The following is a 288,358-nucleotide window of genomic DNA, read 5'->3' as shown; positions in this document are numbered from 1 at the left end:
TGGTTATTTAAAAAAAAAACTGACATTTTACATCATCTTATTTAATATAACAATCAAGAAGCCTCTCCTCATCCAGAATCATGGCTCATTTTATTTTCACCAGAGCAACTCTTTGTTTTCATATGACTGTATTAGTTACACGCGATAATAAATTAGGTTTTTGGATCATTTGGCTGGTATGCAGCAGCAGGGTGCAGGTTTGTTGAGATGGAGGGTGACTCACCTCCTGGGACCATGTCAACACTTCACTTAAGGGACTGTAGCCAGTAGTTGTGAGGATTTTTTGCTTTTCTTTGTGAAATATGAAAGTAAATTGAATATATTTGGGTTTTAGAGTTTTGTTGGTCGCACAAAACAAGCATTTTAAATGTCACCTTAGGAAATTACAATGAGCATTTCTCACGATTGCAACACAGAGGCAATACATGATAAAGTGCAGATTTGTCTTCATCACTTACTTAATAATATTTTTGCAAAGTCCAGTAGGGATAATCTTTTTATTAATAATTTTATTTTTTTGGAAAAAAAGGTCTTTACCAAATAACGAACACCCAAGGTACAGTGAAGCTTTTACAAAGACAATGATTAATACATAAATCTAAAATGTTCAAGGCTGTTTAAATATTTTCCTAAAGCAGTGATCATGGTTCAGGGATTCCTTTAGTCCACCACAGTATACAATATGCACTGAAATGCAACACAGCTTGCATTTTCTGCTTCACCAAGTCAGACAGGACTATCTAAGTAGGTGGATCAATAGATTTTTTGTGTGAATATTTGCCAATCCCAATTAGTGACTAATCAATCAAAACACACACACACACACACACACACACGACTGATCGGGACAGGGACTGAGGACAAGCCAGTCTACATCCTGCCATCACCAAAACAAACATGATTTTATTCTGAATTGAACTTGAGTGCCAGGGTTTAGTTTTTATGACAACAAATTCCAGTTGAGAAGTAGATGATCTCCTAGGAGGTGTGCAATTGATGTCAAATTCTGGCCAAGTGATTGCATGCTCAAGCTTCCTGGGTGGCGGGTAGGAAAAGTATGCAATCGACCAGAATATATATTACTATACCCAAGTCATGCTGACCTTGAGCAAAGCAATCAGGCCCCCTACTCCCACTACTTCAAAAGAGAAGCAACATCCCTGCTGTGGGCTGTCTGTGCTGCTCACCTAATTTGGCTGCAGAAACAGTAATAGAAATGGCAGGTAAATCCCCCAAACACAGACACGCCATGCTCCAGCTGACGGTGAGTGAATGTGTCCCGTGTGAAGCAACCAGGACACAATTCTGCACCAGAAATACTCTCTCTGAAGCAGCAGTGGGATTCAGCAGTTTGCACAAATACAATAAAAGTTTGCATTGAGGTTATTCACTGCAAGAGAGCAAAATTGACATATTATGCCTCAGAACAAGTGAGTTGTTTGAGGGACTGTTTTTTTTTTGTATTTTTTTTATATAAATTGCACAGATTGTTTCTGACATGTCAACATTAAATTTTATTTGCATGTCTAAACAAGGAAAAGAAAGGAAGTGGAAAACATGAGTTGCAGGGGAAGAGTGACAGGGAAAAAAGTACCTTCCTCACAGCTGCGGAGTTTCTTTTCCAGCTCCACACCCTCCTTCTCCAACTGAGCCAAGTTTGTCTCAATATCATTCAGCTCCCCCTCAATCTGCGCCACTGGAATATGACAAGACTTCACCTGATAGAAAACAAAAGAACTTAAGCGTCACAGTCAAATATAGATAACTTTAATTTAAAAATTCTGACTTTGGCCACTTAAACGTAAAGAAGGTCGTCCATTTTTTACTGGGAATGTAATGAAAGCATATTTGTAGAGCAGTTAATTAATCTCTTAAGAGACTTAATGGAGGGAACTTACAGAGGGTGACCTCATTTCAGTCCTGGAGGCGTTGGTGGGTGACAAATACTTTCCCTTTTTAGCTGAGAGGTAGATAAAATAGGATTAGATAGTCCTTTCATGGCAGCTTTTCAAAAAAGCATTGTCACATATGACTTCACCTGATTTATTTTCAGTGAAAAATGACAGCTCATATGAAATCAACAAGATGGCTGAGGCCACGTATGTATGTATGGCTTTGATGATGATATTTTTAATCAACCTGACGGCTTTCCGAGATTGGCTGGAGCAGTCGTTGAAGAGCTAATAGATTCCACAGCTGGTCGTCTGGGTGGGGATTTCACAGACGAGTGACTCCCATGTTTAAAACCTAAAATAAGGACACAAAAGGTTTACATGCTGTAGATCTGCAGAAAGTTTCACTCTGCTTCTCTGTTTTCTGCTAAGAGCTTGCAACAGCATGTTTGTCCGGCAATCAGTGCATGTGGATGTTGCCATACTAGCAGTGTGGTGGGATGGCAATGTCGGCCTGTCTGTTGATCAGTCCACCACTTCTGTCCAGACTGACATATCAACAACTTTTGAATGGATTGCCATCAAACTTTGTACAAACGTTTCATGGTCAACAAAGGATGAAGCCAAATGACTTTGGAGTTTCAGTTCGTTGTTTTCTTTTTTTGTCCAGCCCACAACATTACTGTTTTGGTTCACTCGCACTGCTCTCGGAGTTGTTTTTGGCAGCAGCAGTGTTTTCCGGGAAAAAGCTCTAAAAACTCACTGTACACTACCTGCTCAGCACCAAACGGCAGACAGAAACAGTTAGCAACTAGCTGGTAAATATAGTGGAGCATTTAGCAGCTAAAAGACCAAGACATTTCCCACAGGAATTGTTAAAGACCAAAAACAGAGCTAAAAGAATGAATATTGGACTTGCAAATAACCTATTTAACACAGACATATAGATTGTAACATTACACAGCTGACTAGATCAAATAGCACTTAAGACAGAGTGTAAATTCTGAACATGGAGCTTTTTGATATCCAACACTAAACTAATACAAACTCTAATAGTAAACAAATGTCTCTTATTATAAATTACAGACTTACCCAGGTTTCTAGGGCCAAGCTCAGGTTTCTGTGACGAGACTTCTCTAAAGTGTGCAGGATCAAACCGAGCACAGCTAACTGGAGGTACTGCCAGTGTTGGAGCCGAGGGAGGCCTTGTTGTACTGATGGAGACTTTAGAGGAAGTCGTGGACATGAAACCAGGATTATGTTGCTCAGTAAAGGCTTCAGCTTCAGTATCTCTGTAAGAAAGACACAATGAAATTATTGTTTAAGTGTGTCACCATGAAAAAATGGTGTAAAAGTACAGCATTTATCGGACGCAGATGTACACCTATAGGCTGAACATAAAGAATGAAAATAGACAAAAAGGCCTCACCTTTTAATTTTGTAATGATAAAACGGCGGCGAAAACAATGGAGGAATCATCAGCAGGGATTAAAAATTAGAGAATCTAGTGTTAGAGTAGGAAAGGTTCAGGCCTGGCACTCCTTGGGGCTTGTTTGGATGTGGGACAGAGCTAGCGACTGCACTCTGAGCCAGTCAACATTAACAGAGATGGACGAAGCTCGATGATTCTGCATTCTGGAGAGTGAATAAGCTGAATGGTCAGGAAAGTTTTAAGACAACTCTTTCAAACCGTTTTTGTCCACCTGTGTGACCTTCCCACTTCCACCAAAGTTAGTTATGAGGTAATAGGTAAAAGATGATTGAGGATACTTACTTTAGACCTAGCTCAGTTTTCAAAGGTTTGAGCTTTGATTGCCACTCATAGACTGGATCTGCAGACAAATGATTTAGACAGAAAAAGTTGAGTGAATAACTGATGTAAATAAAAGCATGATGGCAAAGTAAAGATTATCACTACTTCATCTGTCACATGAATAACTGTTGAAATCATTCTTAATTTAAAAAGCAGGGACACATTTACTTTTATTTGACATCTGCTTTAGCAATGAAGTGTGCACTCAAAGAAGTTCAAGTTCTTGTACACAAACAAAATACTCCCTTGACTTTTCTGTGTGTCACACTCATCTGATAATGAGCAGTTGATAATGAGTGCAGCTACTGGTTTCATTATCTAGTTTCTCATAACAATGCACTAAAGTAACTGATCTTCACCTACACATCTGTATTAAAAGACCCAAAAGATGCTCTAATCTGTGCATGAGACAAACTGTCTTCAAATGGATAAATGCACAAACTCTATAAAATTTGACAAGAGGTGATCTTGACTTCCAAGACAAGTTAGAGTAATATCCAGTGTAATATCCATGGTCAGTATGTTGTCCATATTAGCAGGAAACATAATTACTTTCCATGATAGAACTCTCCATATCAAAGATGATAATTTGATGACCATTTATATTAGAAACCAACAGTAATTGTGTTTCTGTCTGAAAAGCTACGGACTGTCAGGATGCTACAGCCATGCATGCACATCCATCCAAAGAGAATGACAGTTCAGCTATGAAAATTCATTACAAGAGTGAGACAGAAATTAAAATGTCAGTATCCAACATTGAGCTAACATCATGCTAAATGCACTGGCTGTATAAATAGGGCAAAAATGACAAAAGGGCTTTGTTTTCTATGAATGCTTTCTGAGACAGAGACAGAATTGGGGGGGGGGTTGTTGGCTAGATGTCAAATAATGGATCAAGAATAACTGAAATGAATTTAGTAGCGCTTGCTTTTGGCGGTTGTGTGTACAGTTGTTGGCCTTGTGTTGTCTTTGTTGATGGCCTTCAGACATGGTGATTCCTTATTGTTTGTCTGGCTGGTGGAGGGCTGTCCTGCCCAGTTTCCTGCTGGGCCTTGGCTGCATTTATCCTTTCTCAAACCGGGGTTGTCAGCTGAACTTGGCTCATCTCCAAACCTGCAGAGAGAGAAAGCCCTCGCCATCAGCCTTAATAACAAAAGTCATTACAAAACCAGTAGAAAATACTAGAAAAGGATCATCTATTCGTGGCCACATAAAGTATACAGAATGCAGTACACACCGTCTCTCTGCTGATCGGATGGTAAACGGGCGTTTGTTGTTGTTGTTGCTGCTGCAGTTTTCTTCAGCCAATTTTTTAACAGTGGTTGTCCTGGCTCTGCTCTCATCATCAGGACACAGTGGGACCTTGGGCCTTCCTAAAACACTTGAGGGCTCTGTGGGCTTCCTGTTACCTGCTGAGGCCTCTGTGACTGGCGGAGCAGCCTGGAAAAACCTCTGCCGGGCCGACTGCGTCTTCTGGGCCGAGGCCGTCCAGGTCTGGGAAGGTGGAGAAGGACTGACTGGCTTCACAACAATATTCAATGGGGCTGACAGCACAGAAGAGGGGCATGGTGCAGGCTGGGTCAGGCTGGCACTATTTAATCGTCCAGCTGAACTGGCTGGTCCATTTTTGATCCCAGCCTCGGAGGAGGAAGGTTTGCAACTGTTCTGGTGGGCGTTACAGACAAAAGTGTCTGGATTCTTCCCAGGTTTGTAGCCTCCTGCATGAAGCACACTGGAGCATTCACTGCATCTGGTGGAAGTTTATTAACATGAAATTATGAATGCAATAAACGCAGTACAATTAAACACAATACATGACAGGAAAGTATCAATGAATAAAGATAAAATTCCTACTTCAAACAGCTTCTGTGATAGAGCTTGCCTTCCACAAAGTGCCTCTGAACCAGATGAACGTAACTCTTGCATGCAACGCATTTGCTAGTGAGAGTCCCATTTTTGTTGCCATTTTCTCCCAGAACCGCCTTCTGTGAAAGAAAACTAAAACTGAGGTAACGCACTTAACCCACTGAAAAAAAAGGAAATTCCTTGGTGTTCTTAAATATAATAATAATAATTAATTAATAGGTATGACAACAAATATGTATTGTAAACACAGCCACAATAAACACAGCCAAAATGTTTGATAATGCGTTCTGATATGAGTACTGACCTGAACAGCAGCTCTGGCCAATTTGGGTGAGGTCTGAGCAGTGAGAGTGGAAGGTAAACAATTCTCAATGGCAGTTTTAGACACAAAGGTTTTGGCAACCACGGGGAGATTCTTCTTCTCTGATGGCTCCTCCTTGGAGCCCTCTGCTGGCCTTTTTACTCCCACTGAGGAAAAATAAAACACCATAAAACATCACACTTTAGCACAGGAGAGAAAGAACACTGTATGTCTAAACCTAAAAATAAATATGTAAGATAAAGCTTGGAATTAAAGAAAATCTTATTGGTTAGGAGGATGTACAACTCAATCTTAGCTATACGGTTTCTAAAAATATTTGAATCAGCCACGTTCTCACTGGGAGGCCGTCCTTTGAAGTAGTTGTAGTACTGGGAGACGTAGGTAAGAATGCTCAGCCTGTCTGGGATCCTTAAAGCCACCATGTCTTCTGCATCTAACAAAGCTGGGATCCCCAACCTCTCCTCTGCAACCTGAAAAGCCTTGACAGAAAAAACAAATACACAGTTTAACCAACAGTCATCAACTCCTGCCAAGACAACATTTAATGGTAGTGTATGATGGACCCAAGTGAACAAATCCAAAGCATGTTTGCCATATAAAAACATGGTATTCACTGGGCGCAGTAATGTCAGCTCCTACAATTACAGCATGTGTAAAAATGTCAGACAATACAATCTCCTTTAAATAGACGAGCAGCAGCCTGTGGCTCGGCCCAGAGAGGTCTGAAAAGGGCTGTATAATGAATAGCACGCTTCCTGTGAGTTCGTAGGGATAAGAAAAAGGATGGAGGGAGAAGGATAACGGGGCATTGTTTAGGATCAGCCTGGACATGCTCATTAAATTTAAAGCAAAGAATACTAAGCCTGTAGATGTAAAAGAAAAGCACTGAAAAATGAAAACTAAAGCTGGTTTTGCTACAAACACACAGAGACTATTTCTTATTTAACAACTCGTGAAATAACCACCTGTAGGAAACATGACACTATTCATGAAATATAGAAGGGTGTGAATTACAGCACTAGTCACATTCTCATGTTTCGGTACAGGGAGCATCTTCAACAGTTGATCAGAACTAAAACCTGATCAAACACACTACTCTCTGGCCACAAATTCTTCTTCTTGCATAACCCTGAAGAATATACAACAACAGTGGCTTCAAGTGAACCGTCATCATGAGGATTGAGTGGCAGATGACAGCACGTCTCATTCAAAAATCAATAGCCGGAGAGCCTCTCCCCTGAGCTCAGGTTTGTTGCTGACACTGCTAGGATCATCCAAGACAACATGGAAGTCTTACAGAGTGCATACTGTAGCACTCTGCAGGGCCTGAAATCCTCAGAGGAAGCTGGTAAAATGGAAGAAGACTAAATAATGGAAAGGTCCCAGCTGTGCTGCTCATGTCATGTAGGGGTTAACAAAATAAAATGAGGTCAAGTGGACAGAGGCAGAGGAAGGATTCAGAATTTTTAAGTTTGAGAGGAGTCTAAAATTGGCAGTGGCTTTTGCTTAAACTGCTGTATTGTTAAAATGTTGAAACAGCTAAATATTGAACCAATCTGCTGCATAAATGTGAAAGCAAGAACAAATACTGTGTGTTGCTGGATGCGCCTCCATGTGTCTGAAGTGGATGTGTTGCTACATCAGATTTTGTAGCTTAGTATGAAGTCAGTTCCACTCAATATGACAAAGGTTCAACAACTTGTCATCTTACCAGTCTGTTGTTCTCAAACACATCCTCCTTTCTGAGTGAATCATAGTCTCTGGGAAAACAGAAACACAATGAACAGAAAGAGAAGTTAGACATGTAGGAGAAAACCTCATCTAAATTTAAGATCAGGACCCTGAGGAGTTCAACTATGAAAAAGTAGTTATATTTATTATATGTATCATCTTTCTTATATCTGATGAGTTCCCTTAGAAATAAAATTTATAATGGCAGAAGTAACACCCCTTAACTAAACTACAAGGACCAATGGAAAAAAAACATGTATAAAGATTAGGAAAAAAATCTGAATAAAATCACTTTTAGGCCAAACACTAAGTAGCTACCAAAGACACATAAACCCTTGTAGAAAAACTACACAAGTATTGCAATTTAGGAGGGGGCAGGCTACCCCAGGACATATCACTTTTGTCAAAGCTAATAGTTAAAGTACTCAACCAAACCTCGGCAGAATTTCACCTATATTATAACAGTTTATTCAAAATTAAATACTTACATCAGGTCCGGTCTGTACTTGTGTATAAGCGCACAAAAAGCCAATCCATTCCTGAATGAAGTCGTCATGTTGGTGATGGCCACATCTCGATAGCCCTCACAATGCATTTTACACCACTGCTCCAAAGCCTTGATGGCTGCCATAATCCCAGCGCGGCAGAGACACTGTATACTCAGTACAGACTAAGTGTGCAACAGGCAGAGGTTTCAGTGTGGACGAGCCGGAGGAAAGAGACATAAAAAGGATTTGACCGTGAACTGTGGCGCTGCAGCTGCTTCCTGTTTCCCTCTTTTACCTGAATGTCTGTCTAGTCTACGGGCGAGTTGGTAGTGTGTGTTTCTCCGCTCATTAGCCTACACTAATTGACACCGACTGCCGATTCGTCATTCACAACAGTTGAATAAAACAGTTAAAAGGTAAATAATAGTTTTTCTAGTGGTTAGAGTTCAGTTGTCAATCCCAAAAAGTACATTCTGCTAACTGAATTAGTGCAGAAATATTCCCAATAAAGATATCAGACCTAAAGTGATACTGACCTAGATTTTAATGCAAAATTCCTCACAGAAGACAATTAGTCTGATCATATCCAAATGTGTTTATATATTTGAACCTCTTGACAATATAAGTACATGGTCTACAACCAAACATATTTAGTCTGCTTCTGCATCAGCTCCCAGTATGCAAGGTAAAATTCAAGTTAGTCCCCCTTTATGCTTAATCCTGCAGACAGTACCACAAATGAGTGACAAAGGCTGGGTTTGTCATTCAAACATGTCACTCTGAAATGTTATTGGGTGTGCACAGAGAGCCTCTTATGTTGAAAACACAAACCTCAAATGTGACCTTTAGGCAAAATGTTACAGTATTTGGTTTTGATTACTTTCTAATTACTTACAGATTACTTCTGATCCTCCAGTCTGGAGTAGCCATCTGGATTTTTGGGAAATTGAATGCAAGATGCAGTGTCCATATGGTTAAAGTCAAACTGAAAAGGAACAAATGTCTCTCTACATTTTATTTTATTTTGTTTTATTATATTTTGCGTTTCTCCTGGTGGGGCATAGAAACTTAGATTTATTTGATAGCATAATAGTCACGGTATTGTAATCTGACAAAGAATGCTGCTGTCCTTTTTTATTTCTGTTGGAATCTCTTAGGACAAAGGTTTCAGCTGTCATTTCCTTATATAGGTTATATGGACATTTACAATCATATTTTCATTTAATGCCTCATGAAATTTATCTTTTTTGGGTCTCAGTAAAGGAGGAATATGCTGTAGGATTTCTTAAGTAATTAAACACCAGACTTGCTATCTCAGCCAGCATATCGGGGTCAGCGTGCAGTATGAGAACCAAGAAAAGAATCTATGGCATGCTTTTTTCCCCCCTCAGTCATCTTTGTGTGGGGCCTAATTGGGGACTAATTGAGGCCAACTATTGTCATATAAGGATTCTGACCTAATTAGCCCATATTATGATGTCCCACCAAATTTTAGGAAAAACTTATAACTTGATTTTTCAGCAACTTTCATGTAATAAACTGATTATGAAGAATTATAGTCATAAAGTTTGTTAGACGCGTTTGTGAGAAAGCTTGAAGAGTCATTCCACCTAAACAGAAAACAAAATAAAAAATAACCCATTTTGAAAAGAAGTTTCAAATTTGACCCAGAGACCTCCTCAGTAAATGTTCAAACCTCTGACATGGAAAATGTAATTAGTGTGAGACCAGAGTTGAACGTGAGTCTTTAAATTACAAGCGACCCACACTGACCTCATTCACTGTAAGACATTAATTGTTTATTTGTCACGACAACAGGGTCTCCAAAAAATGGTCCACGCAACAAATAAGAGATGTGTGTCCGCAGTAAAAAGGAAATGTATGCATTAGTTGGATTTTAAAAACACTCACTGGGCGTTGCCTTGTCTGAACTATCTGTCTCATCTGTCCTGTCTGAGGACATCTTCATGTCCAGGTGGGGGCAGCGTCACACTGCACTGTCAGAAGACTATCTCACCACTCCAAACTTGTGGTCAAATACATAAACAATGCATTCAAATAGAGAGTTCTAGTATAATTTCCATGCAGAAGTATGTAACAAAACCTTATGCAGGACTTCAACTAGAATTAGGACACAAACTAAAATGGCAGTTTTATCATCCATTACTTGTATTATCTAATACTATTATTATTATCAATTGTTATAGTTCTATATTTTCAGAAGATTAAGCATACTAAACTATTTAAAACATTAACTTGCAACTCTGGAAATTTATTAGTTGATTAGATGTTTTAAACCAGTATCCTCTTATCATGTTGTATTTTAAGTATGATGTAAAATACTGTGTGGAGTACACACATGGGATTATGAAATGCCTCCAGACTCACAGCTGTGTTTGTTTAGGAACATGTGAAAATCACTAATAATTGACTCTCATATCGATCAGATAAATTTTGTCTGCAGTTTGAGATGTGGTTCATAACCTGAATTTAGCAACACAATGCAGTGTTTGTTGGGCCAAAGCCAGATGAAAGATGTTTACAAAAAAATAGTTCTACGTTATCTCACATTTTGTGACTTCATCATTTATTTACCACAGCTGTTATGAATTATTATTTCATCCTGATATTATCATTTTGCATTTGTTGCTGGTTTAACTCTCTTAAAACAAGCCCTTAAAATTCCTTCTCTTTAGATTCACAGTTCTTTATGGAATCTGTTTCACTATCAATGAAAACAAAAAACTCAGTATACAATGTTTTTGATGCATATAGTTAAAAAAATAGACATGCATCATCTATATAGACTCACTCTTTATGATTTAATTTTTCAGCTATTTCCATTGTTTCCTTTGAGGACATGTGGCTGCATGCTGACATCCTGCCTGTCTGTGAAGGTAACCCAAGAGGTCAGGGATGAGCTTGTCATTAGTGAAATCATTTAGAAATTATTTGACAGTATCCCATTTCAGCTGTGCCCTGATAGACTGATGTGATAAGGTGGCAGCATCTCTTATTTGGCACTGTTATCTGTTAAAGACCTGGCACACAGTATGTGTCATTCATTTAGAGTTGACAATCTAAACACTTTTAAGATGTGTAAAAATCACATTCAGAATATAAAGAGACGTAAACATCACATGCATGTGATGTTAACTAAGTAATTCAAATAATGTAGGGTACAGAAACTTTTTACAGTTCTACATTGTTATCAAAGTAGACAAAACAGTGATACATGAGAAACAGAACATTAAAAAATTCTGTTTAAATAAAAATGGGCCCAGAAAATGTCACTGTTAGTTGGAATGTACCATGAAGATAACATTTTTTTGTAAATGCTACAAGATGACAACTTGTTTATAATTTTATAGAAAATTACTAACATTTTATACAGCAAGAAATATTTAATTAATAATGGCTAAATAATAAAGCTCCTCATCCCAGAAAGTTTCAAAAAGTATGTTCCGGCATAGTAATAGTATACATTGTTTTTTTTTTTTTTTTGGTTAAGATTATCTGTACAAACAGGAAGAAGAAAAATGATCAATCGTAGTGCATGGCATCAGCTTCCTGTGTTTGTGACTGTGTGTCGCCTCCTGACATGTTTACAGTACTGTGGATCTCAGCCTCATGCTCTCTGGCTTTGGCCCTCAGCTTGGCAATGCTGCAGGAGCGGAGCTCCTCTGAGCTCGGCTTCTCCGGCCTCTCCCACTTCCCCGACCTCTGGGTCACAGGCTGCATACGCACGCTCAGCACAGCACTCACATCTTTTGTCCATGGATAGTTTTCTCCTTCCTGTCGTCTCTCCCAGTGCTCGCCATCTGAACTTTCTGTCTGCTGTTTTAAACTCCTGCTTGGTGTCTCAGACGTTTCATCATTGTCTCTTTTTACATAAGGCCCTGCAAGCTGGCCCTGGAGTTTCAGCTGTCGTCTCATCTTAGCACGGCGGTTTTGAAACCAAACCTGGAAACAAATGAAGGAATACTAAATATAAATAAAAATATAAATAATCTGGGAATATAAATAAACTTTGTGTAATAGTTACAAAATGTTGACAAGATATCTTGCTAAAATTGTTAGAAGAAAGTTTGAAAAAAATCTTTTCACGATATTCAAAAAGGTAAATTCCGAATCTTTGTTTTCAGCACTTCATTAAAGGATGCAGTCACATTTCTTCAAGTCAACTCACATGCTAGCCATGAAGATATCCCTATCTAATGCGATTCCAGTGTAACCACACGAAAAAAATTCATCAATAAGACTTTAACTTCAGAAGATACCCACTTGACTGACTCAGACTGCTGAAGCCTTATATTGGTTTCAGCTGAACTTTTGAGTGTATTTTTGGACCGAACAAGTACTGTTGATTTTGAATCCCATCTCTCACAGTATAGACAGTATGGAGATAAGGGACAAGTGCAGAAACCAGTAAATGTTTCAATGTATATATGGGCATGTAAGTATTGTTTTCTGACAGACTTGAAAAAATGTGAAGCTATCCAAGCTATATTACATTTATATAGATTGACCAAAATAGTACAAATAGTACCAAAACATAATGCATTTCCCCAGAATTCATTGTGACATTTTTGGTAACTTTGACATATTGAATAGAATTGAATTAAGAAATAGGTCTGAGGATTTAAATTATGTTTGTCAACACAAGCTGGTAGTGATGGACCTGCAAAAGAATCTGAAGGGCTGAATAGAATCATTTGCACACTGTACAAAAAAATGTATATCAATTGAATGAGTATGAAGTGAACATTTCCAGAAGAAGTTCAGTGTGCCAATTACCTGTACTCTGGCCTCGATGAGGTCCAGTCTGACGGCCAGGGCTTCCCTCATGAAGATGTCTGGGTAGTGGGTGGTCTCGAAGGCCTTCTCCAGCTCCTCCAGCTGCCAGCTGCTGTAGTTGGCTCGTGCACGACGCTGCTTCACTGGCCTCTGTTCATCTGGAAAGCACAGCGCAAGCACCAATTACACAATCGCCAACGGGTGACAACAAACTAATGGCTCTAGATTGGATAATTAGCACAGCAATCATTAGGCCCACTTTAACACTGCTTGATAATTGATTGTTAGTTACGAGCTGTTAGCTAATCTTTTGTAAACATTTACACTGCAATCAGATGGTGCTCAGTGACTGTCTTAGAGACTGTGGTCATACAGTGCCAGTTTGGCTGTGCACTATCTATCTGCACATGTCCTGTATTATATAATCTGTCCCTTTTTGGCCTCTGCAGCTGTGGTTGAAACTCACCTATGCCCTCTGTGAGTGGCCCCATCCCGACCGCCTGTGTGGCCAGGAGCAAAGCTTCCTTGCATGTCTCTGGCTGCAGATAATTCCTCAAGGATTCATAGCTGATAAAGGGCCCCGGGATCAGGATCTGAGGTTGGGAGCCCAGTCTGGTTGGGAATGCAGGGAAAAAGTGAGCTGCAGGTGAATGGAAAACTGCAGGCAGGAGAGTAGATACTAGCTGCCTTGGGCCAAACATGTCAAAGCAATTAAGAGTCCAATATTAAATGTCAGTCCACTGAAAAGGGCCAGATTGACTCCTACAGGGATACTGGTAGATTGGTGAAATGCATCCCAAAGTCCAGAATAAAAATGAAAAAAAGATAATTATGATCATCCACCAGATGTATCCTGTTGTCTGTTAGAGCTGCTGTATGTGGCTGAGGTGCTCAGCGCAGGTATAAGGTGTTGCCTGAAGAGTTAAGGTAAGACTTGAATAGTGGAGGTGGTCTCACCTTAGCATTCTACTCTTCTCCACCAATCCTCTCCCCTCCCAGTCACATGACTCCACGCAGATGCCAGAGCTTGATATATAGGACAGAGGTGAAAATCCAACCTGTGATTCATCTCTCAGTGGATTATCAGTGTTTGCTGTATTCATCATTATTCTCCCAACCACATACTGTATGTCCTAAATCTATTTCTTACATTATAGTTACAGGGTATGTTTCCCCTGAGTTTTTCACTCTCTGTCTACCTGGGACAAGTTGCAACATCTTTGGCTTCTGAAATTTCAATCAGTGAGATGGACAGGAGCTCAGTGTGTAAAAACTCAGCTTTTGAAGATGTGTATGTTCATTTAGACACGTTCACCTCAAAGATTTGCGTAACTCTTATCTGACCGGTTTAACAGTTGTCAAATATAAGAACAAATTACTGCAAAGAACGCATGATGAAAACACAAGTTGTTCAGTCCTGTGGGATGATAACAAGCACAAAGGCAGCAGACTCTGAACAGCAGGTTCCAGGATAAACACACTCTTCCTGACAACAAAGTGACAAACCTGAACACTCATTTGCTTAATGTTTTTAATCCCTTTTAGCAACCCCGTGTTTACTCTATTGTTGATTTCATTTTGTTGTTGTTTTTTTTTTAATTATCATGTCTGTGAACCTTCATAGCAATCAACTTAACGAGTGATAGCAGTGTATATACACAAATCCCTTCTTTAAATCTTTGAATTCCACTAATGAAATATCGAATAAACGATGTACACCAGGTGTAATAAAATTTTGACCTGTAAGAATAGCAACTAAATTATTGTGCTTAACTACTACAGTAGTAAAAATGTGCATTTTGCATGTCATGCTTTTTATTCTTATAAGACTTGTTATCCTTATACATTTGTGTCTCTTATATTTAACACATACTGTAGTCCATGATGTATGGATTTCTTGGTCAGTTTAATTTCTGAAGGTACTTTTGATTTCTGTTGATTTCAGTGGTGTAGTTTTACTGTCGCAAAACGGAATAATAATAATTACAGTGTAAATGTTGGAACACATGGTGTGATCATCCGTGCTTTTTCCAACAATTCTTTTTTGCTCAAACTAAAGGAAAAAAGGCACATTTTGGAACCTTTTTTTAACCAAAATTTGTATGAGCATCCCATTTAAAATGCAAAATACGTTCTACTCTAAAATCTGTAGCTGTTGAATAAATGTTATATTAAAAGGACAATAGAAAATCCTGTAAACTACAATAACACAAGGAAGTTTTCCCAAGTGGTAGCCCCAGTTTGTGCCTCTCATGTATTAGCATTAGCGTTACATTTGAGTCACAGAGCTAAGCATCAGTTTCTTTAAAAGAGAAATACCCGGCAATGTTTGAAAAACCCAGAAGGTTTTCCAGACTCCTCAAAGGCTGTCTTATGGAAACCCTGAGAGGCAAGTGAGAAAAAAAGAATTTGGTGATTCATTTTCTTAGTCTGACCTAAATTGTTTTCTCTCTTGTGTTAATGACCTAAGAACAGGTGAAAAAAAAGGTTTTGCCAAGATAATCTTTCTAAGTTCAAACAACAAACACTTAGAAAGATTATCTCCTTTTTTCACCTGCTCCTAAGTCATAAACACAGGAGAGAAAACAATTTAGATCAGACTTCCGTACTGTCCTAACCATCTGGATGAAAAAAAAATCTGTCTGGTACACAAAAGAAGTAACCGGCTACCATCTTTGTTTGGATTAGGAAACAGAAGTGCAACTTGAGAAATGGGAAATCTTATTTATTGTGCAGTGGGTGGATTTTTTATTCATCCACATGGTCTGATATGATCAGGTATCTTGCTAAATGACCATCTGGGTTTTTCAGGTATTTATCCTTTAGAGAAATAGATTCTTAGCACTGTGACTCGAATGTAATGCTAATAGATGAGAGCCACAAACTGTGGGTGCCAAAGTGCATACTTCACCACAGACCTGAGGTAAAATGAAGACAGTCAACTCAAACTTATTGAACTGATGATTTGTAGCATATTTTTGGTGCCAAACTTACCTGGAATACCACTTTTTAAAACTTGCTAACTAGCTAGAGGTTGCCAGATGGCGTATTAGTAGAACAGCTGCTCTAGATAATTTGTAAAAACATTCACTGTCAGATGTTTGTACTTATTATTCATGTTATATCCTGTGTTTGTTAATAACTGATATACTGCTATAATTAGTGGTGATATATTCTTACCATCGCTGTAAAGTATGTAGACACTACTCAAAGTGTTACCGAACACTTACAGGATTTTTCCATCTCAGATCAAAGCATACACATCAACACATTAGCAACCAAGACAGGAAGATTATTAACACGTTTTTCTTTGAGCAAGGCAGCTGTAGCTTAGTGTTGATGGATCTCTGATGAGATGATCGCCAGCACTGTCTATGTGAATTAAACACAGGTGTGTCAATTAATCCGAAGATACATACCATCTAACAACACATCTTGCTAACTGCTCATCAGCTCAGACGGCGGTGAAAACATTCAGCTGTCAATGTTGTCACAGCTGAACTGGCGGGCTGAGGTGGCTTTGATCAGCCCAGGACCTCTGCAGGAGGCAGCAGGTCAGAACAGAGGTGAGTCACAGGATGGTCATTCCTCTGCAAGCAGCGAGGACTGCAACTTGCTCACCTGTGGCCCTTTCATCTGCACCTGTTCAAACACTAAATTAAAGCCTTAGTGGAGGTAATAAAGAGGTCAGTATTCGAGTTTGACCAATTTGGATTTCTTTGAAATTTATGTTGAGACTGAAAGCCAATATTTAGTTAAATTTACGTCTTTTAATGTCAAAAGGATTGAAGAAAGAGTCACAGTTTCACACATAATTTGATTCCTGACATTGTGAAAAAAAATCTCTTTAACAGCATTAAGAACATCATGGAACATTTGAACTCTCCAGTGAAACTTGGCTAACAAAATATTTTTAGCATTAGCATATAGCTAATATAATATTAGCTAATATCATGTCCATATAATTACATCAAAATACACATTACTGAAAAGGTATGTTGAATTAATATTGAAATAGTATAAATAATTCAGGCTCTACATTACTTACTTAATGTAGGTGTAGTCGGTGAGGACCACCATCAATGGTGGACGACATAACCAGCCGACTAAAGACAACTTTTAGCACTTCAGTCTGTTTGTGCATATGTATGTGTGTGTGTGTGTGTGACGGAGGGAACGGACAGACAGAGATTGAAAGAAATCATTTTTTGGGTTTGCAAGTTCTGCGGGGAAAAGCAAAATAGATTAAAAGTGTCTTAGCTGTGGCTAAATAAACACTGTGTGTGGTGGGACTGACGACTGAATAGCCATCTCCGTTTGTCCCTGGCACACAGGTAGCTACAGGGATTTCTGGTCTGTTTGAAAGTAGACCCCCTTCTCCCACCCCCTCAAACTACTGTGTTTGTCTTTGCTTGAGTCCTTTAATACCCATTGATCCAGATAATCAGGGACAAAATTGGTGAAAAACCAGTGGGGGAGGTTCTGACAGTAGTTGCTCAAAAGATCTGCTTTTGGATAATTGAAGGAGGCATTAAGACAACAATAGTAATTGCTAATGCCAGGCCTTATTGGTCTCTCAGGTATTTCTAGCTCCCTGGATGACAAGGCAACACTGAAGATCCACAGCTAAAATGGCAATCATCATATCATTACCAGAACTTCAACTGCAGGGACAGAATGTGCATTATCCGTGGGTTTACCAAGCCACCAATGGGAGGCCCTTCAGATGGCTTAAGCATGAAATGGACTTGTTTGAGCTTGCATTCATTCATTGCAAAGTAGAGGGAAAGGGACATCTGAAATCCCCCTCAAATGTGTGTGTTTTTGGATCTCAGATAACGGAATGATTAAAACACTTAAAAGTCCCCCGCCAAAAAAGGGTTTTGCTTATTGCTACTTCACTTAGATGTTTGACCTTCACTGTGCAGAATGATGTATGCATAGAGTTCGACAATAGAAGGCTGTTTTCACTTTTGCTGCTGAAGAGGGAAAGTTTCTCTGTGCTTAAATTATCACAGGTACTCAAAACAGAATATTTTTATGTCAAACGTGTGTGAGGATCATTTTTGGGCCACTTGGGGGTAGTGGAAGCAAGCTGTGAACACAACATTGACATATCATCATCTTTTAAGTTGATTATGGTGAACTTTTTAGAAAACAGTTGCTTATTTACACATCAAGCAGATATGGAGCAACATTATCATTCATTCTGAGTCATGTTTCTGACCATGTGATGAATATAAGACCAATATTCGCTCTCTTTTAGGAAATAGCTGGTTCTTTAGCTGCTAAATGCTCCACTATGTTCACCAGCTAGTCGCTAACTGTGTCTGTCTTCCATTTGGTGCTGAGCAGGTAGTGTACAGTAGGTTTTTAGAGCTTTATCACTGAAAACAGCCACTCGCTGCAGCTGAACACGACGCTAAGAGAGCGGTGAGAGTGAACCAAAACAGTAAAGTTGTGGTCTGGACAGCGAAACACAATGATACTTTGATACTTTACTTATTAGAATAATATTGATTATAGCCCCTTTAAAAGAAAAAAAAAGCCAAATAATGAACAGAACACTCATTGAGTCTAACCTCAATTTTGCATAAGATATTCTAAAAGTTTGAAATATAAATAATTTGTTGCAGAAAAAACACTTTCAATGAGTTGAAATTCGAATTAAATGATGTGGGCTATTTACCCCCTTTTTTCCTTGACAGACATGGTTGAAGTGGATTAACTATCACACTCTGCCCTCGGTGTGATAAGATACAATCTAACATAATGGAGATCGTGAACACTGCAAATTATTATTCTTTCTCATCCACTACACTGGCACTTTAGCTCATAAAACAAGAGTTCTGCCAAATGTCATGCGAAGATGGATGATTATCATCAGCTCCGCTGTCATGGGAATATATCTATCTGCTGTAATTTGCAGGCTGGAACAGCAATGAGCACAGATAAGATCAATATTTAATGAAAGTGTAAGGGAAGCTTAAGGGTTGTCACTTATGCCTCTGCTGTTAATGACATGTCACATTATCATACTTATCAGATTGGGTCAATCTTAACTGCAATTACTAGCCTCATTTCTTTTTAATTCATTACAAATGTTGGATCATTTCAGTCGTCCACCTCTGTGCAAACACACTGGGAATGTATTCTCTGACTGCTTGCATATGTATTTTAGTGTCTGCCTGCACAAACTTCAAACTAAAATCTATTAATGGGAGCGTGGATTGGTGTAATTCAATCAACACACCTAAAATGTGTTTGTAACTTGGAAGAAAAGTGTATTTCATGGCTGAGGAAGCCCCTATGCTTGGTGCCTCACTCTCCTTGGTAACAGTATCCCACAGTGAGCAGGCTGATTGTTTTAGTCCTGGATCACTGGCCATGGGATAAACCTGAGAGCTCAGCCTGCTTTTCATGTCAAAACCTTCAAGGGAAAGCGGCCACAATCCAAGAGCAATCACACTTGAGACATCAAAGTGCCAGGGAGAAGAGAGGCGAGAGACGGTCCACATTTTTTCCACGCAAGCCAAGTGCAACTCAAGCGTGGAGGAAGAGGAGATGATCTAAGGCGAGGGTGCCATTGAGAGGAAGACGGAGAGCAGACAGATGTGCATGGGCAGGTAGCAGCACATCAGGGCCCCTCCTGTAGCTGAGAAGCCTCCACTGGTCGCATTCCTGCTCGCTGCTCATTCACTGTCCACTTTCACATGGGCAGGAAGACCCACTGACAACTGTAGAAGTATTCCGATGCTTTATTCAAGTTAAAGTACAACCGATACAACAATGTTAAAATTCTCCATTACAAAAGTATCAGTGGGGAAAAATACCAAAATATTATCAGCAAAATAGAGTGTATAAGTTTAATAAGTGTCACAAGTGAAAGTTCACGTACAAAAATGTCCCTTCTGAGTGATATACTGATGCAAAAGCGTGTAAGAAGAATTTTACTGTTTTGGCTGGTTGAGGTCGAGCTAAATTTAACTACTACAGTTTTGTAGTTTAGTACAAGTTTGTCCTGAGATGATTAATGGGGAAAGAAAGAAGAAAAAAAAGTTCTGTTACACAAAATTGTATTCATATTTTGGACTTTTTACTTTTCTTTGGATTTTTTTTTTGTAAAATATTGGACAATCAAAACATTTTGGTTCTCAAACTATTATTTAAATTAACCTATTTGTGAAGTTTAGAGGGGGAATCTTTGTTGGAACTGCTAACAACTCATAGACATCTGAAACATGACAAGAGGCCCCAACTAGACACTGCTTTTTTGTAAGAGGTGGAAACCACTAATTCTGTATTTTCTAAGATTAATATTTGCTTTTTTAATGTAAAATCTTAATTTGAAAAGTAACTAGTAACTAAAGATGTCAAATAAATGTAGTGGAGTAAAAAGTATAATAATTACCACTAAAATTTAGTGGAGCAGAAGTATAAAACAGCATAAAAAATAAATACTGAAGTGAAGTACAAATTCCTCACAACTGTACTTGAGTAAATGTACTTAGTTACTTTCTCCCAATGACAATGGTTACTTCAATAAATGTACTATAAAGATATTTTATTACCATGAGCAAAATGTTCAGCATGGACAAATGAGCGATTAGCTGTTAGCAGCTGCATTTGAGGGCATCCAGCCTGGTATGATGAATAAAGGCAGAGGTTGTTAACTTGTCAGTGGTCTGTCAGACTATTCAGCAACAGGCCGGCGCACCCCCAACCCCCCCACTCCCACCACTTCCTCGTTAGCTGTCATTCATCTCTGTTCCGCCTCACTGCTGCCCAGCCAATAGGATGCTGGCGCCTGACCAAGAGCCCAGGCTGCTAAGACATGTGTAGTAAGTTGATTGATAACCATAAACAGAGCTTTTGGCTAGTTATAGGACACCATACAGGTGCAATTAACACATCAGAAAGAGCCAGCAGAGAGAGATCAGCAGGTATGAGGCATGATGGGTAGGACATGATTGGGTTTACATATGTACAAATTAATTTTAGGGATGGATGTGTGAATACATATTCATTAAAGGGGATTTGGAGGCCTCACGGGGGTTCAGAAGACAAAGGCACATGTATAATTTGTTCACAATGTCTTGGATTTGAAATCGGTACGACTGTTGTCACAACTCTGCCTATTTATATCTTTTGCTGCCCAAATAGATAAAAGAAACATGGGTTTCATTATGTCATTGTTTTACACAATAAAACTGCCATAAGTAGGCAGTTGTCAGTTTTAGATCAAAATTTAGAGCATTTTTACCTCTAGCCTTTCTTAATGTGTTACATTTAAAAAACAAAACAAAAAAAGCTGTATTAATGTAGTCTGAGAGAACCTGCTTTCAGCCATCCAGCCCGTGTATCTTATTGAATGTCTGTAATTTGTGAATGACAGATTCCACTGACACACCAGTGTGGACATGTCTCACCTTCACTGAGGATCCTTAACCATGCTGTGGCTTCATCTTCATGTCCTCCTATGTAACAAAACACTAGCAACAGTCTGCTTTAAAATGGCCTACCCACATCACGTCTTCAAAGCACCCTTTGGTCTGTGTGATTCAACAATTACCACCATGGTTAATTTACTATCAATAGGGACTTCCACTTTCCTAGTTTACCAGCATGACTACATGTTGTTTAACTTATCCCTTTGACTCCATCAAGAGGTTTTCAGATGAAGTCAGTGGCACTGGGCAAAACAACTCACACTTTCATGGCCAAATGGTTTCCACCACAGAATATTCATCATGCCTTTAATTTGTCTCTTACATGCCAGTGAAGAGCAAGCGTACCTATGACAGCTGTTTCCAGTTTTATCAGGATCCAAGAATTATTGGAATGAAATTAAAAGCCACAAACCTTGCACCATTTATTTCTTCCCCTTCCATCTTGTCTGAGGTGCTAAAATATTATTCTGAAAGGTAATAGTGGGTTCATGTGAAATTTGTGTTTTTACAATTTCAACATTAAACTGCTTTCCAATTAAACTGTGGTAAAATGTCTCCACTGAATTCCTGAAGTGGTTCACTGCTGAAATATGTTACACTATTCACTTTTTGTCAGATAAAGCTCAATGAAAAATTAAAAAGAGGCATATTCCAAAAATTATTTTATTCAGTTCACATCAAGGTGGCTCACAGATGGTGTTCAGGTAACAGTATAGCATTGTGACATCAAAAGAAATGACCTAGATTTTGGACACTCAAAATTTTGAGAAAAATTTTAGGAAAATTGCTACCACACTGATACAACACTGGATGGGGGATGAAAAACATTTAGCTTTTTTTTACATGTTCATTAAAAACAACTACTAATGAAGCATACAGTCTGCTTTTATATAATGTTGATATTTCATAAAAAAATATCAAGCCAAAACTAGTGTGCTATTTTCCAAATATTGGGCTCCATAATTTGTAATAATGTATCTGTTAGTAATATAGCTGCAGAAGTGCAAAAACTCCCTCTAAAATGTCTGAAAATGCAATAAAAACAGTTGTTTAAATTTAATTAAACCATTACAAATAATATTATAATATTTATTATTTTATAATATTCATTTAAGTATTAACTCCAGTTTCATATATGCTGTGTTGTTTTTAACTGATTATATAATAACACCACCTAATAATATTCCAGTTCTTGCTATCTTTTTCATTACTGGTTAATGTATCATTACATCATCAGTTAAAAATGACTGAATGCACTAATTGTGGCATTATTAGAATAACAGGAATTTTCCAGTTTTAATTATGACATTTTCAACTAATTTAGAAGGAATTTTAATGCATTCTTTGAAGTCTCTAAATTATCCATAAGTTATTATATTACTGGTAGCTACCAGCTCACTGGAGGATCCTTTATTCTGTACCACTGAAGAGCCAGAGAATTTGTTAATCTGTCACGATCAAATTAGAGCAATGTTTGAACTAAAGGCAATAAAAAGCTCTGGAATGCTGAAAATTAATCTCACTATTTTCCAATCGGATGTGGCGTTGCACACTTTGTTGTTATGTTGTTGCTTCCATGTGAAGGACCTTCATAGACTCTGAGATCATTGAACTGGTGTCAATTTGTCCGTAGATACCCACTAAAAACGCCTTGTGGAGCAAGAGGTCTGCGTGTTCTGTGAAGGGAAAAAAGCACATTACAACATGCAGCTATGGATGTGTGACTGACTAGAACTTTGGATGCATGCTTCGTTAAAAAAAATATTTGTGGTCATGTGATTATAAGACAAGACTTCTTACCAGATCACTGTCAACAAGAATGTGACTAAGTACCCTCTTACCTTGACAGAGAAGCACATATTCTGGAAGATTCCTGAGAGCAGTCTGTACCACGTCGAAGTTACCACTACCCATACAGTACATGAAAGTTGGCAGGAAGTCTGTTGCCAAGCTGCAGCATAGAAAACATATACTATTACATTGTGAAAAGTAAATGGTAACAAATAAAAATATGCAGACAGATGGATTGAAGATTGACTGATAGACAGATAAGTATCACTATAACTTTTTTTTTTTTTTTTTTTTTTTTTTTTTTTAAATCATTGGCTTTTCTTCTTTATCTATCGCCACACATTTCCTCTCAGTTCCAGCACGCTTTCTGTAGGTGGCTTGACCCAGAGTGCTGTAAACTTACCAGGGATTATTCTGGATGCAGCGCAGGGCCAGAGTGAAGGCCATGTTCCGACACAACTCCTCAGAGGAAGTCATGAGTCTCTGCAGATCATTCTACAAACAGTTACACAAGGTGGTGATCAACGTGTTACACACCGACAGGTACTACACTTGACCTTTTCTTTGTTTCTGTTGTTTATGACTCACAATGAAGTACTGTATGATCTCTGGGCTCCTCCTCGACTTCTCATCCACCTCTGTCAACACTTCCAACACATCTGTAGCAGACAGGAGAAAACAGCACATTACTCATTATGATACAGAATTTATACATGTGAAATTGCTGCATCAGTATGTTAGTTACCCTCGACTGCCTCTCCTCTCGACATCTTTTTCAGGTACATTGTCATGTCAGTCGCACTCAGTGAAACTGAGGCAGATATGTTGACTAGCGGCAGGGAACCAGTGGCCAAGTCGTCTGGTAAAGAGCAAAAACAATTATTTAGCAAAATTGTAGTTTGCAAGAAAAGAGTACAACAGTGGCTCTTTAGACTTACTACATAAAATGTCACCATGTATCAAGACATTATTGCAAGGTGATTATTTATATTTTAAATGTTCTTATGTTTCAGTCATATTCAGAATTCAGAAAATCCTCCTGTGCTTACCATCTCTCTCTTCTGGCGCAACCTCTGTAGAAGAACTTCTCACTGGCAAAGTGAGTCCAGCCAGCAGAGATTTCAGTTGAACCAGGTCTGGGTTTTCTGCACACAGCACCCTGGCAGGAGAAACAGCAAAACAAAATCTCTAACAAAGCCATAGTTGCTGTAAATACGTTAAACTCATGCATGGTTTGCTATTTAACTGTCATTAAATCATTCATCATTCAAAGGATATTTTTGCCATGATGTACTTACTGCAAGATGTCAGAGTGCTTCTGTAAATAAGGAATGGCGGCTGCTGCATCGTGAGTGATGTACTTCTGTGTGAACTGTAAAAACTTGTTGATGAAGACCAACGGATAACGAGTCCTCTGAAAGTTCTTCAAGTAGAAAGATGCATACATGTATGAGCATTGTAAAACTCTGATTTGTAACTCATTAAAACAAGGAGTTACATCTGATCTCAATCCTAAATCCTATGGTGAAGATTTGAGTGTGTGAGCGGCCCACCTTAAGGACCTTCATAAAGGACAGAAGGCAGTCTTGAAGCGCCCTCTGGTGGTCGCTGTGGAAAACAAGCGGCTGCAGCAGCTCCAGGATGGTGAGCGCATTGCTAAAGAACGTCATGTGGTTTTGCTGCCTAAACTCCTGCATGTTTAGGTGAACTCGACCATGTAAGAGACCTGCAATCATTGGCAGGTGTCTGAAAAAAAAAAAAAAAAGAGAAAGGAAAAACAATCAGCAGGATGAACCCTCTGCTATGGCAACAGAAAATCTAGTGTTTGTAGACTAAATCCCAAAATACTACAGCATGGAATACCACCTAGTTTTTTTCACCTGAGCAAAAGGACAGGGTGCGACACAGCCAGCTTCCTACATGCAAGGTTGGCATCAGACACACGGCTCTCAGCAGACTTTGAGTCTCCTATATCAGCAAGCAGTGTGACCAGGCGATGCACCAGGACATCAAGCTGAAAAAGACACATAAAATAAGTATATACCGTACTGTGAAGTTTTGTGGTGAATTCATTGTTGTAAGAGATAAATATATAATATTATTCAATCCAAAGAACAAAACCATTTTTTTCTTTGAATTGTAAACTACAGACGAAACAGTTTTTTTTATGAATACAAGAAGATGGTCATGACATCAGATCCCAATTTTCACTGTGACTTCCTGTGGAGTGCAGTGGAGTGTGCAGTTTATGGAGCTCAATGAAGGCAGCATGTTGTAACTGGTGACCTATTTTGTGATAAGCAATGGAATACTTCAGTGTATTTGTTACTGTTGCTTGTCCTGTTGGGCTTAATTGTACAGCAATTACAAAATCTATTTTTACTCTGTAATATCCAAATTTATTTAGGAAGTTCCTACTAAATCTAACTAGATATTTTACTTAATATGAAGAGCCTCTAGTCTAATTAGAGTATGACATCTCAATTATATTCACAAGAACAATAAACAAACATATCATTATACCATGGTAGCAGGACATAGAAATTCAAATGTCACAACACAATCACTTACATTTAGATGGTAAGAACTGTCTGGTCTATGAAACAGGCAAGACATCTTTACCTTGCAGCTGCTGCCATATGCAGCTCCCCCACTGCTGAGGGTGCCTTCAGGCAGGGTAACGTGCTGGATGACCTCAGGGAAGTGCAGATAGATCTGAAGCAGCAAGTTCTGGCACCGCTTACTCATCGCACTGAAAGACAAAATAAACAAAATGGGATGTATACTGTATGCCATCGTTTAGAGACAAGGCACCAACCACAGGAATATGCCATTCACTTTAGGCAAAATACATTTTATTATTGGTTTAGGACAGTTCAGCTGTCCATGGTAAAGCTAGAAGCTTAGTAACGAAATAATCAAGACTGTAATTCCTGATGTTATTGAGTTGTGTAGCTTGAAGCTATTTAATTGACAGTGACTGGTTGACCAATTTTGTACAGCCATAGAAAGTTTGCCACAGCTTTTCAACTCAAGTGAGCTTTACTCTATAGTGAGACTAACATTATAAAGCAAGCAATGTTCCCATTTTCACAGACAAATTATCTTGGATTTTGTCAAATTCACTTTCTCCATCTCTTTCAATGGATTATCAACAGAGTTGATATGAGATCACACATTAGACAGCACAATAAAGTACTTCTCTATTGTTTCTGTCTACAAGCAACAATAATTAATGTACATTAATAAAAACTAGACAAGAACGGCGTAATGTACTTCTGAGGAATTAGCCTTCAAGTTGCTGTGGCTTCCCTGAAGCTCTTGTCATGTCTACTAATTGAAGAGTTTATTACTTAAGCAAATCAGAGCGACCTTGACCAAGAGTAAAGAGTCTCGTCGTTGTTCAATGGTTGGTGTGTAATTGGAATAAACATCAGCTTATCTAACAGTGAGGTTTCACAAGAAGAATGCTCAACATACAATCAAGTGTTTATTCAACACAAGGCCAAAACCCTTTACTTTCATCATGTTTTTATCCTACCATATTTTCACTAGCAACAATTTTACCAGACAGCTTAGCTGTACTTAAAATACTGTAATTCGGAAGCTAATTTTGCTTGACCTTGGCCAAAGTTTCCTCATTAAAGTGGTTTAATAACCAGAGACATATTCATGAAAGGAGGGTTTGCCTCCACAAAGAGTTGCACCCTGATCTCTGACAGCTAAGTCAGAGCAGGAATTCACAACACAGGCAAGTTTAGAGCTTCAGCCTTAATCCTCCTGGCTTCATTATAATACACTGAGCTTTTAAAGAGATCACAGTACAGACGACTTCTGCTGGTTTTAATTTCACACCAATAGACCTAATTATCGAGTTTTCCCTGGTCCACAGCATTGTGGCTGACAGAGGAAGTCTAAAAAGTTCATCTGCACTGAGAAGGAAAATCTAGTGCGATTTACCCCAAGTTTATCAGCACACCATAACAGGAAAAAAAGAACTGTCTGTATTTGGGCTAATTAGAAAGAACAATACAATGTGTTGAAATGGATGGGCTGAGCACTTTGGCGAACCTTATACAACAAAATGTGATATCACAAATCTTCAAATTTTCTTCTAGGGGCTTTACAATCTGTATAGCATATGACACCCTCTGTCCTTAGACCCTCGATTCGGATAAGGAAACACTTACCCAAAAGAACACTTTAACGGGTAAACAATGGAAGAAACCTCAGGAAGAGCAACAGAGGAGAGATCCCTCATCCAAGTCGGAAAGACATGCAGTAGAAGATGAGTGTTGAAACAATAAATTTACTAGATGACAACTAATATAACCCTTACCTGTCCTCCCACTTCTTTGTGCAGTTGATGAGGTACTCTGAGACTTTCTTGATGTTTTCTAGATCTCCACTGCAGTAGGAGTGAAGGAGGGGTAGCCTGGATTGGATGAGGGAGCAGGAAGCCTGGTCCAAGCTGCTTTTGTCATCATGGGGTGAGTCGCGACTGTTGAGCTCTGACTCTGACAAGATCAGGTCGACCAGGCTGATGAGCTCCTCCGAACTGAGTCGTAGCACAAACTTTTCCGTTTTCTTCTGAACAGACAAAAAGAATAATACACGAGTCATCAGCTTCAGCAGAATTAACTCCCTAGGAACTCTGTTTCATCAAAAACGCAGAAAAAATGGTGACAACTAGGGACCCTATGTGGGCTTCTGATCTTACTTGAGGGATCTTCTGATCGCGCCCTTGCCAGATACGCGGGATGTGGCTGCACGCCCACAGGAAATCCAGGGCTGATGATGGGTCAAGTCTGAAAAACATTACACAGATAGTTAACATACATTTACCATTTAGCATGTAAATGGTAAATGGATTGTACTTGTATAGCACCTTTCTAGTCTTTTCCGACTACTCAAAGTGCTTCAACTACATATAACATTCACCCCATTCACACACATTCATACACTGATGGCAGGTGCCAACTGCTCGTCAGTTGAAAGAAAGTAACGCCTTCACACACACTCACACACCAAAGGCACAATTGGGAGCAATTTGGGGTTCAGTATCTTGCCCAAGGACAGTTCGACACGTGGGCTGGGGGAAGCCAGGAACGAACCGCCGACCTGACAACCCACTCTACCACTAAGCCACATGCTTAATAAAATCTCATCACAACCAGAAAAAAAAACTATTGCTGAGTAATAACTGTACATTAATCTAGTAGTGACATAAAATAGACAAACAGTTTTTATTTATTTATTTTTTTAAATGGTGTACTTGTAGTCTCTCCGCTTGCCAAGAAGAGCACTGATACACTGCAGGAGGGTGGACCAGTTTGACTGATGTGTAAGCAAGGCCAAAAGATAAGGTCTGTAGGCAGGGGTTCCGCGTGCCTGAAATAAGAGAAATAGTAATAAAGGATGCATCAGTAACGCCCTACTAACACTTGATAAGACAAGAGAAGTACACTATCTGTAGGCAATGCTTATCTTACCTTGTTGAGGGCGAACAGCAGTTTCTGTTGAAGGTCTGGACACACTGAAGTGACCTCAGGGTCAAGATGCTCCAGCCAATCAACCAGCAGCCCAGAGCTCAGTCCTGACTTTGTCACCTCAGAGCTGCTGGCAAAGGTGAAACTGAAAGGTTACCTCTATGGAGATGTGACTGAACTGATCTATTAAATTCCTATAACCTTAATCAAGACCTCAGGAAGATAATGTGCAATACAGCCACAATACATATGAGGTAAAAATATTATTCCCAATGTTCATGTGCTTCATGTAACCAATGTTCTGGTTGATTACAACCAACAAATTCAACATTTTACCATTAATACTGAGTCACTTGGAACCTGATTTGGTGAAAGAAATGTTTCAGTAATAACATGGCTTCTACAGTTAAATCAAAACACTCCCTTTCCTAACAATACACAGACAGTATTCAACACAAATACATGCCATCACTCCATCCACTTGGACCTTGGACCAGACTCATTTGTCAATGAGCAACCTTTCAATATGTACCTGCCTCACTGGCAGTGTTGCTTGAACCCAACATAGAAAAGATTCTGTAAACTGTTCTATGATTTCCACACCAAGTGAATCTGTAAAGCCAATGTAAAGCTGCAAAACCAATTAAACCTTTCAAACCGAATCCAATAGCAGTTTCAGAGTACAAGGCCACAGACAACAAGCGCCACTTTGTCTATTTTGTCACAGGCTGCCGTGTTTGTCATTTAGTCCTGTCAAATGTAAATGTTTCTTGCATGACTTGAGAGGGAGATAGAATTGCGGTGCTCACTTGGTAGAATCCACTTCCTTTTTCACAGCTCTCTCCTCACTTTCCTGAAGCAGCAAGGAAATCACAGTGACAACAGGGCCAGCTGTCCCGTTCTGTGTACCAACAGTCATCAACAGAGACAGTAGCTCCTCCAAATACGGCGACCTCACCTCCATCAGCCCTTGTAACACTGGAATATAATAAAAACAGCATGCTTAGTAATAGGCTTTGAGCTGCTATTATATGTGGCAACAGCTTTTGTGCTTTAGTGGCAGCTAATTATGGGTGTAACAATTCATTGTATTATATGAATCTTTCAGAACGAGGCTTTTGATTAAGTTCAAATGGTCTATCAAACAATTCTCCACAGGTTTTGCTCTCAATTTCTGATTCCCAATTGCCAATCATTGCTAAAAAAAACCTTTGCAATTATGAAAAACAGTTGGCATTTTGACTTGATAAATGAAAAAAAATGTTTTTACCTGATAGAACAATAAATCAGGTTTCAAAACTGTAACAAATTAACTCTCTGTCAATCAACTAATTATTTGACTAATGTTTAAAACAATAAATCTGATGCTCAGTTCAAACAAAAGCACATTTCACATCAACATAATGACTCCACTAATACCTTTTCCAATGAGCTCTGCTTCTGCATTACATCTGTCTCCAGCTTTCAGCATTGCAATGATGGCTCGCAGTGGCACTTCAGTTTCTCTATGATATGCCAAAGCCTCAGCCAGGTGGAGGAAACCTGTACGCACTGCAGGGCAGAGACACTTGTCACTCACTGTTCATATAAAATGAATGAATCAACATTTGAAAAGACAAAGAGTTGAGGCACTCACCATCATTGTGCCTGTGTTTGTGAGAGTTCTGACCAGCGAAGGATTTGAGCAGAGTCTTTAATGGTCCTGACTCCACAGTTGGGTTGTCTAACCAGATTAACATCTCAACAATGACCTTAAGGAATAGTGAAGAGAACACAATGTCCTGGGACACGAGACGCTGGAAGAAACAGATATCAAGCAAAAGAAATGAGAAAAAAATCTTATGTTCCAATGCTTTGTGAATCAACATGGAATTATGCACTGATTGTCAGCAAGCCTTACCTGGTAAAGGTGAAGTTGGCGCATGAGAGGACAGGAGAGGGCATGGCTGCGGTGCATTGACATAACAATAGGTCCTGCGTGAGCAGAGGTGAGCAGGGCTGCAATAGCTTGTAGGAGCCGAAATGCCAACCCACCCTGCTGAATTTGGCCCTGTTTGGCCCGCATTAGCTCTTTAGCCAGGGCCTGCTGCAAGGCCAGAGAGAGCTGGCTGGGAGGGGGGCCATGCCAGCGAGGGTCCACGTTTAAGGGGAATATCTGTGGAAGCAAAGAAAACAGAAACAGGTCCGTTTGACAAAAAGGTGACTCAATATCAGCTTGGAATAAATAAATGGAAGAAACTTTTGTTTAGAGGTGAAATTGTTTGTAATCAACAATTGACATTTAGCCCACAAAGAATTGTGTTTTGACCTCATGTTATCCAAAAAGTTAAAATGAAAAAAGAAAAAAAAACACCTAGTAAAACCCACCTGAAGCAACATGCCAGCGAGATCATCGTCAGGCCCGACTACAGGAAGCTGACTGGCTCCTCTCATCTTCACAGAGCTGTGGGGCGTTTCCACGGTAACTTTGGCCTTACTTGTTTCAGCAGAATCTGGCAGGAGGGATGTAGTCAGGGCATGGACTAATTTAGATACATTTTCTAGTAGATTTTTTTGTCAGTTACTTAATCTTATGTGAAAGTATAAAAAAATCTTAATATCTTTAAACACATTTACAATATTGTGAGTAAACATTTAATAGAGACAATGACTTAAATGTAAAGTGCCATATAATATATAAGTTGAAATTGCACATAAACAACCATTTGGAGGCTAAAGTCACCAACCTCTGTCTGAAGGAAGAGAGGAGCTTAGTAAGGCATGGAAAGTGTGCCCCCCAGTGGCACCTCGCTCATGCTGCACTTCAACCAGGTGGGCCATGTAGTCTATTGCAGGATGAATACAAAATGAGATAAATCATTGATATTTTATATAACAACTATACTATAAATTTCAAAATCTTATACCATTTCAAAAGTATGATATCTGCAGCACTCTTACGTTTGTCCATGATGTTCTGTTCCAGTGTCTGTGGATCATGGGAGACAGCCTGGTCCAAGTACTGCAGCAGTTTACTCATGCTGGATACTGGAATGCCAAAGGACTGTACAAACAACAGCAGCTGCTGAGGCTCCAGGTCTTGCAAAGCTGGGGAAACACATGTATTGTTCAGTTAAAACAAAATGTATGTACATGGTGAGCAACACACATTTTTGTGTACTATGACAAGTTGTACCTGCATCAACCAATCGAGAAACCTCTGATCGGATCATCCTCAGTTTCAACCAATCAGGCAGCAGAAGGGCCTCTTCTGAGGTGTCAACCAGGAAGGCAGTGGGTAGAGGTTTTTTGTCGGGAAACCAAATGTCCAAAAGAGCATAGAAATCACTCTCTCCTGTAAAAATACACAATGGTAAACATGTTCTTACAGCCCTTTTAACATTGGAAACATTGAACTGTAAAGTGAATAGGAGTACCTTTGGGTGGCCCCAGAGTCAGCAGGATAACCATGGCATGGACGACAAGAATGTGCATCGTAGCAGTCTCTCCCGTGGTCCAACGCAGAAACACCTGGTCCTGAGATTCGGACTGAAACCCCCCCACCACCACCAAAAAAACAAAGTTTTATCATGCAATTCCCCCCTTTTCAATACAGGTCCCCAAAAAATGCCTGCATCAAACAGGTATTAATCTTCAATTGAAGAGGACATTTCAGTTGCAGGCTCAAAGCATATTTGATCACCAGAACATTGCCATGTCACTAAGCCCAAAACTTTGCACTTGTTTTTGATTGCAAGAAGACTTTAGGGGATGTGGAACTTGCAGTTTATTTGTACTCTGCAGTTTTTTATGTTTCACTTACTTTGAGCCAGTGAGAGGATCAATAAAAAGTTAGCCATAATGTAAATAACAATGTATTTCACTTAGTAACACAACTCTTGCCAGTGCTCACCCAGCTGTAAAGATCCTCTCCCTCTTTGGTTTTCCTCATCCTCCTGATGTATGTAGAGAAGATGGTGAGGAAAGCACTGAGCACAGCATTTGACTCAGGCCTGCAGGAATGCTTGGAGAACAGGCTGTTCATGATGGTGGAACGCTCAACGATTAGCCGGGCAACATCCTATAGAGGGTGATTGTGGAGAAGATTCATGTCAGCACTGCTCCATGAAAACAAAACTGATTTAAGATTAAAGAAAAGCATGTCATGTAAATGTAATTTAAGCAACTCGCCGTGATTACCAGAGCCAAGTCATTATGAGAAGCCTGCTCCTCCACTGGTGCATGCTGGGATAGGTAGATGAGATAGGCACTGATCGTCTGTGGGTCTGTCTCCATGTGAATAGCCTTCAAGGGAGCAGACAGACAAGACACACCATTCAAACTCCTACTCATCAATCCTCCTAAAAGGTTTACATTTATTCCCAGTTCACTGTTGAGTCAAGACGCTGACCTGCTGCAGAGCGGTGGACGTCATGCCTCTGACACTGTCAAACAAGGGGAGCTTTGGGAGGTCTTGTAGCAGCCATTGGTACCCTGGCAAGAGCTCAGCATCTGCAGAGTCTTCTTCCATGGGCTGGTCCCGCTCCTCTCCATCTTTCAAGCCTCCTTCACTCAGCACCAATGACAAACCCTACACACAAATATATAATGTAAATGGATTTTTTTTTTTTAACAGTAACATAATGCTACTACAGATAATGTTTTCTGCTTCCAATACAGTACCTTCATGGCTAGCACTCTCGATGCCACCTGAGAAGAGCTGAGACGGCGCAGAAAGTAGTCCAGCACTTCACATGTTGTCTGTTCGTCAGCCTTAGGACCTAACAAAAGATCCTGGAGCCGCCCAAGTAGCTGCCTTTGCTTTTGTTGTCTCTAACAGGAAGAGAGATAATAATTCAGTATTAGTCAAGAGTCAGTAATACCAAGCAAGTAAGTATAAATTTAGCATGCAGCATGTTAATTTGAGACCAAAGATGAATAAAGACCAGTCATCAAGAATATTCAAAAACAATGTCAAAACAGGACCATTTCAGTAATTGCTGACTGGTGTCAACATACTTGTCTCTTCTTGGCTTTCTGCTCTTTGCTCTCTCCCTCTTCATCATCCTCTATTAGCAGACTGTCATCCGCAGCATCATGCAGAAGGAATTCACACAGGCACTGCACTGGAAGCACATCCAAGGACCCTTCACTGGACTGGACCAAATCAGCCAACCACGGCATTGACTGAGAGGAAGCCTGTGAAGGATTAAAAATGAATCACAGTTACAGGACTAAGAATGAATGTGTTATTTCTTCCTCTTAAGTCAGGCTCAATTTGCGTTCTGCTGCCAATAAATCACTCTGTCAATTCCAAACAGGTTTTCTCCAGTTGAAGTTCAGCTTGAGTGGAAAACCACAGATTTAATATACCAGTGATTCCGAGTTCTAATCCAAAGTCCAGTATAGCAACAAGCTAATAATTTACATAAATGATGTGCTTGTTGAGACACAATCCCTATTTTGAAGGTAACATAGCTGTCACCTACATCTGTTAAGTTTTTTGCAGTGACAGACATTTAGCCATTTTGAGACATATTCATTTTGTACTATGAGCAGTAGAGACGATACAGTATGTTTTGGGCAGTTGTGTACTGTGTAGTAGTGTGTACATGGCCATTACCTGTCTCTGGATGATGTTGAGAAGGAAGTCTGGGTTGCGGCTACGGCAGAGGAGATGTCCCAGACGCAGAGACTGGTTGAGGCTTTTTACCTGCTCCTGGACCTGAGGAGGAGGCCGACGAGGAGGACCCCTGAACACAAATAAAAACAGAGTCCATCTCCTGTCACGCAGATGTAAAAATACTTATATGAAGATTTTAAAAGTTCAAGTGCTAATATAGATTAATACAGGACTTCTTACATTATGGACTGACAATGATTTTCTGGTGGTAATGGCTAGATTAAACTGTCTGCTGTATAAAAAGTAGGACAGTGTAAGTTTACTCCCCTTCCTCCAATCTAAAGAAAGTGGAGGATTTGACTGCTATGGCCATGCGAAGATGGAAGATGGAAGTCTCAAGATCCAATTTGAGTAACTTTTTCCCCTTATAGATGAGGCCTTTTCTTTGAGAATACAATTTATCAATCAACTAGTTACATGGTGCATAAGGTAATTCCTCTTGGTCTCTTACTGTGGATCCAGACTGGTAAGCTGAGACAACAGCAAGCTGTTGCTCTCTGTGATGGTCTGTTTGGTGGAGGCTGCTGCCAAGTGGCTCTCAAAGGCCAGAATCTCTTGTTTCTCTCTCTGGGAGATCTGCAGCTCCCTGTTGATCATCTCCGTCTTTGTGTCCTCATCCGCAACGGTGCATGGAGGGTAGGTATAGTTACTATGGAAGCATAGAGAGATGTGTATTAGTTGTTCAGCATTATTATCTTGAAACTATTTTATTCTAAATGATAACCTTCACCTACTTTGTCATAACCATCTCCATGAGCATTTTCAGTGTAGGATAGCCATCCCAGGCAGCCAAACCTAAAAGGAAAAAAATGTCAGACAATATATTAAAAGAAAATATTTAATAGCTTAGAATATATACAATAGCTACTCTTATGTATGCAACATAGAAAATGGAGTGCTGTACCTATTTTCTGAGGATTAAACGCAGCCACCACAAGCAGCAGCAGCCATGCCTTCCAATACAGTGTGGATATTGCCAAATTTGGCGGTTGGTACCTTAAGCATTAAGAGTCATTTGTTATTTTAGACTGTAAACCGTATGACCTGAAAGTGTTCTTAAAAGGCAGTAAAGACAGTTGAAGTACCCTGCAGGCAGCTGAATGTTTTCTGGGTGGTGGTATGTACACAGATTCAGCACTGCATCAATGAGTTGGATCCTCTCCACTTTCAGGACCTCCAGATAAACAGTCAGCTCTACGGATTCAAACGGTATGTCCAGAAGTATTTAAACAATTACTATGAAAACCATATTTCCTTTGTTCATACTTTCCTAACATGCATTTTGCTGACTTGAAAGGATAAGATGTTAATAAGTAGTTGCCCCTTGAAAGATTTAAGTTGGCTGCTCATTAAACTCAGGCACATGTGTTAACCAAATGTCCAAATAATCTGCCAGAGTAATATACACAGCTTTAACTGTGATTATATACAATTACAGCCTAAGTGGGTCTTCACACACCATCAGACTGAACTCCAGCAGCCCTCTTAACCAGGTGATCTGCAAGCTCCATGGCATCAGCTGGGCCCAGGGGCAAATCTCGTGAAAGCCCGATCACCAGAATGCGCATAAGTGTGTCCTCCAACAGAGGCACCTCGGAGCAGAGGCGAAGGAAGAAACTGAGGAATTAAAAAAACAGCTTAGTAAGGTGAGAGTGCTGGATACAGTCAGAAGAAAACATGAGTCATTTTGAATAATGTAGGAAAACTCACTTTCTGTCACTCTCTGGAGGCCAGTTGTCCCACTTGTAATATGTCTCAGGTTGCTCTGTGAAAAGCACTTTGTGAAGGCTGCGGACATGAAAGAGATAATTCATATATAAAGTAGATGAAAAGTGGCTAGCTTGTGCAGTTTGAACAATAAACACATCAGATACATGCAGCTACTGACCAATGAACGTAGTCTTTTGCGCCAACTTTGCTGATGGTAGGAACCACGGTGTGAAGCCACCACACAGCGTCTCTCTGGATGGCAGCTATCTGACTCTGAAATGATCTCAGGACCTCCAGATCTGAAACAAACAGACATGTGTTCAGGGCAAACCATTATCATGCATGGTTAATAAATACATCATTAGAACAAATTACACAGCACTCACTCTTCTTTTCTCCTTTGTCCCACGCAATGCCAGCTTCTTTGACCTGAGCGGTAATGCCCAACATCATGGAGACAGTCAGTAAATCTGTCACCTGGATAACAAAACGCTCCTATGGGAGAGAATAAACAGTTCAAAGTCAAGCATAAATATATAAAGATTAAAGCTGAAATGACAGAGATGTTCATATATACTTACTTTGAACTCCATGTCCACATAGGTGGCCTCCTTTCTCTCCTGCATTAAACCAAAGCAAAAGGACTGGAAGTTAATCTCATGCTTGGTCTGTTTGATGATTTCTCTCAGCAAGGCCCGGGAGGCACGGAGGTAGTCATCTTTATTGGTTAGCAGGTCCTGGAACACCATCGCCAAGAACTACAGACAAAAAGGAAGAACAAGAAGGAGAATGTTGATTTTGAGAAAACAATAACATTTAAACACAGATTTTAGAAGCCAAGAAATTAAAACAAAAACTGATGGATTAAAATAATAGCATTATTTCCAAGCTACTATTTTGTTTAAATTCAAAAGCCTTTAGTTTCACCTTTGGAGCCTGTTCTGGGCTGTGCTGCAGCACTGTGTGGAGGACTTGCATGTTGTTAGGATTCCTGGCATTGGACAGCTCATTGAAGATCACCAGCTTCACCATAGTGCCCAGGTTGTCTCTGTGTGCATTGAGCAGCTCCCTGGAGAAGCCAAAGCACCAGTTAGTGTAAGTCACAGCGTGTAACAACAAGTTAGTAAAAAAACAAAAAGAGACTCCGCAGACCTGACACACAGCATGTAGTGGTTGAGGAGGACTTTAGGTTTGAGTCGGATCTTGATCAGGTTGGAGACCACTTCCATGTCATCTGCTCCGTGGCTGTTGCAGTTCATACACAAAGACATGAGGAGGTCTTGAGCTGGTCGAGTCAGCTGTGCACACCCAAAACAAAAGAAAGTGAGTTAATACTCATTAATTTATATTCATGATAATTTCACATAAACACAAAAAATGTTAAAATGAGAAACATATTAGATACTACAATTTTATAATATTGCAGTATATTGTTGTATCTCTTGCATTTAATAATCAACACACTGGTACCAATATTGCAAGAGAATGTATTACGATATTGATACCAGTGTACTGACTTCATATGTCTTTTTTTGCCATTATAAGCTACCTTTTCACTTTCATTTACAAAGATATTGTGACAAATTATCAGTTATTGCAGGACTGCCGCTATCATCCTGCAATTTACTCACCAAATGCAGTATTTTACTACAGGTTACACACAGAAAATACAGCTAGTGAGATACTGGGAAATTAAGCATTACGAGGATATTTGTTACTCACTTTTGGATTCTGGAGCCACATCTCCAGCCTCTGCACAGCCATTAGCCGTGCCTCTTTGAAGCCACATGTGGCTGTGAGCAGACGCAACAGGTTTCGGGACACGTTGTCCATCGGCTGCCTGCGGTTCAACTGATCCCTGAGGACGTCAAGCACATAGTCCTCCACGCTCTCTGCCAGTTCATCATACCTACAGTGCGCCAGAGGGTGAGACAAAAGACAAAAAAGGTCTAGGAACTCAGTACATTTTTTGCATGAATTATTATAAATAATTTAATAGTGATAAGATTATGATATTTTATTAATTTATCATCACGTACACTGTAGCATCCTTCACATCTATGGGTAGTTTCCATACCTTGGCATAACCTGCCCATCATCCTCAGGGCTGAGTTTCTCCTCTGCTATCAGCAATTCAGTATGGCTGTCGTCCTCATCGGGGGTTGAGGGATGAGGGCTGCTACCTAAAAGCAAAAAAAAAAAAAAACCAAACGCAGCATAACCAATCAGCACTTGTTTCCTCCATCAGCAATCCTAACACCCAACAAGCCAGTGTGTTTTCTCAATGTAACCGTACCTGCACTGAGATCTCCACCAGAGCGGCTGGTGTCAGCCTGCAGAAGCATACTCTTAGGGGGCATCTTTGTCCCAAAAGCAGTCTGGATGTTGTCAACAAAATTCTTACAGTGAGAGCTGTCCACCCAGATTCTTTCGCCCAGAGAGTCCTCAATGTACACCTGAAAATACATTTAGGACTGACAAATTGTTCCTACTTGGCTAAAATAAAAGATTGTAAAAAAGGAATTTATAACTCTTTTGAGTGTTTAGGAGATTCTCACTTTAACAAAGATCTCTGGCCAGTTCTCGTCCTCCTCGTAGGCTGCCATCAGCAGATTGCAAGCAAGAACAGACACAAGGCTGTTCCCCTTTGCTTTAAAGTTGATCGAAGCATCACGGCGCAGGAGGCTGCACAAGGCCTTGAGACAAGAGTGAGACAGGTGGAAAGTAATAAAAGGAGAGGTTCACTTTGGGGAATATTTCTTTGTAAGGCTAACAATGTCTTTATTGAATATCAAAAGTGTTTCTAGCCAACTCATCAGTTAGTTGACAAATGGTTAGATGTGCATGAATTAATCATTGACTAAGACAGAGATAGCCAGTTATTTTCTTTATTCACTTGAATATTAATCACTATTTTCATCATATACCAAAACTACCCACTACTTTACTATTTTGAAATTAAAAAACTAGTCGAGGCTAAGGAAACGTGTATTGCAGTCGTCATTTTCCTCTAGAGACATGTATTACAGCATCACTGCAGAAAGAAATCTTACCTCAATAATTCCTTCAGTAGCAAAAACATTGGGCTTGATTTTGGCCAGGAACATGAGACTGAGGTACAGTGTTATGTCAGGCTTGGCTCGGTTCATCTTGAGTTGTTTCACTGCTCCACACAGCAATCCCTCAATGCGATCATCATTTCCTTCAGCCTCCGCAGCTTCAATCTCATCCAGCAGCACTGCCGGTGACACTACAAGAAAAAAGAGAAGTTTTAACTTTCTTTGCAACAATGATAGTGTAAAATATACAACATACATTTTGTAGCCATTTCTATGTAAAGCTTTTGTTTTTTAAAAACAGGCACAGTAGCATTGAGTTACCTTCAATAGGTACCACTGATGGCTCCTTTATAGAGGGTGATATTGCTCTCTTGTCCACAGCTGCAACATCAGCGAGTCGTCCCAGAGCACTCACTGGAGGAGTGGTGGATAGTTTGGGCCGCTTGGCGAGGCTGGACAGACCCGATGAGGAGGGCAGAGTGGAGGAAGTCTCTCTCTTACGGTCAGCAGGTAAACCTGTGGACGCTGGCTTCAGGAGGACAGCGGGGGCTTTGGGTTCTCCACCCTGGCTCTTTGATCCGAGAGCGATGAAATCTCCTGGTGGAGGGTGACCTGGGAAAAGCAGACGTCACAGTAAGATGTGATTTTCTTCTGCTTTGCTACCATCTTCAGCTTAAAATAACACTAAGATGATACGGGATGGCATTATACCTGATGGTTTTGCAGCACTGGGGCGCCTGAGAGTCGTAGGCTTAGGACGATTCATCTTGACCAACAGGCACAAGTCAAAACTAAATTCACTGCAGGTTAAGAGGGTGACATCACCTAGCTTAGAGCAGTCTGTGTAGGAGAAAAACACGGTTAAACACAAGATTAGCTAACGTAAGATACACAAGTTTAGCTAGTAACGTTAGCTAACTTAACGGCTAACTTAGAGCTAAGATCAATTGGCTATGTAAGACCCTAAATCGCAATAACTAATCACTTGGAGCGTTACAGACCAACGTAGCAAAAAGGCTGTGTTTAGTCTCAGTTGACAGCTTGCTGTTAATAACATTTGTACTACATACGGGACACAAACTGCTAGGCTATCGACAACAAATAATGCTAAAGCTACATATGTGGCTTTTCGCTAACGTTAGCTTAACAGTGTCATGCGTATTACTGACCGTTACCTAGCGTTAGTTGGCCTGCAAAATAACAAACTTAAATTAAAAGTGGCTCACATATTTATTCGGTCTCATTCAACTGATCGTGGTTAACCTGAACGATGCAATTTAAACAAAAACATTTGCCGACTCAAAGCTATCAGACAGTTTGAGCCATGATGTCTTCTTCGCTGTATCAAGGTTGTTCGCTACAAACATAAAAGGGTATACCGCCACCTAGTGCCAAGAAGTGTAAGGTGGTGATGTTGTTCCACTGAAAGCAGTCTATTCGATACAGATCGACCTAATTTTCTCTAAATGTTTTATTATGAATTTATTCACCGTATGCCGTAGTAATGATGAGTCTTCAGTGCCTAGTGACCATCGTGCGTAACTACGTCTGTAGTAAAAAGTTTTACTTTGAAAATGATGACCGGAAGTATTACTATGTATCTAACTTGATGCTAAAGGAGTGCTGTTGTAGTTACTCACGGTTACCACCAGAGGGCAGGAAGACTCGTCATTCTAAACACACGTCAGCTACAGTAACATCACGACAGACACTAGTTTAGCTTAGTAATACTTAACCAAGCTATTTGCCCATTGGCGGGTGGTTACAATGTGTAACTGTCTATTGTGAAAGTTTACCTGAGGTATTCCTATTCTATGTAAAGGGCAGAGTATACAGTGTAAGTCATGGGTCTTCCCATGGTGTAAGTCTATGGGGTGTGTGCCCTCTGATGGTCACAGTGGATAACTACAACTGCAATATCAAGTTAGACACGGCAAGGTAAAGACATAGTATGACTTCCGTTTTCAAAGTAAAGTAAAACTAGATATAACTAGGGAGTATTAAAAGTAATTAAAAAGTAATTACTTCAGAGAATATGACCTTAACTAAGGAAAACACGACGGATGACAGCAGCACTTATATTTTGACTCACAGTTTTTTCATAGGGTCTTGCATTTAATCCATGTGTACAAAGCAGATACCAAGAATCGGTCAGCAGATGTCATTATTTTGACTGCATCAAATACTTCAAAACAATGAATCATTTTAAGCTCAATTGCTTTCTTGTGGCTCAGTCAGTGCTTGGGAAAGCTTTTTCTTCATCCCTAGTTTCAGTGTCAGCAGATATTTTGCCATTTCATAATCATAATCAACAACCCATGAGATGCACTACTTCCACAAATCATTTATTTTTCTAATTACATTTTGGATATAGTTCTACTGCAAGAAAAGTGTAAGTTACCTGTTCTAAAATAAAAATTTAAAGACAACAAAATGCGTTTCTCGCATTTGCACCAACTGTTTTGGGAGCTTTATGTTGAATTAATCTGATTCTGATTATCTGAAAAACAGCATATTTGTTGTTTATGGCATGGCTTATATAGGCCTATAAGTAGACTTAAGGATGAATTATTAGCGAAGTAGACAACTTTACACTTGCATGCTTCCTTTAAATACCACAAATTTAACACAAGGTGACAGCAATCTGCATTTTACTGCAGTAAAATGGTAACATTTCTTCAATCTACAGGGTGGGAGGTTTCTATCTTACCACAATATCATTTTATCATTTGTGTAATTACATAAACATTAATAAAACCTAACAAAACAAGACTTCAATCTAAACAGAATAATCAGCCATGATAAAATAACAGCATTTTGTGATGACCTTATCAAGGACCACACACCTGAAAAGGAGCAGCACCAAGACAAAATAACGCTCCACATTTCAATACAGATAACATAAAAAACTGAAATGCTATTCAACAACACAACAGCCACAAAGTGCACCATCAGATCAAATCCGAAAGGAAATAAGAGACAGATTTATTCAGTCTTAAGTCATCAAGAAAGTTTTAAAACTAAGAACTATATGATGGTGAGTCAGACATTAAAGCAATGTAGATGCAAGGTTTTCTGAGAAATCACAGTATGCAATTTTTCATCCCGACAGCTGTTTTAAAAATGTTCATGCCTCGAGGAAAACAAAGTCGGAGCATCGCAGCTTTACCACCCTTAATAATGTCCATATTTAGTCCCACCCGTCAGCAGCAGCGATTTGTTCATTCCTTAAACATTGCTAATCACTGACAAGACTATCAAGTAAAGAAATAGGTAACTGTTCTTCCTCACTGTCCTCAAAATCCCAAACATTCATTTTGATAATCAAATAGTTTTGAGTATGGTGAAGTTATAAGAGAATATTACAGAACTGTGGTGACTATTAGGCTGTAAACAGTCCACCATGCTCCAGCTGCTGCCACCACTACTACTACTGTAACTTCACCATGTTCGTTTCTATGCAGCACTAACCGGCCAGCTGGTTACGTAAAGTGTTTTCATATGAAACACATTTTGGTGAAGTCAGTGGAATGTGAAGTCAATGTTCCAAATTAAATCTTGTGTCAGATGGGAAGTCTACAAATCTGCAAAAACAATTATTTTAGTTTTGAAATTACGTACGGTCCAAACTGTGCCAGAGGCAGCTGTCTCATGTGTCAGGCATTCTCAGATATTCCTGAGCAAAACACTCGGAGGAAGAAAATGTGATTCATAATTGAATGTTTTTACCCAGAGTGATTTATTTGGCTATTAGGCCTACTTCGGTTTAAAAAAGCCTTTTTCTTAAAAAAGCCTTTTTATTTTTTACTAATAATCTGGAGCTTTTGTAAAGGGGAAAAAAAGATTCCTGTACCACAGGGGGGCTCTTTGGGCCAGATCAGATTTCTGAGTTCAACAGTCTGAGTCAGAAAGAAGCAAGATTAGTGACTCAGTGTTACTTCCTGTAATCCAAAACTGCCTGTAAGACCTCAGACCCCACAGCATGTTGATCTGACGAAAACCCCAACAAGTCTGCCACACATGGCCCGCTGTTTTTGTTTTGTTAGACACAATGGGTGTACTTCAGGTCATCTATGGACACTGCTGACAGATGGACAGTAATTGGGTGGTGTGGCAGCTGGATGTCTGACTGATCTAGAATATCAGTGTTGGTCCTGCAGAGACTTTTTCTTTCTCTTTGTCGACTGCTGGCATATTCTGGAGGAAACAGACGACATACAGACAACATACCAGTTCTATAGTCTTGTTTCTATTCGGTATTTTCTGTACTGTATCCCGTCTCATCTAATGTAATTGCATCTCATTTTAATCTACTTTAATGTAATCTATGTTAATATAATGTAATCTAAACTCACCCATCATCTCACCCCTAATCTAATGTAATGCAGTCTCATCTCATCTCATCTCATCTCCTCTCATCCCATCTCATCTAATGTAATCTCCAATTTAATCCCATCTCATCTCTCTTCTACTTTAATGTAATCTAATCCCATCTCATCCAATCAAATTTTTAGTCTAATCTATTGTAATCAAATCTCATCTCATCTTAAATCTACTCTAATTTAACGTAATCCCATTTAATTCTATCCCATCTCATCACATTTATAATTCAGTCTTAATCCATCTCATGTAATCTCGCATCTATAACGTAATGTCTAATATTTTCTATAATTCTAATATAGTGTAATCTAATCTAATCTCATTTTATGTATTCTCACCCCTATTCTAATCTAATAAAACCTAGTCTCATCTCATTTAATTAAATCTCATGTCATCTCTGATCTAATTTATCTAGTGCAATCTAATCAATCTCATCTCTAATCTGTTCTAAATGAATGTAATCCTGTCTAATTCTACCTGATCACATCTCATTTCTAATCTAATGTGATACAATCTCATTGCATCTTTTTTTAACGTCATCACATCTATAATGTAATCTAATCTACTGTAATGTAATATAGTAAAATCTCATCCCATCTCATCCAATCTCACCTCAAATCTAAGATAATGTAAACTAAATCTCATTTTGGATCAGTTCTCAATTAATGTAATCCCATCTAATGCTATTTCATCTCTTCTCTAATTTAATCAGTGTTGGAAGACAAAATCTTACTTTGGTAAAAGTACACAAGTATCAGCATCAAAATATACTTAAAGTACCAAAAGTAAACACACTCATGTATTTCAGAAAAATATATATTACTGGATTATAATTAGTGATGCATTTAATGTTGCAAATGATAAGTGGAGCTGATTTCAGCTCCTTCATATTCTGCTGGGTATCTTAATCCATAACAATATATCATAATTTATTAGTTGATTCATATTTTGTATTAACAATCTGAATCTGCAAAGTAACTAATAACATTATCAAATAAATGTAGTGGAGTAAAAAGTACAATATTTGTCTTTAAAATGTAGTGGAGTAGAAGAATGAATTATAAAATTTAAATATTTTACTGTATTTAATTTTATCTCGATAATACAGAAGAAAATGAGAACTGGTTCACCAAATGATGTTTAACTCATTAGAGGAAGGCTACACAAAGGAAATGATGTGTTGTTGCTTGTGGTCAACACAATGCTGACACAAGCTAACCAGAACACAAGGCTGGTTTCTCATCTGATGAAGTTTATTTGCTTTTTATTTAAAACATGCTCGAGTGCAGATGAAAGAAACAAGTCCACAATTTCAAGTAGACCTAAATAATTGATTCCACATTCAGAGGAAGAGCTTAATCGGTTGAGTCACTAACCGTAAACTGCATAACAGTAACCTAAATCTATGCTAGTCTGGGTATCTGGCACTAAGTCTATAAGAGATCGATTGCTATTTAGTTTCACTGGAAGCGGGTCCTTGTTATTTTTATAATGGGGAACTCCCACTAGTGACTCAGAATAGTCAATATTCAAAGTTTTTTGTCGTTTGTTTTTAACATCAATACAAAACCGTAAAAGTAAAGCCTCCATACAACAGAGAGAGGTCTGTACAGTAAGTCTAACGCAACATTTATCATATATTTACTCGTCATCTACTAGTCACACTTTATCTAAAAATGGCATCATGCATCTGAAACAATGTGTCTGTGCCTTTAATTAGTGTGTGTCTGTTTCCTCTTTTGTCTTTCCAGTGGCTAAACATAGCACAATTAAACAGAAACCATCATGGAACAAAAATGATAATGAAGCAACTTTTGGCCTGAAATGAACAATTAAAAAGCTCTTAAAACCACGAGTCCTACATTGACTGAGTTCAAGCTGATGATGAATTTATACATTTTATAGGTGTTTAACAGTTTAACATTTCATCTGCATATATCTTGTCTGCACAAATCAGCTGATATTAATAAATGAACTGTATAGCCACCATTAATTTCTACATTTGATAATTATATCATATATATGTCATAAAACTAACCAGATTCCATATCTAATTTCATCATTTCTGACACACAGGCTCCAGATCCAGATGTTTACCTTTCCCATGCATGTGGGATGCTGTTCTAAACTTTATTTCAAATGTGTTTTACATTTCTGCACATATACACTTAACATAAGTCAACGATGGACAATATTATTACTCATATAACCTATGATATAAAGTGATTTACATTTACCAGACAGTTTATCCTGCAAGAAGCTTGAAGGTATTTCACAGCATAATTTTAGTCTTTGCTCCAAGCCATGTTGGTCCAGTCAGCAGAAAAAATGTGAAAGTGCATTTTCCTCCTCTTTCTAGCCTCATTTGAACCGTGCAGCCCACAGTGTTTATAGTGTAAACACACTGCATCTGTTTTTAAGAGGCACCATAGTCTGAGGCAACCTCAAAGCTGAGGTCTTCTTATATCAGATAAATGAACAGGTTAACCCATAAGAGTGCAGCCCTAAAAAGGCTACTGACTTAACATATTTACATTCAGTACTTAATTACCCAGAATAACCTGTGACGTTACTGGCAGCAGTGCAGTTAAAATAAGAGGAATCCTGTGACTGCTGGGCTACTACACCACATACTTTCCCCAGGACTGGAATGCAACTGCTTCTCCCAAGTCAGACGGAGGGAGGAGGTCGCTGTTTTCTTTCAGTTAATGCACATTTTTGAATACCTTGTAGTGTAGACCTGACCATAAAAGACTGCTTAGAGGAAGTGGGGGGGTCCAGCAGATTGAGAAGGAGCTCAGGACTTCCATTTGAAACTTGAAAAAGTGACTTTTTCCTTGAGTGCTCTTGGCTAATATTGGCAACACGAGCTGACTTTGTACAGATTAGTTTTGTAAAGTAAGCAAAAGCAGCCGCCAGCGGTATCTATCTTCTATTTATGGCCTCCCCCGAGCCCCCCTTCCCAGACTGACGTCAGCAGAAAGTTATTTTCATGAATGGAGGGGGCGGTCACGAGGAATCGGTGACGTGAGTGCTTGCGGAAGCAGAGCGTGGAATGTTCGTACATTGTTGTTGTTTTGTAGTTGATTTAGTACGAGGATACACCGCTGCCCGGCTGCTGGACGCTTTACACCAACTTAGTCAAGTTACTCCGTCGACTGTATCGGGAACCTACTCCGCCAGTTTTTACGCATTCCGGTCCACAGATATTCGCGTCCACAGAGGTAGGTAGGTTTTTAAAAACATTTTGGGAAGATGTTTTGACATTTCTTTTTAAATATCTCAAGTTGTGACGCTGGTGACATATCGGCGCATGCAGACAGGCTCGTGTTGGCCACACTCGCCCGTCATGTAGGATGAGTTTTGATCCCGGTTATGAAAGCTGATGTTGACTTTGTAGATTGTTTCAGTCGCGTGGACACGTGTTGTGTTGGAGTAACATAACACAATGCCCCAAAAGTGGCGCAGAGCTCGGTATAATCGCGTATAGGAAGTTGGGTAAAATAGGCAAAACCAGTTAAAAACAAAAAAATAATTTGGTGTAACTGCTTATTTTATTTCTACTTTTCCAAAATGATAATAAATTTGACAAAGTTTATAACGAGCACATAAACTGCAAACATATGCGTATTCACCACATTTAATGAATAAATATTATAGATAGAACACTTTTGGCGACGCAGATTAAAATGAATGTCACGGTTATAATGCTACTCAGTGTTGTTAAAGGTTAATGTTACAAAACGTCCAAATATTTATTACTGAGCGCCACAGAACTATTATAATGAGTTTTAGATAGATAAAAATAGTGATTTTTGTTTGCTGGGCTTTGTTTATTTATAGCCTACTTTCTATCACTCGAATGAGCTTTTGGTGAAAATGGAAGTGAAATAAACTTACTGACTGTCCTATTTAAACGAATTCATATAAAACATTTTCACATCCCCTTTAATTCTGGCGTTCTTGTTCTTTTCAACATGGGTTTTAATATAGGCTGCTATAATGCAAAATATCAGCCTACTTTTGACATTATAAACAACACGTGGTCTGCATTTTCGACATGTGGGACAAAGGGCACGATGTGAAGTTAGACCACCAGGGCTGACTGGCCTACACAGGAGAAACAACAGCAGGAGCGCATATTTCCACAAACAATTAATCACTCTGGAAGAAGAAAAGGCTTTATCTTATCTTTCTCTTTATCTTGTCATTTCTGGTCTACATAAATCTTCATGACTTGGGTAAAGATAAGGAAACTGTTTTTTTAAATAATTACCTAATAATAATAATAATAATAATAACAACAACAACACAATTTAACCTCAGAAACAATACTGCTTGACTTTTTTGTATGTTTTTAGTCTGTCCTTTGACGTTTATTGAATAACTTGGCATTGTGACCTTATGAGGCCATTGTGATTAATATATGGAAAATAGTTGTCTAGTTTCACTTTGATGGTCACAGGTTTGTGTCAAAGAGGCTTTTCTGATTCACTGTTGTTTCTGGTGGGTGCACAGTGTCTTCTGGTCTCAGAGAGACAGTGGGAGCGGGTGCATCCCTCTGTCATGAGGTTAATATGTGGTTCAATCAGCAAAGTGATGATGTCTTCTTTGGATGGAGAAGTAACAGCAGCTGACTCATTTTACCACCAGTTGTATGTGACAGTGACATCGGGAGAAATTCCCCTGAAAACACAGGATATAGGCCTAGTTTAATTATCACCAGATATATACGCTTTCTCTTTTTGCTGGGCCGTGGTGCCGGATGAAAGCGATACAAAATGCAAAACGTTTTTGTGGTGGAGTGTTGTGAAAGTGAAATAGCTGTGGTTAGTGATGCGATGACTCACAGGGAACACGTTCACTATGATGTGTTTTGCTCCTCTTACTGGAAAAATGTCGAGTTTTGGTTATTGACTTTGGAAGCCAGTGATTTTATCCACAGCTGAACATGCCAAACAGAGTGTATACAGGCAATAACAGATGACTGTGCGAACAGGCCTGTGGTGCAGCCGTCCAAAGTGACTCCCTGACAGTTATATAGTGTCTGAGACTGCTTGCTCTGCCACCCACAGTGATTTGCATTCTGCCTGTTCCTGCTTTTCTGTCAGAATGGCTGAATCTCAACCAGCTGCTTTCATCTCATTATGGTCAGAGGTGTGGCAAGTGTCACGTTTACTCATTTATTTATTTTGTGCTATAGGGAATTCCTTGTTGGTTCTCAATTGGGCCGACTTGGTGATTCTTTTGCTGATCTTTTTCCTTGGCAACTTCCTGATTCCAATGTGACTCCAATTGCATGTTCACAGCATTCAAAATGTATGCTTTGCTGTCACATCCTGTCTGCCCTTGTGTCAGTGCCTCAGCTAACTGTTAGAGAAGCACTGAAATCTGGATAGTATACTGGATTATTATTAGTAGTATTTTCAGTATTTTATTTATTTTTTTTGCATTATTGACATTTCTTTGAATCCCAGTGTCCTTGGTTGGAAGAATATCTTTGCTCAGATATTCAACGAGTTCTCCTCCTTTTCCGCACAAAGGTTTCGGTGGTCATACCAACCATTTCCAAGGTTCTCTGTACTTTTCCTTCCTCCCTGTGAAACAACGGGATTTTCCAGGAAACGTCAGATCGGGAGGGTGTGATTCCCTGCCACTGGTCGTCGCTTTTAACAGTAAACAGCATGACTCACTGCTCAGCTATGCTCTCCATTTCCTTCACATAATATCCCACCAAATGTGCTGCGCTGGAAAAAGAGCAGAGTGCCGCGCACACCAGCCTGTAGAGAAACCTCTCCACCCCTCTGAGAAAAATGCAAGAAAAGCAAGAGCTTTCTCAGAGGAGTGTATCAGGCTGTCTATCTGGCTGTGTATCTGGCAGCAACAAGTCTGGTTTCTGCTTTACGTACTCCCAAATTAAAACAAAAAGAGGAGAAAAGCAGAGTCCAGACAAGCCAACTCTGCATTTATCACTGGAGCATGAGCGCATAAGTCTTTGATATGCTGTTTATTTTAGAAGGCGGGGCCCCATAGTAAATATAAACATTTGGGATCAGTGAACAAATGGTACATGGGTTCATTAAACAGACTTTGTCTGAAATATAGATTTAGTATATACAGTATTTCAAGAATTTGCACTTTAAGAGCTGTTTAAGTCATTCGTCATTGGTTCTGTTTTTAAGCATTCTTGAATGGGTCAAAAATAGTCATGAAAGGGTCAGTTCATCTTCAAAGCAATGTGTACACCCAAAGTACGAGTTTACAAAAAAAAAAACAGTCTGCTTTCCACATCAAATAAGACACTGGCTTAACAAACAACCATAGCCATGAAATGTGAGTTTGTAATGGACAGTTAGTTGGGGAGTTACTCTCATGTCGTCAGTGATAACATTGTTGCTGAGTAAATAGTACATTCTTAGTTATTAGTCATCAGAGGACCCTCTTGAGGAATTAAACATTATCTCTTGTATGAAAAAGTTAGGAAAGTAAAATGAAAGACCCGTTTACAATGTCTCGCACAAAGGAAGGCAGTGGACTCCTGACTTCCACACGTGCACACAGGCTGCCTTTGATTTGTTTGGGCAAGTGAAAGATGTGAGACACTTCTGAATTCCAGACATTTTGTGAATTTTGCAGCCGTTGTTTTACAAGTGGGATTGTCTGAACTCCACCCCCATAGCTGAGTGCATCGCAGGACATATTCAGACCGAATGTTCCCTCTCCAGTACAGATTTGCCTGCGTTGTGCATGTGAAGGTTTGCACATGTGTGTTCACTCAGGAATGTGGTTTTGTTCTTTACCCGCCATCTGTGGCTTTTCTTTGAAGCATTTTCCCAGCTGCCTTTTCTTACCGTTATGAAAAACTTAATATGAGTTGTTTTCTTGACTAAAGCGAGAGGCCATGATTTGTTGTGAAATATGCTAGTCTCATCTGTGTGGCAAAGCCATAAAGAGTGGATTTGGCTGTGTAATGTAATTGCTGTTTTTTCTCTTGAGAAACTTTGCCAACTTGATCAGGAAAACCTTGTCCCTCTGCAAGTTGCAAAAACATAAGCACATGCCTAAAGAATTTCAGAGAAACAACCTGGGTACCTGGGAACCTCTTGATTCAAGCTGGAGGCCTGCTGTATGATGAGAGGGAGGCCCCACACCACTTTTCCATCCATGATCTTTGCAAGAAATATACCCAGGGACCCCCTCTGATGCAATACCACTTAAATTAGGCCATTCAGACCAACTTCCTGTCAAAGAATGTTGTATTTTAGTTCATCTTTATTTGATGCTTCTGAAATCTCAAACATGCAATTCTTTGCTGCGTGTTTTGCAAAATGAATGAAGGACATCAGAAAGAACAGCAGATGTTCTCTAAATTTTATGTGACTCTGGATTTTAGCTGTTTGGTTGGTACATGTATTTCTCATCTGTTTATTTCCCAAGTCAGGGTTCTTTGAGGTTCATCTGTTCGTGACAAAACACAAAAGTACATTATGCAGACAGTGATGTTGAATTTAAGCTATTATAAGAACAATGACAGGTCCCATCAAAGACAAAGTTGTTTTTCATGTTGATTGCGCTGTTTTTGCAATCAGCAATTGTAAATCAACAGTTGCAAAGTCCTGTATTAACAATACAGCCATAGGGTGTGAAAACGTAATAAACATACCAAAAGGAACCACCACACCCAAAGTATTTTCTTCCATGAAAGCTGCAGCTAACAGGACTGCAGAGAATATTTGCCCTCTTATTTAGGTATCACTTATCGCATGCTCACTTAAATTGTTTAGCTGGCAGAAATTTGTGTCAGCACTGTGGGCTAAATATATCCGTCAGAGTTAAATAAGGGCATAGAGCAGCTCAGGAAAGCCCAGTGTAAGAGGATCCAACCAGCAAGACACAGCCCTAAATCGATAGACTACATTGTCTCACAGCAAAAATACATCAATGACTATAAAGGAAACTATTTCTCTGTGACACACCATCTCCAGGAATTTTTTCCACATGCGTATCGACTGCCTTGTAAAGTTCAGCATAACTGTAAATGTTATACTGATGTGATGGTCTGTTTTAATGTCTGATGAGGAGGCAGAATGGTGTGGACTGACTGTGTCCCTGTAGACCCAGACACATCAGATTAGGGGAATAAACAATCTGCACAAGACTGGATTTAAGGGAAGTAACAGGATAAAGAGAGCGAGAGAAGTACAAGTTAGTGCTTCTTTTTTGTACTATGTATAGGCTGTGTTGCGGTTATGAATGAGACTTGTTTACCCTTTTGGTGACCATGTGACTCACTCCCACGCCCATTTGCAGGGCGTTTCCATGGTAGCAGTCGAGCATGGAACAGTGCACTCGTAGTCAGGCTGGTCCGCAGGTCCTGAAATGGAGCCTTGGGGGATGTGTGCCTCTCACAGGATCACAGCTCAGCGCTCTCGCTTTTTTTGGCCATGGCAGCAGTCTGGAAAGCATGTGCCTCACTGTGCTGAGTACAGAGAGGCTTTTCTCAAAAGTGCCCTGGCAAAATCGCTTAGGCAGAGAGCTTAAATGCAAAGTTCTATGAAGACAGAGGGAGAGTGGTTGCCTGTTTCTAATCTTGCTTGGTCTAGTGAACTACATTATCAATGCCCTCCTTTTCTAACAAGTAAAGGCTCTCTCCAGTGCTGGTGTTTAATGGTGTCATGCTGCCCTCTGCTGGTCTGTTGCTGTAACATGCAAACACAAATAGGCACATGACATGACCCTGGAATGTTGTTATGTCTTTAAAGTGAATTCATGGGGATGAGTGCCAATATTATGTCATACTCAGTATCTGCAATATACAACAACATGCATTAGTAGCAGAAGTATTCTGACCTGTTACTCAAGTAAAAGTATCAAATACCACAATTTACTCACTATATTCAAAATCCAGTTAAAAGTACAGAAGTATTCTCAACAAAAATGTATTTAAAATATCAAAAGTAAAAGTACTCATTAAGCAGCAAAATGGTCCATCAGTTATATTATTACACATTACATTATTGAATTATTAGTGAAGCATAAAGATGTAAGCAGCATTTTAATGTAAGTGGTCAAAAGGGAGCTAATTTAAACTACATTATAAACTTTTGGTAGGTTTATCTGCATCAACAATGCATCATATTTTAAAAACTGATCATATGTTTTCCGTGTAAAATCTTAATATCTAAAGTAACTAGTAGCTAAAGCTGTCAGATAAATGTAGTGGATTGAAAAATACAATATTTCACTCTTGAATGTAGGGGAGTCGAAGTAGAAAGAGGAAATGAGTGCAAGTATCTCTAAGTTGTACTTAAGTACAGTACTTGAATAAATGTACTTTGTTACTTTCCACTAATATGATAATGTTGTGTTTTCCTTAATTTAAGTAAGCTACACTTATTTTTATTTTTTTCCCCCACTTCTCAGTGTGTCTTGTGTGTGATTCTGGCCAGTTGTCTGCATGCAGGGAATGACGACTCATTTTAAGACGAGCAAAGCTTTAAAGGTAAGTGAGAGAAGTTTGACAAGTGTGTCATTGGACTTTGTCAATATCCAGACATGGTGCTGTTCTTCATCCACTGCTCATGTCTTGTAGGTCAAGAGGGAGGTGGGTGAGAATGCCCCGGCGCTCAGCGACGATGAGTTAGTGGCCATGTCTGTGCGGGAGCTCAACCAGCACCTGCGTGGGCTGACCAAGGAGGACGTTGTGCGGTTGAAGCAGCGGCGACGGACCCTGAAAAACCGGGGCTACGCCGCCAGCTGCCGCATCAAACGCGTCACCCAGAAGGAGGAGCTGGAGAGACAAAAGTTAGAGCTGCAGCACGAGGTGGACAAGCTGGCTCGTGAGAATGCCAGCATGAGGTTGGAGCTGGATGCCCTGCGAGCCAAGTATGAGGCCCTGCAGTGTTTTGCCCGGACTGTGACCCGAGGGCCCCTCTCGCCGGGCAAGGTGGCCACCACCAGCGTCATCACCATCGTCAAGTCCGCCAACCACAACAACTCCAACCCGACCCCTTTCTCAGCTCCCTCCTAGTGTTGACAGGACTGGGCTCTCCTTTTCCTGCCTAGTCCTTCCCGGTTCTGACCCAGCCTGAACTCACTCATCCTGTACTGAGAGGACGCTCCGTAATAACTGAGGGATTGAATGGGGTGGCAAGCTCTATGTGATGTTATGTTGCATTCAAAACTATGTCTCCCTCCTTCTGTCTCTCTTACACAATCTACATTGTCTGTGCACTGTGCAAACCCCTCTCCCCGATCCCCAGCACCGGCAGGGTATTGGGCATCTGTGACCCTTCCTCCATGACTGATAGAGATTTGCTTTTACTCCAGTGTGAAAAAGTAAATGATATGCCTTACTGTGGCAACACTGGCCTAGAACAGCTCTTACACTTAATGCTATTAAGCATAAAACATGATTTAAGTAGTACATATGTAACAGTAAAGCTATTTGTAAGGTCTATGCCAAATCACTTTTTCTTCACATAGAAGTGTCTCAATTGAGCCTAAATTGAGCCTTTGAAGCTGTTGCCTTAAAAGGATATATGAGTGATCTTTATAAATTATTATCTAATACTTGCATGTAGTTTAACACAAAGAGGATTTATTGTTCCAACTTTGAGGTCAGGTGGACACCTCTTCATAGCCACAGTTACCAGTGGTCTCCAACCAGTTGCCTTTAAGACCCAGCCAAACACAACAGCAGATGTTTTCACTGATTAGTTCCTCTTCTCTTTTGGAAGGTGCTAAGCAGTAAAGTCATCTGTTGTAGAGTTTGGCTGGAGTGAAAACCTGCCTACACTTGGCTCTCTATGGCCCGTTCGGAGAGCACTGCATTATGCAGTTTGATAACTGACCAATGTTTAGCTACTTGTGATACGTGACTGTATATATTTCTGTCTTGGTTATGCAAAGTTTTACTCGGTGGTCAGTCATGCCAAATATCTTTAGTATTTAGGAAGTAATGCTAGAGAACAGCAGTCAGTATACTCCTGTAAAGGCTTCCGTACATGTGCTGATGGTGGTCTAATTTAGCAGTTTTGAAGTAACATTTTTCATTTGTCTTTGTTTCTCTGAGAAATTTCTCAGTGGGGCTGAAAAATGTTGTGTACAGTTAGCCATGTTGTTGAAGACATCGGATGGTGTTGGGCAGGTGCTGCAAGTGATTCTGTTAGTATCTTTGTGGTTCTTTGACTAGACTATATTTGACATTGCCCAGAGTCAATCATTATATAGCACTTAAACTGTTAAGATACAGTATAAAAGAAAGTTCACAGGGGAACTGATTCCTGGAATTGGAGAAGATGACAGATAGAAGCTGTTCTTGCATTTCAAGTTACTGGAGCTTAATTGCATGATGATTAAATGTGGTGTGACCCCCTACTGCAAGGTCAATGCAACTAAGAATGGTATGCTCTCTGATATGTATGCTGCAGCACTGATTGGGTAATGCCTCCTTCCTTTAAATGCCACTCTTAGGTAGGTAATCCATATTGGATATAGTGATAATGAGAGAGGTCCTTACAAGTGAAATGCAATTCAACTTACTTCCTGTATATTACAGATTAGCAAAATGATAAAAGCTCCCACTGCCTCCGTTGTCACTTTACATTGAGAACTCCGTCCAAATAGAAATCATTCCTACTGCTGGGTCACAAGAAGTGCTGCTGCTGCTGGTGGTGTTGGTAACTCTGAAACAGTAGCTATTTACCTTGCTTTTGACACACTCTTCTGCAAGAGAACTCCTGACACCCATCTCTAGAAACAGTGGTGTCATGACAACTAAATGCAGTAAACACCTTCCTCCTGTTGTACGTTTTGAGATATTTAAATATGAAATTCACTTGAAATCAAGCCGTTCTTACCGAGGATCCATTCCTAATTTGGAGTGAAGTCAAAAGAGATTGTTCATGTCAGGATTTTCTCTTGGCTAAGAGGACATGACTGTTCTTCCCCTGTTCCATAGCTGCAAAAGAACAGTATGGGGAACTTTGCTGCTGTACAACCTGCTGTGATTTTTAAGCAGGGGCATTGCTGTGTTCTTACTCTCATTTTGTATTTTCACTTGGTTTCTATGTTGATACATCCTATGTTCTCTTTCTGATACGTAGTTTTATATGCATATACAGTATATGAATATATATATATATATATATATATATAAAACATATTTTTCTATATTTATGTCTTTTACTATCCTGGGAGTGGTGTGATTATGTAATCATTCTTTGAAGTCTAATTATGTTGATACTGACCTTTTTCTGAAAAAGTTGTATTCACATTTACAATGAGAAAACTGTTCTCAGAACTTAAGTCTTCTTTGTGAGTATGTATACCCCATGAATAGTTCTTCTCAGCACATTTACTATTGGTCTAATTCACAAATTGGACAGACCGTGACTAGGGTTACATACAGCTGCAGCTATTATCTGTCACAGTCAAGAATTAACTGTTTAAAAACAGGGAAATGACATTCTGACTACAGGTTCATACTGTTAGGAAAGAGCACATGTGCATCTGTCATATTTTACTTAACTTGTAAATCTGTTATTATATTGGAGTGTCACAACAAACACTACAAATTAAAATGTAATTCAGTGAGAGGTTAGAAGTCAAATTATCTATGCAAAAGGAATTCAAAGGTAACAAATTCTACATCATTTCTGGATTGTTTAGCTGGAAATATATGCCAAACATTTACTTTAGCACGGAAATCAATGATCTCTAATATTGAAAACAATTTTACATAATTCAGTTTAAGAGCACATTGGTCTGATGTGATCAGATTTAAAATAGCCTAATATTAAATGATGATGGTAATGCTAAGAAACCTTACCAGAAAATTATTCCAAAGCTGCTAAAGACTCTCCACTTCTTATGTTTAAGGTCTGTTTTAAGCCTGAATCAAGATTGAGTCAGATACATAGAATAGATACATATTAAATGTATACATAAGTCATTTTTCAGCACATTACCTTACAAGACAATACTGCTTGAAGCGTTTTCTGAAACATTACAGTGACCTCTTGTGGTAAAGTTTCAAAACAAAATGCTGTAAAAGGAGGCATTGTTTAATTTTAGCACATAACTGTATTTGGATCTGAGGCTGAGGCTTTTTGGCAGCACACCTTAAAAATAATACTCAAAAATGGTAATTTCCGTACCATGCCTTAATAAAAGACAAACCTCTCTCCAGGTGAATTAAGTTCTATGTTGTTAATCCAACAGCCAGTGTGACCAAGCAGAGGTCCATTCATGCTCTCAAACACATATTGCTCTTAGGCTAGTTTACCACAAGCAAATATATGCCAGACATAATACTTTACATTTTCTACAAGCCACTTTTTTTGCTAAAATAAAAGCAGACTTGCAAAAGGTTCCTAAAATCATTTTAGGGAGCGTTACACAGAAATGTAGACACAATTATGGTTGAAAAGAGGCATAAACATTACCTGCCATGGATGTTTACTAAACTTGGTCTCAACAGCCTTCTTTCTTCCCACAGTTGAAGTGACTGAAGCTTGTTTTACCAAGGAGCTGGAATGGAACTGTTTAAGATAATAGTGGTTATATTAAATTTTTATATGAACCATGAAAAATGCAAATGTATGTATAGAAACGATGTTGCTCATATATCTTGACTAGGTATTCAAGGTTATTAATTTAAAATTTCTTCCTGAAAACGTGTTTGACTAAAATAAGTTTTCACACACAAGCTTTGCCAGTCCTACAAGCTACAATATTTAATTTTAGCCATGTAAAAAGTCAGTTTTAGTATTAATAGAAAAAATTGAACATGTGTATGGATGATATGGTTGTGGGTGAAATATATTAAGTATTAGTTCTACAGCAGCAGTTTCTATGTTAAGTTTGTACTTAAGAAATAAATTGATTTCCTTATTCTAGTCTCGTGGTAACATGTTGAGGCTTAATGAGTGACTGTCAATAATGACTGTAAACAAGGACAGTAATAAGGCAGCATAAACTGAGTATGTACCCTTCACAACTTATTCTGCTCATATTTTATATTTATTTCATTGAATTGTGTAATTTTATTAAAAAAACACCTAAATTATTTTATTTTACATTCACTTATTTACATGTTTTCTCAATGAACTACCCTCATGTACAAATAAAATCTGTATTTGTTTCTGCTCTCATTTAAAGTATGGTAAATTATTTCTAAGTAGGTCTGCGGTGTCTGTTTTTGTACTTTAAAATAAAGCTTTTTCCTCATTGCGAAGTGCAGATTTACTCAGTTCAACATATGCAGGTTACACAAGCAAAGACAATTCTTTAATTTTGCTTGAGTGCCACACAGAACTAAAACACACAAGTCAACTAGTTTGTATATTTTCAAATATTACTTTGTACCCAACTGTAAATCAATTTCTGCTTTCCCAGAAAGACAGCTATCATTGGCACAAAAGGGTATCTAAAATAAAAAATAAAACAAAGTATGACGATGTACAAAATTGGTCTCCAATAACTAATGTATTTAGAAAACTATGTATATCTCCCATGTGACATAAACACAGATGATAACATTTCTAGTGAAAAACAAAGTGGGAGGAGAAACTACCAAGACTCTGTGGTTCTGTTTTCCCACACAGATTTTGGTTTGGTCTGACTATGCCTGAACTACACATTAAATACATTCAAGATCTTCCCAATTCATAATCCAAACTGATTTTTTCTCTCACTCTTTTTTTTTTTTAAAAATACCACAATTTACACCAATTAAATTCTGTACATATTTCATAATCCCTGGAACATGGACACTGTCACACACTAATAGTGACGTGAACACGTCACACACAAAAAGGTTCTGCCAAAAGCATTTACAATAGTGCACTTGTTAGCGTCTGTTGAACGGCGGTGTAGTGGCACTGAATTACACTCTTTAGCATGCTGGGGAAATTAATGAGAATACTACAACTCCCACTTTGTAGGAGACAGGTTTATCCAATTTGCCCATGCTACAGTAGATACAAAGGATTGCGAAGTGCTATAGTCTGCAGTTTGAAGTGCCTGCTCCAAAACGAATGTGTCTTTGAACGACTCTTTCCATTTGTCAGGAAACCATGCAGAGGAATGCTCAGCAAATACTTCAACAAGCAGATGCGAGAGACGGTCCATGAAGTGTCATTTCCAGCCATTGCTGGCTTCCCTGCTTCCCACCTGGAGTCACATATTAATCATCTCCTCTTTGAAAATGTCACGAATCAGAGGGAACACACTTCAGACGGCCAGCGATCGAGCACTGACATAATGACAGAAACAGAATCAAGATCAGATCAGGGATACTGCTGAACAACCAGCAGCTTGATTTAAAGAAAATGCATAGCTCCAGACGTCTCTGATAACAGTGAAGGTGACATGTCATTTTCCTGTGATTGTTACTGCCCAGATGGAGACAGATCAGTTATCTGGCCATTGAGCTATCTAAAAACTATTATTAATTTCATCCTTCTCTTGGTGCTTAAAACATTCATTAAAACAGGACAGAAGTAAGCAGTCCATCTTAAATACTGGGATAATAAAAATGAAACACCTGGATTCAATCCAGCTCTGTGCGAGATGCGATACAGCTGTTTCCCCAGAGGGTCAGAGATAGGGGTGGCAAGGAGAAACACTTCGATTTTGCTGGAAAAATGCCTAAAATTCATCATCAGAGGTAATCAGCATGATTTTATCAGACTTGCGGGAGCTCTTGTTGCCTGTGGCCACTTTTCCGTTCATGCTGGGCTGGACCACCTCCTGTGTGGACTGCTGGGTGTACTGCTGGTAGGCCGGGGAGAAGTTGTGGATGGCATCCTGTACCATGTCCCCTGGGTTTATGGTCTCCTTCAGACCACTGGAGATGCTCTGCATAGGAGGGCTGTTCTCTGTAGGAACAACACAGGAACAAGGACATTGGGAGATTAGCAATTAGACTATCATACAAGTGACTGCAATGTTACAGCTTTAAAAAGGAAAAGTTTGCCAGTAACTTCCTGGAATCTCCTTTTGATTGCCTGGCAACTACTCCCAGCCAAGAAACAGACTAGCATATAACTCCTGTAAAACTCTTTTAACGCTTTTAACTTCGTTTTTTTTAACAAATTAAACAAGATATAATGTGTTAATTGGTGAGTTTTGGTGCCGATAGGTAGATTTTATTACCTTTAGATAGAGCCAGGCTACCTGTTTCCCCGTTTCCAGTCTTAATGCTAAGCTAAGCGGCTGCTCCAACTACATATTTACCATAGAGACGTGAGAGTGGTAGCCCGTTTATCTTCCAATTTAACCTTCGGCAAGAAAGTGAATAAGTGTATTTCCCAAAATGACGAACTATTCCTTTAAATCCCTGAACTAAGGGGATCAATCTGAGCAGCTGAATACAAATACAGGGGTGTGAATTTTTCACAAGTTCCCCAAGGTGACATCTTTATATTACTTGTTTTGTCCAAGAAACAGTCCAAAACCCAAATATATTTAATTTACAATCATATAAAAACAGAAAAGCAGCAAATCCTCATATTCCAGAAGCCGGAACAACAAAAGGTTTTGCATTTTGCTGGATAAATGACTTAATGGCTTGTCAAATTAATTTTGTATATCGATTTCTTGCCTACTTGTTTCAGTGTTACTATAAACTATCCAATGTGAGACAGTCAGTTAAATAATAAATAAATCACTAAATAGGCATGATTTATTTCTTTCATCGTGTTTTCTTTTCCCCCAGGCTGCATTCTACAAATGGACTGAACAAAATTCAGTCACAGCCACTGTCTCCACTGATGGTCCCTTTTCACCCAGCTGTGAGCCAGGTTGAATTTACCCCAGAACTAAAAGGGTGTCCAAGGCAAAAAAAAAAAAAAAAAGAGCCGGCAGACATCCACAGCCTTCTGTTTCAGGGTCACTGGCAGTGCTGTCTGGATTGGCTTATGGAGGTGGCAAAGAGAAGGGAAAGGTGGGGTGGAGGGGGGGACAGGGCAGTTAGGCACGGTCTGCTGGGTTTCTCCTTACAGGGCTGAAGCAGAGGAATGGTAAACCAGAGGTGTGGCAACCTCTGCAATCACACAAATCAACACCTGAGTGTGGGGGTGCAGCAGCAGAACTACAGTGTCAATATTAGCGCCACAAACTTCAGTTATAGGAGAGGACAGGATGGCTGAAGCAATAAAACTAAACAAAAAAATTTAATATCAGCTGTCAAACACTGCAGCAACATTATTATTATGGTTTAACTGGACAACAAGATGAATAATGGATTTATTTCCATATGGGCAGGAAGAATGGGTGATGATGAAAACCAATAATTTCATCCCATTACCTTCTTTGATTTTCATATTGATTTAAAAAATAGTGGTCATACCAAGTTGACACAAATGTTTCAGTTTTCATTATCACTTCCAGTACTTCTGCAAAAAATGGCAAAATGATTGATATTGCTGCAGAAGGCTTTTCCCATGGCTTCCATTTGTCTTTTACTTGCAAGCAGCATTGATGTCAAAGGGGTGCCACTTGCTTCCTGCTAGTGTACTGTGGCTGTGAATTCCTCTTCATCTTCCTCTACATTGCTTTACTGGCAGCCGCCCTCTGAGCCACAAGTAACAATGTGTGCCCTTAGGCCGATGAAATTTGGAAATTTGTATAAATTACAGCTTATGTATTAGTTCTAACTTTAAAAGTCAGTCAGTAAATGGCTGCAAAAGGCACAGAGCAATGCAATTACTGTTACTGCTAAGACTTTCAAGCCTGTGTCAGTCCTTATTCTGTGGGGGAGAAGGGCAATTAGCCTCAGAACATGCCAACGTATTTTCAAGGCGAGGGCAAGAGGTAATGATAAGTTCAACAGCTTTTACCTGCTCTATGTATGGACTACAGCTCTCACCTGGCACTTCATTTTTTTTCTCCTGGTAGACGGTGCAGGTGAAGGCATATCGGAGGGCAATAGCAGCAAAGAACATTTCGATACAGGTGATAAAGTTCTGCCAGCCTGCTGCCACGGTGCCGGCGCCGACCTCTTGTCCATCAATAAAGAGCGCGTTGGGTATGACGCTGCAGCGCTCCAGGATGGCGAGGACCATTCCTACAAAGCAGCAAACATTTCATCAGCAATTCATACTTTTATGTACTGGTACTGATACAAAAAAAGTAGAGGGGTGGACTTACCTTGCCAGAAGGATAAAAAGATGACAGATTTGATTGTGAGGAATTTGAGCACCGGTTCGTACGGCCGGAGCAGGTCACTTGTGGCCAAGAAGAAGAGGAAGAGAGCGTAGAGAGCGAGGCTGACTGAGAAGTTGTAGATGATTGTGATATATAGGTATCCTCCATTTATACTGCACAGAAACAAAGTCCGAAAAACCCCATAATTACATATTTGGTAAATTTACTAAATATTTTTAAAATGACATTTTTCTATCTGTGATCATATGACAAGCCTGTGTACAGCAACTTCCTTAATTTATTTATGTTTTGAATCCATTTATTACTTTGGGCTGAAAGAAAAAGACTGACAGCTCAAATTTGATGACATATTGCAAGAACAGCTGGAAATACGGACTTTTTGTCCTCTTATTTGAAGCAGTTAATAAAGCCTGTTTGTACATGGCCTTCTTATTTCAGGATGCATCTGATAAACAGGCAGATTTGTCTATATTTTATTGTCAGACTGCCTTTATACCCTCTTGGCATTCTACAGAGCCTCTCTGAGGACTCAGCTGTGACTACACTAATTACTCCCATGCAGTATGGAGTGCATGGTTGGCTGAAAGCATATAAGTAAACAATCTGTGAATCATCATGATCTTGCTACAGAGCTTAAAGAAAGACATGAAAAAAGACAATTATTTCTGCCTGCTAATTTTGCTGTTGAAGTATATGAAGAAATAAGCAAGAAGGATTTAATCATGTCTATCTTTTAGCTCGACAGTAACAGGGTGATGATATAAAGATGATGGGAAACTTCTGTCTCAAGACCTCGTTGAACTGTGCTTCTTATGAATAGTTTAGAAACAAGTGCTGTCACAGCTGAATCTTCAGAAAGAGATGGAGGAGAGCTCCTGAAAATAAGTCAGGCAGAGTTTAAGGGATGCAGATTTTATAGCTTTTGATTACACGAAAAAGACAATTTCATTGAATGTACTACCCACTCCATATTATGTTGAGACCCTTATTGGCTCATCTGGTATGACTGAAAATACATTAAAATTACATTTGTCAGTTTGCAATTTATCCCCATCTTTGTACCACTTGATATCCAAAGTAAAAGTATGAAATGAAACAATGCATCTTCCCTTACAACACTGTGCTTCACTGAGTGTAACATATAATAAGAATTATGGGTCTTCATTTAAGAACACTTAGTACATATGGGTAAAATTTAATATAGAGATAACTTCTTTAGTCCATATTTCAAAAAGCCCTGAATTACTCATTGCAATAACAAAAATACCAAAAAGGCTGTGATTATGGCCAGCGACATAACTGGGACAACATGTAGTACAGTACCTGCACACTCTCACAGGAAAGTTTGAACCCAGCACTTTCTGCTAGAAATGATACCCTTTAATTCTAATCATTTTTATCGTGCCAACTGTGGAGAGGTGATATAATTATCTCCTTTTGCAAATTGTTTCCATGTGCACATAAACAGCAAACAAGCCTGCTGGCAATGACATGGATGCATAAGATACATAAAGAATGAAATGGAAAAGGAGGTGCTGCTCACTTAAAATCTCCATCATGATATTTGCCAAAGGCCTGCAGGATGATGGTGATGACTGCCATGATGGGTTTGACAACGCAGAACTGGAGAGTCGCCTGGAGAACACATTACAATTCAGAGTGAGACACCCAAACAAGCAAGGACACCATGAAGGAGGAGGATGAAGAAGGATGAAGAAGGACGAAGGACGTCTCAATCTGTTTGTACATCTAATTAGATGGAAAAGATCTGCTCACTGACAACAAGCAGGTGTCCATGTCTCTGAATCCTTTTAACGTAACCAGTGGCCATTTCTCACCTTAAACATTACAGCTATTCTGTGTGTGTGTGTGTTAGAGGTGAAGATTTATACCATTCTCATACCTGTCCAACCAGCAGCTGGCTAATTTAGCTTAGCACACAGGAGGAAACAGCTCTCCTGGTTCCATCCAAAGATAATAAAATATGTCTACCAGCACATGTAAAGCTCACTAATTATCAGGTCAGGTATCAAGTTGTCTTTCCTTCAGTCCTAGAAAGTCAACCATACTGATGCTGATATCTTAATGCTGATGTCAATGGGGACTGGCTGGGACAACAGAGGATGCAGAGGGATGTAGACCTGCATGTAATATATGACTGGAGGACAGGTGTCCTCTGTGTTGTGTATTGTAGCCTGAACCAACCAATTTGACAGAGGCTGCTCTAAACTCCCATCACTGCTGCGGCACTTGAAAGTGACAGACCAGGAGTGTTCAACTTGATTAGCCAGACAGAGACTTTATAGAATGGCCAGAGTCTGTGGTGGGCACGACAAAATGACATTAATAATCATTTATATTACTGATTTACTTTGAAGCATTTAGTACTGACAGTCTTTTGTTGCCCTATGCCTGTTCTAGTGCCAGCTTGTTACTCTGAATATTCTCAAAGCAAATTTTATCATGATACTTCCTGACATGCTTGATATTCAAAACACATTCATAATGCCAGTGGATTAAAAGTCAACTGGGGTTTCAGCCTCAAACTAATTTAGTTAGTAACTGCATCCATGCATACAGACTCTATACAGACCTTGTAATAAACGTTAATACTAAGCTACATGTGAGAGTCGGTGTACACTGCACAATACAAATGTAAGATAAAAGGATATGTTAACTCTACATACTTGTCAGCAGCTTGAATAACAGCTCTATTGCAAACTGGCGCATCAAAGGGTTATGTGAATTTAGGTTAATATGCACATCTGTTAAATTCACCACATTTGACTTTTCTCATCTTTTGTTAGCAACCTGCAAGCGTTTTCCATTACAAATGCTAAATAATGTCTCGTAGAAAATTCACAATTTGAAATTACCTGAAGCATTTTCTTTCTGTTATAATTTATACCACTTCAGAGTTAACTATAAGAGAATAGTTCACTGGTGGCAACTGTCTAAGAATGTACATGTACATATGTAAATGTCTCCTGAGTCCTAATTAACAGCAACACCTCTCTACTTTGTGTATTACAATACAGACTCTCAAAGCTGATCCTTCAGTTTAATTATGAAATCTATATAACAGACCACAAGGCCATTGTTTTTGTTGTCGTGTTGCCTCACACTGTGCTGCTGTCCACTCTTGCAGAACATTTTTTCCAAAGACTCTTTTCGCCTCTCTATACCTTGTCCTATCTCAAGTTTCAAAGATAGGAAATCTTTGTATCTTGCTATTACAGAAGCAATTCCTAAACTCATGGCTGTGTCCTGTCCTATCTCAGATCCCGTATCTTATCTTAAGAAATCCTAACTAGAACTGTAAACTTGATTCTTCAATTGGCACTCGTCCTGTCATGTCTGTTTCTGTGTTCAGAATGTACACGAGACTGCCTGTATCCATGACAACAGCTGTCTCACTTCACTTGTCACTGGCTAGCTAGCTTGCTATAATGGACAAGAAAAGGCAGGCATTCAATTTTAGCTTATTTAGAGATATTGTGTCGGTGGAGGAGAAGAAACCCCACCTTTTTAGGACGTTTTCTTCCCAATTATCAGCCCAGGATAAAGATTTGAAGTGGCAAGAAGTGGTGGATGCTGACAAGTCAGTATGCAGAATTTTGAGGAGTGCAGTTAAAAAAAAAAAAAAAAAGTGATCTACCATCACCAACGAAGCCAAGAAGAGAGGCGCTTTATTAAAAAGCAAATAACCCTTTCAATCATAATATTTCAGTGTTAATGTTGTTCATGTTTAGGATTCCTAACTGAGGAAATTCTTCAGTTAGGACAATTCTGCAATAGCTAAATTCCTATCCTAAGATAAAATGCAGTTAGGAAACATGTTTCTGTAATACCAAAAAATCTAAATGTCATCCTAAACTGAGAAGTTAGGATTTAAGACTTAGGAAGTTTCTGTAATGAGGCCCCTGGTCCATTTAATGTGCCTGCTGCTTTTAAAGGGGATGAGAGAAGCGCTTGTGATTGGCCATTGTTTAATCTCAACACAGCTCCACCTGCTGATTTTGTTTTCCCCCTACTAAAAATGTATTGTATGTATAATATTATAATGTATGTGTACTAATAATGTCTTAGCTGTAGCGCCTTGTTTACGCTACCAAAACTGCAAAAACTAGTTGTCACAGCCACATGCACTTTATTTATCGATCATTTATTTAGATCCCCAATGGCCCTCACCAGCACAACAGCTGCCCCTGGGGTCCACAGGATTACACTTTTGCCCAGTTTCAGGAAAATAAGACCCGAAAGCATCCTACAATATGATAAAGGACTTAAAACCGAAATGTCAAAATACAGTTTAGGATGCAAGAGCAGCTTATCCTCTAACCTTATCTCCAAGAACCACCGTAACTCTAGGCTGCTTTTCCATATCAATGATTCATTTGTTGAACCCTCTTCTAATCACACACTGAAGCTTCCCCAAAATGTGCAAAGAATTTAAATGTTTTTTTTACCCTCCCAACATTATGTGATCAATATAATCGAGTGCTTTAGTAATCCAGTTAGAATAATAGCAGTTAATCATTATTTTGAATCCAGTCAGTCACTCGCTTCGTGGGAGTTTACCTGCAAAACAGCATTTACCGGTAATAATTTCTGAAGTGTTCGATATATTGATTCCTGAAATTTTCTGTTGAATGAATGTTAATGAGGATAACCTATTTTAAAAGCACAAAACTCATTGCTAAGCCCTTCCTCTAATCTAGGCCAACACTTTGACTGCACTCAACCCAGCAAACTCTAACAAAACTGATGGGAGATTTAGCACAATGCTACAATGTACAATACTAATAAAATCTACTGTGCTGATCTTCAATTGTCCTCTCACATAGAAATATCCTTTAACTAAGATTCCTTTCAGTTATGCCACCATAGAGAACCTGTAAGGTTTTCCGTTTAAAAACACTTCACATAGGATTCCAGTGAAGGCACATTGAGTGTTTATCACTTGCCCCTTATAAAATAATGTTCATTTCACCATGTTTTTTGTTTTGAAGACATAACTCTGTTTCACTCAATTTCCATCAGCGATAGACTGGGAGCTTATGCATCATCCCACGACACTAGGCGGGAGCTCTGTGCTGACAGCTCAAATCATCTTGCTGTGTTTATTATCAAGCTGCTTTCACCTGGCCTCAATTGCTTTTGTTTTCCTTTTTTTTTTAAACCAGCGGATGTTATCCTCTGAAAAGCACACAGCCAATTATAACAGCTGTCATTTTTAAGCAGTCTGGAAGTTTGGACAGAATGGTAATTTACGGCGCAGTAATATTTTTTTGATGCATTCTTATTTTCAGTGTGTGTAAATTCATTTCAGTGGTCAAAAGGAGCATCTCTAGAGTGGAGATAGGGGGATGATTGAAGCTCACCTGTTTACAGAATCTTAAAAAGCCAATGGAGTAGCTCATTCCAACGAGGCAGCAGGTACCATGCAGACAACTTGACCTGTGTAGACAACAAGAAATGATGAGCTATGAAGTCAACACGGAAACATCATATACCTGTATTTAGCAACAGATAATAGAAGCAAGTTAAAGCATACAAGGTATATGTATTGAGTGACATGTAAAAAAACAAACAAAAAAAAACAAACCAAAACACACGTAGGATGTAATACAACAGCCATACAATGAACACTAGCTTGCTTAAATGTTCAGTTTTCTGTGACATTAAAGTTAAATAACGATTAGTTGATTAATCAACAGGAAATTAATCAACAACTATTTTGATAATCGATTAATCGTTGGAGTACTTTTTCAAGCAAAAATGTCAAACATTTGATTCTCTTAGCTTCTCTGATGTCAGTGAGGATTTGCTGTTTTTTCTGTTTTATATAACTATAACTAAATACTATACTTATCTTTGGTCAGACATTTCAAGACGTCACCTTGGGCTCTGGGAAACTGTGATGGACATTTTTTGTTATTTTCTGATATTTTATAGACAAAACAACTAATCGATTAATCAAGAATATAATCGGCAGATTAATCGATAATGAAAATAATTGTTGGTTGCAGCCCTAGTTGACATTACTGCTTTGGTTTCATAGTGTGTTGATTCAGTTCTATGGTAGATATTCTGAGCAGTGCTGTATTTGACTGCAATGTATTGAAAAGTGTTCCTTATAGTTTGACTACATAATTTTGGTGCTGACAATTGACAAAAAATGTTAAAAATTGAGACTATATTGTTCATGCAAAGCTTCCTACATGACAAAATCCCAATTGGGAGTTATTTAGAGCTATAAGAGCATGGATATTCAGTCAAATTGAATTTGAGAAACAAATTTGGAGTTGCCTGCAGAGTGAAAGTAGTCAAAGTATTTTTTGTTCCCACAGAACCTATGTATATCAAAGGAGTATTATCTAAGCAGTTTGCACTTAATTTAGTTTATTAATGGAAACATTACATATTAAATTTAATCTAATATTGACGTGCATTATAAATTAGAATAGGAATAGGCTTAATGTGCCACTAAAATCCTTTGACCATGTTTCTTACATGCTAAACATGTAGATTATGATCTAATTCATCTGCCATGCAGCTGATTAAAACATACTCGACTTGAACTTTAACAGTATGAGTTATGCTCTTCATTCAATCAAGACTATGCCTTGTGTGAAATGCTTTCAAATAATTTAAAATTATCTGCTGTAAATTTACAGTTCTCACTGATTTAAGAAAGAAAATATTGGATGTCTATGGAAATCCTAACAGACAACAACAACAAGGCAGAGCAGTGATTTTTCAAAACCAACATGTAGAATTTATGCCTTGTCTCCAACAGCGGTTGTTAAACTATGGCATCATTTATCAGGGCTCAACATTAGTGTCTCCACTGTCTTAAGAAGCTGGCAAAGAGCTGCTGCCCTGTGGCTGAGTCAGCCATACAACACAGCCTATCTAAGGCTGGTCAAAAGTTCTGAGATAAAGGATAACTGTCACAGATTAACAACGCAGTTGTTTATTGCCTGCTCTTTCACTGCATCGTTCAAACTAAATGGTAATTCAAGGGCAGCAAAATGCATCTTGCACCTTGTGTGATCGTAAACATGAAGACAAAACTATACCATAGTTTGTCCCAGTCGAGCTGAAGAGAAGGTGATGTAAATAAAATATCTCTGATGTATTTACTACTTCTTTCAACTTATTATTTAATTTTTTTTATTATTATATTATAAATGTAAATGTATGCCACAACTGAATGGAGAATTGGAATGAGAGCACTCACTGGATGGGCTTCCCTCGAATCTCTGACATGATTGCACTCTCTCCTCCCAGATACTCAAAGGACAGGCTCAGGAAATTGTAAATGACAAATGCTGTAACAGAAAAGAGAAAAGTTACATTTTTAAACCTGTACTATACATGTTTCATGGAATTATTTTAACTGTAGAATAATTTCTCATCATCTTCAAGTATAAATTCATTTAAAAAGGTCAAATCATTTTAGAGGAGAAAATGTCTACATGATAAAAAATAATTAGTCCTACATTTTGGAACAATAAATGTTTCAGTCCTTACATTTAGAAGCTTCCAAGGGTTCTGTGTCTTGGAAATCCCTTCCTAATCCTTCATTGCTATTTAAGGAGGGATTAAATGAAGCTAATGCAGATGGTGTCCAGTCAAGAGAAGGTTCATTATGTTTTAGCCATAGCCTCTGGTGGTTTTCCAGTCTCCCTGCTTTCTAATGCGCTGCACTATCAATCAGCCACAAAATTGTCCTGCAAACTGGAAACTAATCTCCTGAACAATGTATTTCCTACTTTTCCCCTTTCTCAAATTATTTGTAATCCATTTTGCATATGATTCACCTTTGCCAATGGTGAAGTGCTTTGGTCTTAAATCTTCAATACATAATTACAGTTGCAATGTACAAAACCAATTAAACTACAATCTACAGAACAGGGTTTATATAATATTTAAATATTGAAAATCAGTGCAGAATTACACATAATTATTATTTTTTTTTATATAATTTGCAAATACTATAAACCAGTGAACAAAAAGGAATGCTACGAAAATGACTCCTACAAATGTAACACCTCATATAATGAGGTCTAACAACATGAGAACAATGACTGGTGTGAAAAACTAGTTTGGTCAGTTTCTTGTCTTTCCTTTCCTGGCAGCCATCTAAAATATGAGCACAGGGGAACAACCATGACTGTCCAGGAAAGACGTTATCAGGCAGATAATTTAGAGGGGAGAGCTTGTGGTACTTACCTTCGTAGCAGTCTCGAACAGAATCAAAGTAGACATAGTACTGGTCGTTGCTGATGAAGAGCAGGCTGAGCCAAGAATCAAAGGCATAAATTGGCACAATAAACAGGATGCGGATGATGTAGCGCTGCTCATTGGGGACAGTGTAGGATCGCAGGTGTGTATAGATCTACAATGAAAATACAAACAAAGCATATGAAAACCATTAGTAAACAAGAAAATACAAATTCCATGACACTGGTGAGCATTGTTACAGATTCATAGAACAGAGTTATAATTAAATAACTAGGAAATGTAACTTCTGCTCATGATGTATATAATTAAAATAGAAAATTATATACTAATCCCTTCACATGTAGGCTATATTTCCCAAAGGCATTGCCATGGAAAATATACACTGCTTTCACTAAAATATGTAACAAAACAATGGTTTTCAGAAGTGGAATAATTTGACTAGGGCTCCACCTAACAATTATTTGCATTATTGATTAACATACAGATTTTTTTCTTGATTATTTGTTACGTTTATAAATTAGCAATTGTGAAAAATGCATTTTTGTGAATGCTCTGTCTGTGTAAAGACCTGCCACTACGAAATGCAGCAGCAGGGTTGACTAGAATAAAGAGAGATCACCCGACTCCCATTTTAATGACCTTCCAGAATATTCTAGCTTTAAACTTATTGGCCACACTTTATATTGTACAGCTTTAACTTCACATACGGAAGCGGACAATAAGATCAGTAAATAAACATTTTTCACTGAGCTGGTCTTAACCTTTAGTTTACATACATACACACACACACACACACACACACACACACACCTCTCCATATGGCCTCCATAAAAGGTAATGCAGTGCAGCTGAGGACATCTATTGGAATACACACAGCATGTGGCAGATGAACTGATTATCATTGTTTTCAGTGACCTTCAGTTTTTAGACAAGGCAAAACTAACACCTGACATAACAGTTTTTACACCTATGAGCCACATCCAAATGATGAGTTAAATTTTTGAATCCCTACTAAAATGTAAAATTTGCCACTGTAGTGAGGCTGAGGTAAGGACCGGTTTATCCATTCTGATCTCAAGCAAATATAGCAGGGTCTGATCTGTATGACAATAGAAGGAGATGTGTTTTCAACAGTGTAAGTAAATTACAGTTAAATTGTCCCTCTCAGGGCTCTCAGGTAATTCTGGCAGATGACTGCAGGTTGGTTAATCTCACCAATGTTAACAAAGCTGCTGCAACATAAAGCTGTGGAGAAACTGCTGTAACCTGGCAACATGGAATATGGAATGAAAAAATGTCAATAGCTAATAATATTGCAAATTGAATTTATCCTCAAATAAATAAAATTCTATCTGACTAATACACATAGGGTCTCTTCAACTAAACAATTAGCAGATTTAATAGGTAAATCTATCAAATTGTTTCTCCAGTATTACTTTCCCTCTGCAGATGACTGCAGTCGTGCAGAAAGAGCTCTAAAAATGTAGCGCTTATTAAAAGACCAAAGCATATTAGGGAATATTATTGTGATGCTACAGATGTGGCTGGTAATGACTGATGAATCATTCTTCATGAAAAGACCATTTAAAAAAAAAAATCTTATCAAACATATTTTCTCAGTCTACCAAGATGCTTATGACCCATTAGTCAATTAATTGAGTATGAGGAGTCAATCCTAGTAAACACACTAAGCTCAAGCCACTGCTGACTAATAACTCTCTAAAGAGAAAGAAAAACACATCACTACCATATTCATGTGTTACCTCGTCAAACAATCAAATCATTGCTGAAACAATTAGTCAATTAATTGATTAAAATTAACTATTCTGATAATCAAACCATCATATAATGTTATTTTTCAAGCAAAAATGCCCAACATTCTCTGGCTCCATTTCTCAAATGTAATGATTTCCTGCTTTTCTTTGTCTTATGTGACTGTAAATATCTTTAGGTTTTGGACTGTTGGGTAAAACAAGAAGTATGAAAACGTCAGCTTGGGCGTCAGGTAATTGTGATGGGCATTTTTCATTCCAACATTTAATTTAGTTAGTTGTAGCCTTTAATCTCAACTTCATCTGGAACAACAACTAAATAGCTAGCCTACAGGAAGGACTTTCTCTACATAACATTAGCCACAACATCTAAATGTTATCAAATAACAATAAAGATACATCCTCTTTGTACTTTGAATCATAAATGTATGTAAACTCTAACTACGACTAAACTAAGCTAATGTATTGAATTGCATTTGATTGCACTGGTGTTTATGATACTTCCCCCCCTGTATTTAGTAATGGGTGCATTTAAAGGCAATTTACTGCGCAGTGAGAAAAAGGAAGTGACCATTATTATTAATTTTAAACTTTTTTTGCAATTATAATCACATACAGTAGTGGCTGCAACTAACAATTATTTTCATTATATTAATCTGCAGATAATTTTCTTGATTAATCGTTTTGTCTATAAAATGTCAGAAAATTGTGAAAGGCACCCGCTATAATTTCCCAAAGCTGAAGATGATGTATTCAAATTGCTTATTTTATTTGACCAACAGTCCAAAACCCAAAAATATTCAGTTACCAATGAGATATGACAAAGAAAATCAGCCAATCACCACACGTTTTAAGCAAATGTTTGGAATTTTTGCTTGAAAAATGATTACACGATTAATCGAATAACAAAATAGTGGATGATTAATTTTCTGTCGATCGACTAATCGATTAATTGGCTCCGGTACTTTCAATTTAAAAATGTAACATCATGGGTTCTGAACATTTTTAAATTATAAAAACCTCCATTTGTAGAAGCAAACTAAACAACATCCAGAGTCTCACCCTGCATTCAGCTTGATTAAATGCCCATTAGAGGCTGCACATTAAAGCCTGATTACTGTGAGGGTGGGGGTGTGATTCATTTGGCCATCTCTACATGTGAAGGATAGCAGACTGTAGACTGATGTCCTCCATTGTCTTGAAAAGCCAGAAAACTGAAGTCCTTCCTGACTCCATAACGCTGACCTGACAGTAATTCATAATTGTATGCTGAATAATGGCTTCAAGTCAAAGTAAAGTTCAGACGTTTTCCTGCAATTTCTGCCCTGACAGTAGAGATAGGGGCAGAGGAATCACAATATTGAAAAGCTAATATAACCCAATAGTAACCTAAAACAGAAGTGATTGTACATCCTGTAACTAAATGAGATGCCAAACATGACGCACACAATAGTCTAGTCTGCTGCTCTTAATCCCAAATGCCTCAAGTTGCAAAGGGACCAATAAGCCCAGCAAGAAAAATGAGCCACACTGCAACGATTTACCAGTCCGAAAAGCATTGGCAAGTTCACAGCAAAGAGGATCTAAGGTCATTGTCTAACTGTGTTTAGTATTCAGAATGTGCGTTTAGCAATCCTCTGGAGCCAAGTCAGATGAAACACCACCAGCATTGCAACACTAGTCCTGCAGACCATTTTATTCTCCCCGTGTGACAGAAGGGATGCCTGTTGCAAACCTGCTCCATTCTCCCAGAGGTACACTTGCTATTTATTTGTTCAATTAAAATGTCTTGCTGGCAAGTGTTTGGCCAAACAAGTACTATATTAAAAAGATAGAAACCAATTTGCTGGATATTGAGTCACAAATCCCTAAACAAGGATTGTTTTTGAATCACAAGATGCAACATGTTGATGCTATGTGACCATGTTAAAAGGCTTAGAAAGCAACCAAAACAACTCTTTAATTAATTACACCACTTAACAGACACAGCTATGACCATATGCGTGTTAACATAAATATGATCCAGGAGTATGACTTCCAGCCTGAGGATATTGGATGGATGCATATTCAATCAACTAAATCTGGGAACTATTACAGCTGCACAACATTAAAACCACAGTGAACAAGAAAACAACAACTTCATCCTTTATAGCGCTGTAATGTTATATCAATATCAATTGATTTCCCTGCTGATAATACACTGCACCCTACCGCATTCTCTGCAAATGATAAAACCATTATGATAAGCTATCATCTGCGCACAGTGGGTAACACACCCACACAAGAGGAAACACTCATTTACAGCAGCAATGAAGTGGTTTCTGGGTAAAGGTGGGCTGTGCTGAGCCCTTTAGTCTTCCTGACCCCCACGCCCCATAGAGTGAGCTCACTGTGCATGCATTGTCCTTTAACCAGCTAAAGGATTTTTGTCCATTTTAATCTGTCACATCAACTATAAAGTAAGCAAAACATTCCCACAATGCAGTGGGGCAGTGCAAGCACAAAGTAGAAAGAATAATACCTGCCTGGAAAGAAAGAAATACTTTATGACTAGATAAGACAAGTGTCACTGTGAGTATGAAAATAAGCAGTGTGAGCTGAGATGCTGAATTCACTACACTGGTAAGGTAATAATCCTTTACGGTTCTAAGAATGTGTTTCTGTCCTCTGGCAAGGGAGTTACAATCCGTCAGTCTCCAACCGTCTCTGATTACACATTTACATCACTGAGTGCGCAGTGCTGTGAAGCTGTATTACTCACCACTAGTGCTATGTGGTGCAGTGATTTACGTCTTCAAGCAGGAGTATGTAGAAATGTTCTTCAACTCACCTGGTGGCATGTTATGAGCAAGGCGGACCAGACAAATATCCCTGAGAGGGCCTGAGCAGCCACTGTGTTTAAAAACATCTGATCCTCTATGATTGACCCGTTGCTTGTTCGAATAATGGTCATGTTGGAGATGTCTGACTTCTCTGGGAGAATTGGTGCAGCCAGGTGAACAATAGAATTATTTTCGGCTGATGAATCCATGTCTTCCAAAGAAATGTTCATCTGAAACAGAAAAAAAAAGTCAGTGTAGGACTTATACGTCAAATGTAAGAACACCTCCCCTGTGGGTTTGACAGAATACTCCCCATTGATTTCATGCTGCCTGCTGGACAAACAAAGCCTAGATTTTATTGTTATTATAGTAAAAAAAAAAAAAAAAGATTAATTAGAAAATATACTATTGTGTATTTAGTATATACAACAGTACTACTGTTGCTGAAATGATCATTGTCTTGATATGCACCTTCTTTACCGTCAACAAACAGCTCACCTTATGCCGTGGGGGAGGGTGGAAGCAGCTTTATCCCGTTTAGATGGTACTGTCCACAAATAGTTAAGGATTGTCACAAGCCAACGTTATAGGATCAACATTGAGAATAAAAGCCTTTCAGAATAGCCAACCGAGCTCATGTACTGCCATTTCCAAAGGGCCCGTCGACTTCATCAACGAAGAACTCAACCGATTGGACTTCCTTGTTTGAGACAGGTACCTGACCGAGGTCGAAGTCCACACAGTCGGCGACTGACTCTAACGAAACCTGTAACAAAAAGCACACAAATCCTGCGAAGACTGAAGCATTTACTGTGCAAAACCAGTGAAAAGTCAAACTTTCGGTGTAAACGACGGGGATTTAAATTTATCCTTGAGCGGCGAGTCACAGGAGCAGCAGAGATAAACAGGTTATGCACAGGTGAATTGATCACGTGTCCACTGCCCCACGTATATCGTCATCACGTTGCCTTTATGTTGGAAAGATTATGTTTAAACCAAAGGTACAGTATAACTAACATTAAAATATTGCACATCTAATAGTTAAACGTTAAGAATATTTAATGTTTCCATGTACTTACATTTATGGGCTACTGCAACCCAATATAATCAACCACAAACTCAGAAATAATAGAAAACAAAAGTTGAATCAACACCTCTCCGACAGTCAAACATGAAAAATAATCTTCATAATAGGTATGTGTATGCAGGTTATATTGTATTTCCTTTACAGATATAAGAATGTGTTTCTGTCCTCTGGCAAGGGAGTTACAATCCGTCAGTCTCCAACCGTGTCTGATTACACATTTACATCACTGAGTGTGCAGTGCTGTGAAGCTGTATTACTCACCACTAGTGCTATGTGGTGCAAGCATGAGTATTTAGAAATGCTCTTCAACTCACCTGGTGGCATCTTATGAGCAAGGCGGGCCTGACAAACATGAGAGGGCCTGAGCAGCTACTGTGTTTAAAAACAAATTCTGTAATTCTGCTTTTTGTCATGATCTGCAGAATGCACTGCTTTTGAATGTGCTGAAAAGGACTCTAAATGACAGCTTAGCTGCATTTTCCCTAGTGTAACAGCTATAATTGATTTAAAAAAAAAAAAAAACAGATTAGAAAGATTAGAAAAGGCCTGGCCCAATTTTCCAGTTTGATGGGAATATTTGTGATGCTTAAAATATTTATCCAGTGCTAAGCTGAAACTATCCTTCACTGGGGATGAGATGATTGAGTTGCATTTGTTTCACAGACAGAAAAAAGACAAAGTTTTAGAAGTGACCTGCTTTATTTCAAAATTTTTCTTCATGGAACAATTTAGAATATTTGCATTCTAAAACACGAACAGTATAAAGTATTACAAATTACAAAACAAAAACAGTAAGGTCAATACGTATTTTGTACAGTGATGAAACTGGAGCTATTGTACATCATTTGCAAACTATTACTTCAATCAATACACATTCCTCAGTTTTTGAGAGCAGTGGCTTGCAGGAAATCTTATTTACAACCAGATAAACTCTAAATGATGTTTTCCAGAAGACATTCCTTACTGTCTCAACAAATCAGATCAGAGTAAATGAAATTGGATTTATACATTTCTGTCTTGGAGTATTTAGTAAAGAGTAAAATCCTTTTCCATTTAAAAAGACACAGAAGAAAAACAAGACATTCTGGACACCCAGGAGGCCTGTATTTCATCAAGCCTTCATGCTTCATGTCCATTTTGTTGACTTCCTACCAGACTTGACAACTTTTGATGATCTCTTTCATTTGTTTTATTGCATCTATGGAGGAATCCTTAAGTGCCAGTCCCAGTAAGACAGGCCTGTTGCCGGCTTCTTGCGACACAAACGTTGCCAGGTTTTTGGCACAGACATGTGTCAGTGGCTGAAAACAGAAAGTAAGGTGTTAGATTAGTAACATGTTTATGTCAGAAGAAAATGAATGAAAGAAAATTACTTCTACAATCCTTTTAAAATGTGCAAAGGCCTGGCCTGTGAAACGAAATAACGTGTGTGGCACTTTTCTCACACACACTCCTACCCCTTTAACTCTACGTTTGAGATCATGTTCATCAATAATCTTATTTTCATACAAACCAGTTTTCACCCTTTGTAAACAGGTTTTTTTTCCTATGGCAAATATTTTCAAATTTTCCATATCTTCAAACACTGTGAGGATTTTATGAGTATCAGCTCACTTTCCAAATCATTTCACAATGTGAATAAGTCGGCCAGAAAAAAAGACTTCAAATCACATTCTGTGCTGTTGCAATCACATATATAGTAAATAGTTATAACTTGCCTTTACTGTCGTGCAGTATTATTGACTGGGCTATAGTCCACACACATCATGAGAAAAGTAATTCATTTTTGTGAAGTTCTCCCAAAGTAAGCAGCGTTTGCACGTCTTACAATATGACTTGATTCTATTTTAATGAAACCCCTGATGGGGTTGTAGCAGGTGATCTGGCTGCTGTGTAATCCAGTAAAGTTACTTTACATTACATAATAGTATTCAGTCACGGCCATTCATTTGTTCTGTGTAATGGTGCTTCAACACTGCATCCCTTCCTGACTCTAAAACTACACACTTCACAAGAAAGTGCAAGTATTGCCTTTTTAAAATGACCAGAAAAATGAAAAACAAAAACAAACAACAAAACTTGTATGTCTTGTCAACTCCACAAGCAAACATAATTATAATCCATTCCTCTATTGATGATCCATGTCTAGCACTTTATGCAAGTTAGAAAGTGACCTGCTCATGCAGAGTTGAAATAGGTTTCCTTGTATAAATTTTACCAGACCACTGAACTCCCTGCCTGCACACATCTAATTACTCCCCATCTACCACAGCAGGTCAGAACCAATCTCATCTGCCCTTTCACAGCATGAAATGAGTTACCATGTGTTGCAACAAGTCTGTCTGATGTCCTGTGAACAAGTCTATATCACACTGATACAATATTTATATGAGCAATTTCATTCAGTGTACCTCATCTTTGCCCAGCAGTACTTTGGTGGAGAACATTGGGGTGCTGATATCATTAGATCTGGAGTCAGGTGTGACAGACATCAGTGTCCCGATTTTGCCATACTGAGTGAGAACTACGAATATGTAATTGCTGAACTCTGTACAGACGACCTGTGTTGAAATTCCATTGACTTCTTTCTCTGTCTGTCTCGATCTGATGATGGGCTCAGTAGAAGACATTTTGTTAATCCTGGAGAAGAAAAAGAAACAGAAAATGGTACATGAAGATTAACTGTAGGGCTGAAGCTGAAGAGCATTTTCATTATTGATTATTCTAATTACTTTCTCGATTAATCAGTTATCTGATTAATAATTTTGTTAAATTGTAAAAAAAAAAGGAAAAAAAAAAGCCCATTATAATTTCCCAGAGCCCAAGGTGACAACCAAAACCCAAAAATGTACTATTATATCAGTTTACTATCATATACAGTATGACACGGAAAAGCATCAAAACCACACATTTGAGAAGCTGGAAGCGCAAATTTTTGGTATTTTGTTCTTGTAAAATGACTGAAATTAATAATCAGTTATCAAAACAGCCAAATAATTTTCTGTCAAACGACTAATCAATTAATCGACTAATCACTTCAGTTCTAATTATGTGACAAAACAATTAACACCACAGACATAGGCCCATTAGTTTTCTCTGTGTAAGTAATGTTACTATAAATTAGTTAAAACATCTGATTTGCGTAGGTTTGTTATGTAATGACCTACATTTAACACTACAAATACTGCATGAGTGCAAATGAAAAGCCTTTCCACTCAGCTATCTAATTTTTCATATTAAAGGGACTTCTCTGTGTTGCATCCTTCAGATAAGTCTATTGTGCAGTTTCGGATTTTACATACGTCACCTTTACACATAAAACATTCCACTTATTTGCGAAATACGTGGAAATAATGACATGACAGTTACGATTCAAACAAGTTATATTGGGATTTTCAGACTGATACAGCATATTGTTAGCGGCTAAGTTAAGTAAAGAAAGCAATAGCCAGAAGTACTTGAGAATTGTGTCCTCACTAAAATTCACATCCCACCACCTGCAGAGAGATTATTTTGTTACTTTCCAGCGGGATAGTGAGAAAGAAAAGCTCCGCAGAGGTGATGCTCGGCTACAGGGAAGCAACGTTAACTGACATGCAGATGCTAACGTTAGCTCCACAGCTACTGTTAGCTCCAGCTAATCATTACAGTTGACATTACAATCAACAGATTTTCAGCGTCTGTGTAAAATAAAATAATCCTCACCCTTTTTCTTCGTCTGTGCTCGGTGTAAATCTTCTTATGCACTGAGACACTTCACTTTCAGCAACTTCAGTAGCGCTCTGTCATTCACCATCCACCACAAACAAACGTGCCTCGTTTAGTTGTCCGTAAGCGCAGCTATCGTTGCGCGATGACGTCAGCTGAAGTCACGCCTGACTTCCGGGTTAGTTTCTGCTCAATTAGAGAAAAAAATTTAGAGAATTTAATCATTCTTTCATCGTGAAAAGCTGAAACAAGACACTTGGGGTTTTATGTGTCGGCATAATTGGCAAATAACATGATTCTGATTCTGATTATTTTGTTAGAATCCAACAACTACAGCTCCCATGATGGTGGTTCAGATTCATGTACAGCACTGTTGTTGAATAAAATCATGTTTGATAGAAATTATTGTTTCTGATTAAATCTGACTTGTTTTGGATTTGATTAATTTTACGTATTTGGTTAATGATTTTGCAATTATTATTTCTAGATCTGTGCAAAGGCTTTTGTGATGTGGAAAATCAATTTGTATCATTTATATACTCACAGTGGCTCTTTTTGTAAGAACATCCTAAGTAATGTGTAATTGAATGAAAACTGAAAATATGGAATAAAAGAGTAATTCCTTTCTCTATACATTTTAATAAAAGCAAATACATGATTAGATGTATTTTGTCCACCTGATACCTGTTGGCCTTCCAAAATCATAGATTTTTTTCATGATGATCTATTTTGAAAGTCTTTCACAAATTTGATGTCAAGAATAAATTGTTTAAATTCATGGGGAACCTGCAGCAGAGTGGGTAATGAGTGTCTCAGAACAAAAGATCTATGTTGAGCAGAGATTGAATTGAAAAAGCAGCAAAACTATCCTTTATGGTAGATTTGCACTAGATATTTTTTCATAATAAGATTTTTTGGTCCTTGGCATTGTCCTCACAACAAATCTTCCTTAGAGGATCACCATAAATTCACAGAAATAAAATTTATTTGTTGTTGAATTTTCAGATTTTGCCTGAAGTTTGCCAGAGACTTGAAGATTAACAGACATAAGTGCACTTTATGTTTCTCTTTGTTTTTCTCATAAATAATATTCAAGGTTCCAGCATTGTTTACAATGCATGATGACACTTACTCTGCATTGTAATTTTCGTGAATGACTGTGATGACGTGAGGATAATTTAAATTAACTTTAATATATATATATGAGTATTATCAAGCGTGAATTTCTTTAAATTTAAAAAGAAGCCGATCCTCTGCTCAGGTACATTTCAATCAATATTAAGTAACAGAAACAACTCTTCTAAAGCAAGAGAGTGCAGAAGCAAGATGTTTTTTGATTAACTGTAAATGGAGCTTTAATTTTAGGAGCAGATAAAGTCTTGCTTTTTATTTCTATTCATATTCTTTTTATTTTTAGCAGTGAGTTTTATTAAATAGTGGCACTTTACACTCCAGGGTGAATAAACCCTTTGTTTACTGGGAGAGATGTAAAATGTTCATGGTGCTATGACATAAGTGAAAAACAATAGATAGAGGGCACAGGAGAAAATGTTTCTTGACTTTTATGATTGACAAATGAAATGGAAGTATAAACAGCTCATGAAATGTTTAATATTTAGTGTGATGAAAACCAACTGAAAGACTGTTTTCAGGGTACCAATGGTATTGACCTGACATTTGAACTGCATTCAAATGCTATATGTAGGCTGTGCAAGGACAATTTAGTAGGACCTTTCCATTTTGGCTACACATTGGCCAACTACAGCAGTCACATCTGCTTTTACAGCTAAAGGAGAGGCAAGCAGCTGAGGGATTTTCACTGTGAGCAAAAATGCTTGCATGACATTTTTTTTCAGGTGGATGTGAGGCTTCACTGAAGTCTGTGAGTGCTGCATCAGGCTGATCCAAAAGGAGCCATCCCTATGAACATGACACATTCACAATGTCAAATAGAGCCGGCTCAGCTGAATTGTTATGCACTCTGAGTATGCAGCAGTAGGTATGAAATTGGTTGGACCGCTCCCTATACTCCCTGGCTGACCATCTGTGTCCTTGACTGATCATTTTGATCTAAACAAAATTGTAATGCAAATATCAGTATACAATATTTCAGCATTGCTTGTAATGCAGTGTAATGCAGCTAGAGTCAAAGAGGAAAGATGGGGAAATCTTTGAAAGCACAAAATAAAACTACATTCAGATATTGCCAATTTAATAGAAAAATGTATATTGTGTACAAATTCAGACTGATTATACAAAACAACCTCAGATTATTCCATCACTGTGTCATTTTTCTGATGTCTTGAGAATGGCTCTGTGGCCAAGAGGGGTTTTGCTTTCTTATTAATAAAAAGTGTTAATGTTTAGGTATGTCATTCTTTATACAGTAAGACAACACCCCTGTTAGAACGCTCTGTGAGAAATCCTGTCATGTTCTTCTCTTTAATTAAAGGGTACACTTTATATGGTTGTGTTTCAAAGCTGAAATTTCAGATTTCTGAAAATGACAAAGCGTAAGGCAGAAAACATGTTCATGTGAAGTACCAATGAACAAAAATATTTTTAAAATAAGGTGAATGAAGATGTTTAATTATTGCAATGAATGGGAATTTCTATTAGGCATGTCATTCAGTCTTAAGAGTAGAAATTTCCATACAAACTGACAAACAACATAATGCACCCCTTGGCAATTTTTATAAATCATAGTTTAAAACACACCAGAAGAGCTTCATAAAAGCTACATGACATATTCATGAAGATTTAGTTCATATCAGTTTGAATGAAACGTCTTCATGGCCCTTGTTATTTTAATTAACATCAGCTATGGGATGAAAACACAGACATGTGTTGTGAAGCTGTTTCTAACATGTTGTATACTGTTTTCTTCCCCAAATTTTCCATATCATTGCTTTTGGTTGGCCATCACCAAATTCAGAAATGTCAGCTGCTGTTCAGGGACTAAGAAAAATAGCTCATACCAGGTTTATCCAGTGGGTCATGACTAGGTTTTTATGATAGAAAATACCATTAAGGCTTTGTAATGAGTTCTACTTCCATATTACTCATTAAATGTAATATTTCTTTGTGAATTACTAAGGCCTTGCTTTGCATAATGGATTACAGTAGACTCACACTAATGGTTACAGTGGCTGTTTCAGGGGTCCTTGGTTCAGGTCCTTAAGCTGTTTCTAGGAAAAATTAGTTGTAGTTAATTCATTATAATGTAAAGCTAGTACTAGTTGAGAATAATTACATTCAAACCAGAGGCTTTGTATGCTTGCTTCTTTCCATTTTGCTACCTCAACCTTTTCTAAATCATCTGACATCAAAATCAGCTTTATTGGCCAAGCATGTGTACACATACAAGGAATATGAGTTCGGTTTTTTGCTGCTCTGAATGTACTTACACACAGTTTCAAGAACAATTTACAGGTAGATAGAAATAGACATACAGCTAAAAACAAGGACAACAAAGATGAACAAAAATAGGTAAAAGTAATATAGAACTATTATGCACATACAAGTAGGTGAAAAAATATATGCGTATTTAAATATATATAAAAAGATATATAAAAAGCAATAATTAACAACAACATAAAATGTCTAACTGTCAAACCGTTTCTGCAAATTGTAAACAAGAATACGATAGTGCCTGAGAGATAGTGAGAGTGCTGGAATAAATATTCAATGAATGACATAGTAACAATAGGGGCCTTGCAGCTACAGTAAATGCACATGCATTGGAAGGTCTTGATATCAGAATCTTTGGATTATACATCAAAGAATCGCAGATGTTTATTTTTAGATGTTGGTTGTATATTGGTTGTATTTTTACTCATCAACATGTACTTTGTTTGGCACTTGTCATGTCAAATTTAGGAACCAGATGCCTTTTTAAACTGTCTTGGAAGACATCGTTGAAAGGTGTTGTTTGTTCATGATCTTCCTTTGGGCAATAAAAATGCTACAAATGGCAGCTGTATCCCAAAAGTTGAGTGTTGGCGTCAGACAGAGAAAAAGAAAATTTGACTGTCACACATTTCCAAAAGAGTTAATAGTGCTTAAGGGTTCTCAATTTTACAAACACATCCCATCTCTGTGACTTTATGACTAGTCATGCATTTTCTCTGTCTCTGTCTGTCTCACACTCAGACTCTCTGTGTCAAAATGTCATCCCAGATGAAAATATCTTATTTGCTGGATGAGGCAGTTCCTGTCCACCACCCTGCATTTCATCTTCACATTGAAATTTGTTGCAAGTGTTTGTCTCATCAAGTCTATTTGGTACAGACAGACATATCACGCAGGCTCATTTTTCTCTCTTTACACTTACTACCTCAATCATCAGTTATTTCAATGTGGAATTGAAACATTTCAATTCAATAAACAACATTCAATAATCAACTTCAATTTCCCCACACCTGCCTTGTAAAATCAGAGAACCTCATAAAGGTGGATGCGGGCAAAAAGGCACCTTCATGCCTCAGTATATTCCATAGTCACAAATTCTCACACTCATACACATACATACACACATACACACACAATTATTACCCTTGTGGCCACTAGAGTGCTGTGCTGTATTACAGATAGAGCTCAAAAGCGACTTTACCATGACATTTGAAATCCCACTCATGCCACTTGGGATTAACCACTGGGGCTAGTTTCCATTAAGTGATTTTAAAAATGCAGGCAAAGACAACCAAAATGGGGAAAAAACAACATGTTCAGGGCATTTGTTAGAAAGCCTTATCAGACTGTGGTTTACTGTACCTTTTCTGCCTGCAGACCACTCAATTACAATAATTTTATTTTCAATATGGTTTTATGAATTAATGACAACCGATTACTTCACCAACCTGTTACCAACAGTCGTAGTTGTGAAGTGTAACTTGAGATATGCTGTGTTGCCTAGATACGAGAGAGGCATCAGACAATGCCTCGCATGCGGTGTGTTAGTTGGGTGGCGCACCTGCTACGAACAGATGTCTGTTGCCGAGCTCCTGTTTTCCTTGTTGCCTCTCAACTGAAGTGTAACATTTGGGTTATGTGTGGCCTCTGTTTTGTTCATGTATGATAAAACAGTAGCCGTACAACCAGGCTTGGTAGGTTGATGTGTAAGTTAGTAATAAATGATGAGCATTGTGGAAACCCCAGTAGCATGCATGTGAGTTTTTGACTATTGTCTTCTTCCACGCTCTTCAAGCTATCTTAACCAAGAAACACAGACCCAAACTGTTACAAACCGAGGAATCACTTTCCAACTATATAACTGTATAAATCTCTGCCTGTTGAAATCCCATGCTAGACCATTCTCCCATCTACTTTCCATTTATATTCAACTTCTCAACAGTGGAGGACATTAAAACAAGCAAGTGTTGAGCAAGGCATTTCATTCTCAAGCCCAAAAGGCCACGACGAAGCCATTTTATTCCAGTATATTGCGCCATGAAAGAGGTTACCAAGTTCTTATGTTTCACAAACCATAGTCAAAGGCACCATCTTTCAGTAGTTTGTCTGTTGGCTTGAATGGGTTGTGACTGACAGAAGGCAGATCCAAATATTATGGAGAGGAAAACAGAAATCAGAGAGGCAGCAAAGACACCTCCCACCCTGTCTCATCTCAGCTCTTCACAGTGTTCCAGAAATGCACACATCAAATTGTGACTCAGACAGTAAAAGTTTTTGGTTTAATGTTTGAATGCTTTGTTAAATTACTCCTCAAACAAAAGCAGAGGTGACATTGCGATAAATCCCTTATAACTAATGGAAAAAGATTCCTAACAACTGCATGACAACATTTATCATGGTTGATTCAAGTGCCTTTGCAGTGTTAATGTTGCACACAGGTTTGAAGTTTAGAATATTAGAGTCAGTAGCCGACTTGTAAAAGCTTCCCCCAAAGCGGATGCAGAGGCAGCCATTAAAAAGTCAAGGTGTAATAAAGTTAATACTTTGGAAAAAACAAATGTAGCATGCTGAGGTAATCTTTTAATCCAACTATGATCTGATTTGGCTATCTGTCAAATAACATAACTTTCAGCTGAAAGTTTCTCTACCCAACTCACAAATAATATCGAGCATGTTGGAGAGTTTGTATTTATCAGGATCATATGTTTGTTTTAATGATTTTGTGATGATTGTTTAATTTATAAACTTTGCATGAACAGACAAATTGTCTTACTGGCACCATAATCCCCCATTTTAGGCAGTGCCAACTCATTTATTTGAGTTTTTAAGAAAGAATCTGAAAATTATATTATATATTGTGGTGTTGTGGAGTTTATAATCAGTTTAAGAGAACTACTTAAATCTTAATGACTTGGAAAAACTCCAAGTAGATCCATTTAAATCCAAGTAAAAATGAATTTAGTATTGGAAATGTATTCTACATGTTTATTGAATTGTATGCTTGTCTGTAATTACAAATGTTTACAAAAAAAGAAAAATTTGCCATTTTTGCTTGTTCAGCAGACCTGCTGTCTACTGACTAAAAGGTTCTCAGCATAAGTATAATCAGTGTCAAAGTACATCACTTTACTTAACCCATACAATGATAACTTATGATACTGCATAGACCATTATAGCATACTATGAGCCTTACAGTGGATTGTTAAGGTGTGTATGGGTGAGTATAGGTCATAATGTATTAAAAGCACCATCAGTCAACCTCTAGTTTATAACTATCCATAAGACCCTTGAACTTATAATTCATTATAAGTCGCATCTATAATGTTTTATGACTGTTGATATAGTGCATCAGAAAGCATTATGTGTAGTCATAAAGCATTATGAATGCATTATAATTCACTATGAACAGTGAGAACTGTTTGTGTGAATCAATTTATGAAATATAATAATAATAATAATAAATAAAACTTTATTTATAGAGCACTTATCAAAACAAAGTACAAAGTGCTTCACAACAAGAAAAATAAAATAACACAGTGAATGACGAAATATAAAGAAATAAAACACATGAAATACAGAAAAGCAATAAAATAAACAGTAAAATAAACAGCCAGTTCACGTAAAATCAGGATATGCTTTCAGATAAAAATGTGTTTTGAGACGAGATTTAAACGAAGACACAGACTCAGACAACCTAATTTCTTCGGGCAAGTTGTTCCAGAGCCTCGGGGCCCTGATAGCAAAAGCTCTGTCCCCCTTAGTTTTCATCCTGGACTCAGGAACAGACAGGAGACCCCTGCCCGAAGATCTCAAACTACGTGAAGGTTCATAAGGGATTACAAGGTCTAAAATATAATCTGGGGCCAGGCCATGAAGAGCCTTAAAAGTAAGCAACAAGATCTTAAAATCAATCCTAAAACCAACAGGGAGCCAGTGTAAAGAGGCTAAAACAGGTGTTATGTGGTCATACTTCTTGGTCCTGGTTAACAGCCTAGCAGCTGAGTTCTGTACAGTCTGCAGTCGTGTCAGAGCTTTTTGATTAAGACAAGTGAACAGGCTGTTACAATAATCAAGGCGTGAGGAGATAAAAGCATGCACAACAGTTTCTGCATCACTAAGATTTAAAATAGATCGTATTTTTGCAATGTTTCTGAGGTGATAGAAACATGATTGGACAAGCTTAGTGATATGTTGCTCAAAACATAAATTGCTATCAAACAGGACACCAAGATTTCGTGCAACAGGCTTGATATGTTGTGACAGGTTACCAGTGGATGGCAGTATTTGTTTAGTGATGTGTTGGGGCCCAATAACAAGGATTTCAGTTTTATTTGAGTTGAGCTGAAGAAAATTTATCGACATCCAATTTTTTATGTCAGACAGGCAGTCCTGCAGAGAACTCAGCGTACTAAGGTCAGTGGGCTTGACAGGGAGGTACAACTGTGTGTCATCCGCATAACAATGAAAAGAAATACCATGTCTGCGGATTACATCACCCAAGGGAAGCATGTATAAGGAGAACAATATTGGTCCCAGAATTGAACCTTGAGGCACACCATACTTGATATGGGAAAAGGATGACTTGAAGTTATTAATGCTAACACAGAATTTCCTATTGGACAGATAAGATGCGAACCAGTCTAGTGCAGTTCCAGATATGCCCACCCAGTGCCTCAGTCTGTCTAAAAGAATGCCATGATCAATTGTATCAAAGGCAGCACTTATGTCCAACAGCACAAGAATTGAACACATGCCTGCGTCTGCATTCATTAAAAGGTCATTAGTGACTTTGAGAAGGGCTGTCTCAGTGCTGTGGTGTTGACTAAAGCCAGATTGGAACTTTTCAAAGGTATTATTGTTTTCCACAGCAGCAAGGAGCTGCTTAGATACAAGTTTTTCGAGAATCTTCGAAATAAAAGGCAATTTGGATATTGGGCGGTAGTTATCCAGGAGGGTGGGATCAAGCCCAGGTTTTTTTAAGACTGGCTGGACACAAGCTGTTTTAAAGAAATCAGGGACGCAGCCAGTAGACAGCGAGCTGTTAAAAATAATTTGTAAAAGGGGCGCAATACAATCCATAACTTCCAATAGAAACCTAGTTGGGATTTTGTCCAGAGGGCTGGAGGATACTCTCATAAGAGACATGATGTCTGCGAGTTCGGGCAGAGTAACAGCAGAAAAATTGCTCAAAGAATCCCTGAGCGGGTGATCCACATCTAAAAAGGCAGGATTGGGGGTGATATCAGATCTTATTAACTCCACCTTACCAGCAAAGTGCAAAAGAAACTTTTCACAATCAGCATCACACTCAGCAGGGGCACAAGGAGGGGCAGGGTTAACTAACTGATCCACAGTCTTAAACAGGAATCTGGGGTTGTGCTGATGGGCAGAGATAAGTGCAGAGAAATGGCATGTTCTTGCATCCTTCACCATCCTATTATAAAGGCGTAATAACTCTTTCATGGCCACAAAGTGGACCTGGAGACGTGATTTCTTCCATCTGCGTTCTGCTCTTCTGCAATTCTTTTTACAGCTACGAATACTGTCATTTAACCATGGCTGTTTTCTAGTCTTTGAGTTTTGTCTATTTTTAAGAGGAGCTATAAGATCTAATGTTGAAGAACACTGGTAGTTAAAATAATCAACCAAATCGTTGGTGTTGGAGGAATCGGAAACACACTGCCCGGAGGATTGAACCGTGTACAGAATTTTGAGGCACTATGCTCATTAAGGACGCGTGTGTGTACTAGAGCTGGATAAGACAGAACTGGCAGCCTCTAATTCACAATTGAAAACAATGCATAGGTGATCAGATACAAACATGTCCCTGGTTTCCACAGATGGGGTTTTCAGGCCCAAAGTAAAGACTAGGTCTAAGGTGTGGCCACGGGAATGAGTTTGGCCAGACACATGTTGTTGTAAGTTGAAAGAGTTAGTGATATTTAAAAAATCAGCAGCAAGGGCATTAGAGGAGTCATCAACGTGAATATTAAAGTCACCACAAAGAACAATTCTATCATAATTTAACACAAGACTGGATAAAAACTCAGGGAGTTCCAACAAGAAGGAGCCAGCTGGTTTAGGGGGGCGATATATAATAGCAAATATGACTGGGAGGGGGCCACCAAGTTTAAACATGAGCACTTCCATAATGAAAGGATAGGTAGAATATATCCATTTGGAGTGGAGGTGGTAACACTGTGCACTATTAATATTTCCATCATGATGAAAGTGAAATCTCGTCATTTGGTTGCAAGTTGCAAGGTGTTATATAAGTGGTAACCCTTCAGCACCTTCAGATTCCTCAGTATTCAGGTCAGAAGTGGATGTATACTTTGCATGTCCTTGTTTGTATATTACATTTAGAAATCATTGTTAGTCTCTTCTGCAATATTTTGCTAATGTTTTTATATTTAGAGTGGAAAGGGCCGATATTGCTCTCATCTCAGGGGTAATTAAGATATTAAGTGCTTCACATTTTCATTGTTCTCACACATTAAGCAACAGTATTTGGTCCTCAATCTTGTATTTGTGATCATTAATCATTACTAATGACCTTCATTAGGTCTTAACTTAGTTTATCTATGTCCATGCATGTTTGCTGTGCTCTGCTGTGCAGAATATAATAGTTAATACAAGATGGAATTAATGTCATCGAACACAGGAGATATTGAATGGGTTTCACTGACACCGTCTAAATAGTTGAGCATATTTGGTTAATGAGTTCATTAACGGTAATCAGTTTCAACCGCCTCTTGACACGTGCATGTAAATGAAACATAAGTAGGGTGCCCTTTAGTTTTGTTTAAATGTTCACACAAATGTATCATCTGATTAATTCAAATAACTTTGTTAATTTGTGCCACTGATTATCTGCCTGGTCTGTGACGCAGCACCTCATTAGATCAGGACGGCCAGCAGGCATTCATAGCAGCCTAGCTGAGAAATTAAATATTCCAAACAATTAATATTGATATTCAGCAGCATGATGTGCAGCAACATAATTCCTAATTGAATTATTAAATGTACATTGAAACATATTTGAAACTTCAGTACACTTCTTGAATGAAAATTGTGAAGCCGTGAAGAAGAATTCAAGGTATAAATTTACCCCAACAATGCACTCCAGTCAGCACAGCTGAAATAATAAAGTGCACTTTACTTATGCTGGAGGACAACAGAAAAATTGCACAGGAGAAACTATAAAAAGTACATCCCATGTATTTTCACAGATGGTAATGGGGAAAACTATTTTTTTTCTTGATGCCTCAGGAGCTGGACTCAAATGGCATCCATTCGTTTTGTACACTGTCACTGAGTGGAGAATTCACCCCACACCTTCAAACTCCATTGATACTAGGACACTGATATTTTTTATAGATATTATCAGTTTGCCATGGTTTATAGATTGAAATGGTTATTTTCTGATTAAATGATTTACTTTTTGGTGTACCCACTCAAATTCCCTCTTCTAACTAAAGTGACTAAATTTTCTTCATTTCCCAGGATGACTTCCAACAGCCCTCAGGGGAACGGACATGAAGTGCTTTTAATCAAAGGTGGGTGTATGGTCATGTAAATACAGCTGGTCAGTCCACTTGTTTGTAAAGATTGGAGCAAGTCTACTGTATGTGACTGTTGGTTAAAACAGGCAGGCTTCAGCTGGTGAAAAGATATTGCTCTGACTTTCCCCCATATAAATATTCTCTTTGATGCCAAAATGGATCAAAATGTGATGGTTACCAATGACATTTTGTAAATGTCTGTACTGGAGACATTTCACTGTGACTTCACATTGTTCTGTGTTTGGATATCAAGCTGGATAAGAACAATTCACTATACAGAAAAGGGGATCTGGATGTGCAATGTATATTGCTGAAAGCTATTTATTTCTATCACTTTTAAAGTGTTTTAGAAAGATTTTATGGTGATTTTTTTATGAACTCTAATTACTCAGAGATTTGGACCCTATATTGGCAGGAAAGGGAGATTCAGTACCAGTACAAAACTTTTGAATGGCGGACCAGACTGGGGCACTATTTATTCAGTGTAATAAGTGAATGCCAAAAAACAACTTTAAATATTCTATTACAGTGTGCCCTGTATGTATGTGGCTATGCAAAATACCTCTTTCACGATGTTGGAAGTCAATGGCCACATGTTAGTTAGAAAACTCACTTGAAAGTCTTTCACCTTCGATGGAGGTGATTTGCACATTTCAGAACGTGCTGTACCTTTATCACCAGGTTTTTCCCACGTTTGAATGCCTGGAGCAGTGAAGACTGAAATACAACTTTCCATCATTTTATTCAGAATAGTCTTATATTCATGCTGCTTTCTTAGAATCATCCTTCAGGTAACCCCCCCCCCAAAAAAAAACAAACCCAAACAAACACATTTTATTCTATTTTTGTTGTTGCTTTTGATTTGGTTATGGCTGTCATTATGTCCTAATTTGTCTGCATTTTCTAAGCACAGGCACAAATACCCAAAGGCTAATTTACTTGTAATTGTTTCTGTGAGAATTATTTTAATCTGGATGATTAAAGAACTATGTGCTTTGATTTGTGTACTGAAACATCAGGCGAATCCAAAGCAGCTCACTAGAGAGTAGTGCAAAGGTTACTACATGTTTAAAGACTTTGTCATCAATTGAAAATGCGACAAAATGAGACAAATCCCGAAAGAGATAGGAAATAAGGAGCTTTAAAATGTGGAGCAGTGTGAAACTTTCTACTCTGACACTAGAAAGGATAACATTGTGATTAATTCATGTAACAACCTGCAAACAAACAAAAAAAGCAGAATTAAGCAGGTTAATGAAGTACATAACACAAGATACTGTAGCTTGTCAGATCTCTCACATCCAGGCAGCGGAAGGGGTGGTTTTTCTTGTTTGATCAAAACATACATGATATGCATATTTTAGAGAGCTGAGAGTTCACACACATACATTAGTGTTGAGAGCCGATTCACATCTGAAAACTTCATGTGACGAAGTGATCCCATTTGTGAGTCCGCTCGCTGTACATTTGGCTCAAGGCAGCCCAAAGTTTCAGCCAGCACGAGTTGAACCTCAAAACAATCAATGAATAAAGCAGCAGTCGTGGCTTCTGTTAGAATGGGTGATTTTAATTTTCCTGCCTAGATCACAGGCAAAAATCAAATCTGTAATCTACAAGCTGTCTCAACAAGCATTCTTCATTATAGCACAGACCTTCTTTTGAGAGCTGGTTTCCCTTTTTGTAGTTGTGGTGGGTGTTTCAGTGCTGCTGTTGTGTCATTTTGCATGATTTATCACCAGTGTGATGAGTGCTCACACACATTGAGAATGGTGTCAGGACTTGACTAAAAACACGCAAAAGAAAAATGAACTGCAATGGGCTTACTTCTTTAATATATGACATTTATGATAATTTGAAATGAATATCCTCATTTTGAAATACCAGCCTTTATTAAGCCTTTTACATTTTGCCCCCATCGTAGATTTTAGTGGCAGTATTAATCTCACATATAGCTGGTATTCAGTTTGTTGTTTGATGAATGCATGAGACCATTTGGACATTGTTTTTCATGAGACATAATGGGCACAATATTTTACAGTGACATGGCAATGTCTTTGTAAGCGGACCACCCTTAATTCATTCATCAATCTGGGTCCCTGTGTTTGATGACTGGGTGGCATTTTGTGAAAACTGAGTGCAAGTATGGTGGCAGGTCTTTGATTCTGCCTTGGCATTATTTAGAACAGCAGGAGGCACACGAATGCATTGCACACACCTGAGAAAAGGTCACAGAGAAAAATGGAGAACAACGGAAAATTGCCTCTCCATCCCATTAATGGTCTTTGTTACCACAATATGTTACCCAGTCTGCCACACTGGCGGGCCAATGTGAACTATGGGCTCTGACTTAGGACGAGAGTTTCGACTGTTACATTAATCTGGTCTGGGTGTTTTCCAATTGTCAATGAATTCTTTGTTTTACCTCCTCAGGGGAATTAGGACTAACAGAAGACTGATTAAATTATTTATTACCACTTGTTTAATTTTTGATTTTGTGGTTACCCAAGGTTCGACTATATTGATAATTGTGGGTTTATAATGTTAGAAGTGACATTTATAAATATACAGAGTTATACAGAGTTATACTTTATGTTTATCATATTTAATACACTGAAGAATTGTGCTGCAGATTAAAGAAAGATTAAAAAAAAATTAATCATAAAATATGACTGTTTTGAAATTCTTCCTCCAATGGAGCTGCCCAGTGGCTCAGATCAGAATGTACCAGATGTTTGTATTTACTTAATTTTGCTATTCTGTTTCTTTATAGACAGCCAAAGTCACCTCCGGTCTAGCCTCTGTTCCACTAGCTTCTGTAGCTCAATGCAATGTCTCACTGAGCATTTCTTTTATTGGTTTTTCTGAAGAAATTAGGCATGTTCCTGGGGTTTAATTTTCATATCTTAAGACTAATTGGCATCTGCTACAGCACTTGCTATTAGAAGTTGAAACCTTTGTGATTTTAAGTTAAACGAATTTGTTAGAATTCAAAAAAACTACAGTTCCCATGAAAATGTACCAGTGCAGTAGCGTGGGTACATACGTCATTGTAAGTACCCATGCTTGGTTTTGCCAGTATCAATGATATCCACTCATGCTCTCTGATTATTATTAATAATGAATATTTGATTATCAAAATTGTTGCTGATTAATTTTCTGTCGATTGACTAATTTATTAATCGACTAATCATTGCAGCTCTAATTGTAAGATTGGGTGTTTTGAAATGAAATGTGTTGACAACCAACATTTTACTGATATGTTCAGTATCAACATTTTGCAACACGCCAGATACATTAATTAACAGCATTTCTCATTAACAACATTTCTCATTATGTTACCAGAAAATGGAATCTAAGCGATTATGTTTCCTTGAAAAGGAATATATTTGCTGTTGCAAATTAGTTGTATATGAACATAATTTCTAGGAGCCAGGGTTGTGTATATTGATGTAAAGCCCTCTGTAACAAATCCGTGTGTGGCCTATATAACTAAAAATGACTTGGCTTGTATGATACCAATATTGTTACTATTACAAACTTGTTGCATTTGTTAAATGGTGCAATAAGTATGATTTTTAATGTGTGCAGAGCACACGCTTTTAAAAAACTCTTTTCAGCTTGTTATCCCTGCCCTCTGGACTTTCATGATACTCCACACTCATCTTCAACACTCCAAGGACAACGATTACTCAATGTCCCTTTTAACTTTCATCTGAAGTGCTCAATGTTTTATGTGTAGCAGTTAATAGAATACAGTTACATGTTACCACAGGAAGTTCATGGCACATTTCCATTCATGAACTTCTTGAATAAGCACTAACCTACATTCAAGATATCCTTTAGGATACTAAGATTTTGATGTGTTTCTCAGCAAATCAAGCTTCCCACCAGCCTTTAGAGCTCCACTAAATTAACAACATGGCAGGAGAAATTCAGAATGGGAGTGCACTGCCTGCCATCATTCACAAAGGCATTAGAGCATCAATGCAACACTGTGTGTGTGTGTTTGTGTGTGTGTTGTATGTGTGAGTGTTTGAGTGAGAGGGTAGTGGCTGATGAGGTTAGGGAGGTGTGAACCTCTGTGGGTCTCTGTGGTGTTTGCTTTGGTTTACAATCTGTTTTGAAAAGACTCCCAGCAAAGCCCCAAATGTTCAAGGCTGTGTATCTTCGAGTGTACCCAGTGTCCAGGGCTCGTCAGGCACACAGAGCAAAAATCTGCCAGTTTAATGTGCTCACTGAACAAGAACATTGTGTTAGACTTCGGCTGTTCTTATCTGCCCCTTGGTAGTAACCTTCTCACATTCTAATTTACTTTCCACTGAAAGGCATTTTTGTTATCAAATTATTCAAATGAAGACCGCCACAGTATATGAAATAAACTTAAAGAGAATGGGTTAAGATTCCACCTCAAACCGAGATGGGGACAGAAAAGCCATGCAATCAGACCCATTCTGTAGTCATGTGGATACTTTTCCACAAAACAGGAACTGAGGAATTAAAACTTTAAACTCTACATGAAGAACATTTACCTCAGTGTATCACTATATATATTCACTTTAACTAGTGTTGACAGAATTACATGCAGGGTGTAGGAAACTGAGATAATGCTACTGTAAATTATTGTATTCTACTTGTTACTACACAGTATTTGATTATTGTATTGGTTCCACTGTTTTGGTGAAATGAGCAGTTATTGGGCAGTTATACCACAAACACAAATCTGCCAATAAACTACAAATACTACTCAGTTGCTCTACTTGATTTCAATTGCTCTACTTGATTTCAGGTAGGCCTCATTCGTCCAGAGACAGCAGAGAACACCTCTGAGACCGGATCCCTCCAGCGCCACTTTTAAAATTCCTGTGGTAATTTTGTGTAGGTCCTTAGTACGAAACAGACACAGCCGAAACAGCAATAATAATAATTTAATAAAGATCCGGGCCAGAACCTTACCTCCAGTCTTAACTTCAGCTCTAACCCAGCACAGACTTTTTAAGATAGCTGTTACTCTGCCTGAACTAACAGACATCATGTCTCTTATGAGAATATCCTCAAGGCCTCTGGACAAAATCCCAACTAGGTTTTTATTGGAAGTTATGGATTGTATTGCGCCCTACTGCTAATTATTTTTACCAGCTCGCTGTCTACTGGCTGTGTCCCAGATTACTTTAAAACTGCTTGTGTCCAATCTTCCTGGACAACTATTGTCCAACTAGTCTCCAAACTGCCATTTATTTCCAAGATTCTCGAAAAACTTCTTGCTGCTGTGGAAAACAATAATACCTTTGAAAAGTTCCAATCTGGCTTTAGTCAACACCACAGCACTGAGACAGCCCTTCTCAAAGTCACTAATGACCTTTTAATGAATGCCGACGCAGACATGTGCTCAGTTCTTGTGCTGCTGGACTTAAGTGCTGCCTTTGACACAAGTGATCATGGCATTCTTTTAGATAGACTGAGGCACTGGTTGGGCATATCTGGCACTGCACTGGACTGGTTCTCATCTTATCTGTCCAATAGGAAATTCTGTGTCACCATTAATAACTACATGTCATTCTTTTCCCATATCAAGTACGGTGTGCCTCAAGGTTCAATTCTGGGACCAATATTGTTCTCCTTATACATGCTTCCCTTGGGTGATGTCATCCACAGACATGGTATTTCTTTTCATTGTTATGCAGATGACACAGTGACAGTTGTACCTCCCTGTCAAGCCAACTGACCTTAGTATGCTGAGTTCTCTGCAGGACTGCCTGTCTGACATAAAAAATTGGATGCTAATAAATTTTCTTCAGCTCAAATCAAATAAAACTGAAATCCATGTTATTGGGCCCCAACATATCACTAAACAAATACTGCCATCTACTGGTAACCTGTCACAACATATCAAGAATGTTGCAAGAAATCTTGGTGTCCTGTTTGATAGCAATTTATGTTTTGAGCAACATATCACTAAGCTTGTCCAATCATGTTTTTATCACCTCAGAAATGTTGCAAAAATCCGATCTATTTTAAATTTTAGTGATGCAGAAACTGTTGTACATGCTTTTATCTCGTCACGCCTTGATTTTTGTAACAGTCTGTTCACTTGTCTTAATCAAAAAACTTTGACACAACTGCAGACTGTACAAAACTCAGCTGCTAGTCTTTTAACCAGGACCAAGAGGTACGATCACATCACACCTGGTTTAGCCTCTTTACATTGGCTCCCTGTTTGTTTTAGGATTAATTGTAAGATTTTATTGATTACTATTAAGGCTCTTCATGGCCTGGCTCCAGATTATATTTTAAACCTTTTAATCTCTTATGAACCTTCACATAGTTTGAAATCTTTGGACAGGGGTCTTCTGTCTGTTCCTGAGTCCAGGAGGAAAACTAAGGGGGCCAGAGCTATTGCCATCAGGGCACAGAGGCTCTGAAAAAACTTGCCCGAAGAAATTAGGTTGTCTGAGTCAGTGTCTTCTTTTAAGTCTCTTCTCAAAACGCATTTTTATCAGAAAGCATATCCTGATCTTACCTGAGCTATCTGTTTATTTTATTTTTTTTATGTATTTTATCATTCACTTTGGTATGTTATTTCTCTCTCTGTGAAGCACTTTGTACTTTGTTTCGATAGTGCTCTATAAATAAAGTTTTATTATGTATTATTATAAAAACCAGTTCACCAGTTTCCCCATTGTACAGTTAAAAAGAACAGTAAGCAGACCTTGCTTGAAACTAATTTGTTACCATTGATGCACATTGTAACTTACATGAATTCAAGCTGAACTTTGAAAAGCAATCTTTCAAGCCTACATGAGGTCAGTATTTGATACTAAAACAATACATTCTGAGTGAAGTATCACTTTAAGGGACACATGATGTTGTCCTTTTGTTCATTTGGAGGACCAGACAGCTTTATCTTGTATTACATTTGGTTCAACAAAAACATTTGAGTTGCCTGACACTAGCTGCTGGGCCAACTTTGTGAATTTCAGTCCTTTTGTAGAAAATTACATGATAGGCCATCACATATGATTTGTAGGTACCTCACTTCAGGTTTTTGAACAGTTAGCTGTTGCTGTCATTCGGATCTGTGACGTTAGCTAGTGTAGTGAGCCAAAAACATGAAAGCACAACAACAAAGCAGACATTTTGACAGGTTATTGCAACATCTGTGTTCTGCAAAAAGACAAAAAAAAAAGCTGGTTTAAACTGGTCAGACTGATAAAACAATCCTGATGAAGTTATTGGCTTTGCATTGTGAAAAAGTAAAATACTTCACATTGGATTACGTAGTGTGAGGAAAAGTAAGAGTGTGGAAGGATGGATATGTAACACCTGGATATGCAATTCTGGATGGATATGTAATTCAAGTTTGAGACTGGAGACCAAGGTTTGCGTCCTGTTACAGACTAGTAATTCATGTTGGCCTTTTTTATTTCTGAACACAACCTTTCCTCAGTCTTTAGTTGCCTACCTTAACCCCAACCTAACTAAACTGTAGTTGCCACATGCAGAGTTGGCAATGAATATACATCAAGATTTGTCATCATCAACATTCTGTTTGGTTGACATCTCCCATAGCAATAAACCCAGTGTTCAGCATTACTGTTACAGTGCATTTGGGAATATGTATATATATATATATATATACTGTATATCTGGGAACATTACCTATTAAAAGTCTCTTCTGAATACTGCCAGCAAAATGGCTGTAGAATTACCAAAGGCAAATGCCAACAATTCCTGTAACTTATTTTTACAACACCCCAGGAAGCTGTGGAAAAATGTTAACTTTGCTCCAGCTGAAAGTGAGTTCAGGCCCCAGAGCTCTTCAACAATTAATTAGAGATTTCTAATGATGGAACCATAGTTATGAATAATCCATGTCTCAAACCACAGGAGTTAGCATTGCCTTGAGGGAGATCAACAAGCAGGCTTATTGTAATTATTATCATTCTTATTTCATTCATTTATTTTGCAGCCAATGCATATTAACCTTTGCTACCCTCTGATAAAATCTGTTTGCATTAGGCTCAAGCCACGCATAAACAGTTTAGCCAATAGTTGCTTAGCAATCAGTGGGGTATGGTAAAACGCCTTTTTTCTCTATTTTCATCTTTTGTCTCTTGATAGTCTCTTGAATGAACTGTGTTTACATTAAAACAAATCTTTTTAATTTATCCAAATCCATTTGGTCAGTTTTCGCCTATTTTTGGATCTGTAGGTTCATTTGTTATAACAAGAGGACTTGAGTTTTAATTCAATTTTATTTATACATTATTTATACATACAGATGGAGAGGGAGAGAAGGAGAGAGGAAAGAGGTGCATCATGGGAAGTCTCCCAGCAGTCTAGGCCTATAGCAGCATAACTAATGGATGGTTCAGGACTCACCCAAGCCAGACCTAACTACAAGCTTTATCAAAGTGGAAAGTCTTAAGCCTACTCTTAAAGATGGAAATGGTGTCTGCCTCCCAAACCCAAACTGTGACCCGATTCCACAGGAGAGTAGCTTGATAATAGTCCTTGAAGTTTGTTTTAGCATGTGAGATCAATGGTCACCAATGTCAGTTAAGTGAAACATTAAAGAACAATCACTACCAGGAGCTGCACCTTTCTTATTTTTATCCATTTCGTTTTTCACTTTGACTCAATTTTATAGCATCATGAAGTGTTTTCATATTAACATCACAGGAAGGATTACTGTTGTGGATTAGAGAGACTGAGTCATGTGTGGGTAGAACAGGTAAGCAGAAGCAGAAGTGTTGCTATGGTGTTGGACTTGAAAGTACTCTATGTTTCAAGATATCAGATTTGTGTGGGCAAAGTCTGTGCAGTTGTCATCCATTCGACCTCCAAGCTCAAGTCGCATTTCTCCGTGCAGCATTTGATCTCACATATAATGTCTGAAGAGAAATCAGAACAGTGTTTGCAGTAACAGTGAAAATGAGTCTAAATCAATGTTTCTCTTCAATAGAAACTAAGGTACAGTAGCAAACAGTGGAAATGTATATGAATTATTTTAACAAGGTGTTTCACTATAAGAAGAAGCAAGAAAAACACAAAAGGGAAACCGTTAAGCAAAAAGAACCACGACGTAACCATGATCCAACATTAGAAACCTATTTTAGAATCTTTCAATGTTCATATAATAACTAAGATGATTGTTTTGTGTAGTTTATAAATTCAGGAAGCATATCATTGCTTAAGTAAATATGTTATCATATTTCTGTCTGACTCATGCAGACACCTGAAGTGAGCAACAACCCCCCCTAGTTTAGCTCTGGCAAGCAAAAGCAAAGGATACAACAGGCACACACTCACACACACACGCACATACACACATATACAAACAGCATGAATACACCACACAAACAGCTTTCAGCTTTCCTTGTTTTCATCAGAACAGCAACCCAGTGGGTTGAACATACTGGCTGATATACAGCATGTGTACAAAAAAGTCCCATCCAAACAACTTTCAAAGCAAAATGTGAACCAACTCAGTTCACAAATTGTTTGCCCTCTCTGCCTCAAAACCGTGTGTGTTGTGTGCTTGCAAATAATATTTTTAAGAGCCAATACCTGAAAATGTACCCACCAGATATCTGGACTCAGTCGACTCTTGGATTCAACAGTTTGGTCGATGCAGAGTAGAAGTTCCAAAAAGGATGAGATAAAGAAAATGTATGTAAGTTGTACTAACTAAGAGTAAGGACAATATTTGACAATTGAAAAGTGCAGTGGTTTACTGTAAAGTGATGAAAATGGTGTGATGGTTTGCTATTTGTAAATAAATGGCAATATCTTATCTTATTGTTCTACAAAAATGAAAGTTCATGCGTATTTACTGTGAGTAGTTTTTGTTCTGCTGGTGATCTTCCTTATATTATGCCTTGACTTACTGTTAGGGGCGATTGTGGCTTAGTGGCAGAGTGGGTTGTCTACCAATCTGAAGGTCGGCACTTCAATCCCAGCTTCCCCCAGCCCACGTCGAAGTGTCCTTGGGCAAGACACTGAACCCCAAATTGTGTGTGAATGACAATTCAATCAATCCAAATGATGAGCAGTTGGCACCTGCCATCAGTGTGTGAATGTGATATGTAGTTGAAGTGCTTTGAGTAGTCAGCAAGACTAGAAAGGCACTATATAAGTACAGTCCGTTTACCATGTTATACATATATTATATAGAGTATAATTTATGTACTATGCCAAAATGATGTAGGTTGTCTGGAGAAGAAGAAAGAAAGCCAGTTGGCCAGGGGGAAAATGTGAAATCCAAAGTGTGAGCATATGTGAACACATGTATGCAATTACAAAAGTGCATAAAAGGTGGCTACATTGCTGCACAATACTGTAGATTCGCTCTCACTTTAATTGATTTGCTGCTGCCTTCAGTATACTGAAGTGATAGGACTTGTTCCTCATACTGTCTCTCTCTGCATGCTGTTGCTGTCCCGCAAAGTCTGATAGGATGTTGACATGGTCTAAATTAAAATGATAGTCTTTAAAGTGCTGTCGCTTTGACATTTTCTCTAAAACTTTACTACATTGTATGACTTATCTCTGAATATAGCTTTCAATGAATGTGACATAGCTTTATTAGATTACTATTATTATATGACCCCTGAAATAAGGTTTTAATAAGTACTATTTAGCTGTATGTAGACGTTCTGACATGATGAGTGTGTTATTAACCCGATTTCATGTTAAGAGTTCACATGCACGGAGGCACCAAAGATTAACAACTGTGTAAAAGAAAGGAATTGCTGGTAAACCAGCCGTGCATATCAGTGTGGCCCTGTCATGTTATTTTATGTATGGAAGCATCCTAATAAACTCTTAAGCACTCAGAATGATTAGCTATTGCATAACCTGAAACAGCGCCAAAGGGTTAAAGCCCAGTTTTAATGTAGTTCATACATTACTGGGGTTGAGTATTGGGCTGTATTCCAAAAAGACAATTTAAGAGAATTACTGGAGGCACAAGTTGTCAAGATATCCATTCCATCAATGAAAGCCTAAAGAAACATTGTGTTGCTGGAGAGAAATACATCCCACACACGTGGGCTTTGTTAATTTGCAGCATGCATATCTTAAATTAACTCTCTTCAGCTAAAACAGGGCAGCTAAATTACTGTCACAGCTAAACATTCTTCTAATGTAGACGACTGTAGTTATATTACGTTCGTGAATGATCTGATTCTTTTCAACAGCTTTTTGGTACGAACGAAGGGAACCGAGTCATACTTGGTGAGAGCCATTCTTTTTATCGTTGTACCAAAATTTCACTGCCTGCCCTAAATCCATTCCCCTTTACGTGAACAGTGTATCAGTAACGTTACCACTCTAGTCACAAACTGTCTGCGACTCACAGCGTGATAGTGGGTCCACTTGATAACTATCCCGGTGTACGCTGGTGTCGCATCAGCTGGATGGAGTTAAAATATTTTCTAATATTAAGTGTTGCATGAATTGCATTCAAGGCAAGGAAACTTTATTTACATAACACATTTCATACAGAGGGTAAAAACAAAGTAGTAAATTCACTGACAAAGCAGAGGGATGTGGTGTCACCTTGTGTAATGTTTACAATGCAGATCATTGACATTAGGTCTGGCAATATGATTAATTTAGTGCTGCTAAACCTAGTCCACAGATGCAAAATTAAATTATAGCCTAATGGTGGGATGTCTAAGTTTAAATCTGACCCAAATCTTACCCTATCATTACCTGAAGATTATTTTGCAGATAAGCCCAGTAACCCCCGCCCCCTTAAAAAAAAAAGAAAAAAGAACAATGTGCCAAGAACCGGAGCCATAAGATCCAACTCCCTTCAAAGAGCCATAATTCCCATCTCTAGACCACTGTATGTGGCTACATACTGCATCTGCTTCTCAGCATCACTACCATCATCATTATCTGTAATATCCCATGGAAAAGCTAAAAGAATGGCAGTGAGAGCAAAGAAATTTGCTTATGGGTGCATTTTTTGTTCACATTGTTTATTAATGGCTTAGTTATGTTCACTTTGACAGAAATCCTTAAATAAACCACTTAGTTAAGTCAATTAAATGCTTCTCAGTCATTATCACTTTTTAGAGCAAAACTAGACATCTTAGAGTCGTCAAGTTTCTGCTGGTTGTTAAAAAACATATTTTTTAAAAATCTCTTATTGTTTCTAAATGTAGCACTTGAAGCAGTTCAGCGTATTTGATGAAGCTGATGTACTTGCATGATTCTTGCAATTTTTGGATTGTATCCACATGGTTCAAATGCACTTCTTGTAAGTCGCTTTGGATAAAAGCATTAACTAAATAAATGTAATGTAATGTAATGATTACTGTCAAAATAATCTATATTCAGAAATATTTTCTGGCATGTACATGTTCCAAGAAATAGCTTAAGTGCTCACAATATATATTATACAGTAATTGTATGAACTAAAGTTGTTTAAATGGTTTACGTTCTGGCTGGCTGGCATGTGCTTTATCTTCTATGCCGGTTCTGTATTGGTTCTTTGTAGATATTTCTACCCATTAAGTAAGTGTAGTGTTTTATGGACAATGGGATTGTCAAAGATTTTTTAAAAACTACCCAGATTTTCAAAGAATTGCATTAAAATGTCCTGAAAATGGAGTCTGATTCATAGTACAGCAGATGGATAGAAACAGAAGATAGAAACTGTAGAATTTTATTTTTGGCTTCTTACCAGCATTGTTTCACACTAGCAGAAAACACATCAATGACTTTCATGTACACAGAGTCTCTGTCTGTGTTTACAGTCCACAGCCTCTCCCACTGTGTAAAAAAAAACTAATAAAGACAAAAACATCATCCATCATTGCAAAAAGAAGCAGAAAATAAATATAACTATTTCACCTATTTTGATGAACAGTCATTGTTGTCACTGTAAGTGGCTAGACCTGAAATATTAGAGCAGTACAAATTAATTTAATGAACCTTGATGACAAGCAACACTGTCTGACACCTTAATGGCATTTCTTCCATTTAGGATTATTTCAAAATTTGGAGTTCCAAATAATCCACAAAACATGAGATTGTTGGCACTGTCAAGACGTAATTTGTGACAAACTTTCAATGACCACCATAGTTATTGGTTTAACACCATCAATGCATCTAAATCTATATTTGTCATGAATCTTTTTCTTTTAAAGTTAGGTTACAGTCGTTGGCAGTCTACCCAGGCAGAGGTCATGTGAAGAGACACATTTGATATTTATGGAGTTTTTTGGCAGCTGATGTACAGTTACTAATTTAAAGTTACACTTGGATCAGGCCCTCTGGTCCCTGTGGATCATCCTCAGAGGTCAAAGAATCTCTGTAGCATAAGAATCTCTGCAATTCATTATATTGTTCAATATGTAGCATTTGTGTCTAACCAATCATATCCAAAGAATATGCAGACAAATAAATGTATTGCAATTAACACATATTTGAATGGTGTTAGCATAATCATCTACAGTAGCCTACATTTAAAGGGGAACTGCGTTTACACATCTTGGGGGATACTACTGCATATGTGGAAAAAGGTTATATAAAGCCTTTTGGTGCTTCAGAGGGAGCTATGCCAAACCTGATAAACTGCCTCAAGTGATGTCAGTTGGGGCTGAAGACTACAAGTTAGAAAATTAAAAAAAGTTGGTAAGTTTGAAAGAAGTGAGGTTACCAGACCTCTGTAGCTCCCATTTTCTGCTTGAGGCTAGCTGCTCGAGGCTACATTAACTGCTACTAGCATAAAAAACAGAATCTCAGATTGAACTGTCGACGGTAAGTTGCACTGTGGGTAATGCAGGCGCCATGTTTTGACAAGGAAGAGGAAGGCGCGGAATAAAAAAGATGATGCATCAATTTTGATCCTTTTTTTAACTGTTCATTGTGAGTTTGACAATGTTATAGTACTTCAATGCTAAATCGGTGGAGTACATTTTTAAGTGAAAGAATTAATTAAATATACCCGTTTTTGTATTTTTTCTAAACTATTGCTTTTCATTTTTATTTGAATTTTTAAATTTTTTTCTTAACATGCAAATATCCAAATAAATATCCACAAAATATGTAACATGTTCTCTTGAAGCCCTGTGGGAGAAAGTCTGGGTAGCTGTCTTCTTTGCCTGCTCGCTTGCAACCTTCCTCTTAAAGGTTCCTTATTTTTTGCCAAAGAACAGCACACACAAAGAGTTTACAGCCAGCTATACAGAAACCCAAATAATACGAAAAGGTGGCCTTCACTTTTTTTAATACACAAGTCAGTGTACCTGACCTCTGTGCTGTGTTCAAGTTTATATAACTGCTACAAGAGGTGATACTGTCAGATTTGACAGAACTCATGCAGGTCCATTGTTACATGAAGACTGAATTTTTGGATTCAGTTAAAAGCGATAAGTAATATATGCGAGTGCTGCATTTGCTTGCATTAGTATTGTCTTTGTTCTTCATTGGGAAAGCCCAGCCTGACCCGGTCTGCTCTCTGAACTCTGGCCTGAGTTGATGGACACTGACTGAGCATAAATATTCAAGCTCTGTGGCACCATCTGTGCTGCCACAGTAGAAACAGCATTATCATTTCACAAAACAAAAGCTTTTATGCCACACCTACTTGTGGTAGAATTATAATATTGTTTTTTCAGCTTCAAGAACACAGTGACATTTTTAAAAGTGTACCGTCATTCAAACACTAGAAATTTAAAAAGGACGATTTACATAATGCAGAAGGGAACAGAGATTTAGAGAGGGTCTGTCTTGCATTTACTATGAGTATATATTAGTATTTTCCAAATGACACTGACATGGAGACTCAACAGATGAACCCAAGAAACTGAAAATATAAAATATGAACATTATCCCAGAATTTCAACAAAAGAAACATTATCTAATGTTATGTAATGTTAGCTAAGATACAAGGTTTTGTTTCCTTTCTGTTTTCATTTTAAACACTGTTTCATCTTTGCCCTTCTGTGTTGTAAATATGCAAGGGCTATTTGTACATGTATTCATTATTGAATATTTCTCATGTGGTCTAGTCTGGTTACTAAAGCAGCTTATTCTTTTGACTGGCACTGAATATAATCATCAGTAGAAAAACTGCACATAAGTGTTTTTTTTAATTAAAGTCTCTTGCTTAGAAATGCCTGACGAAGCCTCTAATCTCAAAGCAGCATGTTGTTGAGAATAGGGTTATATTATTTTCAGGTCAAAATTAAATTCTCGCTCGCCTGTCATAATCACAGACCTGCAAAATGGGTGTCGCTTCTTCGCGTTTTCAATTTGGGTTTTTGTTTCTCAGATGTAAGAAAAAAATGTTGTCTGATGTCTGTAGTACTGAACTCTTCAGCTTTTTATGTTAACTGCTGTCTAACTGCTGTATTCAGCCCTGCTTCACTTACTAAACAGTTTTTATCTTTCTATTACAACCTGTTTTACTTTTTTGGAGAGTAAAAAGTTAACTGACAGAACCTATCCTCTGGTAGACAATATCGTAATGGAGGAGAACAGTGAGAGTGAGAAAACAGAATCTTTACATGCAGAATTCTGCAGATACATTTAACATGTACACAGAAAAACACCAACAAATACATGTAGAGCAGAATTAGGAAGATACCCACTGATAATTTACATTCAAAAGAAAGCGCTCAAATTTTTTAATCACCTTAAATCTAGCCCTCCTAGAAACCCTCCGTTCCGAAGCCCTCCAAACCCAAGAGCTGAGCCCAGAAAAGAGTCCCCTCTGACAGTTGGTGCTGAGACTAACTGACCCCCTCAGACACACTCTGACCAGTCTCACAACAGCACACCAATCAGAGTAAACCAAATTATAACGCAATGTAAAGAAACCTATTTGGAACACTGGAAAGAAGAAACTAAAGGCTCAGTGACCACAAACTAGCAATAGAAAAAGGAAGACACAAAAAATCCTGGCAACCAAAAGAAAACATGCGTGTCATTGTTCAACAGGTGAGGTTGAGACAGATGCACTTCCTCCTACAATGTACAACATTCACTGAAATAAGAAAAGTTTACTTTAACAAGTTCAACTCTGTAATCTCAGATTTCAAAGAGCTAAATGAGCTGTGAGATGTCTACAACATTTAACTTTAGTTAAATATTTAGTTTTGCAAACTCTATGTGTAGGATTTAGTTAAATATTTAATATTTAGGAAAACTTAACATTTCAAATTTAGTCAAATATTTAGTTTGGGATCAACTTCTGTCTTTTGTTACCGAAACCTAACCACAGACACGAGTCTGGCTTCTGGTGTCACAGTCCTGCACCTTACATGTCCACCCTCCACCCCGACCACGTCCCTGCAACTCCAGCGCAGTACATAAACGTTGTGTTTCATTCACTCAAAGAAATTGTCTCTAAACATAATCCAAGCAGCGATTACGTTAGTAACCACAACGTAATTATGAAAACAATTTAGTAATATATAAATGTAATTTCTAGGAGACAGGGTTTGACGTGGACATGCCCCTAAAAAATAGCTGTCTCTACAACTAAAGGCTCAAATATGTAGTATGGCCAGGTGAACGGGATAATTTATGTCCCTTCTCTTCATACCCAAAAACAAAACTCTAAAATGAACACCAAAACAGGTTTAAAAGCTTCAAAAGATAGGTGGAAGACAAGCTTTAAAAGAGGGGTTTTAAATTAAGTAAGTAAGGCTGTGACCCTGCAGGTCCTGGAGCAGGATTCAACAGCTTGGAGCCTGTAACCTTAAAAGCCCTGTGACCAAACCGGAGCAGAGTTTATCAGGGAGGACGGGGAAGGAGAGAGTGTGGGAGCAGTGATGTGTGTAGGGTTGGATGAGGCCAGTGAATCAGGGAAGTTCAAGACCATGGAGGGATTTGAAGACAACCTGGAAAATTGTGTTCCATATGATATATTGGACTGGGGGCCAGTGTTAGTGTTGCAGAGTGTGTGCGAGGTGTTCACAGGGTCAGAGTGTATAGATGAACACTCTTAAGTTCTGGGCATATTAGTACCTGAGTAGATACTTTAAAGAGAACAGAATATGTAGCTGCAACCCGTTCTTATTTCCAGGGTGTCAAATACCAACGTTTTGTCAGCACCCCTTGGTATGGTACATGGTACCCTTTAACATCTATGTGAGATGCCTTCAGAAACTACTTGGTTAGGTAGTAGGAAGTCACGTGACATAAGTCATGTGACATGTAAGACTTGTAACGTAAAGTAACTTTAAACAACTCAACGTTAAAGCTGGATTGAGGAACTTTTGTCTCCTCCTTCTGGCAGTGAGAATAATTACACAAACATTGTCGACACATGCTTATGCCTACAGTCAGCTCGTCCCAGGCCCGTGTTCAGAAATAGTTACAAAAATACAGAGACATTTCAACAGTTCTAAGACAATAATCCAATACTAATTTCACAAATTAGTAATTAATTGTATAAATTACTTCCTAGGCTGCTCACACACATGGAAATGACAGCTAATTTGTTTTTTTAACTGACAACTAAGACAAAGGAATTCATTCAGAATTAAGGTGTGAACACATACAGGGTCAAGGATTAATAAGGGCTGTCCTAATACCAATTATGCATTTCTTAAACATACATCGAGTAATACTAGCTACATAGCCTACTCCAAATATTTTACCAACCTGTCCAAGAGCAGTAACGTGACATCTGTGTCTGCCCTCAGGCTCTTCTCTCAGCGCTCTCCAACAAGGAAAAGCTAAAGCTACACCAATGGTTATCCCTGTTTGTCCTCGCCACTGATCACTTTCTTGTTTTGACTGTAATCCTTCCTCTGAACACAGAGTTTCTTTTTTATCTGGAGCATCAGACACTTATCTTGGACGCTTCTTACATTTTAATCCAAGTTTCTGTGGCCTACTCTGTTGCTAGGTTGTTCCAGAGCCATGTAGAGAAGAAGTTGTGTCATCTCTGTTCAGTATCAATTCAAGTGGCTTTATTGACGCGACTGCATAGAATACAATGTTGCCAAAGCATATTAACACAAACTATACAATCATATACAAACAATAAACTATGCTCAACAATAAACATTTTCTCCAAAGGACTTTTTTTTTATAGCAATGGCAGATCACAGAGCTCTCCACATGGCTCTGGGTTGCTGCCTGCTTCTGCACTGGCAAACCAATCGTTGCTGGTTGGTGTAAAATGCATCATTACCAGTGCGCCAGCGCAGAAATTGTCGCCACAGACACCAGATTTAAAAATTCCGGTATACTGCCAAATACAGAGAGATTTACCTGCCGGTGATAGGCTTAATCAGCATTACGTGAACTTGTTTGGCAAGGGCTTGGATGTAACAGACGTTCATTTATATGTAAAAGTCCTGCACTCTAGCTTTAACTTTTGTCCTGTGTTTGTTTGACCCATCCCTCCACAGGCAGACGTTCTCGCTCTTTATGTCGATTATTAGATTACGTCACCTGACTTCCTTAAGGCTTTCTGGCAGCCCTGTGCGTCTCATACAAACATTAAAGGGTACTTTGTGCATCTGTATAGAATGAGACTGGGCTGGTAGTATATGTATGTACTGGAAGCCTGAATGTTATAAAACCATGCATTGAGTCTCAGCTACAGAGGGTTTTGGGAAAGAATCATCATGTGCCCTTAATTCAAAATTAATAAATTAAGTCTACTGTGTTAACATCTTTCATTAAGAGATAGCAGATAGACCTTCAATATTATGAAGGCTGTGATTCACAATACTTTTGAAACCACAAGGGAATAATGAAAGGCTTTTATTTCTATTATCAGTCAAATGGATTCCACTGCTTGAAATCCACAAAATGTTTAATGACAGAGGTATTTCAGTAGCATACCCCTTAATTCTCTGTGTTGGCTTTTCTGCTGATTCTGCTGGTATTTTTCTCCCACAATTGCACAAAGTGACACCATTAATGTCAATAATTATATGTTAGACAGACAAATATTTGGGCAGTTGTGTGCTTTACAGTCACTGGGAGCTATAAGGCAATCTAATTGCAATCTAGAGATGAGGAGAGAAAAGCACATTTCTGGATAGATCAAAAGCACATATTTTAAAATGTGCTCATTGTTTCCTATTGCGGAAGGAACAAACTATCAACAATGTGATGGGTAACATGCAGGAGGAACGATTTCACAATATGATATTATGGCATAGTAAAAATGTATCTGTTTTGTCTGGAACAATTTCAGTTTTGATGTACCAACATTTATTCAAGATCAAAAGCTGGTTCTCAGTGGTTCTCGTTTTTACTCATGATGGCAATCTCCTTATCATTTTCCCCCCAGCAAACCAAAAAAAAACAAAAAACAGGCTGGTATTGAATGTTCAGTGCCAAAATCCTGAGAATTAAAGGAATAGTTTGACATTTTTGGAAATGCACTTTCTTCGCTGGTTGCCTGGCAACCTCTCAGTAACGACAAGACTCCAGAAGGTAACTGCGTCTGGCCAAGAAATAATCTGGCACATAGCCCTCCGTAAAACCATAACGCGTCATTTTTACACTCCGTTTTTTGCAGCGGTCGACCGATATGGGTTTTTCAATGGTAGATGCCGATGCCGATATTTAGAGAGCAGGGCGGCCAATGGCCGATATATAATGCCGATATCATGTTGTTGTTTTTTTTGTTGGCTCATTGAAATACTGCCATAAGGGACTTGATTTCTGTCCAGCCATCTGTAATTATTACAATAGAAAAAATACAATGTCAGTATTTGGCTTAAAAATGAAAAAACAAACAAAAGAAAAGTCATGTATAATTCCATTATTCCATGCTACATGGTTATCTTAGCCAGTAACATGTTGGTTCATATGGAATTTTAATCAATTAATTAAATAGAAAAATACATTGAGTTATGCTGCAGATTTCAGAACGTGACTGGTATTTAAGGAAGAGCGGGGTACAGTATGTCAGAACAACTGCAGTATTCTCTGCATTACAACATAATATATATTTAACGCTAGTCAGTAATGGTTTGGAATAGATTTGCTGACATTTAGGATAGGACATTTAGAAAAGAACATAGTGACTTAGGAAATTCAGGCAAACATTTATAGCAGTGCATGAAAGTTATAGTACAGGGCTTGAAATTAACTTCTTCACCATATTTCTGTATGTTTGTTGACAGACTCAGTTACAAGCCAAATAGTTAATCTACGTGACCAAACACATTAAAAAATAATAATTTTGCTTACTCAAATTGCACAGGCTGCTCATAACATCTACCAAGTGACTAGTTAACTTAGTAGGCTATATTGACACACAGACAAACACACACGCAGAGGGAGAGAGACATGCACACAAGAGAAGCCCGTTATGCTGGGGGCTGGGGACGCCCATACAATAGTTTTTCGAGACCCGAAAGCTAGTTTATGTGGTTGAAGGCTAGCTACCGTTACAATTCCCAACTAATGTTATTTACATTTTCTCACTAAAAGGCCGGAATCAATCTAATTATACAGACAGTAAATACTATATATGTTATTAAGAGTGGCCAATTAAAAATACAGAGCTTTGAAAGCTAGGAGATAACTGTTTTCTCTCAGGTAAAGTTACATCCAGCATTGGCACGTTTTTCCACTGTTTCACAGCACCCACTGACGTCTGCCCGTAGAAGGGCAAAATTGACACAAAGGGGAGCAGTAACATCGTTCCACAGCAACCACACTGACAAGGCTGCCTACAGATGTGTCTGCAGACATTTTTTGTTTAAGCGCAGGCAAAGATCTGCCCAATTAATCGGCCGTTTTTTGTATAAATTAAACAAACTAAAGTTAAAAAAGTTGCTAGTAAAAAAATATGAATAACAAACTAAAGACCAAGATGTGTTTTTGTAAAATTGTTTTTCTGCTCTCAGGATATAGCAGCTTCCACTGTGACAATAGCCAAAGCACATTAAAAACCAGATGCAGAATAATACATCAAATACATTTAAATTCCACAAGACCACACAGGAGGTTCTCTTACCATCATAAATAATTAAAACTGATGTTTACAAAATTAGAATTGATGCAGTAGCTATTTTTTCATCTTTTTAACTAACTTTTTACTCTCCGTACCCCAGCACAGCTTCAAAAAGGTCACCGACTACCCAAGGAGGTTGACGACTAACAAAAGGATTCCACTGCATGTTTGTTTGTGCCATTTATTCTGACTGAACATCTGATAGAAATCCGCACAATAAAAAGCTCATTTTGATACATGAAACATGTTGAAAAATGTGCTTATCGCTCTGTAATACAGGGTGAATGTTAATTTTGCAAAGTTTATCACAATGTTGAATTTAAATGACAACAATATTTTTTGGCAGATAAAATTATCATTTCAAATACCTTCCTATTCAATACCCCTCTCACCTTCATGACCTCCCCCAAAGAGTGAAAATGTCCTCTGAATTTTAAATCAGCAATATGAAGATCCTTGTTGTGGAAAGGTTACAAGGTCTCGTTTTTCATTTAGCCTTTGAGATTCACTGACTACCATGTTATTATTAGCAAACTAACTTTCATGGTTTAGTCGTTCAGTCCAGAAGCCTCAACATCCATTTGATGACATTAAACGTTTGGGTGTCACTTAAGTATTCATTGAAATTTATGATCTAATTTGAATGGAATGAAAATGCCATCTGTGCAACAAAACCTTCATGATTTATTGATTTTAAAAACTGGATAAAACGCAGACCTAAGCCTTTGAAGAGCGCAATCACATCTCATATTTTTCACTCCATCTGCCATGTTGATTTGCCAGCTTTTATACACTGACTTGTTTTTTCTGCATACATGTTGTTTTGCATTTCCTAACTTTTGCCAAAGTAATATCTTTCAGTGGTACAGAGTGGATAAGGAAGCATCTCGGTTGAGAGCCAATTTTCTTTCTGAACTCATGCGCACACAAAAAACATCACTGCCAGCAGCAAATTTCACTAATAATGTAAATTCAGCACCTAATTGGCAGCACACCAGCTGTTTCTCATTAAAATAATGAGTCTGTGTTTCTTTTATGAGAATATTATCTATCTTCTTTAGACATTGAAAGCTCGGCATCGGTTTTCATGTCTTTCCATTGAAGCAGTGTGTCCTGACTACAGCCTGAGGTTTCCAGATAGAGATCCAGCCAACAGGCAGCTCCCTTACTGCTGAAGACTGACTGATTCATTTCCTGCCTTTGTTGGTCAAGAAAACGTAGACCCCTTCATAAGTCTTCCACCTAGTCTTCATCCTCCTTAATGGCTCACTGCACAGTTTGATTGTATGCAGATGAGGGAACCTGATGAAGTCAGTGCACATGCATAACCGCAGGGTCTTAGATCTGCCACTTATTAATGATTTCTGGGACTCCAACTCTTACATATGCACTGAGCAAAATGAAAGGTTAATAGGTATTTTATTTTCTCAGTCTAAAAGAAAGGCAGACGCTGGTGGTCAGATTACAATTCATGCTGGGTATTAAATAAAAGAGGCTACTGGCATCGTGCTTTTGAGATTGAATGATAGCCTCAGTAGCATTAATGAATTGCTGATGGCTGATTTAATGAGATTGTTTCACCTTGTACTGTATTTGAAAGTAGAGATAACTAGGTTCAAAGTCCTTGTTTTGATTTTAATGAGTAAACATTAAAAAGTGTCATTGATAAATATCTGCTTGGTACTCATAAGAGGTTGATAGTTTCTTCAGATTTTACATGAAAATGTCAAGAACTCTACAAACAGATACAGAGCACATACATCTTCAGAGTGGAATTGGAGTGGAACTGGCAGCACAACAAAGGGAACCCATCATGAAACTAACAAGACTGCACTTAGACACAGCTGTGATTTGAGCTAAATGTTAATGTCAATATGCTAACTTGCTCACATTGACAATGCTAACATGCAGATTCTTTAGCAGAGTGTTCACCATCTTAGTTTAGCATGTTGGCATGCTAACAATTACTAATTAGCACTAAACTCAAAGTACAGCTGAGGTTGATGGGAATGTAGTTTTGCAGGTATTTGCTCATAAACCAAAGTATTGGAAAGTTTTGACCTGATGATGGCGATAGATGAAAATTCAGGATATCACCAAAGTTATAGCAAAACATTTCAGCAACACACGTGTAACACATTTCATGGCAATCCATCCAATAGTTCCTGAGATGTTCCTGCCAGAACCACAAATATCAACCTCATGGTGGAGAAAGGGAAAAGTGAGGGGATCACCAAAGTAGGTAAGATTCATCCTCTGTGAACAATGAATGTACAAAATTTCATAGCAATGCATCCAACATCCAATTGTTATTGAGATATTTCAGTCTGGCCCAAAGTGGTGGACTGATCATCATTGCTATCCACAAAGCCATGCCTCTGGTGTGCCTAAAATAATTCATTACAGAAAGGTTTGGCATAAACTCTGGCACTGGCTCAACTGTTCTGGATTTAGAAATTGGGTAATACACACAACCAAACATTGGGTGATACACACTTGCAAACACACACTCAACTCAATATGAAACACTTCATACATTAAACTCTTTTGACACTTTGCGGTGTAGTGCACTGCATGTAAACCTTATTGTCATCCCCAGTGAGTTTTCATGCAAGATTAGATACATTTCTAGACTCCATTAAGAGCACTCACAGGTAATTTTCTTCCACAGCACAAGAAATATTGCTAAGTGATTGCATGGTCTGCATGCAATGATGTAGGTTGAGAGACGCGATGCAGAAGGTTCACAGCTTGTAATGTGATTAATTGTCATAGCATATGTTGCTCCATCTTTTCCCTTTTTGCCTCCCTTTGGTTTATAAACAGAGTCACATATTTACACATATTGTACATGTGAATCACAGACATGTAAGTCACTGCCTCTCCTACAATTGCACTCATATTTCCAATCACTGATGATGTTACTCAGTAGGTTAATGAAACTGATTACCTGGTGAACATGCTCATGCATAACACTTGCTAAATTAATCTTCTTATTATTGTTCCTTGCATACTGTTATTGATTACTGCAAAGGAGCATATTCTACATAATGTTGTAGCCAGAAGATTCTGACATTCACTTTTACAAAATGTATCTCCAAAAAGTGTTGTGATGTGTAGAAATAAGACATTTAAACTTTTAATATGATAAAGTCTATTAACTACTCTTCTCCCACTGTTTAGGAGCCACAGTAGCCTTACAGCATGATTTTGTTTCACAAAAACAATTCTGCTACTTCCTCATTACATGATCTGTGATAGAAGATTCCATATATCCTCAAGACTGAAGAGATCAGTCCCAAGGACTGTAATTCAACTTCTACATTTACATCATTCCCCTTTATCATAATTGCAGACATGATGGTTGATGATAAAAGTGAAGGTGACTTGCTAAGTACAATGTACCAAGGTATGTTGCATTTACATCCCAGTAACTTACAAAACTTACAAAAACACATGTTGGATATGTAGGCAACCTTGAGTTGACCTGCATAATGTCTCCTAGCTGGCTTGTTCAAATTCTACTGGGCTATACTATAGGACTCATAAATCGATATACTGAATATTGAAGTGAAGTTGACCTCAACCTCAGTGCAGTCATAATATATTGATTCCTGCATTTTTAGATGGAAATAAGTGAATGATGGCTGTACTGAATGTTGCCATATGCATTTATTACTTAATAATTCATTCTGATTGTTTGACTTTTGTCGACACAATGACAAGAAGAATGTCTATTATATAGTGTCAACAAAATAAAGTAGTTGCTAAAAAAGTACAATCATCATGCTTATTTAATGCTGCATTTAGTTTAAAGATGTAGGCTATATGTTACTTTTGATGCAGTTACAACATTACAACTCTATGGGAAAATTTTACAGGCAGCAGTAAAGTCATAACTTTATTTTTTCTCTTTTTTTGTTAAAGTTAAGCTGTCCCACATGCCTCAGTAGTTCAACACACAGTAACGGAATAAATATTAATGCAAGCTGCAACCACATTTGCCAGGAGACATAGCCAACAATCTGTTTGGAATAATTATCTTGACACTTTTTGTATAGTCAGTTAACTAAATAGTTGTGTTTACCTCGTATCAGGCCATATTCACAGATAATGTCAGTGGTAGTCAGGCTTGGTTTGCATGACAGCAGTTTGCTGCCTGACTGAAGACATGGGACCAATCAACTGCTGCGAGGGTATTAATGATGTTTGTGCTGCTTGTTGGATGGTTTTTCTTTAGAATTTTATGCAAAGTACATGATAGAAGTGGCTGTTAATATATTTGTGATTGTATATTTGTGTTATCAAACAAAGGGAATTACTGCAAAAAGTTTTCATTTAGCAAATTGAACAGGCTCAAATCATGCCTGTAAGTTAAGGAACATTTTACATTGTAAATAAAATCCAAAGGACAGACACCCATGTGAAGCAACCAGCAGCATGCTCATTCGCACTCAGGTTTTATAAATCCTTTAATGAGAATTTGTTCATTTGATGTGACATAGCATAGCCAAATACTCTAAGGCATCCTCTGAAACTTCCATTTGGACTTTAATTTAATGCCCAGGCTGTTACAGATTTGATGTTCAAAAAACAATGAAAGAGGAAAGAAAAGTTGTAAGGTGACAGAGAAAATTGTATAATTGAAAATGAAACCGTGGAGCCCCTAAAGAGACCATGCTAATTTGCATAATAATGAATACTCATGTGTTATTGTGTAGCCCGGTACATGCTGTTTAACTACGCTAAGACTTTGAAATGGTTTGTTCCTGGGCTTTGAAGCTCTCGCTTTACAGCTGATGACTTTGCACTGAGCAAAATGACAGGAAAATAATGAAAAACCATCTCTCTCACATCAGAGCTCTCTGTAAATTCATTTGAACACATCTGTTCCCCTGGAGTGTCATCCAGCTGTAAAATATGTGAGAGCGACAATTGTTAATGAAGAAGAGCACAAATGGCTGACATTACCCATCAGCCATCATTTATTTAGAAATAAAATGGGCTTTCTCTGCTCAGGGGACAACTGAAATGATATCCTAGCAGTGGAAACAATATATTGAAAATGTACCTAAATGTTGAATAGCTGAATAAAAACCACTAATGTAATTTTTCAATTAAAAAACACGCTTTGTCTGCACATATGCCTGCCATTAGCAGGTCTGTTATTCACTGCGCTGGCGAACAAGTGTTTTTTGCCCTTGACCTGAATGAAATATTTAATAGAGAGTCACACACACACACCCCAAGCTGGTGGAACACATGCAGGTGTTAGCTTTGGGTGAGCAACAAGCAGACGTCTTCATCTCCAGCGGTCAGAGTCATCAGGGGTCATCGTTGTTCTGCTCTGACCCGCTCCAAGCGGCAGAGACACTTGAATCATTTTAATGGTTTCATCATATGGAGCCTCAGACATACAAGGAGGGATTACTGTGATTGCATCTGTCTGTGTGGTAGCATCACAGGGTCACGTAAGTCTGTGATTGAAGAAGCCACTGTAGATTTTAACAAACCTACAAAACAAAATTGTAATCCGAAAAGAGAAAAGTCTCTTTGGCATTCACAAAGTAATTTCATATTTTTTGTTTCCCCTGATAATCCAAGTTGAAAAGCAATTTCATGTTGAAGGTTTGAGATAATATCTCACTTGAATCATATTTAGGTCAAAGATGAAAATCTGAAACATCTAAAATTCTAGCTGTTTACCCCTGTTTCTAGTCTTTATGCTAAGATAGGATAACCAGCTGCTGGCTGCAGCTAAATATTTACAGTACAGATATGAGAGTGGTATCCATCTTCTCATCAAACTCTGCAAGAAAGCGAATATGCATTTCCCAAAATATCAAACTTTTCTTTTAAATAATCTTACATCAGGATTAAAGCAAGAAGGTATGGTTACATACATGCAGAGCAAAACGGTGCTTTATGTTGTATTTCCTGAAGGAACCGGTGGGCTTTTCAGCTGAATGCCTCCATATGCTGCATGCTTTACACATGAGAGCCGCAGGCCGGAAACAAGGCAGGAGCTGTTCTCAGCGGTTATCCTACATGCTGCTTCTGTCTCTTGGGTTTGCATGTGTGAAACTCATTCAGCATTAAAACCCTTCCTCTGTTTTACATAAACTCCCTCATTTACTCAAGCTACATACTACAACTAAACAATGCCTTCAACATGAATGTGTCTTAATTGTCTTCTTAACCTATAAGTAAAAACCTCTCACTTTCAGAAGTGTGTGGGGAAAATATGTAACTACGTATTTCACAGTGATGTAACAAGGAACGAGCTTTTGCCAACAGCAGGTTATTCATTGTATCATTGTAGCAATAGCAGCTGCTGCCCTTATAGTTGCTGATTTGCGTATTCGACACCTTTAAAAGTAAATACTGCATGTGGAAGTATTCATAACTTATCCTGGCACACTCAATAGTACCACAAAGTTACAGCAATCTTTAAAATGTACTGTCATTATTAAAACCCCAGCTTTTGCAAGCTTACAGTAGCTGCTTTTTGATTCCTCAACATTAAGCCTTTCATAAAGGCAGAAGAGACTTTCTGATTAATTTTTCCTTTGGCTTCTCTACAGTCTCCTTTAAGGGACCCCCCAGTGAGGTAGTCACTTGATTCAAAGTGTTTTCCTCCGAGAGCAGCTCTTTCAGAAAGTGATGTGTGATTATCTCCGCTTGTCACAATCCTAATCAAAATAAAATTCAGACGTCCTGCGGTGCGAGCATTATGGGGGATGCACAGATGTTTCAGATGGCAAGAATCAGGTGTTACTCCTATTCTGCCACAAACAAATGATGTGATGTGCAAGAAGTGAAGGAAACATTTAAAATTGTATGTGGGATATGAGGACTAAGAGTGCTTCTCTGGGATTTTATTTAAACCTTTAGTAACAACATAGGAGTATTGGTCCCAGCACTAGTGTGTTTTAACACTGTTCAGTGTCTCTGTGCAGGTTTTCAGAAATACCAGCAGAGTATCAGTGAGAGCGGCTGTTAGGCAGTAAATACCTCATAAAATAATCCAGAGTTAAACAAGTGGGTATTTGAGGGGTGATCAATATTTCATGATACTGTCAACAAAATATTAGCACAGTGGAGCTACTGTATAGTCAGACACAAACACACACACACACACACACACACACACACACACACACACACACACACACACACACACCATCTTCTGTGTCAATACACAACTACAGTAAAGAAGGTTGAGTCTCGTCAGATGTATAAGAAACTTTACAGACTAACCAACATTGATACATTCAAAAAGGTTTATATACAGTAAGTGCATGACCCAAACAGGGAGAGTGGTCTGTTTAAATCCCTGAGCATTGGACTCACGCATGGGTACATTATGGAACTGCAGCTCACATCTCTTTTGCATAAACTCACTATTCTTTATGACTGAAACAGCCTTCGTGCTAATGTCACAGATCAGTAACTGGAACCATCTAAAAACCCTGCAGAGCTTTCTGTGCCAGCTCAATATTTGTATATCTTTGTGGTGACGAAGGCCAGAGCCAGATGACAATTAGCAGTTTGTGATGTGCAAGGTTCATGCATGACTTCACTACTTTCATAACCATATTTGATTGTAAGCGGTATCATATTTGCTCACAGCACAGGGAGAAAAAACGTAGTTGGAGTTTTGGTGCAGCAAAAGTTAACATTCACCACAATCATTATCATACAATAAATCATTGATGTATAAAACGAGTTTCTTGAATTCTGTATTCTAGTTTAATTGAGCAGCCCTTTAGGCCATAAGCCATCTGATTTCTTCAAATTAAAGCAAAGAGCTTTTTTAAAAGGGCTACACACAGAATATTGAAAACTAATTTCTCCAAAAACCTCTAGTGTAAAAACTTGGCAACCCAGGTGGAAGGCACAGCAAATGGTTGTTTTTTAATATTTTGGATGACTTGGCCAGTATGAGAGTTATGCACGGCATAAGGCTGAATACAGATGAGTTTAGCTTGCTGCAGTGTTGCTAACTACCTTTTACTTTTTTCACATTCAGTCAATACCAGCCTTACCGCTCCCATGGATGTTGATGGTTTACCGGTCATGAAATCATGCGAGTTTGAATACTAAAAATAAGCAGTGTTCTGCTGCAGAGGTAGTTTTAACAGCATTCCTGCATTAATTTTGATCTGGTCATTTAAAGTTGTGTTGCACCTAGTGGTTACTACAAATAATATACAATCTAATATGAGTTCATGAATAAATTCCTGTGTTAATGAACAGTAATTAACATGTCAAGCTAATGAGTGTATGAGGGATTTTGTGGTGCATTAAAAGCTTGATGGAAAGAGTCAACTTAACAGAAGTGTGTGCAGTTGTGTGTACGTTCATTCATGCCTGTGTGTCATGCTTTTATTGCTTTATAGCTACAATAACACCACCTGCAATAATAACTTAACATGTGCCTGCTGTGTCTGAGTGCACTTCACTTGTCCTCTTCTCACCTTCACAGATGCAATGGCGTTCAAAAGACTGAAGCACTTTTAGCCCAAGTTTATCAAAACAATCCCTCTCCCTGCACCATCTGTCAGAAATCATAGACCAGCTTACAACCTTTGACCCTGCTCTTTTTATTCAAGCAACTCTGCAGTGCACTAATGAAAAGTTTTACAGGAACTGAGGCAAGTATTTCTCTGAACACTTTCCAACCTCCACTGATCATACACTTCACAATCTGCTCTGCTTTTTCACCATTACGTGAGCTAGGGAATCATTCAGACAACACGGTGTAGGCGTCTGTCCTTTTGTCAGTATGCACAGCATCTGTGTGGGCTGCCTGCTGGGCTCAGCTCTCTTATGGATAGGGCACTGGAAGGCCCAGGCTCAGACAGATGCAGACTGGTGGGCGCCTCATTGCTAACTGCCTGCAGACAGACACACAAGCAGTGGCTATAGTGTACCAACACTCGGTTTGAAACAACTGAAAGAGTGATGAAGATATACAGCACATGTGTGCCTGAGTCCACTTCCCTAGCCTCTGAACTGCCATCAGCGTGTTTACATCCTATATCATGAGTCAGATGTTGTGAATGAGAAAACAGTACTGTGTAGGAGGAGGAATGTTTCATCAGCAATGTATGCATATATAATTGCCATAATGATTTTATTTGTTGTTTGTACTTATTTAGTTTCATTAAATTACATGTAATAATATGAATGGGGGTTAAAGGAATAGTTTGTCATTTTGGGAAATCCATTATTTGCTTTCTTGCCCAAAGTTAGATGACAAAATTGATACCACTTTCATATATGTTCACATCAAAACGGCTGGAAAAAGAGAAGCTGCCAGAGGAGACTCCAGGAAACAGTCTGATACATAACCCCTTGTAAAACCACAATGTGTCGTTTTTTTACGGATTAAACAAACAAGTTATAATGTGTTGATTAGTGAACTTTAGAGATACTGGTAGTCTTTGTGCTAAGCTAAGCTAAGTTAAGCGGCTGCTGGCTCCAGCTACATATTTAGCATACAGACATGAGAATGGTATCGATCTTCACATCTAACTCTTGACAAGAAAGCTAATAATTGTATTTCCCAAAATGACAAATGACTATTCTTTAATACTATGAATCAAAGTTGGTTAATAAGATACAACTACTTGTAAGATCTAACCTGACATGCTTTCTTCCGGTGATTGTTTTTGAAAATCTCAACATTTTTAAATGACACCAACACAGACAAAAAGTAACGAAAAAAAATTAATATAATAGATTTTGGAGATTACAGTAGAACTGAATGCAATGGTTATTGTATATACGGATATCACAAGGTTTGTATCTTCTCTCTGTGATGGACTGGTGACCAGGAATAAGCGAATGGATGGATAAAGTGTGACCAGTGTAAAAACTAGTTGTACATAAACTAAATATAAAGCAGAGCTTTCATTTACTACTAAACCAAATCTTTGTCAGCATGAACATCTAATGATGGCTGAATCAGTATTGATGAATGTGCCATATAGTGGAAATATTATTTATGTGCTGTGAAAGTATTTTAAACTCAGAAACTTAATATGAAGGTGTCAGCAGTATTTTTCTGTAGAAAGGCATCATTTTCCTAGAAACTATGGATCTGACATGAAGTATCACCTAATATTAGCAGGGTTGGCTTTGGATTAGCTCAAATAATTACTTCTAAAGAAGATTATAAAGAATCTGAATGGGCAGCACATCCCTCATGACTGAGAGGTTTTCCCCTACATCTCTGTTGGTATACTGTATGTCTGTACTGTCTAGTTGAGATGTTTCTCAAGACATTCAGATGATGAAAGACGGCATCAGTTCCACAAGATGAATAATTAACTAGTTATTTTTACCCCTCTGGGGCATGAAGCGGCTGCCAGTATGTGTGCAGACAGGTGAGAGGATTGCTGACTGTATAAACGATGGCACTGAGTCAGAGGATCTCATGGTTTCACAGGCGTGCAGCCAAGCTTGTTAATAAAAGGCCCTAGTAGGGGATTGCTCTGCATTCAGAGTATTCTCAAATTTGAATAATTCAAATACAAAGGCATTGTAAAGTTTATGCTACGTCCTGAGCTGCTGTTTGTTATTAGGGAGAAATCTAAGAAAATGTTTAACATGGTAGAGTTCTTAATGAAGCAGTCAGTATCTCAGGCAGAGTTATTGTCCTCAACTTGATGAAAAAGGACATGCAAAGCAAGCACTTTCCTTTGACTATAATGTCAAATTTTTGTGATATTCAAATTAAATCAATCTGTCACAGAACCTCAAAACCGAGTCAAGTCATTGTACTTGTTGACAACGGATGAAGTTAGCCTACAAGGCTGAAATAGGCCTCTGAATCATGCATGTTGTGCAATTTTCCTTGGAGCTATGTGTAAAATATAGGCCCTATTAGCCCTATAGACCTATTTCCCCACTTGCCTCCAAGCTAATGGATAGAGAAGAAGTAGGTAAAAAATGACCAAAGCAGGCACACAGGCACTTAGCCATTTTTAATTATATATGTCTTGCATCTGCTGTCAAAATAATCCCACTGTGCATTCCCTGTAAGTGTATCAATATGAACTGGACACTATTTACAGACATAGAGCTCCATTCCCTTGGTTGGGGGGAGGGCGGCCAACCCTAAACCTAAACCAAAGTACCAACATCAGGTATTTTCAGCCTTTCTTCCATCTAAACCATAAATAAACCTTGTTCATTCCAGAGTCACAGGGTACAGGCTGCATGTCACAGCTGTTGGAATAGCCGTGTCTCTTTTGTAAGGCTTTTAGTGTAGGTGGTGTGTTTATCCCACCGGTCACGCTGAGGCAGCCACCATGGGGCCTCAGCCCTCCTCGCTGAGTGTTGGCTGAGTTTGCCCACGCTCTGCTCTCCACCGTGAGCTGTCTGTCTCTGCCGGTACCCAAGCTGTCAAATATCTTCACAGAAAACACACAGGAGGAGGGGTGCCAAGAGGGGACATAATTTTCACTAAATTACAGAGCAAGTATGACCATGGCACTAATTTTTTTTCTGGCTCTTGAGGAAATGAGGTAAGTCTGACACCATGACTGCTGGATGATGAGCATAGACACAGGAAAAGCAGAGAGACAATAAACTTCACCGAGGGTAATACCTTGGCTTAAGCAACATTTCACTTCCCCTGCAAAGCCACTGATAAGAGGATAAAATCTCAAATTAGTCTCCTTGTCTTAGTCGACGGGTGATTGATATTTCAGCAGAACAAAAGACGCTTCTAACCAGCTCCACCCAAATCTGTGTATCCAGGCAAAATGAAAACCAATCCTTTGCTCAGTGACAACTGCGGGTCTCTTCCAGATACAATTTAAAACTTTTTGGAGACCCATAGCTGGAAATATGAGATCAATTATTACCTCAAACAGTTTATCTGTGCTGACTAAATATTTAAATCAATGCAAATGGTACTCCCACAAAGGCTCATGGCTTGGGATCTGTGTTGTAACCTAGACCCACTCAGAGCTCTACCTAGTGTTTATGCAAATTATTCTTCAGAGTTAGTTTGCTCATTGCAGTGCAGTGCAGGTCAAACTGGTGCCTGTATACACATTTCTCCTTCCTTCCTTCTGATTTGTCCATCTGTCACTGCTTGTTATTGTCTGCTCAATAACATTTTGATGAAGACATAAAGAGCAAATGCAAAGGCTTTCACGTTTTTTCATGGAATATTGCTGTGCTAATATTCAATGGTGGAATGTAACTAAGTATATTTACCCAAGTACTGTACTTAAGTGCATATTTGAGGGATCTGTACTTTACTTCAGTATTTCCAATACATTTATAATACACTTTCTACTTCACTACATTTTTTCTCCACTACATTTATCTGACAGCAAATAACTAGTAGTAAAAGGGGTTACTAGTTACTTTACAAATTAAGTTTTTACATACAAAACATATGAAAACCTTTGAAATGTGATGCATTGTAAAAAAAAAACTATCCAACAGTATATAAAATTTGAGCTGAAACTTAGATTAGTCGATTAATCAGTTAGTCACTTATCAAATTAATCAACTACTGTTTTCATAACCGATTAATCATTAGTCACGATGTCTATGCAGAAGTGCCAAAAAAAAGAATAGCAGAGTGACATTAATGCCATGTCATGTGCAATCACTTCACACCACTAGGTGCAACACATCTGTTTGTTGTGTTTGTATGCTGCTGCGAGGAAAATAACAAGCTATGTAGAGCTGTGAAGCGTCAACAAGCACCTTCGAGTGCAGCTTCATATTTCTCCCACCTAACATTATCATTGGTGAAGCAGCTGTAGATGTCAGTCCCACTGCTTAGCCAGTAAGATGGATCTCCTGCACTTCACTGACAGCAGATATTCCATTATATCAACCAGTAGTCACCGTCTCCTCCCCTGAATTATTGCCAGCCCTGTTACTTGCCTCAGCACCAAATTGGCTTAGCCAGTAAATGAAGGATTTGAATAATACATTCCAACTATCTGCCTCCTTTTCTTCTCCACTGCCTGGACTTCATTTAGTGACATCATAATCTTTTCATTTGCAGTAGTTGCTCATGATTCACATGAAGCATTACCATCCTCTCCAATGCAAAACAAGCCAAACTGCCTGATACCAGTATTGCAGTATTGCTTTCGATATCAGGATTTAGCGGTTTTAGTGCTCTCAGTACTGCTATTTTTATCTTTTATAATTTTGTATTAGAGGAAAGGAAAATATTGATTTCAGTTATATGTAAATGCTTTTAACTTGATTGAAATTTTTAGGACCAGTGGTGTTGTTGGTCTCTTTTGCTCCTTAGCTATACTTCTTCTCATACCTCTGTTGACAGAAGCAATACCTGGTGTGTCCTGAGAAGCTGAAATGTCATGTGCAGTTGTGTTTTAGCAAAAATCCAAACAAAAAATACATTACTTACAATTATGTTTTAGATCAATTCCCACTTCGGCTAGAGGCTCATTATTGTTTCTGGAATTCAGTACTTTATTGTGAGATAGTTTAGATGTGTAAATAACAAATATGTGTGAGAAAACTCAAGTGCCAATAAAAGGTCTATTTTTGGGTGTATATAATGTAATATGTGTTAAGCCACTCAAATGCAAAGTGACAGAACAATAAGAGGGTTAAATACTGCAATGTAAACAAACCTATTGCCACCTTGGATTATTTGCAAAACCTATCTGTTACATAGTACCCCTTTGTATCAAAACAGAAACTACATTTCTAGATTTTCTCAAAATCCAATAGCAGGGTGATAAGATGTTTATCATGGGAAATATGTTCGCTTATAATTATCCTCTACTGTCCATTATAAATTATTAGTATATTATGAACAGAGAAAGTCCTATCCATTGGGAATTAAAGCTCATACCTGGATGACATTAAAGCGATTGTGCCCTCAAGGTAAATTCAGCTGGGAAGGTTCATTATAAAGCCCATCAAGCCCGCCCCATCTGTTGCACTCTGAAAGGGCCCTCATGTTGTATCTGAATGAAAAATAAACAAAACAAAGAGGCAATGGAAAAAATATTTCAGAAGCTTGAACTTATGAGCCTTCTCCATTGTATCCTAAGAAATATTTGGTTATATGTTAGGATTCAGAATTGAAACAGAAATATTGGCTTTTGCTCGCCCCGGGGTCATGAAGATATTAGGGAGTATGATACAGTGTGTCTGTCATTCCCTGTGCTGCAGCTGCACCGCTGTGACTTCCTGGGCTGGGCTGTACATATCCACATTTCACAGCTCCAACGTGACTGCTGCAATGAGACAAGACATTGCAGCATCTGTGCCAAGTCCTCACACAACCACTTGCTCCCTCTCAGAGAAGAGCATCTGCAGCCTTGCTGCCGTTTCCCGACTTGCTCGGGTCATCCCCTAGACTACGTCATTACAGAGGACATCAGGCTGCACTCTCCATAAATTAAATCTGGGACTGCATTTACACAGGGATAGACAATGTGGGTTTAACCCTTGAGGCACAGATCAGATTTTTGTCACAGCTATATCTTAGCAGGGAAATGTAATATTTCCTTCTGTTTTCTATATTTTTTCAGCTCCTTTTGCATTGACCCTATTCAGTCAAGTATCCAATAACTTCCACCGCAGGTTTGACCATGTTGTGATCACATCTATATATCGTCCTTTGCATAATTTGGATTTTGTTTGTGTGTGAACCCAAAGGAAGGGTAAAGAAACTGTTGGGCATCCACAAATACAAATATACCAGCATTTAAACACGTTAATATCCTCTCCTAGTTCTTGTAAGCACCATCCGACATCACACTGCGTGGGTGCAGGTCCATATGGGTGGGAATTTGTATTCTGCAGGTTCTTGTATTCAATAATTTATCATTGATATGTATTGATTTATTATCACAGGGACCAAGGCGTGGCCTCTTTAGTGAAGTATGACCACTTCAATAGCTGCCCTGGCTTCTCCCTTTCTCTGCCCCCCCCCCATTTAACCCTGAAATTTACAGACCACTGCCATCACAATGTGGCAGTTTTTACTGGGGACTCCTTAATGGTTTCCATTTACATTTGTGTGCCTGTGCACTGTCATGACACACAGAGCCTGTAATCCTATGAATTTAGAAGGATGTACAAATATTACAGACCATTAGGTCCATGTTAATATTACAAAATTTGTCAGGGGATATTAAACGGAATACAATAGAAAGACCCCAGATTTTCAGACACAGTCAAGCTCCTTCACATTAAATTTTTTAGGAACCACAGTCACCAAATAGTATTAAATTATATACATATTAAGCACTTCTTTTGATTATTAAAGGGCCCCCTGCTGGTAAGACCAATGGACCTTTGTGTGGGAAAAAAATATCTCCTTTCATGCAATACCAAATTAAACATGCCCCCAACCAGACTGTGAAATTGAGCAATTCAAAACCATTACCAGCGCGGTAGTGCAGCCCATACTCAGAGAAAAAAGGAGGAAAAGTTTGCTCATAGATAGGCTGCTCAAGCCCTACAGCTCATGTGACGTATAGCTGATACTTTTCAGTCCGACTGTCTTCATTAACTTCAAACTGCATTCACTTTTTATAATCCACCGGCTATCATGCGTTTTCCCTTCAGCAGGAAGAGTTGCCATAACCCTCCCGGCATCCGTGATGAACCCGCCACCATTTATAGCCTCGCGGTGACAAACAATCTTATTATGAGATTTAAACTTTGCCTCGACTAGACTGGAGGATCAACACGAGCTCCTCTCGCACTTATTCCCCACAGTTTCCCAACTGATATAGTAGGCTACTACCCGCCTCCTTTGATTGTGGTTAAACGCCGGTGTCAGCTCTCGGTGTAATAGAAAACCCAAGCAGGGCTCCGGGTCTGTTCAGCATACATAAAGGCGAGCGGGGAGAGGAGCTCAGCCCTGAATTAAATCACTCACCGCTAAACGGATCTTCGAGACTCTCCCTTGACGCAGTCAGTCGCTGCTTTGAGCGTCTTCAACCCGACAACAGAAAACTGGGATTCTTTTTTATTTTTATTATCTAAAAGAAACATCTAATGTCTCTCTGAAAATGTCTTGTGTTCGTGGTGACATACAGTAAGCTGCCAGCTTTGTATGGGGAAGAGGCTCCTGCTCCACGATCGTCAAGCAGGTAAGCTGTTACAGTGTTGCTAGATTTTACACTTCAATATCGCAGAGTTTACAGACAACATACTGCACTTTGTGTCTTTTGAATTGACATCGGGTAGCGGTAAATCTTCAAGGTTGAAATGGAATGCTTTAAAGAATCTTGGTGTTAGTATTTGAATGGTATCGTTCGGCTGTTGTGTGCAGATTAAAAACAGTAACTCTTCTTTTACAGTTAAGTGCATACACACCTTGCAAAATGCACAGTTAAACTTGCCAACGTGCCGAACTCGGCGCATTTTGCGTTCATTTCTGAGAGATATTTGCAAGCTTACATGTTTTGTGGACGGGACATGGAGGCACTTTTTTGCCTTGACTGCGATTCATGTGTGTTGCAAAGTTTCTTTTTTAAGTTTTAAATCGGAATAGTAATTTACTTGAATAGTGGTGCATTTGATACAGTAGATTTGCAATTGCTCTGTAAACCTGATACAGCTCCAGTGAAAGTAGTAGGTACTTTGCAAGGGTGAACCTCCAGTAACACCGCCCGCTTGAGGTGTCGCTTCAGCACCACGGACAGCTCCCCGGCCGCTTTACTTAACCGGTAAAGGCTCAACTTTATTTAAGAGATTCACACAAAGAAACTGATTCTATTCACACCTGAGTGAGAACTCATGCTAATGTGAAGGCTTAGCATATACTTTATCTGTTTATCTATTAACATAAATTAATAAAAAAGCTTTCCTGCCACAATATTAGGCCTACTCAGCCTACGCCACTGTCAAAAAATGACAAATCTGCACCTAAAGCTCACACAGATCTATATCATAGAAAACCCTGCATTAAGTCATGACAAATGGTAGGATTCTGATCTGGATTGATTTCTTTATTTTAGTCAGCATAGGCCTAATTTCTAAATATGTTAAGCCAGCTCTTAAGTCTTTAACACAAATGAAGACTCCCTGAATTCTCTGTCAGAGGCGGAGTTGGTGGTGGTGGGGATCTGTAGTCCGAAGCATAGGGGTTAAAAAAATGCTGAAACAATTCCAGGTTTAATATAACCTACACTTGTGGTCACATAATGACCAAAGAAATGACAGGCCTATAGGAACAAATCTCTGGCTTTCCACTCAGCTGCATTATGGACATAGGTGTAGGAGTGCTGTATCATCTCTGTTCTGGTTAAATAATGTGTTACTGTCCTAGTGACATTTAAAGCCAGGAAAGCATGTAAGATACAAAGCTTAAATAATCTGTTTTATGCCACTGAACTGCAGGCATTGTATTAACTGTCAGTGGTTTCCCTCGTTCCAGTCATTTCATACAGAAGATCAGCCTCAGCTTAGCCTTTACCATCAGTGGGAATCTTACTCCAACTTTTAATGTCTAGAGTTATGACTGTTTCAAAACATCTACGTTTTGCTACTGTTGCTAATGCTGTCTCTTGCATTAGCCTTCACATCTCCCTTTTCCTGTCCCCATCTCCCTTATCTTGATTATGCAGCTGGATGATTGAGTCAGCTATTTTGTATGCAAGTTGCCTTAGCTTGGTTCATTGTGGAGGAGAGAGAGGGAGATCGTGCTGAGGATACTGAGAGAGAATTACAGCTTCTCATGACGGTGAGGAGTGGAAAAGACGAGGCTGCCCTGTTCGATAAATTGCTGTTTGAGAGAGACAGATATCCTAGGGGGACAGCGGTTTTGGAAATGTGTCCAACCTTTCTAAATGGAAATGGCAGCGCACATTACAGTTTTCCACGGCTCTATACTGTGGACGACTTGAACTCTTCTTACCAAGTTAGTCTGATATAAAACCCATTCTTTGAACTAAGAAAGATTTTAGAGGCAAGTCATTTTGTACTGTGAGTGTACACAAATATTTATGGAGTGCCATGGAGAGGTGTGTACAAAGGCATGGAACTGTGGCATCCCCAGTTTGAGTCTATTTGGGTACTTGATGTCACCAGATGTCATTCCCCTGTATCTCTTCCCATGTTTCCTGTTGCTTGTGAACTATAAGCGTGAAAAAGGCCATATAATCATCTTTTTATTTTTCATTATTGCTGATTCTGTTGATAGTCGATAATATATAGCACTGATGATGTGGGTGTTTTTATGTGTGTGTGCTATGGTCTAGTGATGCCTCCCATTGTGATGATAAAGATGCAGTTTACTGAACATTGAAAGCATCAGTAGAAAAACAGCAAAAATATTATACATGCAATGTAAAAATGGTTAGTTTTTCACATTGACGTCATGTTGTAGAAAAGTTACCAAGGCTTGGCCGACTGCATGTTCAAGCAGCGTTGCTCTGGTTATATGTTTAACAATGTGTAAAGTATAATCAAAGGGACCAGTCAGGGTTTGTAGACAGAGCTGTGAAACATATGGTACAACAGCATGGCATATTTCACTTCCATAGCTCTCCACAACCGTAAAATTCAAACAGCAACTTCCTGTGCTGTGAGTAGTGTGTCTGCCATTTTACAAGAGTTGTTGCACCACCTCAGTCTCAAGTGTCCCATGTGACACTCTGCTTTTTTATAAAAGGAAGAATGAGCTCTTTTTCCTCAGTAGTGAAGAATTGTAAGGCCATGAAATTTGCCACAGAAGGAAAACAAAAGAAAAGAAGGAAAAAATTCTTCTTCAATTAATGTCTGGATTGGATGCTGTTTGAACAGGCAAAAGTCCATTTACAGTAGTTTAGTTATAGTTACATTGAACCAAACGTACATTCTAGTTATAATCTTTAAAATTTCAATTAAATCAAACGTAGCTTTTAATACTATTTATGGTTTGTATTTTTTAGATTAGATTTAAAAGAAGCCACTGACGTATTTCCTCGGGCAGGGAGTTCCAGAGTCTCTGGGCTCTTATTTCAAAAGCTTTGTCCCCCTTAGTCTTCAGCCGAGAGTCTGGAAAACATAAAAGGCCCCTGCCAGAGGATCTCAAGGTGCGAGGAGGGTCGTATGGGTGATAAAAGATATGAGATATACTGAGGAGTCAGACCATTAACTGACTTGTAAGTAATTAAAAGCATCTTAAAATGTGCTGCTCAAAGCTTAAATTACAGTATAACAAGACGCCAAGATTTCTAGCAACAGGCTTTATGGACTCAGACAGGTACCCAGTAGATGGCAGTATTTGGCTGTTTGTGTTACTGGAGACAATAATAATGACAATAATTTCTGTTTTGGCTGAGTTCAACTGAAGAAAGTTATTTGACATCCAGTTTCTTACATCTACTAGGCACCCCTGTAAAGAACGCAGCATACGTACAGCTGTGTGCCGTCAGCATAACAGTGAAAGGAAACACCATGTCTATGAATTATATTACCTAGGGAGAGCATATAAAGAGAGAATAAAATTGGTCCCAAAATTGACCCTTGAGGTACCCCATACTTGACAGTAGCAAATGACGACCTGTGGTTGTTAATGGACGCACAAAATTTTCTGTCTGAAAGATAAGATTTGATCCAACTCAATACAGTGCCCACCCATTTCCTCAATCTGTCCAATAAAATACCATGATCAATAGTATCAAAAGCAGTACTCAAATCAAGCAGTACGAGAATGGAACACATGCCAGCATCATTGGTCATTAAAAGGTAAATAGTGACTTTAAGAAGGGCAGTCTCTGTGCTGTGATGCTGACGAAAACCAGATTCGAAGGTTTCAAAGCTAGTGTTATTTTCCACAGCAGCAAAAAGTTTCTTAGCCATAATTTTTGCTGTCTTATGACGAAGTCACTAATGATCAGGGTAGTGTGCAGTGGGGGCTTGCATTGAAATGATGTGGACGCAGCCCAGGGAGCGATGTGTCCTCTAGCTGGTTCTGACAGAAACGATAAATTACCTCTCTATATATACGTTTTCACTGTTAGTGGAGGAGTCTGCCATTCCTGTGCTGGATTCAAATTGCCTTCACGTGGGATTCACAGGAAACAATGCATGCATGTGATCCAGCCTTACTGTTTTTAATGTTGTCTCATTGATGCTTAATTGATTAAGCCATATCAGAGTTGATTTAAGTTACTGCCACTGTTTCACATTAAAAGCATTGAACAGGTAAAACATGGGGTGGCTTTTATTGCGAGGAACTCACAGGAAATACACCACTTGTTCTTCTGTTATACTTCAGAAAAATTAGCTGCTCGAGGAGTGTTTGCTGTAGTATTAAACTGCACTTACTGTTACCACTAGTAACCACAGGTCACCAAATCAACCAGGATTGCAGTCTAAATAAGAATGTTAAATTATGTAACATTTCACAGAACTGATAGAGTATATCATTAAATTGTAATACGAAAGAACTTTGGCTCCTAAAATAGAAAATGTTAACCTTCATTGGTCAGCATTTCAAATTCAGTTTTTGCAGTGGCAAGACTTGTGAACAGTTCTTTGTTGTGAAGGACAGGACGATCAATGACACTGTCAGAGTTGTGCCTCAGGACAACAGACATGAAAAAGAAATGTTATTGATAGCAACTTAACATTCAGGAAAGGAAGGCAATTGGTTGAGAATTTCTAATATCTAATAAAGGCTGTAACTAGCAGATAAGGTTGAAAATACAAAAACTGCTGCTCCTTAAATGCAGCTGCCCTTGGGCACATTTTAGCCTGTGCAAAATAAAGATGCACCTTTGTTAAGATGATATCTCATAGAAAACATGCAAAAAACATTAGCAAACTTCACCTTGAATCAGCAGCTCATGAGTCATTGACTACACATTGCGTTCACAGAGCTGTGACCGGGCCTCATCTCAGGAAAAAATGTATTTGAGTTTACTTAGTGGGATTTATTGAAAGTGGCAGCGATGGCCCTTTGGATTCCAGGCGCGTTTCAAACATGGCAGGTGTAACCATTATCGCTGGGTACCTTCATTTCTTCTACTTACAAGCATCTTATGTGCTGATTACAGTTCAGGATTCAAAATCAGATGACTGCTATTTTTGGTGATTTTTACATATTCCCTGACAACTGATCAGCCCACAGAGCTAAGGAGTACATGCGAAGAAAGCTGGAAACAGTCAAGGTGGAATGAGCTACTGTACCATTGACAGATTGTGGGGATCAAGCCATAGATGTAGGGATTCACTCGAGGGTGTGAATCAGTCATAATTAATTTAGGAGTGCAGAAAAATTAATCCACCCGAGAGTGCCAGAAACGGTTCTGTGTAGTTTCCCCAGCCACCTGCTGGCTGCCTTATGATAGATGAAACCCTTTAGTAAACAAGCATCACGAAATGGCAGAGTGAGGCGTATTGAACATTGCTCTGTCTCTTCCTTGCCATCTTCTCTGCAAAGTAATTAGATGCTGGGATGCAAAACACCATGGCAGTGTATCTGCAGGCACCTGCTCTGCTTGATGAATATCCTGTACATGAGAGCCCATTAAAGCTGGTAATACATAACAGTTCTGTCAAAGATCACTTCAGAAGCAGGATTTTTGTGTGATGTCCCTGATCGCCTTCGCTAAATTCATGTTTTTTGTAACATCAGATAATGCAAACAATGATGAATATAGAAGAATGTGCTGTGCCTTATGGTGTGTGGGTCACCTTTTCATTATAGACCAAGAGCAGGGGGGCAGGCAGTGGAACTTTTAATATTAAAACTCACCAAAGTAGAGTCAGTAGATACTCTGCATTCAAACATGGAGCTGGTTCACAATATATAGAGCTGTCAGAACTCTCTGGTGCCAGTATACAACATATTTCCTCCGTGCATTGTACACAGCACAAGCCAATACCCTGTACATAAACACACACACAAAAGGCCATGCCACATCAGTTTTAAAAGCCTGTCAAATTGTATTTACATTAATATATGCACTATATGTATTTGCATGGCTAAAACAAAACTCCAAAAGACTAGGTTCATGACATGGAGTGTGGTAAATAATTAATTGCTAAGCCCAGTTTCTTAAAAGTCAGTGTGTGCTGTGTTGTTTTGCTTTTTTTCTCCTAATGTTTTCCTAATTTCTCCCATGTAAATTCTTTTACATACTACGATAAAATCATTGTTTTTACTGCAAATCACTTGCCATGTGGGCCATTGATTCTTGTTTTGACTTTAAATAAAATGACTCTGTCAAACATCAGCATACTGTACAGTGTCAATCATAAAGTAATAGCAGTTATAAAGGCCATATTTAGCTATCATTAAAGTACTTATGTGTGTTGCGATTATGTCAATTATTCATATTCTTTGGTCCAAATTATGTGAGAAAAGGTTCAAAACAAAGTGTGGTCTGGTGACTGTGCTCAAAAGACTTTACCTTCTGTGGTAGTCAGACAGACAAAGAGATGATAAATGAATAATTTGATATGATAATTAGTCTCATACACTGTATAGTCCAGACTGCAACTGCTCTTCATCGATCATAGATGGGACGCTATAAAAATAAAGGGTCAACACATTTTATATTGCAGCTTGATGAGGGAATTGATAAATCATAATCCAGTGTTCTGTCAATTGAGTTCTCTACACAAAGTAGCAGCACCTAAGAGGTCTGTATTTTTTATGCATTCTTGATGCAGTTTTTTGTGGTTTGAATGGCACTGATCTCACCTGCTTAAGCAAACCAAACTAAAGGATAAAATGTTGAATGGTTCTTATGAATTAAATCAAACAAGCTAGGTGTGAACGTGCCGTAAGGTGTGAATGAACAAATATGACAATGTGCCATGATGATGTACTTTTCGTTTCTTGGATGCAGCTGATTATATTGAGTGGAAATGCTGTTTTTATATTTTAATATAGATTAGAGCTTAGTAACATCTTAAGGGTCATAAAAATGATCAGTATAGTACTCTATTTACTATATATCATTTTAATGACTAACAACTACTTTAAGGAAGTCCTGGTACTCTATCTCTGAGAAGACACACAAATTGGGCAGACATGTGCTTGCAAAGCACACACAAATACACTCTAATACACACACACTCTCTCTCTCTCACTGAAAAGACAGGACACCAATCACATTAATTGGTTCCTTGGGGAAATATAAAAACCAAGGAGTAGGTCTGCAAAGTCCAAGCCACTCAAAGTCCACTAAAGGAGAAAATATATTTAAGATTGTGAGCTGTCAGTCTATCATATTAAAGCCATTTTATACAGCAGACTTGTGTCTCGTTGCAAGCTGCACATCTTTTGTTTAGATAATTATATTAGATTTCAGTGCAGTTACAAATAGTGTTAGAAGATGTAGCTGATTAGATCCCTGATTGGTAATGCAGCATGATTAGGCAGTTTGTAGTTTCCTACCAATTATGAAATGTAAACCAATAGCCTTTAAAGATGACAGATGCTCCATGAATAAAGCTGCTCCCACATGCCACACTGAAGGCAAATGCTTTTCATCAAACGGTGAGAAAATTCTTTGAGGTCAATAGGTGCCAAAAGTCACATCATTATAATCAATACACTTCCCTCTTCCCTATGAATGTTAAGTAACCCCAGTATACTAATGATGCACTGAGCAAATGAACCTGTTCAATGACTTCTGCAAACATTTGCAAATATAAAGCACTGAATGTGTTCTTTTTCTCTCTCTTCAACATTGCCAGCATGCAATAGTGTGGGTCTTAAATGCTTTGACCCTCAGTATTTCTATCCTTCACTCTTTGATGAAGACTTGTAGTGCCATCAGCTATTCCTCCGCCTCTGCTTAGCAAATATCCAATACCTCCAAATACTGTTAAATGGCATTATTTTTCTTTTACATTTTCATCCTTTTAATGTTAATTCATAGTTTATCCTTGCATGCACCACAATAAGATTTTTTCAGATCGATTTTGCCCACCCAGTCATTCATTTAACTTCTAATGCAAAGAAAATGACTTCTAATTCAATTAGTAAAGGTAACTAATTTCTTTAAGTAAGAAGCTCACACTGTTCACTGTTTCATATTAATTCACACACAACATGAGAGCAAAGAGGAGACATGAAGAGGGCATTTTACTTCTGTTTTCTGCTTGTAAACAGTCACTCTCCTTCCAGGTATGTGTCCCATTTCTGTATCTTTGTCTCCAAAATGAGTCATTCAACCAACAGCTAAGGATGTTGGTGATTATGTTAGAAAGGCCTCCTGTCAATCACAATCTATTCAAGCCAACAACAATAAACTCAATTTTTGGTTTGTTTGACTAGACTAGACTGTCTGCTATAGTCTGTAAAATGAGCAGGCAATATAGCTTGGTTTTACACCATTACAGCTTAAAGTTGCTGCACTTTTCTTTAGTTGTAGTAGGCTAACTCCCAACATCTGGAGCAGGTGCAGGTTTAGAAGGCACATTTGGGAAATTGGTAAAAATGTGTTAAGACTCAAATTCAAAACCCTGGCTCTTCACAATAATAGCTGCTATTTGTAACTTGAGAGAGTCTACAGCCATGGACAGATGAGACAATGAGCCCTTGGACACACACAAGTAAAAGCCCCCCCCACACACACATCTCCTAGGCAAGACCCCCGAACTCACAAAAAAACATTTTTGCATCGCTCTGTAGTTGTTTTGCATCATTTTGTGGTCGTTTTGTGTCTCTTTGTGGTTGTTTTGCATCTCTTTGTGGTTGTTTGATTGACTTTATAACAAGAAATGTTAACCAGTCACTTCATACAGATGTTCTGATATCACCAAGCCAACTACCTATCACCTTCTTACTCTGGTAGGGGGGGGGCACCAATGATGGCCAATCAGAGTCCACCCCACTGGCCCCGCCTCTGATCCGGAGACTGTTTTCAACTATTTACTCTGAAAAAGAACTATGATAAAAGGAAAAATAGCAAGTGTGTCATAATGTGACCAAACCACTGGAAAACACTCTGCAGTGACGTGAAAAGGGCATGAACTACACGAAATTATAAAAACCACAATTATGTCAGAATTATCCTTTCACCGTTCAAAAACAAACAAAGACATCTGCCACTCAGAGAACTCAATGTTGCTGGATAATGTCTCTACTTTTTAACTCAGGGGATTGATTGTAGAGCTGTTTTTGCTCTGCACACCCAATTGTCCATCACCAACATTTCTTTAAGTGTACAATCATTTGAAGTGAAAGCTAAGAAGGCCAGGAGCAATCAGATGATCAGTCATGGACTCATCTACACTTTGTGTTCTGTGAAGGTCATCCCTTAATCTTCCTTCAGCCCACAGCCAACCACATTGTCGTACAAACGTCTGATGGATGATTTGAGCAAGCCAATTGCTTCCTGTTGAGCCAACTCTATAGCGGCCATATAGGGGACATACTGCGATGCTTGTGAGTGCTTGATGGCTGATGGGAAACCCTTACAAATAACTGACCCAAATAACAAGGTTACCTTGATCAACATGTTCATAGAAATGCAGGGACCTCTGTAACTGCATTTATGACTTGCTAACATTATTAACATCATTTGGATGTTTATTATTACCACTTTTCTTAGAAAACAACTTGAGAAGGAAGCTAGCTATGCTATGACGTCATGACATCTCAGCATGTTACAGATAGATCACAGATGACTGAGCATTGATATATATGACAAATTTAACGTGTTGAACATATTGTGTTTAAATCCCCCCTTTCACAATAAATACCTTGTTAATGTTCTTTAAGGCGTTTAATGTCAGCTTGTTTGCTGCTTGTAATAGAAAGGGCATGTTTTAATAAGGAATGTAGAGACACAAATGGCTTTCAAGTAGGCTTTAAAGAATAAAGTTCACTTAATCAATAGGCATCTTATCAGACAGCTGATACATTTTAGGCTATCAGGACAATATGAGAACATTTCTAACATTTCACTAATAAAATTATGACTTAATATAAGTAAACACTAAAAATACTTTTAATGTCCTTGCTATTTTACATTTTATGCTGCTTTATACTTCTACTTCACTTCATTTCAGTGGGATAATATTGTACAGTACTTTTTACTCAACTACATTTATTTGACAATATAGTCACATTGTATCACAATAGTCACTAGTTACTTCACAAAAAAAAATTTTAGAAGCAAAATTTAGGATGAAAAAAGTATTGTTATTAATTGAACAACACAAAAGCATATAACGTAGTTAAAATGTGTTCTACCTCCACCAGCTACAAGAGTAAAATGCTGCTTACACATCAGTAATAATAATCCAATGATATAACATGATAGTAAAACGCTAACATCTGCCATTCTTTGGCATTATGAGTACTTTTACTTTAGATACTTAACGTACATTTTGCTCAGGCCTTTTACTTGTAATGGAGTATTTTCAAAGTATGGTATTGCTATCAGAGATACATTGTGGCATGTAGATTAACTTTTTATTCACAATGAAGAATAATGTCACACAAGTGATTGCGGGTGATCATTTCCACTTCCAGTAATAACAGCCCCTTGACTCAGTGTGCAGCTGCTGTGACAGAAGGCTTTTATCTCACAACAATCCAAGCATCTGTGTTATTTTTGAAGTTATATATCTTTGCTGCCTGAAAGATGGCAGCAAAACAAAACTAAAATTCCCCACTTTTAATTTTCAGGACCTTTAATGGTTCTGTTATTGTAGGACAATCAGAACTCAAGTGAATGAGGTTTGAGCAAAGCTGAAGCATTTTACCAGCTATCAGGGTCTCAACTGATCTTCTTGCAGGAACCAGTAGCTTACAATATCACAGAGTACAGATTCACAAAGTCATACTTCATTCAATGAGAAGGTGGCTGCTTCAAAGACCAGCTGAGAAGGGCATCATTTCATCAACCATATATCTAGCCTTTGCAACATGCGGACAGCCTTGTTTGTTGTACTGTGGGGATCAAGGGTCAGTTTTGTAAAAAAGTAAGATAAATGTCTTTTGATAGCTATTGACTTACATAGTGTGCAAGCTGCCAGAATACCTCTAATGCATCGCTACAACTCAACTTAAAAGCCTTTAAGCACTTCTGTCACAATGGTGTATAGCTTTCGAGTTATGGCAAGCGAGCAACTTCGCTTACCTAAGCACACGCGTCTTGTCATGATTAAAGCGTGCAACATGTTTCAATGTGTCCAAGCAATGGCTGTTCACATGCTTGTATAGTTTTAATTAATTTTTAATCAGTAAAACTGACTAAATCTACAGATTGTCAGTGAGAAAGTGAAGATAGGACATTGTTGCCATAGAAACTGCTTCCAAACTTGGAACAAACATACTAGCATCTACTTATAAAAATGTGCCAGTATTCACACCATTAGCAGGCCACAGTGTACCATAACACTCACATTGGAGAGCGTCGCTACACACTTGACTTACTGTTCATTGACACTATCCGAGGATTTAATATGATAAATTATTCAAAGAGCCTGATTTCTACACAGTCATCTAAATGAAGTCTTGAAGGGCTTTGGTTTAAGTGCTTTACACAATGACTTGCATGAGGGACCTTGAAACAACTAACATGATAAATTAATTAAGACTCAGTGTTTGTAAAGAATCCCACTGAGTCACTTGTGTTTCTATCTTTGTGACTGATTACACAATTCAGTTGTTTAAAAAAAAAGTGTCCTTTACAGAGAAGATTGATTGCAGAGCAACAAAACGAGGCAGAGCACTGGACTTTCAAAGCAATAACTGAACCGAGCCACATCAACTGGAAAAAAAAACATTATATTTGGTGTGCCCAGAGCAATGAAGTCAGTGTTGCACTGTGCCAAGTTTTGAGAGTTTTGTTACCAAATACTACAGATCATGATTCAGATCGGATGCAAGACCTTTCTTGGCAGCTTTCTTGCTGCTTACAGCAGCAAATCAGAAATATATCAATATTTACCTGGATAACTGCCATGCTGAGAGCTGATGTATCTGAACAACAGCCAGATGAATAGCATATTGTTGTGAATATAACTTATTTCTCCCAACAGCTGATGAAATCACAGACAAATGTCTTCGTAGTATGAACACTTTTGCAAACATACCTTTTTAAATGATTATTATCCAGGCCGACAGCAGGCAAGAAAAGTGGTCTATCCCCAGATGCACAGCATTAATCTGACGCTCCACCTGTCCACCTTCACTCACGCCCTCCATTAAACAGCAGTGCCTTTCAGGCCGAATCAGCTCTGCCTGGTGATCACCCGCTGTGAGACCAGAGCACAGAGAGAGAAGGGATCTGGGGGGCCAGATTGTCAGGCCTGTGAAGTGTTATTCCTCAAATAAATATGGAGATTATGTGTAAAGCCTGTGTGCCAATTATGCTTTCCCACTTCTTTAGTAAGACCACTTGGAATCTGTGTGAAGCTATGCACAATAAATAAAAGGTACAGTTAGGGTCTCTTGGGATTTGATGTGTAATGTAAATTGAACAGGAACTGGAGAAAAGAATGAGATTAGGTTCTTTCAGTGGATTCTTGTCTGCACAAAACAGGAAGTGATTTGTGCTTCCACTGTTGAAGTCTCAATAAATCAAACCCATTGGGCAATAAGTGTTTTGTATGTTAGGGCAGACATAATGCCCATTTCACACACACATTGTTTAAGTTTATGGATCACATGACGCAAGTCTCCCAGAAGGAATTGGCTAGTCATCCTGACTGAGCCTGTAAAACCATTTACTGCGTGCAACAACACTGAATATTCAAGGGACTTTACCACACATTGGGTTATTGCATATTCAAAATGTGTCACGTTTTTCTGCCATTGCGGCTCATAGGCTAGCTCTGTGGTTTAAGTGTCTTAGGGTTAGGTTTTAAAGATTTGAATAGCCAAATTATGCAAAGACACTGATATCTTTCTTTTATGGGTGCGGCCCAGAAATACAAAATTCTGTCCCCCAAATTAATATAATGCACAGTGACAATCTTAGCGATTCAATTAAAGAAATGTTTTTGTTCCAACAGAGAAGGTCTGGCTCCTCAGCAGTTTGACTAAATAGTCAAACAAGTGTCTGCAGATTATGTAACCTGTAACTGTAACCCAGGATGTATTGACCACACCCAGGGGGCACTTTTTTACTGAACCAAGGTGAGAACTTCAACCACTGGGAATCAGCAAAAACTTTTTAAGTCACCCTTTAAAGTAGAATTCCTTTTTTCAATCAGGGGCTAAGGCAACATCACAACTAGCCTCAGTGTCCACTGGATTTAGATCTAACAGTCCTGTCTGTCTAATTATGAAATCTTCCTACACAGGTCTGTCTCAACAGTCACAAAACACAGTTATAGCCTGTAAAATTCAGTAACACTGATCAAAAATTGAAGCAGGGACCGTTGGAACCAAATTATTATTATTACAGCCATGCTATACAAGACTAGAAAACAAGACTGTTCGGGTGTTGGAGCAGCACAGCAGAGATGGATGAAGGGAGTGTTATGCTTTAACTCATTTTTCATTTAATCTTGTACTGTGCATAGAAATCTCAGTAAAATGAGGTCTGTTGTAAGAAAAATCAAAAATTGGGTGCTCTCCATAACCTGTCTGAATTTAGACTCTGTCCATCCACTTTAGGCAAAATACAGGTGCCAATAATCTTCACATTTACAACCTGCTGCCAAAACTGCTGGCAAATTCCACATACACCTGAAAGAAAAACAAAACAAAATACTAAAACATGTTTGCATCTGTTGTTAAACACAAATAACACTTATTATGTAGCGGATAGACCATCAAAATCACGAGGCTCGATAAAATGATTAAAATTATAAAACAGCAGTTTCTGCTGCTTTTGCTGAGGTTTTTGCTGGTGTGTGTATGGTTTGACTAGGATGTGTGTGTGATTTTCCGGTTCCATGTGCATGGTTTTGCTAATGCATGTCAGAGTCAAAGTTTAAATTATAGTCTCTATTGTAGCCTATGTACAGTATAGGCTCAACCTATATACTACATCCTAATGGAATGTAAGCAATCATTACAGGTCCTAGCCTCCATATTTTTTGCTGGTTGAGGAAGTGCGATTGGAAAAGCAATTAATTGTCTACCATGTAAGTGGGTGACTAAACTGACTGGCTCTAGTAGTCTGCTGTGACGTAGGAAAATAAGGATCTTGCATATGACCACTTTAACGTCACAGGAGTTTTGAGTCTTATGGCCTCCTTCTGAAGTTGTTCATTACAGTTACTACATCAGGAACCAGAACAAATACAAATGGTTTTCTAGTAGTCAAAGTAGTATTCAGACAGGTGATGAATACCAAAGTCACATGGTGTCAGGAAGTGAAGGGTGGAGCAGAGTGCTCGCCTCATAATATAATGTATCCAGATCTCTACTCACTTGCACTAGCTGTAGAGGAATTTCATCAGTGAAATACACCTAATAAATTACAGTGTCCTTGCATGGCACAGGCAGAAAATATGTAGTAGTGCACATAAACAATCAAGGAAGAGCATGCTGTTTCTTCCTCTTTCCTTGGCTTGGAACTTGAACCTCTTGTCAATGTGATTTGATGCAGAAAGAGAAGGCACCTTGTGACCTGGGAGTGATGAATACCACCGCAGGTGTCCTCCATCCAGAGGACACCTCACTATGAGAATAGGCTACAAGAAGATAGGCCAGAAATAGGAAAATGTTCTAAAAGTAGACAAACAGTACATTACAGTACAGTACTGTAGATCAGCTCACCTCCAGGGAACATGAGAAGTGTTTAAGGGAAATATAAAATATGTCTTCTCTGTAGCCAATTGGGTTTCAACTAATAGTTTTACAGTATGATGTTCTAGACTCTGAATACAAGGACTGCAAATATAACTCCCTGTATCTTTAAAATAGAAGAACACCACTCAGGCCCTTCAACATCCTCAGAGAGCTCAGCGGAGTGCTAGATGAACTGCAGGAAAAAGCCTGAGCAGTGAATATTACTACAGTATATACTGTATGTTTTATTCGAGGACAGGGCCTCCCTTGAGGGCCCAAGTGCCTATTAGCCCTGCGGGTGTGCCTGCTCAGACTTCACTCCTATCTGCCGCAGGCATAGTCCCTCTGTCAATTCCTCTGTGTTGTGCCTCCAGTCCCTCCTCCAGGGAAGTTTTCAAAGAGGTACATCTGTTATGTCACAGTAATGCCAGTCATAACAAGATGATAAACTTGTTTCAAGTGTTTTTTTTTATTGCAAATGATGAAAAGCGTTTTTTCGACTAGATCTTGCACATCAAACTGAACTGTTACTATGATGATTAGTTTAATTGTAATAATACTATATATATGAATTTGAGTTGAGCAACTAGCCTTATTCATGTGGGAGCTACAAGGTTTTTCCATTTATCAATAATAAATCAACTTTCCAACATTAATTATGCATTTTAGTAATAGCATCATTCATTTCAGTAATGGGAATAAATAGTTTTCCTGGAAACGTGTGTGAGACAACCCCTCAATACAGCATGCAATGTAAAAATTAGGTTTATTATGATTACATTAATCACAGCATAAAAGAGGTTGAAATTTCAATTAATTTTCCTTGATAGTCTTCTAAGATATGATCCTGATTAACAAGTATAATCCATCTTGACCAGCGTATAAATCCACATCACAGGACGTGGATATGTCTATGAGGAAAAGTGCACACTGTAGTGAATGTTGGGCAGTTATAAGAGTTTCAGGCTTGACTAACTATATCCTTTTCTGTCAAATCTGATTTGCACAGCTAAATGCTTATGCCTAGTGCCAATGTCACTGTACTTTTAATTAAAAATGTTAGGTCTTTCACTTTTCATTATTCTTGTTGTTTAAGGATTTTCAGTATTCCCATTTGGTTGATCTGATCTGATTACAAAGATATAAAGTGTAAATGACTCTGGATGGACTGAGGAGACTTTGAGTACTGCCTACAACTACAAAATAAAGAACAGACTGCCCAAGTACAAGCACTGTACTCTTAATAATTAGAAAACATACATTAACATTGGCAGTAATGGTAATCAATTTACACAATTTAACCCATAATCTTTTATCCAACACCTTTCTAACATTGCATAAGAAACAGTACTGTAAGACTTCTACGCAATTTGTGCATGCTAAAGTGGACTCATTTATGGGATGAAAGCATACTTTGATCCCATAAGTGAGATCTTTACCACATTAATTGCCACTCTGTATGTGAAACATGCTTGATGGAAATGAGAAAAAAATGTGTTGTGAGGCCTAAATCTTGATAACACTGTGCAACTTCTATCATCCAAAGAGCACAGGATGGTTCAGTTGTTGAAAATGAAATATAGCTTAATGTCATTCACTGCTGGCCAGCATGTACATCAAAGCTTTTAAAGTCTTTGTGTTTGAATACATCAGTGAGTAAAAGCTGCGTTCTGCAGGCTATCTTGGCTGTCATCCCTGCAGCTTGGACTGCAGCCAGGGTTTGGTCTGAGGGCTCAAAAGTTTGAAGGGACCTCCCATAAGAGAGAGACATTTGAACTTTGGTTCCCATTCTGTTTCACTGATTAAAAGTTGAGTTTTTTGTGAAAATGAACTCCCTGATATAAAGTGACTTGTCCCATCTTTCATCAGAAGTTTTTGTTTTTTCCCAGAAAAATTCTCAACACTCCAAAGTGTGCAAAGGTGCAGTTTTATCCAACAGTCTACAGTAGAGTGAGTAACTATAGATGACTCAAGAGGCTAGAGCCTTGTCACATATGGGCTTCATGAATATGTCCACCTATGGGGTGTAAACAATAGTATGAAGCACAAACAAAAGATGAAGAGCAACCAAGTTCGCTGCCAAGAATTTCTAGACTGAAGAGGTCAGATACTTATTATGGAAAACTGACCCCTGCAAATTGACTTACTGGGCTTAATGGGCCTGTTTGGGCAGTGGAGAAAAGAAAAGAAAGGCAAAGGTTTTGATCATTTCAATGTTTTCATCTTTTTTTCATAAATTTAATATGAAGTAATTAAAGGCATCAGTAATCCCTGTGAAAGGAATTGTAATAAGATTAAGCATTTTTGTTAAACTATCACACACTAGTACAAAGCACAGCATTTACTATCAAACAATTACTCTGCTTAAAAATTGCAACTGGTAACCTCTGAAATGTATTTTATTATCATCTCTGTCTGTGTATTATTTTTTTGTTTTATCCTTTTTTCACAATCCCTGCAATATGAACAGTTGAAACATCCTCTAATTTAATTAAGCATCTTTCATAGCAAAATGACAGGCTCTCTTTTGTCCAAGTATCTTTTTATATAAAGCCTGCTGTCTGGGCCTGCTGCAGCCTGAACTGTCCTGTCATGATTCATTTGCTTTTATATGCATCACAAACCATGCATGCCCTGACCACATGGGGCTTCCTGGTGACCCAGTGGTGTAAGACGTGTACCATGTATCCACAATGTCGTCAGCCTGGCTGAGGGCTTTTTGTCACATGTCATGCCCCCCCAAACCCCTCCACACACACACCCCCCCACCCATCACTATTATGATTATTATGTAATGATACCTTTTTTTAATAGTAATCACACTGTATCCAGTAATTAGTCTGTGTCAACTTGGAGCTTTAAATTCTACATATTAATGAGATCAACTACTTATTTTAGGACACAGCCAGCAGTGGATGTCATTGTACAAAAGTCAGTGATAGCAGTATATTGCCCTCTTGTTTTTGCTGCAAAACCACATCACATTGATTTTTGTGGTTGTTGCTACATAAAACCTCTTGGGAGTGTAAACACTAAATTAAAGCACAATGACATATGGAATCAAAGAAAGGATTCCAGTGTTTTGCTGCAAGTGGATGTTGATGTTTTCTCTTTGTGAACAAGAAGACATTATAGTGTGAATATTTTATGCATGGCTCACAATCTCAGCTTGTCTGTTACTCTTACTATGCATGTGTGGCCCACATTCAAAACAATGCACTCTTGTATTTTTGTAACATTATTCAACGCATGCACATGGCTGCTTGTGTTTGCAAAGGAGACACAGAAGATTTATGTGGATTTACATCTCACTCAACAAGTTCACATTCACAAGATTTTATTGTTTTATTTTTTTCATTCAGCACATGGATTTTTGTGAACTGCCAGCCGTGTTGGTTTTAACAATAGTCAAGTCTCCACTCTTGTGGAATTACATAACAAGTCTCACAAAACTGGAGAAATGCCAATGGCAGCTTTGAGGGACCAGCTAGAACGGGCTTCTCTTCTCTTTTTAATGTGCTCTGCATACACAGCGTATACATGAGCCATCACACTTCCCCTGGTAGCCTACATACACTCTCCTCCATTTTTTTGTCCTCTGGGCCTCAATATCCTGCAGTGTCTTACTTTACCTCAAAACACCAGCATTGGTTTTAAATCAGCAAGTGGGAGGACCACTCACCTTCTTACATTGTTTTTATTGACTCAGACAGTTGAAAAGCACAGAGTGAGAGACTTGCAGAGGAAACAGAGACAGAGGTGTCAGATACTGTACTGGAGGTACTTTGTGTTCTGAGGCTTGTCAATAGATACTGTGACAATGTATTTTTGTACTGTACTGCTGTATAAGGCAGGGTGGTATGGCTGAAATCTATATCACAAAATTATTTTTCTGATATCTGTATAAATGCATGCAATATCACATACAAAATAATCAAATTAAAGGACAATGCAAATGACTATGTTGCACTGTTATGTATTACAAAACATGTCAAAGAAAATATTTGATGAATCATTTTGTTAGTTTTTAATTTCAAGTTTTTGACACCAACATTCCTTAAACAACTGCGCACAACTGCCACAGTTTGTGTCATAAATCGTACTCCTTCTTCTCTGAGTCATAAATCAGTCAAATCTGAACACTCAGACATGACACACATATTTTTACATTCAGTGTGACTTACATTTTCTGATATCATTATCTCCTCACAAAGAAACACCCACAAATCCATTTAAAAATCATAGAAAAAGGACACTCCATATAACTCCAGAACTTGCCGGAGAATCATCACATTTCATCTTCATCTTCTACATCTTCAGTATCAACGTAATCCACTGATAGCTCTCTCTGGTCTCTTCCCATGGTTACATTGCAAACAAGAACTGCTAATAGCTGATTTGGCATACTTTTAATGGTAATTTGCCAAAACGTAAACAAATATAGGCTAAAAAGGTTGCATCCCATAGCGTATCTAATTGAATCCATGGTGACATTATACTTCCTGTTTACGTTCCCCAAACCATTATGGGAACTGTAGTTCCAAAAGTACAGTGTAAGACAAAGGTAAGACTAACAATATTAATAGGAGTGACACAATACTTTTTTTTGGTATTACACTATCAATATATTTTTGGCATTACTAAAGCTCAGAATGTCCCATTAACATGGTTCTTATATTCCTGGAACACTGACACTCTCCGCCATTCATTCATATTTGTCCTGTGTAAACAATCTTAAATTGCATAAAACTTTTTTTTCATAAAAACTGTCGTAAAACATGTATAATACTAACTAAAATAACTCACATGCAAATTGATGGCATTTCTGAGCAGCCCAACTTATGGTGAAAATAACAATATATGGCATGTCTGGCTAAGACATGTAGTGACTGATAAAAGCCTGTTAATACTGAGAGAAACAACCAAGGAAAAAATCCTAGGCAAATAAACAAAAAATGATAATATGTATAATACGAGCTGCACTAATATTCACATCATTTTACTTGAATAAGAAAATCTGAGGCTAGTCGTAGAGTCATTGAGAGATGGACAAATAACTCCCTGTAAATTTCTTGTCTCGTCCATCATCATTAGTGCTCTGCTGAATTGTTTTTTAGCTCATATAAATTACGTGTTTATCTGGATATGCATTAGAACTGCCAAGCACTTTGATTGCATGCAGTAGGCTATAGCAACCAAGGCCACATAAATGCCTTGCCACTCCTGCAAGCTGTAAGCTCTCCCATGCACTCCTCTGAATTACCTGTCAGCATCGATTACAGAGAGTCACTGTGGATAGGATCTTGGATTTTCTCTCCCTCAGAATTAAGATAAGCTCCTGCCTGCCTGTTTGAGATGCCCCTTGTTGACCCACCTGTTGAGTGTGATGTGAGATGTGTGTACTGCCGCTGTGGCCATATTATCCTCCAGTTACACACACATGCACTCACGCCGAGCTGGCAGCACTCACTGTCCTCATCTGTTCATTTCTCCCCATCGCCCCCATTTCTCGCCTCTCCTCTCACCTTTGTTTTCAGTCCTTGTTTTTCTTCTCTCTTCTCTAACCCCTCTTGCTAAGCTATCTGTCTGCTTTTATTCAACCTCATCTCTCTCGCTACACCTCGTTGACAGCGAATTCCAAAGAGAATGTGCTATTTCTGCTGTTATTCAAGCAGAAATAAAACATTCTGCTCATTTAGTTTGTGAAATTGGAAATATATAAATTTAAATAGGCCATTTCCCAATAGTTGGGGGCACAATACTATCAACCACGCCTTAGGAATATAACAAATGTCTACTTGTATGTAAAAATGTGTCTTTATCTGTTTAAATCTAAGGTGATACTTCACTTTAAGTCTGTCTTTTTAATATCTAATTCTTTTCTTCTATTGACTTAAAAGGTGGCTGTTCATGTCTGTTACAGTGGATATCAATTATGATAAGTTGTCACAGGGGACAAGAAGCATCAAAATGTTCATAGAAAGAACCAATTCTGCATGATCAAGACAGTCAGATTTGAGCTACAAGTTGAAGCATATTAATCCATATTTTGGCAAAATAATAGCCATTACACACTGAGCATTTGGATGGACCAACAAGTGCTCTAAATGAAATGACAAAATAAGTTTTTTGGAATTGCCCTCCAGAACGACACATAAGAATTTTCTGATTTGACTACATTATTTGTCACTGCCTTCCAAAACCATTACGAATCACTGTTGGAAAAATAAAACCATTTTCTGATCTGATACCAGTGTGGTTAAGGCTGCTGAGGTTTAGGAAAAAAACAACTTGGGTCAGGAAAGGATCATGGATTGGGTTGAAATAACTACTTGGTCACGGTTAGGGAACGATTGTTATGGTTAAAAGATACAACGTGTCAAAGTCTGACATTTTGTCTGCCCATACTCCTCCCTGTGGACTTTCTGGCTCTATAACAATTAGTGTATTTCCATCCATCTGTTTTTGTGTTCATTTTCAATTTGTGCATAAAAAATCTGAGTGGAAATGCCAGAAATTCGGCTGAGGTGGAAAAGTTAAAACAGAATAGGACAACGTACAATGAAAACAGACTTGACGTAAAAATCACGACGTACATGAAGCATGTGATTTAAATGTCACTCAAGATTCCATTCCAGTGAAGAGATGAAAAATAGCGGCAGACAGAAACATCAGATCTGTTTGAACCTATGAGGAGACTGTAACCATCAATTTTCCACATTGTTTTTCATCGTTTGATGGTTGACTGGTGCTCTTTTAATTACGTCATTGTGTTGTGCCCTCTTGGCATAACATTAGTGGATGGAAATCCGTAATAAATCACATTTTCTTTGGCCAATTTTGCAATTATCTTTCGATGGAAACTTTGTCACTGTCACACTACTTCCTCTTTTGCTCTTGATGGACAAGAGTCATAATTCTTACAGCAGCTGTTTGTCACTTGTTAAGCATATGTTGTTACTGGTCATTTGCTGAACTAATGCTGTCGTTTCTCTTCAGAGGACAGTCTGGGAGGGACAGTGGAGAAGTGAAAAATATTGCTGGAGTGCTTTGGGAAGTTTCTGTGGATTTTTCAATTCTTTTTACCGCCGAAAATATTTAGCACTATTAAAATCTATTGGAACCGACATGAATTCAAGCTAACCACAATTTACTACTTAATCTGTATGAGGAATGAATTACAAGCAACTTTTAACAGCCACACATGTCTTGTACGATCGTTGACAGGAAATTAACTCAGCACAAAGGAAATTATCAAATGAAATCTCAACAAACTTGATGATAATACCTTCCTGACCTCTGTATCAGCACCACAGCAAAACACATTTAACACATTGTTTCTAAATTTGTGCTGCACACTTTGGACTTTGTTTCCAATTAACGCTCACCAAACGAGTTTCAAATATTAAAACGGATAACTCTGCTTGAGAAAGCCAAAGATCAGAGTGCAGATTTAAAACATTATTCCTGCTAACATTTTTTATTATTAATGTTGCCAGAAAAAGAGATTTTCCTGACCTCTAATCTAATGCACAGTATGTTTCAGTAATATATAGCATGATAGAGAAAGAAATTGATTAAAAGATGGAAAAGTGACCGTGGCGGTACAGAGAATATTCTATTCTTAGCACGCTGATCAATTGTCTCTTTTCTTACTTGTAGAATAATGTAAAGCTCCTTGAGCTGTAGTTCAGACAAACTATTTATGAGTCATCCAAGTCTGTTTCCTATTCATTATCAATGGAAGAGCTTTAGCTGTGCATCAATATTCTCTGGCTTTGAGAGGGAGTTTTTCATCTTTATAGATTCTGATTGGACTTTCTAATTCCCTAAGAAAATCTTATGTGACTTTGTGGTGTTCCCTAAACCATCGCAAAAAGTTTCATCAGGGGAGAGAGGCGAACGCTTTCCTTTGCACAAGCCTAATGTTAAGTTGATGAGAGTCTCATGCATGGGAGTCTGGAATCTAATATCATATCAGCAGAGGGCTGATTACAGTCTAAATGGTGTGCAGACTTTTCAATATGTTGGGTTAAGTAGATACTGGAAAAATATATTTTTAGGTTTTTTCTGAGGGATTTCAATTTTACAAATACTGATAGGGTTTTTTAAATGCCAAAAGAAATAAGATGTGTCTTTGTGGTGCTCTCCTAAACTCTTAATACAATTTCATCCGTGGAAACGCATTTTTAAGTGCATGTACCTTCAAAGATTAACGTTAACTTAGTAAAATGTCTCATGGATGATCTGGAATTTATACACTGAAAATTACTGGGTCAAATATATATAGCACCAGCGCAATAATGGGTTAACTACCCACTACCCATCAGTAGAAAACCACCAAAGACATGGGATTGTTTTGACCCAGTATTACTGTAGTGTTATTCTTTATATTACTGTTGGTTATTTACCAAACTAACATATGGCATGGTTGCAAACAGTTCTCTTTTTAGACATACTCTTTTTTACTGATTGTTAATAATGTGAGCATTTTGTTATTGTACTTAACAGTTCCTAATCCCCGAGGTAATCCCATCGACTTCATTACAGCCACAACCTCCCTGGTAGAGCATTTCCTGGACAGCTGTCATCTGTTTCTATTTAACTGTCAAACTGTTGGGACAGATATGAGTTGATTAGAAAGGTGTGATGTGGTCAACAACTTTTTATTGGCTTTCGCTGACTGAATAACTCTGCTCGAATGAAGACATGAAGACATGTGAGGTGTGAGAATAACAGCCCCCGTAATTGGATTCATTTGGAGATTATCATTGTCCCCATTAGTGCCATTTGTGTACAGTGATGTAGACTCAATCTTTCATTGCCTCACTCACTCTAAGGGCCAGTGTATGAGCCAACTGTCCAGAGAGGATTTTATAGTACAGTCTCAGTGCAACAGAAAACACCAAGATGCTCAAAGCTTACTGGCTCCTAAATAGTGCCTAAATTAGCTAATGCTGTACAGCAGTTTAATTTTCCACAAACTATTGTGTATTAAGAAAAGGTTGAGGATTAACATAATCCTCAGACAAACTGACATTACTCTACCAGGTTTCATTATGTTACCTGGTTTCAGGCTTTAAGAGACTTGTGAATCCAGTTTCTTGAGATAAAAAATAGTTTTAAATATTAATATTTAATTAATAATTAATTTTAAATAATTTGTTCCTATTTTAATTTTTAGCTTTTTAAAGCAGTAAAATTCTAATTTTTCATTTTTTTACAGGTACTGTAATCGGACTTCTCTGACCAATGTCATCTTGCATGCTTTAAAGGAATAGTTCAGCATTTTGGAAAATATGCTTATTCTTCTTGTGAGTAACATGAAAAGACTGATACCACTCTCATGTCTGTATGGTAAATACAAGGCTACAGCCAGTTAGCATAGCTTAGCATAAAGACTGGAAACAGAGGGAAACAGCTAGCATGGCTCTGTTCAAAGGTAATAAAATCCAGATAAAATACCAGCACCTCTAAAGTTCACTAGTTTCTTTTTTACATACTAAAACCAAAATGGATAAACAACTACTTGATGTTTTGAGTGGTATCAATCTTCTTATCTAACTCTCCGCCAGAAAGCAAATAAGCGTATTTCCCTAAATGTCAAACTTTTGCTTTAACAGATTAATTTATCATTCCTAACTGAATATTATGAGCACATAATTGGGAATGGACAGAATAATTTTTTCCTTTTGACTCTGAATGATACAAATTAATTTTTACAATCTTAGTTAGAATACCATGCAGCACTGAAATTCTGTGGTAAATCCCTTTTACTGTGTCTTACAGCCTCGTGTAGAGGATTAGAGAGAAAATCCCCAACAAAGCACAGCTCAATCTCTGTATTGTGTCTTCATGATCTTGAACAGCTTGGGATTTCTTTATATTCAGAACTTTAACCCAAAGTTAGAAAAAGAGCCAAGCAATAAAATAAAGCACTACTATAAAGACTGATGCCTGATGCTGAGCCCCCAAAGAGCTCTGTATAGCACCTTGGGGTTCTGAGCCAGAGAGTGAAGGTGCTCTGTACCTGCATAAACTCACCAGGTGTTGTCCAAGATGTAGTTTAGACCTCAGTCTCCTCTCTGCTGCTGCCTCCAGGCTGTCCAGCCTCAGCCCTACAACACAACTGCTCTCTCTCAGTTTGTTTAGCCTGCCTGCCTCCACAGATTCCCACCACAGACAGTGGAGCACTGACCATCAATGACAGAGAGAATGTTTAATGGTCTGTTAAGGCCAGTTCAGACCATAGAACTGGTCTTGACGACACGAGTTGAAACTTGCAACTACTTGCAATGCGCTGGTCTGCAACGTTCTCCCAGTTTATACCAATGCGACTAGACAAGACAGACTATATATCAATCAAATTTGGTGGACAATCCAACAATGAGCTGATAAAAAAACCCGTAATTACAACCGTTTTATTGCTAAGTTCGGGCGCTGCTTTTGCTAGGCTATTTGATTGGACAGAAACCAGAATTAAACACCCAGCCATTGTGCAATGTGACAAAGGGCAGTTTAATTGTTTATCTTATTTGAGTAAATTTTAATGCTTTTGTCATACAGACACGGCTGTTCCTCAACCAAATTGATGTTGATTCTCTCTTTCCTCCATCCAAAACTCTGCCATTTTGACCAGCTGACTTTACTACAAGCTGATTGGCTGTTGAAACAATTGATGTGCCTTATGATCTAAAACCAGCCACTGGCGACTTGACAAGCTGAGTCGCAGCGACGCCATCAGCCGGCTTGAGTCAAGCTGAGACAGGCCAGTTTACACCGCTGCAACTTTTCCCTGCAATGTTTTAAAACGGTTTAGTCTCGTCATGAAACTTTGGTCTGAACTGGCCTTTACATGCATGCAGCGTGGGTCCCTCAAGAAAAACAGTTCACTTGTTCTCGTAGGACTTTTCCATTTCCACTTCCTCACACTGTGTTTACAGTGTTTCTGGCTCTACCAGCAGTCCATTCCTTGTTTTTGTAGTTTAGGTATGGTGTTATAAGCATTTTCAAATCAGATGCCACAATTGTCAGGACAACATTGCTGTTTTTTAAAAAAAAAAAAAAAAAAAAGTTTTCTGATCTTACACCATTATAGTTAAGGTTTGGTTAAGTTTAAAGGTACAAAAACAACTGGATTAGGGTTAGGGAAACATTGTGATTTGGGTTAAAATGACTATTTTGTTAAAATTAGTGGACCCTTGCATTTATAGTAACAATAATAATAACCACTTGATTATGGACTGCAGTCATGATTAAAAGAAACAAACATTGAATGTCGGTAGGAAACGGGAAAAGAACAGCGATTAAAGTCCATTGTTTTGGTGGCCCATCCATCCACCCACCCTAACCTCCTCCCATAGGTGGACTTTGTCGCTCTATAAAAAATTCACCTGACTTCCTGCTTTGCCCCTAACAGACAGGACTCATAATTCCTATGGCCGCTAGAGGGCTTTGTCACTTGAACGTAAACAACAAAGTTTTTCATGGGAGAACAGTCCCCTACTAAGGTAGAGTTACAGCTGATGAAACTCTCCTCCAGAAACGTATTGTAGTCTCAGTCTCCTGAGTGTCCCAAACTATAGGATTCATCAAAGAACTTGCAGAGGTCGCTTGAGTGAACTGTGAAGTCAGAAAGGTTCAGGAAGTGAACCAAAAAGTTGACAGCTCAGTCCCCTGGAGTGCTTGAGGTCCTCTGCAGCTTGACCAACCCTGTGCTCTGCAGGTGGACAAACTGTAGTCATTGTCCACTCGCACTACTCCAAATGTGATAGCATTGAAAGTAATGGAAAATGAAGAGTATGATTCTATCTCAGCTTCCTGATTTCTGCAGGTGGAATAAAAGCTCTTTGTAGCAGGTACATGGTGTCTGTAATCTACAAGGTCATACTACAACCACAGTTTTAGTCTCATGTAATTTTTTGTTCATTAGGTGTGTCAACACAGATAGTGGTGTTGTAAAAAATGTATTTGCATAATGCTAAACATGTTATCTATATAGGAAAATAATGAGAGATGTGCCTGTGGTTTTAAAAACAATCTAATCTCATGTACACAAATCTTGTGTACATGTTTATCATGTATTTGTATAAGTGGATTTGCTTTACTTTAAGGTAGACAGAAGACAAGGGGCTGAACCAAGTCTTTTGGTCTTGGTGAATCTTTTATGCTTATCAGACATGCCATGTGAAATTTCACCTTATTCCCCTTCATTTGTTGCAGTACAATTTTACTGGATTTTAAACTACATGTTAAGATCCGACCTGCATACAGAGAAAACATGCTTGTCCTCTGATGCCTGTTTGGGTACACAGCAGCACACAGAGTTGACAAAGCTGAGGAGGAAGGACTGAGGGGGGAATTGCAGCAAACTGTCAGACAAACATGTTTGTCTTTCATCCCCTGACAGACTGAGGCACTGAGGCATGAGTCAATCACAACTCTAAGCACAGGACATTTCTGCATGTCCTATCTCCCCTGAGCTCCTTCAGTGCATTACGGTGATGGACGTGTGTCAGGTGATGAGAAAAAGTCAAGTGACTTACACCAATCATTTGCTGCCTTACATCTTGGCAGTTTTACAGGTTCATGTAAAAGGAAAGATAGACAGAAGGAAAGTGTTGCTCAGTTCTCTTGGAGAAGACAGACCTCTTCCTACAGATCAGCTGTTAAATTCACTAAACTGACAGTCGGTTGTTTTCTTCCTCAAAGAAGCTGTAGTCTGTGTCTGCCTGGTGTGAAAACGTTCCATTTTTGAAACACTGTTTCTTGTACAATATTCCTCTGAGTATGTTGCCTGTTTGGTCTGGGGGATTTCTTGTCTTTCATTGGTTTGTAGAGAAGGCTCCTTTTTTAAAACCAGCACAGAGAAACAAGTGTTCTGACAATTTGTGCCGTCATTCAGTACAATCCCACACTGCACCGTGGTGTCGGTTTTAGGTGAGGCTGTGTTGGCCTATGAGGGAGGCACTGTCAAACATGAGTTTTAACAGCCATGTTACACAGGTTTGGATGAAATGACGATATACCGTGAGGCAATAAAGATTTTGTCAGATTTTGCTTTACAATTTCTAGCAAGGTAGCTATTACTGAATATCTCTGGTTGTTTCCATTGCAGGAAATGTTACAAATCAGTGAAGACTGTTTTATGCCAATATTTAACTTAGAGGATTTTAGCACCGATGTAGAGCTGAAGCGAATAGTCGAATAATCGATTGACAGAAAAATGTATGTGCAACTTTTCTGATAATCGACAAATTGGGTTGAACCTAATATGACCCACCTTGGTAACAGTTTGATACTACAGATTTGAAGTTCATTTCCATTGTGTTGACATTTTGTCTTCTTGCAACACCAGTAATACTAAATGTTCACTGTTCACAATGTTTAGCGCTCATCATTAGCTTAGTTGGTGAATTTCAGGCTTATTTACTGACTGCACGCTTGAGACATTATGAAATGAAAACCACCAAATTGGTGCTCATTAGGGAAGCAAGCCATTTGTGGAAGCATGCATCGTGTTGGCTTTGACAGCACTTGTGGATTCATTGTTCTAAAGCATCCATTAAGTTAACTCCATAGATTGAACAGACCGATTAAATGTTGCTATGGTGACGATAGTTACAAATCGTAACTCTAGTTTTACAGTCACAGTCAAAACCCTTTAATAGGGCTCTTTGCCACTTATCTCTGAATCTCTGCTCAGTGAAATTTGCATATGCTCCGCCATCCAGGATGATCCAACTCAGTCCTACGGGGGTTGCTTCCCATGAGTTCAACACCACTTCTCTTACAGTGGCTTGTGTGTGCAATTACTACACCCTCTGCCCTGACACTGACACAGCAACGTAATTATCTCTGAAGTTGGCCCAATGCAACTCTCATTGTTTAACCCTTGTGTAACAGGTCATTAGAGATGGTCTGCACATGATCTTAGCCAGAGATGGTCTGCCAGTCCCCATCTATCCTGATAACAGAAGGTAGGGGGCAACCAGAAGCATGGTGTGTATCAAACCTGTCTGACAATAGACAACTGCCTAACAAGTCAGACAGGAACAATCTAACACATCCCACCTTTTGGGAAATTGATGGGTGGCCTGACGGAACTCTCCACATGATGATCAGGAGCCCCACTGTGCAGGACAACACACAGGAAAGACAAAGACACAGCCTTACAAAGGAATCCACAGGATAGACAAGTGATTTTAATCCTAGTTTCTACAAGATACCTACAACCCATGGCTTTAGTCTTTATGATATTTTAGAGAATTAAGTACCTTGTTTTTAAATGTCAACAATTACACCTGGCAACACCTGCTGTAGCTGGAAATGCTGGGCAGATGAGTCAGTGTTTGTTTTTTTAAATCATCCACCCACATAACTATTTCTAACACCACGATGTGTTGTTTATGCATTTAATTTTTCTTTAAACTCCACAAGAAAAAATAAACATTGTTGAAAGGAGTATTTGTCTTTAACTTATGACTTTAACTTATTTTCCTCCTGCCTTCAATCTTTGTGCTAAACCAACATATCCCCGATCTTACTGTAGCAGGAGGGCTAACGAGTGTACTGTTCCTTCGATGCCACTAGCTTCTGTAACTAATAAAGAGAATACATAGGAAATAGTTTGTGCTGAGTTAAGCAGTATGAAAATTACATCAAAACAAAATTCTAGTTGCTAGGATCTACTTTGGTCTCTGGTTGGTACCTAATGAAAATCTTTCCTCAACCCACAACTTTTCCCCTTTCAGAATTTGTGCGTTTAAATTATAGGTCATAAACCTTTCTTGGTAAACAATGCAATATTTTACTCAACAGCATTTTTACTGGTATTAATTTGTTTCAGTTTTAAAGACCACCCTTTTACAGATTACTCTCTCATGTAACATTGCTAAAATTGAGATTATACAGTCCCATACTATACACTGGATTCTCTACAACCCCCAAGCGAGGAAAGAAGGTTCATTACATCATGTTTTTATCACTTCAGTGATCCTGCATTAGTCGTCATAAGACTTTTAACCAACCACTGAAAGACTAACAGCTTTGATACCATCTGAAACATGGAGACATGGAAAAATGGAGGACATTTCACCAAACATCTCTTCCCAGCAGAACGATGATGTAAGTACACAGGCTTTTAGGTGGCTGATGTGCAGCCAGGTAGAATGACATATGGCAAGGAGGCATGAGCAATGTGCTGCAAATCACACTTAAGTACACAATCTCTGCCTTGACTTTCAGTTTTCATAAATAATGCAGTACGGGCAAAGGAAAACATTTGGATTTCCCAGGAGCAAAGACAAATACCTTTTAAAAACCACTTTTAAGTTCACTGATTTAAAAAAAGAAAAAACATTTATAGCCAGAGTAGTCTGAACATGCCACTTGACTGTTCAACTTTGACCTGAAATACACTCATTTATTTTAAAACACGACATAAATCAGGTCTGGGACTTGAACTCTTGACCAGGTGGTCAGAGTTCAAACAGACTGTCGATGAAGCCAGATTCATTCACAATGTGTTCATCTCTGTTTAAAACCAACTCTCCACTAAGCATTTTGTTGTAAAAATAATTTACATTAATTTTTTTAATTGTTTGTAAATAATAAATGGTCACACATTCTTTGAATAGTCTATACTGATAATCTTATTGTATACAGGTTTCAGGTGATACAATAGTGTGAAAAACAGTGTGAAAAGTGTGTAAAAATATTCAGTGTCTGGACTGTAGTAATTGTTAGAAACTGAGTAAGGGAATGTTTGTGATAGGCAGACTAGGCTTTTCAAATAGTAAGCTACCATATGGGCCTCCCTCACATCTATAGGCCAACCACATTCCTTAACATTGGGTTTTGGTGTTTTGGGTAATTTAGATATTACAAAAATGTGCTCATTAAACCAGCCATTTATGAAAAATGGGATAATGGTGCCCTTTCAGTTGTCAGGTAAATTATTGTTTTGTTTAGTCTTTCCTGGCAGAACAGTTAAGTACAGTATGACTGTATGTGCCAGAAGAGAAACCCTATGTAACTATAGGTACCTCCCAATGTTATCCTTCCTGGAGCCTGACTTCAGGGCGGAGAGCAGACTTTAAAGGGCAGTGACACTGAAAGAACCCCAATCAGGCATGAGTAGGTCACAAAAGCAGAGAGCCCAGTGCCAACAAATACAAGTAACAATACAGAAAATCAAAAACAACATAACATTCAACAAAATAGTTTAGGAACATGAGGAATCCAAGAAAATATTTCATTTAGATGAACAAGCACTACTGTAATTACTGCTTTGTATACTTTAGTTATTCTGCAGATCTTAACTCAAATCGGTCTGGATTACATGTATTGGGTTTTTAGAGTAAGGTACTGCGTACACTCATACTGTAGCATTGAAAAATAGTCAATGAATAAATAAGAACAAAAGTGAAAAGGCAGGGGAAGAGAGACAAATGAGGAAAGAGATGGAGAAATAAGAGAGGCTTTTCTGTCTCGGACAGCTTGTGGGCTTTTGTGTGAGAGCTGTAGGAGGCTGTGAAAAGCTAAGGTTTACTAATGGGGTGTTCAGGAGAATGTTTCATTTATTATCATACTTTACTAATGCAACTGTGGAGTAATATCAAGCGTCAGCGCTATTCATGTGAGCTCTGAGAGGTTTACATTGTAGGGACTGTTAGTGGTGCTTCCAAAACTGTTAATCCTGGTAGAGAAGAGACAGCTGCAGCGCTGAGAGGCTGTTATGAGAGCAGCCACGGGCAACGTTAGGTCCACAGACCTGATACAGAACCTTTGAGTTTTCCCATGAACACATTTCCAGTACTGTTTATTCATGGTAGTTTTTTGTTTGAACTTAATAGCCCAAAGACATAACACATGTTAGTCTATCCCATTTTTGGCTGCCTTTCAACATGTTGATTTAGCAAGATACAGTTCTCTGCACAGTTTCATCTCCCTTAGTAAAGACCAAACACAAACACACCAAACAACAATGGCTTGATTCCACCGGGTGCTGCTGCGTCGTGTTCCTGCTGCGTCGCGTTTCAGCTGCGTTGCAGCTGCCGGAGGTGATCGTGGCCACTCTAGACAATGCTTGTGATTCCAGCCCCCCTGCAGCCCTGCAAAGGATAAGAGGTTATAGATAATGGAATATTTTTCCAAATTAGATTTTTTTTCTTTGAAATAAAAGTTCCCCAACCTCTTTAGTTTTCTATTTCCACAATAATGCAATGAGCAGGCCACCAACCATTTTGATCTTAAGCTGAAAAGCAAACAAGAGAGCAGTATTGTTACTGCAGTATTTAGCATTGTGATATATGACCTCATCAGTGAACATTTCTGTTGGCTCTCCCCTGTATTTAGGTTACTCATTCATTGTGAAAGACTATTATTTTGTCAAACTACCATCGCCAGTGTTGCCTGTGCCAGACTTTCTGTAGGAGGCATTAAGCACCACCAGCAAGATAGTTTATCACTTAAAGCCTTTAAACTATGTATGACACAGGATATTATCCTTGTAAATGGACGGAACAACAGTTATAGTGAAGAGCACAGTCAATAATGTATAAAGTTATATATTCAGTTTCTCCTACTGTGCTATCACTGTGTGTACCTTCAACCCAGTATTAGATATTCTCTGTAGAATGACACATTTTATTTAAAATTGTGTCATATGTGGAATTCTCCTCTGCCAGTTTAATCCCCCTGACAGTTTCAACCTGAAATATACAGAATTGCCGACCAGCCTGCATGACAACAAAGATGAGAGGGATGTGAATTTAACTGTTATAACTTCAAGGAACTCAAACATATAGTAGGGAACTTATCTTTAAAGGCATGTAAAGCATTTAAAGAAACAGTGGTACAAATGGCACAGCGAATAAAGGATACCCACAACAGATAATCAACAGAAGGAGGAACATGCATGCATTGGGCAGGAAAGGTCTCATAGGTGACCAGCCCAGAGGAGTTCTGGGGGCAGAGAGAGGAAGGCAAAGCTCAGGAACAAAGCCAGCACAAACAGATGTTGGAAAATGTACCAAAAATCTGGATCTGCTGGATGGCAGACTAAAAAATGCAAGAAATGTAAAAAAAGATCACTGAGAAAGAATTCTGCCGGTCAAGTAAACCATGTTGCGGCTAAAGAATATTCTTATATTTCTACAATGTTTATTGTTTTCCACCAAAATACTAAAGCAAATTCCTTGTATGTGTAAACCTACTTGGCAATAAAGCGGATTCTGATTCTGAAGAAGAATAGAGACAAAGTGAGCATAAAAGATGAAGGATGCATTCAATTCAAATAGAAACTTAATGCAACTTTTATCTTGCAGACAAACCCCAAGAGTTGACTGATTTGATCACTGTCACACAGCTCAGAGTGGTTGTATTATTGTCTTCAACAATTTTTCTCAAGCAACGTTTCCATGGAGAAAATATAAAGTATGTTCCTGGCAACAAGAGGGCTCACAGTAAGCAGTCTGAAAGTAGAATGTAGAGTAGAAAGTACCTGTAAATGGTAGAGCAGGCTAAAGGTGTGTGTGAAACAGGGAATGGAGCTACAGCATGCAAAACTTCCTAAGAAAAATTCAGGATTACAGAGAATGAAGAAAGAGACAAAGAAAGCGACACAGCCGATGATGAACTGGTGTGCACAGATGTTTCAAGTGATGAAAGGAGATGCCAAAACTTATGTTTAACTAACAAGAAAAGAAGCACATGATGTTTCCCACTAAGACATCAGCCCAGCTATCTGCAGCAGTCATCATCCCTTGATGCAGCTAGTGGATTTTTGGCAAATCCCACTGCATTAAAGTGGACTAGAGTGCAAGCTGCTCAATGATGCTGCATGACATGTGATATTTCTATTATCACTGTCATGTGAACTTGTGCAATTAGCATATAGAAAAGGGTTGATATTGAGAAGAGTAAATCAAAATGCTGGTAAACAAAAAGCATACCTATGCTTGTGGATGTCACCATGTTGATAACCAAAATAGCAACTTATTTCATTAGTTTGACGGATGCAGGTTTCTTTAACAACTCAGTCTGCTACATTCACTGCAAGGCAACCTGAGATGCTACATTAAATCTGATCTGTACTGTTAAAACCACCAACCAAGATTATGAGCAATCGGTTCTAACATAATTTTGTAGTGTGTCCAAGGTCAAGGCATGCCACAAAATATCACTCTTCTGCTCTCCTTCTCTCACTACCACTCAAGTCGTAACAGATAGTAAACCCTCTTGAGGGAAAATTAGATCAGGAAGAGATGAGAGAAGGAGGCAAACGAAGGGGAAACTGCTTCTGTGCCTCAGCATTAGTGATGAGACATTTGCCTCAATGTACGTGGAGCCCTCAGATAACCCAAATAACTAAGGAGTTGATGGAGAATTATAGATGTTGCAATTGTATTAATTGCGCCAATACCTACGATGTCAAATTTTGTAATCATCTATGCTGGTGAGAAAGATTTAAATATATGAACTGCATGTCCACATATTGTACAGATGAATCAGGTTTACATTTGGTGCATCAATTTCCTATAATTGATAATTTGCTTATATATTTTAAAAGAGAGAGAAATGCTTGATTTATTAAGCATAATTTGTTGAATGTCATCCCATTGTGTGTTTTATGGCATCAGCGATGTCTTAGCGACTTGATTAATGAACCTGAAGAAACTGAACCGCTCCTGGACTCTTTGCTGGACCGCAGCAACTCGTCGCTCCCGGACTCCTTGCCGGACCACAGCAGCATCCTGCCCCCGGACTCCCTGCCGGATCGTAGTCGCCTCCTTTCCCGGGTGGATCGCAGCAGCTCCCTGGACTCACTGCCGGTTTGCTGTGGCATCCTGCTCCCGGACTCCCTGCTGGATTGCAGTCACCTCCTTTCCTGGCTGGATCGCAGCAGCTCCCTGGACTCCCTTCTAGATCGCAGTCGCCTCTTTTTCCGGCTGGATCGCAGCAGTACCAATCCCTAGCCGATGGTGGATCGCAACCACCTCCTCTTCCAGTTGGATCGCAGCACACCGCGGGACCATCTACCAGTTCGCAGCAGCAGTACCCTCCTTCTCTGCGGGAGTGGCAGGATCTGGATTCATGGACACCACTGGTCCAGCCTGCTCCTCTACCAATTTTCCCGTCACTGGCTTCCTGTCCTGCTGCCCCGTCGGCGGCTTCCTGTCCTGCTGCCCCGTCGCTGGCTTTCTGTCCGGCTGTCCCTTCATCCAGAAGGTTCCCGCCTTCGCCGCTGGCCTCCGGAAGGTCCCCGCCTTTGCCTTCGCCTCAGGCCTCCAAGGGGTCCCAGCCTTCGCCGACTTTCCGTCTGGCCTCTAGATGACATTGAGCTTTGTCACGGACCTCATGCGGTGAGATCCACACAAGGCCGGCCCTCGGGTTGTCTGCCCAAGGTCCCCAGCTCCGTGCCATGCCAGTCCCCGGGTCGTCCACCCGAGGTCCTCAGCTCCGCGCCAGACCAGTCCCCGGGTCGTCCGTCCGAGGATACCAACTCCACACCTGTCCAAGCTCCGGGTCGTCCGTCCGAGGCTCCCAACGCCACACCTGTCCAGGCTGATCCAGCCGGATCAACCTGCTCCCTGTGGTGGAGGACCACCACCACGTCGGCGGGGGTTTGTGGGCCCTTGGGAGCTGGCCGTGAAGGGTAATGCTAATGAAGCACACCTGCTCCCTATCAGCTTCTAATCACAGCCAGCATAAAAAGCCCAGCACTCACCTCAGCCAGTTGTCCGACCTTGTTTGGTGCAAGGACCCCATGCTACACAGCATATTTCCTGCGTCCCTTCTTCAGCAATTTCCCTCTCCAGCAATCCCCCCGCCACCAAGTCTTCCCTCCAGCGGACTTCCCCATCCTCATACCGGCACACCTGTCTTCACCTACTCAAACCTAATAAAGAACCCTCTGTTTCCATATCGGTGTCTCCTGCCTGTCTGTCCGCAACAGTAACACAAGTTTCCTTTATGAGATGTAGCAATTAAAAATTACTTTTGGTATGCAATGATATTTGAACCTCAACTTTAGTTAATAATAATCTTTTTTCAATGGATTTTTAAAAAATTTTCAAAAGCAAGGAGATGCTGAACAGGTGAGTGCATGTGTAAACGTCTCTACTGTTCAAGAAAGTGGGGAGTGTCATTTTGTATTAAAAAAGAAAATGAAGCCTGGTTTCTAAAATAAAAACTGAACTGCAGCTTTTTGATGAGCTGCTAAATATACAGTTAAAAAAACAGACCATCATCATTTAAGATATTGGTTCTGTGGAACAGACTTAATTACATTACCCTGAAAATAGCAATAGATGGAAGATTTAGTGACCTATTTCCAGAATTAGAAAACACCAAAAGTTTAGTTTAATTAGCATTCAGTACATGTTTCAAGTGACATAAAGTGTGCTAACTATATTAAACCCAAATGTATATAGTGCATGAATTCTTTAGGTACAAAATTAAATTAGAATGTCATTAGTGTTACAACGAAGCTGGGGGTTCAGCATGTTTTGGTCTATATCATACATATAATTGTCAATTATTTGCACTTCAGATATACTGTAGATACTATAGTATGTTACACTTTTGGCTTGAGCCAATTATTAGTCTGGTCACTTAAATTACAGGAAATCCTAAAATGCATATTGTTTTAAATCAGGCTCGGTAAGACTTAATTTCAAGCTGGTCTCTCAGTAACCAAGTTAGACTGAAAAAGAACTGCAACTGAATTAATAACAAGCACTTAATAACAATCTCTAAAAAACAGGTCGTGGGCTACATTTAATGGTGCAACAATATAAATTAAGTACAAAGTGTATGAACTTAATGTGCTATAATAAGCTCTTACAAAAAAAGTTTGAGTCAAATAAATTCTGCTTGAATAACTGAGAGAATAATTCTGGCCAGTGAGTTGGCTGCTGCTCACTGGCCAGATTTAATACCAACTTCAATCCTTGGGATGACTCAGATATTGTAGGTAATTTAAGCAAAAAATATTTTTGTTTTATTACTGTACACTCTGCACTTTATACACTGTGTTCAGTAAATGGTATGATTATGTTCTTGGAGAATTATTGTACATTTACAAGGCGTTTCTAATAAGACATAAGGTCATTTCTGTTCTCCATTGCACTGAAGATTGCAAAATGCAAAGACTTGAACCCACTGCTTGGCTTCAGTGTTGACACTGTAGCTTCATTAGACCCCAAAGTGCATTACCAGCTCAACTCAAACCCTTTAATGAATCAACTCTGGCAACACCCATCAATATGAAGACACTGAATAATGCCTTTCGTGCAGACACAAAGCTTGTTACCCTATTCATTCTATAAGTGCTCATTGAGGAAACAGGGGGAAATAGCTGCAGTGCAAAGGTTGCTCTCATTAATGGTGTCAACCTAAAAGGCATTATGGTTAGTATAATTTGTTTGATTTATGTGATGTGTGGTTATTTATATATATAAGCATGGAACAATGTTACATAAAATGCTTTTGCAACACTCATATTAAGATTTTTCTTCTCTGCACTGTAAATTGAACCATGAAATGTTACACCAGTTTTTCAAACAGGTCTCTCAGACAACAATACCTGTACATGCTTGTATCTCAAGTTACTTTCTACTCTTTGTATTATAGATGATGTCTGTTCATTTTCCCTTTTTAATTATTCAATTCATTCAAAGAAGGCAATCACATTACTCATCACTCATATTGCAGAAATTGGTGGTCAAAATGTCCATGTGTGGTAATTTTCTAGTTTGAATTTAACTTTGATATATTTCACATATTTGTTTTAGAATTCTTGAAAGCAGACCTCTGTCAGCAAAGTGTTTGCTGAGTCATGACAATTTGTCCTCACAGCCATTGCCATTGGTGTCTTAGCGGCTGCAGAGTAAAGGCAGAGCGTTGTACTGTGATTTATTGAGTGGTCCTACTGCAGAGGGAAGCAGGGAGAATAGGGGAGAATAAAGTGCTCTCACCTGGAAAGTGAAGCTCACTGTGGTCAGGAGAGATTTTCCGAGACTTCACTATTCACACCACTGTAAAAAGAGCCAATGAGGTCTGAATTATTCCATATTCATGAGTGGATTAATGAACAGCTGCAGGAATCGTGTCTGCAAAGTCAAATTGATTCTTAACATGTATCAGTTTTGAATATATGAATGGACAAGAGTAAGTGTGCAGGAGGTTGATGTGCTGACCACTTTCTAGACTAAGTAATGAAAATAGAGGGAATGTGAGGACAGTCTACAGTATCTCTCTGCTGCACATTCAGTTGAGTGGCTAGGACATGCCCCCGTTAAACTGCTTGAACAGACTCTTAGTGTGAGGGCACTCTGTACACTGTGTCTTCCCTGGTTCGCGGTCTCGCAGGCTTCCGTGTTAACATATGTACAGTGCAGCCCCAAGGGCCTGACACTCCCTCTCCCCTGTGCACACTGAGCTTTGTGAGTTGAACAGGGCGAGATAACTTGTGCCATTTTTCATGCCATTCATATCCTAGATATGCATCACCTACCAGTAAATGTAGGGTGTGTTCCCCATCTCGTGCTTAGAATTTTGATATATTGCAGGCACTCAGTTCTACACAGTGAAAATTCCAATCTGGACTGGTTTAGCCATAATAATAAACTTAAACACAAGGATTTTACAGAGCTCTGTCATCTTGACAACCTCGAAAACAACTCTAAGACCTTATGGGCGCTCACCAGGGATGCAGCAATTCCAGGCTTTTACATCTCACAGTCCTCTGAGTCTCCTCTGATCCCATCAATTAAATTGCAAGCTCCTCTTTATGGAGGACTTATACCTTTTGTCCTTTACACAGTAAAGCCTGACTTTAAAGCTATCAACATAACCTGACTGTGACTTCTCAGCAAACTGGCATGAGTGTATTTATTTAAATTTTATAATATATGGCCACTTGCAAATAATATGACCTGAAAACAAATGCATTAAGAGTAAAAAGTGCATACTATTAAAATACTGAAATTGTCATGAGGCGAGCTGCTATACGCAGGTAGAGAAGTATGTGGACACAAAAGCAGATGACAAGGAAGCGGAAGTAGCTGGATGACTACCGTGTTTATTGTTGGGTGGAATGCAGGCAAGAACAGGCAGAGGTGAGCAGACAGGCAACGAGCAGACAAAAACCAAAATCCAAAATCCAAACAAGGTTCACCGGAGAACAAAGACTCCAAGATAAACTCAGTCAAGGGCTTGACAAGGACCAACACCATGTGTACAACAATGATCCAACCCAGAACAAAGAAAAGACCCAGACTAAATACCCAAGGGGAGGTGAGACAACGAGACACAGGTGCAAACAATCAAGGGAGGACCAACAATCAAAACTGGAGGGAAAACACAGACAGGAAGTAAAAACACAAGACACACAAGGGAAGGAGACTACTACAAAATAAAACAGGAAGTGTCAACACCAAAACTACCACAGAAATAACCCAGTTTGAAGAAGAAGAAAACTGTGGTATTTGAGTCCATTTTTATTCAGGGTAAAATGAAGATTTTCCAATGATGATATTAATTAGACAGGCTGTAAAATACCCAAAGTGAACCATGGGATGCTTCATGGACTTCCTTTGCAAGCATCAGAATTACAGTTTGAATTCAGATCTAATGATGGCACTGATGACAGGATTCATTTTAAATTAATGCTGGAGCTGTTGGTGAGATTTTGCTCTGCTGTAGGTCTTAAATGAATCCTTGCAGCCGTGAAGGAGATGTTCTGCAGCTGTTTCTTGATAGGATCTTTATTTGGAATGAAGACAACAATATATGGAACTACGAAGAACTACGAGGAGTGTCGCTGCAACATCAGTGCTTTATTGCACCATATGTCTTCCCATATGGCTTCAAAGTTCGCTCATGGGAATATCAGAGAAAGCGTTTCACACGAAGCAACCTCTGAGCAGTCTTTGTAAGTGCACTATTATGTGAATTCCACTAGACTTTGTGGTTACACTACACACTCAAAGACCAATTATTTTGTTAACAAAGGGTCCATAGATTGTTGTGTTGGCACTAGTTTAAGAAGTTGTTCCAATTGTAAATATTTAGAGATACTGAAGATTATTAGTGCTAAAAAAGGAATACAGTATATGCTTTACAAGACTTGATGCATCTCCATACTGAAAGTGCACAATGTAGCATGAATCCTTTCTTTTCCTGAAAAGAGCCTACGAGCATTAGCCTGTCCTCGGCGTGCACATGTTCCTAACGGTTCTTCTCAGGCAATCCTAGAATACCAGCACACAATGCGCTCTTTAGCTGGTCTTGCCCCGAAGAATATCTGCTAAAAGCAATGAAGGCAGTGGAGTAAAACCATGCAGAGCCCCTGTTATACTTGTCATCCTTATCATTCTACCCCACTTATTCCAGATAATAACACTGTCACTCAAGAGATCTGACTTTGACCCAGAATAAAAGTCATTATGGTGCTTCACAAGATGTTCCTGATTAATAATCCTGGATAGCAAAAACAGACATGGGAGTACATTAATGTCTTTGTCACATGCATGTGTGCAAGGCCACTCGGGCACAGATTGTCATACTGTTGCTATTCATCACTATTCAGAGCTAGCCTGGAAGCAAAGAAGAAGAATCTACGAGGCAAATATCAGACATTAAATGAATGATCCCCCAGGCAAAACAAAACAGCCCCAGAGTTTGTGCCACTTAATAACTTTCCTGCTTCTGTACCCCACGGTCCAGTCTGTTCACAGAGCACAGAAATGTCTCGAACAAAAGATTATGAATGCACCTCTGAAATGAAGTGTCAATAGCAGGGTTTCCTTTAATATGGCAAAGGTTAAGTGCACGGCTTCTACATGTTAAAACAGCACAAGAGGTACCGCACTTCGTGTCAGTTTCTTAAATAGAATATTATATAATAAAATACTGACCAGAAGTACTGTACTGTACTATACAATTTGAATATGACAATAAACAAACCTTGGTTACTTCTCACCTTTGAGAATCTAAAAGGCTGTATATTTACCGACTGTACACTGGAGTTAAATGTTATGAAATATACAGTAAGGCACATATTCCCTTAAAAATAATTAAGGAAATATAAAATGGTAGTTAAACTATTTTAATTCATTAAAGCTAATGAATTCAGAACTACAGGGTGAGCAGATGATTGTAAGATTGTTGAGCCACTGCAACGTGCCTTTGAACTGAATATTTAATCTATTTTACTTAATTTTAGATGAGGCAGCATGTACAATTTAACTTCAGATGTATGAGAGTGTAAGTTTATTGCATAAGCTGTTTTTAAAATCTATAAGCAAATATCAGTAGAACAATGTCTTATAATGTTTCATGTTTAACTTTTTTGTTTTTTGTATACCTGAAGGCTTGCACACACACTCATAGTATGATCATTTTGTACTTTAGCAGTAACATCTACAACCAGCTATGTTCTATTTTTCTGTAGAGCCATTACACCATCATTATGTGTGCTCTAGAAAGCATGCCATGCTTCTTTAATACTGAATGAGTGAAGGAATAGCACACCAGTATCTTGCTTTCATGAAGCTATCAGGAAACCCATTCTGTCTCCAAATGTGTGTGTGGTTTTTTTTTTACTGTATATAGCATTTGGTATGGTTGAGGATACAGTAAGTATTATAGCACGTCTATTTTTGGAAAGGCAATTTCAAAGTTTACTGTGTGCATATGCATGCACATGGGCAAGTGTAATGATTCATAATGGATGAATTCTAGCGTGTGTGTGTGCACGCGCGTGCGTGCGTGCGTGCGTGCGTGTGCATGCGTGTGTGTGTGTGTTGCTTTGCTTAATGCTCGTTGTTTATGGGTTCAACAGGCAGCACAAACTCTCTTATTCTCCATAGGGGAAACTAGCTGTGTTGCTCTCCATTTCCATACCTTCAGGCTTAACTGAGACTGAGTCACTCAGATGTAAAATCAAGAACTTTTGAGTATTAGCAAATAATATGTAAATCTAATAACTTAACCCCCCGTTCAGTTATTTCATGGTCAGCTGGAAAGCCTGGCTGTTGTAATCACCTGCATTTAGATCCTGTCCCAACATAACCCCAGGTAGTGATTCCTTTCACTGTGTTATAAAGAAACTCAATTTTTTTACTGTTGGTGTACGGTAATTATAGGCCCCAACACAGATTCAGTCAGCAAGCTTAACATAATTGACCCACCTAGCAGCATTCATGACCTCCTATCACACACTCTCTCTACATCAGAGTGGACCTTTCAAAGAGCAGAGACACTTTGAGTCAGTCTGCTCCTCACTCAGTCTGTTGCTTGTGACTGTGCAGCATGCTACAAAGATTTGTTCTGCTTTTGTACACCCTCCTCCACCCCAGCTGCCACAAGTGCTGCAAAGGGAGGTACTCCTTGATTGGCAGCTCAGGATAAGTACATAACAGAAGATATATTCACCAACTAAACCTTGTCATCCTGTCAAAATAAAAAAAAAATCAAATTTAATACTAGTTACTCTGACTGAAGTGTACCAGGCAAAGAGCAAGCCATGTGTACAGTTTTACACTGAGATTTATTTCTGCCGTTTTGGCCACTGGCCAGTGAAAGTTAATACATAATATTACAAGATAATATAGCCCTGTCAGCGTATTGTCGGCTTATGCAACTTGATTTTATAATCATAAAAGACAGAGATAAGAACTCATCATTGTGTGATGTGTTTTGACATCAATGTAAGGCACATTCTTCATCTTTAAGCAAATTACCACAACCAATGTGATTAATGCTATGCTTTATTTTATTTTTTTTACATTTACAAAATGGAGTGATTTGAATTTAGATACATTTTAAAGCTGAACACCGCAGGAAGCTGTCTACAGCGTAACGTAGCTGATGGTACCAAGGTCAATACATTTTTAAGGACACTTTCTCTAAATTGCTGATGGTTGTTGGCACACCTGATGCCCACTGGGTTCACCCAGGAGTACAGCACTTGAGATGAGTCCTATTAGAGATAGAGGGAGAGCTGAAGTCATGTCTTTATGTAAACACTGTTCATCAGCTTCAAGGTTGCATCCAGTAAATTTAAACATCCTTCATTTTCAAAATTCTTTTCTCAAAATGTTTTATTCAACTTTCCTCCACCTCCTTCTCAAGAAATGTATGAGTGTGTGGCTGCCTCCTTTTCCAGAAGATAATTCAAATGTGCATGTGTGGAATGCATGAGGTGCACCGATTAACATTATCAGAGCTCAAGAGTACAAGACATTCATACCTAACCTTATAGGTGTGTAGATCACCAGAAAATGAATCAGCAACTTTGTTGATAATCGATTAATGGTTTAAGTCAGATTTCAGGACAAAATGTCAAATTTGATGGTTCCAGCTTCTCAAATTTGAGAATTTGTTGCTTTTCCTCGTCTTAAATGATACTAAGATAAATATATTTGGGTTTTGGACCGTTGGTCAGACAAAACAAAACATCTGAAGACGTGAGCTTGAGCTTTAAAAAAATTCAGATGTTTTGTAGACCAAACAATTAATCAATTAATTGAGAAAATGATTTAATCTATAATTAAAAGAACTGTTAGCTGCAGCTCTACAAAGGATATAACATCAAGTTGCATTGGTTAGTGCTGATGATGGCCAAAATGAGACTAATGTATATACACTGTCAAGTCCATTACATATCTTCCTAACAATTACGGCTATAATAAATGACATACATTATGTCCACTGCTGTTAATGAGCTTCATAATGTATCATACAGCAAATTAGGAAATGCAGACTTTGGTGTTCAGTTTGTTGCTGAACACCAGTTTGTTTATGCTGCAGAACATACAGTATGTCACATGGGGGGGGTGATTTCTTAACACTTAAATGTAATGTTCATTTAGAAAATCTCACTCTCTCCTATCTTCGTTTTAAATGTAGAGGTCTTTTCTCTTTACTCTGCAAACCACTTAAGCACACTAATCTCTTCAATTAATGAATGGGCACAACAAGATGGTTTGCCTTTTTACACAGGAAGATGAGGAGGGCCTACATAATTTGACTTGGTGTCACTTTTCTGAATATTTTAACTGCTTTCGTTATTAAAATAGATTGCACACGACCAGTCTTGAATAGCAAATCTAAAATCCCCCTCCTTTCTAAAGCATCCACTTAAGACAGTAATAACACAAATCAAATGAAATTAACTGAAACATCCTTTATGCACAATACCCATATATATTGCTACATATTGCTACATTGTGACGTAGTTATCTCATAGAAAGTTGATGTGGGACAGATTAAATTGGCAGTGATTTAAATTCTGAACAGTTGTGTCAAGCTGTGGACCACAGCGAGCTATTTTTGTCCTCATACCCACGTGCGCTCCTCTGCACGTCAGCAGCTGAACAGAATCAGTCAGATCGGTGCCAGTGCTCAACCTTTCAATGCTCTGGGTCAGCATCCTGGAGATGTACATCTTGGAGAAATTCCAGCTCCTCAAGACCATATGGGGTCTGTTTCTCCTCACCAAATCCACTCTTTCCCTCCTGCACCCCTTCCTCCAGGGCTGCAACCTGACCCATCCTCACGTACATCATGTCTTATGAAAAGCAACACAAAAGATGAGAGTCTTTGGATAGTAAGAGAGAGAGGATGGATACTGCTCCGCTTCTCCATATAAAACAGTCAATACTTCACTGAAAAGGGATATTAAAGATTCACTGTAGAAGTTAGTGTCAGTAAAAGTTCAAGATTATCATAAGAAAGCAATTTAATATAATTAAATGAAGCTGAGGTTTCACACGTCTCATACATACCTTATTGTAACACCATATAAAATTATTTTAATAAGGTAAATTCACGTAACAATGGACTTAGAGATGTGAATCTGAAAATTATTCTCCAAATCTGCAATATAATTTGCTCTATAGTACATGAGAATTACTTATACATAAATATACATATGGTAGAAAAATATCAGTGTTATTATCATTAAAACTCCTCCATCTAACTGTGAGCTGGTGATTTTCAGCATATGACATATGTTTGGTCTACAGGGTATATATGCAGCCCTATTACCAGCCCACAAAACGCACTTAAAATGAATCCAGTTTTAAAAAATCCTTATTGCAGCTGCAGATTTCTTGACTCTAAAATCTCTTTTGGTATTTACTTGGCAATATCTTGATTGAATTTGGCATGTGTTTGCCCTAAATAATTTTTTTTTCCCTGTTTCTTTTCGTGTCCAACAGCACATTTATGAAAATTAAAGCCCGTAGCATGATGCATAGTTTCACACAGTGCAGATTTGTCAGCACAATCCAAGAGATACAGATCAACTTCAGACTTCAGTGCAACATTAATTGAAAGAGATGAAGCTGTATTTTCAACAGATTTTATCTACCTGTTTATACAACACCATCAAGTTTATTATTTAAACGAAACCACGATCTTTCCCTAACCTTAACCAAAGTGCTTTTGCTGCCTAAACCTGACAGACGGGGTTAGACGTAATAGCAGACAGGGTTGGTTTATGTGTTGAAGCTAATTTACCTGGACTTCAGAGTTGTTTCAAATATGAGAAAAACGTGGTTGTTACTGTACTCAAGCAGCATCTACATAATCATTTCTCACATCTTATAATACATATAGGGCACATTATTTATCTTATGATGGTGGTCTGATGTTATTAGCATACCTAGAAGCTTCTATGTGCCAACCTCATGGTGGGTGACAAACCCATCTTTATCTAATGCACCACAACATTCATGAAGAATAACTATTTTCTTCCATATAATGAGCTCTTCTTTTTAACTGAATTCCCTTATGGAGTGATGCTGAGTTCATGCTTCATTTATGGTCATGTAGCCATTGTGAACATGTGCGAATGTGTTTTGAGGGAAATTCTTCAGCAACCTGTGTGTTAAAGCTTAGTGGGGGGAAAAACTTCCCTCTTGGTTGAAGCATGGTAGGCACGGGCAGCTGCAGGACTGACCCTGCCAAGGACAGAGAGCTTCCCATGCCCACTCAATGCCATAAAATGGGTCATTGAACAGCTAAATGGAGTCATTATGATGAGTAATTAAAAGAATACCGCTGAAGACTCCCAAACTCCCCTTTTTTCTTGGTTCCGCTGCTTTTTGTGTTGTCACGGGCCTTTGCTGAAAGGCAGCTGCCTTGGGCCACTTTAACTATCACCCCTTTCACTGGGATGCAAATAGCAGCCTTAGCAGCTAATTGAATTGCATTATCTATTGTCCTCTCATTTACTGAAAATCTAGCCATTTTGCAGATTTCCATTACTGATTGTTGGAGATTGAATTTTGCCTGTGCTTTTCATCTGATACAGCATGTCATACACTCTGAATCACAAGGGATGAGAACACAGAATTGTTTCATTAGAGCAAGAGGAGTAACATGAATACTGATTGTGCAGTAATATCGAGCTTGTCTTATGCAGATATTAATATGTATGTAGGTGGGAAAATCGCTGCATGCTGTAGAGACTCGGTAAACAGAAACATAAAAGCAAAGATGAAGCACAGATAAAAGATGAAGAAATCATGTCTCATTTCTATTTACACTTATTGTAGTGAATACAAAACATCCATCTCTCCCTTTAGTACAAAGCTTCTCTTTCTCTTTATTTTAACTTCCAATAAAAATGCATGAAAATGTGCCCATGCAGCCTCCCCATGGGTGGTGTGTGCAGCACATTCTCATTCACTTTACGGAGAGTCATTAAGATGATAGGGGGGAACTGATATTTGATTAATTAGTAAAACTAACTTTGGCAAGACCGGAAACTGAAACAGAGGATTTCATTAGCTTGTGCTTGTTAGATAAGGTTAATGAGGTGGTTCAGATTCTTGAAAAAAAAAAGGAGAGAAAAAATAACATTCGTGCTGCTGAATTCATTTCGGAAACTGCAATGCCAAAAGAAGGTTATCCTCTGAACAAGCAGCTTTTTATTACATGCCCCATTAAGAATGGCCTCCAAGGATTGGATTTACCATGTTGACTTAAATATTTTCATGTTATATGAAATGTTAATGTTAAGTACACGACACACAGGTCAACATACAAAATCCATTCACTCATACTAAGTTGCTCAAAAACAATAGGAAATTACATTAATATCTCTCTATCATTTATTTTTTCCTCAGAGTTCAAGAAGAGAAATCAGTGAACATCTGCACTGTTGGAGGAAACCAGGGATGCTCTCTCACACTGAGGACTTCAACCTAGATTACAGAGGTAAGTGCAGGTATTTGGTACATTCGCTTGTAGCTTGAGTCAATTGCGCCTCTGCATGAGCAAATGCCCCCTAAGAGGATAACAGAGAATCCACTGCTAATCCAGTGGTCAATACACATGACAAGTACAGTACAGTGCCAAAGACTAGTCACTCAAAGGACATGTCATCCTGAGCGTGGACAGTATGAATATTGCTCTGTGGATTACTGTTGTTTTCAGGTTTCCCTGTTTCAACCTCTGCTTTTTCATTTACATTAGCATGTCAGCACCGGAAACTAAAATGCTTAGTATAGGATTTAGAAGGCAATGAAGATCTGAAGATTTACTTTATTAATCCCCACGGAGAAATTCTTTTTTCACTCAGGTTTTTACACACATACAACCACACACTGGGCTTATAGACATAAAAATGGGAGTAGTTAAGGGTTTTGTGCCTTCCTTAAGGGCACCTTCTCTACAGTTACCAGTCCTCACTCCATACTGTGGTCCTAGCTGAACTAGCTACCCTCCGGTTCCCAAGTCCCTACAGACTGAGCTACTGCCGCCCCAATGTGGAGTCTTATAATGGGCTAATGCTTTATGAAATCTTACAAAAAATGTCAATAAATGTCTAGGATTTTTTGTTTTGTTCTATTTTTAACCCACCTCCAACCACCCCATCAGAGAACAAATGACTTTAATCTTTATAACAATTACTGTGTTAAAAATTATATTTTTCCTCGACCTAACATCCCTAATCTTTCTTTGAAATTATTTATTCACTAGCTAAACATGAATTATTAAAATAAATAAAAACCACCACAGTTTAATGCCCCAATAATGGTGAAAAAAAGAGAAACCTGCACCAAAACAGTACATCAATTATTAATAAGTACATAATGAATTGTGATTTTTACCAGACAATTAACAGCAGTTGTTTTACCATATGATCAAATGGTTACGCCTCTATTGTGCTTTGGACTATAAACTCCTAATATGTCTCTGTTTCATGATGAGGAGAAACATGTTTATCGGTGACAACATAAATGTGAACTAAAATTTAAGCTTACATATACTACCTAACGTATGATCATTTTAAATGTCTTTTAGAGATACAGACAGATTCTGTCTCTTTCTCTTTCCACCAGTGACCGAGCCACAAATGAGTGCTTTCATTGGCTGATATGTGTGCAGTGACAGGAAGATCATGTGCACACTGAGCAATTCTTGTAGTGCTACATGTAATTAAGAGATCATTCACAAAAGGAACTTGGTCTTAAAATTTGAATCATCATTGACTCACTTTCATAATACATTTTCATAACCTGCACAACCTTTCTATTTAACTGACTCACTAAGTTACTCAGCTAGTCTGTCATGTAAAGCAGAGCAGATGGGTGGTGCCCTATGGCTTCATTAAGGTACATGTCAGCAGCAGTAGAGTTGGTTCTAAATGTAACACTTGACCTTCAGCTACAATAAGGAAGACACTCTAAAACACCAGAATGGAAGATGGGTGACAAGTAGTATTAACATTGCTGTAACAACTATAGTATAAGGGAGCACTGCCCTGATATCTTGTGTTTATTTCCTTTTAAATTAAATAAAAAGCACAAGAAGAAAAAAAGTAATTTGTAATCTTTGAATATTCAGTCCTACAGCTTATTTAAATTAAATTCACAGCAGCTAAAAAAATCCACTCGTCCAATACTTTAGTTCATGCAAAGATTGCTCCATTGCAGTTTAAAGCACAGCTGAGCCTGAGTGGCTGACAAAGACCAGCTGAGACTGATTACGTACAGGTGATTTAAGTAAAAACATGGCATTTCCTCGCAGTTGGGGTAAAGATCTAAAAAACTAATGCTGTCTCTTTATTTTGTATCCATCCAACAACTTTATTTTCTGGGGTGAAATGAGCAATTCAATTTTATGGGATTGATAGTGTAGCTATAAACTTTTGGTCTTTTTAAAAAAATAATTTCAAACTAATACTTGACTCGAATAATGCCCCAGTCCCAGTGCCCATTAAACAAAAATGAAACTACACCAGAGAGATGCAATCTCAAAATGGTTAGGGCCCTTGAGAGGAATGATAATAATTATTATGGTGTAGAAACAAAGCTATGTAGAAATAATAAAGACTTGTTTGAAAACAGTTTCTCAAACTACAGATAATGTATTCAGTGGTTCATGTATCATCATCTAAATTAGCTTTCAACAAGACATTCAGTGTATGAAATCTGCCAGAAAGCACTTGAATGGATAATGAATCTGCTGTTTTAGTGTCATCACTAACCAAAAAAATCCTCTTTATTATATTTTTTGATGTATTTCTTTAAAAGGGTTTGTGTTTCAGGTCTTTGGCTTTCATGGTTACATAATTTTCAGTTTTTGTTTCAAATGAGAGGAGTTATTTATGGCATTTTTATTGAAACTAGAAGTTGAGATACAATGGGTCTTTGTATATATCATCCTTTTAATATATTCTTGTTAATCATATAAGGTAATGCATGCATGGACAGACTCCAAACAACAAATCCCCATTGGACACATCAAATATGTGTTTGAGTGCTGGATCAATTGAATGACTTTGATTTAATCCTCGCTGCCTTTCAAGTATGGCCAAAGGGATTTTTTCTTATGTCGCACTGTCCAGAAATATTTCTATACCAATTCGTAGGGTATAAATATGAAACCATATTATGCATTAGAAGCACAATGAGCCAACTGCCATCCTAAAACAAGTTTGACAACCCATTAAATAGGTTTTAACCACTGTCATTAAAACTGAAGATGTAGTGCCATTGCTGTTGAGCTGAAAGTTAGCGACAAGTCCCACAGATTTGCCAGAGCCCAGAGCTGGAGAGGGACCACAAAACTCCCAGTTTAATTATATTATTTTTTAAAAGAGTGTCTAGACCAATATTCTTTTAGGGGGGCCTATATTTTCTAGTTTCCCTGCAGAGATATGTGCTTTTACTTCACTGATTTGTACAGGATCTGCAATATGCGCAATGGGAGGACAAGTCCTGCCCACTTTAAGAAATATTAGACCTAATGCAGGAACATTTTTGTACTCTTGTCCTACATCGCTCTTACTTTCTTCTGAGGTGTTTGATTCACTGCACTCTCTAAACTGCACAAACTTGACGTAAATTGCTTATTTCAGCCTGATGATTGTCACCTGTTCATGAGGTGTGTGTTCATGAGATTTCAACTTATTTGCCATAATTGATGCTCCTAAAATTTGCCAAATAAGGCTAAGTGTTCCGCTCCATTTGTGGGCAAGTTTCTCTCATAAAAATGTTAAGAGTAAAAAGAAGAAGTATCAGGTCCTGTTGTCAGAAATCAGCAGACTAAAACATAAAAAATGTAGTAGTATAAGTAGTGGTGTTAGAGGACCCGAAACAATTTAAACAAACATTAATAGTACAGATACCAGTGACATGTCATCAGAGCAGCGTTGTATTGTGACAAAAGAAAGAGGGAAGGGTTTGAAATAAAGTTAGATGCTAAAAAACGTCTTTCTAAAGCAAAGCGGACAAATGTAGGCAGTCAAGGACAGGCATGGAGATATTAGACGAGATAATATTTTAGAACATTCAAATTATGAGAAAACTGGTGAATGCCACAAATTATCCTAAATCACATGTACGTGCCACTTAAGAACAAATCTGTAATACGAGTTCTTGCATGAGGCCAAATGTTATTGTAAATAAACACTACTGTATGTTCCTAATGATAGAATTGTTTGTTACCATTGGAGCAACTGTGATTTTCTATGGTCTGTCACTAATTCCCTCCATCACTTCTGTGTTTTTCCACCTTTACCTATAAAATCAGTTTAATGGTTGACATGGCATAGTGCCAGCTCATCTATCAATCTGGATTCCTAATTGATGGCACTAGAGAAGAGTTATTTGAATGGATTACCATAAAGAGCATCATGGATTAACCTGTGAGAGACATGGATCCAGAGGGAATTGGTCACATAAAGTGATTATAAAACATCCGTATGGTTGGCAATTATTGGACTTCCTCTTCATCAAAGGAATTTAACCCTTCCTCATCGTTTGCTCAGTGCATTGATCTCACTTTGGCCTGTTATACCTCACGCTGGCTGCAATGTGCATGTTGGCTGCAGTGGTGTTTGTTGGTGCCCAAACAGTGCTATGAAATGATCAATGCCTTCAGGATGGAAACACAATTGGTTATAAATATTGCATTGGTTTATGTAGCTGCATTGATGGCTTAGTTACTAGGACGTCAAGCTGGTAACACATGATGACTATATAAAAACCACTATGATCTTTTAAGGAAAGATCAATGCAACATACCACACTCGCCATGGCAGCACGATCCATATTTAAAAGGCTAAATGGCTGGTTTACACTTCTTGATTAACGATTCATGTGATTACATTATTACTGAGAACTACAGTGCTTAATCAGAATAAAAGAAAATCTGACATAGTGCCTCCTCAGTGGTTCTGTTGCGGTTCTGTATTGGTGCGTTTCCCAGAATTGAACTCATCCAATTGCCTTGCCCGGGCTGTCATCAGTCCTAATGTACTGTAATTTTTAGTGATCACTTTACCCACTTGATGCTCCCTCAGTCCATTAATTTCTTGATGAGAGCTACATCTATCAGAAATACGGTCACCGTAAGATTAAAGGCTTTGCCCTGTAAAAGATGAGTGGATCCAAATCAGACCAAACATGCCCTCAGCAAACTCCCTGTGCATGCTCAAGTCCCTTTGTGTTAGTTAGGGTTCAAACCTCAGTGTTATTTGTGAAATAAAGTGCTTAAAGTGGTTTAGATGTCTGTATGATAAACTTTTCTTGTGGTTAAATGCTTAACCCTTGAGTTTTGTTTACATTGGCTTTACTTCCCCATTGTTTGGGGCCTCACAGACCCCACTACTGTATGTGTGAAAATAATAATAATTGCATAATCAATGTTTTTAACATTTATTTTTGCTTTTACTCTAACCTTATTAAAACCTAATATGTAGAAAAGTATTCAAGTGGTAACCATTCCACTTGCCACAAACTGAGCTTGCAGATTTGATGAAGGTGGGAAAATACAGAAATGACCGTAAAGCATTATTATTAAACCAAAAATGAACTATTTCATGTTTCATATTGTTGAGCTAAATCTCAGGAGTAGGTCTAAAAGAACTACACTTCCCAGAGTGCACCAGCAGCAGCAAACTGGCTGCTTATGACCAGATCAGTCATTGTCACTGATTGAAAGCACCTGTAAAAACATGGAGGTTATCATTCATTTAAACAAAGAAACATCAGAGAGAAGACACTCCAAGTTCACTCTATGGTTCAATCCCAAGACGCCAATGGTCGGTGAAATGTTTTATTTAATTTTATGATGTTTGAAATGCTGTTTAATTGGACAAGTATGTTTAACTGCTGTGTAGATTGGCTAAGAAACACACTGCAGCATTGACTTCATTGATTTTGTGTTTAAATGAGTTTGTGCTAAATTTTATTTTGAGTTTGAAAAAATGTAAATGCATAAGATACAAAAGGATAGTACAAGTTAAAAATGTTAAAATTATGTTAAATGTTAAAACTTTACTAAAACATTTGAAAATGTTTAGTCAAAATGGTAACTTTTGTTTCTCTGTCTTTAAAGGTTTACAACCTAATTTACTGATCAACTGACAAAGCCAAAAAATTTGAGTTGTCCGTGTGTACTTTGGGAAATTGAACAAGAAGAGGACTTGACACATATATGAGCTACTGTATGCATGAACAAATATTCCTTTTGTTCACCAAAAAGTCATTCACAGGCAAAGAAATGTACAGTATGTTATCCTACACATTCAGACAAAGACAAATTCAAATACACAAATTTAGGATTTAGGAGGGGCACTGCTGTGTGGATCTCTGAGATGCCAAAGAGAAGTAATGCTTCATTATCTGTTGCAGACTTCTAAAGTCATCACTTCAGCAATTCTCATAAAATCAGGAAAAGTCATGTCAAGTATCAAGGTGATAAAACAATACTAAGTATATTTTTTGAGCTGTTGAAGAGGACCTGCATTCGCCAGAACCCCAAACAGATCATTATGGTTACATTAAAGAGAAATTACATCCCACAAAGTATCTATACAATGAATACATGTAAAATAAGCCACAATTAGACTCCTGTGATTGTCTTATGGGACCACAGTCAACACAGGGCTAGTTCTTATAATGTCATCTCCATTAATTTAATCAAATCCTATATTTTGTTAATAAAGACTTCACTTGCACATGCAGCCAGCCAAGTGGTGACTTAGCAATGAGAAAGGCAATCATGGAGAAAATGGATGAAGATTAAAACAGGGTTACGCAGTTTTGACAGACATTTTTTTCCACATCACTGATAAAGTGCTGTGGCACCTTTCACAGAGGGGGACAGGGGATGTTTCTCAAATCATGACACCTCAATTCTTCTCTCTTACTGCATGCCATTCATTCAGTCAGACTACAGAAGACAAAGCCTCTTGTCTGTATCGGAATTGTAGAATTTTAAATTAATGCAATAAAACATAGAACCTCCATGTTTACTGCACGTGTTGTTTTAAAACACAGATTTAGACTTTAGTGTTCTTGAGTGAGGAAAAAGGAGATAATTGAGGCTTTTGGTTTATCATCTACAGAGAAGGATTAAAAACCCGAGGCCACTCACCTGTCACCAGACAGATCACTGGCCAACTGCTTTTATGTTTTGTCTTGTCAAAAGCTGTCTTTCATTTTTGTTTTTACTTTTTAATTTCTTTTGTAAGACATTATCCAATATGCTTTGTTTTTAACCCTATAAACTACTAGATAATAGTTAATAAAGATTATGAATATAACAGAATAAAATATTGTGGTAAATTAGTCTTTATAGACATTTGATGAGCACATATTATCTGTGCCAATCAATTGTTCACCTCCTTGCATTAAAGGTGGGGTATGCGATTCTGGAGAAATCCAATACCATGACATGACATGATATAGAGTGAACAACAACACAGGAAGTACTGTAACTAACGTTAGCTATGTTGTGGTTTAGCAAACTGTCCCTACAGCCAGAGAGGACGAGACGGTTTCCCAGAGCCAGCAAAGCAGCTCCAGACAGCGATACTCACAACTCTCCTGCTACTATAGCTAACAACAACAGCATGTCTTGGCAAACTAGAAAGTAAGCTGAATGTCTGTGGACAAGTCATTTAACGTTACCTGACACACAAATCATGGCAGGAATAGTGCTGTGTGGCTCAGTCCGAGCCACTTTGTTTGTTTCCCATTCACAGAGGCAAGGCTGTGTACAAACACCGGAGGGTTTTTTTCAGCGCTCACACTGAACGGACAGCTAGCGGACTGTGAGGAGATATTCGCTGAATTTGACAAAAAGACCTGCATAGGATTAGAATCGCATACCCCACCTTTAAGTAAAGGTATGTGACTCACTGTTTATAATAAGGAGCTAAAACTGATATGAAAACTATCTCAGGTACATAAGCTTCCTATGGCACTGTCATTCTTGTATAGTGATTTTCTTAAGAAGTTTTCTTTGGTCTGAAATATAACAAGATTGCAGGAGATGCGATAGCAGGCTACTCAAATGAGAAAACTGTCACATCATTTTGTCACAGCATCATTTGATAAACCTTTCGCAGATACTCTTTTTATTAGCTTTTAATCTCTCTGACTCATGTCCTACAATGTTATTTCACTCCTTATTTGCCATTACTTTTTAATGACAGTAAAGAATTATCATCTATAATTTTTATCCTAACCTGCTATGTTTGGTTATTTTTATTTAGCAGGAAGTGACCTCACCATTTCAGGATTGATTTATGTTTTTCATTACCACTGTGCTTCTTTATTCTCTTATCCCTTCAGAAAGATAGCACTAAAGCTGCATCTCAAAATGGATTATAGATTAGTATCAGTGTCTGACTGTCCAACTTGTGTCAGGATTGTGGCACAGTCCCGACAAAGAATCACTTATCCAGTTTATTTTGAAAACCTAGTTGAAGGTGTAATAAATCTACTATATGAAAGCAGTACACTGGTGATGAGTGATATGAGTAAATTAGTCAATAATGCTGCCGAAGTTTCATTTATCCAACTGCGTGCGATCAAGATGCATGTGTGTCCAGGTTTACTGTACAGCAGCTGCATTTACTTAATAATTCACCTTCAGTAAATCAACAGCTGTAATAGACAGACTGTAATACCCTGATACCTGTATACACACAGCTGTGGGTGGTTCATGAATAAAGACCACTGACTTCCCTGTACAGTAACATAATGTCTACAAGGGCGAAGTTACTGTGTCTAACAATAAAGAAACTGACATGAACACAAACAAAACTGCTGCTTTAGCCACAAAAATTATCAATGCTAGGAGCGTAATTTCACATGTAGGTGTTAAGGCCATTGGAAAACAGCAACGACAAAAGAAGTAATGCCTGCAAATCACAAATTTATTTCCACAGAGTGTGTGTACAAAGACAATACATCAAAAATACAGTATATTCTATTTTTTTAAAAATTCTTGTAAATTATGGTATAGTGTCTTGCCAATATCTATCCATGTTCTCAATCTTGACATGCATGTATGTTAGTGTATAGAAAAATATGATGCATATGTGTTAAGGTTTTCCGGTGAAAAAGGTTTTTACAGTGACTCCCAACCAGGTGTACTTGTACCCCAGAGGGCTACTTCTGAAGTTGCAAGGGGGTACAGGGAAAGATTGTAGGGTAGCTCAACTAATTTAATAAAACTGACATTATGATTTTAAAAAAAGATCCACATACTCAAACAGCTATGCGCAAAAACTACTTAGCAAGAGAAGGCTAGCTAAAATTCTAGCTAAAGTTGAAATAGATAGCTAAAAGTAATGGATAAACAGCTGAAATAATTAGCTAAAAGTATTGTATAAATGGTTAATATAGTAAGCTAAAAGCAACTGATAAATGGTTAACATATTTGAAACATGATGAGTGAGTTCATCTGACATGTCTTTGGAGGTATATCAGACAAAAAAAGGTTGATATACAACATCTTAATGTTTTCTTTCATTTAACTTAACTTTTTTTTGGCATATTCTTGATATATTTGAAAATTTTATTTAGAAATTTGACACAGTGTAAAATTTTTATCATCGAAAGTTATCAATGATCTAATCATATCATATTAGCCAGTATTATTTTTCTCATTTTTTTCATAAGTTCACTATTTTTCTGAACCTGGGTATTTGATTCACCTCTTTTTTTAATGACTTTTATGACTATGTACCATTTGCTACAGTAACTTTCAAGCAAGTAACCTTGCTTTTACTTTTGCACAGTGTCTTTCAAATTTTGTGGCCTGGCTGAAAGCAGTCATTCCAACAGGTAACTTGGTAAAAGAAGAACGCTTCCATCTGCCAAATGATTCATCACAGCACATAAGGCATCTGTCCACTATCTAATATATCTTGTCATATGACCTTTCGACTTGGTTGTAGAATGAGAATTGCCTTCCTTAGTAGGTTATGACACAGATGACATTTAATGACTACACTACACTAGACACACGCACGCGGTTGTTGCTCTCAGCTGCATGCCCGAAAGTGTTTTACCACAGGTGTGTAGTACTAGTATGCCTTCAGGGCTTTCCGCCAGAAATTATTTCATTAGCAAGGTTTTTTGGAAGTTTTGAGCATATAACTGCAGGGCTTGACATTGAAATGAACCCTGAATTCACCAAGTTAGATCCCTACTGCCTCTCTCTGCCATCACTGGCCTTTCTGTGCTACTGGGTTAAGTTAGCTTGCTGAACAAGTCTGTCGCTGAGTGGCGGCTCTCACTTGTTCTTCGAGTCAAACCATTAGCAACAGAACTGTTTTCAACACAAAGATGGATAAAGACTTCACATTTATTTTTCACTTGCCCGATTGAACAACTGCATGAGGCAGTCCACTTGCCCGAACACAGCCTTTACTTGCCCTGGGCAAGCAGGCAAGCATTAATGTTGCGCCTTGAGACTTGGATTATACTGCACGAGTTGTGTGAGCATTTTTAAATGGATGTTTTGATATAGTTTTGCTGTTTTAAAAACCAGAGCGCCATCAACTTCAATAAATCTGGATGCCATGTTTTTAGCTTAATTCTACATTCACATGGAGGCATCGGCATGCAAGCAAAAAAATCTTCAGGAATTCAAGGCACCACCGGGTGAGTAACTGATATACAAATCATTTTGGAGGTGAAGTGCTCCTTTCGGTTAGTTAGCATACAACAATGACACCAACTCAGCTGAGAACTGGCTCAAGTTTTTTGCGTCATCGATCAGTTCATCAAAGCATTAATCTCAATCTCCCGATCGCATATTTTTACTGAACATTTGCCGATCGATCTGGGCATCCCTAACGTGACAGCTACTCAAGGACAAGGTGATTTTAACCGCTGTTTACTGTATAGGTACTATAATATTTTTACTTTGTGAAGCAACAGTTGCTTCTTTTTTTAAATCCGCAAAGCAAATACTCTTTTTTCCAATGTGCGTTTGAGGAAGTAAATTCAAATGGACAACAGCAATAAAAATGCAAATTCTGACACAATGTTATCAGAGCATTTTATGTCCATTTATCTCCACTAACGTCCATTAGCATTTAAAGCATTTATTTGTTGCATCCTCCAACCAAACTGGGATTAAAGTCCTCCCAGTGGTATACCTGTCATTTCATATTGAGATCTCCTTCTCCAAAAAACCTTTCACTCCTTTGATAGTCAAGCACGAGCTCTCTGTTGCATCCTCTGCCCCTTATTGAGCCTGAGAGAATTTGCTCTGTCAGAAACAATAATGTTTGTTTCAAGGCAGAGACAGTTTTACCACAAGGTGGTTGTTTCCATTTGCCTCCCCCATGTTTCCTTTCATTCCTACACTCATCATAGATGGAACAAATTGCAGCACCAGGAAAGCTGGACTTTTCTAACACTGATTGGTTTTTTTTTCCCTGTCACCTTGTCCAACTATAATACTCCTCTTGGGTCCTGTAAAAAGGAGCTCATACTGTAGGTTCAGAGAGGAAGTCATTATTCCCCTCAAATCAGATGATCATCAGCTGATCTCCCTGAGCACCAACTACCCACCTACACACACATTCACATAACAGACTAATGTATTAAAATTCCTGCTTCATGAATCTTTGCTACTGCTGCTTCTATGTGCTGTCACTGACCACAAGCTTAAATGCACCACCCATGGATGGATTACTGAAGGGGCCTACTGGGCACAGGCACAGGGGCCCAAAAGGTCATGTGGCACCTGGGCCAGAGCCTCTATTTGAAGTGACTGTTTGACATTTGTTGTCTAAAAGTCAATCAAATGACCACAAAGATACTCAAACTAACTACAAAGAGACACAAAACGACTACAAAAAGATGCAAAATGACTACAGAGACACAAAATGACCACAGACGCAAAACGACCACAGAGAGCCGCAAAACGACTACAGAGATGCAAAATGACTACAGAGACACAAAATGACCACAGACGCAAAACGACCACAGAGAGCCGCAAAACAACTGCAAAAAGATGCCAAACGACTACAGAGATGCAAAATGACTACACAGAGATGTGAAATGACCACAGAGAGCCGTAAAACAACTGCAAAAAGATGCCAAACGACTACAAAGAGATGCAAAACAACTGCAATGAAATGCAAAATGACCACAAAGAGACAAAACGACTGCAAACAAAGTGGCTGATTTCAGTTTGGGTCTTATGTAGGAGAGGCGGCGGGCCTTTTACATTTCTGTGGTCTGGGGCGCATTGTCTCATAATCCGTCCTTGGCACCATTCACCACCTATATCCTTGAGTCATATTTTCCGTTTAGGTTGTTGCTGCTTTTAACTGCTATTATTGCTAACCATCATTAGTTGGCAAGTGGCTGTCATGCATTGGAGGCTAAAACCACACCACAGTCTTCACCTATAATCAATTGCAGGTAGTGCTGAAGCACTGAAACTGCTTTCTGCTAAAAAAAAAAGAAAAAAGAAAAAAAAGCAGTTTCCGGTAACTGCTCTGTTCACCTCCTCAATACAAGCCTATTCATGAACTAGAGGTTATCATTATTGCTATGATACACTAGATATTTGAATATCAGAAATACTTTATTAGAAATACTTTATTGATCCCCCAGGGAAAACTCTTTTGTTACAGCAGCTCACCTTTACGTCAGTGCACACAAGAATAGAAGTACTAGCAAAAACATGTTGCTTTGATGGATTTTTATACACTTGAAGACGTACACTTGGCCAGTGTGCCATTGAGAGGAATTATATAGCCAAAAAAGTGTTCAAACAGCTATATCTTCGGTTTGTTTGGCTTCTTGGTAAATTTACAGTTTGATCAATTTACCCAGAGTCCAAATTTGTAGACACATTTTTAACTCTGCCGTTTAAAGATAAATCTTGTCAAATATTGAGCTTTCTCCAGAATATGTCAATAGGATTTGTAGCTGGCAGGTCCTTCCAAAGTAAGGAAATACGCCACTGAACTTCTCCAAAGATTAATGTCTGGTTTAACTAAAGTACATGCTGAAATCTGTGTATTCATAAAGTCACATGTTTTCTAATGGAAAACTTTTTAGAGAAGCTCCTGAATGATCTTTTAGTGTTAAATTTATGTTTTATTTATTTGTGTTTATATGTCTGGACCTGGAAAGAAAAATTAAACAATGAGGGAAAACTTGACATAATTTATTCTTATGGGTAGACCAATTAGGCATCTGCAACCTCATTCTCCCAATAATCTGTTTAACATATTGTATACATACAGAATTACAGATACAAAGCAACAAGTAGAAACAGAGTGCAGTGACTTTATGTTTTAATCAGGTGAGCTATAGTATTATTATAACATTATTGAAATCTGGGAATAGAAAATAAAATATAGATTTTATTTTAGTTGGCTGGCATGGACAACACATTGAAGACGTTTTCCTCAATGGCAACTCCCATTGTTTTAAACTGCTTCATGAAATGGGTTCAATCGTGTTTTTGTGTGGTTGTGACTCAAACACGTGCAGCATACATTTAAAAAAACATGCAGACATATATGGATGGAGCCTCACAGTAGTTCAGGCAGGCTCTCACAATGGGCTGTCCATATAAACATTTGGAGCTCAGTCTGCATACAACAACGCTGAGCTCTGCATCTTCACTGCCACAATGCTGCCTGCTGTCAAAATTTTAACTCCCTCCACCTTCCCAGCCTCCTCCTGTATTAGCATTTAATTGTACATGAAGTTTGAATGTTTTTAACATGTGTTCATGTTCATTAAATAGTATCTCAGGCTTTGTCAGGGGGAGTGTGAGCATAGGGGCAGTCTGTGCCAAACTTACTCAGATTTGTTCCAGAGCATCACATTAGCGGAGCCACACTTCCAAACCGAAATGCATATTGCTGCAAGAAATGATTAAAACCTTGACACGAGTGCCCTGACTGAATTAGGGTAAATCTTGGTAAGAAGATAAAATTGTAAAATTCTCTGGAAACCAAGCTACCTCTTCAAAATGTAGATGAATTGAGTTAAACTTGTCTCACAGCCCTCTTTGTGGGGATAATTTCAAAGTGATAATGTCCTCTCCCTAAATGTGGCAGATAGTCTATTGGGTCAGACAGGGAATGGCTGCTCTGCTGTTCACAGCTTGTCAATCAGAACATTGAGGCAGGTTGACCTGTCAATCAGAAGCATGGTCCTGCAGTAGAGCATAACTGAATTAGCTCCAGTCACTTTCGGAAAGGTTAATTGGTGGGGAAGCCTTGGCTGAGCATGGTGAGGTAATTGACCAAGATAAGGAGAGCTGGCATATCACAGATTTTTATCAATTCTCTAAAAGAGAATATAATATAAAATATTAATAAAGTTATAAACACAAAGATGTTGACACCCAGAAATCCTGTTAAATCCATCTGACTAGTGAGTTTTCCATAACTTTCTGTCACGCTCAGGGCTGCACAGTAGCTCCCACTTTAGTTCGACATGTCATGAGTCAGCAGCTAGAGACATTGCTGGCAGATGCTTTGGCTCGGAGGCCAAAATAACGTGCCGAGTTGATGGTCAGGTGATGGTCTGGAAAATTGCATTTAAACCTTCAGGTGTTATTCCAAGTTGTATCTTACTTTCAAACGTATAGAATTAAATTAAACTACTATTTTGCTCCTGTCCCTTGGATAAATGCTCCTTGTAGCCCAGTTGCTTTGTTCCCTGTTTAGCATGCATCCTGTAGAGTTGAACTGTTATGGTTTTGTTATAGAATACAATACAGTACGGAGATCACAGCACTAATGTTAAAGAAAAAATTGTGTAAGGTGGAGGAGGACACACATTTCTGCTCTCTTGTTTACTACTAACTATTGTGCCGGGCTACTTTAATTCCTCTGCAGGGTTTCACTGATCTGTTTCCATCAGTGCAGTGTGATGCCACGCCATTCTCCATGGCTTATCATCTTTATAAGAGGTGTCACCCAAAGTAGAGCTTTTAGTTTATAATGAGATTTTTTGCTCTCGTCTAAGCTTGAGTCGTACTAGGTCATGAGCCTGCTGAAGGACTCTTGATACACCAAAGAACAATAGAGTGAGATATTGGGAATTTACAAGAGATGGCAGGGCAGTAAGTCATTTAAAGTTTTACAAAGTATGACACCTGTGCGGAATACCAAGTAGCAAGTGGGGCTGAATGTAACCTTTGAATGGAACAAGAGGCAGTTTCAAATTCAGGATGCATGTGCATATCTGTATCCGCCCAACCTTTGCACTCAAGGCTTTAATTATCCAAGAATGATCTGTTATTTGATGTTTAGCAATAATGTATCATCAGCATTAATTGAGATCAACCCACATTTCAGCAATACTTATTGTCCTGATGCTAATTTGCAGCTAATTAGTGCTAATTGGCTGCAAGAAGATGTTATTTGTCCTTTATTGATCTCTGCTAAATTTTAATAAACCTAGGATGTTAGATTATTGGGCAAAATAACAAAATAAAGGTGTATATGTATTTTTTTAGATTTGTTTTTCTTCAACAATTATAGTCAAGTTATAGGCCTCAAGATGATGAGCTACCTGTGAACAGATGTGTGAGGAAAAAGCAGAAACAGGCATTGTTAGTTGTGTTCATTCAGCAGGCAGTTTTCTGTCTTTATTAGACAAAAAGAGATAAAGTGTGTCATTCTTTTTTTCCATGTTCACAATAATCTTTCACAATACAACACATGAGGTGTTCACATATTAAACTGCTGAGATTCTGAATACACAAGTCTGTTGTTCAGTTAAACAGAAATAGTTATTTCACAGTATTGCTGTATTGCAAGTACTGCTGTAAAGTACTAATGTATAGCCTACTACAACTCAGTTGATGCTGTTTTAAACTGCCAAAATGTACTTTATGTTTTTGTGTTTTTTCGAAATTTCTCCAAACGATTAACCCAAAATGTGTCAATCAAACTTTGGTATGCATGTAAGACCTGCCCCCAGAGACAGACAAGGCAATCTGGCTTAACTTTCAACGCATTGCTATTTTATGGAATTTTTACTGTGCTAAGTGCCCGGAACACTGTGAGTCTCCTTACACTAACCATAAAACTAACTCATTCAAGCATTCTTTGTCTTGTTGCATTTACACAAACCTTAGATAAAGAATTATGTTAAGACACAGATGTCAGGGAGCTACAGTACAGTGACAATAAATAAAAATACTGACAGTAAGGCCAGCATTTTGTCTCATTGTTTACACACGGGAGCTAGCAAGACTCCATTGCAGTGGGCAGGAAAATTCGAAAGTTTCCAACCTGACCAAACACACAATTTTCTACATCAAACTTTATCAAAACAACATCAGAACGGTTTTAAATGTCCTTAAAAATAAGTTGTCATGTGATAATACACACTACAAAAACCGTCTATACAGGAAAAGGCAGAGACAGGCCATGTTAGTTGTGTTCCTGTAGCAGGCTGCTCTCTGAGAAGCAGAATTCTACTCACTTTGCTGGGTGCTCCACCTTGTGGTGGAACTCAGGAAGTGCACTTTAGGAAATTAAGCTTATATCAATAGTAAAAACACATTTAAATCTGGCATTTTCACAGAATTTCACAAAATACATAAAATAATTCCAATGTAACAAGTGTTACCATACATTTGCAGGTGTCACAGTAACAATGCTCACAATACTAAAGCGACTATAATCTGTATTTTTATTTCTATATTTTCACCTGATTCTGCAGCTCCCCTCACCTTTACAGAGCTTTATAGCGAGTTTCAGCTCATTGTTTAGCTGTCTGGCCCACAACTTGACTGTTTTGGTTCACTCTCACTGCTCTCACAGTGTCGTGTTCAGCCGCAGCAAGCAGCTGTTTTAAGTGATAAAGCTCTAAAAACCGACTGTACGTTACCTGCCCAGCACAAAACAGCAGACAGATACATTTAGCGACTAGCTGGTGAACATAGTGAAGCATTTAGCAGCTAAAGAGCCAGATATTTCCCTCAGGAGTTGGTAGAGACCAAAACCAGAGCTAGAAGAACAATAAATATTAGACTTACATTTGCCAGGTGGTCAGAAACACGACTCCAAATGAATGATAATGTCCGTAACTTCTGGATGTGTAAATAAGCAACTTTTTGCTAACAAATTCGCCATATCAATTTAAAAGGTGATGATATGTTGATGTTGTGTTCACAGCTTGTTTGTGCTGCCCCCAAGTGGCCATAAAAATCTGTTATTGCAGGTTTAAATGTATGTGAAATGTTCAGGCCAATGCTGTTAAATCAGAAATTTCTATGGAAATTAGTGTTTTCAAGGGTTCTAAAATCCCCTATATTATGTAACTCCAAATGCAGTACCTTGTCACTACATTTATCACTTTATCTCAGCCTCAGGAGGTCATATTGAGATAAATACTGTGCTAAAAGCTTCGTCTGGCTCCATTTTATATGAAGAAGCAACTCCAATTGTCATGTGAGAATAAAAGGCTTTGTCTGGAAAACAAATGAATTCAGTGCACTGAGGTGGCATACAATACTCCTCACTTATGAGAGAAGTTGTTCTAGCTAAAAACTCCATCTGCTGAGCTTCAGTCTACTGAAAAAGACACACCAAGTCCAACAAGTATATTACTGAAGCCATAAAAAGTGCTGAACCTTTAGCAAACAGTACTCAATGAAGACAGGACCATCAATTCTTTCAAAGGCAATATTCCCCGAGTAATTAATGTATGAGTTTAATATCCTCTGATATAACTGAAGCATATGTGCCCTTATACTCCCTCTCTCCAAAGCAATTCAGTACCTCAATCAGCACAATGTTTTCCTTCCCCAAGAGAAGTAGTTCCATTTCAACTCAATTGATTCTCCACTTCTGGTTTCCCATCTTTTCTTTTTTTCATTCTTGCCAGCAAGAAGTGCATGCATTTCCAATGACATCAAATAAAGGGCAGTCATTGGTATGGATGAGGAGGGTCCTCAGAGATTGAGGCATCTTCACCGTCACAATGCACAAGATAGCATGGGGAGAAACAAGAAAAAGCAGGGCCTCAAACTGTAAAAACAGATCCTTTGATATCATACTTTTGTAGACACTTGAAGAACAGAAAAATATTCATTTAGAATGCATGGTGAAATTGTTTTGACAGACACACTGACAAACAGAAGGGGACTGAGAGGCAGAGATAGCCAGAGAGGGTGGTGAGGTGCAGTCTGGTTAGTTTGCATACAATATACGACTGTTTGTGGGGCAGGAGATTTAGAGACAGTAGTTTCAAGATCTTTCTTTCTCAATGTGGCATTCTGGAGCTTCTGTCAAAGTTTGCCTTGAAGCACTGCCTCTTGTGGCAGAGCAGCACTCCTGAGGCTCTGTGTGAGAGAGGAAGACTCTTCTGCTTCACGTTTAAAGACTCCAGCCAGACACAGAGAGCCACTGCAGCTGAAAGTACTTTCCAACCTGTCACTATGACAACACCTACTTCAACACTCTCCCTTAAGGACGTATCAGTATTTGACTCTAAAAAGTCAGATTCTTTGCTCAAATTTAGTTATTATTCTATGAAAGATAGACCTTTATTTCTCCACAGCTTACAGCTGCGTTTGTGATGTTTTGTAGTCTTTTCTCATGAAACAGAACCAATGATTTACTGAGTAGAAGTTAAGTATGAAGAGGCCCTGAGCAGCTGGAACAGAAATTTACAAGGCTATGTTTTATCATGTTGAATCATTCTTCAACAGCAGGGTTTCAATAGGTTATCCACAGACGAGGAAAAGAAAAGCCTTCATTACCCAGTCTATAAAGCCTAAATGGAAAAGAGACTGTGGAATGGCTGCCTGTGTCTGATAGGGGAATATACTCAGCTCATGCCTTGGGTGTTCTGGCCTGCTGCACTCAGGACTAGCACTGGACCATACAGATTGCTGCCATTATGGAAAGTGGGTCTGTGGTGGCAAAAAGACCTAACCTCTCATAAGGCAACATTCAAGGCTGGATGCCTTAGGCTCACTTGAAGATCTGAATATACAGTATGATGTGATTTGCCTTAAATCTCAGCACTAAGAATTTATTTTATCGTATTTGGTTGCTTTGTTTAATCCCTAACAACTCAACACTACTGCCGTTGTTTTTGTTGGCATATGCTGTGGATTCATTGGGACACGAGTGCATGAGTTAAGATACAGTGTTTGAATGCAAAATCTATGTTTTGTCATGCAAAAGCTACAGTATCCACTATCAGTGTAAGCATGCTTGCGTATTTGTGGGGAACTAGCCTGGCTGTAATTTATGCATGGTTTTCAGTGGTGAGGCAGCAAATCAGTTGGAGGCTCACTAGAGTGAGCCAGTGTGAATAAACAAAACACAGCCAGTGCATTCTTAATGAGAGGAGACTTCTCAGCTTTAACTTAAACTTCCATTTAGCCGCTAAAGGATCTTGCACTAGTGCCACGCTGTGAGCAAGTGGAGGTCGGGTCAGATGAGCTCAGTGCAGTATTTGCGATAAAGGTCAGAATAATAACAACACACCGTTTTTCTTCAAGAGATCCTTTATCATCCCAGATATTCTGCAGAGCTGTATTTTTCATATTCATTTCATGGAACATTTGATTTAGACCCTCTTTCCTCCCAGGGGCTTTGAGAGTGTTCTTTTCTTCAATGCTCTTCTGCCGCTGCTCTTTTGTCGTCAAGAACGTGGTTTTGTAATGGCAGCCTTTGGCAGTGTCCTCCACCACAGCATTTATTTCTCCTCTTTATCTGGATAGCTGACCAGTGCTTTTACTTGTTCATCTCAGCCCGATTACAGATTGCAATTAAAAACTGTTTCTATGCACCAAAACTGCCCTTCATTTATGTTTTAAAACACTGTCTTTTATGTGTCTTTTAATGAAAATGGGGCCATGCACTTTTAAGTGTGTATGGACCCAGCCTTGAAAAAAGCTGTAGTTGCACAGGACTTAAATTCAGTGACAGGGTTGGTCTGCCCTCAGTTGTGGAACTTTTGTTACACTCATATTGCCAATAAAATCTTCATGTTGACTGCCACTGAACAAAATATTAGAGTTTATTGAAAGCGGCTTTTGCATACACCACATACTGTAGCAAAACAGCTTGCTGTACTACCACATTTGGAGTGGAAATGGGAAAGCAGAAATAGTGAATTGGCAATGAAGACATATCAGCTTCCCCATTTACAGTAAATTTGTGGAATATAAAGCACAAATAGGTTAAACTATTAACTATAGATTCACATAAATTTCACCCTCTAGGCCAACTCAAAACTATGTGAAACATACAAAGCTTCAGATTAAACTACTAATGTGCCAGTGTATCCGCTTATCAGCATACAGTGTTTACTGTTGGAGATGATTCAGAGCTGGGATGCCTTTTTCCCCCATTAGCATGATGTCAAATCATTGTTAGAAGTTATTATTATTCTGTTAAAGTTCTCATGTAATTTTAATATAACATGAAGCATGCAGCATGTACTGTTGGCTTTTGTCATGTGTTAGGGTTTTTTGGGAATATAAAATGTGGAAAACACATTATTTGTTATTGGTGGTACAGTGGCTTAGTGGTTAGCAGTATCGCCACACTGCAAGCAGATCCTGTGATTGAACTCCAATTAGGTGGACAGGGGAAACCCAGAACACATACCAACCCCAGCTCAGTAGCCCTAACGATCATAAACATTCATGTGGGATTCAGCATCTCACGATTTAGGTTCAGTTCTCTGTACCGCATGTGTTTCAATTGCTTAACCTCAACTATATCTTAACCATAGTTAACTTACCATAACTACAACCTTTCCCTAACCATACTGCAGTTGCCATGCACAGATATTGTAGAAAGAAAGATTTTTTAAAGTGTTGGCACTGAATGTTACATAATCTCAGTTTTTGCAGAATCATCTAATGTCCCATCCTATTTAGGGTCAAACTAAGAAGACAAATCAATGATTATGTACCAACTTGATGTATGATGAGGAAAACCACAATACTAGTGTGATTGTAATGTGATAAACTCAGAGAAAGGTCAAATGACAGTAGGAATGGTCTTTAGGGCCACGATGGCAAGTGGGGTTTCAACTTGAAGTATATTCTCTCTGCCATAAACCGTCACATTTATTCTATTCTAACAGTGATTATCCCTGTTGTGTAGAGCCATGCTCTCTAACACACAACCCCAGTAAAAAAAAAAAAAGTTCAATTTGATTCGAGAGCTACAAAAAATTTTTAATTGTCTTAAGAAATAATGAAAGTTTCACTGAATGTAGCTATCAATCTGCAATAGGTTGCATGTTAAAATCAATCTGACAAACTGCTTCAAAAGAAACATTATTATTGGTGATTGCAGTCTTTCAGCCACTACTTCATACCCGTGCAGCCGGCAGCATGATTTTTTTATTTTTTATTTCCCTGTTGGCAGCAGTACGTTGACCCTTGGACAATTAAATGCTGTAATGAAGGCAGTAATAATGAGTGATCCGGTGATGTAAGAGAGTACAGTTATGCTCTGCATCCATCTACTGACAGTAGATCTAATATAATATTTAATCTCTACACTTTAAAACAACACAATGTAACTACTAATTATTTTACGTTTATAATAATAATTATAATTAATAATTAAAAGAACACTAATAATTAAAAAACACATAAGCAGTAAAACACCCGTGCTAAATTCAATACACTTAGGGGTTTTACTGCTAGAGTCTTACTTAGTCTGGTATGAGCAGTAGTTTATGGTAGCAAATGTTCGCTAATGTTAGCAAATGTTTGTTAAATATTGCTCTGCAACTGACATGAAAGAGTCAGTTTTCTGACTTTATGACTGTTCTCTGCTTGTGCAGTTGTTACAATAAATTTTCATAGCATTTACCATTATCCTCTGCAGCAAAAATTACATAGGATTAAATATTGTGTTAAATATTGCTTTAAATTATCTGTAAGATTTCAAAATAAGAGAAGAAAATGGCTTTCAATGTAGCCCAACCATTTAGAATTTGCCTGTTACTGCAAACTATATCACTGAGGGCATTAACAGGCATTATCTTATTATATGAAACTGCAGAAACAGCAAAACCAGATGGAGTATTCAAAAGCAAACCAAGTGCTTGTAAGGAGGTCATATGCTGTATTTTGTATTTGAGACATAACAAAAAGCATCAAAAAAAGAAAAAAATAATTTTGGGATTTAAAATTTTTTTTTTTTGCAGTGGCCTCTACTGCTCCAGTGGCCTCTACAAACATGGCTTGTCTCCCTTTGCAAAAGATCTTATTTTAATTGAGGACAATCCAGTAATCACACCTTGAGCACAATTTCCCTCTTTTCTCCTGTAGAATCAATGCTCAAAAAGATTTTAATTTATGCATGAAGGTTTTCAGAGGAAAATCCTACATACATTGATCCAAAGCTTCATTTCATATGATGTTGGATAATTGATTTAATGCAGCTTCTTAACTGTGGCCTCCCTCAGTTGCATCTCACAGTCCTCGGGTTAATGGTGTGAAAACAGGGACCCTGCTTTTCCCAACCTGTCAAGTGGTAATTGGCCATCAGTTTCCAGAAATTGCAGTCTGCCACAGGGACTGCAAACACCTCTTAAATTGTGTACAAAATAATTAGTGGGACCAAGGAGAGCATGCAATAAACATGAAGTCTAGGCTTTGAGTGCAACATTTCAATACCAACAAATGCAATATAAGTACATTTCTTATCCTGATCAAATGTAATTAATGTCAACTATGTGTTCTTGTCTTTATATTTCAGGTTATTCCTCCGTGCACATGAGAGAGGCACAGAAAGGAAGACAAAAACAAACAGGAAAGTGGCAAAAACAATAAGATGAGACCATTTAATGATGGTAACCTTGAAGGAGAAAAGCACAAGCCAACCTGAGATGGTGAAATCTCTTTTAAGCATCACCATAAGTTCACTGCAGACAAACCTCAATGAAAGAAACTCAGTATAAGGGCAGATACTCAACATTTTTCTGATTGGCACATGGGGAGAATACCATCCATCAATGAAGAGGAGCCAAATAAAAGGATTGTTTCTGGCCCTGAGAACAGTTGAACATCCAGCTGATTTTCCAACAGGATCATCTTGGCTGTACTGAAACCACAGCGGTATCATCCTCCTCTCATTTTTTTGGCCCTGCACATGACTCTCAGAGAAGCACCAATGGCCTGCAGCTTAGGCATGGTGATGAGTGCCTTGTTTTGGTCTGTAGCCATTGTATATTTGACTCATATTGGCAGAGTCAGTGGAGACTGCTGGTTAATTGAGGGTGAAAAGGGCTTTGTATGGCTTGCGATTTGTAGCCAAAACCAACCACCTTATGAGGCCATCCCACAGCATATCAACAGCACCATTGTGGACCTTCGTCTGAATGAAAACAAAATCAAAAGTATCCAATATTCTGCCCTTAGTCGCTTTGCCAACTTGACCTACCTGAACCTGACCAAGAATGAAATCTCCTACATTGAGGATGGCGCCTTTTCTGCTCAGTTTAACTTACAAGTACTTCAAATGGGCTTCAATAAGTTGCGGAACCTGACAGAGGGGATCCTCCGGGGTTTAGGAAAGCTGCAGTACCTCTACCTCCAGGCAAACCTGATTGAGACTGTGACACCCAATGCCTTTTGGGAATGCCCCAACATTGAGAACATTGACCTCTCCATGAATCGAATCCAGCAGTTAGATGGGTCCACGTTTACCAGTTTGACTAAACTGACCACCTGCGAGCTGTATACCAACCCTTTCAACTGCTCGTGTGAATTACTTGGTTTTGTCAAATGGCTCTCAGTTTTCCCTAACAGGACGAATGAGCGAATGGTCTGTGACTCCCCACCTGGCGTCTCTGGTTATAGTTTACTGAGCCAGAATCCTAACAATCCAACATTTCGAAATGCGCTTCACATGCTCACTACTGTGTGTACTGATGACTATGTGACACCATTTATTCCTGTGCCCACTGAGCCCACGACACCCCCACCGGACTCGACACTTTGTGGGCTGGAAGATTGTCCCTCAGGCACAGAACCAGAAGACATTACGATCAGTACAACCTATAATGATGTGGAAGTAAACCCCCTGATGAAACTGAAGCAAGTATCGAATACAGGTGCCACTATCACGGTTCAGATTCCTCATCCCTACAAGAAGATGTACATCCTGGTTCTGTACAACAACAGCTTTTTCACAGATATTCAAAACCTGAAAGATATAAAGGAGGACATTGAACTAAAAAATCTTAAACCCCACACTAACTACACATACTGTGTCGCTTCGATACGTAATTCTCTTAGACACAACCACACTTGTCTGAAAATCACTACTGGCCCTTGGAATGGAAAGGATAGAGCTGTAAACAATGCAACTGCTACTCACTACATTATGACAATTTTAGGCTGCCTCTTTAGCATGGTAATTTTTCTGGGTGTGGTCTACTATTGCTTGCGAAGAAAGCGTCAGCAAGATGAAAAGCACAAAAAAGCAGGTAGCCTGAAGAAAAATATAATGGAACTCAAATATGGACAAGAACTGGAGGGAGGGACTATTTCTCGAATGTCACAGAAACAGTTGTTGGCTGGGGAGAGCATGGCACGTATGCCATACTTACCATCTGCAGGTGAAATGGAGCAGTACAAATTTCAAGAGATAAGTGATACTCCTAAAATGATGAAAGGCAATTACATGGAGGTGCGAAGCGTGGACCACCATGAACGCAGAGAGTGTGACATGGGAATGGCTGGAAATAGCCAGGGGTCGGTGGCAGAGATTTCCACCATTGCAAAAGAGGTGGATAAAGTCAATCAGATAATTAACAACTGTATAGACGCTCTAAAGTCAGAATCCACCTCTTTTCAAGGGGTGAAATCTGGAGCAGTGTCCACTGCAGAGCCCCAGCTCGTACTAATATCAGAACACCCACAGAGTAAATCTGGCCTTCTGTCCCCAGTGTATACGGACAGCTACCACCACTCTCTGCAGAGGCATCGGACCTCTGATGTCTCGCCAAAGAGGCCCAGCACTGCCACAGGAGGGCCCATGCGAAGTCCCAGGCCTTATCGCTCTGAATCCAAGTACATAGAGAAAACCTCCCCAACAGGAGAGACCCTCCTCACTGTAACACCTGCTGCCACCATCCTGAGGGCTGAGGCAGAGAAGATCCGTAAGTACAGTGACCACCGGCACTCATATCCCGATGCTCAGATAGAGGAGCTTGAAGGACCTGATGGTCACAAGTCCTCCATGTTGGAGCCTCTTACTCACTCCCGCTCCAGAGACTTAGCATATTCCCAGCTTCCATCTCAGTATCACAATCTAAGCTACTCCTCCAGTCCCGAATACTACTGCAAACCTTCACACAGCATCTGGGAGCGATTCAAACTCCACCGGAAACGGCACAAAGATGATGAGTACATGGCTGCAGGCCATGCACTGCGTAAGAAAGTCCAGTTTGCAAAGGATGAGGACCTGCATGATATTTTAGACTACTGGAAAGGTGTATCAGCCCAACATAAATCATAACCTCTTTAGGTGTTTTTAAAAATGGACCACACATTGCAGAAATGACACAAGAACCTCGTCTGACAGTTGAATCAATGGATACTTCCATATTATAATCAACTACTCACTCACATGTATCACATTCTCTTTTGACTGTGAGGAAAATGGGGTAAAGATTCTTTAAATTTGTCATATTATGTAAAGCATTCATCGGGAAAACGTTTATCTATTAAAAAAGAAAATATATTGCAAATTAATAATATATATGTTACAATGGATTATAGGTTTTTGGGTATCGCATGGCCAAGTCCTGTGACAGTGGATTTGCTGTTGTTTAATATGAAACTACTATATGAAGATATGTCTGAAACCTCAATATTTTTTTGAGGAACTATCTGAACCCTTCATTCAAAAAAAACTTTTTTTCTTCCCTCCCTGCATATATTTAATTCAACAAAACTATGTACAGATATGGGTTTCTATATTTGCAATGTTTGCTGTGTAAATGGAAAAGTATTAATGGATGAATCAGGTTTATCAAATGGAGCTCTGTTCATTTAGAATAACTTGTTGCTGAACAACGGCATGTCCCATTTTAAACCTGTCAGATCATTTGTCATTTTAACCGTTACCGCCTATTTTTTATTCTTTTCTTTTTTAAAGCTTTTACATGCATTTACAAGATACAGACAGATTCAGTTTTAATGTCCCCTTAATCACACAACACAGTATTCACTGGATGGAATCTGATAGACTTCATGCAGGCAAGATGCGGTATACTGTATGCTGTAATGAAGGTCTCAGTCATCAGTTTCATGAACCATCATCATATCGTATCTTTAGTACCAAAGTAGAAAAAGCTGAAATGTTTACAATATTTCTGCATGATCTGGGAGTCGTATGAACATACAGCAGCAGGTCCATGTTAACTTTTTTATTTTTTTATTGTATCAGTTACTCCTTCAAAAGTGAAAACATTGGGAAACAATAATATCCACATACAGGGTATTGAAAGCCTACTATTAATCACTAACATTTCAAAGGGAAGGCAGCTGTACTTTGTCACCTGTTGTTTAGGTAGAGTTAGCTGTTCTTCCCTGCAGGAGAGCCCGATGGATGAATGTAACAGATACATATTCTGATCTGTCTATGGCAGCTTATATGTAAGGAAATATTAATTTAATGCTATTAACGACTATTTTTTTCTTTTGCTTCAGTGTTTCTTCCAGTGTATTATATTGCATTATGTCTGATCCGATAAATGCAGGAAAGTAGTTCATTCTACGGATGGGCCTTGTTGCTTGCAGAGAGGTTTCATTTTGGTTTTACCTGCTAGGCTGTTCAGTCTTTTTGTATATTATGAAAGATACGTACCACACAAATATCAACATGCTAAAGTAAAATTTGAGAATGTGAAACTGAATCCTCTGACTTACTGGCTGTGAATTTGTATATCATGAAATTTTTTGAGTAAATATAAGACTTAACGTTTTTTCTTTGTAAGATGTTTATATAACTTATTTCAAACAGGCTCATGATGATTCATTACATATTCATGAATGAGCGATAAATATGTATTTAAGCTCTCCCGCTTACTTGAAGAATCTAATAATGTAACTCTAAATGTATTCTCAATGTAGGATGTGGGTTTATTAAAAAGTAGAAAACTTTGAGGTTCAGCAGTTAAGCCTCACCATCTGTCATTTCTAGGGCTGCAGAGATATTAAAAAAATCTCAACTGCTATTATATAAATTTGGCTGAATTGTGATCATGATTACGAAGTATGATTATCAGTTTTAATTTAAGGAAACAAAGACAACTATTTCCCCAAGTAGCAGCAGGTCTTCTTTCTATTTTTCCTTTTCTGTTCTCATTACTCAAGTTTTCATCCAAATTTAACGAATTTCCAAAAAATGTGCAAAAGAAAATGTAATTTAGTGCGTGTATTCATCCACTGCTGTTACGCGAATATTAGGCTAAACAGTTGGTGGAACTAATTCTCTAGTCAGGTGCGATTAAACCACTGCAGAGGAGAGGGCACAACGGGATGATTAAAAGAGCGCCAGTCAAACCTCAAACGAACAAAAGTGACGTGGAAAACTTGTTGGAAATGTGACATTTATGTTTGTTATATGTATTAATTTGAGGAGGGTTACAGGTCTACTCATCGCTCCACACAGATCTGATGTTTTTTGTCTGCTGCTATTTTTCACGTCTTCAGTGGAGTGGAAGCTTCAGTGAACATTTGAGTCACATGCTTCATGCACATCATGATTAATTCAGTCGCATTTTGCTTTTATTGATACACCAACTTTACCATCTCAGCCAAGCGTAAAAACTTCTTTGAGATAGTTCTTTTTCTAATTTGCAGCATTTCCACTGTCCAAATTGACAGTGAACATAAAAACAGGTGAATGGACACTCACTTTTTGTGGTCCTCAATTCATAAATTCAAATAGAACCAATTAGTACTTTATCATATTGGATGAAGCTACAATCCTAGTACAACTTTGCCCAGAATCTGTCGTGCTTTAAACAAAGCAAACCATTCTTTTCCATTTTGTCTCTTGTTGCATTTTATCTAACTTCAGTTTTGGTCATATGGCATATTTTGCACACTCAAAAAAGTGCATACCAACATCAGCCCTTTGAGTGGAAATGAATATTTAACACTTCAATATCTATGAATCAAAAACATGAAAGCAGGACAGACATACTCAACGTACTGTGTGTTTTGGTGAGGACCAGAGTCTGCAATCTCATAGCAGAGCTGACTCGAGAGAATGAATTTCTCTAGTGACATATTTTGTTATACTCTTTTTATGTTCCATTAGGCATTAAGTATGTAAGCATAACTGCAGGCATTAGTTAGGCCATTTGTATTTTTTCTGTGTCATAATGCTGCGTCCATTTCATGTAACTGTGTCATGACACTGTTATCATTCATTAATGTGAAATGAAGCTTTCATGAGCCTGATGTGAATGTGTTGTGTAAGCACTTTATAAAGTGTTAACTTGGTTGTCTGACTTAATATTTCAACCGCCTTAAGATTTTGGGATATGTGTACAAGTGTAAATTTCCTTTTGTTTTATTTCAATGTTAATACTGTTGACACGTTTCCATTTGTTGTTATTTTTATAAAAGCATTTCAGTATCTTCTGAGAGCTGTCAGGTTTCTAGTTCATTTAGCTATTTAGCAACATGTTTTTATACTGCATATTGTAGCACTTGTGTGTCTAATAAGAGTTTAAAGTGTTGATAAAACCTTTAGAAAGATCAACAGTTGTTGTTCAAGTGCATCAAAACAAACAAGAGCACAAAAATGTGTTTTTTTATTTTATTTCTTAATACTATGTTATCTGCTTTCAGACAAAGTACTGTGAAATAAAGTTAAGGGTGCACATACAGTATACACTCAGCATCTTTATTATGACTTCTGGCCAGAATCGCTTTAAGGCTTCTTTAACGCCCATTGATCACTCGATCCGGCTGCGTCACATTCAGGCGCCATCATGGCAATGTCTCGCTCCACGCTCTTTTCCCCACTCTGCTCTCTTTATGAGCCAGGTCTATTTATGCCATAAGAGCTTGCGTCTATGAAGAGTGAAATTTACTTGTGAATGTCATAGAGCCCAAAGGATACTGGATTTTTTAGGCTGATTCTGATATAGATTCTGATATTCTGATTCTGATATTTGACTAATAGCGATATATCGTCCGACAGTAACTTTTCTAACAAACAAACAATCTTGATACGGATCCCTTAGATTTTCTTTTTTAAGAACTGTGACAAAGATACACACTAAGCTAGACATTTTACAGTGAAAAACATCAACTTGTAAGTGCTCTGTGGTAGACAAACTAATTGAGACGCTATTTCAAAATTACCTCAAACCAGCCAGAGCCAGTGGACATATAGTATCATGTCATATGAGGCTATACTTAAGTAACATAGGTATAATATAATTAGTCAACACTTAAATGCAGAAGAAGAAGAAATAAAACACAACATTGCATATAAGCAAATCTATGAAGATGGGTTTTAAGCATGGACAGTAAGCTTTGTCACTGATTCTGCAAGCCTTCTCTCCTAAGGCAGGTCGTTGCAAAGCCGAGGGGCCCTGATGGCAAAAGCACGGTCACTTTTAGATTCAAGCCTTAACTTTGGAACGGCCAGAAGGGCCCCACCTGAGGATTTAAGGCTGCGAGCTGGCTTGTATGGGGTCAACATTTCCACTATGTAGCTTGGGGCCAGACCCAGACCTGCCTTAAAAGTGATCAGTAAATCTTCAATTCAAAATCAAATTCAAAATCAAACAGGGAGACAATGGACAGAAGCCAGGATTGGGGTGATGTGATGTCGTCCATTAAAACCAGTAAGAAGCCTCGCTGCTGCATTCTGAACTAGTTGGAGACAGGAGAGTGACTTTTGGTTCATGCCAGAAAGGAGGGAGTTACAGTAGTCAAGTCTAGAGAAAATGAATGTGTGAATGATTTGAAGGAAGCAGGACTGGACAGCTTTTTTTATCTTTGGTAGTAAGGTTAGATCAGAATCAAATAGTATTCTCAAATTTCTGGCAGTGGGCTTCACATTTGTAGACAAGGGACCAAGGCCACTCTCAATGAGACTGATAGGGTTTGGGTGATTGAACAATCTGATTTCTGATTTTGAGTTATTGAGTTGAAGAAAATTTGTGCCATCAAACAGTTGACATCACTGAAAAAAAGAATTAAAATTGCGCTCTCGTGGACAGGTGTACTGTGATTACTGGGTAGTAAAACAAGACGGTGTAGTTTCTCATTCGTCCAGGAATGTTCCATCGTAGAAAAGGTTTCAATCGTAGTCATCTGGACACTGTTTTCAGAATCAAGATGTTTCGGCTCCCATCCGGAAGTCATTCTCAATTGTGAAAAATGGTCTGAGAACTCAGAAATTTAAGCTAATCTGTGTTACTTAAGCCCTGCCCTCAGGAAAGAGTCTTCCTGAGTTTCTGCTGTTTAACCTGCCTAGTTTCACCTGAAACTGCCCTTCTTTTGGTTCTTTCAAACCAACTCTTCTCTCTACTTAGAATCTTCACCATAAAACTGCTTTATGATCTGACGTCACAGATATGTGTTGTCTCAAAGTTATCAGGACTGAGACCACAGTACAGAACTAAATCAAGGGTGTGACCATTCGAATGTATGGGTTCTTGTAAGATTCCACAGTACCCATACTATCAGTGACAAAAGTCTGAGAAGAGCAGCAGACATGTATGTTAAAATCACCTAAAATAAGAACTTTGTCATACCTTTTGATATAAAATGGGATAACAGCTCAGCAAACTTGGATACAAACATTGTTTGGCCTTGGTAGCCTGTAGATTATTAAAATTAACAAAGTAACACTGAGTCTTTAGAATTTACCATGAAACCAAGATGTTCAAATGATGTGAAACTACTATGTAAAATGGGGGTGCAAATTTTCTGTAAATAACAGCAAACCCCCTTCCCCTGCCTGACAGCCAGGGTTGATAGAGGTGTGTAAAATCAAATCAAAAGTTTCAATGAGAAGACTTCACTCTCCCTGAGATAACCATGTCTCCATGATGATAAAAAAGTCAAAATTATTAAAATTAAGACTTAAAAAAGATTTATTATAATGGTTATGAACACCAGTTGCGCAAAACCTTTATGGTAATGAAAAAAACAATACCATATACTTTTGGTACAATATGTCAACCTTTGTACAACCTCCATTATTTTAGGAGAAATTCATCCTTTGACATAGTTAAGCAAAATGTTCCAAGACCTGTGCTGTCATTTTCCCTCATTAATGCACAAATGTATGCAGCAAGGTGCTCCATAATCTAATTAAATCATCTACACGATAGAGCAAACATTTGTCTTAAGTATGAACCTTGTTGTTCTTGAGTAATTAAACCCCATTTTCTGCTGTACACATTAAGTGTCTGACTTTGCAAGTGGATTTTTTCCACCCCAGCCATTTGTAATTTTGTGGCTCATCATGATATCACATAATGGGCCAGGAGTGCCCTAAATATCAGTTTTAATACAAATCAGCTTGCACAGCTGGTGATGGTGCACATAGACCTCCCCTAAACTCTAAATCAGAAGACATGTTTCCATGCAAACCTCGTTACATGTTTTACTGTGATTAGAGTAGTAATGACAGTCAATACTGAACAATTGGATTAAGAGCTTATTCTTACAAAGCCACTTTGTATTTTCTGAGCACATTTTGTTGTTTAGGTATAATTTTTCTTGTTCCAGTAGATAAATGGCCAAACAGACAATGTGGTGCAGTTAGGTGGTGATAGTTCCAGTGCTAAAATCTTTGACAGTATTTTTTTTTCTGATATTGAAAACATTAATCAGAATCAGAAATACTTTATTGATCCCCGAAGGGAAACTCTTTAACAGTAAATGTAAGGTCTGGATGTCATCCTCTCAAAATTAAAGAGCAGTGGTGTCTTTTCTTGCCATTGTACACCCATCAGACAGGGAGAAAAAGACCAGAAATATCTTTTCTCCACTTAAAGTAGCCCTAATAGACCATGACACAATGTAGCTGCATGTTCATTTGTCTTGCTTTTTTATGTCCTTACTCCCATCTTTGACTAAAAGTTCAGGCCCATTCAAGTCCCAGTCAAAATTATAATATTAAAGATTCTGTGTTTCCTCATCCTATTTCTGCTTTATGGAAGCATAATACATGTAGTAAATATCTGCAGGGTTTTGCTGATTAGTAGAGGCAAGCAAACAAGCCAAGGTTCATGTCCAGACTGCATTCAAAATCACAGGAGCAGGCCAAAGCTGTGTTTTTTATGTTGTTTGAAGGTCCAACTGTCTCACTTAGTTCACTTACATTTTCTGTCCTCACCAAACTGCAAATTATTGTATATGACATCCCATAATTCTCCCAATAAACAACAACAGTTCAGAACCTGAAGCTAAAAGGAGTCTAGCAACATGCTACCTGCCTCATGTACTGTCCACTACCTGGGAAATGTGCATTACTATTTTCCTAAAAATGCACTGAACTTGAACAACAAAGCAATAACCATATTGCTTTACTTTGCTTGACTCACCTCAGCCATCAATCGCTTGTTTATAGTGCTGCTTTTGCTGCCTTTCTATTGCAGTTTACTTGTTTGGTTTGCCTGGAGGGAAATGAAGGGTAGAGACTGTGGAAGGCGTCGGCTTTGATTTGTTGTTGTTGCTCACATCACTGAACAACAGAGGTTAGCTTTACGGCAGAAATTACACACAGACTCAACCCGTAACTGCTCACACAATGTTCCGAAAAATGGTTGTTGATGGCATGCACACTACTTTATGTTAACAATCCCATAATGCAATATGTCACATTTTATAGATGCAAAAATTACCGTTGTGCAACTCTACACCTGTCAGTGATGATTACTAAGTGTCCAAAATGTCAATTTACTGCTCACTATTGACTAAAGTATTGAGTGTCTATTTTATAGGGAGTGGTGAATGAGTGAACGAACACAGCCACATTCTTCAATTCAACAAGACAAGACAAGTGGCTCTGTGAGGCTGTACTTGGACACAGTGGTGCTTTGAGCTAAATGCTAACATCAGCATGCCAATATGTATCTTAGTTTAGCGGGTGAGTAGGCTAACATTTACTAATTAGCAGTAAACACAAAGTGCAACTGAGGCTTATGGGAATGTAATTACTTTGTAAGTATTTATTCATAAACCAAAGTATTGAACAAATGGAAATGACGCTAGAGGAAAAGTCAGGGGATCACCAAGTCAGTAGGATTCATCATCTGGGGATCATGAATGTCTGTACAGACTTTCATAGCAATAGCTGTTGAGATATTTCAGACGTGACCAAAGTGAAAGACCGACCGACCGACAGACAGACATTGCCATCCCTAAAACCATACTGAAAACCATGGCTAAAACTTGGAGCAGGGTTAGCAGAGATGTCTTTGAGCATGAAATCCATCCAAACTCGAGACTACACAGAGACATTTAAGAGAAGAGCAGACCTGTAATCCTAAGACATGAATGGTGCTCACTGCCTGGTTGGGTGGCACTGCTCTCTCTGTTTGAAAACAACAGCTCAGTCAGCACACAGCATGAATCGTGAAATGATATCATGATATTATTAAGTTTCAACTCCTCTGACCACACCCAGCACTGTTGTAAGCTTGTCTAGACTCCATCATGTCACAGTTGCGAAAACAGGGCACAGTAGACTGATCACAAAACTGGGGCTTTACCCAAGGGTTTGTGTTGATCCTGAACAAACAAATATTTTAGGGGACACAGCACAACAGCTAGATAATAATGAGGAAAAAAAGGTCAGCGTAATCCCTGAATACATTTGTTTATGTTGTTTCTGGTTTTCTTCCCTGGAAGAGCGACATTGTGAAAAGACAAAAGATCATAGTCGAGGTGAAATACAAGCCAGTAATATAACTTTCATTTCATAACAAAATCCCAATTCACTATAAAAAAGATTGTTTTTTGGACATAAACACCCTGCCTGCAATCCTTTCTGCAAAGTTTAGTGATGGAGACCCTCTATCCCTGGACATGGCACACAGAGTGCATTAATCAGCTGTCAGCAGAGCATGACTAAGGCTCTGAGTTTAAAGTATTTAAGGAGAAGAAACACCAAAAGTTCCTCTGCTCTTGTCAAATTCAATGTCTAATTGGATATGGGTGATCAGCTACGAAGAACAGAGCATCTACAGTGGGCTCTAAAATGAGATCTGCACAGAGATCAAAGATCAATTAGCTGGTATAATTCACAGATCTAGCTCCTATAAAGCTGCTTCAGAGGGGTATCAAATGAGCCAATAGCATTTCCAGCATAGACAGTGACCAGCAGGGTCTCAGAATATACAATGCAAATGAAATTTCAAAATGTATTTGAATATGAAATATTGCTATAAATTTAGTCATATTTCATACTGAATTGCATTCAGCAGTAACATTTTCACATGTAGCTAAATGTGTGATGTGCGCACTGCTGTGACTTATCCCCCAAGAAAGAGCATTATGAATGAATCTTTCATGTTTTCACCGAGGGGTGTTGAAGCCTGTGATCTATGAGCACCTTCATGTTGATGGGCTGAAACGCTTCACTCTTGTTAAAGGAGATTAATGCTGATGGATGATTCCGACGAGCCGAAAAGACCTAGGACCAGCTCGTTAATACGCAGCTCAGCAGCTCGAGATGAGAGCTCCGGTGATCGCCAAGCAGAACAAGTGAATGATCATTCAAATGAGCGCTGTGCAGAGGCAGGTCACAGGGACCAGCAGTCAACACTACCGGCAGTGAAGAGAAGAACTGCTGAGCACACGACATGTTGGAGCAGGAGAGACTGAACGTCTCATTACGATATGTGAGTGAGAGCAAATCAAAGAGTCTTCACACACTAGAAAATATAAGACGTGTGCCCACACAGGTCACATGACTTTTATTCTCAGAACTTTTGCTTCTGGTGATAATGAGCCTGCCTGTCTCTTCCCCACATCTTTGGTCCTTTTCTTTTTTTATCCTGCCAAACAAAGACTCCTCTGATCATGGTACAAATGAGAGCAAAAAATATAAATTTTAACAAAAAAATTAAATAAATCACTGGTCCCATTCTTGTGGAAGATAAAAAGCTTTTAGGCTTTAATTATTTCGCCCTTGTAGCTTTATGAATTTGCTTACCACTCAATTCAGAGGTGAGGATTCCCTTGAATACAATACAATACAATAGGCTGGATCAGTTAATTTTCTTCCACCACAGTTAAAGTAGCATGTCAATTATTTACCTGTATTAAAAAAACTGGGAATCTTTTTGGATACAAACTTATTTCAACATATATATAAAATATGTAGGAAGCTGAAACCCAATGTAGCAAAAAAGAAATTTCTTTTTCCTTTGTTTTTGTTTTCTTTGCTTATAAACAACTAGAAATTGATTAGTAACTCATTCAATAAAATTAACAGAACATAAATACAGCCAGTGAGAGACATTTGACTTTAGAGCTTAAACAAGCAAGTGTAAATATTGTTTTTATATTGGCTCTGTGTATAAATATTCAGTGAATTAACCAATAGGCCTTTTTCATGAAAGACATTTTGAAATATTACAATAAGAAAAGCACAGGTGTAAATAAAAAAAATAATGATGGCTGAATTCCATTTAGTTTCAGGGTCCTGGTATTGTGCATCACTGGCACGGCTTACAGGCAAGTCTATTTGTATAGCACATTTCAACAACAATGCAATGCAAGTGCTTTACATAAAACATAAAAGCAACAGAGGGCAATAAAAAGACACTTAATAAGAGTTCAATAGAAAAAAAACAATATAAAACAGGAGAGTAAAAGTTACAGATTAATAATTTTTCGATTTAATAAAACGCAGCGGCAAACATAAAAGTCTTCAGCCTTGATTTAAAAGAACTGAGCGTTGCAGCAGACCTGCAGTTTTCTGGGAGTTTGTTCCAGATATATGGTGCATATAAACTGAACGCTGCTTTTCCATGTTTAGTTTTGACTCTGGAGACAGAAAGCAGACCTGTCCCAGACGACCTGACAGGTCTGGATGGTTCATAACGTAGCAGAAGATCAGAAATGTACTTTGACCCTAAACCATTCAGTGCTTTATAAACCAACAGCAGTGTTTTGAAATCAATTCTTTGACAGACAGGAAGCCAACATAAAACCCTTAGAACTGGAGTGATATGATCCACTTTCTTTTTCATAGTGAGGATGAGAGCAGCAGCGTTCTGAATCAGCTGCAGCTGTCTGAGCGATTTTTTTAGGGGAGACCTGTAAAGACATCGTTACAGTAGTCGAGTCGACTGAAGATAAATGCATGAACAAGTTTTTCCAAATCCTGCTGAGACATACGTCCTTTAATTCTGGATATATTCTTAAGGTGGTAGTAGGCTGACTTTGTAATTGTTTTAATGTGGCTGTTGAAATTCAGTCCATGACTACACAGAGATTTCTGGCTGCTTGGTTTTTGGTTTTTAACATTACTGATTGAAGCTGAGCGCTGACTTTTAATCGTTCCTCCTTGGCTCCAAAAACAAATACTTCAGTTTTATCTTTGTTTAACTGAAGAAAATTCTGGCACATCCAATCATTGATTTGTTCAATAACCTGCTCAGTGCTTGTATTGGACCATAGTCCCCCTGGTGACATTGTTATGTAAATGTGTGTGTTGTCTGCATAATTATGGTAATATATTTTGTTGTTGTCCATAATCTGAGCCAGTGGGAGCGTGTAGATGTTAAACAGAAGAGGCCCCGGAATGGAGCCTTGGGGAACTCCACATGTAATTTTTGTCCGCTCAGATGTGTAATTACCTATAGACACAAAGTAGTCCCTGTCCTTTAAGTAGTATTCAAACTAGTTCAATAAATTGCACAATACACAATAAATGAATGATCTCCAGTATCTGAGAAACATATACAACCTATTTTTCTTTATTAGATGTTTGTCTCATAGGCTACTATAACAATAATGGATAAAAGTAAATATATGGAGATGACTGCCTCACCTCACTGTAAGCTAGAGTCTCATTGGCTTTTGGCTCTCTATACCAACTTATGGCAGAAAAGGATGGATTGGATATCTGTTTGATCAGTTCATTAGGTCTCCTTTTAACAAACAGCATGTGTCTCTTGTGAAATTGTGAAAAAGATTGTTGGACAGTGAGTAGCTGACAAAGAGGAACTATACTCTATGGCTGTATTTGTACTATACTAGCGGTACGTACTGATTTGGCCAAGCTGTAGCATGTAGTATGCTGTATGCAAACAAAAGTAAAATATGCAGAATGCCAAAAATATCCGGAAGTCATACAGATTCTGAAAAAATATCCAGTATCCAGTATCAGACCAGTCCACCTCGCCTACTGTGTCCCACAATGCAAAGCGCTGGAATGGTCACAACAACAGGTCATTGTTGAAATGGCGGATAGCAGCACCCGCGCGTCAGTGGAGGACAAGGAGGAATGTAAATGAAACTGGGCCTGTGTCCCACGCTGTCCCTAATAACAAAAAATATAACTTAACGTTAGATTTAAGTTATATATGTCGTGTTGTTTTCTTATTGACAGCTCGCTAAGGTTAACACTGCTGTCTTCATGATATCAAATGTTAGCTTAGCAGGCCTAACTTAAACGTTATGGCTTTGTTATGGGTAGTAGGACAAATATAGCTATACATTTGTTTACTTCCGCTTTCCAAAACCAGAAACCGGCTATGCCTGGCCTAGCATACTGCAAAATAAACCGATGAGAGTTTCATACTGCATACTACTATGAAAAGCAGTGTGCATTATTTAGTACATACTATAGGTGGTTCCAAATTGTTCAAAATTATACATATATATATATATATATATATATATGAAGAGAGAGAGAGAGAGAGAGAGAGAGAGAGAGAGAGCTGTAGAGTTTACACATTCCTGTCAATGGTTTGACAAGTGGTAGTAATGTGCCAAGAAACACAGCCACTGTAAACATTTACAGAAACAATAGAGATTTAAAATACTTTTTAAAATTCATGATCGCAAATGTTTTATGAGGAAGGAAATGTATTCAGCACGTTTGTTAGGCCTCAAATGCATTTTGGTGAATAACACTGAATGTAAAACCTTATTTGTTTACAAGAAAACTCCAACTTGAAACAGCCTGGCACATGGTGCAGAAGGAACCCCAGTATTGGTTTGCATACCTGTTTTGTACCAAAAATTTAGTGATATAAAGGTAATTTTCATAGGGCTTTACATGGACTTTTTATTGTTATGTAAAAGCATGTAAAACTAGAGTGCTAAAAGTAGTACAGTTATATACATTTATTACAGTTAGAGTATTTATGAAAAAATGTATCAAAGATTTTTATGTAACCCAATAAGGGAAAATTTCGAATTTCACTGAGGAACTAAATCATTTTGTTTGAGTGTAGTGTGTGCTGAACAGTAGTTTAGATGCATTTTCTTTCTGAGCAGGAATTAACTGTGTTGAGTGAAATAATTTCCTGCTGCTGTGCTTTCCGTCACACTTTTGGGGTGCTTTTGTCCCACCTGGAATTCACTATAGCTATGTCCTCAGTGTGATGTCTTTTAATCTCAAAACGCTGCAATCACAGGGGCTTTCCTGGGGGACATGTTTCTGATTGCTGATGCACTTGTTATTTCCTGGAAGAGGCTCTGATGCATACTTCAAGTCCTCTAATCTGTCCAATCATCAAGTGTCTGGAAGCTGTCACTGATTGCCCTGATAGTGACATAATTTCAGAAGATGTGTAAAAAATTAAATTATTCACTTACTGTCAATGAAAGGCACAACCACTATGAACTTATGTCCAACAGCATCTCAAATATTACAGTCCAAATAGATTTTCAGTGCTCTTGAAGACAGATGAAAATAAAAACACAATTATATATAAATAGCCGTCAATTTAAGAAAGATTTTGTTGGTCTTTATAGCATAACAAGTCAACCTTTATCTGTATGATTTATAAGTTGTTCTGAATAATGTTTTTTTTTTTAGAATAATCAACTCTGAAATTTGCAGCCTTTGACATGTGAAATGATTTTGTGATGCAGAAGAGAAAGCAAGTCAGAGGCTTAATGATTTTAAATAGCTTAGATTGCAGTCCATTAAGAAATGGAATTTCTCATCATACTTTAAAAGCATTTGAAGAATTCTCTGAATACTTGACACTTTGTTGCATTATTTTCTCTCTTTAGTGAAAAACAATTCTCTATTATCCAAATTCTATTGACTGTTTAATCACATAAAAAAGGAAGCGCCATGATTTTCATTAGCAGGAGCTGTCACTCTGCAGACTGCTACATATTCTATTCCTGTTTATCCTTCTTTCTTTTTGAACATGTGAATCCCAGCATTAATCAGAGTACGATTGTAACAAGTACAGAGACATTAGGAAGTAAAGAAAAGCTCATGAACATGAATGGAACATCTGCACATAATCAAAATCAAGGAGACTTACTACTTGTAGAAGATATGATGCAACTGTTTGGGATTTAAATTCATATTAACTAATTTTCATTCACTCATTAATTTTCCATGCCCACAGGTCAAATGGGGGTCAATATGGGTCAATATATGGCCTTCATACTGAGGTCATATATTCTAACCTATGAAATTAGCAAATATTCAAATTATCCTGTATCCTTATAACATTGCAAGACATTGCACTTTGTATATTTGCAGTTTTGGACTAAAAAAACTAGAAACTAGTTTTGAAGGATAAAGTGTGAAAAAGACAAGTGATAATTTGGACTGAACCTCTTCTGCATTCTACTTAACAACAACACTATTGCTGAATAGAGAATGAGATGCATCAGACTAGAGAATTGTGTATTAGTATGCATTGTGACTCAAATTAAGCTTTGTTCTTCATTTTACATCCTTGGCATGCAGAGAAATCTGAATTCTAAGGAAATAGCTCCTGTATGTGGCTGTGCATAAATTCATTACTTCTAGTCAAAGCATTAACAGAGATCCCAACATTTTGTTCATGTTTTGTGTAAAGAAAAGGGGCTCTAGGTTCAAAAATAAATGATGCTGATGTGAAATCAAAGCAGGAGAAGACTTACACCCTTTCACCCTTTTTTGTTTGATAATGGGACAGACAGTATGCAAATTTCTTTTATCTTGTCTGTCTTGGTGTGAGCCTGGGTGCTTGTATGTTCTCAGTGTGTCTGCATGTGTTTCCTCCAGGTGCTCTGGTTTCCTCCCACAATCCAAAGACATGCAGGTCAGGTGAAAGAAACTCTAAATTGCCTCTAGGTGTGAATGTGTTTGTCGGCCTGTATGTATTAGCCCTGCAATAGACTGCCGACTTCTCCAGCAGTGTACCCCGCCTCGCACCAAAGGGATGCTGGGATAGGCTCCGGCCCCCCACAACCCTTCGTAAAATGAGTGGGTATAGACCAATGGACGGTGTGAGCCATCTAAAATATCTGTAAATGCTTTAGCTACAGTAAGTGCATTGTGAAGATCTCAAACTGATAAATTTATAAGATTTGCCATTTTAGATTCATTTGTTCTTTCAGCATAAAAGTCCTTCACAAAAGACAAAGAACCTGTTCACATTTCAATACGGATTTTTTTCCAAGGTTGAAAATGAGTACTAATAGCTCAACTTCCATATATCTTCTAATTTTATAACTAAAAACATTAACAGTTAGTGAAAAAGGCGGTGCTAGTTCAAAATGAGTATAGTTAGTTCAAAGAGGTTTGAGGAACATTTAAAAGCCACAGAGGGGAAATTATGTATAAATAATAAAACTAATAAGGAAAACCTTTCAAATTACACGCTATCCAATTTTTTTTAATGAGAAGGACCTCATGGATCCGGAAAGTAAATTAATTTATTCATTCATCCAGTTTGCCTATCAGCCCCCTGTGGCTGTTGTCAAAGTCTACAGATGACAATAAACCAGGATGATCCATTTGCCTCCAAAACTATTAACTTCTACAGCTTTGTGTCTATAACGCTGTGTGTTTTTGTTTAGGAACATTCTCCCCCATTTACCAAAAAAAGCTCCTCTAGACGGGAAGGTACACTTTGTGTAAATAAACCATGAGGGTCAACCCTGATGTGAGTGCTTACTGAGTTACTGAGAGTTGTAAAGTTCTCAAAGTAGTTTCAATGTTAAAAGTGGTGATGCTATATGCGGTGGTATCTCTAAGCTAAACAGCCATGTTTAGTTGTTTTGTTTGGGGAAAGGTAACATTTATTAATATTGTAACAATTGTATTAATTGAATTACAATATAATATACAGTAACATTGTTAGAAGTAGCAGCTGCAGGATAAACATTTCTTGGGACTGCCTAATATAACGAGTCAGATTAATACAGATGAATTGCTGTAGATTGTAAAATAATTTTTCTTACTGGCATAATTTTTAGTTCCTGTCCAGGGTTAGCAGTTAGCTTGGTGACGATTCTGATGATTCAACCAGGAGAGTTTCATGCCAAAGTAGCTTTTCCCACTTCGCCACTCTAAGGCTGCGGTCAAATAGTCACACAAATTACGTCCTATGTCTTTCCCTAACACTTTTCCTTGACCTCAATGGAAAACGTCATGAGGTCAAAGAAAAATGTGAAGGAGAATTCATAAGGACTTAGGAAAAGACAACCATGGTGCTAAGAGAACCCGACCCGACTTCAAAACTCCAATGTGTGAAAAAAATAATTGATAATCAAAAGAAATATATAAATATAAAAAAATGAAGTGTCTAAATATAATAAATAAACAATAGCATTAATATTCTTTAAAATATAACAGTGTGAACAGCGTTCACTTTTATTGTTTGTCATAAGGGTTAATGTATCTATGTACAATGAATTCAAGGGAAGGACTTAGAGAATCTTGGCTTATGTATGTGAAATTTACACCTAAATGTAACACAGCCATCGCTATCGCTAATTAGTTACACCTGTGCTTTTCCTGCTACAGGTATGAGACAAAAGGTTGGTTGTGGAAAAGTATTAAACAAGTCCATTTAATAACAAACATCATTCCTTTCAACAGTTATGTCATGTAAATAATAAAGTAAGACTAACAATCTAAACACTAAAACTATTCAATGTTATTGGTGCCAGGGTAGTGCAGGATGCGATTAAGACAATTAGATCCACCTGTTCTCTGCTGCCCCCTGTGTCCCTAATGGTCCCCAACCCAAGAACACTCAGTAATCTGAGGCTATAGGCAAAACAGTCTCTAACTGACTTTCATTTGAGAAACCTATCCCCTCCAGGTCCTGTATGTGTTTCTCCAGTCCGAGTGATTGATCCCAGTCCTCCTCAATCATCCCTCCTTTATTTTCCCCTCTGTTTTTCAGGCCAATAGATTGAGTGAGTGGGTCAGATATCCAGCTATAGTGGGATATATTCACTGAGAGCATGCCAGTATTTATTGTGAAGTAGTGCAGCTAGTATAGTGTGTCTGACTCGACTCATTGATCTTGATTTGCCTACTGCTCAGAAACAGCTGGACAGAGCAGCAAGACAGTTTGGTCAGGGCAGAGCTGCAGACAGGGTGACCAAGTGAAAAAAATCTGCATTATTCCATTTTTGCCTTGAAAACAAATGGCTGGATTTGCTGAGGATATTCATGGTTCCCCGAGGATGTCTCCAAATTCTTTTGGGAATCCAATGACCTTTCCTTCAGCGCCACCATCTAAATGAAATGTACTGAGCTCACTCAAGCTAGAATTTGGTTACCCAATAAGCTTTCCCTCCAGCACTACCCTTAGGATCAAGATGACTCAATCTAATGGGCAGATTCCCGTTAAGTTTCATGGGAACATTAACGTAGTGCTGAAATGATTAAACTTCATCAAATATTCTGAACTGCTTCAAGTGCCACATTTAGAAAACAATAAGAGATAGAGAACAGTTGTTTTTTGGGTTTGTTTTTTTTAAATGGGCCAAGGTGCAGAAGATGTGTAAAGTTTCTGCTGTCCTGATGTCGATGGGGAGCTCATTAATTGTGGAGCAAGGACAGCAAACAGTCCTTTGTTGAGCAGATTTTGTTGAGCGGCAGAACCTGAGAACCTGGGTAGGTTGAAGACCAGACGAGCTGCTGCGTTCTGGATGAGCTGAAGAGGTCGGATGGCACATGCAGGCACATCAGCCAGCCCCCAGTGCTGCCTCTAGGGGCTATTAGTGGAATCTTAGATTAAGGAAGACTACTGTGGGTTTGGTGGTCATCGATCTTGTATGAACCATGTTACAGTTGTTTTATTTCCAGCCATAATAGATATGCCAAAATAAACATAGATAAAAGTAATTTTACAGCAACAATCAATAAAGCAATCTGAATCTCTGACTGTGCCTGTTCTTCAGGCACAGTGTCTGTCAAGAATGTGTGTAAAAGGCAATAGGATTGAGGACCCAAATGCAGATATTTGAAGAAAAAGTCGAAGAAAAAGTAATTTACTAAATCAATGTTCAAATTAACAGATATGAGAAGCCAGTCATGCAAACAAGTCCACAGGGGCAAGGCAGGCAGGCAGGTCATAAACAGGCAGCAGGTCAAAACACAGGCAGCAGATTCCAGGCAGAAAATCAGGAACAGGCTGGAACACAACTGCACAATACTGACAACATGACGAGCTGGCGAGCTGGAACACTGAAGGACTGATGAGATAATGGGAGGCAGGTGTGTCAGCAGGTGGGGATGATTTGGAAATGTGAACAGGTGAGCCGGTGGATGGATTAGAGTTAGGTGACCAGGATGGGTGGGTCAAGTCCAAGGGCATCTGGTGGACAGGTGGAGAATGGCAGGTCAAGAAAGTTCCTCAGAAATGCATGGGCCTGGGGGACGTGAGAAGTGGCTGGAGGCAGGGACAGAGTGGCTAATCTGTCTTGTTCAGCCAGGTCCATTTACTTTGCGCTGGCCAATTTGTAAAATTGCAATCATACTTTTAATGTTGCAAAATACTGAGTCAAACACCGGCTTCTTGCACAAAAACAGTACCTCTAAAAGTATAAACCCACATACATGTATTTGTCACAGTCAGAAACTAGTGTCTGATTCTTTACAGGTTTACTTTCCCTCCTGGGGGAAAGAGGGTCCCATTGTTTTCATATATTCATTAAATATCTCAGGTGCCTTGACTATCATAATCCATCATTTTAAATAACACGTCAAATGTTCCTAACATTCCTTGAATGCCACAATCAGGGTGTTGGTCCTGAAGATCATTATGTGTCTTACACTCTACCTTAAGACCTATTTGACTTAAGGCAGAAGGGAAATAATCGAAAAAAGAGCCAATTGAAAAGATAATTAGCTGGGTAAAGTAAAGGTTAAACTTATAAGTCAAAGTGAAGTTTCAGCCTGCTGTTTGTTTGTTGCAGGAAAGAGATTAAGAAACAGCAGTAACATAAGAGTGAATAATGAATGTGCATTGATTCATTGTTTTAAACATACTATCAATAATCATTGATAAGGTACAAATAACCATTGCCCTTGTTAGATTTTTACCCATTATGAGACTCACAAACAGCTGACGTGCTTATTAGTAAAGCAAATGAAGAGCAGTGGATACATTGTCAGGAGTCATAACAGTCAAAGCCACTCTGTTTTCCCCCAGAGAGTACCTGCTGAAAGATGTACCATCATGAAAGATACTTGCTCTATAATTGTACCATCCAAAATAAACAGAAGTGATACTTATTGAGGATTGGCAATCTGTTCTATGTTTTAACCTTGATTTTGTTTTTAAAAAAATACCCTCCTTAATGTGTATCAACATGTCATACAGAAATTAAAATAAGGACAAAGAATTTTTGTTTTACTAAACCCCATCTGTTACAGTAATTACTGGGAGTAACTAGCATGGGGAATGTTGTCACATTACCAGTTTTTACTCGTGCAATAATATCTTAAATCTAAAACTACTAAGCAAACTTACAGATCAAATACTGTGCTGCACTTTAACAAGATGCACAGCACAGCATATCATGACTAATAAAAACTGAAATACCCAAGCACAGCCCCGGACAACACACTGATAGCAGTAATTAACAACAATGACACAGAGTCAGGATTTCTGCTAATATGATGTGCAGCTATCGACTAAATCCTACTTATTAATATCAACTGTCTCCAAAACAGAACCATGGAAAACTAGCTTGCCTCTAATTCATTGTTCAGGTCAGCGTGTCAGTTACTGAGGAGCTCTGACTCTGACAGCTTTGTCGCCTCTGTCAGCTCTGTGAACAGAATAGTTTCATATTTTGGCACCCAGCAACAGTCTTTTCAAAAAACCAAGTGTAGGCAGGCTGAGGCTCAAAACATGGTGACTACGTGGTGCTCTAGCAATGTTTCCATATTCAATGTTTCTTCTGTATCTTTTGAAATTTAACTACAGGAAACACACTGTCGCTCCATCTAATGCACTCTTTTTTTCTTTAGCAGGTGAAATGCAACTATTAAACGGCATTTTCAACTTCAAATTCAGCACAGTACACTTGCAGACACTAAAATAGCAAAACTGACTGCATGTTCATATTTGCAGAATGTAACCAACTTCTAAGAAACCTAATTTTCCTAAATGCTTCAAATGCACCGTGTAGGCACTGGAAAGATATTAGGTAAATACATCTCAGATCAAAGCCTCTGGCCCAGCAGTGAATAGAACCAAAAATGTCTGCGGTGGATAAAAAGCCATGTCTATCCTCTGAGTGCAAAAAACCCAATAACTCTGGTATTATTCTTATAGGGTTATACCAATTTTAGATCTAATAAATTTCATTACACTTTCATACCATGGCCGCCATGAATACTCGATTCTAAATTACTCGAGGGATGTTGATTAATTTCAGATAACAGCATATAGCTTTGCTGGAGTGATCTTATCGCTGTTTCATATTAGTGCACCACCATGATGTAAGCATGCTGCAAAGTCATCAGGCTGATGCCCAGGACTGTGGACCAACGTGTATGAATCCAGAAAATAATGATGTTTCTCACAGCAAGACAGAATTGCAGAATCTGTTCAGGTTGTAATATCTATAGATCTATTTTAGCAACATTTTTAAAAGTTAAGTTGGGAGGCATTCAGTACATTTACCTGCTCACAATAATGCCAGTGTGCAGAGGCTGAGTATATCTGACTTTTGAAGCAATTTACATCACAACATAAACTGACAGGCCCACTTAATATTCCTGTTTACACAAAAAGAACAACAGAATATATATTATATATTAAGAGAAAATTGTATTCAGTGGTTTGGTTCATGATGTCTCGAGACATCTCAGGACACATCTTGAACGCTTCCTTGTGATGTGTAAACTTTAGGGATGCCCAGATCAATCGGACAACGATCGGACGGCAATCGTTATCGGCCGATATTCAGTAAAAATATGCGATCGGGCATATTATCGCCAAGCAGTTGTTGGCTCCAAGACGATTGGCAATCGTTATCAATGGCAAAAAACGCAATCAGGACATCCCTGGTAAACTTATTAATATGTGTGTAATAACCTGCAAGTCTGCTGTGCAAAAGAAACATACAATGTCATGTACTTTTATTGCTAGAGCCCTGTGCAATGTCATAAGACGTATTTAAAAGTTCTAGAGCTGAAATGATTAGTCTATTAATTGATCGTCAGAAAAATTATCTAAAACTATCTTGAAAATCGATTTATCGTTGTAGCCATTTTCAAGCAAAAATAGTTAAAAATGCTAATAATTCTCTGCTTCCAGCTTCTCCCATGTGAAGATTTGATGCTTTTCTCCATTTTACATCATTGTAAAATAATATCTTTGGGTTTTTGACTGTTGGTCGGACAAAACAAGACATTTAAAGATGTTATCTTAGACTCGGGGAAACAAGGATGAGCCTTTTTTTTCACTATTTTCTGACATTTCATAGACTAAACGATTAATAAAAATAATATGCAGATTCATCGATAATGAAAAAAATCATTAGTTGCAGCCCTAAAAAGTTCACACTGGGTCTCATGTTCTACAAGCAGTTGTGGATGACATTATTGGTAACAATCACCCAGTAATCAAACTTACAGACTCACATCTCTTGGTATGAAGATCAACATGACACTCTTTTATTTATCACCACGCTGTTTGCACCTTTGCAGGAGTATCTGCATTATATTCATCAGCTGCCAAGTTGGCTAGTAACTTGATGACACTACTTGCTGCGATTCATTTTTAACTATAGTTGGAGGGTGGGCAGGTGCTAATTTCAAGCCCTGGTGGGCACCCATAACCACAGTCTCAGAGCTTCAAAACAAGCTCACAGAAACCAGGGGGGTATCATCCCAATTTTGTCTTTTGTCCTGTATTGATTACAGTCATGGTGTACCACTGGCAATGTGCCAGCCATTTTTTAAAGCTTCTGCTAAGGCAAGATGAATGCTTGGCTGTAAACTCTCCCAATGTCTACTAAGATTGTTTGATAACATCTCCTTCAACAAACTATAGCCTCAGCATTTTCTGACTTAACTGCAAAATAATCAATTTTATAGATTTAATAATAGAGTGGCTTCAATACCTGAAATATTGAGAGTTTGGAAATAGACAAATTATCTTTGCAAGTAGAAACATTAATGTTGAAATAATATATAACATCTTGAATGGATCCCAATATATATTCAAGTTTTTTATTGCAAATGAGAATGCAATTAAATGAAAATGCATCACTTCATTTGGCTCTGATCTACAGGGGGTTCATATACAGCTTGATATCACACAGCATGTTGCCTAACAAGATGGTCAAAATACTTATGACTTTATAATGAAAGGCCATTAGAAAAATAAAAGCATGTTTCTCACTACAGCGAGCATGTCCACCCACTTGTTAAAACTATACTTGTGAAAATGTTTCTTGTAAGGATTACACTATGACTGTCAGTATGTTGGATATTTGTAACAAATATGGCTAAAAAGGACATTGTTCAAAGCAGAGTAATTATATTTTTTCTCTCCCCATAACATCCACACGGTTTTAACGATTTGCAGTCGTTATCTGACTGTCTGACATGAACCAGTTGAGGACAGTTCTCACTTGTCTTTTTACAGATTCTCTGATTTGTTCCTCACTTTTGCTTTGTGGTCACTTCCCACGTCTCCCTTGTGCTTTTGTACCATAATCTGACAACCACTATAACAAAAGGCCGGGGTATTGAATTGGTGGATGGGCTGTGAACAGGACTTGCTTTGAGACAAATAACCGAGCAGACCTGTGATAAGGTAACAGCAGTGTTTATTTTTCCCTGCACAAAATAAACTGCTTAAGTGTGTGTGGAACTGAATCAGTTTGAACCTTTTTGTTGTGAAGCCTGGCTTGGCAGCTTGAGTTTGAGGAATAAAAACTGCCTGGGGAGTAAAAATTACAAGGTTATCTGATTCTTACATTTGAGCTGACCTCAGATCACCACTTCAGAGAGCCTAAAGTATACAAGAGCCACAGACTCACTCAGTTCTACAGTGATTTGACAGAGCAGTGTGCACATAGAAAATGACTTTTGAATAAGTATTACGTATTTTTATTGATTTATGTATAGATTCTCCTCAGAAGGCATGGGTTGTTTATTTAAACCAAACTAAGGTTACAAGTGACCTCTTGTGTTTGTGTGAATGGCTGTCCCCTCCAAAGAAACAACAGTATTGATCATTTCTTAAAACCCCATTTGTTTATGTTTAGCGGCAAAGATGGAAGGAAAGGCGTGATATTGATAAACCACTACAAAAACTGTTCAGGAGGCGTCTTTGTTAGACTTAACCATACCTTAAGGTTATAATTAGGGATGTCCCAATCAAGTCGTTTTTGGCCCTGATCCCTATCTGAGTCCTTTAATATGCGGTATCTACCAATACAGAGTCCGATACAATACTTATATTCACCTAAATATTGATTAAACATGTATCTGACACACGTTATTTTTCACAAGTTACTTGATCCAAATACTGAGGGTCGTGGGTCAAAACGATTATGTTTATAAGCTTAAATTATTGAAATTATATGAATGAAAGTTTAACTGAGAGAATGCGAGTCCAGTTGTTGGAACTACAGAAATACTAGTGGTGTTACAGAGTGGAGGTAAAGGAGAGCGTGCTGCAATGCTAGCAGGCTGAGGTGGAAAAAACACAGTGAAATACAGTAAAGAGGGGATCAGACTTTGATCGGCTTCATTTTAGCTGATACAGATCCATTAAAATAGGCCTGGATCTGTCCTGATACCGATGCTTAGGATCGGTTCAGGACATCTCTAGTTATAATAGTTTTTTGCAATGACCATTTAATGTATTTACATTCTGTAATTACCTCTATAAAATAGTAGTTTAGCAGTAGTGGCAGACTCTGCCATTCCCAAAGTGGATTGAAATTGTCTATGCATGAGAGATTCATAGGAAACAATGCAGCATGTAATCCAGAATAAACCAAATACAGGCCTTGGTTTCACATGGGTGGCAGGTCAACATTATTAAGTCATAGCCTGGTACAACAGCACATAGGAAGAAATTGCCACATGAAATAAATAAACAAATAAATGATACTCAAGCTACAGTACAGGTCAACTAAGAAAGCAATTCACACTACCCATCTATGCTAATTGAGCAAATTAAAATGAAGAGCAATTGAACAGGCAATTCACTACACACCACTCTTTAAAGCAGAAAGAAACTTATTCAAAAGAGAATCTACTCAGTCAACTAAAAGTGAAGTTTGTTTTTTCAAACAAATAATAATTTAAGTAAACCCTAGGTCCACCTACACAAGCACCAATGGTAAAGTGATTAAGTAAATGTAAACTATAAAGAGTATTGTGTAAGTGCACACAGGTCACAATAACCTGTAAATAACAGTGTTATTGTGTTGATTTTCTTAATAATTAGTAGTGTGTCTTGAAATGTTTTCTGTAAAGTGTAGTCGATGGGTTGCATAATTAGTCTAAAATTGAAAAATAAAAAGCAGAGTAGTTTTAACACTTGACAATGACTGGCAGACTACACTAACCTCTCACTGAAATGACAGCTTGAGGGACACTACTTACTCTTAATGTCACCTCTAGTGCTGTAAACCTCACTGACTAGATAGGAGAAGATTCAAGAGAATTATGTCAACTGAAATATGTGTAATCTTAGAAATGCATTTCTATGCAATTTATTTGTTCAAATCAGAGCTTATACTGTATATTGTTTTCACCGCAGCCCTAAAATAAATTCATTGTTGTTACAGTGAAGTAGTGAAATACTCTATGGCTTGAAGCATAATAATAAATGACTTTCTTACAATAAATATGGAAGCAGCAAGAAGCTAAAGGGTAGAGAAGTTTACAAATTTGAATCCCCACACCGCCTGGTAAAAAAATTTGCGAGACTTCCTCAGTGACAACTGTCAAAGTGCCCTTGAGCAAAGTATTAACATCCCTATCTGCTCCAGTGGAGCTGCTAATTGAGCTCAATGCTGCTTAAAGAAAGGTGGAAATGCAAGCTCACTCTTTATACAGCTTTATAAGGTAAACAAAAATTGTGTTCAAACAACTTAATTTCTTACTGAATAAAATTGATATATGGCACAAAAACAAATGCACACTAGTTACTAGTAAATGACTATATTTATGGCAAACATTACAACATGGCGTATTCCAGCCACTGAGTAAACGGTTATTACATTCACGGAATAAGCCAGCTCTGTGGCTTCTCATGGACTTGAGCACTGCAGTACTTTCCCGCCATTCCCAAATTCCACTTCATGAAAATTTATATGAATTAGTTCAGACGATGCTATTGCCCAATATGTAAGAGATCACATGTCTGACTGTCCATCAAATCGACTACATTACGCCTGAGTCAGGCGTGTGGAGACATGCCTCCTTTACTCTCCGACTAATCATTTCCCCAACAAATGTGCAAGATGAGTTGTTCTTTCAATGTGATATTTGTTTTTTTTTCAATAAATCTTTTTTTCTAATATCCAGCTGTGACTTTTGAACCTGAAAAATGGCTATTTTTGGCCACTTGTGGAATCAAGTTATGAACACAACAGTGACACATCATCACATCATTTTTAAATTGATATGGTGAACTTGTTGACAAACAGTTTCTTATTTATACATCCACCAGTTACAGAGCAACATTATCATTCATTTGAAGTCGTGTTCGTGGCCACCTGGTAAACATGAGTCTAATTTTCATCCTTCTTTTAGCTGTTTTTGGTCTTTACCAAGGGAATATCTGGCTCTGTACATTAGCTGCTAAATGCTCCACTGTGTTCACCAGCTAGTCGCTAATTGTGTCCACATTATAGGAGTGGCCAGAGTAAACCGAAACTGTAAAGTTTTGGGCCTGACAGCTAAACGATGAGCTGAAAGCTCCGTAAAGTCGAGGGGACCTGCAGATTCAGATGATGATATAGGTTCATCATTACGAGTGACGCCCTTTCAGATTGTTACATTGTTTTCACATTGCCATTTGATATATTGTTTATAAAATACAGGTTATATCTGCTTTAAATGAAAACAATGATTCTTCATTTTGATACAATATAGCTCCAACCCAATTTACCACTACTTTTGCTAGGGAATTTACAATTAAGGTAGACCTGCAGGTGTTCTGCCATTCACCCCAAAATCTTTCACATCTCACTGTACTGGTGGAAATGTATGTATATGTCCCAGAGTGCAGAATGAGTCATTGGAAGAAAAAAAAACAAGGTTTGATATTAACATGTTTTTGGTGTATAATGATGGACAGCAGAACAATACACCCAAGGCCACAGGGTAACACTAAAGAAAATAAATTTTTCATTTCCTGGGACCTTTAAGCCTTCTGAGTTACACAGGAGTCATTTCAAATCTGCCAGTACGATTTTGTTTACTATCTGAACATTCACATTGCATTTAAGTACAATGTCTCTCTGGAAATTACCACTCTTGGTTGTTTCAACATCACACAGCTGGCCCACTTTTTGGTGCAATGACCTTTTCATCGCTCATGAAAACCATTTATATTATATTCCCTCAAGCGCAGTCGCATTAATTCATGCTGAAACTCTATTCTAAGCTCTGGATTTGAACTCAGTTGCACTCGTTGCAACCCCCCTCACCTCTGCTGGTTTTCACTCTCAACAACAGATCAGCCGAGTGACAGAAGCCTGAAGCCCATTTAGTTCATCAGGCTTCCTGCAGCAACTGACTTAGGCGAGGCAGCCGTCGCAGCGGCTCTCCTGCATCACCTGCACTCCCTCCAGATTGGAACGTGTCGCTCTGACGAAATGCCAAGTGTCAGTGTTCATGAAACCTGAAGTGCATTGGCTCCTATGTACTCGATATCATGATTCTAATAAGCCTTGTGAACTTTAGGCGTAGTATTCTGCTAATTATTTGAACATCAAACAGTAAAGACCGGAAGGGCTGCATTCATTACCACACTCTAGATTAATGGGTTCAGCCAGGAAACAAAGCAATACAAGCACACAACAACATAAACACACAACTATTTAGATAGTTGATATTTTATAGAAGATATTTTTCAAGAAAAAATGCCAAACATTTGCTGATTCCAGCTTCTCAAATGTGAGGATTTGCTAATATTCTCTTTGTCATATGATAGTAAATTAAATATGTTTGGGTTTTGAGCTGTTGGTTGTACAAAACAAGCAATGTGAAGACGTCACTGTGGACTGTGGGAAACTGTGATGGATATTTTTCACTTTTCTTGACGTTTTGTAGACCAAACGACTAATCGAGAAAATAATCGGCAGATTAAATGATAATTAAAATAAAAAATAGTTGCAGCCCTAAAGTTCATATCATATGCACTTACATATATATACACACATATATACACACACACATATACACACACACACACACACACACATATATATATATATATATATATATATATTCTCATTTATTCGAACGTATGTATACTTGTCCAAACAGGGGTTTTGCCATCAATTTTACCACTGGTTGTGAGAGTTCAGCTAGGGGGTAGGGTGGGTGGGTACATTATTGTGTGAACAGGTTTAAGGCTGACAAATATGATTTTGTCAGGCTGAGTATGGCAAGGCTCACGTAGTGTGAAGTGGTACAAGAATCAGGCATATTGTTCTGTATCAGCAAAATTCACAGCTCCACTTGATTAGTAATTTGCCACCAGTTGTTACAATACTGAACAGCTATTTTGTTTATTTAGTTGTTTATTTAGTTTATTTGACCGGGAACGTGCACATTGATGAAGATTTTATGTGAATTTCTTTTTCACCTATATCCTCAGATGGTCAGATGTTGAGGCAATCTAAAACAAATTCAAAATCGACGTGTACATGTTTACGCAAGGTTTTTGCAAAACATAGCTTTTCTGAATGAATGACAAAACTGAGTATTGTACTATACCTCTTCTTCTTGTGAGTGTCTTTGTCTTGTGTGGTGTGAACAGCATCTCAAGCACTAAGTCATGTATTCTGAACTGTCCTCAACAGCAGGATGTAAACAGAGTCTAACCTTGGCTTTAGCAGCATTCAGGATAGGAACTCATGTTTTACAGTGAACAGGCTCTTCACTGCAGACCTTAGGAGAAACCCCTTAAATTCAATGTGACAAAGGAAATGAGGAGAATCATGGTGGTTCAAATGGTCAACTGTTGAAAGGATTTCAGATTACTCAACTATGAAGAATGCGGTGATAAGAAGCCATGGGCTAATAATTTTTCTTCAGCATAATGCTGAGCTGCATTATGAGCTGACAAGCACAGAATGAAGGTGCTGCTCTAAATATCATCTGCCCTCATTTACATCTACAAGTGCCTGTCCATCAAAAAGTATGTGCGCTGGCTGCTTTGATAAACACACGGCAAGCAGCTCATTTACTTTGTCACTTTTATCTATGCTCATCTGGATACTTTCAAAGTGAGGGCACTCTGTGTGTGTTTTAACTTTGTAGACCAGTAGCTCTATTAGTGACTCTGTCAAAAGCCATATTTCAGCATCTGTTTCAGCACCCCTCTGCTCCCAATAACAAACACCATAAAGTGTCAAGTGAATTATGAGCCCTGGTTTCTGCCTACTCATATTTGATAATAGATTTTGAGTAAATCACACAGCTTTGTTTGGTGAGTAATGCTGGGCTGCCAGAGGACAAAGCTCCCATACTCTGTAACCTCTTCCTCATGTAAAGCACTAACAAGATGCTGCTGGATGTTTCTCACAACAACATGTTACACAGGAGACCGTGGATCAAATTTTTCCACTGCTTCCAAATCCATGAGTGTAGAGAGATGGTCTGGTGGTGGCTTGGCGAAGTACTGCAAATCATTAATACGAAGCAGGAAGGGATCTTTCCTGCCTTAGTAAATGGACCCTGTTTAAATTGCTGGAAGCCCACAACTCTGAAGTGACAGTTTGTATTGTTCATTCCCCAATTAATAACTTCACTGTGAAAGGTTTGCGGGCAGTGCTCATTGATTCTATGTTATTAAAACTCCCAGTGCTACCCACTAAGTCTCTCAGCCCTTGCCTGCAGACTGTTAAACAGGACCAACCCCACCCTCCACCCCACCGTCTGCTCTTCTAATTTGGGTTGTTTGCTATCGATATTGATTCGTTCTTGATATTCCCTTTAGCTGGTTTGTCTGTGAAACTCTCCACTGTAAGTCATTTCTCACCCATATGTCAATTACTGTAGAAGGGGAGAGAACTACTCTGTCTTAATGAAAGCATGCTTCTGTTGCAGATATAAAGGGCTGTGTTAAGGAAGTGAGAAACTAGCTTGTTGTGGAAATTGTACACAGCTACTGCGGCAAATAAAACTGTAATGTAGTGTGATTACAGTGTCAACAGAAAGTGTGTTCATCTTATTTAAAATGAAAACATTAGGGCCGAAGGTGATCTATAGAAGAAGACTGTAGTATTTAATGAGAAGGACTATAATATATATATATAATATTATACTTCCTCAGTAAGGAAGTATAATATTATATTTGGGGATAAATTTAATATTTCTGACATATATTCTAGTTCTCAGTTAATTCAGTGTTTTTTGGCATGTCTTGTGTTCTGTGGATAAATGTGTTTTATTACCATTTTCGAAGAGAGGAAATGGCAAATAAATTAGAATCCAGATCTTTAAGTTGTAAAGCCATTTTATTAAATATCAATATGCACATGTTCATCAGTGTAGAGCATTACATTTTAATAGGTTCCAAGTAATATGAACCTTTTGAAAGTACTATTCCAGTCATATTTATGGCTGCACTAGTCTTGTAGCTTGTATTTGGAGATTATATGATTGTGATTTATGATACAACAACATGCTTATTGTTACTTCACTTGGATGTTTGACCTTCACTGAGCAGAATGATGCATGTGCACTAGAAGCCTGTTTTCTCATTGATCAGCTGAAGGGGGGAAATAAATAATCAATAAAAATAAAATCTGTGCTCAACTTTTAACATATGCACTTACAAGCATGATTTGCGACATCACAACTATAGCCCGACCGATAATGGACTTTTGTAGCAGATATACTGATATAGCTATTTGGGAGTTTTAAACAAACAATTTCAATCCAGATGTCTTAGATTCTGTTTTATTTTTCGGTGTGTGACCAAGATACATACTGAGCCGGACATTTTCCAAAATAAATTTGTCAGTGTTCTCTAGTGGACGAACTATGTAATTATGACATTGTTTCTCAATTACCCCAAACCTAGTTTGGCATTTCTGTAAAGCAAGTTCTTGTTACTTATCAGCCTGGCCAATATGTCTGTGTAGCCTTAATCACAACTAGTTTGGATGCCAATTGTGGTCGAATACGCAGCTTACACAAGTGTGATGTGGAAACTTGAAATCTCTAGCACATATACATTGTGAATGGACGTCTTGTGTCCAGCAGTGAAACTTTTGAAATGAAAGCTGTATTTGCATATTCGTACATATTTTCCATATCTATGAATGTGAATAACATGTAACTTTAAAGTAGCTACAATCGAGTAATAATGTAGCAAATAACAATGTGAAAACAATGTGAAAACAATGTGAAAGGAACCTACAGAGAATTATCACCCGAAACAGCTTCTCCCCTCGGTTTTATGGAGCTTTATAGCGAGGTTCAGCTCATTTTTTAGCTGTATGGCAGCTTTACTGTTTTGGTTCACTCTCACCGCTCATAACGTAGTTTTTGGCCACATCAGGCAGCTGTTTTCACTGTACACTACACTAAGCAACAGTTTGTGAACAAGTTCACCATATCACCTTCCAGTAAAAGATGATTATATGTCAATGTTGTGTCACAACATGTTTCTGCTTCCCCCAAGAGGCCAGAAAATCAGTTATTGCGGGTTTCAGAACATTTAAATAGCTAATTAAGCATTTTTGTGGAAAAACCTTTTCAGACAGTAATTATTATTTAAAGAAAAGTATTCTTATGTCTTAAAACGTATCTGGAGGGGATCTTTAAATTCATCTAGGATTGCAATAACACTTTTTCCTCACTCATACATTGTGTCTTGCTATGAAGTTTTCTGTTCTTGACACCCACAGAACACTAAATAAAGCAAACCTTCACGCTGTATATCTACTTAAAAGATAGTCTGTCTCCAACACTCTATTCTGACTGTAGAAACAGCCAGAAAAGCCAAAGGGTAATTCTGAATGACTAGATGACATGATGTGGCAGTGCCTCAGCTATCGTCCATGTGTGTGAAGCTCATAGCCGCAAGCATGCAGCCAACCACACCAGCAAGGATTGGCAGCCTGAGGCCAAATTCAGATTTAGGTGCAATAGCCACTAAATTGAATGAAAATACAGTAGACAGCTGTTGGGAATGGAAGACTATTAGTCTGCATCTGCTACAGTATTATTGTGAGCAAGCTAAAGACAAGGGTATATAACCATTCACTATAAATTGCATCAATTTCGATTTTCACTGTATATGATTTAATTTCAATTATCTATCAGACATCAGCATAGGTTCTGAAAACATTTTATAAATGCACAGCTCAGGAATTAAACACAGCCTTATTAGGCATCAAGACCTTGAAGTATGTGCAATCATGATTCCTGAAAGCCGTTATTAGTACAATTTAGCCTGATGAGCTATTAACACATGTCAATGGAGATGATTGCTGAGATGCACATTTCCTCACCACCTGCTGCATTTGATTATCACCGGCAGGAAAGGCGGAAACACCATCCTGAACTTCAAATCAGAATCTTAATTTAAAAACTTTTTTAACAGGTACAGTATGTATGACAACGTCATGAGGCTGAGACACTTTTGTCCAAACATTTTTTCATTATATGAGTGGAAGTTTGCTGTTTTCTACGATAAAGGAGCAAGAACAAAGTTTTCAAATTGGTTGTGGATGGTTTGTTTTGCTAGTGATGGGAATTTTGTCGATTTTAATGAGGCCATTTTCTACAAATCCCACTCTTATTGCAGCAGCCAAGTGAAGGAATGTCATGCATGAACAATGTTGATTAAGAGGGAGGAGTTGCATTCAAAGCAAGAGTATGATGACTAATGTGGGGAGACGTGAATTATTTGTTCAGTTTCAGTTCAAAACCCAGCATCCCCGATTATCAGAGATGATCATGAACAGAAAGACAATTTGGATGACAGAAGCAGTGGGCCTGGGGTCACTGCAAGCAGAGTCCAAGATAAAATAAAAACCAGCAAATTACTCCTTAAAAGCACCCTTGTCTTCTCTGTGATGTACAGAAGGAGAGGACATCAGAGTGATGAGAACTCAGAGCGGATCGGTGTGGTGATAATATTAGAAATGGGTGTGAGAGCTCTCCATTCTCAGACTCAATACATAATGGCATTTCAACCAACCTCTCATCACTAGTACGTATTTCTCTGCCTCTTATCTATTCCATTACATCGCTGCCGTCACGACTGCCCTTTTGGGTTTCTATGGTTTTTATACAATAGTTACCATCACATTTATGCTGGCTGAAAACCTCTCGACAAAGCAGTAAACACACAAAAGAAAAACATGATGAATCAAGAAAGGTTCCTACAGCAGCTTACAGGTACCATGAGATATATATATATATATATATATATATATATATATATATATAAGTAATGAGCCACTGTGAACATCATGACCGTCATTATTAAAATATGTACATATAACGATGAGAAAACTATTCATCTCACGAAGAGTTCATGGATTTTTATGACACTGAAGTAGACAAGTAAATGGATTAAACATTGTTGCCAATTAGTTTGGCAATTATGAACTCAATCTACATAACAACCTTTTAAAGACATCATGTTGAATCTCCCAATTTAGTTCACAGTGAATATTGGATTTGCATTCGCAAGGTCACCAGAAACACAACTTTAAATTAATGATACATAATGTTGCTCCATAACTGCTGGATGTGTAAATAAGCAACTGTTTCCTAATAAGTTCACCACATCAACTTAAAAATAAAAATAAATCCTTATAAAATTATCGTCAAAGCCAACAGTTTAACAGGGAGGGACTCACATGTACTAACATGTACTAACATGTACTAACATGCACACGTGGCCGGACGGCTACCAAAACAAAAAACAAAGAAGCTCAGATGACAACACACACCGAGGGAGTGTGACGTCATTCTCTGCTCAGGACGCCATTACTCCACTATATCTTTGCATAGAAAATAGTTGTTTGCTGCTATATTAATGTTCAAAAAGTCTCATACAGAACCTTTAACTATAAGAGGATTTAATAGAAGGGTCCACATAAGTTAAAGCCCCACTCCTGATTTACATTATGCTGCTGCTTTTGTCACCTTGCTACTGGCTTTGACTTATTAAATAAACACATTTTTGACTTTCAAACTGACTTGAATCAGAAACTGATTGAAAATATGTTTGCATTTTCAACATGAATTATGTGTATTTATATCTCAAAATGATTTTTTTAAATAATACTATTGCATGTAAACTGTGCAGCAACTGGCCTTTTCCTTTGAATTTCAGTATGATGGACAGATCTGCAGATACTCATAAAGAATTCTGTGTACACATCTCTAATTTTGACACCAAACGATATGATGAAAGCTTTGTACTCTGCACAATCTGCATTATTTTTAAGTCATCAGCATGTTAAGAAACAGGATGCAAGCAGCTCTGTGGGGGATGGAAGTGATGATGATGGCGGTGGACTTGTCTGAGAAGCAGACCGCTGGGCCATCGATCTACTACAGCACATCACTCCATCTCCATTTACAGAACCAATCACATCCCTTGCTGATTGATGTGCTGATAATTGAGCTGTCGCTAGGGTTTTCATGTTTCTCCTCTAGCTTGCTCCAGACTTTAGTAATTGTATTGTATTTTACTTTAACGCCATTTACAACAAAGGACATCCTGATGTGTATTTATGTCAATATTCTGCCAGACTGCTGTCAGGAAGACAGAGAGATGCTAACTCCTGCACCGGGCATGACAGACCACTAGCCTGTCCAGGCTAATTAACCTCAGGGGCCAGGCCTCCTGCTACCCTGCAGGGTCAGCCGGTGTGACAGCTGCTTCATCCCGACATCTCACAGTCACAGGCTCTTCTCTGGCTCTGTCTTACTAACAGACTTTACTTATTACAGTTATTATAGTTGTGATCTTGAAGTAATTAAATTCTTGTGTTGCTGTAAAGAATTATATGAATAATTATGAATACAAGTTTTTTTTCTTTTTAGACACATTGTAAAGATGTTCAATCATATTATGCTGATTCTAAACTAAAATAACAATGGAGTGTTATCAGTGTTAACAACTCCAAGCCTCTCCAGTTTTACTTGTAGGGATTATTTATAAAAACATATTACTAGAGAAATATATTCACTATTTCTAACATGGTACATATGTCTGCATTTATAGCCACAACAATTTGAAACATATATTGTTAAAAAATGTCTCATTAAAAACTACAGGGCAGCCTTCATACTGTTGATGAAGCAACCTTTTGATGTGGTGGCCCAAATTACAAACTTTTGATGTACTACTTGCATTTGATGTCTTCTACAACTTTGTATTTTCTTTTTTCAGACAGAGTTGTACATTGGTCCACCATAAAGGAATAGTTCGAACCTTTTCGTAAATCCGCTTATTCACGTTCATGTCGAGAGTTGGATAAGAGCACTTAAAATTAATTTATTCCACAGAAGCTTTTTAGTTGGCTCATACCCTGTAAGTGTGTAACCACTGTTCTTTTCTTCCTTTAGCACCAACTGCTGTTTTGCCACAAGGTGTTTCATATCCACTGATCACCTTTAGCTTTTCCTTGGTTTTAGGAGTTTTTGCTGGTTTTGCTGACGTTGTGTTTTATGTGCAGACCCAGCCATCTGTAAAACCTGCTTCTTTTCTTTTTTGTTCTCAGAGAGGGTCCTAACCAGGAGGGGACTATCATAGTGACTCCTTTCACTGCATAGCTTAATTTTGAGCTTGCATGTGTCTCATCGGTACTGCATTGACCTTTTGTGGGCCTCTGCTCTCTAATTTTCCCCAGCTTCAGTAGGCTGTATCACCAGCCTTATTCATAATGCTTTTAGGTACTTAATACATTGTAGATTCTTACACTTCATCTCACCAATTAGCATAGTTTTTGCTGTTTTTAAATGGTTTATTTTCTATCCAAATTGTAATTTTCTGTCCCTATTGAATAAGGTATCTTTTTTTATTCTTGCAAACAAGTTTTTGGTCGCTCGTTTAGCACCGTTTTAAGGTTAAACAAAGGTCTTCGTACTGAAAAATGAAATACTGTGGATCCCACCAAAGCTCAATTATGTAAATATTGTGATTATTATGTAAATATATATACTTGCTAAGATGACGTGTCAAAATATTCAAAACAAAATGAAAGAAAAGAAAACAGGAAATCAGAATGAATTTCTTATTTATGCATTGTGTTGGTGAACTAGGACAGACGGCAGTTTATAAGTGTCTGCGGCAACTAGAATTTACATGAGTCCTGATGAAAATGGGTTTTCTCTGTGGTCTGAGCAGTGCCACTTTACAGAGCACATTAGGGCATGAGAACCTCCTGTGGTGTCGTTCTGTCCGTGAATGGCCGAGCAGCAGGTTAACGCTGCCCACATGGGAAAGGCTGCTGCCAGAGTATTAATAATTAAAGATGCTCTGCGTCTCTCGTCTTGCATTGTTCCCTCTCATAATGGCCATAAGCGAGTTGATTATCCTTTTCGGCGTTGACTCGGCAAGATCATCATCTGCTGCCCGCTGATACAGCGGCCATCACATAAAAGCTTGCTTTCCAGCAAACTACATCATTGCTCTCATAAATGGCAGCTTCATCAGAAAACTCAGCCATGCACTGAGATAGCTGGTGATAATGCTTCCACGCAGCAGGCCACATTTAGGAAAGACTGCTTTCCCGCAACAATGTAGCAGTGGCCTTGGCGTCTTAGAGTCTGTCTTAAATAATAATGTCATTATTTTCATTAACATATAATAAATAATACATACATACATGGGGTGGGTTAGAGAGACAAATTATTTATCAATATGCATGCTGAGTGTGTTTTCATGTACATGATATTTTCTTTGAAGGAAAAAAACTGGGCATTTGAAAATACTTTCCATTGGGTATAATACTGTACATTATAAGTCTGTTCATCAACCAGACTGCCCAAGTCCCCATGTTGGCAAGTCTGGCCTACTGAAATGAGCAAAGCACTGATTTCTTGTCAGGTCCAGGATGTTTGTACTGACACTGATCATGGCCTCTGAGGGGGGAAAACAAAACAAAAAAAATTCCAACGACTGATAATGTAAGTCATTTCTTTTGCTATATGCTATGATCCACTGGGTGCTTGCAGAGTATCAATTACTTGCACCAATGAAATTGATACTGGGTTCAACAATAGCGGTCAGGTTGTAAAGAGTCAGCTCAGATGCAGAGATGGGTGGACCTTAATTGGTCACTGAGTGTCAACAATAGTACAGTAGGTGGAGACTGAAAAGTTAGACAACAAAGCACAAGAAAAATGTAGGGGAGAGAGGATAGAATACCATTTTAATAGTGTTAAGTTCATCTAAATGGCACAAATACATATATTAAAAGCAAATGAATAAGAGTGTCAGAGCAAACTATTGTGGCGTTCATTTAACAAGTGTTTTAATGGTGACCAGCTTAAAGCTTGAATGCAAAAAGAAGAAAAACAAGAGTCTACAGCCATGCTAGCAGCTCTGAGAGGCTGGTTTTAGGCACAACGATGCTTTAAACTAAATGCTAAGGTCAGCATGCTAACATGCTGATGTTAAGCAGGTATCATGTTTACCATGTTCACCATCTTAGTTTAGTGTGTTGGCATGCTAACATTTGCTAATTAGCACTAAACACAAAGTACAGTTGAGGCTGATGGGAATGTCATTAGTGTTGCAGGTAGATCATAAACCATAAAAGTGCTGGGCAAAACAAAATTTTGACCTGGGAAATTACAAATTGCAGATTTCATTCAGGCGCTAAAGACAGTTTAGACAAGAGCACACTTCTGATGATGTGCAGCAGGCAGTCTGCACAGGAGAAAGAAGGAATGTCGAATAATATGCTATTATAGATATGGATGTTGTTGACAGTCCTACATTTGGCTTCTGCTTTCATAGATCCTGTGAAACAAGAAACCACATGAGGATCTGTCCTCACGTGGTTTCTTGTTTCACAGAATGATCTGCTAGATGAAGAAATAACATGTCATGTTGTTGTTGAGCTGTACTGTAACACTTGTGTAGGAGCTGAAAGGGTCTTCTGGGAAGAACGTCATGGCTGTATATTCCTATCCGTGCCAGATGTCCCTGATGGGAGGAAACTAACCCCTTTCATCTATGTGCCCAGCTTACCCGTGATTCATGAAGCACGCAAGGTTGGTTACAACTGGGCCCTTTACTCTTTATGTGCCCCTTTAATTTGAATGCCTGACCTCCCATAGTTGTCAGAGATGTGGACAAGGAAAATTGTGGCGCTTAGAGGGAGGTATGGATGAGAATGTTTTTGACATTTGTTTCGGGTGTTCCCATTTCAGCATGGATCAGTGTCCCCCCACACATCAATTTCACATGAGTTACATCCAAAAGCAAACACAGCCGGAGGGGCTACGGCTGTCTGGTACTCAAATCTTTTGGAACAAGGCCTGTGGACATCATTGTCCAGAGCATGAGCATACAACATATGCTAAGCAGCTACACTTCACTGCGCAGCCTCATTTGCTTCAACAGGTTTATGGTCATGCAATATATGGCTTACGATACATTTCCATTCTAGCTCCAACAGAACCAATATTCATCTGTGGTGCATTCAAACTAAGACCAACTATGGGTCCCTCTGGGAAACAGGACCTATCTGAGCTCTGACTTTTATTTCCTTACATGTAATTTAACATTGAATAGATCTGCACAAGACAATTAATTGAATAAATCAAAGACAAACACCTCTTTATATATTTATAAGCATTTAATAAACACCATTACTCTTGTTGACATTGCATTTATTGGTTGTGTGTATCCTTAGTAAAGAATGTCTCAAAATCACATTAAGCAGCAGAAACAACAGTGTGCTTTAGAATTTGGAGTTGCTCCCTGGTTGCACATTACAAGAGCAGAGACTCAAAGTTACAGCTCAGAGATGTTTACTGCAATGGGCACAATAGGGGGGAGCTCTCTGAAATGGAAAGAGATAACACCAAGATGTGTTTGACAGTTTGTTGGAGTTCTACAAATTAAAGGGAGCAAATGGTGCTCAAGTGAAATAAGTCTGATGTAGGGGATGGACAAATAGACACTACTCTGTGAACAAAGTTACAGAGAATTCTCAACAGATACATACTCAGAGAGCAGCACAGCGGCACCTTCACCTCCATAGTTTAACTCATCGTGTCACTGTACCAGGCATTTGTATCTCTTGTTTTTGACCCAAAAACTATTGTACTGGCCTCTTTTCAGAAACCCAGGGCAGAACCAGACTCAAAGGTAGGCGGCCATCTGCCGCTGCCATGTTGGGTTGAGAGAGAGAGAAAAGGTGGGGTGGGGGAGAGGGAAGCACAATGCAAATTCCACCTCCAATTTTAACATAATAATAATAATAATAATAATAATAATAATAATAATAATAATAATAATAATAATAATAATGTAATGGTAGTGGTAATATTAACATTAATAAAGTAATAATAATAGGAATGATAGTTATAGGAATAATAATGACAGTAAGTAAGTAGTAACAAGGCCAATAACAACAACTGTAGTTGTCCAGCAGGAACACAGGGGCAGCAGGTGGCCCACAACCAAAGATCCAGTCTCTGCAGCTCCAGAGGTAGAAATACCTACTGAAAGCGACAGAAGGAGAGAGGAGAGAGATGAGAAAGCACAAAACTAAAACTAAAACTTTGTACTTCACACTTATTTTATTTTTATACTTATACCCACTTGGTACTTAATTTATCTGACCTGTATTATAGTGTATTATATTTTTTGCCTAGTACTTCTGTTCCTGTGTGCACTGACGTGATAGTGAGCTGCTGTAGCAAAAAAGTTTCCCCTCAGGGATCAATAAATTATTTCTGATTCTGATTCTGATAACTAAGGGACGGTTCAGGACTCACCCAGGCCAGCCCTAACTATAAGCTTTATCAAAGTGGAAAGTCTTAAGCCTACTTTTAAATGTGGAGATGGTGTCTGCCTCCCGAACCCAAACTGGGACCTGATTCCACTGGAGAGGAGCTTGATAACTGAAGGCTCTGGCTCCCATTTTACTTTTTTGAGACTCTAGGAACCACAAGTAACCCTGCATTCTGCGAGCGCAGTGTTCTAGTCGGGTAATAAAGTGCTATAAGCTGGATTTTACAAGGAGCCAATGCAGAGAAGATAATATTGGAGAAATATGATCTATTTTCCTAGTTCTTGTCAGTACATGTACCATAGCATTCTGACAGGATGTGCCTGATTTTTGCAATGTTACGTAGGTGAAAGAAGGCAGTCCTTGAAGTTTGTTTCATGTGGGAGTTAAAGGATGAATCCTGATCAAAGATAACTCCGAGGTTCCTTACGGTGGTGCTGGAGGCCAGGGCAATGCCATCTAGAGTAACTATATCTTTAAATAATGTGTCTAGGAGGTGTTTGGGGCCAAGTACAATAATTTCAGTTTTGTCAGGGTTTAAAATTAGAAAATTGAAGGTCATCCAGGCTTTTATGTCCTTAAGGCACGCTTTAAGTTTAGCTAACTGGTTAGTTTCATCTGGCTTGATAAATAGATATAATTGGGTATCATCCACATAACAATGAAAGTTTATGGAGTGTTTCCTAATAATATTACCTAAAGGAAGCATATATAAGGTGAATAGAATCAGTCCAAGCACAGAACCTTGTGGAGTCCGTGACTTTGGCATGCACAGAGGACTCACCATTAACGTGTACAAACTGAGATCGATCTGATAGATAGGGTTTAAACCAGCTTAGTGTGGTTCCTTTAATGCCAATTGAATGTTCCAGTCTCTGTAATAGGATGTGATGGTCAGTGGTGTCGAATGCTGCACTAAGATCTAACAAGACATACAAGCTCATTGTCTGATGCAATTAAAAGGTCATTTGTAATTCACCAGTGCTGTCTCTGTGCTATGAATAAAATAAAAAATTATTGTTATTTAGAAGTAGGTTACCCAACTGATAGGTGAATGCTTTCTGAAGGATCTTAGAGAGAATGGGAAGGTTAGATATAGGTCTATAGTTGGCTAAAACCCCAGGATCAAGAGAGGGCTTTTTAAGAAGAGGTTTAATTACAGCTATTTTAAAAAGACTATTAACAGGCTATGTCCCACAAAGACAGATTGATCATATCCAATAAAGAAGTGCTAACTAAGGGTAAAAGTTCTTCAAGCAGCCTAGTTGGGATGGGGTCTAAGAGACAGGTTGATGGTGATGATGATGAAATCGTTGAAGTTAGTTGAAGAACGTCAATAGGAGAGAAGCAGTCTAAACATATATCCGGTTTTACAGCGATTTCTAAGGTTCCTGTGTTTGAAGATAAATCGGTACCGGTTGAGGGCAGGATGTGATGAATATTTTCTCTAATAATTTTAACATTAAAGAAGCTCATGAAGTCATTACTACTAAGGGCTTTAGGAATACATGGCTCAATAGAGCTGTGATTCTCTGTCAGCCTAGTTACAGTGCTGAAAAGACACCTGGGATTGTTTTTATTTTCCTCTATTAATGAGTAGTAGGCTGCTCTGGCATTACGGAGGGCTTTCCTATATGTTTTAAGACTATCTTGCCAGGATAAACGAGATTCTTTCAGATTGTTGGAACGCCATATCCTTTCATGTTTTCGCAATGTTTGCTTTAATTTGCGGGTTATACCATGGAGCTAACCTTCTCTGTTTTATTATATTCTTTCTTTAGAGGGGCGATAGAATCGAGTGTCGTTTGCAGTGAGCCTGCAGCACTATCAACAAGATGGTCAATTTGGGAGAAAAAAAATTAACATAGGAGTCCTCTGTTATATTGAGACATAGCACCAAATTAAATGAAGATGGAATTGCTTCCTTAATTTAGCTACAGCACTATCAGATAGACATCTAGAGTAGAAGTTTCTGCCTAATGGCATGTAGTCCATTAATAGAAGTTCAAAAGTTATTAAATAATGGTCCGATAATGAAGGATTCTGTATAAAGACTATTGAATGTCCAATTTCAATGCCATATACCAGAACAAGGTTGAGGGTGTGGTTAAAACAGTGAGTGTGTTTATGCACACTCTGACAAAAGCCAATCTAATAATACAGTGCCCTCCATAAGTATATAATGAGTTTAATAAGTATGTGGACATAAGAGCATGTTTTAATCTTTTGTCCACAGTAAAAATGGTTTATGCAAAGATTAACTGTGCCAGTATTACTGTAATCAGAATTTATGAAATACTCTATCCAGTTTGTGTAGTGTTCATGGGTTTAGTATGCTAGTATTGTAAAGGTGTTTCCAGCTATGTAATACGTGCTAATAATAGCCATAATCCATATTAGAAATTATTTGAATCTTGACTAGGTTTTACATTATGGTTGATTAAAAACAAAGACAACTACATCCTAACATAGGCAGTTAAAGATACTATATAATAGATGTGGCTGGTGGTCTCATGGTGTGAGGATGAAACTTTCACAATAACAGAACCATTTCATTAAGTAGATATTATTCAGTGAACTGCTCCCATTACTCAGAAAATGCCTTGTTTAAATTCTGCAAACTGTAATTAAGCTTAAGAGCTCACAGGTAGCCAAGTTTTCATGGTTGTCCGAAAGTAAACACTCACAAAAACAAGCAGAAAACAAAGCAATACAAAATACAGGACACAATACATAGCACAACAACACAACTATGCAAAAGAAAAAAATCAATTCGATAGCAAAATTAGAAAATAGTTACAACCTTAGGATTGACACTATCATAAGAAAAAGTATTAAACCAACAGTGACAGCATTACTGAAGACACAAGCAATGTTTTAAGATAAGAGAATAAAACATTTTTTAGCCAAATGAAGATAGAGAATAAATATGATCAGGTAAATTATTCCAATCTGAAGGAGCCCCAAACAACAAAGCTTTTTTCCCCAATGTCCTTACAGACAAATGGTACCATAAAGAGGAGCTGATCAGAGCATCTTAGTGAGTATAAGGGACAAAGAATTGTTTTGAGCAAAAAGGATAAGACGGTGTAGTCCCTCATTCGTCCAGGAGTGTTCTATCGTAGAAAAGGTTTCAGTCGTAGTCATCTGGAAACTGTTTTCAGAATCAAGACGTTTCGGCTCCCATCCGGAAGTCATTCTCAATTGTGAAAAAATTGGACGGGAACTGGAAATTTAAGCTACTCTGAGTTACATAAGCCCTGCCCTCAGGAAGGAATCTGCCTGAGTATCTGTTAATTAGCTAGTTTCACCTGAAACTGACCTAATAGTTTCCAAGTAGTAGAGAGAAGAGTTGGTTTGAACGGGGCGTCAAGGAAGCCATTTTTGTGAAAAAAGAGAACCCCTCTTTGAACAGAAATGGTGGTCTGAGATTTAGTCTGCCCAAAGTCTATCAGAGTGTATTATCACCTTGGTCACGTCTATCACATGCTAATCAGGCACTTAATAGTGATGAAGTAGATGCAGCCAGAAAACAATAGGCCTGATTACTGATTACTGGGCCCTCTTGGAAACTATTAGGTCAGTTTCAGGTGAAACTAGCTATTAACAGATACTTAGGCAGATTCCTTCCTTATGTAACTCAGAGTAGCTTAAATTTCCAGTTCCCGTCCAATTTTTTCACAATTGAGAATGACTTCCGGATGGGAGCCAAAACGTCTTGATTCCGAAAACAGTGTCCAGATGACTACGACTGAAACCTTTTCTACGATAGCAATAAGGATAGTTAGAATGAATGCATTTAAAAGTGTATACCAATAAAATTGTCGTCTGGTATCAGGAGGGAGCCATGTGTAAAATCGGAGTTCCCCTTTAAATCAGGGGAATGTAACACATGGATGAGTTAAAAACGTACAACATTATGCCATTTACTATACATGTCAGATCAAGAAATCAATATATGTAGTAAAAAAATGTAAGTACATTTCAGGCACACTAAGTGGATAGAGATGGGGGATGGGACCTTTGTTGCACGACGTTCCGAAATGCAAATCCCTCCCTGACTTATGTTACTTCATCAATCCTCATGGGAAAAATCCTGCTCTGCAGTTGACCCACCCTGACTGTTCAGGAGCAGCCACAGCTCCTTTCAACTCGAGTTCTGATGCCAGAACCTTGGTCAAGAGCTATGGCAGTTATAGACCTAATACCAAAAGAAATAAAGGTGAAAAAAAACAAAGCATCCACATTAAACCCACGCAAACATGGGGAGAGCATGCAAGGACCTAAATTTCCTTTAAACTCAAGATTTTAGAGGCTGTAATTCACACCTATTATCTAAACTTATTGTTCAGTGTTGAACAATGTAATTTTAACGTTCCTGTGTGTTGTGTGAACTGTGGCAGACTAAAGGCTAAATCAAGTCACACAAAACAAGTCCTGCTGGTTTAAACAGTTCTGGCTTCATGAACAGAGACATAGAATAATCTCTGCAGCCAGGTCACAAATGCACACTCGAGGCTACTGTTAACTCAATCATTAAATCTGACAAACACTGATCACAGGCACACAGGCTCAGAGAAGTGTAGCACAAATCCCATACAACACTGACTCTCTTAGGATGCAGAGGGTTGTCCGTCAGTTTAACTAAGTGAGAAAACTGGTCAAAAATTTAAATTAATCTAAAAAAATAAACCAACATTGCCATTGCCTTGTCAAATGCAAACTCTGGGGAGGATTTATTTATTTATTTTTTTTAATATGGCTGTTCAGTGCTGTGGACCAAAGTACAGAAGACAACCAAATATGCAGGAGAGCAGCGATCACATTTCAAAATATACTTCAGGGAATTCATTAGCAGAGAGCTGGTTTGAGTGTGGTTTGAATTTTTAATTATCTTAATATCTCATGTGACTTGGCAGAGACAATTTTAGTAATTTACCATCATTATCATCCACTTTAGCTTTTGTATTTGTCTTTTTTAAGTAGATTCAACATGTTCTTCCAAATTTCACTGTGAATAGCTGAAAAGTAAGACAACCCACTGATTAAACTCAACCTTTAAGATCAATAAAGGAAATCATTAAGTTGAATGAAATACTGGAGTGCTGGTGTACTTCTTCAAAGGTTTCCCTCATTAGAATGGCCCCACAAGGTCAAGTACATGTGATTCTGCTCTGTTCACTATACGAGCACTGCTTTTATTGAAGTAAATCTTGTTCTAATCCTTTAAGGAATGATGCTGAATATTTTTATTGATATCTTAACTTGCTGCTGATCACTCACCTATGCAATTCCATATATATATATATATATATATATATATATATATAAATTAATTAATTTTATTTTTTTTTTAAATAATGCAACAAAGGGGGTCTGGGATAATGCTCAGTTTTCAGCATAATGGTGAGTAAAGTCTCACCTTCACTCCACCGTAGAGCTACTTGTCTTTTGCTTTCCAAGGTGCAGATCCTAGATGAAAGCACTGACAGCTGTACACTATATCAAGGAAATTGAAGGTGCAGTAGCGCTAACAAAATTGTGGACTGAATGATGTAATGATATTAAAAAATAAAGGGGGAAATGGGGTCCAGATTAGAGAATTATGTTTCAATACGAACACCACTTGCCCTGCTGGCAAGATTTGCAACAGGAAGATCAATACCATTTCCAAATCCTTTCTTAACAAACAACCTTTTTGTCCACCAGCCTGTTTAGATTTAGATTTGCGATAAATATAATTGCATGGATGCTCCTTGAAGGAGGTTGCCTGATCCAAAACCCACACGCACTAATTAGGAATGTAGGAATAATCCATTGCCTATATTAGGTTGCCCTGAGCACCAGTCCTGGATAAACATTTGTGAAGGTCATCCCCCTCAATCAGCTCTGCTGGTTATCATGTCAGAGCAGAAATCGTGACTCACAAGGCTTTCAGAGTCAATGAACATCTTAACCTGTGACTTTTATTTCTTTTAGTCTAGAAAGAATAAACACATTACAGGGGAAACTATGTGAAGTAATTTGAAGAGGAAAAAATGGTGCAAACACGGTTCTCTCAGCTCTGAAACTGCAAAGCAAAAAGGTAAATGGCAAAAGAAATAAAGGAATGAAAGTCAAATCTATTTATAATTCATTTTCAGCAGCATGTGTTTAACAGTAATGTCCCGTCCTCATTTCACAGTTTTCACCCCCTGATATTTTGCACATTTTCCTATGGCCACACTCATTTCAGATCCTTGGTCTGAAATCAGACACTCTTCTATTAACATTTCATTCAAAGTACAAATTAAAGTATCAGAAACTGTAGCTGTAAATCAGAAAGCCTGTATTTATCTGGTCAAAGCTCACTCGCTGACAAAACACTGCTCACTAATGATGTACTACATCTACTTCATCTCTTAAACATTTTGAATATAGTTTATGCTAAAATTATTCTAAATTCACCAAAGTCTCTTTACTCGGACCCTGTCTATTATTGCTTTCACTTGTACCACTTATTTTTTTGATATGACATTTCTTCTGTGGATTTGAAGACACACTCCTGAGTTGCATTCCTAGAACCCAAATATTTTCATCTCAAATGACTATGTTTTGAGGAACAATCATCCCCAAATAAATGCACAGTTGTTGTGGGAAAGGCAGAGAAGAGCATGAGCTGGGACTTAAGTTGTAACCTAAGAATGACCTGACGATGTTGACTACAACTGAAAAAAAAGCGACACTGTGATATCATCCGGGGCAAGGACCAAATGGCACCCACCAAGTCGGAATACTGAAGCAAGTATGTGCAGATGACTGAATGACCACTAGATGCTGGCTCTCAAGAAAACTCTGACTACAATAAAGTGATGGAGAAAACCCCCTCTTCATCTCTCCTGAAATACAAAGTCCATCTGTTTTTTGTACACAAAGTTAGAGCATCAACAGTTCATTTTGCTTCCTTTGATGCGTGTATTGATGACAATTTAAAAACAAGACTAAGAGTCTACAGCCATGCCAGCAGCTCTGTGAGGCTGTACATAGGCACAGAGCTACCATGTTCACCATTTTAGTTTAGCATGTTAGCATGCTAACATTTGCTAATGAGCGCTAAGCACAAAGTACAACTGAAGTGGTTGGGAACATTATTAATTTTGAAGGTATGTGGTCACAAACCAAGTATTGGACAAGTTAAAATTTTGACCTGATGATTTAGCTATAGATGAAAAGTTAAGGGATCACCAAAGTTGTTATATTTCATACTGAGGGGCACATACATTTACACTAAATGTCATGGCAATCTAAATCTGATCCTTTCTTTACTGAACTCTGTGTTTTGTCCCCTTCAGCCTGCTCCACTTAATGACAGCTGGCTCTACAGTGCAGCATTTCACTCCATATGTGAGTGAAAATTGTGTGTGCACACTGGTCACTGGTCGCACTGTTGATTGACTGTTCTGACACCCAGGTTGGCAAAATACATGGATTTGCTATCAGTTCCATCGATAACAAAGCTGTTATCTCTCCTCTCTCATATTAGCAAAGAGCAGCATACAACACATTCAGCAGCTTCTCAATTTTAGCAGGTACTGACCGTCACTTTTTATCGGTTAAAATGACAAACTTGTCTGGTGGCAGGTCATATCAGCTGTCGCTAATTAAGTTTAGTTTATGAGTGAAAGAAGCATATAGTTCTATCTATAGTTCCAACAACTCATTCAGAGAGATAGGTCTTCTGTCTAAGGGATCACTTCACGTCAGTCACCTTCTCCAGTTAAACTTTGATGCATATCATATCGACAATTTAAGCTCATCAACTTTATAGTTTTTAATCAAGACCTTCAGTATTTGGATCAAGAAGCTTGTGAAAAATAAGGTGTGCCTAATAGAGGAGGCTACAGCTGTTATTTCAGTGTGTCAGATACACATTTAATCAACATTTAGGTCTGTGCCAAAGTTGTAGGCCAACTGCCCGGTCAACAGTGCCATTCCGAGAGCCATGCCTCTAGTGTGGCTAAAAGTATCGATAAGATATTATCTCTGCTGTTCCTGTTTCTTAAATCTTTCTATATTGATACTATGACTTTCCTGCACCTGCCCCAGCTTGACAGCTATAGCCTTCACTACTGGACCCACCAAATGACACTCATGGTAAATGTTACACCTGTGTCCTGACATCTTTAAAATATGCATTTAATACAAATGAGAGCAGGCACACTCACCTGGTGTAATGAGCTTCATGAAATAAGCAAAATATCTGAACATCAGCTATTTTTGTGTATTTGCTTGTTAATTTCCTAGTTATTTATTGTTCACGTGTAACCTTTTTTTGTGTGTTGTACAAGGTTATGGGGAAGTTGACTATGATATACACGCTCTAAACTGCAGAAACCTGCAGTGTACACAGACCAGGAAAGAGCCTTATGCTCTTCTACCTATATTTGTGTAAATCAAAAGGATGAGCACATACAAAAAAGCCTAGAATACCTTTATGATATTATATAGCAAGCTTAAGTCGGACCAAGAACATTTAAACACATTGCAGTGTAAATGAATCATTATTGAATAAACAGCATAAGCATTTCAGGGAGCCTTTAGTGTCTGATTTTTATCCTTCTTGAAGCGTAGGTAGGACTGCTGGATTTGATTCTTCTCCCCGTACTGAGACTTCACACTGCCAGCGGCAAGAAAATTACAAGACAGCAATGTGGCAGGCTTTCAATTTCATAAATGAGTATATGTATAGATATTTGATGAAGATAATTTAAGAAAAGGGCTATACATACTGAGTGAAAATAAACATCAACATCCTTCAAATGCTTTTGAAAACTGAAGTTGTCAGGGAAACAATTTAACCATGTCCTCATTTTCTCTCTTTCCACCCAAAAGCTGTGGCTGAATTGAAATCCTGATCTCTTTCTGCACAAACATCTGCTTGATTAGTGTTTGTACAACTATTGTTCTGTTGTTTCTAAAGAATTGGCTGCTAATTTACAGGCCAAACAATGTTTTGTCACAGCTGTCATGCCATATCAAAACTAAATAGAGATGACAAATGAGCTCTTCCAGGATCAAAATAATTTAATACACGTACCATACTTGGATGGATGAGGGTCCAAGGACCTTCTGAGCGACATGTTCCTGCCAAAATGAGTGAGCAGCTGAGTCAGTGGTTAAATCAATGACAGAATAAATTGATCTATGACTGAGCAAAGGACAAGCGAACAAACAACTCACTAACATCCAGGTGTTAGTTTGATAGTTTAGACAGTTTGCTCATGACACAAGACTTTAAGGTCTGATAACAGTCTTTTGTTTAATGTCTAATTTTCCTGCAACATATATACAGTAAAGTACAATATATTCTAAAATACTTTGTTACAGACATCCATTGTTCCTAGAGAATGAATCCTACTGACAGGTTTCTGATTTTGAGTGAAATCTCTCAGCAAGTGAGTGGATTGCCATGAAATTCATAACACATATTCATGTTCCCAAGAGGATGAACTGTAATACCTTAGGTGATCTTTGACTTTTCATCTAGTGCCATTATCAGGTCAAAATTTTAATTTGTCCAACACTTTGGTTTATGACCAAATACCTACAAAACTAATGACATTCCCATCATCCTCAGCTGTACTTTGTGTCTAGTGCTAATCAGTAAATGTTGGCATGCTAAACTAAGAAGGTGAACATGGTAAACATTACACCTGCTTAACATGAGCAGGTGAGCATGCTGATGTTAGCATTTAGCTTAAAGCCTCACAGAGCCACTAGACTCTTGGTCTTCTTTTGCTTCTCTTGCTTTTGTTGCAAACAAACCTAAGTTTGCACCCATCATTAAACCTCAGACAATAACACTAACTGAATCTTATTGTTTTTTCTTTCTTTCTTTTATCTAGCAAGCATTGTAAAAGCTATTAACTGTATATCATTTACGTATTTGTTGGCATATCACAACAACATATTATGTGATGATGATTAACAACATTATCTTGAAATTCCTCACTGATTGTAATGCCACATTTTTGAGGTGAGGGTACTCTTTGTGTAATAACTGTTATGTGCATGGCAATACTGCACAAATGTTTTAAGTAGTATGGTGTTTTATATTTTGTTGTGGCATTGCACTCCAGATCAAAAAACACTTGTGTGTTTTATCTCTGGCTGTAAAATGCAACAGCCACTGTAGTCTGCTTCAGTATTGCAGCTCAGAAACTATTCCCTTGTCGAACTGTACTCAGGACACAAATAAATGTCTTTAGCCCCAGGTGCTTTGTGTCATGAACAATGAAGAGACCCTGACAGGTACACCACACCGACACACCAGAGAGGACCTGGCCACAAACAAGAAATTTTGTGTTTTTACTTCCCAAAGTTTCCTGCATTACACAGTGAGAACGTTTGATGTGAACATTGTTTTGTGTATATGTTACAGTGGCAGAGTGATAAAAGAAGCAATTATCATTGTCATGTTGCTTATTGAGCTTTACTGTCGCCTCTCGGCACGCACACCCAGTATTGATATCTCTATCCACCTTTATCCTAATTACGCTCAGAATAATAGCTTGCTGACATGTGAAAAGCATGGCCTTATGGGAGCACGACACTAAACATAGTCTTTATAAGCTTTTATTATGATCTTCTGGGGTCCTATAATTTATAACTAAGATTTGTATTGCTGTTCTAGGAGATAGAAGTGTACGGTCATTTACAAACGGTAGGCTTTTTTTATATGCACCACTGGCAGCAATTTGCTTTGGCAATATTTTTTATTTGTTTTGTGCATCAGTAAAAAATCCCAAATGGGATAATGTGTGTGGTGAAAGTTAAAGGGACACCAATTCCCTCTCTTAATAAGTACCATCAAGGTGCCTTTGAGCAACACACACACACACACACACACACACACACAGATGTCGAGCCAATCTGTGGCCAGCCAGAGAGGACTGTGGTAGTACTGGTATAAGAGTGTAGACAAATAAACTAAACCACCACTGCAAGTACTGCTACAAAGTTGGGTCATATTAAGAGGTATCAAGCCCACACTAAATTAATTGTTGCTGCACAGACATGACTGTAGACACACTAGTAACCAGGGGTCCTCTTACTGTCCAACCACCAAAATCTGGATGGGAGAAGCTCTGAATTGATGAACATGTTGATATACTCATCTGAGTGGCCTTCAGTTATGAGCATATGTTCAAGCTTTGCAAGCAGTAGCAAGTGATTTGCAATTTTTTTGCCCCAAATTTTGCCTCATACAAGCTGTCCTACCTTCGTGGTGGAGGTTGTTGGCCCTATACTTTATGCAGCTTGTGAGGAAGACACTACTCAGGGCTGAATAAAGTCCTCCCAACTCCTCTGCATTTTTGGGTAAAAAAATAATAATTTAGCAGTTTTTATTTACATATAATTCGCTAGACTTAAAAAAGACTATTCTCGCTAATGCAAAAACTGATCAACACACAAAGATAATGCAGTAAAAAAGGCAGTGTAATAAAACATTATTGAGTCTAAAAGGTTCAGTGTTGACACCAGGAAAAAGTACTTTGAATTTTTTGTCAAACATTTTTTATATAACATAATAATAGCAATGTATTATAAAGTATCAGGTTTCTATTAAGAAAATTAACCACACACACACACACACACACTTCTGAAACCAAACTTAAACCGACTAACAGGATCTAGGCTCAGGGCGGGTTCACAACAGACTTGTTTAGTCCAGGTTGAACTGAATCCTGGAGCATTCACTATGGAAGCAAATAAGGGTCATTAATATTTTGAGCTTGTGAAATGATGTTCACAAATAATTTCACAGCTTGCAGTTGTAATCACCTTTTGTGTGAATGTGAAATATAAATTGCATGCATGTATCTAAATGTGTTAATTTGTAAAAAAAAAAAATAATAATAATAATAATAATTCATTTCTCCCAAATTCAACTTTGTGAATGTGTAATGTGTGTAATGTTTTGCAGCTGTAGAAATATTTAGTGCATGTGTGATAAAGTTTTGTGCACACATACAATTTGCACATATGTAAAAAAGTTTTGGTAACTGTAGAAATATTTTGTGTATGTGTACTTTTGTGTATTTTCAACAGGTGAGGTTACATAAAGCCTGAGAGATGGGCACACTAATTTCCTATATGTGTATGTGACACTGAAGTTACAAGCTACGAGTAACAAGCATGAATTTTGACCCTGTTTTTACACCTGAGCTGTCTATGAGAACTGACATAACTACAATGCATTTACTTAATTAGCCTAATTCTGTGAGGTGTGTGAAGCCTCTCTGACCTATATTCATTCTTCTCTCTGAAATCTCTGTGAAATCTCAACAGGAGCCATCTCAGTAGCCAGAAAAATGTGGCAACAAGTGAAACTTAAGTATAAAAACATTTTCCAGAATAAATAGCCAATAATGAAAATAAAATCTTTTGTCTTTTATGTGTGTATGTCTATGCATATAGTATGTACATAAGGATGTATGTAGCCTACTATATGTATATGTATATGCACGTTTCATTATTTACCTCTTGTAACTGTTCCTGCTTTTCCTCATCAGGTATCAGTCTCTCAATGGTAACAACTAACGGTAGGCCTATATCTTTCAGTGAGTGGTGACACTATATGCCTGCTAGATCCCCCAACTCAAGATGCCCAAGGCATACCTGACCCACCCTTAGAGGTGCCAGCCTCGGGCCCTTGATGAGCAGAATGTATGCAGTCACAGAGAGGCCAGAGGTAATAGTAAGACCAACTGTGAAATGTTTTGGATGCGTCTGCATACTACAAATGATGTATAACCATACACCTTGCTGCAGGACATGACCGGAACAACAAGTACATCAGCAAGGAATGAAGTAAGAAAGTAAGTCTCTTTCACAAGATGTCCTTTCAATATAGAAACTCATCTGCTCGTCGGCATTGAAAGGCAGAAACTGGACATGGAGTACAAAAAGCTAAAAAAAATTAAGAAGTTGGAGATAAACAAACTGGAGAATGATGCAAGTATACATTTAAACACAGCAGAAGGTCATGGTTTGGACTGTAATAGTTTTTTTTCTTCATTTGTTTTGTCTTCACAGCTCAAACATAATGAGTGAATTAATAAATAACTTCCAACACAACTTTAGCACACTTTTCTTTCTTAAGTTATACATGCTAAGCTTTCAAATAAAAAGGTTTCACTCCAAAATAAAAAGGTGACCATGAATAAAATGGGGATTAAGTGAAACAGCTCTTAATTTGTGTTTCAGAACACGACATATGTGATGCGAGTGTGAAAAAACACTTGACGGATTCAGTGTCTGCCCGTCGGACATTCTCTGACACACAGCTAAATTAAGCTTGACAGTTCGCCTGCTACGGAGCAGGCTAGTTCAGTGGTTACCTTAGTTACTGAGCAAGGAATCCAGTAATGGAATGGATCTCTCACTTAGAGAGATTTATCAAAATAAGCCAGCATTTTCCTTTATCCACCTTGATGGAATACCCCTCAGGTCTCGACCGTACTCTTTATATTATTTAAAGAGACCCAACAATTCTCACCAAGAGCAAGCATTTTATTGGTTAAAAAAACATTTTCTCTTCCTGTTTTGGTGACTGGTGAATTAGTAGCGCATTTGCTACCAAAATGACAAAACTTTATGATTTTTGCATGTTTGAAATTGTGGCCCACTTACCTCACTGGTCCACTTTGCATGGCAAATGCAAACAAGTCGTGGTATGTTCTCATCAGAACCAGCCGTCTTGTGTGATAAGACCGTCTGATGGCAGAGCATCTAGCTTCAGTAGGAAGCTAGATTTGTTCAGAATCTGGATCAACAACAAGTCCTGCTCTGCTAAATGCGCCCTGTCTCAATCTGCCTTTAGGCAACGTACCAATTAGCAGTATTTGTACATTTCTGTGCATGTCCATCCCATCTCTGACAGTTATTTCTAACTTTGTTTTACTCTTTCTGGATGCTAATTGTCATGCTACAGTTTCATCATGATTTTCAAGATTTTTTCCCTTGACATATTAAATAATTTAGCTGGATTTTAACAAATGCACCTGCAATTGACACAAAGGATTTGGCCTCTTTGAAGCACAGTTAGTCTGCTCATCATGCTTTGAAGACTCATATCAAAGTGCTAATAACCAGACTTTACAGCTGACAATATGCTCTTAATTGCCATTCAACCTATGAATACCCACATTTGTTGGAGTGTTTGTAATTGAAAAGTTACTTTTAAGTACAAGTATTAGTGTGATTTTGTATAGCCCTTCATGTCTTCACATTCCATAAAAATGTCCAGAGAGAAGCAGATTATCTTGAATACTTTAAGCAAAGAGAATAGAAAATGGACCCACCAAGTGGGCACCTTCACCATATAATGTATTTGGCTAATAAATTACTGCACTGTGACCTCTTATGCAATGTGTCATCTTATGTCTGAATTAATTAGTGTTGCTCTTTTATCTGTATGGGGAAAACTATATGGAGTGAGTGATACAGCAGCTTCTTTTTGTTATAGTATACAGTGAGCACCGGTGAATTTACTCACATGACATTAAACATCCAAAATGTATCAGTTAAGTTTACAAGCTACTACTGAATTGCCTGCAGTTACGATCACATTAACATTGCCTCCAAATGTATTTAATACGGATGTAAAACAGTGATTTATTATACTGAGATTTGAACAGAGTTAATATTTGGATTTACACTGTATTTGCATTGTATTTGTTTAACAGTATCACTCCAGTTTCTCAGTATGAATAGTCTCGTAGCCAAACTGTTCTATTTTTCTTATTTAAATGTACAGTGGCTTGGTACTATATGGTATGGTAGAAAACTGTGATTGCAGCCAAAATTTCAAACAAAACCAACGGAAACCTGACAAAAACACAGACAGCTTTTGAAGGGTGGCTGCAGTTAGGAACATTGTCTTCTCTACAAATTGGTTAAGATTTTTGTTGCCTTCAAAGCAATATGCAATGTACACTGGCTGCCTGTGAGTAACAAGGCACTTACTCATAAAGTTCATTCAAGATGTGTAAAATGACATTTCTCTCTATAGCCCTTTCCCTCTCAACCCCACAGTCGCCGGCGGGTTTGAAAGGCATGTTTTCTTTTAAAAATTGGCAAAATCTACACAAAATAAGTAGATAGGAGAGGAACAACAGAGATCATTGAGAGATATTAGAACACGAAAACAAAACGGCAGCATGGCTGAAAAACAATATACAGTGGAGCAAGTCATAGCAATGTTTGCTGAGGATACAGTGACGACGACAGAGCCTCCGGACAGTTTCTCAAGTGGGTCACAAGAGGATTTTGAGCTCTTTGGCAAGGATCCATGCGTGGACATGTGAGTATATTTCATCATATTATCATGTATCTCTAAAATGTTATATTATATATATATATATATATATATATATATATATATATATATATATATATATATATATATATATATATATATATATACACACACATATACACACACACACACACATATATACATATATATATATTCAGGTGGACAGCCCTATTCTGCTCCACCATCATCCCCTTCACCACAGATGAGTTCTGTCTCAGCAAGCACTTCAATGTCAGAGCCTGAGCAGACAAATGGATGTGGTCGCAGCTGTGGACGTGGTCGCAACACCAACCCCTTCCGCATCCGCTCGTAGCCAAAGACTTGGAACACCGACGGCAGTATCACCTAGAGCAACAGACTCTGCTACTGGATGGCAGACAGGGCAACAACCAGATGCATTGCCTGATCCCCTCCCAATGTTTTGCCCTGCTCGGAAACACCTGGGGTGCAAGGATTTGGTATATCAGACGGCCCCAGCCCCTCAAAGCTGTTCAAAACATTTTTTGATGAAAACTGTCAGGATCATCTGTGACAATACAAACAGGACAGGCCAAAAAGAACATTGATAAAGGAAAGAAAGTCAAGTGGAGTGACATCAGTCCTATTGATTTCTTCACATTTGTGGGACTCCTCTTATACATGGCAATCCTAAAGCTGCCACAAGTGCCACAGTACTGGAGACAGAATTCATTTTCCAGCATCATGTCTCTGGCCTTTCCAGGTGATATCATGGAACCTACACATGAGTAATCCATGCAGATGCAGTAAATGACAAGAAAAATCATCTTGGACATGGGCTTTCATATTACTCATTATGGGTTTGATGGATCAAACTTACCTTGGAAGTGGTTAACACCTGTACTGTAATAACTTCTACACAAGCCAAAGCTCTTCAAGGAGCTTCTTTCTTTGAAGGTTTGCGCATGTGGCACATACAGCGACACCGGGAGAGAAAACACGACTACAAATATAAATGCAATAACAAAAAAAGTCCAGCAGAGGAATGATAGCTATCTTTTTTTTTCAATTTTTGTAAAATAAATTATCAAAAGAAATTGAACTTGCATTTTTTTTATTTTTTTTATTTATGGCATTATAACTATGTTTTATTGCACAAAATACATTTTGGAGTTCTCCACTACTACTACTAACCATGATTGTCCTGTTTCCATAGAGGTTCAGGACTTCTATATTACAGTGAAAACGAGTCCATAGTGAGTAAAAATGTGACCGGAACAAAAAATGCCCAGAAACTGCTTGGGTCTCAGAGGGTTAAGACATGGAATATGTAACATTGCTGGTTTCATCTGTCATAAAGTGAAGGCTTTTTTCCCCCAATTCAGACATATGTGACTTTTACATTGATATTTGGCTGGTGCTGCGAGTGCGAGAGAGAGAGAGAGAGAGAGAGAGAGATGAGTTAAAAATGTTAGGATAAGCAGGAAGAAGACTGATCATTGATGGATTTATGTTGCTGTTGAAACCTGTTAATTAATGACCATCGTGAGCATGAGTATCTCTTTCGCCCCACTTCTCACAGCAAATTCAATAATTAATTTGCATTAATTTCATCATTTAACATTATTAGAGAGCGAATTCTGCTGCCTGTTTTATAATATCCGACAGTGCACATGCATTGAATGATGTTAAGTTGGGACTCTTGTCTAATTCCCATTTGCCATCATTTAACATCAAGTGTTTTGCTGCATATTCATTTATTCAGCTAGGCAGTTTGAATGAATGAAAAGTTAAACTATAGAGATACTGTGGGTCAGATTATTAATGTGGTTGTAGGAGAGTTTTTTTAAACCTTTTGACCCGGTCACACCATGAAAATACATGAGATTAGAAGAATCTCCTCAACAATTTAAAACTGGCTCTTTCATAGTGTTTCATGGTTTATTCAAGTGATTTAATTTTCTCTGTGTATAAGAGATGATGATTGAGATACAAAATGTATTAGTGATGATGCACATTTAATCTCTCTCTCTCTTCATGTGCTGCTGTCTTTACATTAATTGTACGGTATTCAATTGGTGTTCAGACTTGTACTGCATTGAATGTGATTGACAGAAATATTACTAGGGCTGACCCAGCGAGAATGCTGTTGTGACTTTTACGTAAAAGTGACTTAGGCACTCAGACATGAGACCAACATGTTAAATTGCCATCAGATTAACGTATGATGAAGGTAATTGGTAATACTTACAAGAAGCATGGTTTGTATTTTATTTGGATGGGTTAAAGAAGAGTTTAACAACTACATGAAACAGTCACAGATTTTAATTAAATCCTTCTCCATTTCCAAATAAACATTGGTTTTTAAACAATATATAAGGCTCCAGGTGTCACAATGCGGTGAATCCAGGGAACAGGAATAGGACCCAAATGCAGATGAAGGCGACAGAGCAGGTGCAGTTCAATTATTTATTTTGTTAAGTTGTAAAAAGGCTTACAGACAGACCGATACAGATACAGGTAGGTAGGCAGACAGGCAGCCAGATACAGGTCCAGGTAAAGGGGCAGAGTCGGGGAAGGTTCAGGTTCGGGCAGTTTGAACACATGGAACTTGGATGGATAGAAAATGGCAATGAAGGGACAGACTGTGACACCAGGGACCAGATGCACAAAACTCTGTAGATTCAAAGATAGAAATATGCATTCTTTTCGTCAGATTTATACGTTCGTTTTATAAAGTCTCAGTCCTTGTGGAACTGGATGCACGGGCACGAGCCTCATTTCCACTTCCACAGTTTTCCATAAATGAATGTAGAAACGCCCTTAAACATCTGTTTGCATATCAATACTTCTCCTGTCAATGAGAAGAACGGCAAAGAGGAAGTGCAATTTCAGTCATTGTGTCGCATTGGAGAGGTTCTCCAAAAGCACCAGAACATTGTGGCTGTTTATGGCACCCATATCATTAATCCATCACATGTAACTAAACCATCATCACTGTGAAAGCTCAATCATCATTATTAAACATGAGAAGGATGATCAATGATTAATTTATAGAGCTCATTAGGGCTGGGGCAATTCATAGACATCATCAACGTCATCGATTACAGAAATACGTCAATTTACATGTCACATAATTTGCGTCGGCGCGTCTCAATGAAGTATGGCTGCACCCAGTCAAAACATGGATTCCCCCGGAGAACAAGCTGCAGCACAGAAACCTCACCTACAATCTCCCCTTGCTCTACCCCTCCCATGCGGCTTGCACATGCAGAGCATATCTCTCTCTCTCTCTCTCTCTCTCTCTCTCTCTCTCTCTCTCTGTGTTCTTAAGAAATATTATAATATTTTCAATAGACAAATGTATGTTTTGATGCAGAATAATGCCCTGCAGTACAAACTTTGTTTCTAGTTAATTTGTTTGTTTTTAAGAGAAAATTATTGAATAAAATATTGAAATATTAAGTTTTTGATATTTATTTTGGGTAAATGAATTGTTATATTAATCGAGTAATAAAAAATATTCGATAAATTAGTCGTTGGTGCAGCCCTAGAGCTCATATTGAAACAGACTTTACAAAGCGCTTCACAATTCTGGATCAAATTAAAAGATCATTAACAAGAAAATTATGGCTCAAATCATTCATAAAATCATGTAAAATTAAGTTTATAAATGCACCTTTGATTGACATTTTACAGAACGCTGTGTATACTGCACATTCTGTTATAAATACCATATTATGTGGTGGAAATGGCATATGCATGGTTTTTATGCATACGTATTGTTTATAAATCTGGCCCCAGGTTGGGAAATAACAGATCTTTCCACTTAGATACTGCATGTTCTGCCTTGATCAATACAGTTCCCACAGGGCTACAATTCAATGGCCCTTTGGTGAATACTTTGGGTCACAATCATGCTTTCAGTTCAAGTCATAAGAGCAACACTTGATTGAAAGTGGCGTGTTAGGCTTTAGATTTAGAACTGTCTGATAAGCAGTTTGCAGAACTAATATGAGCAGAACAGCTTTGTTAACAGTTGTCTTGGGAGGGGCAACATTCAGCTCTTATTTCATCAGACCTCTGATTTCAGGGATTAATTAACTCTGCAGTTCTGGCATGTGTCTCGGAAGAGTGCTTCCATTATGATGTGGGAATTCTAGATTCAGATTTACTGTAGCCTAATTGGTTTTGGCAAGATTACATATCAGAGATTTTTAACTGACATCAAGAAAAAAAATTCTGAAAGGCTATAAAAGCTGAAACGGCACTCTCCGCAACGACATTACTCTGCATGGGTTATGAACCTGCCACTCAGGGTGTGCATTTAACTAATGTATGAGTAGTAACTTCTTCTTCTATAACTTTACGAGCATTTCTAATCACTACATCAATGCTTTGCTGTGTCTGGACCCAAAGTTGGACAGAAGGGGCGGTTTGAGGCCAAAAACGTGGAAATGCATGTCACAGGTAAAGATAGATGCTTTAATCTTCCCTGTTATGGAACCAACAAGTCCTCAAAATTAATCAACAAACTACGTCCTTAGTCCATGCCCTCTAGAACAGCACGTATCAAGTTTTTTCTGACCAGACGCCCCTATCGGCAGCCATCATTTATCTTCCAAAACCCTTACAAATCACTGTTGGAAAATAAAATCTGTTTTATGATGTGTCAACACTATAGTTAAGGTTTGTTTAAGTTTATGGAAAGATTATGGTTTCGGTTAAAATTACTACTTCGTTAAAGTTAGGGGATCTTGTTCATCATGGTTACAATAATAAACACATGGTTAAGGTTAGGGAATGACCATAGTCATGATTTTAAAAAAACACAATGTTGACTGTCTGTTTTAAATGGGAAACGAACAGCTGTCTCCGCTGTTAAAGTACTGAACCACGAGTCTCAGAGTATTGGTGTATTTGGACGATTTTCTCCTTTGCGCTCCCAGCGGGGAGGAAGAGAGAGACACTCATGCGCTGTTAAGCAGCCTCTCCAGCTTGGGCTTCAGTGTAAATTACGAGAAGAGCGTCTTGTTTCCCTCTCGGAATATAGAGTATTTGGGACTTGAAATCAATTCTGTTTCTTTTCTGACTTTTCTGTCACAAGATAGAGTGGAGAAATTTTGCCAACACCTCGGTGTTTCGCCGGGGGAAGTCAGTCTTGTTACAAGCCTTCCTCCGCCTGACAAGGCTGATGGCCTCAGTAATTTCTGTTGTTCTTCAGGGGTTATTAAAGATGCCAATGCTGGGTGTCCTCCCTACGTCTGGACGTACAAAGTCATCGCAGTCAAATGGTGAGGGTTTCCCCAGAATGTCATTGGAGAGACCCGGTGGTGCTCACCTCCGGCGTCCCATTCGGAACAGTAGTTATGAGGAAAACAGCGACAACAGATGCTTCATTGACAGGCTGGGGAGCTGTGTTCGAGGGGAGGTTTGTGAATGGAACCTAGCCCCCGAGGCTCCATCATGCTCATATAAAGCCATACAAATAAGTGAATTACATGTGTTGTCTGTCAGTTTTCCCCTGACCACAGAAAGGTGATGTTGCACCCTAACCCTGCTTTTGTGCCTAAGGTTATCGAGTCTTCTCATAGCTGCCCCTCGCTGGAGTTACTTGCCTTTCACCCACCATCTTTTGAAGAGGTGAGTGGGAGCCGTCTTAATTCACTCGGTCCTGAGTGTGGGTACATGTTAACTGTGTATTAGCCCAAGCCCAGCTTGTGGTGTCGACAGTTCTGGGTCGAGGTGTTATGGGCTTCAGAGCATGCAAATCGGGAGTGGGCCGCATCTCTTATAGTGAGATACCAAGCGAGGTTTGGAACTTTTGGTTACCAGGGTAACCCCGGTTCTCTGAAAACTGAGTGAGGTATCTCACAACACAGCCCTGCTTGCATGTGTAGGGTAAGTGAACGAAATACTCTTGAGAATGCCGTGTAGGGCACCAGGGGATGTACAACTCAAGATGATTGGTTTGTCTCATGACGTGTTAGTACTGGAACTTCCATGATTGGTCACGCAATTCACTGTGGTATTTTATTTCTCTTGTTGTGAAGCACTTTGTACTTTGTTTTGATAAGTGCTCTATAAATAAAGTTTTTTTATTATTATTATTATTATTATTCCCATAATGAGATAAGGGGGCACTTGCTGAAACCGACTGATGATGTTATTCTTGGGAGGATAGTCTATGATGCAGCTGTATAGGCAGGAATTGAAAAGTGTCCACAGCCTATTTTGTAGTCTCTCTACATTGTTAATCCCATTGCTTGCTTATGATATGCAATTTCTGACCTGCTAGAAAAACTAAACATAAACGTCCATCCCTCTAGCCAATGACAGCTGGAGCTGCCATTTTTAACTGGAAACTTAAATGGCAGACTGGATCCTTTTAGGCAGCAGGGTTATTAGCCCATTACTCATCAGCCTACTGTTGTTACACTGATGTTAAGTTTGGGGATTATTAGTTTTATATACTGTGGGCTAATTCTGAACCTTAAGGAATGCACACTATAGTAAATACAGTATACTGCAATGAGCACCCAGAGTGGGTATGAAGGTGGCAAAATTAAATGCTGAGCCTCCTGGAGGTTTGTGGGCCCATGTCAGTGAACCAGCTCTGAATGGAGGTGCCAACTTTATAACCCTAATGAAACACTTAGCCTCCTCAGGCCTTTGCCCTACTTTTACAGCACTTAAGACGTCACATGAGGTCCCGTGCACTATTTTTATCTGACAGTGGAGCAGTTCAATCAACCAGAGTAACATTAACGAAATGCATGGCATAGCTGAAATGTTCGGCTTGAACTATTCAGGGTAGTGGCCCAAAATGCAAGGCACGAGGAAGACACACACTAGTGACAACTGGGTTTGGGTTCAGATGGCCAGTTCCAGTTTGGATTGAGTGCGAGTGCTAAATACCCCAATTTGTTAATCTCAGAGTATAACAAATCTTTTATTTCCTTCAAAAAGCAATGTATATTTCTGAAATCATTTATCATTTAGCAAATGTCTCAGAAAATAAATATATATCCAGTATTAATTTATCTGGCAAAACACTTTTCAGAGTTATTTGAATATCAACATCAAAACTTTTGTCACATGTATGGTCCAGCAGTGCCTCTCCCTAATTCAGTTACATGCAGCAAATATATGATAAGAGATTCAAAAGGATTCTATAAGAGGATTCAATGCTGGTTTCAGATTGGATAAACAGCACCCCATCCCCAGTCAAATTAAACTAAACTATTGAAAGTAAGAGTGTAACATTGCATGAGTTCTTATTCAGATCGACACATTAGCATTTTCAAGTGAACATTCCAGGTAGAATGCCTTGTAACCAGAGCTAGGGCTGGGCGAATAATCAAATTTTATTTTCAATTACGATTTTGACTTCCAACGAGGAAAACAAGATAATCAAAATAAAACCGCATTCCATTTTGCAATGATGCTCTTGTTTTGTCTTCTGTTATAAATCAAGGGTACCCCTTTCCTTTACAGCGGTGCACTCTCGCCCCTCCCTAAAGGCCCAAAGTCACTCTCATTGAGCCAACATGGGGTCAAAGCAGTCAACCTAGGGGAAACACTGCATTTCTGTCATCCTCTTGCACTCTAAGATGGCGTTTAAAGTTAATAATGTTGGATTACTATTTCTTATTTCATGGGCTATTTGGGATTTTTGGGGCAATGCATATATAACACTAAAAGAAAAGAAGCATTCGAAACACTTTTTTTTTAAAAGTTCAATAAATGCATGATGTTTCCTAAGTCAAAGAGTAATCGTGTTAAATAATAGTCATCTCAATACTGACCCAAATAATAGTGATTTTTACCATAATAAGGGCAGCCCTAACCAGAGTAGCATTTTTTCTCCTATTTACCTCACAATTGTCAAAAATCCTGTCTCACAGTATTATAAACTGCTGTTTTGGCATCTGTTAAGCCACATATATACACTTAACGGATCTATTACTGAAACTGCTCCTTCTGGATTGATTTTCATCTTCTCATCGGTACCTGTAGCAACACGACCACACCAACACAGTCTGTTGCATTTTGTTGTTTGTTTTTTTCTTTTTATATATAGTGCTATTTTTGGTATGAACGCCCAGTAAAGGAGGTTTCTGTATTTGCCAGGAGAAGACATCGTCACACCTTTTATCTTGGCCTCAACTCAACCTTCGTGACAGTTTCACACTTTCTCTGTCGCAAACCCGAGGGTACAGAAATGGTAAAATTTCAAAACCTGCCAAAAATCTAGAGATAAGGGGTAAAGAGGCCATGTAGTTTCATGTAACCACAAAAGTTTGGCTACCCAGTGGAAAGACATATCTGACAGTACATGTCTGTGCCTTGGCCAGCGAGCAGACAGGACTGAGTGGCCCTCCCTCGGGGCTGCCACTCTCTGCTGTCCATGTCTACTGTGAGGATGAGGCATGGTGGTGAAGCCTCTCTGCACAGCACCCCCGGGACCCAGGCTTGTGAACTTTCTGTCACAAGCAGTGAGCACCCACATCAGGCTCAGTTTGCTCTGTTACAGTACTACTGCAGAGGCTTATTGAGTCTGTATGTTTCAGTTTTATCAGGTAAATATTTGTTAAATTCAAATCTCCCACCTGCCACTTCAAAGAAAACAGGAAATAGATCCTTTGGACCAATTTGGGCAATTGTGACAAAACCTGAATGTGTAGTTGTAAGTTACTATATAGACCTTATCCAGGGTTTCTGCAGTGTTCACCAAATTACTTTTTGCAACTGTACTGGTAATAAGGGCCTACAATTATTTATTAAAGCTAGAGTAGGTAATGTTGGAGAAACTAGCAAAAGACCAGTAATAGATTTAATCAATTAACGTGACCTGCACCAAGATAAGCAGCAGAAAATTGATGGATGGATTAACCAATGAGACGATGAGGTTCCTAGCTACTGTGGCTAGCAGTAGCAACAGTGTTCACAGCCCGCAACCACATACAAAAAAAAAAATATTGTAACTAATGTTACTGTACGTATGTATTTGTAAATTAAATTTAAGACTTTTTAATACCTTCCAAGGCTTTTTTTGAGGAAAATGACCTGTAAAACTAATTTCCTACTGCAGACTGCTATCCATAGTGCTTTTTATTAGACAGCAAAGACATTCAAATCTAAACCACGATTGCGTCATAAGAATAGATCTGAAAGTCTCTAAAACCCCATCCTGTCTTCACCTAGGGCCCAATTAGAGGAGTTGTAGTGACAAGTCAAGCATTACCGGCCTCTGCAGGCCAAAGAGATCTGAACTCTTGTTTAGCTCTTATTTCAACTGTAGAAGCCGCATTAGAATTCTCCTTCAGCGTGCTATTAATAAGTGCCAAAACAATGTAAGCTGCATGGCCAAAATATGTTCAATTAAGATTACCCAGAGACACAATTCATTGGGAGTGTGGAGTTCAAGTCTTCATGAAGCTTGTCAAACTGCACAAACTCCCATAAGGCTTTAAAGGGTTCGGATTTGCAATTAACTAAAGCGACAGCAAGGAGAACAATGCACCTAACCCGGTCACCCCCACCCCAAAGCTTTTCCATTATTTTAACAAGCACAACAACATATTGTATGTTAATAGATTTCCTCCCAGTCCTCTAGAGCTTGCCCTGCCTGTTGTCAGTCTTGTTGATTAACAGGAACACAATTAGAATTTCAGGGCACTGTTTAACATTAGTATTCCTGATATACGGCTTATCGCACCTACATGGTCTTCTTGGTGTCGCCCGCCACCTTTACCTGCCCATTTTATCTTCAGGGAGTGTCTCTATTTGACCTCCGATGAGCATCATACTTAAACCTTTTGTGTTAATTTGAGACATGATTACATCTCAAACAAAGCCTTTAGCCTCTTCAAATGCTCCACGAATACTAAAACTGTAAGTGCATATGTTGAGCCAGAAAAAGTTCCTTTCATTTAACTTTGACTCACTCTGGCTCCATAAAAGATAGAATACTGCTAAAAACAATTCCACCATATTATCCATGAAATTCACTCATGATGTATCACTGCAATACAATAGTACAGTAGAGCTGTAGAGTGTTGCACACATTTCTATGTAACAAGATAAAATGCATGATCCTTTTTGGTCAGTATCAGTAATCCATATTCTTGACATGTAGCACTGGTCAAATACTTATGTTTCCTTGAACAATAACATCAAGAGTAGAGCTAGATTAATAAATTGGCCTGGGCGATATATGGGGTGATAATTGCGTATTGCAGAGTTATCTTTATCAGAGTATATAATTGGCCGATAAGCAGAGAAATGCTGAAGATATATTTGAGACCATTAAGAAACTGTGTCCAACGGAGAGCACTGACAAGTTTATTAGCCATGCTAGTGGTTCTATGATGACAATGTCTGTTTGTCTGTTGGTCGGGCAGTCTGTCTCAGACCACCACTTTGATCCAGACTGAAATTTCTCACCAACTACTGGATGGATTGCCATGAAATGTTCTACCGACATTCATGGTCTGCAGAGGATGAATCACTCTGACTTCAGTGATCCTCTGACTTTTTCTCTAGCACAACCAGCAGATCTAAACATCGACTTGATGGATTGGTAAAAAATTTGGTACAGACATTCATGATTTCTAGACGATGAATCCTAATGACTTTGGTGATGAAATTCCTTTTCCTTCAGTGCCATCACCAGGTCAAAATTTTTATTTGTCCAATACTTTGGTTTATGACCAAACACCTGCTAAACTAATGACATTAGTATTAGCAATTAACTCAAAGCACCACTGTGGCTAAATACAGCCTCACCGAGCTACCAGCATGGTTGTAGACATGGTTGTAAAATCAGACATGGTTGTCTGATTTTTTCAAATGCCCTGCTCAAAATATCTTGGTTATAACTCTTTTAAAAACAAATTTATAAGAGCCAATAAAAATCATTTTTATCAGATTTATATAGCTCTCAATCATCATTATATCAACCTCAGAAATCCAATACCGGCCAGGCTCCAATTAAGATCTAGCCTATTTCAAGTAACACTGAAATGACTATTTTGATAATCAACTTATTGTTTGAGTTGTTTATCAAGCAAAACTGTGACACATTCACTAGTTCCAGCTTCTTAAATTGTGAGGATTTGCTGGTTTACTCTATTTTATATCTTTGCAATGTGAATATCTTTGAGTTTTGGAACAGTTATCGAACCAGCAGTTTGGACACTGGAAACTTATAAACTTGCAAATAATCATTTGTTGCAGCCCTAATTCTAAGGGCACACACACAGGATTTTTACACTACTGACTTGTATGGATTTGTTGATTTGTTGACAGTGACATGGTTGATGTTCAGCAGAGACGAATCATTCAGACCACTTCAGTTAGCTCCTTTTACCCTGAGGACGATGAAGAAACTTCCATTATTTGGCCTTTCTCTGTTAAACTAGTGCTGTTAAAAAACCTGAAATTACTACTTAAATGTATGTCTGCTCAAATGAAAGCCTGTTGTAAATGTGATGAAGATATCGGCTGTTGGTAGTCGTTCAGTGGATCCTGCTTCTATCCCCACTCCTACGCAGACATCCCACACAGTTATCAGGCACTATGAATAATCTATTCAGAGCACTCTACCAGTGTGATAATATGTTGGAGGGACCTGCCAGTTAATGATACACTTGTGATTCTGTGTATAAAAGGTTTACAGACACTGAAAAAAATGGCTATTCCAAGAACACCATTTGGTAATCCAAATGTTTCCAGTTTAGATGGCCATGAACACTGTTTCTTATATTCCTTTAGAGTTAAAGCACCTAATGCACATGCTTGACATTGAGGCAATTTGTACAGGCATAATATTCCACATTGATATGGAGACCCTGAAACTTTCTGTGGAATCAGGCTTTGTTGATTACAAAATGTGCTTTTTTTCCCCCCTTTCACACTGAACACTACCTACACATTCATGGAACAACAACAATGGGAACAAACATTGCTGCAGGTTATGCAACTCTCTGTATGTGTTGACTGCAAAGACGAATAATTTTTTACATCATGAAATTGGTTGGGAGAGTTATAGCACAAAATTGCTTTTATTTTAGGTGCTTTTATTTTATTATCTAATGGTGATGTTACTTTGCTTTACAGCTGATATTACTGATTTACTCAATTAATGCATGATTTTCTTGTTTTTAAATAGCAGTTTTGATGGTGAAAGGATATATTAGTCTAATAGTGTAGAATATGCCATGACAGCTGAAAGACATTGGTTTTGATATTTTTGCTTTGTCAAATTGTTGTTCAAATGTTGTATTCTTTTCGTTCTCAGATTAAAACCTGTCAATGTGCATATCTAATGGCTTCTGTTTCACCTAAAACATTTCCTCTCTGACAATTTACTCCAGACTGCTGTGATTTTAACCTTGTAAATTTTCTGTTTTTGAGGACCAATGAGTCATCAAGCTTAAAGCCACTGCTGTCTTTAATGAGCTGAGTTCGTTCCAATTATGCAAACATCAGAAGTGGAGAACAAAGCAGATAAATACAGGCTTTATTCAGATTAAAGGTAATAATACAACGTTGAAAGTAGGGCTGCAGCTATCGATTTGTTTAGTAATCGAGTATTCTACCGATTATGCCATCAATTAATCGAGTAATCAAATAAGAAATACATTTGCTTCATTAAAGGTGTCTTAAAATGAACAACAACCCATTTAGTGCATTTAAGTGCCATATTACATTCTGGGTTTTAAAGAAAACATTTTGAAATGAAAAAAACACCTTTTTTTTATAGCAAAAGGTATATATATATACTTAACTTTCAGAACTACAAGTTTCAACCTAACTACAGCTCAGGCATAACGTAAGCCTTCTTTTGGCATTTGTACGAGGGACAGGAACTGTAACTATCATAATAATAACATGAATGAAGCTCAGGCTTTCACAAATTGACCGCAGCATTTTATTTTCTGTGGTTATTTTCTTGAGCAAAACCTAGCTAACTTATATCTTGTATATACACATCATAACTAGCCACCATATTGATTTACATAACTAGCCAGTGCATATAGCCATAATTAACCTAGTCTACATTCTTTAGTAGCCTTAATATACCTTGTGTCAGAATGCATAGACTGGATGTTTTCTGCTGAGATGCTGAAGCATAGACGTCGAGCTATTGTGGTAGGCTAGTTCGGTTTTACAATAGACACACTGTACAGAGTTTTCGTGGACACTTTCTGTCGCTTTCTCTGGCCTGTCTCTGCACCCCTCACCCCTTTTCTCTCTTCCTCCTTTTTGTAATCCACACTGTCATATAACACCAAAGATGCTCTGAACCATCACTGATCGCACACAGCGTAAGCGCATTACATGTGACAGTAATAATCATCCGGGCGAAACAGTGCGCTCTATGTAATTATATGGATTAATCAATTTTTAGTAATCAAGCTACTCAAGGAATCGTTTCAGCCCTACTTGAAAGGCATTTATTTTAGCGTTTATCCCCTTACATTTTGTAGTTTCTAAAAAAATCTGATGACTTAAAGTTGTGAAAGAGTTTATTTTTTGCCAAACAATGCCAGTTTCTTCTTTTCCTTCAGCTAGAATTACTGTTCATTAAACCTACAGTTTGTCAGGCCAGCGTGCCACCGCTCATCAGAGACAGAGCACATTTTTACAGTCTAACAAAGTTCTTTTCCCTTTCATGTCTAAGAATCTAACAAACAACAAGAAGATTATGCAGCATGTAGATCATCTAAAGCCACAAAACGCACTTAACACACAACCTGCTGCAAAGTAACTTCTCTATCATTCAACAAATTCCAATAGAAACAAAAATGAGGTATATTCATATTTTCAGATTCTTAAGAATCTTATTTGTGTAAATTCACAAAGCTGTTTTCTGAGCAAGTCAGAATATCTTGTAAGCCCAGAGGTCCTGTATGTCCATTTGCAAAACAGCTCATTTCTTTCATTTCATGTTTACCAAGTTAGAGAGTTGTGGGGGAAAAAAAACTTTTGAATCTAAATGGTATACGTACAGCTCAAGACTCATTTCTCTCTGCAAGCAACTTTCCACAGGACATCCTCACATCCCTCTGTTAACGTCAATTCAATCAATACTTTCCATTTGGACGATGAATAGATTTACGTAATTGAACCTCCAGGGTCGAGTCAGTATGCCTCAATCATTTATCTAAATGGTGCAACAGCTCACTGATACCTGCTGTAATTTTGTGAACTGCTGCAGTGAGCTGAAAACATTGGAAGCTGGAAATAAAAGACTGCAAAGATGTTTGTAGAAAAAAAAGACTCCACTCTGTGTGTTTCTCATTGTATTCCTGCTCACAGCAAATAGGCTACTATTAGCCAGTCAATGTGCTATGAAGATTGTATGAATATAAATAACTGTTTTATTGAAATTATGCATTTCTCAAACATCTGCGCACATTCTGCACAAACATTTCCAGCACCAAAACCAGCTGAGAGGATTTTCTCTGATGTTCACACTATCCTTAGACAAACACAAGACAGAGATATACACCACTGTCAAAGACTCCACACCATCTCTGACAAATTATGTACAATTTCAGTAACAAGATATTTGATTTTCGGCTGCATCATTTGAGGGGAATAGCAGGAAGGTTTTAACAGAAGTAACTGCAGTAGTAGTAGCAGCTGTAGTTGCAGTACAGATATGACGATATAGACATCATTTTCACTATAATGAAAATGAGGCACAATGAACACATTTTCTTTCAGTATTGCAATTCTTACAAAGGAAATAGACATCACACTTCATCCCATTGCACCTGCAGCTCATGCCTTCCTTCCAATTGCTCTCCTCTTTTCAACCGCACTGGGTGTCTAAATGCAGCAATTAGCCAAAGTCATTTACATCCCAGGGCTCTATATCAGGCAAACCGTTTGTGTTTCTGAGTTGCACTTTAAGGTGTCATATAAATTGAGGAACCGTATTTAGGCACAATTAAATAGATCCCGTTAAAGATCCTTGAAGCTATTTTAATGTCACAATTAATGTTTTTGTCCTTTTCATGATTGCGCTAAAATCTTGAGAGAGGTGATTCGGGCCTGTTTAAGTCAGTTCACAAAGAAATGTTAAACATCTCAGAGGGATGGAACAAACCTTAATTCGGATGTGTTGAGGCTGAAGCAACCAGACATTTAGCTTTTTTCGGAACTGCCACACTCAGTCTGAATAGTTTAGTACAGCTTATGAATCCCATCAAGAATTACAAAAGTATGAAAGCAACCTCCTGAGATTACTGTAGATTCTCACCCCAGTCGGGAATGCCTGGAATATATTTTTCCAACCAGAGAGCATGGTGCTTACTCAGATTTGTGGTAAATTAAAAGGATGTTAGAAATGAAACACTTATTTAAAAAACAGCTAAAATGAAAATTAACTGTTAAATGTCACACAACAGGTGGTTCCCTTTTCATCCTCCTCCACCTGCATTTGTCATTGATCTAGTGGGGAACAATGATGTTACATAATGATGACATTTTAATAAAACAACCCAGGACTGTGAAACTACCCTTTATTGCCCCTTATTAAAAGAATGAAAACATTATACAGCACGTCACTAAACCCACTTTCCAACACAGAATTTCCTAACATAAGACACAACATTGTCTAATTTTATCTGCTACATTAAGTGTTGACAGAGATCTGTACCCTTTGTCTTTCATGCATCTGTAGACATACTCGAGGCACATACTGTGTCTGTCCTCTAGTTAGAGGGTTTTTCATCATGCACAGTAATATTGTGCTATGCCTGTGTCCTTGCTTGACTATTTGAAATATGTGCACTCATTAAAATGCAGATAACAAGCACAAAACATTCAGTCATTCTCGTTTGTACAACCTGGACAAAACATTTTCCTGTACGAAGATTTACAATATGCACGACTGTTACCATCTGATTTGTCTCAACTGACAATCTGATCCCCTGTCACCGTTACTAAAAGCATGGCATCCTAAAGATTGGTATCAGGGCGACCCTTTCTTTACTGAACTCTGTGTTTCGTCCTCCTCAGCCTGCTAGTGTTGCAGAACAGCTCTCCTTTACAGCAGGGCTCTACACTGCGAGCATTTGGCTGCATATGCAAGTGAAAGAGCGTGTGAATGTAAAAAATAAATTAGGTCGCACTTGGTGATTGATTCTGTTCTGACACCCAGGTTGGCAAAATAGACTGATTCGCTATAAGCTCAGATGGTAATGAAGCTGTTATTATTAGCAAAGAGCAGCATACAACACATTCAGCTAGCTTCTGAATTTTAGCCAGCGCTAATTGTCACTTTCAGTGGGTAAAAAGTCGTCACCAGAGGTTAGGTCATATCAGTTGTGGCTAGTTTAAGTAACCTGATAGGCCAAAATAAAAAACTTCTGTCGGGTCTGTGCTCAGCCAAAGATTATTTATGAGATCAAAGATCGCTTTGTAACACTGCTGTCTCTCTAGCTGATCGCTTCATGTCAATTTCAGATTCACATTCTCGTGTTAAACTTTGATCCATATCAGATCAATAATTTATATTTGGATCTAGTAGCTCATGAAAAATAAGGCAGACCAAATTTAGAATAGCCTACTGCAGCTGTTATTTCAATGTGTCGGATACATATTTAATCAACATTTAGGCAAATACAAGAATCTGATTGGATTCAGTATCAGCAGATAACCAATATTAAGAAAGTTGCTTCCATTTCGTCCCTTCCAGCTTGATCCGACAAAAGAGAGCAAGCATGCATCCTTTTCAGTTGGTCTTTCCCAAAAAATTCTCAAAGTTTACAGTCATCTTTGTAAAGACTCCACGAGTCAGTGATTTTTTTAGTTCACATTTTCCAAGCTTGTCTGCAGATGTGAACGAGCAACTCTGCCGTCACTGTTCTAACTTTCAGGCCTCCACTGTGGAGCTTAAATGAATATGGAAGAGGAAGTTCTATATAAAACCTTTTTGTTAAACTACAAATGTGTTATTAAAAGACTTTTGTGTATTTTGCATTTGAAAATATGTAATGGTTGCTGTCTGATACATTGGGATTGTTTCACACCACAACAAGCAGGAATTACTGGGCCAGCAGCATTAACTAAGAATAAATTCATTTGAATTTAGGCACAACTTAATATGGCGAATTTGAGGACAAAGCAGAGGAAACTGCTGCAGGTCACACTGTTTTAGTTAGCTCATTAATTGGATAGCAATTATGGAAACAAATCCTTCAGGCTGTTCTCTGTTTTCTACAGCTGTACTGAATACTGTATATTGCTCTTGGATCCATTAGTGAGTCTCTTAAGTCCAGTTCTAAAAATTAAAAAGTACAAGATGCTCCGAGCTTGAAGGCAAATGTCCTGAGATCACTAAAAATGTAGTTCATTAAAATTGTTTTGGTTTTGTGCCTTTCCTTTTTCACAATATTTCTTGGTGTCAAAGCATCTACATAATGAGTTAAACAAACATAAGATAAACAATACAAAGTACAGTTTCTAGCAGCAAAACCAGTAAAAAAAAAAAAAAAAAAAAACATTCAACATTATGTGTCACATACATAATGTGGTTGTCACTGTTGTTTTTCACTTTTTATACATAAAAGCATTTAATTCTGATGGATTTTGCCAGAATGTACCCCATGAACCAACTTAAAGATGAAAGTGAAACATTAATGTTTGTCACTTCTGTGTAATATCCCACATTATCCTAACTTATGAGATTTTCCATGGGATACTTTCCACTGCGTGAGAATGCCGTTATAATGTAGAGGAGAGTTTAAAGTATTTTTGGTCACATTTCATTACACATTGTTGTACTTCAAAGCAACAAATGGAACAATTTTGTGACAGCTCTCAGTAGTCCATCAGGAGCCGACGATGAAAGAATTAATATAAAGATTGCTTCATTTAACACTAAAGAAACCAAAGTTATACATAAAACTGTATTTACATACAGTATCCGCTTCACTGATATTAGCAATCTCTGCTGCTGCAGCAATACTAGAGTGGAAATAACTGTGTGTTTGTCCAAACTGTAAAAAGTTATTTTAATAAAATTGAGTGTGAAATGTGATTATATGGTATGGGCAAATTATATTTGATTAATATTGTATCATATCAGAGATATGGAGGCCTTTATCTACAGGCACACACACACAAAATAGCCCCACTTGCATGTATAAGACACGCCACAAACACATTTACTACTAAAGTTACATTTTAATACTGTGGGGAACTTGTGTAAAACTACCGCACTGGCACATATATGACATGTATATGTGCTCATATTTATTCAAAGGCATCTCTACATTGTACTTACTAAATGGTACATTAGCTGAAACAATTAGTTGATTAATCGATTAGACTCGAAAATGAATAAGCAACAATTTTGATGATTGTCAATGTCACAGTAATGCTGTGACAATAATCTAATAGTTTAAGACAATTTTTGGGCAAAAATGCCAAAAATGTACTGGTTCCACCCTCTCAAATGTAAATATTTGCATGAGAGTAAACTGAATCTTACAAGCTATTTGTGTATCTCAACTTGGGCCCCTGGAAATCATGAGCATGGGCATTTTTCACTATTTTCTAAGAGGATATAGATCATACAATTAATCACTTGATCAAGATAATGTAATTTAATTGTTAGTTGGAGCCCTACACTGAACTTTTTATTTTTTTAAAGAGAAATAGGAAAGATGAGAAGACAAAAAAGATTAACAGAAATACAGCAGATTAAAATATAGGAAGAACATGTTTTTGAGTCGCATCAAGATTTACATTTCTTTCACTGATTTATGTGAATATAATATTTGTGGAGGTTTTTTAGTGCGATTTTTGCATTTAACTGTAGATCCATTAGCCAGCTCACATGGAATAGATTATTATTATTATTATTATTTGAATAATTACTTAATATTTGGCTTGCAGGCTCTGCCATCATCACTCCCCACACATTATTTATTTTATAAATAAAGTAACATTCATAGCAGATAGTGGGGAATATCTATAATAACGTCAAGCCAATACTGCATTAGATATAGAACCCAACACCAGCTATGCTGTTGAGTCTTGGTTGTGTAGGACTCCACCTGATATGCAGCACCAGACTACAACACCTCAGCTATAAAAGCAGATAATTGTTAACAATATCTCAATATTCATGGCTTGTAGCAGATAGACTTCTCTTATGAAATGCTATGAAGCGATGATAAGCTGCAGATGACCATCAGTACATGACTATAAGATTAAGGTTGGCAAAGAGTGCAGCTGAATGTAGCAGCAGTGTGTACCGCAAACAGGAGCTCAGTAGTTTGTATGTGATTATGATATGAAGAAGAGTAAAGAAACTGACACATAAACCCACTGAATACTCTAATGCTTAGCTGAATATGAAGTGTGTGGGGAAAAATGTAAATTTGAGCGTCTATCCAAAAGACAAGGAAATAATTATGTGTAGTCAGTAGGCTGTGTGCAAGACAACAATAATGTGTACATCCTTTAAGCCAACATACAGTACTCCCTCTCATAAAGACCTGAGTCTGCAGCCAGACAACAGAGGAAATACTGTGTCACATAACCAATTCAGCCCAAAACACTCTTCATACTTCAGTTTCGCCATCTAAATCCAAGCAAAGAAAGCATCATAATGGACATGCCAAACAACAAGTGAAAGAAAAACAAGCTCAGCTAGCACAACAAAGCAGCAGACACAAACACATTACCAGTGCAAAGCACACTAACACGCAGACGTCACATACATGCGCTTAGCTTTGCTGAAGTGAAGCAGTCATCTCCTCAGGAGAGAGTTATGTGGTCAAAAGTTGTAAACAGCAGAAAAAAAATCTCCAGTTTTTGGCGTGAAGTGACAGTTTTAGGCGCACAGCTAATCCGAATATTGAAGAGCACGACGATTATTTCTTCCAAAAACTGGCGTTTTGCAGGCTAGCTTCCTTCTGAAACGCTGCATGTGCAGCAGCAGACCAGAACAGTGGGCAGGGCTGTGACAGCTTAAATATCCCGCCTTCAAGCGAAGCGTGAGCTGCATTGGCTATATGTTGAACTGTTAGCAGAGTAAGTCACATGTGAGTAAACTCACGTTTGTCTGCATGAAGTAGTTTGGGCTGTAGTGTAGTAATCACTACACAGGTCTGAAGTAACAGAGAAATGACAGCAATGACACCAGTATTTTGTCCTAGATCCAGTGGTGGAAGAAGTATTCAAATCATTTACCTAAGTAGAAGTAGTGATACCACACTATAGAAATACTCAATTACAGGTAAGAGTTCTGCAATCAAACCAACTTAACCAAAGTAAACCTACAAATATGTTTTCAGCAGAAAAGTATCAAAAGTAAAAGTATTTGTTTGTCAGAATGGGCCCTGTCAGTGTTGTATCATCATATGACTGGACCATTATTAGTGATGCATTAACATGTAAACTGTACTTTATGCTATAGCTGGATGAGGTGGAGCTAATTTTAAATGCTTCACAGCATCATATTTAATATACTGACCAGGTTTTAATCAAAGATAAATCATGGGAACACAGCAAATGACAAATAAAAAAAGACTGTACATCCAGTATATGCAATGTAAAATATGAGCATGTATAATACAGAGAGTATTCAGGAACTTGACATGGCAGTTAATAATCCATTTATCACTTAATCGGCAGTTTGCTGTCAGATTTACAACACTATTTTTGAAAGGATATTAAAATCATAAACATTTAACAGCAACCAGAAATAATCCCTTACTACCTTGTTGAGGATTTGTTTTTAATGAACAGCAGACTATCATGTCAGTTCTAATAAAGATAAAGGATGATGTAATGTGGTAGAAACCTGATAGACATTTAGGTCTGTTTTAACTACAGCTTCCATTTATGTGCAACAAAGTTTGTTCATTACTTTGCATTCTAAGCCTGAAGACAACTTTTCTTTTTTCAGATGAGTTTTAGTTGCTTTGTTTTCTCAGTTTTCAGCAGGGTTTTCACCAGATTTAATAGGTGAAGGCTGAATTTAAACCAATTATGATGTACATTAGCCTTTATTTGTGAAGTTTGTGAAGATAATTAGTGAAAATTTTAATTTAAAGTGGTTCTGTCCTGCTACTAACTTGTGACACACTCTCGTCTTCCCTAAAGAACTGTTAAGTAGTATATATTGAGTGGATCACTGTTTCATTTCATATCTCTTTAATTATAGCACAAATTACCAAATAACTAAATGTTTCATAGATGCTTTATGCAGCATTTTGTGAACTACTTGTTTTTGCAAAAATAAATCTCTGGCATTATTGGATTTGGTGTAAAACATAAAAGTCATAATTTGCCAAAGGAGCTGTGGCATGCCTGAGACAGCAAGAACTCAATAGGCAGACTCCTCCAGGTTTTATAATCAGAGATAACATGGCCATTACCTTCACTGTAATGACTGCACATGGCAGTTATTCAAAACTATCTCTGTAATATGAGGATCAACGCCTCCTCCAGTCATAAACCTCTGCAGAAATTACATAAAGGAAGAAGAGAATTACTATTTTGTGAACTTTAATATAATGAGACTATTGCACTGCAGATGAGTTACAGGTTTCATGACTTTATTGAACAAGCTGCAAATCTGCACAGGCCCACAGTGGATGTTGTGAAAATGGCTGCTAATGAACTTATGCGATGTGTCTTGGAACGTGTTGCTAGTCGTGAAGTTGTTGTGGCTCAGTACTGACTCTCTGAACTCCTATATCCTCTAAATTCAGAAATTGTAGAGATACAAGGTAATCAAGCTAAAACAGATAACACAATATTACAGCTGATCCAAGATTATACATTTTTTAACCCTCAAACATGCGACTAGGAAAATCAGTTTGATGGATAGTTATAATTATGCCTAAAGCACAAAACCAAGAATACTGTTTCAGTCACCCATGAAGATATCACAACTTGCATAATGTTTCTTAGTGAAAGTTTTTAAAACACTAAAGTGTAATGATTAGTCTAGATCCTCTGCAAAACATTTGCTGTGAGTTAAAAGAGGCTAAAACGCTCAGTAGAGCTGAAGGGAACTGCAGAGCCAGGTGATAATTCCTTTCACCTTACATCTTTCACATACATGTAGTTATTTGATCCTTTGTTAATATAAAAATATTGATTAGAGCAGCTTTACATTTTTAATTGAGATTTGAAAGACATAAAATGTCATAAAAACATGGCCAACATATATGCACCGGTTTAGGTCTAGACAGTCTGCAGCTCTCTGCATTAGACTGCAGTAAAGGTCACCTGCAGATGTAACCTGCCTGTACAAGTTTTAAACACGCCATTAAACACACAAAGCTCCACTCGTTTATAGTCGCTGCCAAAGATACATGGGACGAGTGCCTGACTGCTGACCTGAATTAGCTGTTTGATGCCTTTGGCTGTGCCATGGGAAAAGGACAGTCTGTACTTTGAACAGCGACTGTCAGTCAGCTAGTTTCACACCTGCTTCAGGTGAAACATCATTAAAAGGAGATCCTTTAAAGACTGAAGCAGCAAAATGGATGAATACAGTCCATCCAGTCCAGTCCAGTCCAGGAGGCTGAGATTGAGTGAGGGATGTAAAAATCAACTGTTACACCTGATACAAATCAACATGTGGTGACATGAAGTATGTGTGTTGTGTTTCAGCTGTCAAAGAACAGTCATAAAATTGCTGTCACATTCATATGCCCTCAAGATCTGTCAAAAACATGATTTAACATTCTTGAAATTGGAAAAGTGGGGTAACACATATATCAATCATACATACATTTATTACCCAATTATATATAGTGTTCCTATTACCTCATACTTTAATACAAAAATGATTTTCACAGTTTAAATAATAATAACTGTCATCAATAAAATATTAGCAGAAATGAGTGCAGCCTTCAGCCTTCTCGCAAGGTTTAGAATGCAATTAAGGTGATACACAAAATTGCTCAACCAGAGTTGATTTATTTTTGTTTCCCAGTGTAAGGCCGGCCTCCCGATGGTAGGTTACTCATCCATTGTCACTGTGTTTGCGCATCCAGTGTGATGATGGAGAATAAGTTAATTTCATTTTTGTCATGGATAATGCCACCTGATTTTCTGCTGCTGAATCTCTACAAAGCATCTATCAAAGTATCCACATAAAGCATCCCTGACAGGGTATTCAAAAACAAATACACAATAAAATCATAAATGCAGAGTCCCACTGCTGCCTTGGCCGTGCACTGTCTAAGTTCAGTGCCAGCAGATGCACATTTGGCACCAGATCATCAGTTATATCTTCTTCTTCCACTTCTATCAGTGTCCACAATTACATTGATTAATAGTGACATTTCATTCCATTTTGTTTTTCATAACTTGCAATTGCTTTCTGTGAAACAATGTAAACAATAAACAGCAGTGCACAAAACAAGATGGACAGCAGTATTTTGTGTGTGCGTGTGTTTCTGTTGTGTGTGGCTGCTGTATAGACGCTGTGATGAGAAACAACTTTCAGCTACACGACTCACATATTTGGATGAACACAAAGAATCAGGATTTCATTGAACGCCGGGTGCACCACTGGGTTGGAGACAGATTTCCTGCTTCATGAAAACACACAAGACTTTGGCCAAGAACAGTGTGTAGAGTGTGCTCTGCCATTTCAGCCATGAATCAAGTTGAGTGACTTGGAAATGTGTTGGTATCCTGCTGTGGAGGAAGCGGTACTTGTGGTACTTGTTTTCATTTCTGTTTCCAATTTTGTTGTTTCCAATAGATAACCAATAATATTCACCTATACTCCTTCTGAGAAGATGCAGCTATTTTCAAGTTCAGCCCTGCGGTCGACCAGACTGTTATATTAGAATGTGCCACTAAGACTGTGAGGACAGCATACGATCATTTCTCCCCAGAAATGACTATATGCTCATATTGGATGATTCTGCAGTGCACAAATGAGCTCCAATGCCAATTTTCAGAGCCAATGTGAAAAGTGTGCCATTTATGTAGCATGGTGGAAACTAAAGGTGTGGAGGTCAGGGTTAGGTTAGGCAGGTGTCGCATGGTTTATGTTCTGTCTCCCATCAACAATTAATATTGCTTTTTGGTAATATATATATGCACCCTCTTTATCAGTGCACCACTTTGGTCCAGACTGAAATATCTCATCAACAACTGGATGGACTGTCATGAACTTTTATACAGATACTCATGGTGCCAACGCAGAGGGCAAATGCCATATTTCTACTTTCTATTTCGTCTGGTATTTTGATGTCTACCTGTGAGCCAGAATATCACTTGAATAAGTGTGCATTTCCTTTACTGTAGTTTTTTTTTTTATATTTAACAATTATGATAATCTTTCTTTAACCAAATGTTTTAGTCATCTTAACCTTAACCTCAAACTTTCAGTCAACAGTAACATGATTTTGTTTTCCGAATCACTTACAAGTTTATGGTTAAACTAATTGTTGAATATTCAAACAACTCAAAGCTGCTAGGAGTGCCCTCCATATGAAACACAACTGTTTACTGTAAATGGTAATGACTTTTCAAACCAGCCATGTAAAAACAACCTGTAGTTGTTTGTTATTTTGTTCTACTGAGCCATGACTCTGCCCTGCAAGAACAGGACCAGCTCAGGTGTGTGTGTGTGTGGCTGGTTCAATGAGGGTGGTGATCCAGACCATTTGCACTTTTTACTCAACATAGTGTTTTACTTTTGGTCTGTTTCTCATCAATATTTTTCTGCTGCTCTTGGCTGTGTTTTCCTGATGTAAATTTGAAGCAAATTTGGCAATATTGACTGAAAAGTCTATTTTCAACACGCGGCACTGAAGCAATTGCGTTATCACCATGACTGCAAGCTATATAAACTTTCACTCTTGAGTAATAAAGCTTCAAATTAATCAGGCAAATCATGTTGTTGTGTTTGTTATCAGTGGCCCAGGCTGCAATGTTTCATCAACACACAGCAAGCCAATACCTGATACTTTCCAGGAAAACACAGCTGCTGTTTGGAAACAAACAAAAGTTTCTTCACATCCTGAATGAGGGAATGAAAGGGGCTTTAGCAGAGTTCTCAACAATGTAACGTAAATTGAGGCTGTGGGACACAGGATTCTGGCTTCCTCATTCCCACCTCAATTGGTCACATCTGAGGAAAAGAAAAGAGTTGAAGCCATTCCTTAAAGTGGAAATCTCGAAGATTTATATTTAAATAAATGGCTGTCAAGTCACTATCTAGTGCCAAATGAATTAACACAATGGTGATTGAGCCTATGGCCCACTGATGAAATTATATGAAAGTCCTTGCATTTAGAACTGGGTGTATGTGGCGACATTCCCGGACAAAAAAATACTGCTAATGCAAACCAAATTAAAAGCATTTAACTGGTGAAACACGAGTTGACTTTTATTATGAAGTAGTCACAGGAAATCCAATGTGTTTGTCAGTGAGCTTGACACTGACTGCTATTGTTCATCAATAATGCATCTACAAAACAAGACAACGATCATTTTTTGCATTTTTTGACAGTGGATCAGTTTGAAATATTGCAGGGAGTAATGGAACAAAAAGCAGCAGCTACAGTGAGCTGTTAGATGAAGAGCTACAGGCGACAGGCTGCACACCTCCAACTTCTCAGCAAGGTAACCAACTCCTTTCACTGTGCCATGCTGTTCACAGACTCATGCCGTGTGCAGCATAAAATCAGATCACGGTTACTCACTGAATGATGGAAAAAGGCCAGCTATTGCCTGACTTCTTTATTAAAATGACAATAGTTTGTTTTGCTGCCCCTAGAATTCTGTGACTTGTAGTATTAAACAGCATTTTCTGTTACCACCAGTTACTAGGTGTCGCCAAATCAACCAGGACTGAAACATTAAAGATTGGCACTTTAAACAGACAATCGGACTGAAGGTGCATCACTGTCCACAGCTCTATTCTTGAGGAACACAGTACTGAAATACACAAATCTGTGAAACTGAAAATTCCTACAGGTGTTTCTTTATAATAGCATAAAGGATGTTAAGCATCGTTTCCTAACTTTCTTCTTTAGAAAAAGCTTCTGTATTCATTAATAGGACACCCAACAGTTCCAAATTATATTTTATGTTATAAATATAACAATAATTTATTTAAAAAATTCTAAGAAACGACTGCAAAACACCAACACTACCTGTAGTCATGGAGGGATTACTGAACGGGTGTACCAGGCAGTGGCCCAGGGGCCTGAAGAGGTCAGGGGGCCACTGGACCAGAGCCTCTGCTTAAAGTGACTGTTAACATTTCTTCAATCAAAGTCAATAAAACGACACAAAACAACCACAAAGAGATGCAAAATTACTACAGAGAGACAGAAAACATTCACAAAGAGAAGCAAAACCACTACAAAGAGATGTAATACAACCACAAAGAGACACAAAAGGACTACAAACACTGAATGTTGTGCTCTGATGTTGGAGGGGTGGAGGGGTGGAGGGGTGGAGGGGTGGAGGGCCTGTGCCCAGGGGCCCATAATCTGCCCTGCCCGTAGTTGTTGAATTTTAACCAAATATCCCACTATTATCTGCCACACACATTCTTCCAATGAATAAGTAAGCAAGTAAGTACCACCAGCATTATATTTTGGCCAGCTATAATATTTTTCTGATCCGAAATTGCTCAGTAACTAGGAAGCCTGTCAAAAAGTGAAATATATGCCTCTTATTTATGGAATCAATAATATGGATGTTCTATCTGCATCTTGCTCCTTTGATTAACTCACTTCATTTGGATCTACTCTCATGGGTTTGTTCCACTCCCGACTTCAATCGATGACCCTTTCTGTTTGTTAAACAGTCACATGATCCTGAGTCGTATTTTTAGCACCGGCAACCTAATCATTTATTGCATTGCCATGCTAATTCCAGATTATGTGGTAAATTCTTTATGTCTGCTTTAAAATGAAACAACAGCAGCATCAGGCATATGGCACTGGTATACAATATAACATGGCTTCTCATGTTTTTCTACTGTCAGACTCATATTTTCAACATTATACAAGCAGAAGTTCCCTCATAATTTACTTATATTGCATACGTATCACTTAACTTCATTTAAAGCTTTACTATTGTATTCCAGTTCCCATTTATAAGCTTTTGGTCTTTGTAGTCGACTAATGAACTACATGCCTTTGTAATAGAAAGGAAATAAAGCAGGACAATTATTGTGACAAGCTCCCTTCATTAAAAAAATGAGATGTGTTATTCCCATGACTTTCAGACTGAGCTCACTGCATAATGATCCAGTTCTTCTATGTGAATGTGAACCGCTCGTCTCTCTTATAGCTGAAACAACAGAACCACAAATCTCATGAGGACTGGTAAGCTGGGCATGGATAGTGATTGTCAGTTACAGTTAATGTGATAGATGGATATAGCCTTAACAGCTGGGGAGAGAGAGAATGTTCTTCCAACAACAACTATCATGGTTTTTCCCTGAGCTGGACCATTTTGCACAGCAAATCTGAAGTCGTATTTTGAAAATGGCTCTACACTTATGTAAATGTAAACGTAAAGATAAATTAGTCCACACATGACATTAAAGACGGATGTACTAGCAGTGGAATAACAGTCTTATTAAACATCAACATTCTGGTCTCCAGCAGTGTGCCATCAAGTCGGTTGGTGCAAACTCACAATAGATCTGCATTGATCATTTATCCAGCCCGACAAACACGGGGCCTTTCTCAGCAGAGGTCAAAATTTTTGCTTCATTAGTCATTTTTTGTTTTCATTAATTCACACTCAAATCACATCTCCCGCTAAGAAAAACAGCCAATTGTTCCACATGAACAATAACAGAATGTAGTTAATACTTTATTCCTGACAGAGTCGATTTAACGACTGGAATGATTTAAAGAAAAATCAGCAGAAGAACTGCATATATTTATGACTACTGATAAACAGTTGTTGTTGTTTTTGGATGTTACCACAACAACAAAGTGAGCAAAGATATTGCTGTTGTCATATAATTTTCATGATTTAACCTTCTATAGATTGAATAATTCTAAACCATTCCTCAACTATTTATATATAGGAAATTCAAAAACATACAATGGTCGATCATCACTAAGAATCTACAGCCATGATAGCAGCTCTGTAAGACTATACTGGCACAAAAACTACAACTGGCACAGTTGCTCGCAACGACAATGCTAGCATTCTGGGATTAAGCAGGTATGTCTTAGTTTACCATGTTAGCATGCTAACACTTGCTAATTAGCACTAAACTTAAAGTTGAGCTTTGGATGATGTAAATATCATTAGTTTTGAAGGTGTTTTGGTCACAAACCAAAGTATTGAACAAATTTAAATTTTGAAATTTTAGGAAAAGTTCACTAAAGTTATTACATCCTGAGGTGGACATGAATCTCAGTACCAAATGTCATGGCAATCCATCCAATAGTTGTTGAGACATTTCACTCAAAACCACAAATGTCAACCTCATGGTGGCGCTATAGGGAAAAGTTATGGGATCCCCAAAGTCTGTAGGATGTCTGTACAAAATTTCATAGCAATCCAATAGCCATCCAATAGTTGCTGAGATATTTTAGTCTGGCCACGCTGCTAGCATGGCTAAAGCTTGATATTTCAGGTACAAAGTTTTCATCCAACAGCAAGTATTTTGTTCAAGTTATACAGGTTGAATTAAGTATTAATATTCATTGTATTATATATATGGCATAGTAGCTGGACAAAGAAATAAGAATTGATTATGAATATAATTAAGGTATTCTGATGCATCACATGTAGTGGTCACAATGTCACAGCAGAGCACTCATATGAATATATAATCAGACCACTCTTGATAAGCTGTATAGGCACTAAACCTTAAGGACAGACTGAGCCTCCAGTTCCTGCGCCTGCTGCATAAACCAACTAAATAAAAGAACAGGAAATTCTATAACAGAGTAAGTTTGTTATTCGTCATGTCTCAAGTGCAGCTGAGATCATTTCCACCAGGAGATAAGATACTTATCTCCTGGTGGAGACTCTTGCTCCACATTACAGTGACAAAGATCATTTGTGGTCACACTGCAAGTTAGAAACAATGATTACAAAACAGTGCTCTGACTAGGACGAAGTGTTGGTTGTATGCTGCCTCAACTCACACAAACAAACCTCTTCCTGTGGTGTCCAATGGTGGCTGATATAGAACTTTGCTGTTTTTATGGACACAATTTTTTTTATTTGACCTTTATCTAACCAAGGTTTTTTTATGAGATTGAAATATATTTTTTGAGAGAGGCCTGGGCAAAATTGCAACACAATTATGTTACATAAACCAACACAGAAACAACACAACCAAAAACGACAGTGATGAAGAGAAAAAAGGTAAAAATTAAACATTAAAATAAACCAAAATGATATATGAAATACATACAAATACTGTTACTTAATGCAAATATATGAGGCACTTGGGTGTGCTGTATTCAGGATGTTTCACTGATGTGCGTGTGAGAGTCTCAGTTTATCTGGAAGGCAAACTGAAGGCAGAAAAAGACAAGGACAGGGTGACCTGTACGGTTATTGTGGTGATGAAAGATCATTTCATTTTGGCTGCCTTGACAATGGTGATTTTTCATCATTAGGTTCCATTAGTTTTAGTTTAAGACTTCATCATGGAATGATTTGGCATCATTTTCTATTACAGCATGTGAAAAATGGTGGTGAGGTGGTTACACAACTATATATATATATATATATATATATATATATATATATATATATATATATATATATATATATATACCATAATATAGTGCCATACTACTAATATAATAATATAAGTGAAAATTTTAAATATGTTTAGTAAGAAATCTGATGAAGAGAAAAATATTAAAAATATAATAATCTTTTTTAATATAATTCTTTTAAAAGCATTACAAATATTAATACCCATTTAAGACTAAACAAGACTCACAGAAATGCATTTGTTTGGGATGAAAATCTATTCATCACAATACATCAAATAAATGTCTGTGTGTGCAGTAAGGAGCAGGAGCTGGATAAAAATACTGTGCATTAACAATATAACACCATATCCATTAAATTTGCGTTTAATTACACTGAACAACAAACTTTGGCTGACGTAAGATGGGGACTAACGTATTATAAAGTGGCAAGTCAGATATATTGGAGTCAGAAAAGTCTGACTTTCCCAGTTGCAATTCCGACTTTTACGTATTTACGTAAGTCGGAAACTCATAATTATGATAACTCTGACATGACATGAACGCGGCATAAGCAGAAAGACTGAAAGCAGGGGGAAACAGTTAGCCTAGCTCAAAAATACACCTACCAAACCCCTAAGACTGAGTAATTAACATGTGGTATATTGTTTGTTTATCACGTAGACAAACAGAAATTTAGAAACAATTATTTGGGGTTTCAGAGGGAGACCACCCAGCACTTCTATGCAGCTTCTCCACTGGTTGCCTGGCAACCTCATAGTGATGCCAAGACTCCGGGAAGTCACTTTGCCTGGCTATTGTTGAAATTATTGAAATGATTACGGCATATAAACCCCCCTAAAACCACAAACATTATAATGATAAAATATAAAACATATTCCTTAGTCTAGCTGGGGTTTTGGGAAGATGAGTTTTCCTGCAGCACTTGAAGCACTGAGATTCCAGGTGTGAAGTGCGTGCAACCAAGCATGATACAGGCGGTAATACAGCAGGTTTGACTCAGTCTTCAGCCATGATCAACTATTGCCACATGTGAAATAAGAAGGAGAGGTGATGCAGACTTTTTAATGTTTGGTGCATTAGCTTCTTCACAATCAAAAATAAGACATTCATGTTATTATGTCTTATACAGCTTCTAATATTCAACTGTCCTGAAAGTAAACACCTAATGCTTGGCATTTCCTCTTCTCCTGCTCCTACCATCACAGCAACCTTGACTAAGCCCGGCAAATCTACTATGATGCCCTTGGGAAAAGAGGCATAGAGCAACAAGCCCAAAATACCAGAGTTGTTTTTCAGGCAACATGTTTTCTTTTTGCTGGAGCATTGCTCTTTCTTCCCTCTTTTATTTCAAAAAACCAAAGGACCATGGCAAGAGATTGTTCATTCATTTAACAGCAGGCTTAGGAAAATGGATGATAGAGCAATTCTAAAACCAAGACAGAACAATAAAATTGGCAACAAAGAGACTGCTCATCCTGCATAGGGAGGCGAGTCTTGTCACAAAGGACAAGTTTTCAAAATGGTGGCTCCTGCTGAGGCTCTCCTGCACATGAAATGAAATGAAAAGCAGAGGACGGCAGTAAAACACTATTTTCATTAAATAAAGCCCATACAGCAAAAGATGAAGCCACCATATGGTGAGGCAGTGCAGAAGGATGGGGACAGTTAATGGGACTCAGGTGCTGCTCGTTGTCTCATCAGGCCGCCCCTCAACTCTCTCCGCCTCCTAACCAACAACCCGGCTCGGCCCTGCTTGCCACACACATCCATCTTTTAGTGGATTTTTTTCTTTTCTCGTTTTCATACCTTTCACATTGATGTGTTCATATATTGCATCTTCAATTTGTTTCAAAGCTGTAAAATATAGCAAGAAACTAATTTTAAGCCCCTTTCTGTTGTTTTGCCAAGCACTGCTATAGAGACCACAAGATTAGCTTTAAAGGTCCAGTGTGTAACATTTAGGAGGAGCTATTGGCAGAAATCGATATAATATTTAAGTATGTTTTCATTAGTGTATAGTCACCTGAAAGTAAGAATCGTTGTGTTTTCGTTACCATAGAATAAGCCCTTTATATCTAAAGAGGGAGCGGGTCCCCTTCCACGGAGGCCGCCATGTTGCACCGCCATGTTTCTACAGTAGCCCAGAACGGACAAACCAAACACTGGCTCAAGATGGGGCCGTTTGCGTTTTTGCGAATTTCGCGGCCACTGTAGTTTCTCCTACACGCTTGGAACGGAGGCGAGCGGTATTCAAATGGTTGCAATCTGCAATTTCACCGCTAGATGCCACTAAATCCAACATACTGGCCCTTTAATTCTGACAAGTGTCTCATAAACAGATCCTTCTATAGTTCACTTCAAAGGCTTTTTACAGGTTCTTGTGACAATAAGGCAAAACAAGAAATATCCCAGAGCTACCACTGTGCACATGCAGAATATTTTCTTACATACTAGTTGACTATTTTCCTTGGAGACAATGGATTTATTTTCCTTTTACACTGTACAGAAAGATACACATGAAACTGTTAAAATTTGTCAAATGATGAGCTGGATTTTATCAGTATATGAGTGATAATGTTATTTGTTTTCATAGCTTATTGTATGTCAACACTGATACTGATAATCTACACCATCTTGAAATCGAAACGTCCTCCAAGTTAACAAAGGATCTTTGCAAATTATATGAATATTTAAAATCACAGCTTGAATCCACCAAAACTCTAAAATGGTAACAAGTATAATTCCATCCTTTTGCATGACAATCAAGACATGTTTTTCCTCAACATTCATCAACCTCCCGCTGCTCTCCACTCTGAGAGAGACTGTTAGATGCTTTGCCAAAAGTGTTGTGTTCCTCTCCTGCTGGTAGAATGACAACTCCCCCAATAGGTGAAGTTTTGCACCTTCCAGGAATGAGACAAGTCAACCATAACAACCAGTAGAGCACTGTGGGAGCAGGCAGAAAGCTCGCCGGCTCTGTCTCCCATTCTGCTTGAGAAAAACAAAACCCAACACAGCACCTCTGGTTGTACAACCGGCTCTCCATACAGTGCTGACATGAACCCAAGAGGCACCTGCTGTACAACCATGTCAACTTCTGCCTTCAGCATCTTTAGAAAGATTAATGAGCAAGCGCATTCCATAAGACCAAAAGACTCCCCTGCTTCCTCTCTCACTTTCTAAGTAATCCAGGAGGGATTCATTACCTGAGATGCTAAGTGGGTGAATTTTTCTTCAAAGTCTTGGATTTGATAAACATTCTTAATTTATTTAATTACAGCCTAGCAGACTTCCATAAGATGCAAATAGTAGCAACACAAGTGTAATTTTGCCCCAACAACTAAAACATTTTTCAACATCAAATGAGAAAATATTTGCTGGATGCGAGAAAATGTGTATTTGTGAGTAAATAAAAAGTGGTTTATCTAATTCATTGGAGTTGGAATAAAGATCCTGTAAGCTCATCTGTCCAGTATGTAAACAGTTACATAAAGTAAGATGTCATACAATTAGCCTTGCACCATCTGTCTTCTGCCCAGTATTCATTCCCAATTGTATTTTCTCATTTTTCTATCCACCAGTAAGCATCGGCCCCACGAGATAGCTTCCCACCTGTCCCATGACAAGTTAATTAAATGAAAAATAAAACAAAAATCCAATTATAACTTAGATTCCATATTTCTGCTCTTTGCACAGAGCACTTAAACTTAGAAATATTGCATGCATGTAGTTTACTACTGCAATCTACTGTTGCCTGAAACAATGATGATTCAACATAAGGCTTTTCTATGTTATCCTTGCTTAGTTCACTTAGAACCAGCACAAAAACTAATTGTTTCTTATATTTTAAGGTAATAAAAATGCCCCACAACCAGTAAACACAGTGGAACCCCAGAAATGTAAAATAAAGATGAAACTGCTATCGTTGCAGCCATGTCAACTGAAGTCAACGTTATTTGTATAGCCCAAAATCACAAACAATGTCTCAGCGTACCAACAACAGTGGGGCGTCACGTTAGCTTTGGGGTTTAAAGACACTGACCCATCTTGAATCTGAACGGGGCCCTTTGTTGCACGACCTCCCTTCTCTCTCTCCCCTCATTTCCTGTCACCTCTCTACTATCAACTCTCAAAATGAAGGAAGTCACAACATCAATGGTTTCGAGAAACATCTGAAATGTGATTAGTGTTGTTTAGAATTTCAATGGCACTTGTATTTTACCATTACCAGCCATACAGTGGCTGTGGTGGCACTGCACAGCTCTGCAGGGTTTCAGATTTACTCTATGTAAGGGATCGCCTGATGTTTCACTTAATATAACACATTTCCAGTTGAAAAGATATATTTAAATACAGTCTTTGGATCAGTTTCCACTGTTTGTCACTTCTTTTATGTATTCATTTTTGGTGTCAGACACCTTTTTGCCTAATTGAAATTGATACACATGTAGCACAAATTGGTATAATGTAGTTGAGTTGAGATGAGATGAGATAGATTTTCATTACACATTGAAGTGTCACAGACATCAAAATTAAGCAACAAAAAAAAAAATCAAAATTAAGCCCATAATAACAAAAACAGCTTGTAAGATTGGTTCCAGATCTTGTAAACACTGAACATATGATGGAATGCATTCATTTCATTGTGATGAATCTGAAATTTTACAAACGACAGATCTAAATCAGCAACATGTGTTAGTGTTTTCATTATTCTATCTAAAGACATATTGCAACTACTACAGAAAGAAATATGAAGGAGAGTTTTCTTGGGGTGCCAGTGTGCAGGTTTGCACGGCTACACAGAACCTGGGACCCTCTCCTTTTTGAGTAAAATATAATAGGCAGGTAGTTTGGGTCTAAATATTTACAGGCAGGGCTGAAGTGCAGCAAAGAGGGAAGGGGAGAGAGGTGGAGAGAGGTGGAAGTTGTAATCGTTCAAACTCTCTCTCCAGATCCACCCATTTCTCAAAGTTACCAACAGCAGCTTTCATGCAACATTTTGAGTCTCATTTGAACGACTCAAAT

At 38.3% G+C, this 288,358-nt stretch overlaps 7 protein-coding genes and 1 long non-coding RNA gene across 17 annotated transcripts in view; 2 read left to right on the top strand and 6 right to left on the bottom strand.

The window, feature by feature from the left end:
- The window catches only part of micall2a (mical-like 2a), an 11,334-nt gene extending 2,896 nt beyond the window's left edge, over positions 1 to 8,438 (bottom strand). Inside the window, exons 1-12 of one of the 2 annotated variants that reach the window (XM_044180249.1) lie at positions 8,116 to 8,438; positions 7,608 to 7,656; positions 6,234 to 6,375; positions 5,879 to 6,042; positions 5,563 to 5,690; positions 4,946 to 5,458; positions 4,637 to 4,821; positions 3,667 to 3,724; positions 2,985 to 3,184; positions 2,140 to 2,247; positions 1,899 to 1,960; positions 1,595 to 1,718 (exon numbers count right to left, since the gene is read on the bottom strand). In XM_044180249.1, the coding sequence (XP_044036184.1) occupies positions 1,595 to 1,718; positions 1,899 to 1,960; positions 2,140 to 2,247; positions 2,985 to 3,184; positions 3,667 to 3,724; positions 4,637 to 4,821; positions 4,946 to 5,458; positions 5,563 to 5,690; positions 5,879 to 6,042; positions 6,234 to 6,375; positions 7,608 to 7,656; positions 8,116 to 8,258 (1,876 nt within the window). In that variant the 5' untranslated portion in view covers positions 8,259 to 8,438. Of the gene's footprint in view, positions 1 to 1,594; positions 1,719 to 1,898; positions 1,961 to 2,139; positions 2,248 to 2,984; positions 3,185 to 3,666; positions 3,725 to 4,636; positions 4,822 to 4,945; positions 5,459 to 5,562; positions 5,694 to 5,878; positions 6,043 to 6,233; positions 6,376 to 7,607; positions 7,657 to 8,115 lie in introns of both variants that reach the window. The other variant, XM_044180248.1, reaches the window with a different exon arrangement.
- A 277-nt stretch (positions 8,439 to 8,715) lies between these two features.
- Positions 8,716 to 16,142, bottom strand: si:dkey-43p13.5 (homeobox protein unc-4). 2 transcript variants are annotated; one of them, XM_044180253.1, is made up of 5 exons: positions 16,093 to 16,142; positions 13,870 to 13,938; positions 13,379 to 13,524; positions 12,913 to 13,070; positions 8,716 to 12,078 (listed from the first exon to the last, which is right to left on the bottom strand). In XM_044180253.1, the coding sequence occupies exons 2-5, from the start codon at positions 13,875 to 13,877 to the stop codon at positions 11,659 to 11,661; spliced, it is 732 nt and encodes a 243-aa protein (XP_044036188.1). In that variant the 5' UTR covers positions 13,878 to 13,938; positions 16,093 to 16,142; the 3' UTR covers positions 8,716 to 11,658. The 2 variants fall into 2 exon arrangements, with proteins under 2 accessions (XP_044036188.1, XP_044036186.1); XM_044180251.1 differs by lacking the exon at positions 16,093 to 16,142 and having other exon boundaries at positions 13,870 to 14,525.
- Positions 16,143 to 22,007: 5,865 nt separating this feature from the next.
- ints1 (integrator complex subunit 1) lies at positions 22,008 to 40,448 on the bottom strand. 6 transcript variants are annotated; one of them, XM_044180234.1, is made up of 48 exons: positions 40,300 to 40,448; positions 39,785 to 39,913; positions 39,395 to 39,685; positions 39,068 to 39,264; positions 38,573 to 38,710; positions 38,311 to 38,470; positions 38,092 to 38,197; positions 37,737 to 37,923; positions 37,167 to 37,312; positions 36,942 to 37,083; positions 36,596 to 36,772; positions 36,401 to 36,509; positions 36,193 to 36,313; positions 36,015 to 36,092; positions 35,764 to 35,921; positions 35,390 to 35,498; positions 35,209 to 35,300; positions 35,039 to 35,099; positions 34,756 to 34,953; positions 34,245 to 34,374; positions 33,641 to 33,820; positions 33,305 to 33,454; positions 33,033 to 33,212; positions 32,813 to 32,926; positions 32,535 to 32,702; positions 32,059 to 32,170; positions 31,818 to 31,976; positions 31,583 to 31,729; positions 31,369 to 31,467; positions 31,010 to 31,134; positions 30,543 to 30,797; positions 30,279 to 30,438; positions 30,062 to 30,193; positions 29,452 to 29,620; positions 28,646 to 28,772; positions 28,429 to 28,544; positions 27,874 to 27,961; positions 27,493 to 27,743; positions 25,776 to 25,905; positions 25,034 to 25,167; positions 24,707 to 24,899; positions 24,452 to 24,576; positions 24,203 to 24,312; positions 23,899 to 24,012; positions 23,742 to 23,812; positions 23,557 to 23,648; positions 23,204 to 23,313; positions 22,008 to 23,038 (listed from the first exon to the last, which is right to left on the bottom strand). In XM_044180234.1, the coding sequence occupies exons 2-48, from the start codon at positions 39,837 to 39,839 to the stop codon at positions 22,923 to 22,925; spliced, it is 6,582 nt and encodes a 2,193-aa protein (XP_044036169.1). In that variant the 5' UTR covers positions 39,840 to 39,913; positions 40,300 to 40,448; the 3' UTR covers positions 22,008 to 22,922. The 6 variants fall into 6 exon arrangements, with proteins under 6 accessions (XP_044036169.1, XP_044036173.1, XP_044036174.1 ...); XM_044180238.1 differs by having other exon boundaries at positions 28,646 to 28,769; XM_044180239.1 differs by having other exon boundaries at positions 32,822 to 32,926.
- mafk (v-maf avian musculoaponeurotic fibrosarcoma oncogene homolog K) lies at positions 39,578 to 57,609 on the top strand. 3 transcript variants are annotated; one of them, XM_044180246.1, is made up of 3 exons: positions 39,578 to 39,706; positions 52,877 to 52,955; positions 53,046 to 57,609. In XM_044180246.1, the coding sequence occupies exons 2-3, from the start codon at positions 52,911 to 52,913 to the stop codon at positions 53,481 to 53,483; spliced, it is 483 nt and encodes a 160-aa protein (XP_044036181.1). In that variant the 5' UTR covers positions 39,578 to 39,706; positions 52,877 to 52,910; the 3' UTR covers positions 53,484 to 57,609. The 3 variants fall into 3 exon arrangements, with proteins under 3 accessions (XP_044036181.1, XP_044036180.1, XP_044036178.1); XM_044180245.1 differs by lacking the exon at positions 39,578 to 39,706 and adding an exon at positions 46,539 to 46,677; XM_044180243.1 differs by lacking the exon at positions 39,578 to 39,706 and adding an exon at positions 46,543 to 46,681.
- Positions 57,610 to 57,723: 114 nt separating this feature from the next.
- Positions 57,724 to 75,425, bottom strand: tmem184a (transmembrane protein 184a). The gene is made up of 9 exons (XM_044180242.1): positions 74,973 to 75,425; positions 74,483 to 74,704; positions 69,869 to 70,034; positions 68,874 to 68,964; positions 67,012 to 67,087; positions 63,171 to 63,262; positions 61,610 to 61,779; positions 61,329 to 61,526; positions 57,724 to 59,337 (listed from the first exon to the last, which is right to left on the bottom strand). Exons 2-9 carry the CDS (start codon positions 74,702 to 74,704, stop codon positions 59,108 to 59,110), a joined length of 1,245 nt encoding a protein of 414 aa, XP_044036177.1. The 5' UTR covers positions 74,973 to 75,425; the 3' UTR covers positions 57,724 to 59,107.
- An 816-nt stretch (positions 75,426 to 76,241) lies between these two features.
- On the bottom strand, positions 76,242 to 79,427 carry psmg3 (proteasome (prosome, macropain) assembly chaperone 3). The gene is made up of 3 exons (XM_044180247.1): positions 79,267 to 79,427; positions 77,973 to 78,201; positions 76,242 to 76,862 (listed from the first exon to the last, which is right to left on the bottom strand). The coding sequence occupies exons 2-3, from the start codon at positions 78,189 to 78,191 to the stop codon at positions 76,710 to 76,712; spliced, it is 372 nt and encodes a 123-aa protein (XP_044036182.1). The 5' UTR covers positions 78,192 to 78,201; positions 79,267 to 79,427; the 3' UTR covers positions 76,242 to 76,709.
- Positions 79,428 to 126,617: 47,190 nt separating this feature from the next.
- elfn1a (extracellular leucine-rich repeat and fibronectin type III domain containing 1a) lies at positions 126,618 to 202,551 on the top strand. The gene is made up of 3 exons (XM_044180241.1): positions 126,618 to 127,325; positions 174,028 to 174,118; positions 196,395 to 202,551. The coding sequence occupies exon 3, from the start codon at positions 196,788 to 196,790 to the stop codon at positions 199,158 to 199,160; it is 2,373 nt and encodes a 790-aa protein (XP_044036176.1). The 5' UTR covers positions 126,618 to 127,325; positions 174,028 to 174,118; positions 196,395 to 196,787; the 3' UTR covers positions 199,161 to 202,551.
- Positions 155,854 to 273,588, bottom strand: LOC122868381. The gene is made up of 3 exons (XR_006376094.1): positions 273,356 to 273,588; positions 159,075 to 159,137; positions 155,854 to 158,994 (listed from the first exon to the last, which is right to left on the bottom strand). It is a non-coding gene; the product is annotated as an uncharacterized LOC122868381 (long non-coding RNA).
- Between the last annotated feature and the right edge of the window lie 14,770 nt (positions 273,589 to 288,358).

This window comes from Siniperca chuatsi, linkage group LG21 (assembly GCF_020085105.1).
Source record: "Siniperca chuatsi isolate FFG_IHB_CAS linkage group LG21, ASM2008510v1, whole genome shotgun sequence".
Classification (NCBI taxonomy): Eukaryota; Metazoa; Chordata; class Actinopteri; order Centrarchiformes; family Sinipercidae; genus Siniperca; species Siniperca chuatsi.
This window is presented reverse-complemented; position numbering and strand designations above follow the sequence as displayed.

Bases quoted from the DNA above. Each gene is read 5' to 3' on its own strand.
- si:dkey-43p13.5 (XM_044180251.1), bottom strand. From the start codon at position 14,018: ATGATGAATACAGCAAACACTGATAATCCACTGAGAGATGAATCACAG. The intron at 13,525-13,869 runs GTGAGACCACCT...ATTCCCAACCAG, and splicing joins GAGAAGAGTAGAATGCTAAG to ACTGGGCTCCCAACCTCAGA. The intron at 12,079-12,912 runs GTAATTGGCACA...ATTTGTTTCCAG, and splicing joins TCATCGAGGCCAGAGTACAG to GTTTGGTTTCAAAACCGCCG.
- ints1 (XM_044180234.1), bottom strand. From the start codon at position 39,839: ATGAATCGTCCTAAGCCTACGACTCTCAGGCGCCCCAGTGCTGCAAAA. The intron at 34,954-35,038 runs GTAGGTGAAGGT...ATGCTTCCATAG, and splicing joins ATGGAGATGGTTATGACAAA to TAACTATACCTACCCTCCAT. The intron at 33,821-34,244 runs GTAATGGCCATG...AATCCTTCACAG, and splicing joins TCAACATCATCCAGAGACAG to GCTTCCTCTCAGTCAATGCC.
- mafk (XM_044180246.1), top strand. From the start codon at position 52,911: ATGCAGGGAATGACGACTCATTTTAAGACGAGCAAAGCTTTAAAG. The intron at 52,956-53,045 runs GTAAGTGAGAGA...CATGTCTTGTAG, and splicing joins AGACGAGCAAAGCTTTAAAG to GTCAAGAGGGAGGTGGGTGA.
- tmem184a (XM_044180242.1), bottom strand. From the start codon at position 74,704: ATGAACATTTCTTTGGAAGACATGGATTCATCAGCCGAAAATAATTCT. The intron at 70,035-74,482 runs GTGAGTTGAAGA...TTTTCATTGTAG, and splicing joins TGCTCATAACATGCCACCAG to ATCTATACACACCTGCGATC. The intron at 61,527-61,609 runs GTAAGTCCACCC...GCTGCTTTGTAG, and splicing joins CTTTTTATCCTTCTGGCAAG to GAATGGTCCTCGCCATCCTG.
- psmg3 (XM_044180247.1), bottom strand. From the start codon at position 78,191: ATGTCTTCTACTGAGCCCATCATCAGATCGAGACAGACAGAGAAAGAA. The intron at 76,863-77,972 runs GTACACTGAATG...TTCTGTTTTCAG, and splicing joins TACTGCTGGGCAAAGATGAG to CCACTGACACATGTCTGTGC.
- elfn1a (XM_044180241.1), top strand. From the start codon at position 196,788: ATGACTCTCAGAGAAGCACCAATGGCCTGCAGCTTAGGCATGGTGATG.